Source organism: Sabethes cyaneus, chromosome 2 (assembly GCF_943734655.1).
Source record: "Sabethes cyaneus chromosome 2, idSabCyanKW18_F2, whole genome shotgun sequence".
Classification (NCBI taxonomy): domain Eukaryota; kingdom Metazoa; phylum Arthropoda; class Insecta; order Diptera; family Culicidae; genus Sabethes; species Sabethes cyaneus.
Window position 1 is genome coordinate 132,678,121 of NC_071354.1, and position 288,358 is coordinate 132,966,478.

At 38.1% G+C, this 288,358-nt stretch overlaps 9 protein-coding genes across 31 annotated transcripts; 7 read left to right on the forward strand and 2 right to left on the reverse strand.

Annotated features, from left to right (window-relative positions):
- The first annotated feature begins 374 nt into the window (after positions 1–374).
- LOC128737197 (tRNA (adenine(37)-N6)-methyltransferase) lies at positions 375–2,628 on the forward strand. Of its 2 annotated transcripts, none has more exons than XM_053831787.1 (5): positions 375–482; positions 536–668; positions 1,013–1,399; positions 1,449–1,700; positions 1,757–2,628. In XM_053831787.1, the coding sequence occupies exons 1-5, from the start codon at positions 412–414 to the stop codon at positions 1,952–1,954; spliced, it is 1,041 nt and encodes a 346-aa protein (XP_053687762.1). In that variant the 5' UTR covers positions 375–411; the 3' UTR covers positions 1,955–2,628. The 2 variants fall into 2 exon arrangements, with proteins under 2 accessions (XP_053687762.1, XP_053687763.1); XM_053831788.1 differs by having other exon boundaries at positions 1,747–1,879.
- Positions 2,629–8,693: 6,065 nt separating this feature from the next.
- LOC128738429 (putative phosphatidate phosphatase) lies at positions 8,694–42,150 on the forward strand. 13 transcript variants are annotated; one of them, XM_053833539.1, is made up of 8 exons: positions 8,694–8,971; positions 9,549–9,644; positions 9,834–10,171; positions 23,738–23,844; positions 23,901–23,945; positions 34,818–35,018; positions 41,243–41,422; positions 41,488–42,150. In XM_053833539.1, the coding sequence occupies exons 3-8, from the start codon at positions 9,898–9,900 to the stop codon at positions 41,779–41,781; spliced, it is 1,101 nt and encodes a 366-aa protein (XP_053689514.1). In that variant the 5' UTR covers positions 8,694–8,971; positions 9,549–9,644; positions 9,834–9,897; the 3' UTR covers positions 41,782–42,150. The 13 variants fall into 13 exon arrangements, with proteins under 13 accessions (XP_053689514.1, XP_053689511.1, XP_053689517.1 ...); XM_053833536.1 differs by having other exon boundaries at positions 9,568–9,644; positions 9,718–10,171; XM_053833542.1 differs by having other exon boundaries at positions 9,549–10,171.
- A 9,594-nt stretch (positions 42,151–51,744) lies between these two features.
- LOC128733841 (hillarin) lies at positions 51,745–90,384 on the forward strand. 3 transcript variants are annotated; one of them, XM_053827664.1, is made up of 12 exons: positions 51,745–51,890; positions 65,421–66,148; positions 76,535–76,679; positions 77,237–77,427; positions 86,929–87,045; positions 87,101–87,762; positions 87,827–87,910; positions 87,978–88,336; positions 89,030–89,304; positions 89,585–89,698; positions 89,761–89,924; positions 89,983–90,384. In XM_053827664.1, the coding sequence occupies exons 2-12, from the start codon at positions 65,960–65,962 to the stop codon at positions 90,122–90,124; spliced, it is 2,442 nt and encodes an 813-aa protein (XP_053683639.1). In that variant the 5' UTR covers positions 51,745–51,890; positions 65,421–65,959; the 3' UTR covers positions 90,125–90,384. The 3 variants fall into 3 exon arrangements, with proteins under 3 accessions (XP_053683639.1, XP_053683641.1, XP_053683640.1); XM_053827666.1 differs by having other exon boundaries at positions 87,996–88,336; XM_053827665.1 differs by lacking the exon at positions 51,745–51,890 and adding an exon at positions 62,805–62,922.
- On the reverse strand, positions 90,245–96,965 carry LOC128733845 (uncharacterized). Of its 3 annotated transcripts, XM_053827671.1 has the most exons (5): positions 96,867–96,965; positions 96,723–96,801; positions 95,687–95,875; positions 90,617–90,731; positions 90,245–90,562 (listed from the first exon to the last, which is right to left on the reverse strand). In XM_053827671.1, the coding sequence occupies exons 2-5, from the start codon at positions 96,797–96,799 to the stop codon at positions 90,398–90,400; spliced, it is 546 nt and encodes a 181-aa protein (XP_053683646.1). In that variant the 5' UTR covers positions 96,800–96,801; positions 96,867–96,965; the 3' UTR covers positions 90,245–90,397. The 3 variants fall into 3 exon arrangements, with proteins under 3 accessions (XP_053683646.1, XP_053683644.1, XP_053683647.1); XM_053827669.1 differs by having other exon boundaries at positions 96,723–96,933; XM_053827672.1 differs by lacking the exons at positions 96,723–96,801; positions 96,867–96,965 and adding an exon at positions 96,004–96,051.
- A 3,575-nt stretch (positions 96,966–100,540) lies between these two features.
- LOC128733844 (lysM and putative peptidoglycan-binding domain-containing protein 3) lies at positions 100,541–101,846 on the forward strand. Its single transcript, XM_053827668.1, has 3 exons — positions 100,541–100,650; positions 100,711–100,873; positions 100,927–101,846. Exons 1-3 carry the CDS (start codon positions 100,637–100,639, stop codon positions 101,473–101,475), a joined length of 726 nt encoding a protein of 241 aa, XP_053683643.1. The 5' UTR covers positions 100,541–100,636; the 3' UTR covers positions 101,476–101,846.
- A 2,236-nt stretch (positions 101,847–104,082) lies between these two features.
- LOC128733843 (protein inturned) lies at positions 104,083–106,961 on the forward strand. The gene is made up of 3 exons (XM_053827667.1): positions 104,083–104,169; positions 104,237–104,353; positions 104,464–106,961. Exons 2-3 carry the CDS (start codon positions 104,288–104,290, stop codon positions 106,813–106,815), a joined length of 2,418 nt encoding a protein of 805 aa, XP_053683642.1. The 5' UTR covers positions 104,083–104,169; positions 104,237–104,287; the 3' UTR covers positions 106,816–106,961.
- A 9,049-nt stretch (positions 106,962–116,010) lies between these two features.
- LOC128733916 (heterogeneous nuclear ribonucleoprotein K homolog) lies at positions 116,011–149,441 on the forward strand. 2 transcript variants are annotated; one of them, XM_053827786.1, is made up of 10 exons: positions 116,011–116,119; positions 128,601–128,743; positions 128,857–128,913; positions 129,985–130,028; positions 131,226–131,298; positions 132,029–132,127; positions 147,192–147,610; positions 147,668–147,914; positions 147,975–148,144; positions 148,604–149,441. In XM_053827786.1, exons 2-10 carry the CDS (start codon positions 128,609–128,611, stop codon positions 148,656–148,658), a joined length of 1,299 nt encoding a protein of 432 aa, XP_053683761.1. In that variant the 5' UTR covers positions 116,011–116,119; positions 128,601–128,608; the 3' UTR covers positions 148,659–149,441. The 2 variants fall into 2 exon arrangements, with proteins under 2 accessions (XP_053683761.1, XP_053683762.1); XM_053827787.1 differs by lacking the exons at positions 116,011–116,119; positions 128,601–128,743; positions 129,985–130,028.
- An 8,520-nt stretch (positions 149,442–157,961) lies between these two features.
- LOC128733463 (RNA polymerase II-associated protein 3) lies at positions 157,962–161,773 on the forward strand. 3 transcript variants are annotated; one of them, XM_053827066.1, is made up of 6 exons: positions 157,962–158,141; positions 159,475–160,458; positions 160,520–160,963; positions 161,024–161,173; positions 161,234–161,426; positions 161,491–161,773. In XM_053827066.1, the coding sequence occupies exons 1-6, from the start codon at positions 158,070–158,072 to the stop codon at positions 161,595–161,597; spliced, it is 1,950 nt and encodes a 649-aa protein (XP_053683041.1). In that variant the 5' UTR covers positions 157,962–158,069; the 3' UTR covers positions 161,598–161,773. The 3 variants fall into 3 exon arrangements, with proteins under 3 accessions (XP_053683041.1, XP_053683040.1, XP_053683039.1); XM_053827065.1 differs by having other exon boundaries at positions 157,962–158,163; positions 161,027–161,173; positions 161,491–161,772; XM_053827064.1 differs by having other exon boundaries at positions 157,962–158,163; positions 161,491–161,771.
- LOC128733464 (N-acetylgalactosamine kinase) lies at positions 161,754–166,106 on the reverse strand. Of its 3 annotated transcripts, none has more exons than XM_053827070.1 (8): positions 165,943–166,106; positions 165,684–165,826; positions 163,712–163,879; positions 163,450–163,651; positions 163,118–163,383; positions 162,806–163,062; positions 162,190–162,382; positions 161,754–162,131 (listed from the first exon to the last, which is right to left on the reverse strand). In XM_053827070.1, the coding sequence occupies exons 2-8, from the start codon at positions 165,824–165,826 to the stop codon at positions 161,936–161,938; spliced, it is 1,425 nt and encodes a 474-aa protein (XP_053683045.1). In that variant the 5' UTR covers positions 165,943–166,106; the 3' UTR covers positions 161,754–161,935. The 3 variants fall into 3 exon arrangements, with proteins under 3 accessions (XP_053683045.1, XP_053683044.1, XP_053683042.1); XM_053827069.1 differs by having other exon boundaries at positions 165,908–166,106; XM_053827067.1 differs by having other exon boundaries at positions 165,684–166,106.
- Positions 166,107–288,358: the final 122,252 nt, after the last annotated feature.

The following is a 288,358-nucleotide window of genomic DNA, read 5'->3' on the forward strand; positions in this document are numbered from 1 at the left end:
GGATAGCACCCCGCTGCCGTCGGGTGTCGGGTCGGTCCTATGTGAAGTAGTAGAGGTGTGGAACAACGTACCGTTTGATTGTGTTAGCAGCGCAAATAATGTAAACAGCAAGGGTGACGTCAATCTCGCCCTATTCTTCTACGGGCATAAAAAAGCGTAAACATTGTGCCGTACAACGATGACACTAACACACCTATACTTTTCAGCATATTACGAACACAAACATGCCGCGTTTGCCGTACCTAAGTAATAGTGTACATAGGGGTCGGTCGGGTCCGTCGTGACGTCTGACGTTTCATGAGATATTGTTTTGTTATGCTTATGCTATAGTGGCTAAAGTCAATAAACTTGTAAATTAGGTTTAATGTTAATATTTAGTTAAAATAAAATACTTAAATAACCTGAAATACTATGAATGAAAACGATATTAAGCTGTTGAAACATCAACTTTTTTTAGCAAGAAGCGAAATAAAAAACCTTAGGTAAATGCTGTTTATTAAAATTTGTGTGATGTTAACTATATTATTATTCATAGGCAGCAGATTAATGGTCTTCAGCATATCTACCAAAATGATGTGCAGAAAATTAACACTGCTATTCAATCTTTTCAATGTGATGGCTGTAAATTAAAAAACCAACAGCAGATATCAACTGTAAATGTGAACAATGTAAGTAAATTTTTCTGCAGAAAATGTAGTCGGACAATGTATGATTCGATGCGCCTGAGTTGAATATGGTTTTCTTATACATATGTATATCAATTCTTATCTCTGTCACTGAGGTGAATGTAGCATCAATATTTGATAGCATTTCGCTGTAATACGAAAAATTAAAGGGTTGTATGAAAATTACTTTAGTTTATCGTTATCAAAAAGCGTTTCCGTCTGAAAACAATTATCAACAAATAACAATTGATTTACATATGTTGTATAGTACTGCGCCAAATTTATAATTAGCAGTTACTCGCAAAACGTTTCGCAAATAAAATTATTGCTCTACTTGTTAATTTTAGGGTTACCATGAGTCTACCATTGAAAATTCGGTTTCGTTTAAACCGATAGGTATAATCAGATCGATATTTCCGGAGAAACGTGCTGTGCCACGACAAGCAAGTGTGGCTTCCCGTCTTGTCAGCCGCATCGAATTAGACCCAACTGTGTTCAATAACCCTGAGCATTCCTTTGAAGGATTGGACAAATTTTCTCATATTTGGATTATATATCATTTCCACCGCAATCAAGCGCACCATAAAGCAAAGGTTGCTCCTCCTCGGCTCTGTGGAGAACGAGTAGGAGTGTTTAGTACGCGATCCCCACATCGTCCTTGTCCTATTGGTCTCTCCTTAGTACAGCTTGAAAAAATCGAGAATTCTACTGTTTATTTCTACGGGACTGATATGGTATGGCAAACAATATCCACTAGAATTAGTTTAAACAGTTTTTTTTCAGGTTGATGAGACCCCTGTCTTAGATATTAAACCATATATTCCGCAATACGACGTTCCATTTAAATTCAACGAACAATTCTTTTCCTCGCGAGAAGCTCCTGACGGAGAAGAAAATACGGAACCAACTGCGACTACCTCAGGACAGTGTGTATCTAATGCCACTGTTCCAAACTGGGTCACGAGCGAAAAGGAATTGACAGTCATCTTCAATAAAAATGCCACTCAGCAATTACAGGAACTGGCCGTTGATAAAGTAAGTTTTGTTTTTATATAGTTTTGCTAACCGCTCACACATGAAGATATTTACAGAAATCCATCGAAGACATAATGAAAAGTGATCCTCGTTCATTATACCTCCGAACAAGGTACGGATCTCAAATATTCACCTTTCAGCTTGGCGAAAATACTGTAACTTGTAGATTCGACGATAAAAACAACACTGTAAATGTGTTACAAGTGCGAAAAGTAGTGAATTTAAGTAGCACGGATATGCAAACTGAAGAATAGATGATAGTAAGGTTAAATACAAGATGAATGTTTAATATCCCATTGAACGGATAGACTGCAAATTAAATATTGCCTTTAATTCTATTTACCATGAGGCATCTTACTTTCATATGGCGCCTAACTCCGTGCTTTGCTAGTGCCCAGCCGGCTATCTGGTTGGTTTGAGGGAGATTTCTAAAAATCTGTATTTGATCTGTGTATTATAAACTATAAAAGTATCTCACGACAGGTCTTTAATTAAATTTTCAAGTGATTGTGAGACTAAAAGTCCTTCAGAGCATACGCCAACACGAATTCGAACGATACGTCGCATTTCAGAGTATTGCGTTGCAAAAAAAATTAAGACTAGCAACTGATAATAATAGGTAGGTGAGAAAAAGTCATTATATTCTCTATTTAATAATACAAAAGAAGTGTTTCTAAAGACCGTAAAGTCAGATAATTGAATATAAAGCATTTCTGAGGAATTATTTCAATCTTATAAAGGGCATAAATGGATGTGACTGTTATGCGAATATTTTTTAGATGGGACAAAACAAATGGGTTTGGTTTTTCTATTCTTCACGAAGAAAGCCTACTATTTTATTAGTTTGTCTGAAACTACAGACGAAATCAAACCAATTTTTGCAATAAACTCAAACTACTATGGCACTATAATAGCAATCCTTCGAAAACAAAAGTCCACAGCACAGTGGAATCTCGAAAAAGTAAACTCTCAGAAAAATTCATTGTTCGTAAAAGTTGAGTAAATTTAATATTTTTTCCCCTCACTATTATTATCACATTTCCTTTTATTACTAGAGTTATTCAGTGTTTTATTAATGAAATATTAAAGTTTTTGCTTTTCTCTCTGCATATACCAAATTCGGAAAGCCAACAGCAATTGTTGACAATGACCTACACAGAAGAAAAATTTGGAAAACACTGGCAAATTCAGGTGATGTAACGAGTTGTAGAATATTCAGATGTAGCTAAAAAGGAAAGACGGTAAAGTGAACCAGCAAGAGAGGGTAGGAGTGGAACATATGAGCTTTTGGTACTTTGTTGATTCTAACGTAATAGGTGAGTTTGAAATTGGTTTATTTATTACTTAATAAAACTTGAAATGTACAAACATAATAAAATAGATAATTGCTGGTGATAAATACTATGATCTGGCGCGGTAATATCAGGAAATATGTAAAATGTCAGTGTCTACAGTTTGTGTAGTAAGCAGTAGCGGTGTGTGTGTTGCACTTGGCCCATTTGGTGCCCCCTCGTTCACTAAATCAGTGTTCCTTCCAGGTTTATCATTTTTTCGTATTCGCTCCTTACTGCCCATAAATGAAAAATTGGCTAATATGCCATTTTTTCCAAAACTGAGGTCACATGATAATATACACTTCAAACAACGTCCGCACGAAAACCTAATGTTAAAAATGCATTTCCGGAGGTACATGGCGTGAAACAAATTTAGTAAATATTCAAAATAAATGAGAAGATAGCTAATATCCGTGATGATATCAAACCGCATGCGCAGCAACCGATGTGTTCTTATTTCGCATTTTTTTCATCACACATTCAGCCTGATTATGTGGTGTGGTGCTTTCAGGCATAAGGCTAGGAATCGCAAAGTTTTTGGATCGAATCTTATTTTTTTGTTATTGCCACGACAGCCTACACGGGAGGATAAGCAGCTCCCATTAATGACAGCATGATGAAGCTGCTTCTACCTTCTAATTTCAAGCGCCTGAACCTCACGCTCCCTCATTTGTGATTCCATACTATTTTAAATAGTTTAAAACCATTTTGAAGACTCACCCGCATAAGATAATTGACAACATATGCACGTTAGCAAAATTTTTCGCTGGATTGTCAACTCTCCTGGTGGGTACATATAAATGAAAAAATTACTACTGCGTTAAAAATGTTTCCCGGAGGGAATTTGGCCACAGGTATCATTATTTCAGTTCAATGGCATGGCTTCGGCATGTATGACGGGTAATATGCACATTAAACAGGTTGCCATTACCGCGTAAAATCTCTGACAAAAGTACTAAAACAAGCAGGTGTGGAATAAGAGTTGTGTGGAAGCATTCGGTGCTGAATAAGCGAATATGCTGAATTATCTGTTGTTTAAACGTCATATCCTAATTTTTCCTAGCTTCTAATCAACATCTATACGTTGTTATATAAGTGCGGAATAAGAGTCGAATAAAGGTTATGCAAACGTATCAGCAGTACGGCTAAGAGCAGGTGTGGAATACTGGTCGCTTAAAGGCTACCATGGAAATGCATGTCGAACAGACGTTTGCAAACGTGTCAGTCAAGAGCAATTGTGGAGTAAAAGTGGAATAAGAGTGGAATAAGCATTGCGCAAACGTATCAGCAGCATTGCTGAGAGCAAGTGCAGAATAAAAGTGGAATAATAGTGGAATAAATGTTGTACAAACGAATTTGCAGCATTGCCGAGAGCAAGTGTGGAATAACAGTGGAATAAATGTTGCGCAGCATTTCTGCGAGAAGGTGGGGAATAAAAGTGGAATAAGTGTGGAATGAGTGTTGCGCAAACGTATCAGCAGCATTGCTGAGAGTGAGTGTGGAATAAGAGTGGAATGAAAGTTGCCCAAACGCATCAGCTGCATTGCTAAGAGGAATTGTAGAATATGTGTCGAATAATCGTATAAACGTATCAGTAGCACCACCAAGAGCAGGTGTGGAATAAAAGGTGCTTGATGGCAGCCAATAACACTTGAATGACACTTTATACTTTATACACTTTATAATTTATACTTTTAATTTATAAATAAATTTATTCTATTTTTTTTTTTTTTTTTTTGATGTATTAAGAATAGAAAACATTTGCATAACCACTTTTAGCCGCCGCAAATCTTTGCTGGTCGTGGCAATCCTTTTATTTGTTGTTGTCTGTACGGTGTGTATCTTTTCCCTCGGCGTGTCGTTATCCCTCGTCGTACCGATAAATTTAACAAACTTATCCAAAGACAACCAGCTCTGCTTGCCGCTTTGCGAGTTACTCACAATGGATTTGCTCAGCGAGATGAATTTAATCGGGCTGAAACCGTCAGAATTGTTATGCTCGGGTGGCATAGTGGCGATACCACCACTGCTGGTAGCGCCGTAATCGTGTGTCCAGCTCCCGCTGCCGGTGCGCGAAAACACCATTGCTTCTCGTGCCATCCGCTGCTCTTTTTTGTTTTTGGATGAAAAAAAAACTAAATCCCAGCCGATGACAAATAGATGTGCACAGACCGCGAGCAACTTAAAGCAGCAATACGCTCAGGACTATCTGCGTAAACTAATGACGGGGTGACAAAAGTACTCCTCCTCTGCCGTACTAGCACGAATCACTTCTGCTGTTAACTAATAACTGCTGCTGCTAACTAATCACATCACTAAATGAACAATCGCTAGCCGAACATTCTGGATTTCTCACCGTCGTCAATATTCAAGAGAAAAAAGTCCTCTGCGTTGTGACTGTGTTATGTTGCTGGTAATGCTGGTGGTACAAGTGAAATGCTTTATTTTAGTAGAAATAGTTTATTAAATGTTTAACATGTGCGGAATAAATACTTCTAAAGTAAGCTTGTACAGCAGATGCCAAACATGATTTAAGAAACTACTCTTCAGCGCTTAAATGCATTTTAACCAATTTTTGTTCCACGCTTGACAAACTTAAGCTGGTAAATCTACATCGGCTAAAAACGCGGCGCCTATCATATGTCAGATTATCTCAGATGTGTTCGTTGACGACTTCCGACCGACAGGATGTAAGTTCGATTCCGGGTGAATGAAAAAGTATATGGCAGGCCTAATGAATTTTGAGTCAACCAGTGATTTCCTACTAAGGTCTCTTATTAAATTAGAATATATGAATACAAAAATGGCCATGAAAATAACGAAACCCACAAAATAAAATAAAAATACTTCCTGCATATTTTTTTTCTTTTTGCTTGTCTAAACGTTGAACTGCTGTGGAATAAACGTAGCTTCAGTGACATCAGCAGAAGTTTAATAAACATATCTACACGTACTGAAGAAACATTTTACTATACGTTACATAACAGTCATACAAACGCATCATTCACGCTCATATTCAGCACTGTGCTGTTTAAATTCTCCAAAACCAACTGTATAAGCATTGAACAGAAGTGTTTAGACATACTTGAAAAGCAGCTATACAGCATGTGCTGAATAAAAGCTGTCGGTTAAACGTTTAATAAGCAAAAATTGTTCCTTGGGGTATGTATTCGAAAAAAGGGACTATTTTCGGAGGGCGATAAAAAAAATCTCAAGATAATTCAATGAAATAAATTTTTCTTAAGCCCAACGTTGGTTCCATTGCTGCCAGGTTGACGTTCTACCAGGTGGCTTTACAGTAGTTCACCGGAACCGTCGCTATGGCCGATCAAAAGATAGACGTCGGCTTGGTATTCAACTCTTTCGTGGCCTTTGCGATCAGCTCCTTCTCCATTTTGCGTACAACATTATTAAAGTAAATGCTCCGTTTGAGCTTCGCGTTAAAATTTTCGATTGGTTGCAGTTGGAGGATGTTGGGAGAGTTGATGATCGTCAATACGTTTATCTTCAGCCGGTTCAACTCCCCAAGTGAACTCTTGGCATAATGAGCCAAGGCCAGATCCAGCCGCTTTTTGGGCGATTGCTTCCTACTCAGAGACAGCGAGCCTCCACTGACGCTTCCGCATAAACATGTCTTTTTTTGGCCAAGTACTTCTTCACCGTTTAGCCGGTGGCTCGGACCTCCCGGACCCGACTCAAGGCGCGGAACGATCAGTCTATCTTGCTCTTTATCCTCAACTTCAGCTTCTACTGTACGTTATCGTCGCGCAGCGCTATAGGGCGGTAGAAACCAGGTTTTCGTTCAACGCTTTCGCCTTTCTCGCAGGAGAGGATGCCAGATTGGCTCTATTCAGCGGATACGAAGAGCTTCGCCTTGTGTGTGTGTGTGTGTGTGTGTGTGTGTGTGTGTGTGTGTGTGTGTGTGTGTGTGTGTGTGTGTGTGTGTGTGTGTGTGTGTGTGTGTGTGTGTGTGTGTGTGTGTGTGTGTGTGTGTGTGTGTGTGTGTGTGTGTGTGTGTGTGTGTGTGTGTGTGTGTGTGTGTGTGTGTGTGTGTGTGTGTGTGTGTGTGTGTGTGTGTTCAAGATTCAAAACGGGAACTTTACTATGTACATGCAAAACTTAACATTAATATCATATCTATCTTTCTTACTTACGGCGCTATGGGGCTGCTACCCCGTTGGTAGCCAAATGAGCGCTCTTTTTGCTACCAACGGGGTATCAGCCCCATAGCGCCGTAAATACGAAAGATAGAACTATACTTTCTTCAACAATAATGTTAATAATAATTAGCTCTACAATTGCCCTTTACACTACTTTTTCGAATTCGGTTTAGTTGAGGTGCTGTAGTCAAATGAGCATCTACTGAGCAAAAAACTGAGAATAAAGCCTGTTTCCACATAATAATCTCCAAAAGAGGCCATGCTTGCATACCTGATGGTAGCTGTTGCCGAAATGCTGACAACAAGGGACAAATGTGACATTGCACTCTCCGCATCCATAGGTAGCGTCAAAGCGAAATGATTTTACGATGCGACGCGATTTTTCTTTCTGCAGTTAAATGCGTAACTTTTGTAGCCCGGAATAGGAATAGGACATTTAGCTAAATATGAGCGAAATCGCACGTCGCTCGCATGCGCTCTAAGCACACCTTTATGTTTTAAACTAACGACACCACAGAGAACACACTTCCAAGCAATAGAGCAAAAGCAAAGCCGTGGGGTTAAACCGTGATTAGACATTACCCTTCTTTATCGACAGACTTCGCAGCCGGCTGTTAGAGTACACGAAAATTGCGGGGCCAGTGTAACAATCCTACTGACTCTATCTGGCAAGCACCGCCTATCCGAGATTCTAACATATAACGACTGGCTGGTTAAACCAGCATCGTACCTCGAAGCTAACTGGGGCCCGCCACAATAGATAAAAAAAAAGTGTAAGTACAAGCGTACGCACAACATTTGTCTCCTTGAGGTCTTACAAAACCTTCCACCGAAATATGGATGGGCCAAGCCAGAAGATTAGAAAGAGGCTTCCAGAACTGTCGCGGATGTTCTATTTTAAATAATTGGAACGTTATCAAAAACGATGATGTACTGTAATAAAAATATTTTTAATAACTTTGAATAAAAAAACTAACTGTTTTTCATATTGATATTGTCAATTGCAAGGAAAATTTTCCAATCAATAAGTGCGCAATCGCTCATAAAAGTGCTATTTTAGCTTAAATCGTTTCGGTCTCTTCGGCGCACTTATTGCTTGGAAGATAACGAAAAAGTGCGCCGAAGATACCGAAACGATTTAATGCAAAATAGCACTTTTATGAGCGATATCGCACTTTGGATGGTACAATTTTCCTTGCAATTGACAATACATTCGCTACAATATAAAAATTCATGTAAAAAAACGTCACGATGGACCACTACTAATGCATGATTGAGTCGATAGTACCTTTCTAGTAAAGTTCTTGATCTCTTGCATTTATTTTTTCGATACATTTGACATTATTTCAGTCCTCTCTCGCTTGATATTCGGTCTCCGAGAGATTGTGCCCGACACTGAGAATCTATAAAGAGCGTGTTGATGGAACCATATCAACTTGCAATGAACAAAACGTTACACGCGTACAAGGGGACAAGCATGCATACAGAAACAGCTGAGACGTTGACGGATCCGGTGGTATGTCTTCTCTCTGATTTGTGCGCAGATGCAAGGCTGTAGTGTCCACAGTGTCGATGAAGTCAAGAAGTATCGTAATCACGACCGCGAATGGAAAATATCTTTACGCTATTTATGCACACGTTCATTTTGTTTATTTACAATCGGTGATTAGCCCTGTCGTGTGAATTTCGTTAATATTCTTGGTGTTTAATAATCAGTGACTATTATTCAAGTGCCTCGGTATATTCTGTGATATTTTTAATTCAATATTGTGAGCAGGTGAGATCAGTGTGACCGTGGTTTCATAATATTTACACATCTCACGCCACCATGCTGAGTCCAGAAAAAGAAACTATGTCTGTATGGGCGCATTAAATTGGAATCGTTTTATGCAGTCGTAAAACCGGTTTCCAACCATTAAAATCAAGCATTTTTCTTTGCGCTCCGCAATAAAGAAACTAATGTTATAAAAACACGCTTCAAGGAATTCATTTATCCATACGACAAATGCTGATACCTAGTCTGAACAACCTGTGCTTCATATAATCATGTCGATTTGCAAAAAATTAGTTTTCTTATCCGAATCTTCCAAATAAATTAGGATTTTTATTATTATAGATAGTTATTTCTACTTCAGTAGTGTATTTCAAATGCTTCCGTGTGTTAGCCTTTTCAATAGTGCTTTAAAATCTGTTGAAATAGATACGATAATTAAATTTCATTCGCTTTCGTTTCCCATATCTCTACGCGCAATTAGGTAACGCTACTGCATTGTCAGTCAATTGTTACATCACCGCAATTATTCTACTGTATACAGTTGAAATGGTGAAGTCAAAATTAGTTATGAAAACATTAGTTGTATGTCTTCTGTTTAGATTTCCCGCCACCTAAGTATCGCAAATATTCACATAGAAAAGCGTTCATCGCATGAATCACCGCCTAACATTCGAAGGTATGCAAGTATGTACAGCACGTCATAATTTAACCAACAAACGGTGCAATCACAGTAACTTTAATTACTGCAGTGAATCATAACATATACAGCACACTTGTGACGCTATCCCAGTTATACGTATCACTTGCACCTGTTTACGAAAAAGTGTCTTATCTATTTGTTATTTCAACGTGTGATGAATTCGAGTAAGAAACTGTGTAGTGTAGATTGAAAGTTGATAAGTTCAAGATATTTATCCGAACCATTATAAATGAGTGGCTTGAATGCAGTGCCATCTGAGGTAACGCCTTTGAGGAGAACCAATCAAGTGATATCGCAGCGGGCAACCAACACACAATCAGTGTTGCAGCAAGCTGTGGTTGAGCTCACTAGCAGCAATAGTACCGGCAGTAGCAATAGTAACAGTGCAGTGTCCAATCCGAATAGTGAAACACCCATCGTCGAAGATCGTCGAAACGATACAATGGACGACACCAAGCGAATACTTACTCGTGTCGGCATCGATTTTGTCATTTTGTGTTGCGGTAAGTAAAAAATGAGTAACCCCTAAATACTAACAATTGTAGTGAAATCATTCACCTACCTATTGTTATGAATGATCAGAGTCAGAGGACATCAATTGCAAAGAACAATTTAGGTGTTTTTCTCTTAAAATGTATCGTGGCATTGTTTAAATGAATTCGGACGTTTATTATCAGTTGAGTAAGCGATATGTTACGTGTCACGTGCTTATGGAACTTATCTCACTACTCACTTACTTCTGTCCCATTTTACAAAACAACATCCTCTATCAGTTTTGGGCAAGTTATAATGTATAGAATAGTTATAGCCTGCTCTGCATCCTGCTGGATCATTTCTTACCGTTAGCAATTTGCTTATTCATAAAGCCGCATCGGAGAGCCTAAGAGTAATCCCATACTTGAGTCACATTTTCACATGATCTTGACTCACCTAAGCTTCGAGGCGAGCTTAAAGTTAGTCGTCGTTAGCAGATTTTGTTACTTTGTACTACTGCACTGGGATTCCACATGTTATGTAGCAATAAAGCCATTGCATTATTTTTAAAGTTTTTGTCATCCCACCACCTTTGAAATTTTCTTGAAAAATCGTTGTCCCCCGACTATATCGTCAGTGGGATATACTATAGGTCAATTTTTTTGTATAAAATTAATCGTCTGTGGGTTTCGACAGCCTAAAAAATTCGAAAAATGATTCAAAGTGTTTACTCTTCTAATACAAAACAGAAAAGGAAATTCGAACTATAGAATTTCCGAAAATCGGCAAAAAAAAGTTTTCTTTCCAATTTTTTCCCGTAAGTTTTTGCCTGAAAAATAATAACGTATATATGAAAAGTAACAATAGATTTGGTTTTCATGTTTAAACTTTAAGTAAAAATGCTTAAACGTATATTTTTTGCTCGTTTAAAAAGCGTAAGTACAGAAGGATTTCGAATGTGGCAACAAATGCGTGTCGCCTAATGTTGCCAAAATCGAGACCCTTTTTTATATAAAAAAATTAAATGTAAATGTGTTAGAAATTGTCTAAATGTTATTAACCAACGATTGCAACTATTTTATGTTTACAAAATCCGCCAAGAGCTATCCGTGCGGTGCACGTAAGTGTTTGGCGACCTGCAGTAAGACGTAGTCCTACGGCAATAAAAATATTGTTCGAAAAATTCTATAACCGCAAACTTTTTTTCATGAACATATTTTTTCGTCATTTAAAGTACGTATGCGGAAACTGACTGATATTTAAGCATATTTTTGAAAGTAATATAATTTGTGTTGCCAAAAACGGATACTTTTGTTGCCAAAATCGAGGCATGCCAAATTCGAAATCCCACTGTACAAACTTTAACTACAGTATCGTAAACAGTTGTGATTAGTATGTACATCGGTATATTGCTACCACGATTTTCAACGATTTTCAAACATTGTTGGCAGGGCTGTCCTGCACTCAGTGCACCTATTTTGCCTTTTTAGCTGTAACACCTCAGCCAAAAAAAATCGTAAATTTTATGTATTGGGCATTTATAGAGTCGATTATTATCCATAAGGTTGCCGAACCAAGTATTACTCTACCTTAAGTATTTACGGCACACTCCCAGTTTACACTGGGCGGTACACCCAGAGCGCTCTCTGCGCACTACCCAGTGTGAAGTGAGAGTGCGCCGTAAATACTTAAGATACAGCAATACTTAGTTCAGCAATCTTATGGATAATAGTCGACTCTATAGATGCCCTATACATATGTAACATTTTCGAATTTTGTTTGGCTGAGGTGACAGTTTAGAAAGCAAAATAGGTGCACTGAGTGCAGGACAGCCCTGATTGTTGGCCTTGATTGTGAGATTTTACGAAAAAAAATCCTTATGAAAAACTTTTTTCAAACAATATTTTTTTGGGTAACTGAAAAAATATACTTTCGCTTTAATACAAAAATCTTTACTCTAACTATAACAGTTGGTTCATGAGGTATAAAAATAAATGTTCTGCCATAACTCAGGAACAACAAAATACGCCTTCGTGAAACTTTAGTAACCAAGAAAATTAAAATTGACAAAAAAAGACTGCTGGTCCGAGTTTTACGTAGCCTGCCCATCATTTGCAAGTCTCATCATGATGAGACGGAATGCGAAATGCGAGGTTCACCATTTTATCAGTCTGATAATTATATCGTGTCGCATAGTTTTGCAAACAAGCAGATTGGTGTTCACCACAAGAGAGAAGCTCTATTAAAAGTTAGTCACCTACCTGACTCTTACCTTGTCGGGTGTGGTTGTAAGAATCTAGATTAAGAGACGATGCGATTAGATTACAGCTATTTCCAGTATATAAATACGATAAGGTTCAGTACTATACTTGCAGACAAAGCATTTAAAATCACATGTTCGCCTACGCATACATAAAACTGTTCATGCATATTTAGGTTAAAAAAATTACAATCATGTTTGATTGAATTACAAAATTGGTCAAAAACATGCATTAAACTGTGAACAGTGAAGTTCACCGAAATGTAATCCTCCTCTAATCCATATGGAATGTTTTGCTTTAAATATGTTCGAAATAGAAGCATTATTATATTTCTAGATCAATGCGTAAAAGTAAAACAAAGCCCAGATGCTACAGTACTCCATTATCAGAGCCTCCTTTTTAAACTTAACAGCCAGCTGTTAAAATTTGCAACAATTTTGAGATGCTACTATATCCTATTGACTCTAACAGTTGCTCCCAGTGGAGATTCGAACATTCGACGAATGATTTGTTTGGACAGTGTCGTATCTCAAAGCCAACCGGAAGACTGTGTGATATTAGAACACAGCTATTAAGAAGGCAATTAAAATGGCTAAAACCGCCAATGAGCAAAGTAAGTAAAATTCTGTCTTTCACTTCTATACGCGTAAATATTTAAACATGTACACAAAGTTCAGCGACTGCGATAAACTATGTACAACGATTTATAGATAACATTTGACTGTCCAGTGATATATCTTCTTATAACAATGTACAGTTAACTTCTGTGTTGCCCTTCGTGTGTACAATTTTGTAACCATTTCTCCAATCACCGATATTTTTTTCCTTTCTGATTCTTATGCTCTCGTCTTTCTGCTAGCTTCAGTCCTAATTTTGGTGAGTTTAAGACATGTCGACCAGGCAGTACAATAAAACTCAAATGCCTTCTGACTGAACTTGATGTACAAGTACCCTTTTGATTCGATCACTATGCATGTATTCTATGCCAACCCTTATTTTATGTAGCTAATGGAGTTGCGTACGTTGATACACTTAGTTGAACAATTTTCCAATTTACAATCAGATTTAAAAGTTTACATGGACGGTAAACAAAAACACATACTTGTGTTTTTTTGCATCCCAAAGGGGAGCATTCGTATTCCCCTACACGCTTTATTCAGTTTATATTCATGTGCTATTGCAAGCAATGTTTATATGTGCCGCTTACATACAAGGCAAGCGGGAATAATCATAAGGGACGTTTTGCTTCGGAAGTGAATTGATCAACATTGTGGTGTTTTGAAACGAAAAATAAATAAAGCGTAAAACCGAAGAAAAGTTAAATGGTAATTGGCAAACCGATTCATTACTATAGCTCCACCATTATTGATGCAAGACCTATTTAACAAACTGAATTATGTTCGATGCAATTCAAGCCTATAGTAGATTACGTCGCACGATTAGCTCGACTTCCCGCCTCATAATAAACGGGTGGGGAAATTAAGATGGATTCCAGATGTTACAAATGTACATGCCATGTGCTCCTCACGAATGACCTCTTGCTGGGCAGATAACCCGCAAACAAACTTCGTCACCACGAAAAAGTAATTTGGTGTCTAAATAAACAACATTCATCAATAGAACTCACAATGTTCAACTGCCCGCCGTCAACATAAACGATTCGGAAACCAGCAACTGACTTCTACAACAAGCCATAATTAATTAATCCGTTCACTTAGAGCTGAGTGCTTCTATGTAATATAAGAATGCTGCGGGATTAAACGAAACACTCAGATGGTCTATCAGAAATGTGGTTGACCGGGAGAAAAGTACTTTCAAGTTTTTATTCTGTACCCTTCTTTGAAACGTTACATGATATGTTCGACTCCTGTACAATGTACATATATTGTATGAAGAGGGAAACATAAAATAAATATTTATACACAGGCCAAAGGGAAATGCCTTCCATAAATCCTTCAAAATTCCGTCACAAATTTTAAACAATGAATAAAGCAACAATTAGGAAGGTTATTATTTGCCGCTCTCTCGCGCAGGGCTGATACTAGTTGATAGATCGATGCTGTACGTGCAATTAGTCGAGATAAATGATCATTTTAGGAAAGCTTTAGAATGCTTTACCGAAACTACTGACTAACAATGATTTGACGAAACTATTGACATTTGGCATTTGGGTAGCATCAATAAATTAGATTGAATAATAAAAATATTACACCATTTAACCTCCCATAAATTTTTTCTATCTTAAAAACTGAGAGGAGTATTTTTTCTAAATTGTCAATACCATAGAACCCAATTTTTCAAAATAAAACTGATTTCGGGGATCCCCAGCGAGTTCGTTGATTCGCGATGAAATAAAAAAGTGTTTCACTACAAAAAAGTGTTATTTTATTTTCACTTACGTTTATTTAAAATCAACAGGATTAAGGTGAAATGAACCGTCATTGATTTTGTATATTTCAAAAGCAGTTTTTTTGTTCGAAACAAAAATTCTGTTCATGAAAATATATTCGCTGTGTTCAGATTGGCAAGAAGAATGCTATGAATACATTTTTAAATGCTGGACCTCTGTTTTGTGCCCAAAAACTGCTTCCGAAATTGGGCTTTCCAACGAAAAGTTAATTACTGCTAGTTTCCCGTTAATCTCTCCTGTGAAACCTGTGAAATAGGCGAACGTAAACGGATTACCATTAAGGGCGATAGCGACGTTGACAGCCACCTGTTTTTTATATTTGAGCATTCTAAAGATACAATCTGGTACATTGTACATTTAGATTTAACATATCTCTACAAAAATAGGGTAACAGTGGCAGATCGTGGACAATTTGAAGGTTCTTTCCTAGAAATTATCGATTCATCGAGATTTTCACGTAATAAACGGCAGGTTACATCTGTTGCTAAAAATTTCATCGCCATAAATTTCATCAATTTGTCAGGATGCAATGGTAATTGAATCACTCTTGGATGCGATCTTTTTTTTCCTGTATGGACTCATCACTGCGACCAGTATTGTTGATCTATTATGATATCGCCCGGGTGTTTGCTGTGTGACCCATACTGCATTTCTTTTTGCTATAATCGCTATTGAATGAGCGATATGTTTATTAAATTTTATGCGTGTTTGTGTGTAATTGAGTTTTGCTTTCTTCAATGTTTTCTCTACTTGACCCACCTCGTTCCACATGACAGCACCGTCCCCAATTATAGCCATCCCTGTCGCAGCTAACATCCCTGCACGCCGCGGTGGCAGGATTTACTAGACTAACATAGTCTTTGTATCGCCTTCTCATTTTACACAAGTGTTAGTGGCAGATGACACGTGTGCCTATAAGAACGCTTTACGAACACTGTGACAGGTTAGTAACCACTATTGCCTTCAGGGGCCACTTTACTGACGATTAAATCTGCGAAGAGTGGCGTATCTATGATCTGTGTAGAAAATCAAACTCATGAATTCCCAGTTGGCCTCGAGGTACGATACTGGTCTAACAAGCCAGTCGTTGTATGTTTGAATCTTGACTGAGCGAGGCTTTAAGGGTAAATAGAATCATCGCACTAGCCGCGTAATTGTCCTGTACTTTAACAGCCGGCCAAGTTTTCACTTGAAATGTAGCATCTAGGCTTTGCTTTGCTGTGAGAAAAACAGACTTGAGTGTACTAAGTTTTTATTTGTAAATTTTTATGAAAAGTTCGTTTTGATCAACAAATTTTACTCATGTATTTGCGTAGTTATGTAGCTCATTTTTTACTGCATATTTTACCTTCTATTATCACAATGTTTCTGAAAGATCACCAATATGTAATATTAAAAACTACAACTATACATGTAATTTTTTTCAGTGTTGATAAATCGAAAATAAATTACGGCCCTTTCTTTCATACACATGCACATCAATGTACTTAATTTAAGTCGATAATTATATACACGCTAATAGTATGCAAACAACCCTTGTACTCTTTCACAAATAGTTATCCCATATTTTATAATTCATTCTGTGGTTCGCAAGACCTTCACCGTTTCCCATCTCTCTACATCGTATTGTTGAACTGCAAATTATCGTCAAGCAAAGCGTGTTTTCGATGCCATAAAATATGCCTCGAGCGCAGTTGTGTAATACAGCCAGAAGAGCATGATGTGCTAATTTTCCGATCCATTCCATTGAGTTGATCGTTCAGCGCTACGTGTGTGTTCGTTTGCACGCCTATGCCTGAGTACGTTTTAGACATAATCTCGATGTATCTTTCAGAAGGTTGATTGAATTTTCCTCATATCTCCACAAAATTAGAAAAGTCAATCGAAAAACGACACTCTAACTATACAACACCCATTTTTATATTATCATTCGACTCACTTGTGTGTAGATATGTGTCTGTAATTCCGCCACATGCTAGAACAGTCCGGACTCAATTATTCGGGGATTCGATTATCCTTCTGTGCATAACGTGCTCTAATCTTAACCGTTATGTGTAGAGTAGAGTAATTCGGGGTCAGAATTAGGGTATTTATTATAATAATAGTTTTACAGCTCCAAAACAAGCAAAGATAGAGGTATACTACATTCGGCAAAGTTGTGTATCTTTGCTATTTGTACAACTTTATAAAACATGAAAAAGTAATACAACAACTACAAAAAAAGCTAAAATAGAAAAACTGATTTTGACGATTCACATCTAAGAAATAGGATTTTTCTATCTTCGCTGAAGAGATAGAAGGTTACGGTCTTCAGTAAAATTTCTTGTAATAATATGCTCTAAAACTTTGCAGAACTCATCAATGTGTAATATTGAAGCTGAAGAAAAATAAATTTTTTATTTCACTTTTAGGGGGATTATTCAATATTTGAATTTCACCATACGATAGAACTTTTAATTTTAAGAAACTCTCCCAAAGGTTCCATAAACCTAAAATCAAGTTTTCCCACTCTAAACTCTAATGCGCACATATTTTTGGTTTTGGACAATTGTGAAGCCCCACGGGAATATGTTCCGGAATGGCCATGCCGTGGCAAAACCATCAGATAGAATCAAAATAATGAAAAATGACCTTCTGGAGTAATTTCATGAATTTAGACACCTATATTGCCAGTGTTGCAAACCAAACAGTTTTATGGCCACAGGAGGTCCCACGGGAACTTGTTGCAGAATGGCCATTCCGAGGATATATCATTGTATTGTTTTAAAACAATGAAGAATGACCTTTCTGCGTAATTGGAAGAACTTTGGACACCCATATTACTATAATTACATCCAAAAATATAGAAAGTGCTTTAATTCCGGAACACATCCTCGGAATGCCGGATTTCCGGGAACCAGATGAACCACTTCCGGCTCTGTTAGGATCACACTGGAAGTGGATAAGTTCCTGAATCTTTTGGTGGTAAAAGTGCCCGAATCGGTCAAAAATTGCCAAAGTTACAAGCGTTTCAATTTGTGGGTACCCGGGTACCCTTGTCGAGCACTTAAAGGGTAAAAAAATTCGAAGCCCACCCATTCCACCCCCTTAAATGTTACATGAAAACTTATTTTATGAAAAGTTGCAATTCAACTAGTTCTTAGATGTCACAGAGTTTCAGTATCCTTGATCAAAGAAAACTTTAGAATTTCGTACTTTGAAAGCTGAAAAGGTACCCGGGTACCCTGTCGAACACATAACGGTTAACGATTATGCTGGACACAAAAACACAAAAACTTAATAATTGTAATCATTGAATTACAATTTTAATTATTCTGGAATACAGATTTTATTTATTCAGCTATGAGTCAAAAAGATACTGCAAACTTTAGAATCAAAATGCATCTCTTGCATTTATCTGATTTCTGGTGTCTGTCAGACCACCGCCTCTGCTGCAAAAGGTTAACATTTACGGTTAACGGTCATAGTTTTTACGATACACGATGCTTCTAGTTTGACAGTAATTGATTAAAATCCCTAAATTTGTTGTTTATACTTTAGCAAAACAACATAGTTTTTCGTTACTTGAGAAAAGGACAAAAATGGGTTTTAATAAAGGAAATTCGTATAAACGTACTTTTACTTCTATTGATTCAAACAAGGACGTGATTAATATTTTAACAGTTAACAATCTATATAGGGTATATCTACCAATAGTGGACCCTCTCCATAAGAAACATACATGAATACCTATAATGGACCTGGTAGTTATCCTATTGTAAACCCCAAACGGTTCATTAAAGGAAAATGGACATCCATCCAATCTATTTTCGGAAAATATGGAAAATGTAGTGATTTGCAACATAAATTAATATTTTTGTTAGCTTAATCGAACGTTACTTATATTGTAAGTGCTATTGGTTGGGTATTCTGCAATGCCAGTTTAAAATAATCCATAGAAGAAGTCAACTCGAGCACTAAAAGTGTCTACTACTGGTAGTTATACCCTATATAAGAGGCTTGTCTGTAGCCAAAACCAGGTCTCTGACAGGACATCATAAGAGGCTTATCGATAAGTAAAAACAGGCCCCTGACAGGACGTCATGCTTTCGTAGCAATGGGTCGTATTCTCAGTCACCTCACTGGTCGACTGCTGGACTGCTTGATTGCTCAGCTGGGTGACTAGACTGCTCGATTAGACTGCTCGATTTGATTGCTCGACTGGACTGCTCAACTGAACTGCTCGACTGCTCGACTCAATTGTTTGATTGAACAGATCGACTTAACTGCTTGACTGAACAGCTCGATTTTACTGCTCGAGTGGACTACTCGACTTAACTACTAGATTCAACTACTTGACAAATTAGTTCGACTTACTACTCGAGCCGACTGCTCGACTTACTAGTCGACCCGACTGCTCGAGTTACTACTCGACCCAACTACTCGACTTATCTGCACGATTGAACTGCTCGACTGGACTGTTCGATTCGACTGCTCGACTGGACAGCATGATTCAACTGCTCGACTAGATTATTCGATTCAATTGCTCGACTGGACTACTCGGTTCAACTGCTCAATCAAACTGCTCAACTGAACTGCTCGACTTGACTGCTCAATTAAACTGCTTTATTCAACTGCTCGACTAGACTGCTCGACTCTACTGTTCGACTGCTCGACCCAACTGCTTGACTCGATTGCTTGATTCGACTGCTCAACTCGATTTCTTATCGCGATATCACATTGTCGGTGGTAACCTAGCGGTTACAGAGCCCCATATATGCCTTCTATATTACATAAATTCAACTAAAAACTAAAAGTACATTACAGTGGTTCGTTTTGCACCGACTGGTCATTTTATCCACAATTCATCTGCGGGCACACTGTCGCAGGAAACTCTGTCTTTGGCAAAAACATACGTAAGTCTTCAATCTTTCATTTACTTTAAAGAGATTCGGAATTAAATTATCCTAATATTTTTTGAAACGATGGTTCTACAATTGATGAAGGGACGGTAGGGGAAAGAAATGAAAAATTTTTTGGTGAAGGTGGGGAAGAGCGGAAAGGAAGGGGGTATTGGTAGGGGAAGACTGTCCAGAACGCACCGTGGGGGTAGAATGGCCCATGCTATTAATTGCTTAAAAACGCGGAAACTATTTGGTAAAATTATGAATGCGCATTTTATTTTGGTGTAAAACACGCTAATTCATAATTATGTAGCATGTAAAAGCATCGAACATAGCCACATCCATTAAAAACAAGCGATTATCCGCGATCTCATTCCACATGTAAGAAATCACGGTTTTCTCTTAAGCTTTTACCACTAGTCGGTATGCAAATTTCATAATAAATACAGTCTATCTAATTGATATACTGTAATACTCGATGATTCATCACAAAAACGGCATTAACTAGGCATGTTTTTCACATATATTGCAAAAAACTTCAAAATACAAAACAGGGACAGAATGCATCACAGCGGGATCGAACAGTTATAAAATATTTTTAATTTGCAGTACATCTTTTGTTTCGGATTATTTATTAAAAATGTAGCAATATAATGTATTGTATAGGACTTAGAATTTGCCTTAAACCTAATTGTACATTGTTTAACTTACAATATTTCATCACACATCAGTTGGAGAAAACTAGATGATTAAATTTTATTGCCAATTATGTTGAGATATGAACCCATTATGTCCCAGCAAACAAGCGTTTGCAACAAACGCTATAACGAACGCTTTCGCCATTTCGGCAGCCTAGTTTTAGGAGTTTATTTAACACGTGATTGAATGATAAATTTTTTGGTTGCGTTTAACGCCTAGCTGGGCAAACTAGGTGCGTTTTGTCCACGGGCTTTGGTGTTCTGCCTCACATAATGATTTTGACTCTTGCCAAAAATCGTCAAAAATAACAAAAAATACTGGTTTTTGTTAGGAAATTTCACCAGGAGTAAGTGTAAAAAAGATCCCAAAGTCTTCTAGAAGTTGAAAAACGTGGAACAAACACGCCGTTGCTCTGGAAAATAATGTTTTGCTTAAGCGGTGCATTCTGCACCACCTTACCCTAGCTATGCTTGACAAGTAGTCATTTTGACTCCTACCTTTTGTCCAATGCTGGAGGGTGCATGAGTCGAACCAAGCTGTAATCTAAGATTATAACCGGATTCGAACCCACAACACCCGCCAGGGCATGTGATTCGCTGGTACTTGTACCTTTGAACCATAGAGGCGCTGGACAAAAGGAGACCGCAAAATCCACTTCTCAAGGATAGCGACGCGTTTGGTTGGGTTATCGACACATATTGTGCCGCTTCCTACATCAATTGCAGATTACCACCGAGCGAGAAGTTTTAATCTAACTACTGTTTACTTTCAAGACGACGACACTATGCCGGCCCTTACAACTTGCAAGGTACTGCACGTGACGTTGTTCGTCTGTCAGCTTGTGTTAGCCGCGTTTCTCGGCGCGGGTTTTCGAGGGAAGGCCCCGTTCCTATGTAATAGACTAATCTCAAGTTTTTAGTCTTGACCTTGAAATGCGGTCATACATATATATTAATATTTTTTGAAACGATGGTTCTACAATTGATGAAGGGACGGTAGGGAAAAGAAATGAAAATTTTTTTGCTCTATGCCTCTATGGTTCAAAGGTACAAGTACCAGCGAATCACATGCCCTGGCGGGTGTTGTGGGTTCGAATCCGGTTATAATCTTAGATTACAGCTTGGTTCGACTCATGCACCCTCCAGCATTGGACAAAAGGTAGGAGTCAAAATGACTACTTGTCAAGCATAGCTACCAATACCCCCCCCCCCTTCCTTTCCGCTCTTCCCCACCTTCACCAAAAAATTTTTCATTTCTTTCCTCTACCGTCCCTTCATCAATTGTAGAACCATCGTTTCAAAAAATATTAATATATATGTATGACCGCATTTCAAGGTCAAGACTAAAAACTTGAGATTAGTCTATTAAATTATCCGTTCAAAAGCTATGACCAAAAAACAAAACCTGTTTGCTGTTAAACTGATATGCAAATGCAACCAAATTAGCAAAAAATGTGCTAATCAGTGGACGCTCTATGAAATATGTAAGATTTAATACAGTGCATTTGAATTGAAAGAAAAAAAAATCATTCCATTTTATTTTTGATTCTGGGGTAAATTTAAAACCTACAGTAATTCATAAAACTTAAAGAAAAACACAAGATTTATATCACTATCATTACCTTTTCGTACAAGGCATCAGTTCTTAATACATTACAACAGCGTATCCATACAATCATGAGGTCAAGCGACAAAAAAATCTCTATCGTCTTGTAACGAGGTAACTCTCACTTTTCTCACTCACAGGAAATAACCGAAATTCCAGTAGTAAAGAATGTGAGACTAATTTTCATCTGATTTGATCTGACCTTGATTTTTGAATTGTAAAACAATGTTCTAACTACTACATTTTTAATCGATTGGTATAGAAACCATTGAAAACCATTCAAAACCGGCATAGTTGTTAGCATTTAAAAACCTTCAGTATTTCGTGACGCTTTAAATTTTTGAAACAACACCTTGCAGTAAGACGTACTTCTACGTCAAAAAATAACTTAAGCTTGCCGATTCACGATTCTTAAACAGTGTTCGGCGAGTGATGAGAGCGTTGCATTAAATTTTACTACAACATCCTGTCTATTTATGTTCCACAAGTACAAGCACTAATATTTGAAAGAGTAAAAATAGCCTTTTACCGTAAGCTTGATTTAATAAGACCATTTAATTATAGACAAAACCTTACTAAGCATGAATGGGGCTATATGAATATGGAAAATATACATTCGCTTCAAGATAGAGTGTGATTACTTCTGATTTCCTCGCTGAGAACAGAGTATAAAATCGTTCCTAAAATAAGACCTTCAATTAGAGCAAAACAAGGTAACAGACAGTTGAACAGAGTTGAACAGAGCGCTGTGCAAATCTCTATGTCTAAGCGTAATCTAAGTGTAAGCGTAAGTAATCTCATGTTATTTTATCAACAATGGTCGTACTAATTTAAGCACTTTTGTATTTGCGGAAAAGAATGATGTTATCACATTTGCGGTCAGAAATATTGAACACAGTTAAAGTAGTGTATTAAAAAGACATTTTTTTGTTTTGTCTGTATTTTTTCATAAAATTACTATGCTATTCATGCCTGTTCTAACTGTAAAAAGCTATTAAAATTAGACTAGATTGAATTAGATCTTCAAATCAGTTTTCCGCTTGAGTAATATTTCCACAGTTAGTGAGGAAATTCAAAAAGTGACGAATTCTGCGATCGAAAGGAACTCTCTTTGCACCTAATTTGTAAAGAAAAACGTGAACTTCCATAAAAAAATTAATGATGTATTCAAATCTATAGTGATATTTAAAATCGATAGAAATAAAGTAATGTTTTTGAGACAATCTGAAAAGTCTGTGACGTTATAATAGAGAATATGTCATATTAAAAATATTTAAACCCCCTGAAAAAATCAACGAACATATTATACATTATTTACTAGACATTGCTTCTTGTAATTGAAGGTGCATTGCATTTGGAATCATGTGCATTGCAAACCATGTTGAAAACAGTTAGACGCTTCCTACAGTGAAAGCATCGGCCAGCTATTAATTTGTATGCGTTTGTGAATATTGTCTTTGCTTTTTCATTGGTTTTTACCTCACTAAGATTTCCACTACAAAACCTGTTCCATTTGTAACCATAACTAACAGACGACGAGACAATGTAGAATTTGCTTTACGCTTCAATGCACCCCGAAGGCACAAATATTGGAACTAGATAAGCAGACGGGTTGTCGCAACCTGTTGACGGCATACAACAATTTGTCGTGCCATTTAATTCATATACCTTCTGTGCACCCAGCAGGCATACACTTACTGAGCAAATATTTTTCCTTTTATTGTGTGACACTTTCAGTCGGGTTCCCCATTCTGATATTTTTCCTGGTCGGGCAACCTTACCAGCGAGGATTTTTTTGTGATGACGAATCACTAATGCACCCGTTTCACGATTCGACAGTCACGGTAAGTTACTCATGTGATGTCATTCGATTTTGTTTCTATTCACCTTTATTTTCCAGAATTGGATGCTGTACATCATTGGAATAGCGCTTCCCATTTTGGTGGTAAGTCTCGTTTGCTTAATCCTTCAGTCGATTATAGAATAGTTCAACTACTATTAGTAGCAATCATTCAGTGAGTAACATTATCTACTGACATGCGAGTCATGTTACATCTCCCTAGGCGGTAGAGAACGTGAACAGCTCTTGATAATGCAGTTCACAACTTCCTTTAATCGTTTCTTCGGGAAAAAATAAAGCGTTCAGTCAGGCACAAGTTGGCTTGGCAAAAGCCAAACAGACAAACCGACCATCCATCCGTCAGAATACAGTGGCTACAACCGCTACCTAAACTCTACAGACACTTGTATTTGTATGCCGGCTGGAGCGTCGCGGGCATAGGTATCTAGACACGTTAACGTCATTTTTATCTAGCGAAGAAAAACAAATGCAAACTAAAAGGGAAGGAAAGAACATCACTTATTTAACAAGTCTATGCTAAGTGAGTCACACGCGTGACAGTATCTGTATCCGAATATAGAGGCATAGTATCTGTAGAGTAGGGCGGGGCATAAGTGCGATGTTTGAAGTTGTCATCAATTTTCGCGAGATATAAAGAAGGAAAACAACAAAATATATTTTATAGTGATGCAGCTACTCAATGTCTTTACATTCAACTATAAATCATCTGGAATAATAGTGTTATTGAAAATAAATTCTTCATTCTTCTGATCAAGTGCCGATTCGCACTTTTACCCCACTAGCGGAGCAAAAGTACGAATACCGCGGGGCAAAAGTGCGAAGCTAGAATCCATGAAATTAGCACAGCAGTAGCTAACAAAACCATATTATCTTCAATTTGCGGTATGTTTCGGTAAGGAATATTCTCAATGTACACCTTTCCTATTTTGCGCTGGTGTATTGCAGCTTCTGTCAGATCGAAACTTTCCCAAACGTTTGTTTTTTGTTTCATCAGCGGAAAAGCGAGATATATTTTGAAAACTCTTTTCATCGTATTTTCAAAACAGATATGCAAGTGATGTAAAACACTGCTACAAATTTTCAACAAGTAATAACCTCCTGTTGATATCGTATTACCCGTATAACAAAAAATTACATCAAAACCGCCCTAAAATAACATTTGCACATAACTCAGCAACTATGCTTCGTAAGCAACCAAAGTTTACGTTAGATTAAAGCTGTAAAAGTAGTTACCTATTAATGCCAAAGTAGTCAATTTACTCGGAATCTGCACCGATAAATCATTAAATCGCACTTTTATCCCTCCTTACTCTATAACAAGGCTAAAAATGTAGTTTCAACCACATTTATGGTTGTTTTACGCGCAAACAGAAATTTCATTTTGCTTCAAACTGATATGTATGATTGAAATATTTATAACAATAAATCGATGTTAAACTCAATTTGAAAATACTTTACTTTTAATTCAAAACTGTTATTTTCTTGATTCAAATAGTATTTTGTTTTGAAACAAAAATAGTTTTAGGCTGTTATAAAAATTTCGTTTGAAACAAACCGGAATTTTTTCGCTCCGTGATAGCAACGAAACCTTTCCCCGACAACCCCGCTGAGAATCGCGGCTGGAACGCTGAGAGACGAACAGCGTCGCGCGCGGTATCTTACATGTCGCAAGGACCTGCATAGTGTCGTCGTCCCGTCAGTAAAATGAGTTAGATTCTCGATCCATGAATCGAACTTTTACCCCGTCAGTAAATCGAACTTTTGCCCCGCTAGGCGTTTGACGGGGTTTTATTAAATTATGGAAAAGCGAAATCTATTTTGTAAATTCTTCTCATCGCAATTTCAAGAGAGATATCTGAGTGATGTAAAACGCTGCTACAATTTGTCAACAAGTAATATCCTCCTATTGATATCGTATTTGCCGTACAACGAAATATAACATCAAAACCGTTCTAAAATAACATTTACTCATAATTCAGCAACTATGCTTCGTAAACAACAAATGTTTATGATAGATTTAAGCTGTCAAAGTACTCACCCATTCATGCCAATGTAGTCAATTTACTCGGAATCTGCACTGATAAATCATTGAATCGCACTTTTACCCTCATCGCACTTTTACCCCTCCTTACTCTATATACAGCAATTCGATAAAAAAAAATGCTATTGTGCTCTTATTTCGTTGAAATGTGTGCCTGATGGTACCTAATGTTCCTTTTCGGACAATTTTAGACCTGTGTTTCATTATTGGGTCCGTTCTCTTTTCGTTTTCCTTTTACGAAAGACCTGAAACCTTTAGGATTTTGTTTAAGTTTTGATTGGGTATGCAGCAAAAATCTTGAATAAAGAAACCGATTATACGTCCTATAGGAATTGCTGGCATAATTAAACTCAAGCTTTGCCAGGGGGTCCCGCCGAGACGCGTAACGACGTAGGGCGCGAGCTCTTAGTCGTTTCAGCTCTCGTAACCGTCTATTTGACCAGAGAGGTTTCGGTCGAGGGCGGGATGCGGGAACGTGATTTCTGAAAAGTCGGGTCAGCGTAACAGAAAATCTTTCGGCCACTTCGTTAACATCGGCGGCGTCATTCAGCAGAGATTCCCAGTCCGTATTTCTTAAAGACTCTTGTAGACCGCAAAAGTCCGCTTTCGAGAAGTCAAACTCCCTATCATCGGACATCTCTTCAAAGTGTATCGGGCGAGGACAGGCGAGAGAAACCAGTAAAGGAGGATGGTATACGTCAATATTTACTAACGGTTCAAGTGCTTCCGTGACTTTGCAGTTCGATGAAGAGTCTTCATCGACGAAAACAAGGTCAAGAACTCGGTTCCGACAATTAGTAACTGCACACATCTGTAGCATACTTAGTAAAGACATACCATCGAGTAGCATTATACTTGGTCTAGAGAAATTCGATTCTGTGGCATCAGGAACAGCATATCCAGAGTGAGTATTTTTCCAAACAAGCCCAGGTTGGTTGTAATCCCCAAGTAAAATGTGAGTCGTTCCTGGTTGTAAAGAGTTGACGATGGTAAGAGCTGAGTTGATGTGCTTCTCGATAGCGTTAACATCAGAAGCAACGTCCGGAGGGAGATAAACTGCACCGATGCAAGTATTTGTGTTAAGGATTTGGATGTTTACCCACAATTGCTCAAGATAGTTGTAGACGCCCGTTTTTTGGTTAGATGAGAACCGGTTAGAAACCGCGATTATAACCCCGCCGCCTCGCGTTTTCTCGGAATTTGTACTTTGGCGGTCGTTGCGATAAACCGTGTAACTTGGCCCAAATAACTGAGCTGACAATATTTGGTCATTTAGCCACGTTTCAGTTAGAACTATTACATCAAACTCTGAATCGAAGACAGCAACAAATAGCTCATCTATCTTCGTACGTAAGCCCCTCACATTTTGGTAATAGATCCTGAGCTGATAATCGACTGCCGCTGCGTTGGTATTTGAAGCACTGCTGTCATCAACGATGATGTGGTCAAGCATGTTGCGATTATCGGCAGGCTGTAAGTGGGAGTCGACATGAGGGCGCGCAATTTTTAATTAAGGCTTAAAGTATTTCTTCCTAACTTACGATGGTGCCAAAAATCATCATCGGTACCATGAGACTTTTTTTTTAAATATATGCTACACAAAAACATGTTTGCAAACAAACAAACAAACAAATTTGTTCGAATTGGCATTTTATTAACGTACTTGATTTTCATTTTGACGTTGCTGACGGTATTCGCTTTTAAATTATCAAAATCCAGACGTTACACAGTGTCTAAACCAATTATTGACTTCTGAATTATTTCGGCTGTGATACCAGTTCAATCAATCGTATTGTTACGTTACTTTGATACCGTGATGTGCCCTAATTCCGTACTGTTAATTTTGGACACCTAATTCCGAGCGTAATCAGCGATCTCCCAGTACGCCAGGCATATGTTCAACAATGTTTGGAAGCTTGAAAGAACTGTCAAACAGTTTCTTCGAAAATATTATGCATGCTGCCACTACGAAACCTCCAAATTTAGACCAAATGCGCGGAATTAGGCGCCGCACGGAACTAGGGTAGCTCACGGTACTCGCTTATCGAAAAATCTAAAAATCTGCAACATAGGAAATATGTATGAGCATGCGTTTAAATATTGAAGACCGCACGCATCGTAGTTGCTGCTCCGTGGTTGGAAGCATTCTCCAAAACTGAATTTTCTTATGCATACAACATTACTGCGTGTTAAAAATTTACACGCTTCGCAGCATTCACTCTTTACACCATTTGAAGATAAAATAAAAAATTGGTAAAAGACAAACTACACTTCTATCTTCTCGGTTAATGCGAAATGTCTAATTCGTTTATCACGAAGAAGCCGCTTTCCGGGCGTCGCGTTGAGTGCTAATGACAAATATGGCGATAGTGGCACATATTATTTGTTATAATCATTTTCTCTGCGGAATGCATCTTGTACGTCTGCCACCTTGGTTCTTGCTTCCCTCCCGACACAATAATGCAATAATGCACCAAGCCGCAGAGAGAGGATGAAACGCATCCGACATGTGTTTATGCTTGCTTTTGTGGGTTTTTATGATAAAGGCTGCGCACACCGCTGCACGTTTTGTAAATCATTTCTTTGAATCAGTCTTCAGGCTCGTACGCCGAAATTCGACTGAAGTATATGAACCATGCCGAATGAATACAAAGCGACTTCAGTGTTATTCTTTTCGGTTGTATTTTTTGTTCAAATATTCTGACAAAGCAAACATTTTCCCTTCTACTAGGTAATTTCAACCGTGAATGATGCCGACAACTGTAAACCGTCACCTTTATGATATTTGTCTATTTGAACATTAACATCTTTACGCTTTGGAAGGAATCAGTTAATTGAATAACATTGATCGGGTCATAAGAAGAGCTCGAGTTCAACCACGTCTGCGTTGCATACGCATGGATCGTTACGAGCTCTCATTGAAGCCGTTCATTGATTGATGTTTAATATATAGTACAAATATATACTCGACCAATATCAGGGCAAGTCTTTCAGCTGCTATGTCCCCTAATACACGTCCCACACAGACACTATTGGACTAATTCTTTTTAATCCGTATCCCATTGATTATCTTTAAATGGCCATAATTTTATTTCAAATTTTTTGTAGTGTTTGAACGGCAAAACTATGATTTTCTGAGCCAAAAAATTGATTTGTCAATTGTTTTGATGCCATGTATTTTATGAGATTTAAACTTACCTTCCAAATGATACTCAAAAAAAATAGAATGTTTTAGCACAATTCTACAAAAACATACAGTCAGCTGACAATGGGTTTAAAATTTTATGAGGATTGACTTGAAGATGCCAAATGAGTGATAAGCCGTGTTTCATCCACTGCTACTGCTATGTTTTCATCAAAAAGTCTTCCAATGAAAAACATGATTTTTTGCAGAACTAACTTTTTTTAGTAATTGTGCTCTCCGCTCATCAGAACGAACAAATTTCTTATCTACAGCACCGACGGCAGCCATAAGTAACACTATAATAAGACAATATTAACTCAGACACAGACATGCGTCTAATTGAATTCATCAAGCTAATAAAGCGCTCACGGGATCGCGCACATCCGGCGGTTAATTTTGTATCAGATAAACGACCACTATCGTGAAAGATATTTCTCTATCTTGCCGCAATTCGGCCGGTCTGTTCTTGTCTTATAGAAGCTTTTGCCATTTGATTAACCATCTACTGCCCATTCTTTTATGTTCAATAAATGAGGAAGAGAGGGAAAGGTTCCATTCAACTCAACTACAACCAATAGTACATTACGTCATGCTGAACACGATCCATTCTTTATTTTGAATTTTCAAAGGGTTCAAGCTTTTGGCACGTAAAAATTTTTTCACTTACCATATATTTACCTTATACAGAATCATTTCAAGCATATTTTTGGAAGTGAAATATTCTGTGTTGCTAAACACAGATACTTTTGTTGCCAAAATCGAGGCATGCCAAAATTGAACCATGCCATAGTCGAAATCCAACTGTACTTATTTGAGTAGATAAACTTCTTTGAAAGTTAGATATTTCAGTAGAACAAATCTTATACACAATCATCATACACAGGATATTCATCGTCTATTTTGGACAAAGAACAATTGTATGTATTGTAATAGGTAAGTATTCGTTATGTAAAGTGCACGAGCTATCCACCCATTTGAGTGTTTTCTAGTAGGTTTTAATAGGTTTGCCAACGTGACACCGATCGTTGCCATGTTGTAGAATCACTTCTTCGTATCTCTGCTTTTATTTTTGCCGTTGGTGATGCCTGGTTCAATTGCATCAATTGAATTCGTTGGCATAGCCCTGTGATCGTTCGGTTTCAACAGTTCATAACAAATTACCCTAACCTGGCGCTACCAAATACACAGCATTACCTTTGCTGAGTGAATACAAGACCAAATCGACATTTATGCCGCTAGAGCAGCTCTTCAAAAACGAAAAGATGACGCCTAACATCCCTTGGCTTCAGATCATATGAAACCCATGTTTTTTATTTTTGATTTTTTTTCGTATGGAGGTCGTATGGCGGGTGCTAAAATAAGCACCAAATCCAAAGTGCGGAATCATGAGATTCACCGCCTTCAATTGGAGTCTTGGAAGATTTTTAGTCTTCCTTTCCGCGCGTGGTCATCAATATCGAAAGAACCTTATTTAACTGAGAGCAGCCTCCTCATAAGCTTCGAAGAATTTCAACATTTCCCGCAAATGAAGATTATTTGGCACAAAATTTAAAAGCATATCTCTTTTTCTTATTTTTTAGGGAGTATCCTTTGTCAGGGGTTAGCTCCACTTTGTCAATCCGTCTTTCCGATTCTTTTATTTCAAGGAATATGAGCTCTATTCTGTAAGTCACGTCGAGCAACTCGATTCGACTCAGTCCCTGTCGAGTGCGGCCAGTACCGACAACATAGCGGCTTGATGAATAACCAAAACAAAGCAAGCTCAGGCGTCACTTACTGATAGTTCAGTCACTAGCTTTTTAGTGGTTGACCCAGTCGAGTTCCTCGACAAAATCGTGTCGCATGTGACTTACATAATACCAAAACTGGACTAGTCGAACAAAATGACACTTGACGCGACTTACAGCTGCTTTGCGGTTTTTCAGCTCTCTAGTTGCTTTTCTAACCTCGTCGAAAATGTAACACCGATTTTGTTGTGAAAGTGTACATAGAATCTATTAACCTTTCGTTACTCGCGCCAACTTCTATTTATAGGCATGCTAAAACCTAGCAGAATTCACTCAAATACTAATGCCACTAGGTACAACACTTATGAAACTATTTCCACCGTTTGGAAGAGCTTGGTCAGTGGATCAACTTTGCTGAAAACAGTAATTTCCTTTATTACTAGAATCTAGAGATATACCAAGATAAAGTTAACGGTTCACAGGCGCTGCACAAAATACAGCGCGAGTAACGGAGGGTTAAAAACATTACCCATTACCCGAATAGGTTCATTCTGACCGTAGTCAGTTCGTTGGAAGTCAAGCCTTATAAAGTCCCACGAACGTAAGCTCCTTGTGGGGCATTGATGTTAATTTGCACAAGAAGATTAGGTGCTTTAATTCTGCCAGTTAAAAGTTTTCCTATGAAAACGGCTCTGGCCATGTCTCGTCTTTGGGCAAGCGTTTCCATGTTAAGTAAACGACAACGTTCCGCGTAAGAAGGCAGCTCTATTGGATTACGCCAGGGCAGAGATCTAAGAGCATATCGTATCATAAGAGCATACCGATTCTTGTGATAAAGCCAAGATTTCTGTTCGGCTGAGTGATAATTAGTGAGTAATGATCTTTGAAGGACATGCGAGAGTCCAGCAATATCCCAAGATCCCTAAAAGTTGTCCCATAGATGTAGTCCCATAGAATCGATTGTTTCCTGCGAGTGAAGGAGATGACATAGCATTTGGGTATACTCAGTGATACCCAATTGATTATTGGAGCACCATTCAAACAAATCATTCAGATAACGTTGTAGTTTGATACAGTCTGCTATGAATCGTATCACAAGAAACAGCTTAAGATCGTCCGCATAAAGTAGTCTGCATCCTGGTGGTGTGATAAAGCAGACATCATTGAAAAACAAGAAAAGAGAAAGAGAAAAGCAGAGGCCCGAGATTGCTTCCTTGTGGTACACCTGATGAGCTGACGAAGCTAAATGATTCGTGGTTTCCAATCTTCACAGAAAGAAAACGGTTAATCAGGTATGATCTGAGCCACTTTACGAAGCTTTAAGAGGCTCCCAATCTAGCATTTTTAGCACCAGAATAGAGAGATCGACTCGGTCAAATGCGGCTTTAATAACTGTGTACGTGATATCAACTTGAGCACCATCTTCCATATGTTAAATGCAGTGTGATGTGCTAAATTAGTGGTTGTCGATCTACCTGGCAAGAAGCCATGTTGGTCGGTGAGATATAGGACGCAGCCTCGTGTAACATTATTTTTCCTATTAGTAGGTATTTCGAACAGCTTGGAGGCAGCGCACAGGGATGTTATACCTCGGTAGTTGGCAATGTTCTGCTTATCGCCTTTTTTGAAAACCGGAAACATAGTAGCTTTTTTTCCAACATGCATCCTCCAACTTACTCCAAATAACAGCAGTAATTATTTGCTACAAAACTTCGTCACCCTATTAATAGGTAACATCGCAAACATGATCGTATGTATGTTTCTTACATAGATAAACGGGTTTTCGTATTCAACGATCTACTCAAATATGTTAAGGGATGATTCAAATATGATGTCCACCAAATTTCTGCTTTTTAAACCCCCCTCCCCCTCTGTCCGATTGTGTCACAAAACTCAACCTCCCCCCCCCCCCCCCTTTGGGGTTCACACAAACTAAAAATAAAAATGAAAAGCGTGTTGAAAGTAAAAAGTGGTTTATAAAACTAGCTTAACCTTTTAAGAGTTAGTTTATGATTTTAAAAAATATAGAAAATAACAATTAATAACAAATAATAATTGCGAACAGAGGCTCTAACAACATTCAATTGCAAATTGTTACAAATCAAATGAAGAAATAAAGCTTAGGTTTCAATTGAAGTAGCACGGCTCCGCTTAAAAACAAGCTTCAATCTGCGTCGGCGAAGCAGGTTTCACTACATCGTGACGAAAGCTTTTAGAGTTCATTGTACTTTTGTATCCAATATTTAGTGAAAAGCTAGAAATTTTGATTGCAAATGAACTGAAATTGATTTACATATATCCTTCAATGTAACGCGTGGTCTATCTAGTTAACATTGACAAATTGTGCCTGACTTTCAAGCGCCGTCAGCTGGAACAATAAGTTCGAAAATCGAAATAAATCAATGAGTGATGAATGACTGAAATAAATCAATGAGTGATGAATGACTGAGAAACATATTTTTGCTGCATTTTGATGAAAATGCAATTTTCGACGGATGTCACATTTGCCTAGACCCCCTACCGCCCCCCCCCCTTTGTCGCAACCTGTCACAAAATTGACAGCCCCCTCCCCCCCCATAAGCAATGGACGTCATTATTGAATGAACCCTAAAGCATAGTCAGCATGTTGTTCTGGTGGTATTAAAATGTCAAACACATATTTCATTAGTCATATCCTCGACCAAAAAAGATTCACATGCGGCTTTGAGGTCTAAAAGGGAAGGTTATTTAGAGACGGCTTTATCCGTTTGAAGATTAAGATTAAAAGAATTTTAGAAATCAACAGGTAAAAGCTTGCTTCATCAACGACTAGTTTGCCCCACAACTATTGCCACTCTGGAAACTCGTTCAGCAATCTTTTTTTTTCGCAATAGCAATCTTCTTCGTGAGAAATGGTTTCAAACTATTCATTTCTTTATAGATAGACAATGAATCGTGCTGCTGCATATTATTAACCTTTCCGTTCTGTTGGATGATTTGCTTTGCCGTTCAAGTTTGGATCGAACAAACCGCCATGGGATGGATATTTTGTACCTACGACATAGTGGAAAATTGATTAGTCACGTCTGAACTCACTGGCACTACTCGAGGGCGAAGTCAATGTGGAAAAGCTAGGCGCTTCACTATAGAGTTGAATCCGTGCTGATAATCAAGTAATTCCATAGACCAATGTAATTTATCACAGAATCAGACGTGCATCAGTAATTCATTTCACATTCAAGATGAAAGATTTATTAGAGAAGACGAAGGTGGGCGTTTTTCTTCCTGTCATTGAACCGACACTTTAAAAAAACCTATTCGAAGATTGTTTATTGTTCGGAAAAAATAAACTTGAAGCAGATCTTCTTGTTCATATACGCCATATGTACAGTAACAGAACAATACCGATTTTTCAACCTATTGTCTTTTAAAATCGAACATAATCAAACATGCAATGCCACCTAATCACTAGCAATATCTAATTGTTATCCGTCATAATTTGAACTAAGAAAAATCCAGTGTTTTGTTAGCAACTACACGCCGTGTCATCAATGTATAATAAATATAGTTTCATTTAAAATTAATATGATATGGACAATTCAATTAAAAAATCAGCGTGAACACATTTTATTCACGCTCTGGCAGCATTCATCGTTTTTGAGAGGCAAGCGTACTAAATTTCTACGTGCGCAATTCTCCCTGCTCGCATGTACAGCACAGAATTGGCCACAGTTCGAGGCCTGTCATATTAATCTTGGTCATCATTGAATTTCCGCTCTCCTCTGAAGCACACCGGCTGGATTGTCGGATATGTACTCAAACGGTCCAAACGGAGGGATTCCTATGTATTTGCATAAATTCCACATTTGATCAGTTGCAACCAATTTTCTTTATGGCCCTTTTCGAATCGTGAAAACTATGTGTTTTGATCAATATTGCATCTTTTCAATATATCCTACTACTCGGGATTAGCTGTAACGAATATTTTTCTCATGATTCTTTTTTTACTTTCATGTTTGTCACAGATAATCGGCACCGAACTAGTGCGAGCGCACGTGAAAAAACTGGATGCACAGCCACTGAAGGTGTACAACACCACAATCCCGTATTGGGTGGTGGAAGCATACAAATCAATTGGCATATTCGGATTCGGGGCCGCATGTAGCCAGCTACTAACCGACGTAGGAAAGTATACCATTGGCCGATTGCGACCACATTTCCTTTACGTAAGTATATGCTTTTACTCACGAATACGTACGCAGGGTAAGGGAGCGTATTTTCAGCCTATTAAACGATGCCTTCTATTTTTTCGGCCTAAGCCTAGATCTAGTGTAACAACAGGTGGTTTTTTGAGAAACTAGTTATTAAAGCTGTGTATCGGCAAACTGTTTATTTAAAGGAAAATAGGCCGAATTTAGAAGCAGGCTGAAAATACCGTCCCGTACCCTGCTAAAATTGTTTTGAGAGTATTTTCATTTACTCGATAAAATCATCTACGATCATTTCGACTGATCGCTAGTTCAGCTGATAGATACAATCAACGAATGGTCCAACTCTTATTTGATTTTCGATCGAGCGATGGGTACACGGAATTGCAATTATTGGGACATAAAGTACGCCGAAAATGAAGTGGGGTTTAGTTCCAGATGGAATTCAAAGGAACTGGGGGTAAAATGAACACCCTTAGCAATTTCGCCATTTTCTCCCCCAGGAACCAACCAAATGCTAAACGCACTATATGAATTGAAAGCTGGATTCATATTCCACATCTATACCTATAAAGAAGGATTTCTGTCTGTCTGTCTGTCTGTCTGTCTGTCTGTCTGTCTGTCTGTCTGTCTGTCTGTCTGTCTGTCTGTCTGTCTGTCTGTCTGTCTGTCTGTCTGTCTGTCTGTCTGTCTGTCTGTCTGTCTGTCTGTCTGTCTGTCTGTCTGTCTGTCTGTCTGTCTGTCTGTCTGTCTGTCTGTCTGTCTGTCTGTCTGTCTGTCTGTCTGTCTGTCTGTCTGTCTGTCTGTCTGTCTGTCTGTCTGTCTGTCTGTCTGTCTGTCTGTCTGTCTGTCTGTCTGTCTGTCTGTCTGTCTGTCTGTCTGTCTGTCTGTCTGTCTGTCTGTCTGTCTGTCTGTCTGTCTGTCTGTCTGTCTGTCTGTCTGTCTGTCTGTCTGTCTGTCTGTCTGTCTGTCTGTCTGTCTGTCTGTCTGTCTGTCTGTCTGTCTGTCTGTCTGTCTGTCTGTCTGTCTGTCTGTCTGTCTGTCTGTCTGTCTGTCTGTCTGTCTGTCTGTCTGTCTGTCTGTCTGTCTGTCTGTCTGTCTGTCTGTCTGTCTGTCTGTCTGTCTGTCTGTCTGTCTGTCTGTCTGTCTGTCTGTCTGTCTGTCTGTCTGTCTGTCTGTCTGTCTGTCTGTCTGTCTGTCTGTCTGTCTGTCTGTCTGTCTGTCTGTCTGTCTGTCTGTCTGTCTGTCTGTCTGTCTGTCTGTCTGTCTGTCTGTCTGTCTGTCTGTCTGTCTGTCTGTCTGTCTGTCTGTCTGTCTGTCTGTCTGTCTGTCTGTCTGTCTGTCTGTCTGTCTGTCTGTCTGTCTGTCTGTCTGTCTGTCTGTCTGTCTGTCTGTCTGTCTGTCTGTCTGTCTGTCTGTCTGTCTGTCTGTCTGTCTGTCTGTCTGTCTGTCTGTCTGTCTGTCTGTCTGTCTGTCTGTCTGTCTGTCTGTCTGTCTGTCTGTCTGTCTGTCTGTCTGTCTGTCTGTCTGTCTGTCTGTCTGTCTGTCTGTCTGTCTGTCTGTCTGTCTGTCTGTCTGTCTGTCTGTCTGTCTGTCTGTCTGTCTGTCTGTCTGTCTGTCTGTCTGTCTGTCTGTCTGTCTGTCTGTCTGTCTGTCTGTCTGTCTGTCTGTCTGTCTGTCTGTCTGTCTGTCTGTCTGTCTGTCTGTCTGTCTGTCTGTCTGTCTGTCTGTCTGTCTGTCTGTCTGTCTGTCTGTCTGTCTGTCTGTCTGTCTGTCTGTCTGTCTGTCTGTCTGTCTGTCTGTCTGTCTGTCTGTCTGTCTGTCTGTCTGTCTGTCTGTCTGTCTGTCTGTCTGTCTGTCTGTCTGTCTGTCTGTCTGTCTGTCTGTCTGTCTGTCTGTCTGTCTGTCTGTCTGTCTGTCTGTCTGTCTGTCTGTCTGTCTGTCTGTCTGTCTGTCTGTCTGTCTGTCTGTCTGTCTGTCTGTCTGTCTGTCTGTCTGTCTGTCTGTCTGTCTGTCTGTCTGTCTGTCTGTCTGTCTGTCTGTCTGTCTGTCTGTCTGTCTGTCTGTCTGTCTGTCTGTCTGTCTGTCTGTCTGTCTGTCTGTCTGTCTGTCTGTCTGTCTGTCTGTCTGTCTGTCTGTCTGTCTGTCTGTCTGTCTGTCTGTCTGTCTGTCTGTCTGTCTGTCTGTCTGTCTGTCTGTCTGTCTGTCTGTCTGTCTGTCTGTCTGTCTGTCTGTCTGTCTGTCTGTCTGTCTGTCTGTCTGTCTGTCTGTCTGTCTGTCTGTCTGTCTGTCTGTCTGTCTGTCTGTCTGTCTGTCTGTCTGTCTGTCTGTCTGTCTGTCTGTCTGTCTGTCTGTCTGTCTGTCTGTCTGTCTGTCTGTCTGTCTGTCTGTCTGTCTGTCTGTCTGTCTGTCTGTCTGTCTGTCTGTCTGTCTGTCTGTCTGTCTGTCTGTCTGTCTGTCTGTCTGTCTGTCTGTCTGTCTGTCTGTCTGTCTGTCTGTCTGTCTGTCTGTCTGTCTGTCTGTCTGTCTGTCTGTCTGTCTGTCTGTCTGTCTGTCTGTCTGTCTGTCTGTCTGTCTGTCTGTCTGTCTGTCTGTCTGTCTGTCTGTCTGTCTGTCTGTCTGTCTGTCTGTCTGTCTGTCTGTCTGTCTGTCTGTCTGTCTGTCTGTCTGTCTGTCTGTCTGTCTGTCTGTCTGTCTGTCTGTCTGTCTGTCTGTCTGTCTGTCTGTCTGTCTGTCTGTCTGTCTGTCTGTCTGTCTGTCTGTCTGTCTGTCTGTCTGTCTGTCTGTCTGTCTGTCTGTCTGTCTGTCTGTCTGTCTGTCTGTCTGTCTGTCTGTCTGTCTGTCTGTCTGTCTGTCTGTCTGTCTGTCTGTCTGTCTGTCTGTCTGTCTGTCTGTCTGTCTGTCTGTCTGTCTGTCTGTCTGTCTGTCTGTCTGTCTGTCTGTCTGTCTGTCTGTCTGTCTGTCTGTCTGTCTGTCTGTCCGTCCGTCCGTCCGTCCGTATGTTCCTTATAGAATCGAAAACTACTGAACCAATCGGCATGAAAATATTCATGTAGAGGTTTTTTGGGGCCAGGAAAGGTTTTCGTGATGGTTAGAAACCCCTCCCCCCACTAAGAGGGGGGCTCCCATACAAATGAAACACAAATTTCTGCATAACTCGACAACTAATCAAGCAAATAGAACAAAATTTGGCATGTGGGTGTTTTCGATGACAAGAATTTATTCTATGGTAAATTGAGACCCCTCCCCTCTTTATTAGGGGAATTATAACTCCTCTGCTCTTTAAAAGGGGGGGCTTCCATACAAATTTCCTCATAACTCGAGAACTAATCAAGCAAATGGAACCAAATTTGGCATGTGAAGGTTTTCGAGGGCAAGAATATTTTCTATAGTAACTTAGGACCCCTCCCCACTTTAAGAGGGGGGCTCCTGTACCAAAGAAACACAATTTTCCTCATAACTCGAGAAGTAATTAAGCAAATGGAACCAAATTTGGCATGTGGGTGTTTTTGGAGACAAAATTTTTTTCCATGATAAATTGGGACCCCTCCCCGTTTTAGGAGGGGGGATCCTATACACATGAAATACAAATTTCCTCATAACTGAAGAACTAATCAAGCAAATGGAACAAAATTTGGCATGTGAAAGTTTTCGAGGGCAAGAATATTTTCTATGGTAAATAAGGACCCCTCCTCACTTTAAGAGGGGGGGCTCCTATACAAACGAAATACAAATTTCCTCATAACTCGAGAACTAATCAAGCAAATGGAACCAAATTTGGCACGTGAGTGTTTTTGGAGACAAAATTTTTTTTCTATGATGAATTGGGACCCCTTCCCACGTTAGGAAGGGGGGCTCTTATACAAATGAAATGCAAATTTCCTCATAACTCGAGAATTAATCAAGCAAATGTAACCAAATTTGGCGTGTGAAAGTTTTCTAGGGCATGAATATTTTCCATTGTTGTATTAGAACCCCTCCCCACTTTAAGAGAGGGGGCTCCTATACAAACGAAATACAAATTTCCTCATAACTCGAGAACTAATCAAGCAAATGGAACCAAATTTGGCACGTGGGTGTTTTTGGAGACAAAATTTTTTTCTATGATGAATTGGGACCCCCACCCACTTTAGGAGGGGGGGCTCCTTTACAAATGAAATTCAAATTTCCTCATAACTCGAGAACTAATCAAGCAAATAGAACCAAAACTGGCATGTGGAGGTTTCTGGAGGCAAAAATATTTACTATGGTGAATTAGGACCCCTCTCAACTCTAAGAGGGGGTGCTTCTACACAAGTGAAATACAAATTTCCTCATAATTCGAGAACTAATCAAGCAAATGAAGCAAAACTAAGAACCATATTTGGCATGTGGGTGTTTTTGGAGGCAACCATTTTTTCTATGATGAATTAGGACCCCTTACCTTTTTAAGAGGGGGGGCTCTCATACAAACGAAATACAAATTTCCTCATAACTCTAGAACTAATCAAGCAAATGGAACCAAATTTATCATGTGGGTGTTTTTGTAGGCAAGAATATTTTCTATGGTATATTTTCTATGGATTTCCCCACTTTAAGAGGGGGGGGGGGGCTCCTATACAAATGAAAAACAAATTTCCTCATAACTCGAGAACTAATCAAGCAAATGGAACCAAATTTGACATGTAAGTGGTTTTGGACGCAAGATTTTTTTCTATGGTGAATTGAGACCCCTCTCTTCTTTAGAAAGCGAGTTATGGCCCATCTCCCCTTTAAGAGGGTGGGCTTCCATACAAATGAAATGCAAATTTCCTCTTATCTCGAGAACTAACCAATCAAATGGAACCACATTTGGCATGTGGGAGTTTTAGATGGCAGAAATTTTTTCTATGGTGAATTACGACCCCTTCCCCTTTTAAGAGGGGAGCTCCCATACAAATGAAATTCAAATTTCCTTATAACTTGAGAACTAATCAAGCAAATGGAACCAAATTTGGCATGTGGGAGATTTTGGAGTCTTGAATTTATTTTACGATAGTTAGAGACCTCTCACCCCTGTGGTAGGGGGATATGGACTCTCAAACAAATAAAACAGAAATTTTTGCGAAACTCAAAAACTAATCGAACTCGAGAAATTCGAGACTCTTCCATAAAACATTAGTCAATACAAGACCACAAAAACTATCTATAGTAACACTAGATCATTCAGGACGAGACGGTCGCGAGTGTTGCCGGTGACCCGCCGTCGGAAGCGCCGCCCACTGGGGGGCTTGCAAAACTCGAGATTGTGACAAAGATCATCCGAGATTCATGATTTATGTACAACACAGGTTAATTTGTGGCAATACGAAGTTTGTCGGGTCAGCTAGTAGCAATATAAAAAGACGTTTGAAAAAGACCGATTTGTCAAGAAAATTTCTTTTTTTCGAAACCATCACATTCGAGTCTGATTTTTTTCGTGTGGGTAAAATGAACATGCAGTGAGGGCAAAATGAACATGTCATAGAAAACTACAGTTTACATACAGTTTGGATAAATTAAACATTATTTTACATTATCATTGTTCTACATAAGCCGTAGATATTCAACAGTGCTGTTGGAATTAAAATGGGACTCCACAAAGTTAACATAATGTATCTTCGCCACGTTCATACAATGCTTGACTTTTAACTCGCATGATTTTCCAGCACTCGGTCATTTTCCGTCATTTTTCGAGAGACTCGATCATTTTTATTGCTTGAATTGTAATAATTTCGTGGCTGCTGATAAATGGAAAATAAAATATCATTATACACGCTGTTCATTTTGCCCCCATAGTGAGGTGTTCATTTTACCCCCAAAACACCAGATGTTTTCAAATGTTTATTATAAACAAAGAGTTGATAAAAATATTTAGAATTTTCGACAGATCCGCAGGATAGTGATAAGCAAAAAACACTAAATGACACATTAGTCGAAATTTAATTTGTTTCGCCAAAATAGCTTGTTTACTGTTTTTTCACATTGGAAAGGTTATGATCACCACATTTTGTTTCCAACTGCTTGAAATACTTCTAGGAGAAGATACCTATTGATCTGGAACAGATTCTAATCGGTTTACTGGGAATTTGGCTGCCTGTTCATTTTACCCCCCCCCCCCCCTGTTCATTTTACCCACAGTTCCCCTACGAGATAGAGTCTTCAGGTATAACCGTTTTAACAACAATCGTTACACCTTATTAGTAATAAAAATAGTTTTTGAGTGATTTTTTTCTATATTTCAGGTCTGCATACCTCTAATGCCTGGCAATACGACTTGCGAAGACAAAATAAACCAACGCCGTTATATCACTGACTTCAAATGCACAAGTGAGCTGTCTAGCCCTCGCATGCTGAAAGAGATGCGACTGTCCTTCCCTAGTGGACATTCCAGTTTTTCCATGTATACTCTAGTCTTTTGTGCCGTAAGAAACCATTTATCTCTTTTTATAATTCTACGTAAATATTTTAATTTTGTTGTTCTTTCCAGATCTACCTTCAGTCGCGAATGAACTGGCGGGGTTCAAAACTCCTGAAGCACTTTATCCAATATCTCCTTATTCTTCTAGCCTGGTACACTTGTCTTAGTCGCATCTCGGATTACAAACATCACTGGTCAGATGTGCTTGCGGGTGGTGTCCTCGGATCAACGGTTGCCATTGTCGTTTCAAATTATTGCACAGATCTATTCAATGCCCGCAGGAAAACTATGTCCGATCTACCGCAAACACGCTATGAACTTAGCCCAAACCATGCAACTTCCAACGGAAACCAACAGTCCTAGGAACACATTCCTTTCATGAGTGTGTGTTTGATTAAAAATCACTAAAATAAGTTCCTTTCACGTAGAGGAAAGAATCGACTACTATATTTATTATATGGTAATAAATTTAATTTATTTCACAGCTTTGAAAACTGGAACGAATCACTGAAAATTTTCCAGATAGAATTATTTATCAGAAATAAGGCAGTTATATTAATTTAAGAGTTAGTGCTGCATTTAGTAAGATACATTATAAAGCTAAATTAAGGAAACAGTACCCATTTAAAAAGAGTGAGAGAGCTAGCGATTAATAGTTGGTATTTTTGTTAGAGACATATGTATCAACCGTTCGAGAAGATTGTATTTTTCTACTTAGAAATATATTTTGTATATGAGTAGAATTCGTAATATTTATTCAATACTATGCCGTTCCTAACGCGTTATGGCTAAAAATCTGCACCATAATTTATCCAATTCAACGTGTTTTAACGTCTAATTTGCAATAGCTTACAAATCCAATCATTGCGTAAAATGGGATCGAAGCAGCAACACCTTCGCGAGCGTATTTTTAGCATGGCAATAGAAAATATTTTTTTTATTTTAATGTGGTTTTAACCAGTTGATCATTCACCACCAATCGAAAATAGAATAGACAATAGAAAAAGAGAAAACGTCTCCAGAAGAACGACTTATTTCATCTTAAACACTCTTAAAATAAAAAGCAGAGTGCAATATAGGATAAATGACGCTGCAAAGCAGTCAGATGCTTCCTTCAGCAGGAATGATTGATAAGCAGTTAACCTTTACGTCCCCGACATCAAAAATGAATGTACTTTCAGTTACACTTTTGGCTCTATCTCCACTGATTTTCAATCGATTTTTATAAAACTAGTCTAAAGAACCACATTAGATAGGTCTTTAATAAAAAAAAATATGCTGGTAAATTATGGTTCCATTTTCCAGGAGATATTTCGGATCGCGATGGGATTTTTTTGACGTCATAAGTAGCAGATCTTGCTGTGAAGCTGGGAACGTCACATTCTTGCTGGTTTAGTAACAACTCCGGAGTCCCTCAAGGTAGTATCTTGGGGGCTTTACTGTTTTCGTTGTTTATCAACGATGTTACAAAGTTATTACTTCGTGGCACACGATTGTTGTATGCCGATGACACAAAAATCTACCAGGTTATTCAAAGCTACGATGATTGCTTCAGACTTCAAGCGTTAATTGTTTTGTTCGCTGAATGGTGCCACCGCAACTTTTTGACATTAAGCATCGCCAAATGCACTGCCATAAGCTTTCACCGCAAAAAACAGCCTTTGTCCCTACTACACAAGGAAGTTGTCACGGATCTGTGTGTTATTCTGGATGCTCATGCTCAATTGACATTCTGACAACATTACTCCATGATCATTAACAAGGCAACTTGGCTTAATTTTGAGAATTGGAAAAGAATTTGAGGATCATGGAACCTTGCTGACCCTCTATTGCTCGCTGGTACGCTCAATTCTGGAGTCTACCTGCGTTATTTGCGATCCGTATTACGACATCTGGGTGAAACGTATTGAATGTATTTAAAAACGTTTTATTCACCGTATTTGCCGCACGCTGCCATGGAGAAATCCCGAGAGCTTACCACCGTATAATGACCTCTGCATTCTTTTTGGAATAAAACCCCTCGAACTGCGACGCAAGGATATAATACCTCAAATGGCCAACAATATCTTAACCGGTAGATAGGATTGTCCCAGCATCCTCGCTATGCTACAAATACATTGTCCTCTGTACCCGCAACGTCATTTACGTCTTCTACGGGTAAACGTTCATCGCACGAATTATGGTCAACACGAACCCATCCGTCGTCTTGCTTTGGCATATAATGAAAATGACGGTAATTTTGATTTTTAGTGTTTGTCTGCTGCTGTTTTCTGTTCATTCAAATCATTGTAAAGTGTGCTTAGTTGTTAAGTGTTATATTAATGTGACTATGTGCATGAAAAGATGCTGGGTTTTTGCGCCGCTTTGAAAACTGCAAAGTGCATTTTCAAGGTGGCTTTTCCCAGCCATATTCTCTATTTATTAAGACTATGTAAGTCGGATGAAATTATAAATAAATAACAAATAATATGATAAAGTAAAGGTTAACGAAACCGGACTTCTAAAAGTCCGTAAAGGGTAAAAGCCATGGCGGGTAACCGTCAGCAGTGGAGATCTCTGATTTCATCCCTTTGTTTTGGCGGACCGGCGGACGTGGACACATAAGTAAGTAAGTAAGTAAGTAAAGTGAAATATAGCGCACAAAGAAATGTTGCACCACCATTCATCGCCATAGTGAACATAAACAAATAACGTGGTCGACAGTTGTCGTTGAGTTGTGTTTCCGGCTAATTTTCGTAATTTCAATCCAATAGTTGATATAAACCAATAACGTGATCGAGCGCCGTCGTTGTGTTTAGCGTCAATTTTCTCCAGTATTTGACACAATTTAATAACGTGGTCGGCATTCGTCATCATCTGTAGTGTTTCCAGCTAATTTTTTAAGCTTGTCTTGTCTAATATTGCATTATTAACTCAGGTTTGTAGAATCTGTTACCACTCAAGCAACAATAATAAATTGTTAGGATGGGAAAGTATCTAAACAGCACAGCGAATGTAAGACAGCAAAATATGTTCAAATTTAATCTAAACTGAAATATTGTTCATTGTATTTTATACAGTCAGTGCACAATCATGGGTCACACGCAATTATGGGTCATTTTAGCTTTTTCTGCTGATTAATGCGTGAATATTATACGAAGTGATTGATAAAATTGTTACTCGTAAGTTACACTAATAATTTGATCAATCATTAGGTGATATTTAAACGCTAATCAGCAGCTTAAGCTAAAATGACCCACAATTGTGTGAGACCCATGATTGTGGACTGACTGTACTCTATAACGAGCAATTCACAAACTGGATTGCATGTTGGATGCATTCTAAACATGATTGTTCATTGTTTACTTGGAGCAGAAGAAACTCGTTTGAGTGGATCGGCACCATTCTTTGTTTTACATCCTTGTCAAACGAGCATAAAACCTTCTCAGTCCTTATCCTTCGAATCAACAAATGACAATCCAAATTGTACAATTTGTGAACTAAAACTAATGGATCATCTATGTAACTTAAAAATAATATAGATATAATTTATGAAGAAAGCGCACTCACAAATGATTTCTTAACGTCTACACGGGAAAAAAAAATTAAAATCAAAGACTAATGATTAAGCTAGCTTTATCAAATTTATTTTCTTCTGCAGGTATCTCTGCATATAATGTTAGGGTTAGAAAGACACTATTTTCACGTTTTCAAAGGAAATTACCAGAGGAATTAAAAAAAAAATCAATTTTTTGTATCAGCGTTTTGAAGTATAACCCTAACTTACTCATGTGTCCATGTCGGTCGGTCCCGCAGAACAAAGGCATGAAATAAGAGATCTCCACTGCTAACGGGTACCCGCCATAGCTTTTACCTATCGCCAGAGCTGGTTCTCGTCTACAGCCCGGATGTCGTTGGCTAAGCTGCGTCGCCATGAGCCTCTGGGTCTCTCTACGCTCTTCTACGCTGCCCTTGCGGATTCCAGTCGAATGCTTCTCTGCAGATCTCTTTGTCTCAAGGTGTGTCCGATCCAGTTCTGTTGCTATCGGCCGTTGATGACATCGACGATGGAGTTCCTCATTGGAAATCCACTTGTCAGGCCACCAGGCACGAATGATGTATCGCAGGCACCAGGGGCGGACTGGGGGCCGAAGGACCCACCCCAGATAACACAAAATCGTAATAGAAAGTTCACATTAAATCGTTTTCATGTCAATTTCACATTGGAATTGTATAATGATTAGAGTATGTCAAATCGAAGTGAACAATAAGTTGTTTTGCAGTCGTGCGTGTCTTCATATACAATTTATGACTGTAAATTATAAAGCAGGATAGACAATTACAATATTTTATTATATCTTAATCATATATTCAGGAGTATTTAATTGCGTGTTTTAAAAACTGCGCAAAATAGAATTACAAATAGTTGTCAAAATTTTCGCACGTATATTGCCTCCACTTTGGTACATATATGTTCTTATATGGCGTGAAATATAACTTTTTCGTTCAGATATGATTTCGTATACCTCAGTTGCAATCGAGATATACAAACCAAATGGTTTACTGGGACCGGGCTTTTGAGATTAGGGGCCCCATTTTGTAATATTCTCATAACAGCATAATCATATTCTCATAAGCACGGCTTACCATTCAGCGAAGCTCTTATCAGTTTGGCAAGCTTTACGGAAAAGCCGTCGGTGGTTACGGTCGATGGTATCATACGCAGCTTTGAAATCAATGCAAAAATTGTGTGCGTAAACTTTGTATTCATTTTGTATTTGGACGACAGCCTGAATATTTAGTTTGGTGTGCCACTGATTATCCCCAACGAAGTCGGTTGGATAAATTACCACAAATCTGTGGGATGCGTCAAGTTTCTGATAGAACTTCCAAGTTTCCTGAGAACGATGCAACTGCTCCACGTACTCCTGCATTTTCTCCCAGGAGATTTAGACTCGGTGCATCTTATTTTATCTTACGAGCATTTTATGGAGCTTGGGGCTCCTACTGTACAATATTCATGACCGACTTTGAATGAATTCCATTTTATTAGCAGGTATTGTTTCCAAGCTTGGGCCGATGATCGATCGGATGATCGGAAGGAGGAAATGGATAGCTGCATTCTTTTCTGTAACAGCATATTTTCAAGACAGCAAGGAAGTTAGTCTATTCAGCTTAGCTTAGGTAGACTGCCCGTAGTTGCACTCCCTGATAGGCCCTAGCAAGCAAGTTAGTCTAGATTCAAACAATAAAATCAAATGAACGGTAGGATGGTCTTACACTTTTACAACCTATTTTTTCCTTCAGGACATCGACTTTATCTAGGTTCTATCGAAATGAAATAGTTCTGGACCTGTTGGAACGTAAGGGTTCCTTCACTTTATTCTAGAACCCAAGTAAACGTAACTGCAGACGCGTGTAAGATTGTTGTACCGGGCTTACATGTGATTGGTTGCAGAGCCGGCGTTACAGCTCGCGATACCCTGTCCAGATTAGGCAGCGAGGCTGTTATTTGTAGTGCCAGTCTTACGATCTTCTTTTGGGCAGGCTTACGGACTGCTCATATTCATTGATTACGCTGAGTTAGATAGTTGTAATGCTGTGCCCTAATTTGATCCACAGTTAATAAAATCAATGATCTTTTGGGATTTGAGTTCTATATTCGGTATGGCGTAAGAAGAAAACTTCCGAAGAAGTCATGCCTCGATAAAGCAAGAACCCCGCAATTGCAGAGCAGATGCGCTGAACTTTCAGGTTCAGAATTACAAAAAGGCAGGTGCCGGTATCATCCGATATTCTTTAAATGAAAAAGACCGGGACTGTGTCCAGTTAGGAGTCCCATGATTGTGCGTATAGTTCACTGTTTAACTATTTAGTCTACTAGTACTTTACCAGCTGAAAGCCGTGGTGTCTCTTGCCGTCAGGGATGCCAGATGATTTTTTGAAAAGTCTTCACCAAAAATGTCTTCATTTGTCTTCTTCCGGCTTTCCAGATTTTTTTGCCCATTTGAAATGCATGGTAAAGACATGTCTTCAAGTGAACAAATTTCAAAATCAAAGTCTTCTTTGTAACAAAAATGTCTTCAAAATGAAGACATGTCTTCACTTCTGGCATCTCTGCTTGCCGTAACAAGTATTTCTGTCCGTACTCACGTACGTACTCGGTCCTGAATTACTCGTCGCCAATTTGTTGTGCGTCTCGACACACGCAAGTCGGCTTCAACCTGGTCGAGTCATCTAGCACATTGGGCCCCGCTATTCCTGGTGCCGGAGAGTTTTTTGAAGAGAACGGATTTCACTGCACAGTCGTCCGGCATTCTTGCGACGTGGCCGGCCCACCGCACAGTGGTCCGAAAATCAAAATAGTTGGCAGAAACCCCATTTTGCAAGTATTTTTAATTGATCAAATAACTCAAAAGTGTTCTTCTACATACCCATATGAGCCTAAATCCTTGTTTTGGTTGTTCGTTTCGTAGTTTTCTAAAAGCTATAGCCTTCTGAACTTGTTGAATAACATTTAAGCCGGTGAAATCTTTTCAAGAACACGTATGGTTGTTTCTTATAGGTATGTAGCAAACGTTGCATAAATATCGCAAACAATGACATCTTTAGTTGAAAGACATCTATTTCAATATTATTGAGAAGGTTACACTAATTTAAAATATTATTGGTTCACCGAGTCTGGCTTGATTATGATAAAAATGAGGACGAATATCTAAACTCTTTCGAATTGACAGTCGTAACTTATGGAACCCGTCGAGTTCCGCTGCCATATTACTTTTAGTGTGCAGGTATACTTGTAAGGAACCGATTAAACCTAAATTTGCCTGCAACTTTCTGCAACTAAGAAAGTAAAGACAAATCTTAGAGAGGATGTACGAATTCATGTAAGCAAATTTGATTTTAACGAATAATCCTTGCAATGGTTTCAATATATGATAGTAGGCATTGATTATTCTGCATTGATTATTCCAGGATATCGTGGAAATGAAAGGGACAAGCAATAATATAGTTTAATAAACTGATTTTAGAGTATACTTCAAAGAAAGCTTCGTAGCGCAAAACAACAATTTAGTTTGTTTCGGGGAATATCGAAACAGAATGACGCGCTTCTAAGGCACATCTGATGCAAAGGCTCATTTCAACAGGATTTACAGGAGACATAGTACTCCCATTACATCTTATTATTAGGCTTGCATTTTAGATGGAAGACACCTTTACTATAAGGATATACAAGGTCTAAAACTAATGTTTAATTCAAAAAGTAATCAAAAGTATTCAAAATGTGACACAACAGCGAAACAAATCATGAATCTGTAATTATCGTTCGCTGTATCTTACATTACATTAATGTATGCTCCAGTCTAAATTCGTAACTATTATCAATATATCTATTACAATAAATAAAATATGAAAAAAATAATTTCATACTTTTCAGTGAAAGAAACTAGAAGTCTAATATTAATTAATCAAGGGCATAGTAGAGGCCGCAAACAAAGCAATTACAAGAAAGTTTTTCTGGTTAACTTTTATTTGTTGTTTCATTAGTCAGACCGATACGTATTTCGCCTACGATTTGTCGTCTTCATCAGTGTCTGTTTTGAATTTGAACTTGTATTTCTTTGTATATCTTTATTTGAAAACTTATTTAATAATAAATAGCTTGTCTAAAAACCCATTCGGGTGCAATTAGAATGCTGAATCAAATGTACTGGAAAAATCGAATGAGTCGCAGAAATGTGAAAAAATCTTTCAATAAAAAAGTACTTAAGCAATTATTGGATAACAATCCAATAAAATGAAAATACAGTGGACTCTCGGAAAAGTTAAGCGATTGGGGAATGGGTCGATTAACTTTTCCGAAATATTAACTTTTCTGAGTAGTCCTAAAAATCATTGAAAATGATAAATACAAAGGCGTAAGATGCATTCAAGGATATAGGATACACATTTTTATGTATTTAGAAGTTCTAATTTAAAAAAAAATGTAGTAAGATCTTTTTGAAATAATAATTAGTTTACTTTTGTTTTTTCGTAGTCTGACTACGTTTTGATAATATATGAAACTGTGGAAAGGCAACCGAAAAATGAGAAATAAAGATAGAAGGTAAACACACGTGTGTGCGGACGAACGCTTGGACAACCAATAAATTCAAACTCTCAGAAAAGTTAAGGCAAAAATTAAATTTTTAGAGTGTTGCATGAGAGGTGATATTCGCTTAACTTTTCTGAACAATTAACTTTTCAGAGAGTTAACTTTTCCGAGAGTTCACTGTATAATGTTATCCAACCTTTCAGTGCCTTATAAGACAACTGAGAGTTATCAAATCAACTCAACCATTACTGAAAAACTTAACGTAATAACGTGTATTAAAGAGTTAACTTATAATTTAAGGGTTAAGCACTAGTTGAATGATATCACATAGATCTCCTGAGTATATCAACCAACTTCGCAGAAGTCACCTATCCTCTAGGAGATCGTTTTGACATTTCTGCCAGCTTTTTGGACTTTCGGACCACTGTGCACCGGAATCTCTCAACATTCGCCAAGTGTACGATGGAACAGCATAATCTAGGTAAGTATCCAAACCCAAGTTCAGTTTTTTATCCAGAATTATTCCGAGGACCTCCCAGTTGGCTTCGAGGTATGATGCTGGCCTAATAAGTCGGTCGTCGTATGTTCGAATCTCGACTGGAAGAGGCTGTTAGAGTCAATAGGATCGTAGCAACTGGCCCTGCAATTGTCCTGTGCTCTAACAGCTGGCTGCGAAGTCTGTCGCATAAAAACAGAAGGTCAACTTTCGATATTGGAATGTATCACTTAGGCTTCGCTTTGCTTTTATTCCGAGGAGTTTGATTTCATTACTGAAGCTCAGCCTACCGGCAGTCATTCTAGGGGGAGTAACAAAAGGTTTTCTTCGCCTAGTGAATGGTTCAACGACTGTTTTTGTGGGGTTTTTATTTAAACCCTCTTGAAAACATCATACCATGGTGGTTCTGATAGCTCTTAGTTGCACTGCGTCAAACTTTCCTCTGACGTTAAGTATTACGTTGCCGGTGTAAGCAATAGTCTCATAACCAAGCTGCGATAGCTTATGAAGCAATACGGCGGCCACCAGTAACCAAAGCAAGGGTGAGAGAATTTCTTGTGGATTTCCTTTCATCGCAGAAATCGTGACCGATGTGTCCCCCAATGATGCAGTGATTTCTCTACTTGAATGCATTGCTTGAATATACCTCATTGTAGTCGATTCCGTTTTGAAAGAAAGTCGTAAAAGTTGGAACGAAGGACGCGTTTGTCGAAAGCACCTTCAATATCAAGGGAAACGTGAAGTGCCATCTCTAGATATTTGAGCGATTTCTCAATTAACGTCATAATGCGCTACAGTGCGGTTTCCGTAGATTTACCGTGTTGGTATGCATGTTGAATTCTATGCCATGGAGAGTTCTTTAAAAATTCATTGCGGATATAGTTATCCGTGATTTTTGTTATCTCCGCCATTCTCTGGGATATTTAATATGTCCTAAAGTAAAAGTTGCTCGAAAAATGTTGATATACTCGGACAATATAACGCTGCCCATTTTCTATAAGAAAACGGGTAGAATAAATCATCAAACCATGCAAATATTTTTGAACAGCCAATTGTGTTGTATGCAGCCAGGGAATGTTCACTAGAATTCATAACATTTTTCTCTAGTCATCATCAAGCGCGAGGCTCCGTTCCACCGCACAGGTTTGCCGGCCTAAACGCCGGCTCTGATTAGTTGATTCGTTAATTCTTGACAGTACATGCTATTTACAGTTATTCCGATAGTAATTTGATCAATTTCTATTATATTTTCTATATTCATCAATGTATAGACAAATTTCGGATCGATTGATACAAATATCACTAAAATCCACTGAAAAATGGCTGAGTTATCAACGTGCAAAAGGTGCCACTTTTCGTTTTATGTCCATTTTTCGTATTGCTGAAGCGCACCTTAATTAAGAAAACAAAAAAGTATTTCTCTTAAAACTGGAAAAAGTAATCAATGTTACCCCGTTTTACTGTTCTTTCGATTTTCACACGTACTGAATGCAGCCGTAAATGCTTGCTCTGTTCACCAACTTGAATAAAACTGTTCTGTATCTTAAAAATGCGCCTAAATGTCTACTTTATAGTAGATATCGCTGTTATTGATTGTGGATTGTCTAACTAAAGGCAGAATTATTTGATAATAGAACGAATCGATGAAGTTTAAAATGTTGCTAAAGCTTTTGGTTGCAGGGGATCGTTTTTATGATGGAGATGGGCGAGAATTGAAGTTCATCATCATTTTAGTTCCAACTCTGCGTCCGTTCGATATCGTCACGTTTGTGTTGCGCGTACCAGTTCAGTTTCTCTTAAAAGTACTGTTTAATGATGAACCTGACCCATACAAGGAAATAAAGAAAACTAGTGACATCAACCTGCAGTCCGATCATATTGTGCATTTCCATATTTCAAACGGTGTGTTTAATCATAATCAATTTGATTTATAAAAGTTGTCGATTGTTAGTTAGTTGTTAACCTATGCTATACGATCATAAAACCTAGGGCATGTAAATGTGTGGAGCATCTTCGCTCTGATTCCATTTGTCGTGATACGCTTGCATGCAAATGCGTTCGAAATATTTGCTACAGTGAGAAAAGTGGGTAAGCTGTGATAATGAGAGTTTGCGTAAGTGACATATTGCGCTAGTTCATTTGTCTCCGTTCGCCGACTCGGCAATGATTTAGCTTACATCATACATCACTCAGGTGCACATATTGGAATGACTTGCTTCATCGAATTCCGAGGTATGCTCGATGTTGGCCAAGAATGAGCAAAAAGGACCGAGAGAAATAAGCAGCTTTCGCAGAATCAGTGTGTCAAGAAAGGTGCTTATTGACCTCACAGTGTGAGTGCTTTGCCTGAGGCTGCAAAGGGAGATGTGTCTTGTATTAATTGAATTTCCAATCTATTAAGCTGCGAGTAGTTCCATATAACTAGCGAATTCGCCCATTTCGTAACACAAATACTGCACCGCTGGGGGATTATACAATTTGCGACCAAGCATAATTTGTAACTGTGTTCATTCAAAGTCCGGAAGCGATGAAAAAGATTTACTATTTGGATTTCATTTATTGTGCACTCCATTAAACTCGGCTGTTAGCTGAAAGGCCCCATTTCGTTCGACGATAGAAACCTGTAGAACAGCCTTTTTATTCCATTTCATATACTTGCATGTCTGCATCATGGCCTGCAGCGAATATTATGGGCAGATAGTACCAAGTTTTACTGGTTGTGTAAAAACACTAAGCTGCGTTTAAGTGCCACACCACACATACTGGAAACGTTTGTGTGGAAAGAAAGCTTTCATACGAGTAGTTGTGTAATCCAATCCTTCTACGGAATTTTTCTTCAATTATTTTCTTACAAAGACAAAGCCAATAACGCGGGCTCGTTAACGTTAAGCGTAGCAATAACTTAAAATGCGCACGACCACCACAGACCCTAAGCGACGAACTCGTCAACAACGTTGATTTATTTTTTGTGTACTATGGTTTTGGTTGCAACGAATAAATATCATAATTGTGCATATAGTTAAAATTAAAATCAGGCGCATTGCGTTATAGCAAGCTGCATAGAAATCCTTGGACTAGAAATTAACCTTTTATTTGTTTATGTAGGAATTAGCAACGAGACACGTAGTAATTTAAGAAATCAGGCTGTAAGGAACGAACTTCTTTTTTTCCATCATCTGAAAATGCAAACAACATTCCTCGACATCTGCCAAAACTTTTCATCCACCCGCGCAAGTATTCGATGATTTCGATATAGCAAACGCCTCTTCTACAAAAGACAACGGTTTGGATCTATTCCATCCATGACGCTATCTTCGCATATACAGCAGCGGAGGAGTGTTGAGCCGAATTGGTTGTACCTCCCAAGATCAACAAAAATAATAATATCAAACTATGGAACTATAAATATGAGACTACGAGCACCTTCGCAAGGGGATGTTTCCATTCATTCACATTTCGTGAGACAGCAAAGAACACCTACCTGGCGCCATTAATCGAACTCTATTATGAATGAACGGGTGGATCCGCGGGTGTAATACACATAGGTACTTGCCACTCGGGTGAAACCTGCGACGGGATTTTATTGGGTCTTTATTAGCCTAACTGCGGTTGTTTAATGTTCGAAGGCCAATACTCTTGTTTTGCGGCCGTCACCTCCTCGAGACGAACGATATCTTACGTTTCTTGGTTGTGCGCCATTGAACAGTGGGGAAATGGAGTTGTAAAAATCAATTCACCGCGTGTTTCCTGCTTTGCACGAGTGGGTAAGGTAACATGTTCAAAACGCTAACTCTGAAATTTTCTTTTTTACGCTAAAGTTACGTACCGTGGATGAAAATAAAAAAAATTATTTAATCCACCTAGTGGTGAAAGAGACCTTTGTTATACTAGCAAATTGATACAGGTTTTACACTGAGACTCTAATTGGCGCTTACAACTTAACAGATGGCAGTCAATAACTTGTGCTATCCGTGAGAGGCGTCACGCCTATACATAGCATGTGAGATACCTTCATGCGTGCTTCAACAGAAATATGTTTTAACACTTGCTGGCGTTATCGCACCTTCACAAAAAAAAAACAAAATATGTACACCCTTGAAAGGATCTACTAAACCAGTCTCAAGTTTTCAAAGGCGTGATGGCCGTAAAAGTACAGTTTGATAAAATTAAGATTTAATAACTTAACGAAATGTTTGATTTTACATGTCTAGTTTACAACCACTACCTAATCTACTTTTAAACTACAAGTCTGGTTGAAAACCAATTCGATTGTTAATAGTTATGATATACATGTAGTAATCTTGAAATTCTACTTATATCACGTAAATTGGTAAAATCAAGGTTAGTCAAGAGAGGTTTTCTGATGTTCAAATTCCTTTTTCACCCCCGCTGGGTTACCCTTGACGATTACCGAAAATTTCAAAGCGGAAGCTGTTGAATGTATAAACAACGTCGATGCCAATCGCTAACCAATCGTTCCGCGCACTTCTGTTCTACAATTTGTGAAAACTAGATCACCTATTTTAACTCACCTTGGGTAAAATTATCACTGAATTGAAATCACGGTTATGAAAAAGTAGAGTAGGCGGGGCAAAACCGCTACATTAAGCAAAAACGTCGATGTAAAAAAAGTTGTGGTCCAAGTCGAAAACGTAAACAAGCCGAGTGAGGGTTCATTTTCCTAGAGTGACGATGACATGTCGCCATTCTACATGTAGTCACTCTACATTTTCCTACACCCTTAAATGAGAATTAGTTAAAACTACTCAAAATGCCCCTATAGTGTACATACCAAAATTTTGAGTAGAAAATTTAATTAATACTAGCTACTCAATTATTAGTTATTTGCTATGACAAATAACGCAGTTTTGTGTTTCTACTACCAATTTTTTGGTCAAAAAACTACTCAGAATCTGAATTTGTACACTTTAAGGGCATTTTGAGTAGTTTTGACCAAGTTTTAGCTACATTCAACCTATTTACACGTAATTTCATTTAAGAATGTATGCTAGTCCAGCAAGGAATAACACTCACTCAGTTTGCTTACATTTTGGACTTGGGCCCTTTTCAATTGCTGGTCGAGATATGCAGAATTCGGCTGATAGGTGAACAAAAGCTTCATTCGACAAGTAGTTGGCGCCGCGGTAAAAATGATATTTTTATTTAAAACTGTCAAAACACATAGAAAATTAAAATCATCAGAAGCGAATTTGAAATTTTTTTAAAAATACGCTCTTTGGAATCAATCAGATATTATGGTTGGGTTAGAAAATAACATATATACTTATTATAATTTTTATTTGCCTGCATCTTGTTTAAAACTATTAAAATTTTATTACATAATAAATACTTAACAATAAGGACATTAATTCAGCATGCTTTGGATGAAATATTGTTATAATTTTGCTTAAAACCATTAAAATTACCTTAAACAATTAAGTAGAACACTTTCATGAATATATCTGGATCTAAATTTTTCGGTCCCGCACCTATAAACATAACCATACACACCTAAACTAAATCTGGATCTCAATTTACTTGTCCTAAGTACACATTTCATTTGCAACCACCAGTGCGCTAGATAGTAAATAAGATTTCTAACCCGCTGCTGAAAATTTAATGTTCGCAATATTCATTTTACTGAGATTTAAATAAGAAACGTTTTCATTTGTATATCCGTCCAGCGAAAAATTGTAACTGATCATTATTTTCCTAGTTCGGACAACCAAATATAGGAGTCGCATTGGCTTCATTAGTTTTGCGTTTATTCGCCTATAGGCGAATAAACGCAAAACTAATGAAGCCCATGCGACTCCTACATTTGGCTGTACGAACTAGGAAAATGATGATCAGTTACAAATTTTCGCTGGACGGATATACAAATCAAAACATTTTTCATTTAAATCTCAGCAAAATGAATATTGCGAACATTGAATTTTCTGCAGCGGGTTAGAAATCTTATTTACCAGCTAGCGCACTGGTGGTTGCAAATGAAATGTGTACTTAGGACAAGTAAATTGAGATCCGGATTTAGTTTAGGTGTGTGTGGTTATGTTTATAGGTTCCGGACCGAAAAATTTAGATCCAGATATATTCATGAAAGTGTTCTATATATTGTTTAAGGTAATTTCAATGATTTTAAGCAAAATTATAACAATATTTCATACAAGGCATGTTGAATCAATGTCCTTATTGTTTAGTATTTATTATGTAATAAAATTATAAATGGTTTTAAATAAAATGCAGGCAAATAAAAATTATAGTAAGTATATATGTTATTTTCTAACCCAACCATAACATTTGATTGATTCCAAAGCGCGCATTTTTAAAAAAAATTCAAATTCGCTTCTTATGATTTTAGTTTTCTATGTGTTTTGACAGCTCGAAATAAAAATATCATCATTTTTGCCGCGGCGCCAACTACTTGTCGAATGAAGCTTTTGTTTACCTATAGAAAACAAGGCAAATTTCCCTGATTTTTGGAATTAACTTTAGCAGCAAGGAGAAATGCGCAGGTTTTCACTTAAAATAATCGCTAACGGGTGAATGAAAATGAAAATGTGTTTTGAATGCTCCTACATTTCGAATCTTGAAAAACCATTGGCTCCGCTTTTGACATTCAAATTGCCTTCCGATTTGGTATCCGCCAGACTATATACACTGAAGTCGCTTTTTACGCGACTATTTTTACGCGAATTTTGGAATTTACGCGGTTTTTGTACGCGATTTTCGGAATTTACGCGGGACGCATCCTTCGCGTAAAAAGCGACTTGAGTGTATAATCAGAACGGTATCTGATTCAAACTTAGAACAGTCTCAAACTTCGGATTCTTAGAATAAAATGCTCATTAGTATCGCTAACATGATAAAATATTATGCTTATTGTATACTACCGGATAGAGGGTATTCTAACGAACACGATGGATGGTATACAATAGGCATAATATTTAATCATATTAGCGATACTAACGAGCATATCATTCTAAGTGTTCGAAGTTTGAGACTGTTTTAAGTTTGAATCAGAACGGTATATATATTTAATTTCGTGAAGTGGTGCAGCATTAATTAGACTCGTAAGGAAGGGGGCGGGGGGCTATCGTTTGAGAGTTTTTCAAAATTATCGTACAGATTTGAGCCAAAGGGTCCCAGAAATTCATGAAATTTTATAAATTTCAATTGGGGTAGAAAACGTCAGAAAAACGATGCGAAATAACGAAAAAAATTTACAAAAAAAAAAATAATCCGATACATTGGTTAGTTAATTAGGTACGTAAAGTTAAAAAATCGTGCTTTTACATGTTCACAGCTTGTTCCATGCGGCGCTGGAATTCATCCACTTCCCGTGGTCGGATCATTACAAAATTAGTAGAATTAGAATCGAAATCTGAAATTCAACAATGTGATTTCTTCAATATATTTGGTCATTTATATCCCCTTAAAATTGAAGCCGTGAAGTTTCCTCATATAATACGATGGATCAGGTTGATCATTCCGAAGTCAACCATGATAGGACCAGAGAGGACCAATCAAGGATCTAAATTTTATCACCATATGGCAATATGCCCATTTAGCAATATGGATATTAAAGTTCTTAAAATTGGTCCGGTGGGAAATGTCTTTGAATTATTATGATTGGTAAACCAGACACATATTATTCCTGGATTGCTGAAAAAACTTGCTCATAATGTCATGAAAACGTGGTCGATCTGTGATTCTGTCTGATTTGGTGACCTCCAGGTGTACTTGTGATGGATTCTGTGCTGGAAAAAGTTACCACGTACCTATTCTTAGAGGCGGCAAAGTCTTAGGCCCATTTCATTGGTCTGATGGTGTGCACTGAACCTTCCAATCACCGGTTTGTATTCCTCCTCCTGGCCGACCAGAGCATTGAAATCCCCGATGACGATCTTGATATCAGGTTTTGGGCACTCTCCAACTGCGCGTAGAATTCATCCTTGTCGTCATCGGTACTTCTGAGGTGAGGAATGTGCACGTTGAGGATGCTTATATTGAAGAATCGGCCCTTGATTCTCAACCTGCACATTCGAGGATTGATTGGCCACCACCCGATCACCCGTTTCCGCATCTCGCCCATCACTATGAAAGCTGTACCCAGCTCGTGTGTGTTGCCGCAGCTCTGGTAGATTGTATGTCCATCTCTGAACGTACGTACCGTTGAGCTCTTCCAGCACACCTCCTGCAGCGCTACGACGTCGAACTTGCGGCTCTTGAATACATCGGAGAGCACTCGAGTGCTCCCTCGGAAGTTGAGAGATCCATAGTCCTTTTTCGTCGCGTGGGTCTATTCCGATTGTTCAAGTAAGAATTTCCTTGTTCTTCGTTCCGTGCTTTAGTATTTTTCGTGGTGACGGCTTGCAAAACCTGCTACACCAACCCCCTGTTTCGCCGGAGGGCCAACAGATCGACCACGTTTTGATCGACAGTCGGCACTTCTCAGACATTATCGACGTCAGATCTTATCGAAGCGCTAACGTTGACTCGGACCACTACCTAGTGATGGTTAAGATGCGTCCAAGACTCTCCGTTGCGAACAACATTCGGTACCGACGCTAGCCTCGGTTAGATCTCGCGCGGTTGAAGCAGCCAGACGTCGCCGCAAATTACGCGCATTCACTCGAAGCTGCGCTGCCGGAAGAGGACGAGCTGGACGAAGCCCCTCTCGAGGACTGTTGAAACACTATCAAAACAGCCATCAGCAGTGTAGCGGAGAGCTCCATCGGGCATGTGGCCCGGAATCAGCGAAACGATTGGGTTCATGATGAATATAGGAGGGTGATGGATGAGGAGAAGGCTGCGCGGGCGGCCACGATGCGCAGTGCCACACGTCAGAACGTGGAAAGACACAAACAGAAGAAGATGCAGCGAAACCAAATCTTTCGGGAGAAAAAGCGCTACCTAGAAGAGCATGAATATGCAGAGTTGGAGCGGCTGCATCGTTCTCAGGAAACGCGAAAGTTCTACCAGAAACTGAACGGATCCCGCAAAGGCTTTGTGCCGTGAGCCGATATGTGTCGGGATAAGACTGGCAGTATTCTGACGGCCGATCGTGAGGTGGAAGCAGCACTTCGACGAATACCTGAATGGCGCCCAGGCGAAGAACCATGGCGGCGGGGAAAGCGATTTCGACAGTGCAACAAACGGGGAAGAGGTGCCAGCCCCAACGATAGGTGAAGTTGAAGAGGCCATCATGCAGCTAAAGAACAACAAGTCAGCTTGAAAAGATGGCATCGGAGCGGAGCTTATTAAAAGGGGACCAGGAAAGCTGGCCGTTTGTATACACCGACTAATTGTTAGAATTTGGGATACGGAACAGCACCGGAATCTGTTCGCAATTGGTGATAGTCGGCGGAAAATGATTTGGGGCAGCACTTTATGGGTGGCATTGAGAACGCTAATCGCTCGATAGTTCTCACAGTCCAACTTGTCGCCCTTTTTATAGATTGGGCAGATAAACCCATCTTTCCACTTCTCCGGTAGCTGTTCCGTATCCCAAATTCTAACAATTAGCCGGTGCATACAAAGGGCCAGCTTTTCTGGTCCCATTTTAATAAGCTCCGCTCCGATGCCATCTTTCCCAGCTGACTTGTTGGTCTTTAGTTGCATGATGGCCTCCTCAACTTCGCCTATCGTTGGGGCTGGCACCTCTTCCCCGTTTGTTGCACTGTCGAAATCACTTTTCCCGCCGCCATGTTTCTCGCCAGATCACACCTTCAATAGCGATGTTGAGTAACATAGTCCCGATAATTCTGAAGGATTTGTCGGAGAGTGAAAATTTGATCCATAGTAGCACGGGCCCCCATAAAGCTCACCTGATAATCGAAATCTATGAATTCTCACGCTATTGGGAATAGAAAACGTAACAAAATCTAGGGGAGCACCTTGTAGGCGGCGTTAGTTAGCGTAATGCCGCAGTGATTACAGCAATTGAGTCAATCGCCCTTTTTATAGATGGAACAAACCACACTTTCCATTCACGCCTCCGGTAGTTTCTCATACTTCCAAATCCTTGAAATCCAGTAAAGTGCCGTGCTAGTAGTTCTTTGCCATTTTTGTAGAGCCCTGCCGGGAGTTGGTCCTTTCCGACGGCTCTATCGTTCTTCAGCTAATCGATTTCTCTCCACGCTGCCGCGGCACGCTGTCATCGTTTAGTACGGACTCGTAGGTTGTCTAATTGCTGAACGTTTAAACGATGAGAACGGCTTTGTCGCGAGGTATATACCGTCGATAGTTTTGAGCGCATATATACTACTACTAGATAATGATCCCAGTCGATTTCCACAACCCGTACCGTAGGGAGCAGATGTCGGTAATGTTCGAGTAAAATCGGCCATCGATGAGAATATGTTCGATTTGCTTCAATTTTCGTGATTATAGGTGATCTCCAAGCGACTTTGTCACCATCATCAGACGTCGGAAAGTTACAAAGTTGATACACCGCTGGCCGTTATCGTTCGTATCGGTATACATGCTATGGGGCCCGTTCACCGGTCCATCCATCGCTTCTCTGCTAATCTGAGCGTTCATATCCTCGATGACGATCTTGATGCCCGGTCCAGTCACGTAGCCAGCGGGGGTGCTTAGAGCTTAGAGATTCGCAACTTTTCGACATGAACATCATCTTCTGAACTCTGATGAAGCCTACCTTGTGATATGTGATATGAATGAATATGAAAATTGAACATTTGAGAAGTATTAGCTACTCTTTACTTTTGTTAAAATGAGAAAATTATAACAAACAGAGCAAAAGTATCCGAAAGCGGTGTGTTTATATGCACACAAACACAATAGCCAATTACCTGCGCATATTGGTCATATCGGCACGATACAACAGTTTGTTGTACCGAACCGGTAACAGGTGAAAGTAAATTCCTGTTATGATGTTATTTTGCAAATTAAAAAAAGAATGTAATTGATTTTCTTTTCATGTGTTATGATTGCTTGAAATTGGGCAAAAGTTTCAATTTCCATTCCTATAGAGAGCAGTTTGTGCTGGCTGGGGTACATAACCTAAACAAATGAGCATATGTAATCCCACTGCGCGAGATTTACATTTGAGACTAATCAATCAATGATCTGCACTCTAAAAGCAACCGAGCGCTTTTGGAAACCGTTGGTTGGCTGGTTTTTGCCGCCGGCATCGCCGCCTTTTCATTTCTTCTTAGCAACCAGCCCGAGCACATAACACTGAATCGATGATGTCATGACGGAAAGCGCCCACGCTTGGACCAGACATAAAATGTGTTTTATTGTAATGCCAGATTGTGCCGATTCAACGTCTGAGATATTTAAGCGCCGCCGACAGCAGTCGGCAGAATAGTTAGCAATTAAGGCTGCTACAGAGGTTTTATGGCACGAAAAAGCTAGGAATTGCAAAATACGGCTTACAAAAAATTTGCCGTACCTCCAACAAACAAACCAGTGCCAAACTGCTTTGAAAAGTAAGAGATGGGCTTGTTTCTATGTCAAAAAGAAAAAACAAGAATTGTAATCTATAAAAAATCCAAATTTCAGCATAATGTTTTTCCGAATACATCTAATTTCGGTCTTCATTCGTGATGTACGTCCATTAAATAATATTGAGTAAGTTGATGGTAATAATAGCGAATATTTTGTACATGTTTTTTTTAGTTCCTAAGGCTCGTTTTCACGGCTACTGACTGTATAAGCGACACTATGTGGTGGATCCTTGTGATTCCGCATTCTCTAAATTACGTTTACTAAACTGCACAACGAGTACAGGTAGTGTTAGGAAACCAATCATTGTTAGTATCCTTCCACGACACGGAAAATTGCTTGCCTTAGTTCCATCGTCACGGCAAAATAGTAATATGTAATAACAAAACCAATAAAATTTACTCCGCCATTAAATGAATTTTCTTTTTATTGCAGTGCATTTCGTTTGCAAATGCGCTTTCCAATCAAAACTTTTGTTTTCGATCACACGTTTAAATGTGTATCTGCTGGCGATCCATATAGCATGCAGCTCCTCATTTTCACTTTTAACGTCGTTTGCAATAAAAAAAACTACCAAACCAACGTACTAAGAGATTTAAATGGAGGTACTAAAATTGAACAAAAAGCCTAAAAGGGCTGCAGATAGGCTCGAAGCCTGATTACATGCCATTTAAAGTGATACTGAACAATAATTTAGGAAAAGACTAAAAAAGGAACAAACTATGTTTTCGTAACACGTGGATCTTGTAATGTGAATTTTATGTTGCATCACGAGTGCATTCAATATCTTAGAAACTCAATGATCTTATACGAAAATCACTAATCAATAAAATCATTGTTTTTTTTTTTGACAAACACATGATAATATTATTTTAATTGAAATATTATCGATTTCCTTCATAGGCAAGACAAAAATATATGAAGATAATGCATCTTTTAATAATCGGATTTATTAACGTTTGAGGCATGATAACAATGTTTTACCCATGTACGGGTATTGTTTGGTCAGTCAATGCCACGAGAGAAGATAAATTTGAATTTATTGACCGCTGGCACGGAGAGAGTATTCCAATCGCTACATACACACCGATAGACATTAATTGAAGCTAAAACAGTTTACAATACCATGTTATGACTGGCGGTATATGCAGTACAGTACATACCTGTCTGCTAGAGAGGAAGAGAGAGAAAGCGTACATTCGGATGAAACGAAATAGGAAAATTGACTGGAGTCAACACCACCACGGCGTTTCCACTCGGCCGCTCGAAATAGTAGTAGCGAGTCGTCATTCAAAGCGGTACGGGCGTGTATGGTCAAAACATAAATTTTTTTGCGAAACAACTCTTTACTCGGTCTCATGAAAAATGGAATGGAGTGAAACGGGTTTTGAAAAATAAAAAAAAAATCTACATCTTACAGCTGAATCAACTTCCGTCCAGCAGTTTGGTGTCATGATAGGTAAACTGCCTCAGTGATTAATATACAGATAAAATAAGAAGCATATACTGTCAAGTGATTTCACGGCACGATTCGAGGTGAAATTTTGGAAGCATTTCCCCGCTTGGCAATGATGAATTGCAGGAGAAACAATAGCGTCAATTTTTCGTCATATTCGATTGAATTGATGTTTTAAATGTTTCGAAACATTCGATTAACATTTTCGAAGTGCAAATGAAACGAGAACCTGTATGTTTAAATGAGTGAAATTTGAATGTCTCTCTTAATTACATTAAATACTAATTTCAAAATTGACACAGGACGAGTCCCTATTATTCTTAAAAGTTCGATCTGGAAACATATAAGATCACGAAAATTGGTGTAAAAGTGATCTGATACAATAAGAGAATAATAAGATAGACTACAAACAACGATTTATGTGTATAAATATAGTGCTTGCACTATGACCAACTTACTGTAAGTCTACGTTTTATGGGATCAAACGTACAAAATTTTTCAGTAAATGAATTCAGATCCACGTATAAATTTAAGGCGGTTCGCTGTCTACCATACCAGTAGAGCATTTAAATCATCTGTATAATTTAGTTTTGTTACAGTAGTTTGTCGAATTCTATGTTACTTAAAATTAAGTGAATGTTTTTAATCTACAGTAAAATCTGACCTATCCGGTACCGAAAACAAAACTTCCAGTTGATTATCCACACCGTTAACTTAATAAAAACGTAGCCAATGTTAAAAGCGTGTTAGCCACTGTGAGAGGTTTGTAATGATTCTCAGCAGTTTACTTTCAATGTGACCCAAACAAGCTCCACTATTATTAGATCATATCGTTTTATATATTCATTTTCCCACATTTAAGGGTCGTGTCTTTAAGTGAATGTGGTGTATATTATGGTCCCCTTGTAAATTTTGCTCCAATGGTTTGTAACTTTCAATTCACATTAACGTAACGCCATCTTACAAATAGGCTTCCATTCGAAAATTTATTCGAGATTACAACAGTTTACAGAAACGCAAATGTTTCTACACTACAGTTCGTAATTTATGTGCTGAAAGACAAAAGATTTGAGTAGCAAGATGTAGAGAGGGGGGGTGACAACAACATTAAGGCATTTATTGTACAAAATGGGCCAAAACATCTTCGAATGAAAAATTTATGAAATTCTGTTCGTGGCTGATGGGCGTATGAATGAAAATAACATTTAAAAAACTCAAGGTGTTCTATTTTCACTGAAAATTCCAAACGAAATTTTCAGATTTCCTCGGACTTCGCCTATTTTAAACAGTTAAAAATCTTGAGCCTAGCATCGTAGAACAAAAAAATGAATAAATGAAAATAATAAAAATGTAAGTAAAATTTCTCAGAAATCCAAAAAATAATATCTAGAAAAAGTTTTTCATGAATTTTACCATGGTGAGGAAAAATTACGTAGAAAAGTCAGAAAAACTTTGTTCTGCATCCAAAAAAAAGTATTTTTTGTAATAAAAATCCCACGATAGCGTTTTTTATTGTGTTTTCCTGAATTATGCCCGGCAAACTCGATTTTTCGGAACATTTACTAACTTCAAAAATTCACATCTCAATATTCAATTTTCCTGAGTTTCTACGACTTTGCATTGGAATTTTTGCACTACCGTTGAAACACGTATTCCGGAACAGGTAAAGCATTGGGTAATCATCATCCTGAAGTTCACATAACTAAATGTAATTCTGAATAAAAGAAAAACACTAGTCATGTTAAGCATGAGCAACAAAACGCAAACTGGTTCGATAAATTTATTTATTAATTTGACATGCTTTCTATGTTTACAGACAAATAACATGCCCAATGGGCCGTCCGTTTCCCGGAACACCTTCACCAACTACTGCGCGAAACAACATTTTCCACGAAACAACATCTCGATTAATATTTAAAAAGAACCAATCAAGTCAGTTTTCCTGTGTTGCTCCAGCACAAATAACTTTCACTTGGTTTGTTTACATTTGATTGATTGACCCTTTTCAAATGTTAGCCAAGTTATGATCGATGTTTTGCTTAACCGACCTACAAGAAACCATTTTTTGATCGAAATATTGTAACCGGGAAATTGTTTTATCAAGGTGTTATTTAAGACAGGTTGGGAAGGTTTAAGTTTTAAATAGTTAAACTCATGATTCACAGTTAGAAACTCATGTAGGGCAGGGCATTGATAAATTTTTGTTTTAACCAGCACTAAGATGTCGTTGATTTTTAGTATCTAGGATTATAGAATTTTTCATCGTATTGCGACTATTTTTTGAGAGTTTGTATGAATTATAATTATATTGCTTTGTTATTTTCTGAAATAGAATTTTAGGTACATATCGAAACAGAAACTGCGCTGACTGACTGACCTTTGAATTTCCACCATTTTCTTGTTACTTAGCGTAACGCTTTTCTTAAGCACATTCATTTTAGTTCCCAAATATAACTCAAATTCTTTTCTTTTCTTTTCCATTCCATGCATCACGAGCACAGGTGAAAACCGCTGAAAGCTGCCGGTAATTTTTTATTTCAACATGATGAAATAAAAATATTGAAAAGTGAGTGCACGACCGTTCAAACAAAACTGGCGAGCTAACTGTTAGCCAAAAAAAGCGAAAGACACAGGTCGAACCAGAAGCAATAACCTAGCAAAACGACAACATCATTGGTCGGGCCAGGTGAAACAACTTCAGCGAGATTGATTGAAAACTCGAAAGAAGTCAATATAGTGAATAGGTCAGACAAAACCTCAACCAAGGTTTCCAATCAGAACCAGTGGGTTTCCCCGCCCGGTGATTGCCCAATGAAAGTGTGAGTGAAGAGAAAAAAGTGAAAAACCGAAATAAGCGAAATGCACTTTTACGCAATCATACGCAGTGAATAGTGATAATTTGTGCGCAAGGTGAAGTGGAAGAAAAATTAAACCATTGGAAATCAAGATTGCCGGAAAACGAGCGTGAAACAGAAGCAGCGGTTGATGTACTTAACTGCCCCCAAGTGAAGAGCTTGTTTATTTTTTGCAGAGTATAAAAATGTATCGTCCAAATTTTTACGAGTCTACCTGTCTACGGTGCAGTGAGATTGTCTATCAGGTGGATCGCGTGGGACCGTTGAAAGATTTTACATTTTTTCATTCCGGTTGCTTCAAGTGTAAGAAATGCGGAACCAAGCTGACACTGAAAACCTATTACAACAACCAGCACAACCAGGATGATAAAGAGGTAAGTGTCCGGTTCCTCAGTGCACGGTGTACCTGTTTCTTTCTGGTATGGATAAGGTGGAATAACCACTCTTCCATCAACAACAGTATTACTTGGAAGATACTCATAGCCACTAAGTACGAATTTTACTGTTGTTGGGCACAACTTGTGTTTGAAAAAATTATTACCGAAAACTGATGTTGATAGAGTTCATTCACAAAGCTATGATTGCGTTGTTTATTAGTGAAGAATGATGTTTGTATCTGTGTCTTTACGTAAATGTCGATCAAAATGGTTCTAAGAAGAATTTTAGCAGATTTTTAGAAACTCTTAGCACAATTTTTGTAAATAAATTTCTGGTAAACAATTCAGGAAATTTACCAATTAGGAGCAATAATTTTTTATTGTAATCCTGTTGAATTTAAATTAGGCCATTACAAATATTTTATAAAGTTTTTGTCCTTCAGGTGTTGGGCAACTGAAGGGGGGAGCGCTAATAAAAAACAAAGAGATTTTTTTTATTCGACCAAAGAAATGTGGTTTGAGCATTTTTACTTAAAATTTTAATGTGAAAAACAAATCTATTCTTGCTTTTCATATAGACGTCATTATTTTTCTTGCAGAAACCTACGAAAAGAAAGACAAAAATATTAGAATTTTTTTTGCCGATTTTAAAAAATTTCAATGTTTGAATTTCAGTTTCTGTTTCGTGTTAGTAGCGTTAACTCCACTCGTACACTCATTTTTCGAGTTTTTGTAGGCTGTATAGCCCACAGGCAATTGATTTTATGAAAAAAATTAACGTATATCCTACAAACTATTTTTTTGCCACCCTAAATCCTGAAGCAGAAGCAGTCCTCCGAGGAGTTTCATCATAAAGAATGAGAAAAATTTTGCACGATGTGACCACACTATCAGTGCGGCATTTTGAATCACGTTTTCTTAGACCAAACTCGTGTTTTTAGTCTTTGACCTTGAAATGCGGTCAGGCATTAATATTAATATTTTTTATAAACGGTGGTTCTACAATTGATGGAGGGACGGTAGGGGAAAGTAATAAAAAAATTTTGGAGTAGAGGGAAAAGAGCGTGAAGGTGAGGGGGAGGGGGGGGGGGGGTTGGTAGCTACGCTTAACAAGTAGTCGTTATGACTCCTACCTTTTGTCCAATGCTGGAAGGACCTTCCATCGTTTCTAAAAAACACGTTTTTTTCAAAAGGGTGTTTGTAAGCATCGCAGTCTATAATAAAGTTTATAAAGTTGTAGTTTAAATTGATGCTTTCTTTAGAAAGATAGATATGCACAATTAGCATAAGCATAGGATACCGCCCGTGTGCTGCTACTCTGTTATTGACCAGGATCGATGAAAATTGCAAAATGATGACTGGAAAAAGCATACTTGGGACAGCACGCTATTCCTCATTGTGCAACCTTATCAGGTCCCTGCATGCTGATCAATCCGACACCGGCGGGTCCTGGTGGGATGGGGAGGAATGTTAGTCCAATACTTGTTCCTACTAAAGACCAGGGAATCCTCTGCATCTTCATAAGTATTTCGGGAAAGGAATTGTTGTTAGTAGATGGGGGGAGCTAGATGGATAAGGTAAGGATGTAAGCACCAGTTATATGAGACTAACCTGGATATTCCAAAATTTTCTTGTAAAGCCAGTAATTACGAAAATTAAGATATAAACAATACCTTTATAACAAATTTAATATAATATCAATGGTGCTCATATACAATCATAATATAATTTATATCGTTTATATTTATATTTAATTTATATACTATGCACATGCGAGATTTACGGCTCGAAAACTACGTGACAACTTGAACTTATTATCTATACCTGAAAATAAATATCAGGGATAACGAAACGAGTCAATATAGTCTCAAGTTGATAAGCATTTCCTCCTATCAACGCTAATATGCAGAGATATATAGCGCCCTACACGTTTACAACGATAGATATGAACAATTCACCAAAAAAGTCAGTTCTAATTGTACATATTTCATTTTGTTTGCATTGCACTAACCTTTAATTGTTAATTTGAAATTTTTTATGAAGTTTCAAAACCATGGAGGTTAAAATACTTAAACAAATTACATCTTTCCCAATTTCGGGAATTTCTTTAAAAACTTAAAACTATGTTTGCTATATTGGCAGATTACAATGCACGTTTGAAACACAAATGGTAGCGAGCACTGGCCGCACTGGCATACTCAGACCTACATAAATAGAAGGTAGAAATTAATTTTTGTGCAATCAAATCAACTTATTGCGAAATTGGCGGCCTATAAAAACTCAAAAGTCACCAGTGTTTACTAAACGGTTTAGATATAATGGGTTTATATGTCAATATAATAATTGAAACAAAGTTTATCTCCAACTGATGTGTGATGAATTATTGTGAGTTAAACAGTGTACAATTATGTTTAATGGAAATATTGTCAATTGCAAGGAAAATTTTACCACCCAAAGTGCGATATCGCTAATAAGAGTGCTATTTTGCATTAAATCGTTTTGTTATGTTCGGCGCACTTATTGCTTGGAAGATAACGAAAAAGTGCGCCGAAGCTACCGAAACGATTTTGCAAAATAGCACTTTTATAAGCGATATCGCACTTTGGATGGTATAATTTTCCTTGCAATTGACAATACTAAGTCCTATACAATACATAATATTGCTACATTTTTAATAAATGATTTGAAACAACATGTACTATAAATTAAATATCAAATTTTATAACTGATACATCCCGCTGTACAATTTATTTGCGCATTATATCGTTCTTCTATATTTTGTTGTTTTTGGCAATTTATGTGAAAAACATGCGTCGTTTATTCCGTTTTTGTGATGTATGATCGAGTATGGACTATCATACTCATAGATAGAGTGTATTTATTATGAAATTTGCACAAGCCATTCTACCCCGCGGGTGCGTTCTGTAGTCTTCCCCTACTTATGTTCTCTTCTGTTAGAGTGCAGGGCAATTACAGGGATAGTGTAACGATCTATCTAGCTACACAACTTAGCTGAGATTTAACACTAAACGTACCGCGAAGGAGTTCAGACGATTGGCTTGTTAGATCAGCATCGTACCTCGAAGCTACCTGGTAGGTCTTCGATGGCTTTACATAACGTACCAATTTCGTATGTTGCAGTTAAATGCAGAATGTATTCAAAACTTTCAGATCAAAATCATTGCACCTCTAGCTACATTTTAATTGTCATAGAAATCTACGCTTGTTCTGCTAAACACCCTCGAAACAAACATACGCAATCGATTTAAACCCTTTTTTATCTTCTTTGATGCAATGCTCCAATGCAATGCACCAAAATAATTTAACACAAAAGCATAATAGAATAGCAGCTTCGTTAGATTTTAAGCAGTTCAATTAGAAGTAAAATTATCAAAAAACTACAAGGTATACAGCCCTAAGGGTTGTACGAAAGGGTGATGTAGGACTATATCAGATCATCAGATCAAAGACTAATGTAAACCACAGAGAACCAGGTAATTGGACTACCAGGTAATTGACAAAAAGTTTGTAAAAAGTTTTTATGTAATCTACGAGTAATCCTTCAATAGAGCACCCCTCGAGCAGTAAGTGCCAAACTAATAGCGAATTCATAAATTAACCTGGGTTCGTGCTAACTCGAACCCGAAATTTATGAACGATACGGGCAGTTTGACAGATTGACCCGTAAACCGTAATGCTAGACAGTTTTAACCTGCGCTTCAAACTGAATGCTGTCAGTTTAACCGAAATGCAATCTCGGTTAATTTATGAACGTTTTGACAGCATTTCGATTAAAACTGAGTGCTAATCGACCTGAGCCAGGTTAATTTATGAATTCGCTATAAATCTTGATGTCGCTGCCATCGCTGCTATGTAACTCCAGCACAAAGAAATATTGATAAAGGTACATGGATATTTTTTGATGCATTTAGCAAACAATTTCTGGAGGGCGCCACCGACAGATTTTACACCCAAAAAATCGATTACTTCCTTCGAGCCTGTTAATCTGTTCTCTGTGTGTAAACTGCATTTCTGGCATATGTATTGTGTATTCAGCACTAAATTGGACTTCCGTAATAACGGCAAACGATTTTTCTTCCGTACCGTAGAATAACCCTAGTGTCGAAAGTAGTGCATTGTATAGCACGTCTCATTTGCTATACAGCGTACTACTTCCGACACTAGGTTTAATGTACATTACGGAAGAAAAACCGTTCGCCGTTTTTTCGGAAGTCCAATTTAGTGCTGGGCGACATGGGCTTAGCGACGGAGGTGGGGTTTTGGGGTTCAAACCCCCCCCCCCCCCCCCAGACGAAAATTTGTTCTATACTTTTTAGCTTGAAATTTCATAGCCAGCTGTTTAGAGCACAGGAATATTTACGGGCCATGTTGTACGATCCTCTCCGTCGTCAGCAGCAGCTTAGAGCCGGGTTAGTTTATACTGTTTTAAGCTCTATTCAACTCGATCTTGTGTTACTCGTCGCTCATTTCCCAGGCGTCTCTGAAGTCGCAGTTTATTTTATTTAAAAAATAAAAAATGTCACTTTAGAACTGAATGAGCCATCTCGCACGTTTAGTCCCTCTGTTCTGGGTGCCGGTGGGGTTGTTGTGAAAAACTGTTTTCCTTACGACCTGTCCGGTACACCGTGGCTTACCGATTTTCACCAAATGCACGTCTTCCCAAGCAGTATCTATGTATTTATTAACTTTTTTCAATAAGGCTTTCCACCAGTGGTTGGTTCGCCCCAAAAGCAATATCTATTACTTTTGATTCATGCACCTCCGCAAAGGCGCGTATGCCCTGCATCAGTATTGTCAAATCTATAAAAACTATCGGTCTAGTAGGGGGTTCGTACGGCGGCTTTTGCCTTTTGATCGTAGCGTTTTGCGAAGGGCAAAGCAGTTTCGATGTCCTGTTTGAATACGCCGCTTATTTTATCTTAGATTGAGTGCAACGGAATCTATTACTGGATTCTCTGCGAGACAAATAACTTTGTTAAATGTAAGAAGATTAGAACAATGTAACGTCCGTATAAATAGAATACTGTTGTCCAAGATAGTTTAGTTGCGTAATATAGATGGCCAAGTACGATCATGCGGTGTTTTATTCTGCCGAAAATTTGTCCTGTTTCGCTGTCCATTGAAAGCTGATACTATTCATCTTATGGCCCATAGGATAAGTTCAAAGATAGTGGGTATCGTACTTTCGTCTGCGGATTTGTGCTGTCCGTAATTGGTGAGCAGCAACATCGCTGGATCTTCTTATTTGTGTTGACCACGGCTATCAGCCATCCTACATACGCGAACTCATCTACCACCTTTGGTTCGTCGCCGTCAACGATTACTGTCCGCGAAAAAAGCACGTTCGTTTCGTTTGAGCTTCTGTCATTCATGTATTTAATCTTCGACGCGTTTATTTTAGGCCGAATCCTCCTAGCCACCACTTTCAGTTTAGCGCAAAAGGCCTCTGCAGTGGCAAAGTTTCTGGTTTTAATATCAAAGTCATCTGCGTAGCCAAGAAGTTTGCTGCCTTTTCTGAAAATCAAACCACAGGTTTCGAAATCTGCTCGGCGGATCACTTCAAGAGCGAAGTTTAAACTCTTGTAAGATAAGTTGTTAGCAGCACCTTCACTGCGTCTCGAAGAGACTCGATCCGATGGACTCTAACAACCTCTTCCAGCCGAGATTCGAACATACGACATATCTCAATGCCAACTGGGAGGCAAAATTTTAACATTTGGTTTCTATTATTTCAATATTATCTTTTTAGTCAAAAGAACACTCAATTTCAAGAAAAATAGCTTTTAACTGAAAATAATTCCCCATTTCCTGAATAAACTCCTTACGGTTAGGCTATGTCAGATTTTTTTTGTATAATAAAAATAATATAATATTAATATTTTTGCGAAATATTCAGATTCAATTCTTCATTTAATGCAATGGTGGCTTTGAAAATACGTGGACGGGGATTCATAAGTACAACGCCTGCAACCTTGGAGACAGAGATTTCTTTTAAAAATCACTTGTGTCACACAAGTTGTGTGCATCATTGGAAAAAAATCTAATCGACCTGTTTTCAGCTGTTACATGTAACATGTTACATGTTACATGTAACATAATTACAGCTGTGACAAAACAACATGTTTTGCTATTTTCAGGCAGTTAAGGAAAAATGCTCATAAAACTCAATTTTACCTCTTTTAACGCCTGACACTGTTAGTTAGCCTGAAGTATGAAGTATTTATATGCACAATAATGAAGGTATGCAAAAACGGTATACTCTTAACGCCCAGCGTTGCGTTTTCGCAACGTAGCGTTGCGGGACACAGGGTCAAAATTAAAAATACATGTCAGCGGCTTTTTCTTAGTTGACCTAAAAGAGAATTTGCCTGGAAGTTTCAACTTTCTATCCCTGCTGGGAAAAGTGTGGGGCTTAATGGGTTAAAAGCGAAAATGTTACGGTTTCGACTATTTACCATATCGTAAGATCCCCAACCACTACTCGCAAGCAAGGTAATGGAAGACCAGCCGAAATTATGGACGCAGCAGGACGTTGTTCTCTTTCTCGTGCCTTTAACAACAAGGATTCCGTGAGTGTACCGCTGGTTGATAAAAAATTATTCAAGAAAATACTCTGTTTTGGACGACGAAAGTTGCTTCCCTCTTTCGAAGACGCTCATTTCCGGAAATGATCGATAATAATCCATGGAGACATTCTACTGCATCTCCGAACATAAAATACAGGTTTACATAAATTTGAACAGAAAGTGATGCCACAGACAAACAGACGAGACACTCGCGTTAATTCCATCGTCCAATCAAAAACCACTCATTTTTCAAAAAAACATGTTTCGCAACATGACCACACCGCGGTGCGCGAGTGTTGCTTCGAATTTTCAGTATAAAACCATACAATTGTTAAAAACCCTACAGCATAAAACCCGGCAAATGCAAGCTACTCCGCAACATGCATAACAGAGGGTGCTAGTATGCAAGCAAAATGTGTATGACGATGGTAAAGGATTTTCTTCTAGGTGTCATGTCAGTTCGTCAGTGGTGATGCTGTACATTGCCATTTCCGAAAAAGGTATTTCTAAACCATTGTTCAAGCCCTCTGGTTTGGTTAACAATTAAGATGTGTACCAGAACAAATATTTGAAAAAAAATTTGATCCCGATTCTACAAAAATATCATGCAGATGAATTATACGTGTTTTGGCCGGATAAATCTTCATCGCATTACGCCAAAAAACACAATCGTTCCTGAATATCCATTCGATCCCATTTGTACCCAAAAACCACAGCCCGACAAATCTGCCTCAGTGTCGCCCAATCGAAGATTTCTTCGGGATTTTGTGCTCCTAGGTGTACAAAAATAACTGGAGACCCACGAATTGTAAATAGTTGTTTGGTAGAATCAAGAGATGCATTCGGAAAGTTCCCAAGTAACATTTTAGGTTTTACTCTTATGATGGCATTTAAGGCCAAAATTAGTTATGAAGACCGCCATAAGAGTACAATAAAACTTACATTGTTGCTTGGGTTGACATGACGGCCGTACAACGCTCCTGTTCCGACATTAAACAGCCGATTACGGACCGTTTTCTAATTTTTGACGTAGGACTACGTCTTTGTTTACTATACTGGGACTGGGTAACGTTTGAATGAAAGATTTCAAATGCTAATAACTACCAAACCACTGAAGGAAACTAAACAATTTATATGTCGTTAGATAGATAAAATGACCAGCTATTTTATGAAGGGGGTGAGAGCAATTTTATGGAGGGCGTAAGAGGGGGGGGGGCTTCTATACAAATGAAACAAATTTCCTCAAAACTCGAGAACTAATCAAGCAAATGGAACCAAATTTGGCATGTGGGAATTTCAGAAGGCAACAATTTTTTCTATGCTGAATTGAGACTCCTCGCCTCTTTAGGAGATGGGCTCGCATCCAAATTAAATACAAATTTTCTCGTAACCCGAGAACTACTCAACAAAAGAAACCAAATCTGGCTTTAGTTTTCAAAAGGTCGCATAATGCAAGTAAAAGGGTTGATTATGCGACCTTCTGAAAACTAAAACCAGAAATTTGCTGTGTGGAGATTTTTAGTGGTAAGAATTTTTGACGTAGGACTACGTCTTTGTTTACTATACTGGGAATGGGTAGAACTTTGGGAAAACGAAAATAGAAGTGTAATGTTTGAATGAAAGATTTCAAATGCTAATAACAACTAAACTGCTGGACGAAACTGAACAAGTTATATGTCGTTGAACAGATAAAATGATCAGCAATTTTATGGAGTGGGTAAGAGAGCAATATTATGGAGGGCGTAAGAGGGGGCTCCTATACAAATGAAACACAAATATCCTCAAAAGTCGAGATCTAATCAAGCAAATGAAACCAAATTTGGCATGTGGAGGTTTTAGAAGGTAGGATTTTTTCCATGGTGTACTGAAACACCTTCCCCTTCTAAGAGGGGAAAGACGAAATACGAATTTCGTCATAAATATCGAACTAATCAAGCAAATGGAACCAAATTTGGCATATGGGCGTTTTTGGAGGTAAGATTTTTTTCTATGGTGTACTGAGACCCCTTCCTCTTCTAAGAGGAGGGGCTTCCATACAAATGAAATACAAATTTCTTCATGACTCTAGAACTAATCAAGTAAATGGAACCAAATTTGGCATGTGGGGTTTTTGAGACCCCTCACCCCTGTGGTAGGAAGATAAGGACTGTCATCAAATGAAACAGAAATTGTTGCGTATGTGCCATATTTTCTGCTATGTAACAAGCGGTAAGCTGTGAAAGTAAACTAGTAAAACCTTCTCGGAGCAAAAGAAGGGAATCAACGCCGCTAACTTACGTGCCCGTTGCCATTCATGTCAAAAGAGAAAGACATCCGAATGACACGTCATATTTGCGATGAACGTGCTTTGGCTTTAATGTTATTTGTAACCAATGGCCCTTTTAAAGGCCACAAGCGAGCTAAAGTAAGATTATTGAAACATGTCAAGCTACGCATAATCAAATGTAATACAATGATCTGTCGGCTGATCATCCATTACTATTTCAACCTTTATGATGCACACAAGTGATTTTTGAAAGAAATCTCTATGTCTCAATGGTTGCAGGCATTGTACTTATGAGCCCCCGTCCATATATTGTCAAAGCCACCATTGCATTCAATGAAGAATTGAATATGAATATTTCGCTCTTCTCTTTTAAACATTCACTTAAACCACAGACAAACAGACGAGACACTCGCGATAATGCCATCGTCCAATCAAAAACCACTCATTTTTCAAAAAAGTATGTTTCGCAACATGGCCACACCGCGGCGCGCGAGTATTGCTTTGAGTTTTCAGTATATAAAACCATTCAAATGTACAAAACCCTACATCATAAAACCCTGCAAATGCAAGCTACTCCGCAACATGCATAACAGAGGGTGCTAGTGTGCAAGCAAAATGTGCAGGACGATGATTTTTAAAGGATTTTCTTCTAAGTGTCATGTCAGTTCGTCAGTGCTTAAACAATGGCACTCACAGATTTTTGTAAACATACATATGCCAGAAATGCGCATTAGTCTTTGATCTAATGATCTGATATAGTCCTACGTCACCCTTTCGTACAACCCTTAGGGTGGTATACCTTGTAGTTTTTATCAACAATGGACAATGTATCTTCAATTTCAGTAAATCAGATTTTCTTTAAGTATCGTTGTCTTATTTTGAAAGCTTGAGAAAAAATTTCCAAAATTTTAGCTGTCAACCGTTAGAGTAAAATGTAGCTTTGAAAATTCTTGATCGTTTACTGTTATTAACTCATTTTTAAAATTTTGCGACTTGATCCGGTCTGATTTAACACCGTATGGTCGTTATTTGTGGTCTGATTTAACACTTAATTTCTTTACCGAACACCGTAATTTTTTAACGAACTCGTATATTGTTACACTATTTGTCTTCAACAGGCTTGATTTGCTCTTTTTGCTTCGTTTTTGTTCTTTTGACTACAGTACCTCAGTCAAACAGAATTCGTAAAAGTAGCGTATAGGGAAATTGTAGGGTTTATTATTACCTACAGTATTGTAGAAGAAAGTATAGTTTTATCTTTTGTTTTATGGCACTAGATAGCTGCGTCGTTGGTAGCAAAAAGAGCGCTCTTCTACTAGCAATGGGGTAGTAACGCCATAAATATAAAAAATAAAACTTTCTTCAACAATATTTAGATAATAATGAATTGTACAGTGTGCTATACACCACTTTTTCAAATTCTGTTTGGCTCAAGAAAAAAGTAAAAACGAAGCAAAGAGAACAAATCTAACCTGGTATTTAGCATCAAAAGTTTTGAAGATAAGTAACTAAATATGTTTCTTTTCTTAGGTTTATTGTTGTTCGCATGTGCCGAAGAGTGGTCCAGGACATTTTGACCAGACTTCCGTTGGCATCCGGCAAGCATTGAATGTACCTAAGAGCACTAACTACGTCAACGAACAGATACGAGGTCATCGAAACGACAGTATTGATGGTGAGTGTTACACTAATCATTGGCCTTGATAAATATATTTCGCATCATTATAAGCAATTGTTATTGTATTTGTAGTAATCATTATTAGATTGGCAAGAGTGCGAAAGCATAAATGCATACGTTTCAGCTGGTTTATTATTATACTGCCGTTAATCGCATAACAGTCCTATTTTCTATGGAGTTTCCTATATAAATGGGACTGTTATGCGATTCACGTCAGTATAACTTTAACACTAAAGTAATCAAATATTATTACATGCTATTAAAGTATTGATCATTACCCTTCGTAAAACCCTTGAAACTTATGTATATTTGTTGCTCTTCAACACTATTACCGAAAAAATATTTTCAAAAGACCTCGTAAATTTCGAATTTCTTGAAAGTTCAAATTTTGTTGCTAATTTTTAGTGAACCTTAGGCTATGAAAGCCGATATTTGCAATCGATTGTTTAATCGTACTTAATTATGGCATTTTTGCTTGCCGAGGCGTGGCCAGAAACTTTTCTTGAAATATGCAGAAAATATTGTAAATTGATACTATAACTTCTCTTCAATAGGCCTACCGAGACAAACGACACCGAACGGTTTTAATGGAATCCGGGAAGGTAATTCACCACCACAGTCTGATCCCGACTACAAATATGGCCGCTTCGACGCCAGCGCATTGCACATTGCCCATGCGCTTAAGCAGACAGAAATTCAAAAGGCTTACGACAAACTGCGGGAGAAACCAATAGACTATTATTTGGTAAGTTGATAAATACTTGAATGCAGTTTGCATAAATACAATATTAAGTTAGTAACTTAAAATCAAAAATTTCGAAGGGTCTATGACATACAGTGAAACAATGTGATCGATGTTTACAGATAAATAAATGATGGTTTTGAACGGGATTTTCCTGTCCGATAGTCTCACTTGTTGCTTTCCGATAGCAGAAATCGACCAGACCACCATCATTTCATTGCAAAATTTACTTTTGGTTACGCATCGCTAACGATTTAATTACTAGAGCATGGATGACTCAATCTCTATACCTATCTCTTCATACGAAAGCATCTTTAGCTAGTTACTGTAACGAATAACGATGTTATATAAAAGCGCTCGTTGACCACCATCTGAACGGTTACTGAAGTACTAAAGATAAATGCAGCTGTCAGCCAACTAACAGCTCCACTCACAATCAAATTACGCATGTTGTAATTTGTTTTGATAACTGCGCAAATCAAAGTGTGGAATTACTTTATAAACGGCAAGCTTCAATTTTCAATATTCTTACTGAAGACTTTCTTTACGTTAGTAATCGTTATGGAATTATTAATTCGGTTTAATCATCGATAAAGCCAGTATTGTCTCTGTCCATTCGCTATGACGGCACCGCACGACCTCTTTTCCACCTACAGAACTGCCCGTAGCTGAATGCGTGAAAATTATTTACGACATATTCTGTCTTTTGCACTCTTTAACAAATCGCTATTCTGCTTCACGCAAACTCGAAACTAATTTAGGTGTCTCCACTGCGGCGCCGTCATAGCGAATACAATTGTACCGATTGAACTGCGGAATCTCAGCAACCGAGGGTAACCCACTTATTTTGGACCTTATTTGATTTTGCTGTAAGTGTCCAAATCTGACTTTAGTTTTCAAAAGGTCGCAAATCAACCCTTTTGCATGATTTATGCGACCTTTTGAAAACTAAAACCATAAATTATGTACAGCTGTTGGTGGGATCCAAAATACATAGGTTACCCTACATGATTAGCAAATAAAGCTAATTAGAATTGTGTTACCGAAATTGTTCTGCGCATTTTTTAGAATTATCATGCAGAATAGGCCAAAGATCGTATGATCTCACAAAATGCTATACCGTTGTGCTTCAAGTTTAAAACAGTTTCAAATTTCGAACACTTAGAATAAAATGCTCGTTAGTATCGCTAATATGATAAAATATTATGCTAATTTTTTACCACCGGATAGAGGACATAATATTTTATCCCATTTGCGATACTAGCGTGCATTTTATTGTAAGTGTTCGATGTATGAGACTGTTTGAAGTTTGAATCAGAATGATATATAAAATATTCGAACGAGACCTCCCTTTTTTAAAGATTAAGTACCAGAAACCGGCATTCTATGATACTACTGACAAGGTTGAACCAACTGAACTTGAATGCCACAAACATGACGAACCTAGTTAAACAGGCTTCTCTGGTTTTCCAGGGAAGAAACTTGAATACGACTCTTAAAAAAGCCGAAAAATGTAATCTTTTACTTAAAGCATGTTGCAAAACGCTAGAACGTAACACACTGGTTTGTAAAAGAGCGAAACCATAATGTTACATTCTGTTTTCGAAATCTGAACTTCTGTTTTTTTATATCCGATATACTTCGCGGCCGGTTGTTAGAGTACAAGCACACCCTCGGAGCAAGTGGTACGAGAATTAAACATAATGTTCTTGTCGAGACCAATGTTGTACCTTGAAGTCAGCTGGGAAACTAAGCGATAAAAGAGTTTTATACAAAATTATTTTTTTTAAAGCCAGTTTTGTAGATATTCCAGGGCATCCATCCAAACACTGTCGAGAAGAGTATAGTCGTGTATATTATAGAACCACGTAACTCGTAGAATTAATAGAATCACGTAATAATCAGTCATTTATTAAATAAGATGGAAAATAAAAATTCTATTAAAACAGATATCAACAGATTAAATACAATAAGGTACCCCGGGGCAAGTGGGAATACGGGGTAAGTGAGAATGAAGCTCATAGCTCGCTTAAATCTCCAACTCCAACTTTCTCCAACTGAACCTTTCTAGAAATGAAAAATACAATTCCAACACATACATAAGAATTGTAGATTATTTTTATGTAGCATTTCAAGCACCAAAACTTATTTTCGAATTTGAGCGTTATTTTAAATTTGCGTTGTAAGTTGGAGTTGGAGTTTTTAGAAATGATGTTTTGGTCGCAGGTTTTCGTAAAAGTACATGTTTTTCTGATAGTAGATAAACATAACTAGTGCACTAACAAGTTACGCAAGTTACATACGAAAATTAGTTGTATAATTTAGCAAGCGGCGTGAAATATATTGTTCCAAATAAAGCAGGCACTTCAGAGCACCCAGGGCAAGTGGGACCTATTGAAAATAAAGCGTTTCAGCACGAAACTTTCTATCTTAATATATTTATTTGATGTACTAGTTAGTTCATTTACATAATCTCTATATCGGTAAAACTTTCAAGTAAAACGGAAAAGGGCTAAACCAAGACGACTCAAAAAAGAAGTGCATTAACATGGTTTATGAGTGAGCAAATAGTTTTGTCACATTCTGTGTGACCATAAATAATGTTAATTGAATCTGAAAAGGCAAAGTTGATATAAGCTAATGTGCAACTGGAAGTGAAACAATAAAGCCTTATAGTTGTTTTATCGTTACTATTTCTTATGATAGTTTAACTTGATAGAGCTATCGTATCATGCATAGTAGAACCAACAAATCATAATCGTATTTTCGAGCTATTAAAGAATGGTTAATCATAAATTACGTCTCGCAAAAATTGAATACGGCTACATACTCAACTACTGCGTGATTGTTTTGACGTAGGACTACGTCTTACGACAAGGTTTGGCTGGGAGGGGTGTCATTCCAAAAAATCTTTCTCGAAATCGAAAAGTGGTCACGTTTTGGACCCTAATAGCAGCGGTTTCCCGATCGATTTTCAATGTTTTTGCACCAATCGATCGGAACATCTTCTAAGAATTGGCACAGATGATAAACGCTATTATATCGTAAGTGTACACTAATGAAAATAATGAAGCATTTTCCAACTAGAAATCCTCGCATCCTGATTGGTCGAAGAAAAGACGTCATGTTTTTTTTTTGCAAAAAAATGACAGAACCTCCTCGTCCCAATAAGTCGAAGATTCTTTACACCGCTTAAACCTGTCATCCGGTCATCCTGTCCTTTTGCCAGATTGTATCCATATAGGTACTATCTGCAAGAATTTGTTCGAAACTGTTGTCTTGCATTGTGCATGTGCCGTGCCGTGACGTGCATGTGACGTGACGCAGAATTCTCAAAGCGAGGAAAATCAGCGACTCTCTTATCCGAGAATAGTTTGAACGTTTCATTTGCTGCCTTGCATCAGTTAGTTGATGGCTATTCTCTATATAGTTTCCATAGTCAAGCATTACATTTAGATTAATTTCATTCGAAAATAATGACAAGACAAGGCAGGAGGGATTCGAAGTGATGCTAATGTTTATTTGACTGTCAACTCAGTATAAGGCAGTAAGGTACAAAACATTTTACAAATAACTTTAACTTATTTAGTAGCTTTCAATCATGAGAATGAATAAAACGCTGTAAAAAATTATCGACTTGCAAAAATTTGGATTTCTCAACCTGTAGCACAACCAAACCATTTTAACATAACAATTTTTTGATATCATCAAATCAAATACATAAATACATAGGGTTTATTTCTAATTCCCGTCGTAGTAAGTAAAGCCATTCTAATTTTCATCATTTGTTGGATGGATTTAATGAATACTCCAAAAGTTCTTGTGCTGATTTTACTAAGACACATTTACCTTCCGACCCGTGAACTTTCAAATCACTGAAAAGCGATTATTAAAGCATATTATTGAAATTAGGCAACTGACTTACAACGGTACGACGAATTTAAGAAATACCGTTTTAAAATCCGTCCATCAAAATTTTTCATCGTCCGAACTAAAAACCACAACAATGTTTATGATGCTAACGCGCATGTATTTATGTAGGACGGCATGACAAATGTTATTCTGCGAAATTTCTGCAGGTCAGGCAAGTTTTCCTGGCTGTAAAATAACGACAATGCCTTGCGTGAGTTACTTTCATTTATGAATGACGGAAATTAGAACGATTAGTCGACATTTTCTTCTTCGTCGCACGAAAAAATGTTGGAAAATTGGCTGGTAGGACTTCTTTAATGTTAAAAAGCATTTAAATAGATCTCAGCTCACTTTGATTGATCGCGTATGATAGACAACAAACTAAAATATTAGGAAATAACTAGTTTTGCATTGTGTATTTGTGTGTCATAAAAATGCTGTTATTTTTAATAATTTGTGTTGGATAGGACGGGAATAGGCAATTACGACGAAGCAGTGACATACCCTATATGTCTAACTAAATAGTGTTTGAGTAAGATTTGAGGCGCTATTAACATCCATTCGAAAATAATTGAATATTATTAACCTGCAGTCTGCATCTATGCTGCATGTAGCATGTATTTGGACATGAAGAATTCATATTATTACATGCATGGATATATGCTACTATCGCCACAAAGAGACTTACGTAGTTCTGCGTCACCTATATGCGGTCGTGTCTTGTACACAACCTCTCTGATTTTTTTTTATATTATCCATAAAGTTGCCCATCGTACTATGCTATAGCAACAGTAATCTGATTTTGCTACGACATTTTTCGATAAACAATTAGTAGATAACATAAACATTATCTTTGGTTGAATTTTTTAATGCTTTAACGTTGCTGTATATTAATATCCACAATTTTCTGTTATTTTATGCTTTTTAATAAATTTGGAATATAGGTCCCACTTGCCCCTGTCAATGAGGCAAGTTAGGGCCCACTTGAATTTGAAAATTCTCTTTAGATTCTTTTCACGTAAATCGATAGTCCTTTTTTGTGATTAAACCTTCGAAGTGATGCCACTGCAGAGTTCACTTAGAAAAGAGTAAATATTGAATGTGAAATATGTAGATTTAGGCAAACTGAAAAATTCTGATATTAGACTTAGCGAAAGCTTATATTTTAATGTAACAGAGATTTTAAGAATCAGTGGACGAAAATCAATAGAAATCAGTTGAAAAATCATATGCGGTTTGTTTGGTGGGGACCTGTTAATTGAATCACGAATAACCGAATTATTGAATTCGATAAATAGCATCAATCAATCATTATCAATTTTTACATTTCTTTTGAAAGCCCGTACAGAAACTTGTTAGGTTTGGGTATGGTGGAAGATGTCTGTTATTTTCGAATGACAGAAAACTGGTAAATGGTTTGAATAATTTTATTGCCATTTCCTCAGCTGAAAATTTTAAATATGTGAAATCATTTTTCGTTCTATTTTAATCTATTTGTCGTAAGTTAAAACATGTGATCTCGTAACATATAACAGGTTTTACGGCAATGCTTGTTTGCATGTTATTGTTATAGCCTATTGCGGGTTAAAGTATTCAGGCTGTAGATTAAATTATATTTTAATTACATGATACATTTGTTAAATATACAGGAAGATGTTTTAATTTTCGTAGCCCGTCAAAATAAGACTAAATCTACAACAAAACTTAAAGAGCATTTTTTTATAAAATGATTTTTACTCCTGGCAAGGTTAAAATTTTTGGGCGCGACTAGCATATCTACATTATCTTTGATAGAGTCCTAAGGAAGTGAGAAATAATTAATTTTGTTAACTAATTTGAACCATGAGATTCGTAGTCTCAAAGCTATAATACTACTCAGTGTACAATTATTTACATAGAAAGACTCTTTACTCTTTAGACTCCGTAATAGATCGCAGTCGAAAATTTGATGCAAACCCATAAGAAGTAGTTTGAACACGTTGATTGTTAGAATGAAACAGAAAGCAGGGTAACAATTATGAATTTATTGAAAATCACGGTTTCCGTTTGAACTATTAAGTTGAGCAATCATCGCCCGCGTGCGCCAATCAATCAATTTTGTTACCTCACTGTGTACCATGTGAAAAGCATAACATCTGCTAAATAAAATTAAAATGGAGTTTGGTGATTGTGCTTTTCTCTTCTATTTCGTCAATTAATTTTTTTTGTTTAAATTTTGTCTGGTGCACGCCAGGTTTGTTTGTATTTTAGAGAGTGTCACGTTAGAATTAATATTATTAGGGGATATTGTATAATTGATGATTGCCAATTGAAAAATGCTAAATATATGGAGGTCCATTTAGTGGTTTCTCTTTCTAAATTCTTATTTTTTCTTCAAAGGAAAGCTATCTTTATATGGAATCGGATAGTAAGGTGTTTGAGTACAGGTTTTCTATATTTGGTGCAATAAAAGTCTTCTTCAACTTAATATTCAAAAACGTAGATCAATAGCCTTTAGTAGAAAAAGAAGCATGTCAAACATTACAATTTCTCTAGGAAATAATTCTGTTGAAAAGTGTGAAAAAATCAGGGATTTAGGAATTATATTAGACTCAAAACTAACATTTATTGTACATTACACAATTATCAGCAGAGCCAACCGTATGCTAGGATTTATAAAAAGATTTAACAACGATTTCCCTGACCTATACATAATTTTTTAATTATTTAAAATATCCGTGAGGTCTATATTAGAATACTGTAGCATAGTCTGGTCACCATTTTCAGTAATGTATCAGGAATGAATAGAATCAGTGCAAAAACAATTCGTGTTGTTTGCTCTGCGTAAATTGAATTGGGTAAGCCTTCCTATTCCTTCTTATGAAGCCCGCTGCTTGCCTATAAATATACAAACCCTAAGACAGCGGCGTGAGCTCGCCAAAGTATCATTTTTAAGCGATATTGTTTCACACCGTATAGATTCTATTTGCATTTGAAGAAAAAAGTTTGAATTTAACTCTTTGGAATCCAGAGAGTTGCTCTCAGATTTCCCATGAAAATATCTCTTTTATAAAGAGAAATGATAAATTTAATTTAACGGAATTCACAGATTAAGTTATCAACTAATACATGGCTCAATTGTTGGGGGCAAGACATTGTCCACAAAACCGATTATTTACGAGAAGTATTTGCTGGCTAAATTACAGGACCTTCATTTTTACATTGCGTTGCAAGCTTTCTTTTTGTCCCTCAAGGTACGACAATGATTTAACAAACTTATTTTCTAGTGATATACTTCATAAACTGATTATTGGAAATCATCGTGGCTTTACCTACGGGAGCAGGTTTCAAATTTCATCATCAGAAACATAGAACTTGGCCTTATTCTGTAAATAATCCGTTGCCATTTTTGTTTGAATATGATTTTAGGCATATGACTATTTCGGTTGCCTCGGAGGAAGTCCAATGATCGAGCACATTTTTCGAGGCCGTGTATTATTAATAACCCGGCAAATACATATAGGATTGGCCAAGTCTGCCTTCAAAAAATGCGTAGGGGGGGGGGGGGGGGGTTGTGGTAGCATATTAAAGGAATTTGTATTGTGCGTTAATGACAGCCGCCGCTAGCATGTTACCGACATAGAGAGAAAGTGGGAGTCGATTGACAGTTTCCCGTGTAAATGGGATGAGCTGTCAGTTGTGGAGATAGCAAACGGCAGGACACCACAACGTACGTTGAAAGGATTATGGAAAATAGCTAGTTTTAGAGTGACAACTACTTGCTTCTGGCACTAGTGGACAATTTAATGTATATTACCGCCAGATATATATTGACCGGCCACCCGCTTTGCAAGTAAAAAACCGGTCAGGGCGGCCAAAAACCGGCCACTTGGCAACCCTAAATACATATTGTCTTGCAAGGCGTCAATCATATGCAGCTTAGCGGCGTGAATCAGAAACTTTACTAGTTGAACGGTGTAAAATTTCATGATTTTAGAAGCCATCTTATGGATGCATTACGCAAATTTTTTCATTGGCCGATCGTTTCAATAAATCAGTTGTTGCATGCGCAGTGTGACATGTTAAGCCGTCTTGTTGAAACTTTAGAAACTCCACAGAAAAAAAAGGAAAGCCAAGTCTAGGTGCTAGATTCCGTTTTCTAAACTTAACTTTCTGTTTTTTATTCGACAGACCTTGCAGTCAGCTATTACAGGACAATTGCAGGGCTAGCGCAACGAACCTATTGATTCTAAAAGCCTCTCCCAGCCGAGATTCGAAGATACGACGTATAGCTTGTTAGACCAGCGTCGTACCACGGATACACGCGTGGTTTTAATAACGCGAATTTTGGAATTTACATAAGCTTTTTTATGCAAATCTTTTGGAACTTTTACAATTTTTTATTGGAATCTTGAAATTTACACTAAGTGCGGTGTTAATCTATTTTTCATATTCAAAACTCTACTTCTACCCTACTTAAAATCGAAAAAAGACTTTGACTAAAAATCATATATTTAATATTAATTTTATCAATTTCATCAACTTGTTTTAAGTACTTATGATAAAGACAAAAAGTGGAACTTTTCAACAAATCGTGACATATTATTTAGAGTAAAAGTCAATACAACAAACACCTGTCACTAAGGTTTCTCAGTTTATTACATATTTAGGTATGTATAATTATTGCAGACAGTTTGAAAAAGCTTACTGCGCTAAACAAGCTATCTTCTTTACGGGTGGTTAACCATACCGTGTAATATGCAAATAGCAATCAATACATCACTGCCATAAAATGTGTATATAACAAACAACTCTTCCGCATCAATTCTTTTCGTTCAGCTATGCAGTCGAGCCGATGGTCAAAAAGTACTAGTTCCGTGGTGCCATACAACTCTCACTTTTGCTAGATACTAAAGCAGAAAACGTTACGGACATTTCATATGATTAGTGAAGTGACTGACGACCTCCGTATCGGGAAACAAAAGCGAAACAAATGCTCGATACGCGAAGAATTGTGAGGCAAAACCTTAAAGCAGAAATTAAAACAATTACAAACCGTCATGCTACACGTGATTGAACGTTACCAAACTGGTACATAACATACCAGAGTACAAATAAATCTGGTTTTGTGGTTGTGTTTAACATGTGATAATATTGAAATTAAAGAAAACTTTTTCACGATTGAATTCCGCTATTAATTTTATTCACGACAGATACGTACGGCTTGTAAGCTCAGTCAATGTATGTGTTCGTGTAATGAACACCAACTCAGTTTATCCAAATTAGTAAATGTTAACAAGAAAATATCAGACAACTATTGAAATACCATTTTATTTGTGGCGGAAAACTGGCCCTTACTTAGCCCTCGCTGAATTCAAAACTGACAAAGGACATATCTTAACATCCCAGGTATTATTATTTTGATTTGTTTGATGGTTACGCCGCTGGGCATAAGTTGAAGTCCTAATGGGGAAGACAATCAAAATAAAAAAAGCTATTTGTTGTAGTTACATGACATAATGAAGACGTTAATGGACTACACCGAATGTTTCATCACATAATATATTTTGATGTTCTAATGCTTACCTTATAGAAATTTTGTGTGCGTTTTAGGCCCGAGAGGAACAAGCGAAGCTTGAAATGAAGCATCGAAAAGAGGAAGACGACCTATATAGGAAATTCGCAAGGAAACGCGAGGAAGAAGATAAACGAATGCAAAGTGAGATTCAGGTAAATTGCTTTTAACTATTACGCTAAGGATGGCCACTTACAAATGATCTTGCAGGATGAGTGGGAGCGCGAACTTCAGCGATTGGCACATAAGTTTGAGAAGGAGATGACCACTTTGCGACGTTCACGGGAAGATCAGAGCATGCTGACATTGAAACACGAGCAACAAAAAGAAGATCTAGAAAAGAACATGACGATACGAAAAACAAAGAAAAAAGAAAGCCTGACAAGGAAATTGCTAGAACATGAACGCTCAGAAACTGCAGCACTGGTGGATCGTCAATCAAGTGAAATGTTAGAGCTAATTAGCGCCCGACGCAGCGAGTACATGCAGACAGAAAGCATATTTCTCGATGACGAATTCACCGAAAGTACTGTTCCACTGGAATACCCATTGGTTGCCCCGAAACCAGCTCCTCCGGCTCTTAGCAAGTTTCAAATATACAATGATCCGATCGAGTTTCAGGATGTAGACCAGATCGCCATCACTGTTGCTCAAGAAGATCAGAAAACATTTACAGACCTTGTGCGCCAACTAGTCGGCCGATGTACGTCGGACATCGAAAAAGCGCGAACCATTTTCAGATGGATTACCGTAAAAAATCTTAACACGATGACATTTGATGATGAAGTTCGCGGGGATACTCCAATGGGACTTCTCCGAGGAATAAAATACGGAACTGAAAGTTACCATGTTTTATTCAAAAGATTATGCAGGTAACATATATGATTATTTCTATTTGTATTTTATTACAATCAGCCTATGTTTAATGTATTTCAGTTATGCTGGCCTGCATTGCGTAGTCATCAAAGGATACTCGAAAAGTGCTGGTTACCAACCGGGAGTTAAATTTCAAGATTCAAGGTAAATAGCTAGTGTTGCATTACATAGAACAATGTTTTTCGATGACCATAACCATTTCTTCAATTAGTCACCCGAAAAATTCTAGGTTCCGAAACTCCTGGAACGCTGTCTATGTTGCTGGAGCATGGCGTTTCGTGCAATGCAACTGGGGTGCACGCCATCTGGTTAATGCGAAGGAAGCACCCAAAAGTGGAAAAGGCAAAAACGATAGCTTACGATATGAGTACGATGACCATTACTTCCTAACGGATCCGCGCGAGTTCATCTACGAGTTCTTTCCACTGCAGGAAGATTGGCAGCTATTGAAGCGACCAATTCCATTAAATGAATTCGAAAATCTGCCTTTCGTCCGATCGCTATTCTTCCGATATGGCTTGCATTTTGCAGATGAGGGATATGGTGCCGTAGTTTTCACAGATGATACAGGTAATGAAATAAATTAGTATCCCTTCATGTAATCATCAATTTTGCTGCACCAGGTTTAAACAACGTGATTGTTTGTTAGAAAGACGTAACAAAATTATTGTAGGTCAGACCTTCCTCCTAGTGAATCCGATTGACTACTCACTCCATCATGCTGTCGTTCACTCATTTGAGTGGAAGCTTCCAGTGAATAATGCGTTGTAGAATGAAATGGAATACATATTGGTAAAAATAGAGCAAGTTCGTCAGCAGTCCTTTGAATCAAACATAGCTGCATGATTTGAGTCTCCATCAGTACAGCTTATATCCATGTGCACTACTCAAACTTTTTAAGTTTAAGAATAACATATAGAATTTCAAGGTTAAGAACCCCAACAATTGTCCATATTTTCACTCTACAATAGGAAGTGTTTAAAATGAAACTAAAATATAAAGGGTTTATCTGTTGACAAGGCGGTGTGGCTCAACCATCTGACTAAAATCACAGTTGTGAGATTAGGCAGACGGGAACCACGCGGCATCGCATCTCTTAACTCAACTACTCAATTTTAAGGATAGAGCCGCGGGTGGCGCTAGGTTGAGACTTGGGATGGCTCTATTTTTTATGCTTTTTTTCTGGCATATAAAGTCACGTCAATCCTAATTAGTAATTCTAAATTATTTAAAATAAATTTAACAAATGTTCTGTGTCTGCAGGTGCAGCAACCGTGAGAATAGCAATGCCATCGGATATGCAAGGTTGCCTGATATTCCACTACAACCTAAAATTCTACGACAGTGAAGAAGATTCGTACGACGGAGTATCGCTGAAACGGTTTGTCATGCAGTCAGTCATAAGCAATATCGTTGCTTTCCGAGTGCATGCCCCTTGTTCGGGAGCTTTTCTGCTAGACATTTTTGCCAACGCGGTTACACCGCAAGAGTACCTGACTGGTGAGCCAATGAAGTTCAAGAGCGTGTGTAAATTCAAGGTATTTATCAGACTATAAATAAAATATAAAATGTTCTCGCCATAGACCAAATTAAAAGCAAGGAAACAACATTTATGTAGTTTTATGTTTGGCGCTAATTTGTATTTAAATAAAGTGCAATAAAGATCGATAGTCTTCTGGACGTTTTCATGCCAGCCGAGCAATGCCAGAAGCGCGAGCCATGCAAACTTACATGTTTCTAAATTTGGACTATGAGCATAAACCAATACTAACCAATCATTTATTAAAAAATATTTTTTCACGATCTCTTTTTATTAAGATTTGCTGCGAAGAACTACAAACGGTTATGGTTCCACTGCCAGATTGCGCTAGTGGAGAGTGGGGACCTACCAAAGCAACAAGACTTTTTGGGCTAATACCAATTACACACCAGGTAATGCAGTAATAGGTACCTAGTTTTGGAAATAGTACATCTGACTAATCCTGAATTTGCAGGAACCTCTCATATTTGCTGGACGAGCAATCGAATTGCAATTCCGAATGTCTCGACCTCTAACAGACTTTATGGCGACGCTTCATAAAAACGGTATAGAAGAAAAGAAGCTATCCAAATACGTACAGCATAACGTGATAGGTGATACAGTTACGTTCAACATAAGGTGATTATAAAAATAACAATTATTTCTCGGTGATTCGTGATTCCATTTTTATTTGCAGCTTTCCACAGGAGGGCCAATATGGTTTAGATATTTACACTAGAGAAGTGGGATCGATTACAAACAATAATAATTCGTCAAACGAGAAGCATCTTTTAACGCACTGTTGCAAATATTTGATTAATTCATCAAAGCGAAACTGAGTTCCACCTGCAGCAACTCACAGCTATTGTACCGTTACATTCGTTGAAATAATTTGTTAGTTACTGTAAATATAGATGATAGAATGTTCACAACACAGATAAAAGTATTTCAATTTTTAATGTTGACAGATATATGTATTTATTAACAAAAACTTATTCTACTGCTCCGCTCATCGCACAACTGATTCACTCACAAATGTAAATAGAACCCCTGTTATTAATTACAATAAACCAAATAAGATTTATGCATAATAATTATTCTGTTATGTAAACTTATGCTTGTAAATCGTTGTTTATTTTTGTGTCGATATCCATTATTTGTGCTTCAATGCGTTTGAAATCCTTGAGCTCGCTGGTTACGGCAGCCGTGATAGCCTCCTTTCGCGCTGTGGCATCGGCGAGACGCTTACGTCCGGCTTCTGTTTTTGCAACAGCACACTAAAATTAGGCTGTTAGTGATGGCGAAAATATTGTCCTAATATCGATACTAACCTCCAATTGCTCTTTCTGAAACTGAATTTGTGATTTGTAATATTTTATTTGCCACTTCAATTTATTAACCACTAAAGGACGAACCTGCTCCTCTGCAGATTTTCCAGTGGGACGCCTACAGAATGTAAAAAAAATGGTTTGATTGAAAAATTGATTTTAAATTTTTTTAAATTTAAAGTACTTTTTAGAAATGTTTAATATTACAACACAATTCAAGACTCAGGTTGTTATTATTAAAAATAAAGTATGGATTCAACGTTGCGGGTTGTTGATATGTGAATCAAAACCAATTAATCCATTAACTCGCGTCTTTTCAAACAAAATTAAAATTAAAATTTCCTTTTCAATCTACTAAGAAAAGTTCGCGGGCATGTAATTTTGTCTCTATGCACAGATTCTGCACAGCTTCATCATTCCGGAAAGTTATAACAATTATTTTGGGTGCGAGAATACTCGTCTCATGGACAACGAGTCGGGGCAACGAGTTACGGGAGCAAAGTTAAGCTTTGAAGAACGCAGTCTAGGGCACAGATCGTTAACGAAGAGAATAAAAGTTAAGGGCACAAGATGGCTGCCATGATGACTGATAGCTGACATCAACAATGCTGACATAGGCTGATCGATCAGTTAAGTAGGACAGCATCCACTGAGTAACCCAGTAGGGAATTACAAGCATTTTAATTAGTCAACTTACCGTCTTTTTCGATGTTGAAGATTAACAAGTTTATAAACGCCAATTGGCTGTTATGGAGCATCTCTTTACAAAGCCATGCTGATGCTCAGAAATTGAATCAGAAAAAAGAAATTGGAAAACTTTAGAAAGACAGCTTATAATGGAAATGCCACGTTAGTTCAATATTATGGGTGTTACTAGCTTTGTGTATTGGAGTGATAGAGACACACTGTTACACTGACATAATGACTAACTAGCGACCGGTTGAATATAATTGAATATAAATGAAACGGGTGAGGCGAAGGACGTGACGAATTGCTCAATGGACGACAATCTGACTGGACGCGGACCTTAGGAGGAATCAATGCTCAAAACAACTTCCGTCACTTCTTATTTAACCGAGACGTTCAATTGCGGCAGATGAATATCGTTATGTACCATACTATTTAACCAACCACTGCAGTGCACTGTGTTCGTTCGAAGAATGAATTGGAAGAGTGTTCGAGTATACCTTACTTACTTTGGCGACAATCCGCATATCGAATCCATAATGAATTCAGGAGTATTCTCCACATGTCTCGGTCTTGGGCTGCCGCTCTCCAGTCGCTCCTAACACCCACTGCTCTAGCATCCTCGTCAACAGCGCTCATCCAACGGGTACGGGGTTTGCCGCGAAGTCGTCGGCCTCTGTCGCGTTTTTTGCTAAATATTGTTTTCGCTGGTCCCTCATCCAGGATCAATGCTACGTAGCCAGCCCATTGTAGCCTGCCGTATTTTAATCGCATCACAATATCCGCATCTTTGTATACTTGGTATCGTTCATGATGCATGCGCCTGCGCCACGCTCCTTCGGCTAATATGCCGCAAAGAATTGATCGCAGGATCTTACGCTCAAGAACGCCAAGAGCTCCTCACTCGCTCTCTTTCAACGTCCACGCTTCGTGGCCGTAGAGTACTGCCGGCAGAATTAGCGTCTTTTAGAGCGCGAGTTTTGTACGAAGTTATAGGCTACGGGACCTTAGCTGGCTACGTAATCCGCAGAAGGCCCTATTGGCAGCCGCTATCCGCCATTTTACTTCACGGCCCTCATCGTTGTCACATGTCACTAACGTACCAAAGTTAACAAATTCGTCGACCACTTCAAAAGTATCTCCATCTATCACCACCGCAGTTCCAACACCCGAAGGGCTACCACGCTCTCTACCAGCCACCATATACTTTGTTTTGGTAGAATTTATAAGCCCTATCCTCGCAGCTTCCTCCTTAAGATGCGTGTACGCTTCTTCCGCAGCTCTACGGTTAACACCGATGATATTGATATCGTCCCCGAACCAGTCCCTCGAAAACCGCACTGGCACTCGCCAACAAAGGTTTCCTGCAACAGCCTCCATCTGAGAAACAGGATGCGAGAGAGAATTTTGTATGCAGAATTGAGGCCTCGATAATTTCTGCATTCGAGTCGGTGGCCCTTTTTGTAAATAGGGCATATGAGATCTTCCAACCAGTGCGTAGGTCTAGCTAACTCCTCAGTCTATACCTTCAGTATAACCTGATGTATTGTACAATACAGCCGTTCGCTTCCGCCTTTCAATTAACAAAAACTTATTCTACTGTTCGGTTCCTGATTCCGATGATCGTATTAAAGAAGCTTCTCGTATCGTGCTTCTTGAAGCAATTCTCCGCCTCCGCAAGAATGCGATCCCAGTGCTGGCGTTTCTGACGACGGTGAAGTCTCTTTTCAGCAGCTCTAGCATCTCGGTATCTCTCTCTGCTCTGGCGTGTCACAGTTGCAGCCAATATGTGATTTCTGGCTCGATTCTTCTTATCAGTCACTCGCTGCGACTCTGCGTCAAACCACTCACTGGAAGTGGATGCAGCAGTAGTACCCAACACTTCTCGCACTGTAGTACTGATGGTGTCGTGGATGTGGGTCCACTGTTCGTTCAGGTTCTCTCCGAGTTGTTCACCGATCCGCTCATTAGTCTTCCGAGAGTATTCTGCAGCTCCTTCTGCTGACAATCGCCGAGTGTTCAGTCGTATCTTCCTCGTTCGTTTCGATTTGAATACATTGGACAACCGGGCGCGGATCTTACTTATCACGAGATAGTGGTCCGAGTCGACGTTTGGTCCCCAGAAGGATCGCACGTCTGCGACATCAGAAAAATGCCGGCCATCAACCGGAACGTGGTCGATCTGAGAGCAGGCCTCTCCATTGGGGTGTTTTCCGCTGTGCTTCCGAATGTTCCATCGTGCAAAATGGGTACTACAGATAATCATTCCTCTGATTGCAGCGAAGTTGATTAGCCTCAGGCCAGTGTCGTTTGTGGTAGGATTTAAACAATAGTTTATGTAAGAGGCCCTGCTTGAGCCACACTATCGAGCCTCGTGATGGAAATCCCTTGGTTTTATTCCCGAAATAATACATGTCATAATTCGCTCCGCTCCGAGTTAGACGCTGTCGTAAGCTGCTCCTAATATAAACTACGAATGCTCACTACGATGAGGAAACGATGTTTCACCTTGCGGTGGATTCTTCGTCGAGAGCAGTTTCTGACATTGGACCAGACGCTCAATGCCGGCGAGCTATTCTACGTGCTAACACTCAACATTCGCCTCCTCCTCCCTCCCCTTCCAATACAATTACATCATCATATTGACCAAAACTCGCACCAACGATCGCATTCTGTTGCAGCAATCCTTCGACACAAGCTACAGCGTTTTTCTGTGTGATCGCAGCCCACTCAACAGCAATCCGTGACTATTTAGCGGGATGTTAAGGAGAAACCGAAAGTGGTTAACGTTATTGTGTTAGTGCGATAAACACTGTACTATACATCTCATGTGTTCGTTAAAAACTTAAACGTTTATTTGAATGTTGCATAAGTATTGGTAATACATGTCTAATAGCGGAGCTTGCAAACGTAAACACAGCTGATCCGCAGCCAACCGCACCGACTACGAACATCCCAAAATATAGTTTTTTTTTATATCAAGACATTCCGATGCGCTTAGGATTGCCAGCAGCAACTGAATAATGCATAGATTCAATAGGATGGTTGATTAATCCGTTTGCATTGAAGGCCAGTTTTTGATTCCTGGTCAGCTGATCGTTTGTTTACATCACTCTAAGCCTATCAATGCGGTAAAAGTTGAAAGCTCTTTAAAAGCTCATTGATGTGGCAAAACTTTGAGACCGTGGTGCTGTATTTTCGGAAATCGCTAGTGCAACGAAATATGTGCGCAACCAAATATTTATTAACTAATTCCAACTTATACGTTTTACAAACACGTAATGATCTATATGATCAGTTAAATTCATTTTCCACTAGCAATTATGTTTTGCCGAGCGTTTGTTGATATATTGCGGATCGATAAATGGAATGACAAATTTTAGGAAATTATAACAGCACTAGAAGCACTGATTACGTGGCGAAATCATGCGCTGCCAATACACAAAACAATACATGCATCGAGAGGTAGCCATTTATCCAGCCATCTTTGAGCCATTTTCGGCTTCCCCTTAATTAATCTCCCTTATTCTTGCTTATGACCATACTCTGCATTCGTATGAATAGTCGGTTTCGAATATTTGAAATGATTCAAACGAAAACAACACAAATTGGCTGTACTTTCGAACAAAAACGAGAATTAGGGGAACTATTCACAAAAATACATGCAGCCAGGTAAAGACAATTGCACGGTATGCAAACGTGTGCTAGTACTTATGTACCTATAGACTAAAAAAATCTGCTTTGCGCGATTTAAATTCCTCCAAAGAAAAGATAGGATTCTGCCATATTAAGTAAGCATAAAGCAACAGTAAACAAATTGTGCCGATAATTCTAATCCATAGCTGGTGTTGGCATATGCGAGTGCGACTATAACTATCCAAACAGCAATTTTGGTTTTATGTTTGTTTTAAGGGATGTCGTACTGATATAACCCTCATGTTACACTAATTTGCTTCGATTTTAATACAATCACTAAAGCGCCATTACTCGTATATCAGTCCCGTATAAATAGGAAACGCCATATAAAATGAGACTTTTATGCGAATAGCGGCAGTAAAACTTAATATACCTACTAACCATCTTTAGAATACAGATTTTACTCGAACTTTATGACAGATCAATACAACTTTTTTTTGACAAAGTTTTACATAAAGCCTATTATGCTAAAATAGCTAAAATATACAAACTGTTTGCTAAATGAAAACATTTAAATCTGTGAGAAATAAACCTTAAGCTTTACCAACCAATTATATTTTTTAGAAATCTTCGTTAAATACCAGGTACGATACATTAAGTAATTTTAACTTTGGAATTAGTGGCTTCAGTGGCAATTTGAGCATATAGCATAAACATGCCTAACATAAACAATAGAAGTATTAAACTTACCATTTTTTGACAGAGTCATTTCTGGGATCGGCTTCTAGGACTTCCAGTACTTGTAAATGTTCATCTGTATCGATGCAATCCCATATTTTATTGAAATGTGAAAGAATGTTATCTAGAAGACCCATTTTAAAAACCGAAAACAGATTTTCAGTTTTATCGATGTTACTATATTCCATAAAGTGTTGTATCCTGAAAAAAGGTTATTTATACTATATGCACGACAAATCTAACTTTAGATGTAAATGTTATAATAACTGTATAGATGGACTATGGGTAAAATTGACGAGTGATTAATTTTACCAGCTAACGTGAACTACCTAACTATTAAAGTTCATAAATGTGTTAATAAGCATCTAATATTTGTAAACTCTATTTCATGATGTCTAAATCTCAATCGTCGTTCAGATCTCTAAAATTTTCTCTGAATACTGAAAACTGGAAATGATTTTCCACCTGTCCCTCCAGAACATGCATGTTGACTATGCTTTATGCTATATTTTTCGTATTGAGTATCCTAATGCTCGGGTACTTTTTCATTTCGATGTATCTGACAATGAGAGAGTCTCTTCGTGGCCCCTCTCTACCGCTTTTAACGGCAATACTAATTGTTGTCATTATGGTCAATACAAAATTAAGGATATCATTATGGTCAAAGATAGTTATATCTACTAAGTTGTGGAACATTAGCGGTCCGCTTTCCTCGGAGCCGACAAAGGTTCTGCCATAATTTTTCGGTCCACTTTCAACTCTCAAAATAAACAGTGAAAACATTTTTATAGAATGTATCACTAGTTGCTTGAAAATACATATAGACTGTAGTACACTACATTTAGGTTTTAACGATCATAATTTCCCTGAATTAATGCTCTTCTTAGCATGTTCATGTCACCCACAGTACCTATCTCTATCGAAATTTTGATATAGATTTTGTAATATTATAACGTTCACTTCACATTTTCTCGAATGTATTTAAAATCTACATAGGGTTTGGCATTAAGTTGTACTGAAAAGTAAGTTAACATGATTTACTTTTTACCTGATAGCGTTAACCAATTCCAAATATTTATCTAAAAACTTCTGTTTATATTTGCTCGGCACGGCATTGGACGCCATTTCTAACATGAAAGTATACAACGGTTTTAATCAAATAGTGTTTTGTTTTCTTAGTGATTTAACTGACTTAACCGATACACAATATAAAATACTAATCCTTAATTCTTGCCCTTGATTCTTGATGGTTCTTATTGCAATCGAAAACAAGTTCACTTTTTCAAGACATAAACCGCCAAAACGATAACCAAAACTAGAGTGACTATATACAGAGTGGCGACAATGTCAAAATTGGAATGATAATTATCTGTCAGTGTCATTCCAATCGAGCAGACGACCTATCCAACGCGTATGCAGGAAAGAGAAAGAAAAACCTTGGAAAAACCGCATTGCATACAATTGGGATGATTTGTCGCCACTCTGTAAATAGTCACTCTAACTAGAGTGACTATATACAGAGTGGCGCCAAGTCATCCCAAATGTATGCAATGCGGTTTATCCTAGGTTTTTCTTTCTCTTTCCTGCATACGCGTTGGATAGGTTGTCTGCTCGATTGGAATGACACTGACAGATAATTATCATTCCAATTTTGACATTGTCGCCACTCTGTATATAGTCACTCTAACTCTAACCAAAACAACAACATAAATCCAAGCTAGAGTGACTATATACAGAGTGGCGACAATGTCAAAATTGGAATGATAATTATCTGTCAGTGTCATTCCAATCGAGCAGACGACCTATCCAACGCGTATGCAGGAAAGAGAAAGAAAAACCTTGGAAAAGCCGCATTGCATACATTTGGGATGACTTGTCGCCACTCTGTATATAGTCACTCTAATCCAAGCATAAATCAGAACGGTGGGTGACTATAGTTACTATATATAGTATTGCGGTTATTTACATAAATTTTCATCCTGTTGCGGCGGTTAGAGTGACTATATACAGAGTGGCGACAAGTCATCCCAAATGTATGCAATGCGGTTTTTCCAAGGTTTTTCTTTCTCTTTCCTGCATACGCGTTGGATAGGTCGTCTGCTCGATTGGAATGACACTGACAGATAATTATCATTCCAATTTTGACATTGTCGCCACTCTGTATATAGTCACTCTAGCGGCGGTAACCCGCATCGTCAATCACCGCAAAGAGAACAAGGAAAGGTGGCCAAATATTTTTTGGTTTATATGTGCAATTGTTACTGATGCTTAAGCAACTAAAAATACATAAAAAAACGTCTTTAACCTTTTACATTCAAAAATATGTATTATATAAATTCATTGAATATCATAAGTATAAAAATATGTGTAAATAGTAACACAATTTAAGAAGTACGGAAAGGGGTTGCAAATATCTTAACAATAGAAATTAATCTATTTGTTTGGCAGCTCTGGACAAAAGCACATCCTTCAATATTTGGCGAGGTCAGCATTGGGCGATAATGTATCGATATAACTGGTATCGATATTCGTGGACGAAATCTCGATTTTTTTTTCGAAATAGTTAATTTCGGCATGCATATAACAGCTTTGTAAATGTTAACACGTTATATGGAGTGTTAAAAATAAATGTAAAATGCAGATCGTCACGTGATGCGAGCAATTTTGCTGATTATGCTTTCAGCTGAGTATACGTATCGATATGTGAAAAATATCGATATTCAATTAACGAAAATTCGTCAGCTTCGCTCAATATAGAATTATTTTGACAGCTTGCTATGAACTTTCCGAGAATGAAAAGATTTCTTGCAATGCACAATAGTATATAGTAACTATATGGGTGACCCGTAAAAAAAACTTTGCAACTACTCGAAAACCTGTGCTCGACTACTCGAAACAAAAATCGAGAGTTTGTCATTTTTGAAAAATAATCTGCAATTCTCTGGCAAATATTTTTTTTTTATTTATGCGTATATCTGCGACAAATTAAAAACAAACTGCAGATATTTGCCTATTTACACTTTTAATAAAATCTGCCAAGAAATTTAAAAAATATGCGTTTTGCAAACAAATTAATGCACATCTGGTATCCCTGTATGTGAGAGAAATTCGCGTTGACGGCATTAAACGATCTCTTGCACACTCATAGAAATGCCCGTATGGGTGAAAATCTGCCAAAATTTTTTGATCTCTTGCGCTCTGGAAGAAATCCCTATTCCGCTTCACCCGTACAGTAAACTTTTGGAGGTAGCAGCAGCTTACGCTCGTCAACGCGAATGGATAGAAGGGAAAGGGATGCAAGATGTGCAGATTAATTTCGTTAAACTTACCGATTGATGACTTCGACATACAGACGTAACAACTAACAACTTCTGGTTAAAAAACTTCGCCCTCCCTCCTTTCTCGGATCCCGGTTTCGCATTTTTCGCATAATCCCATTAAACTTTTTCAGGTTTTCCTTAATCTAATTTTTTAGATTTGCAGAATTGTCTGCAAATTCCAGATTTTTGGAATCGTCTTGCAGATCATTATAAATTTACAAATATTTGCAGTTTTTATGACTTTTATTGGCCTTGCCAGCATTGAAAGAGATTTCATAGGCTGCTCGCACTTACAGGAAATCTCGTGTCGAACTGTCAACGCGTGAGTGTTGACAAAAGCAAAAATACTTCTTTCTTTTTTTCTCACGCAACACCCTGAACAATATCAGCAACGCTGGCAAGGCCAATTGCTTTGGTGCAGTTTTTTGTTCGAAGCTCTTTAAACTATCACAGACTTCCTCAAAAAGTGCAGATTTTCGCAGATTATTTTTAAACCAGAAAATTCGAGTAGCCGCTCGATTTTTTTGGTTTTCGAGCAGTTGCAGACATTTTTTTAGAAAATATGGCATCTCTGCTGCCAGTGCCAAGTGCCAACGTTAGTACCAGGGATACCAGACTTGCAGAATTGTCGGCAAATTCCAGATCTTTGGAACGGTCTTGCAGATCATTATAAATTTGCAGATACCGTGAACCCCCGTTCGTTTGACCGTTTTTAATCTGAACACTTCTTATTTGAACCCCGTTGATTTGCACGACGTGCAAATTAAAAATGGTTCTAACGTCATACTCAATATGACATCATTGCTTATGCAGACAATGCACATAAACACGATTTGTTTGTGCTGATCTAGCGTATTTAATCTGTTTCACATTGCGTTTTCCCAACGATTATGATAGAAATCCTATCGGAGAATGAATATTCGCTGCTTGCAACTGCCAACTGAATCAAACGACCCCCCGGCACGTCGCCATTTTTCTGTGACTGAAACTGAAACGTCGAAAACACTGGGCGGGAAAATCGAAATAGAAAATCAATGCGACGGCCATTGTTGTTTGGGGTACAATAGTGAGGGGTCCTACTTAATGGGGGTACTGTCAAACTCAGTATAGACCAAGATAGCGATGTCGAGGAGGTGAAATCAAACCACCAAAACCATAACAAAGAGCAGGGCAGCCAGTTCACACAAGTTCCAGCATATTTAGGGTTACCAGTTGTTCAAATTAAAAACTAACCCCGTTAGTTTGCATGAGGAATCGTTCAAATGAACGGGGGTCCACTGTATTTGCAGTTTTTATGACTTTTATTGTTTGGGTGCAGATTTTTGTTCGAAGCTCTTTAAACTTTCACAGACTTCCTAAAAAGTGTGCAGATTTTCGCAGATTATTTTCAAAACAGAAAAAGCGAGTAGCCGAAAAACTGCTCGATTTTTTCGGTTTTCGAACAGTTCCTGACATTTTTTTAGAAAATATGGCATCTCTGGTCAGTACGAAACACAAACACAATATATTCAATTGATGACAGCGTTAAATATAAATATATAATGAGAATATTTCGAATTTCGATTACGATTAGTTAGAAGAAAGAAATAATATGATTAATTTGAACGCTTAGTTTTATTGATAAAAATTACAAACATTCGGCATGAAACGGCAAAGGTAGAAAGTTTGTTCTTTTTATTCCTTAGCACTCGAGTTTTTTCTGTTTAATTTTTTCAGGGTCAAGCATGCAGAAGATCGTGTTTACGTGGATAGTCACTTTGAAACCAATGATGATATTCCAATGTGTGAACCTAAGCTTGAATCTTATGGAAATTGGATAGAAGCACAGATTTTACCGGGAGACACTCTGCAAGCTATCGCATTGCGATTTAATTGCACGGTAAGCAAGCAGCGCTTTAAATACGTTTAACAAACATTGCCATAAATTTTTAGATCGCTGAGCTGAAAAAAATAAACAAAATAGATAAAGATAACGAGATATTCGCTCGAAGAATAATCAGAGTGCCAATTACACCCCATTCGTTATTGTTAGAAACGATACCTAAGGTTCACAGTAGTGGAAACAGTAGTCCGAAAAACGCAATCAGTTTGGCACAGAGCTCTACTGCCATACTTGAGAATAAGGCTAATTTTGACGAAAAACTAATAGTAGCTGCCGTAAGTAGTGCTTCATATAAAAATGATGCGGTCAATTTAGTTTCTAACCAAAATTTGGAAGAAACGAATGAGATATCATCTAAACAACCCTTGCTAAGTGGAGAATACGATGATAATGTACCGCAACCTCGTTTGTTACGATTACCAGCAAACGATTTTTCTTGCAATGGGTCAGACTGTGATATTTCATGGATTTGTTTGCTTGTATGTATTCTTGCGTTGTGTTTTGTAATTCCTTTAATTTATGTGATTTACGTTGCGGAGCATATCGAAAAGTATCATCACGATAATTTAATCAATGAAACGAGTCATCACAAAACGTGATTTAGGTTGCATATTGGTTTTTTAAAAACAAGCTATTTCGACAACTTCAATAATTCCTATTTCAAAACGCGGTAATGGTTAATAGATATTTTGTTATGTTTGTATAACATATTTTCATGATCGATCTAGTTTTGCACTCATATATGCATATTTCTATTTGAAAATTAATCGCGTTAAGAACTTTTGTTGAGAGAACGATACAAGGTATATTTGTTGAGAATTTTTGTCAAATTATTGCGAATTTCACCTACTTTTAACGTTTGTACTACGAAAGTCTTCAAAATAAATAAAAAATAATCTGAAACACTAATTATTTTAAGTGCCTTTATATTATTAAAAAATATATTAAATAAAGTAGACATTATGAACTATTAGACAATATTTGCCAATATAGATTTATGCCGTATTGGCCACTTTGTACCTTGAGATCTACATTCTATTTAAAATCACAAGCCCTCCTAGTTCACAATGGAAATTTAAAAAAAAGTTGATTTTTTGAATATATACGCCGAGCATGGGCAAACGGTTTTATCAGTAGAATCAATAGCTATATATTGATTATACTGTTTTATCACGAGAAAAACAGATGCGTATGGTTCAATTTACCTATAACTAATGAACCACATACACCCACGCTTCATAGCATCGCTGAATATCGTGTGCAAAGCAAAAGTGCGAAATAACACCTTCTGCTGCTTCTAAAGTTACTAACACTACTTTAAATCTTTACTTTACTTTACTACTTTAATCTCTTTTCATGGTGATACTATTTTGAATACTTTCCGGCGTCCTCGGGTATGCTAAACCCGCTAAATCGACTACACTCAATTTTCAATTTTTGAACGAATTCCGATGTTCACGATGAGGTTATGTTCGTGATGAGATCCAAAGCCGAAGGATGCATTATCGGCGAGTCAGGCGAATAGTGTATGTTCATGAGGGATGCTCATCGATACCGAATAAGCATTTTTTCGCGAATTCTCCATCGACTGATAAGGACCATTCGTTCGGTGAATTGATGGCACAGAGAACAGATTAACAGGCTCGAAGGAAGTAATCGATTTTGTGTGTAAAATCTGTCGGTAGCGCCCTCCAGAAATAGTTTGCCAAACGCTTAAAAATATATCCATGTACCTTTATTAATATTTCTTTGTGCTGGAGGTACATAGCAGCGATGGCAGCGACATCAAGATTTAGTTTGCCACTTACTGGTCGAGGGGTGCTCTATTGAAGGCTTACTCGTAGATTACATAAAAACCTTTTACACACTTTTTGTCAATTACCTGGTAGTCTGTTCTCTGTGCTAGAACTAAGACGTAAATGACAGGAAGGAAGGAGGTTTAAATGGAACGATACAAAATACGAAATAGGACCTGTCAACTGTCCCCAACAGCATTTTGATTAAAGAACTACACGGCATTTCATTCTGTTTTTATATTCAACACTATTCTCAGCTTTATCTTAGCTATCCACTACTTTCCGATCCATCATCTCCCTATCTGGCATCGGGCCCCAGGATTCACTCGATCAGCAAGATATTATTCTGAGATGCCAAACCTCTCCCTCTACATTAGCGCAGCATGGAAGGTATAGATATTTCATACTGGCGAGTGGCGAAGGCGACCTGGTCTCCTAGACCCCCTTATGCGCCAAAAAATGAAAAATGAAACCTCCTATAAGTTTAGAAAGATATTCGCTGATATTTTCCTATAGGGTAGATGCTCCAGTAATGGAGGGATTATGTCGGGGGATAGTGTGTAAAGACAATTTGAACGCTCAATTTATCAGTTTCCAATTGACCTACATGATAATATGATGCACCATAGTGTTGGCTTTAAATACATACCAAAATTATACCATTCTGCTGGTTAATATATCTTAAATATTGCTTTTCCTGACATTAGTATGTGCTCCTAAAGTAGTGGTAATGTTCCTATAATAGTGGAAAATTTGCCTATAATAGTGGAATGTTGTGTACCGCCTTAGTAACGCTTGCAGTGAGCATGGCAGCAGGTGGATAACAACGTAGGCTTGCTAAAATGCTATGGATTGTTACGAATTTCTTAAGCAATTGCACTTTATTGGACTGCTGAAAAGGAATTTGTAATTTTTGCACCAACATCTTGAATTTTAACTGTGTATCTTAGATAAAACTGTTAAATAATATATATTTAACAATAGAAAACTGAAATTATCTCGAAATCCGCCAAAATTATGATATATTCCGAGTTTCCACTACTACTGGTATGTACTACCACAACTACTGGAGCATCTACCCTATCAAGATATGTTTAAAACAGATTTCGAGCAGTTTTTTTTTGGTGTTCGAGTAGTAGCCGATCTTTTTTTTAGAAAATATTTATACACTCAAAATAATTTTCACGTCGAAATTACGTGAAAAGTTATGTGATTATTTTCCATCTAACTTTTCCCGTACTATTTACGTGAATTTAACGTAGTTTGCATTAGTATGCGTGCATTTACGTGGAAATTAGATAGATGTTATTGTATTTTCCAATAATGTTCAACTGAAAGTCACGTAACTCCCTGTAGAGAAATTTACGTGATTTTTCACGTGGAAAGAACGTGTGGTTTATTTTGCGTGTATGGCATCTGTAACACTGAATTTGCCAGAACAGAATCTGATCAGGATGGGATTGGGATCAGACGTCGCGAACATCATTGTTAACCCTAGTAGTATTTGTTATGAACAATAAAATTTTAGGATTTAGTTGTTTTGATGCTATTATTAATTTACTAGTTGACATCCGGCGTAGATAGGTCAAACTCAAATAAAACAAAGTCAATCACTATGAATTCGGGCCAGCGATCTTCATATAACAACCGTAGCCTTTCAGAAGAAATTGAAGACGAACAGGTATATTTTTCTTTATAAAACGCAATTTCAAACATTTTTGTGGTAATGGTGCAAAGGTTTATGTAGGTATCTACTTCAAAATACGAAGCATTAATTATCTTTACCTGCAGGTATGGACAGATGATCAATCTAATTTATCATCGGAATGCAGTCATAGTAGTTGTGATTCTCGTACATATGAGTGGAGCCCATTTATTGAGGGCAGTACATTGCTTTACATCAAGTTCGATTTGGTTTATCACGCGAAACCGATCGTTTTTGATGACGATCTATTTTTTCGCAATGAGTACAAACGCCTTTCAATCAGGAAAAAAGAAAACATTCTCTCCAAATTTGGACACCGCGAAAAAAATAAGCACAAAATGTTTAAGGTGAGCATCATTGATACAATTAGAAAAGAGCAGCTTAATGGACTGAATAAGGAGATTATTATCAGTATTGCGCCGAAAAGGAATATAGTTCTTAAAGAGGTGCTGCCATTATCCGATACTATTCTTGGCATTTCGACGTCGTTGTTTCCGGATGGTAAAAAATTAATGGTCAACAAAATTAAGGATTTTTCTGTGTTCAACCGTACTAAACTGGTCAAGTCTAAAGACTGGATCAAAAGCATTGATACCGAGGCAGTAACAGTAGACAATCTAGAATCTTTGCTTGAAGGATCAACTAAAATTCCTACGATTGTCAAAATTACTTTTTTTGAAATGATTGAACATGATATCTCGAATGCTATAGAAATCAAAATAACAAATTTAATGGATCTCATTCAAAGCCAGGAAACTTTATTTAATAAAGACGACATTCAAACAATGAGTAGCAACGATTTGATTTTTAGCATGATCTTTATTTCGAAGGAGTATACCCAAAACGACGAATTAGATGTCAAATTTTGTTATCCTACCAAGGAGAACAATTTGCTGTTTAATTCAAAAGGAAGTTTCGTAACACTGCATTCTATTTTTAGTTCTTCTTTTGGGACAAGAACCGAAATGACTAACCTAAAGGTCCGCAATGTTCTCTTTTATACAACATATAATTTTTTCGAAGATGGAATTCTACTGTTTGGATTTAATTCGAAATATTCAGCATTTTTTTCTGTGAAACAGAAGAGTGAGCAGATATGTCGGTTACTAAGCATTTTGTACTCTGACTGTTCAGCAGTTTTCAATTTACCGGTTGAGCAGCAAACCGAGCTAATGCAGCTATGTGAGTTGATACGTCATTCTATAAAAACCAATCGAAGCATCGATAAATTTGAAAAAACATTCCTGGAACCGCATTTCGTGCCTCTACCAAAGGAAATACAGTTGCGCATTGATGATGCGCTGGGAGAGCTTGAAGCGATGGACTATCGCAACTGGAATGACGAACTAGTGGATTTATTCTGTGATGTAACCATAATTGGATGCTGCTTGTACTATAATCAGTATTTGGTCTGTTCGCATTTAAATGGTTCCTACCTAAAAGATATCGAGGCAGTATTAAAAAATTTTGGTATCTTCGAAGTTATTTGCACAACGAATATAAAAAATCTTGCTTTTTGGCGAAAATTTTACCCCCGCGACTATTGCGAATGTAAATTTAACGAAACGAATGATGCCTATTTTTTGTTAGTTTCAATCGGTCATTTGTTGATGATAGTCATTTTAGAGGTTCCCATCGATACAAACCATAATAGATCACTTTCGCGCTATGTAGAGGAAATACAGGACATGTTAGAGTATTTCAAATCAACAGGAATTGAACATCTAGTTCGAATCTGGATAGAATCAAACCGGCGACCACAATGCATTTCTACGTTAGTCTCCAAACAAGAATGTCAAACAGAAGAGCGATCTACGTTCCGTAATCATGACGAGGAATCGAACGCCTCGAGTTCAATTAAGAACCATGCATTAAAAGACGATGGTGATAATGATCATGATGATGATGATGATTCGGATTGGGGCCAGAGCATTGATAGCAGCCAACAAAGCAGTAATTTTGATGCAAATGAAATTTCTGACAACCGCTGTAAGGAATTTTCGGAACTTATTCCTAGTATGCTAACCTTTGGCAACGAAAACTTGCTCTATTACTTTGTTCAGTTGGAAGTGGGTGACGGACTGTTTCTAGCTCCGGTTCTTAGTTCGGTTCAGGCAAAACATGATATAATTATGAATACATTTCGTAAAACATGTACATTGATACATAATACTTTACAAAACACTAAAAAGTTTCGTGATTTATTATCTAATGATACGAAAATCGGTTTTAATCATCGATCGTTAGTTGCTGTTAAAGAGCAAGGAATGCTGATGTCCGTACCAAAAGAGTCCAATCCAAATGAAAGAATTGAGTTTTGGGTAATAGGAAGACTCTTTAATACACCATCCCGAGAATTATACGTATGTCACCGTGCTGATGCCCCGCAAAACATGGTAGAATTAGCTTTCCGAATATGCCTAACTTGTGCGGGATAAAAGCCTTAGTTTTTTATTTTCTTTCGGAATAATCATGCTCATTTGAATTCACATTTTCATTTTCTTTCCAATAAGATTTGATCGGCCTTTAGAGTAATATCTTGAAATTCGTTCGAATCTGCCTTAATTTAAAAAAAAAATTTAAAATAAGAAGTAAACCTATTTGTTTAGTATAGTAAATATAAAAAGCTTCTAGTATAAGTTTAGGAGCCTATAAATAATTACAACAACATGACAAAATTCCTTTTCGACCTATGTTTATATTGAAGCCATAAAATTTCGAATACCTTTAGGATAAAGTGACCAGATTTTTTTTTTGGATGAATGCGGGACGTATGGAATGACTTATTTGCTAAATCGGGTCGGTAGTGAAGATGGGATGATTTAGAAACGGAACACTTCATTTTAGCAATAGCGGCGCTCCCAGTCGCCGAGGATGCCAGCTTTTGGAAACAGTTCTGCTCGGTATATTAATAGTTTAAAGTATAGTTTAAAGATAAAGCCTATATTCAAGTTCAAATACAAAGGTAACGTGGTTTCGAGATATTCATCATGCAGCAGGAGAAATGAAAGTAATTGTGTGCGGTCACCTGCAGAATCCATCAGCGTAGGCTCGGGAGCCTACGGTTCATTCGGAAAGTCAAGGCTGTACTGTACGATGTACTGTACAAGTGCTTCCGAGGAGTGAGGAGCCCAACAGGATCCTCAAACAATAAACAAAGGCTACAATTCGGTCTGTAGCTGTGCAGCGGGATGGTGACGAAATGCGATTCGATAATGGAAAAGCTTCAGAGAAGGCCGATTCCAGCCAAACCCATGAGTTAAATTCTTAATGCTCTGGCTCGCGGCAGGGTTTGTAGTAGATTCGAGATTGGCTTTGGGGATGGGTTCGTGATAAAAGGTCATGACTTGGCAAGAGATGTATTTCATTGGCATCCGTGTGAAAACTAGTGTTTTGTGACGGATAAGAAATCGGAGATTGCGACGTAAGAAGATATGATGAAATAGACTTTGTGTAACCCCTCGTTTAGAAATGAGCTTCTGTCTTTCGAGTTGAGTGAAGTTGACTGTGGAAGAGCATTAATCACGCACATGTATTTTCGGCTTAATAAAGAAATGATTTACTTACAAAATACCAAATGAGATATGTGATATTACATTGACGACGAGGATTTAAGTATTCGCATTTGTGGAAGGATGGCAAAGGCAGCACAGTTTCGACGGTGATATCGAAGAATGGAACTTACAAGGAACAGCTGGAACATTTTTTCGCGGCGAACCAGATTACAGGGAATATGAAAATCACTGCGAGTTAAAAACATACAAACTGTTGCGAAACCTCTGCACGCCGGACACGCCGGCAACAGAAACGTACGAACAGTTATGTGAACTGCTCTCAAAACATTTTACACCACCGCTGGTGGTGTTCAAAGAGCGTCGAAATTTAATACGGGCAAAACAACGAGAAGATCCGCCGGAGAGTCTGAATGCTTGGGCTGCGCGAGTGAAGAATTTGGCATTTAATTGCAAATTGTGACCACACTTACTACACGATTAACTCAATAAATTCGTTGACGGTCTCGACGGGAAAGCTTTCGAAAGAATCTGCGAAGAAGATGAATACTTGACTTTCGAACGAGCATATGAAATTGCGGTGAAGTACGAACGAGGAAGAGACGAAATCGGCAGCAATTTTTCAAATAGATCGAAAGGTACATGATGTCGAACGTGGACGAACCAATATTGCGGGAGCTGGAGACCAGCGATGTTTGGCGTATAGCCGGCGAGGTCATTTTAAGCGGGACTGCCGATTTAAGAATTACATCTGTCGAATGTGTAACAAATGGGGCCATCTACGAGCGGCGAGTACCTCTAGGAAAAACTTTTTCGTTGGCGGACAGGAGCAAGTAGAACAAAACTCGGAGGACACAGATGAGGTGAACTTGGAGCAAAATTTCATCAGTAAGTGTTCAGTTTGCTGGTAAACGGCTGAATAATGCGTACCGTCGGTGCCTTGTGCACGTGTAGGCATAAAATAGACCCTACAGTGGTTCATAGCCTCTTATTCAGCAACTCCTATTCCTACCGCCTCGTGGTACCAGCCGGGATACGAGCAACTTTGGTGGAGATCGGGTAACCAACCCCGGTGGAAGCCAAGGTCGTGTGCTGACAGGAAAGGAGGGCTCTTTCGAGCTTCGTTAGCCCTCCGGCGAAACAGGGGGTTGGTGTAGCAGGCTTTGCAAGCCGTCACCACGAAAAATACTAAAGCATGGAACGAAGAACAAATATATTCTTACTGGAACAATCGGAATAGACCCACGCGACGAAAAAGGACTATGGATTGGAAACTCGGGACGTGGAACTGCCGATCTCTCAACTTCCAAGGGAGCACTCGAGTGCTCTCCGACGTATTGAAGAGCCGCAAGTTCGACGTCGTAGCGCTGCAGGAGGTGTACTGGAAGAGCTCAACGGTACGCACGTTCAGAGATGGACATACCATCTACCAGAGCTGCGGCAACACACACGAGCTGGGTACAGCTTTCATAGTGATGGGCGAGATGTGGAAACGGGTGATTGGGTGGTGGCCAATCAATCCTCGAATGTGCAGGTTGAGAATCAAGGGCCGATTCTTCAACATAAGCATCATCAACGTGCACAGCCCTCACCTCAGAAGTACCGATGACGACAAGAATGAATTCTACGCGCAGTTGGAGAGTGAATACGACCGCTGCCCAAAACATGATATCAAGATCGTCATCGGGGATTTCAATGCTCAGGTCGGCCAGGAGGAGGAATACAAACCGGTGATTGGAAGGTTCAGTGCACACCAGCAAACCAATGAAATGGGTCTAAGACTTATCGACTTTGCCGCCTCCAAGAATATGGCCGTAGGTAGTACCTTTTTCCAGCACAGAATCCACCATAAGTACACCTGGAGGTCACCAAACCAGACAGAATCACAGATCGACCACGTTTTGATCGACAGTCGGCACTTCTCAGACATTATCGACGTCAGATCTTATCGAAGCGCTAACGTTGACTCGGACCACTACCTAGTGATGGTTAAGATGCGCCCAAGACTCTCCGTTGTGAACAACATTCGGTACCGACGCCAGCCTCGGTTAGATCTCGCGCGGCTGAAGCAGCCAGACGTCGCCGCAAACTACGCGCATTCACTCTAAGCTGCACTGCCGGAAGAGGACGAGCTGGACGAAGCCCCTCTCGAGGACTGTTGGAACACTATCAAAACAGCCATCAGCAGTGTAGCGGAGAGCTCCATCGGGCATGTGGCCCGGAATCAGCGGAACGATTGGTTTGACGATGAATGTAGGAGGGTGATGGATGAGGAGAACGCTGCGCGGGCGGCCAAGATGCGCAGTGCCACACGTCAGAACGTGGAAAGACACAAACAGAAGAAGATGCAGCGAAACCAAATCCTTCGGGAGAAAAAGCGCAACCTGGAAGAGCAGGAATATGCAGAGTTGGAGCGGCTGCATCGTTCTCAGGAAACGCGGAAGTTCTACCAGAAACTGAACGGATCCCGCAAAGGTTTTGTGCCGCGAGCCGAAATGTGTCGGGATAAGACTGGCAGTATTCTGACGGACGATCGTGAGGTGACGGATAGGTGGAAGCAGCACTTCGACGAACACCTGCGTGGCGCCCAGGCGGAAAACCATGGCGGCGGGGAAAGCGATTTCGACGGTGCAACAAACGGGGAAGAGGTGCCAACCCCAACGATAGGCGAAGTTAAGGAGGCCATCATGCAGCTAAGGAACAACAAGTCAGCTGGAAAAGATGGCATCGGAGCGGAGCTTATTAAAATGGGACCAGAAAAGCTGGCCGTTTGTCTGCACCGACTAATTGTTAGAATTTGGGATACGGAACAGCTACCGGAGGAGTGGAAAGATGGGGTTATCTGCCCGATCTACAAAAAGGGCGACAAGTTGGACTGTGAGAACTATCGAGCGATCACCGTTCTCAATGCCGCTTATAAAGTGCTGTCCCAAATCATTTTCCGCCGTCTATCACCAATTGCGAATAGATTTGTGGGAACTTATCAAGCCGGCTTCGTCGAAGGTCGGGCTACAACGGATCAAATATTTACACTGCGTCAAATCCTCCAAAAGGGCCGTGAATACAGAGTTCCCACGCATCATTTATTCGTTGACTTCAAAGCCGCATATGATACCATCGACCGGAAAGAGCTATGGAAAATCATGTACGAGAACAGCTTCCCCAGGAAGCTCATCAAACTGATTAAATCTACGATGGATGGTACGCAGTGCTGTTTTCGGATTTCGGGTGGATTGTCAAGTTCATTCGAATCACACAGAGGGCTTCGTCAAGGTGATGGTCTTTCATGCCTGCTGTTCAACATAGCGCTACAAGGTGTTATGAACCGAGCGGATATCAACATGCGGGGCACGATATTCAACAAATCTAGTCAATTCGTCTGCTTTGCCGATGACATGGATATTATCGGCAGAACATCTGTGGCGGTGGCTGAACAGTACACCAGACTAAAGCGCGAAGCAGAAAAGATTGGGTTGAAGGTAAATACGTCTAAAACAAAGTACATGCTGGCCAGCGGAACCGAGGCCGAACGACGCCGCTTGGGCAGTAGTATATTGATCGACGGCGATGAGTTTGAGGTAGTCGATGAATTTGTCTACCTTGGCTCACTGGTAACGGCGGACAATGATACCAGTCGTGAGATTCGGAGGCGTATTATCAGCGGAAGTCGTGCTTACTATGGGCTCCACAAGCAATTGCGGTCGAGCAGACTAAGTCCCCGTACAAAGTGCACCCTGTACAAGACGCTTATTAGACCGGTTGTTCTCTACGGGCATGAAACATGGACAATGCTCGAGGAGGACCTGCGAGTGCTCGGAGTTTTCGAACGACGAGTGCTAAGAACGATCTTCGGCGGCGTACAGGAGAACGGAGTATGGAGGCGGAGGATGAACCATGAACTCGCTCAGCTCTATGGCGAACCCAGTATCCAGAAGGTGGCTAAAGCTGGACGGATGCGATGGGCAGGGCATGTTGCAAGAATGCCGGACAACTACCCTGCAAAGATGGTGTTCGCCTCAAATCCGGTAGGAACAAGACGACCAGGAGCGCAGCGAGCAAGATGGTTAGACCAGGTGGAGCGAGATCTGGCGGAGAGTACTCGGTGTCCGAGGAATTGGAGAGCGGTAGCCCTCAACCGAGTTACATGGAGAAATTTTGTTCAACAGGCTTTGTCTTAGGACGGCAAGCCACCTAAGTAAGTAAGTAAGTGTTCAGTTTACGCTATTGAGGCACTAAGGTTGGATGTTGCTATAGAGACAGAGGTAGTTATTAGCAGTAGGAAATTTAGAATGCAGTTGGATACAGGAGCAGCGGTGTCAGTGATTTCTCTGTCGAACAACCTTAATTGCAAAATGAGGTCGACGGATTTATGATTGACGGGCTGCGGCGAAGAACAGCTCAATGTTATGGGCGTAATTGAGCCATTAATTAAGTTCAACGGGATTTGTAAAAAACTTACATTCTCAGTGGTGGAAAACGGAAAACCTCCGTTGTTAGGAAGAAATTTTGTGTATACTTTCAACCTAAAAGTGTCGGTCATTAATGCAATCGGAAGTAAAACGGATCAAATGTTACAGGAGTTAGTTGACAGATATCAGTGCTTATTTAGCGACGGTTTGGGAGCTTACAAATATGGCTCTATCAGAAACGAGATGGAACGGGATACCCAACCGGTTTTTGAGGACACCAAGACCGGTATCGTACAAACTACAAACTGGTCGACAAAGTTACATCTGAGTTAGATGCAATGGAAAGAGATGGAGTGATAACGAAGTGCGACAGTTCAAAATGGGGTACACCGTTGGTACCGGTGCTGAAGGGCGATGGAAATGTTTGGTAGTATGGAGATTATCAACTACCATTAACCGTCATATAAAAGACGTAATTCATCCCCTGCCTACAATTGACGAAGTGTTCAGTAAGCTTAATAGCGGAAAAAAGTTCAGTAAGCTACACCTTTCAAAGTGCTACAATCAATTTGAGCTCGATGAAGAGTCTCGGGAGCTATGCGCCATATCTACCTGTAAAGGGGTATATGAAATGAACCGTCTTCCTTTTGGCGTACGTCCCGCGTCAGGTATCGTTCAACGGGCACTTGAAAAGTTATTTTGCGGCATACCAAATGTGCAAAACTTTTTAGACAATGTGTTGGTTACCGAAAATTCTGACGAAGAGCATTTGGAAAATCTGGCGAAATTATTTGAAGTGCTAGAAAAAGCATGATTGAAACTCAATAAGTAAAAGTGTCAGTTTTTTAAGCATAAAATTAACTACTTGGGTCACGTAATAAGTGCGGAGGGTTTGAAAAAGACGAACGATACAGTGAAAGCTATTTGAGAAGCTCCACAACCAAAGAACATTCAAGAAGTAAGATCATTTGCGGGGCTGATTAACCATTATGCATGGTTTGTAGCACAACTAGCGGAAATTATGAGCCCTATATACATACTTCTTAAAAAAGGAGCCAAATTAATTTGGTCGAAGGAGTGCCAAGTCGCTTTCACAAGAGCAAAAGAAGTGTGCAAAGATGTCACCTTGGCGCATTTTAATCCAAACGCAAAATTGATTTTAACATGTGATCCCTCAATGGAAGGAGTGTCGGCTGTTTTAGCCCAGAGAGAACACAATGATGGGGAAAGACCAGAGTCCTCGACACAGAGATCTTCGACTCTTCGCTAAATCCCGCCTATTTACAGGTAAACTCATTTAAGAGTGTACGTGACGCCTTGGCGGAACCTAGAAATACTCAGAGTATAGAAATTGCTGATATATACCGCACGCACACTTCGCGTTTGTTACGTGGTTTGTTTGTATTTCCAAATTTTTCACGTTGCACACAAACCACTACCCAGATAACACAAAATCGTAATAGAAAGTTCACATTAAATCGTTTTCATGTCAATTTCACATTAGAATTGTATAATGATTAGAGTATGTCAAATCGAAGTGAACAATAAGTTGTTTTGCAGTCGTGCGCGTCTTCATATACAATTCATGACTGTGAATTATAAAGCAGGATAGACAACTGCAATATTTGATTATATCTTAATCATATATTCAGAAGTATTTAGTTGCGTGTTATAAAAACTGCGCAAAATAGAAGTACAAATAGTTGTTAAAATTTTCGCACGTATATCACCTCCACTTTGGTACATATATGTTCTTATATGGCGTGAAATATAACTTTTTCGTTCAGATATGATTTCGTATACCTCAGTTGCAATCGAGATATACAAACCAAATGGTTTACTGGGCTGTCGCTGACGTTCACTGCAGCTCGATATAGAGATGTCGATGGGGTGCATGCGTTCACGGTCCGGCTAGGCAGCCATGTTTTTGCAGCCAACATCTAACTATTTGCGTAAATGAAACAGCATGACCCCGCTATACGTTCTGTTCGTTTCACTCTGCAAAGCCGGTATGCTGGCAGATGGGTATTATTTTCAAATCTTATCTTCAAAGCCAGATTTTTGCAAATAATACCCACGCCGGCAGTTAGATGTTGGCTATAGCACTGACGAACTGACATGACACATAGAAGAAAATCCTTTAAAAACCATCGTCCTACACATTTGGCCTGCACACTAGCACCCTCTGTTATGCATGTTGCGGAGTAGCTTGCATTTGCAGGGTTTCATGCTGTAGGGTTTGTTGGTTTTATACTGAAAACTCGATGCAACACTCGCGCGCCGCGGTGTGGCCATGTTACGAAACATGCTTTTTTGAAAAATGAGTAGTTTTTGATTGGACGATGGAATTAACGCGAGTGTCCCGTCTGTTTGTCAGTGATACATCCATCTGCATGTCACCGAAAAGTCGTATGGAAAATCAAGTAAAAAAACGTAAGAAAACGGAATGAATAAATCTTTAATGAATGTTACTTGTTTCGGAACCTACCTCCGAGTATTCATACACGACCCAGGACAAACTATATTTCCCACAAGAGGTTTATTGTTTCAGTCTTCCTCTTGTGACGACAAACAGACCACGAAAATCATCACCGTAATTTAAATTTTGGTTGGAATAAACATGTTTATGGTTGAAAATAAATAAACTTTTAGTTGGGATCAACTGATATTTAATTTGAAACAATAATATCGAGATAATCAAGTTGAAATAATGTGTAAAAGTCGTTACATTCAACTAGATTTGTGGATTTAATGCAATTTCGATGTTAACGTAATCAAAACTTTAGTTTGGCTCCAACCAAATATATGGTTGTTTTAAACTACTGTTTTACCTGACTCACTGCGAATATGCGTATTATTGAAATAAAACGTAACCATACGTTTTATTCGTTTATAACGCATATGCAGTTAATATCGATAACAAACGATTTTTTATAAGTTGTGCTTTTGTTATTGCATTTAATTTGTAAAAAGTTGCATAAATAACAATTTAGTTTCACAATACAATTATTGCGTACTACTGGCACATGAAATATAACGTTTAAGTACGTTATTTTTAGTGATCAAAATTAACGATATTTTCGATACAAGGGCGATATTTTTTGAAACCTTTCGAACCAACACGATCCGGCGAATACAACGCATATTCGCTATTAGAGTGACTGTATACAGAGTGGCGACAATGTCAAAATTGGAATGATAATTATCTGTCAGTGTCATTCCAATCGAGCAGACGACCTATCCAACGCGTATGCAGGAAAGAGAAAGAAAAACCTTGGAAAAACCGCATTGCATACATTTGGGATGACTTGTCGCCACTCTGTATATAGTCACTCTATTCGCTATGTGCGCGAAACGGTGCTGCCACCTTCCCAAGTTTGTTCTATTTGTGAAGTCTGTGCACAGGTTTGTTAAAGAGTGAAAAGGATAGATAAAACTTTGCACCAAATCTTCACAAACTTTCCATATGGCAGTTCCATGAGAGTACAAGAGATCGATTTGTGCTTACATAGCGAATTCGCAGTGAGTCAGGTAACACAGTAGCCACATTTTTCTCCGTGTAGTTAAAAAGCATAAAATAAACAAAATTCTTGTAAGGAAAACTTGGCAACGCTGCTCGTCAATGACATATAATGTTCAATGACCAGTATAGTTGTCAAACTGCTCGAAAAATGGCTTGTGTCGGCATCGATGGGCATATTCGAGTAATGAAGATCATTGTGTTTGCAAGCCACGCCAAGCCTGAGTCGAAAAAGTGAAAATTACAGTAAAGTGATAACAAACAGTGATTGAATTCATTGCTTTTATCTGGAATTATTTAAGTAAGTATAGTTTTCTTCGAATATGTTATTTATAAAACCGGAAAATAAACGTTAGTTGCAATAGCCGGCAGAATTTCTGAGGCTGCATTTCATTGCCGCTGACGAACAGCGCAAAAAAAACGTGCGCTTTGCAAATGTCGCTGAAACGTAAAGATCCGGTATTTAATCTTGTTAGCAGATTGTGTAAATGAATGGCGTAAATAAAAGTTATCTTTAAATAGTATTCTAGGTGGAAGCAGTGAATTTTTTCAATTTTTGAGTCACGCATGAAAACTTGTACACATTTTTAAAATGGCGCATCAGAAACAGAAAAATATGTTGCTTACAAAGTGAAGGTCAACTTTCAGAAGCTGTATCATTTAATTGTTTGGAAGCCGAAAATATGATCAGATAGTATCTCTGATTTGAAATTCTTGTTACGTAATTCAGGATCAACAAAAATATGATATTCTTATCTCGGTTTCAGTGGTGCCATTCCACCTGGTTTACAAAATAATCATTAGCAACCGAAGATAGGAAATTATAAAAAATATAAATTAAAACTGTTTTGGAATCTTGCATGAAATTTAACTGATAATAGAAGAAATTTCTAACTATCATGTTAATACAATTTGCCGTGCTTGTGCAAATGGATTGTATTCCGTACTTCCCACCAAACTGGACTCAGCAGTTTGAAACTGCGATCAAACTGCGACATACTGAAATTACTGTAGTCAGAGAGAGAAAGAGCAACAACGGAAATGTTGCAATTTCGTACCGACATATACATTGACATTAGGGAAAATAATCCAGATTTAGCTGCCAGGCACAATGAAGTAATTTGCTGTTTCGTCACTAACCAGAATGACATTAGCTGAGGATCGGTTATGTAGGAGTGAGAGGGGAGCGAAGAGTGGAGGAGAAGATCCGGGAGTTTGATATTTGATGTTTTTGATATTATTCCTACAGCAAACAGCCTCAGCGAGGGCCTCAGCTAATGTCAAAAAATCTTTATATGTGTGCGTGGTGGAATACTTCATATATAAATTTATATCCGTGGATTAGCCCCCGCTAATATTACCTTTAATCTGGACATTTTCAATCTGAACCCTGATAATATGAATGCGTTCACATTAAAAAATGATCTTACCCAATTGACGGTTATGTTGACCGGCTAAATTGAAAAAAGAACACGGAGAATAAAAATGTAGTTTCAACCATATTTATGGTTGTTTTACGCACAAACAAAAATTTCGTTTTGTTTCAAACAGAAATGTATGATTGAAATGAAAATATTTATTGTTACATCAATGTCAACTTCAAATTTGAAAATACTTTACTTTTAATTCAAAACTGTTATTTACTTGATTCAAACAGAATCTCGTTTGGAAACAACAATATTTTCAGGTTGTTATAAAAATATTTTATTGAGGCTTAAAACAACAATCATTTTGTTTGAAACAAACTTTTGGAGCTTTTTCGCTCCGTGAAAGTATTGCGACATTTGCCCCTATTTAGACTACCCCGATTTACACGATTATCACAGTCGAATCTCGCACACGATTTCGCTCAAAGAATATGAAGTGAAAAAGAAGGGGAAGAAAAAAAAGAAGTCAAACTCATTAGAAGATCAAACTAAAAGCTACTTTAGTGTCAGATTACCACTGCAAAATGCTGCACGTTGCATTAAATGATTATCACAGTAGTCTAAATAGTCATAAAAGAGGGCAATAAAATAATTCCTCTTGTTTAGCAGCTTTGGAAATATAGCTTACTAGCTGACACGACAAACTTCGTATTGCCACAAATCCGACTGAGTTGTACGTAAATCGTGAATCTCGGATGACCTTTGTCACAATCTCGAGTTTTGCAAGTTTCTGGGGAGTTCATGGGTGTTTTAATAACCCTTTATAAGGCCGTGGCAATAAAATTGCCACCAACGAAAATTATTTGTTTTGCGTCTATAATGACATCAATATAATTATAGAAGCAAAATAAAAAAAATTTGTTGGCAATATAGTTGCCACTGCCTTATAAAGGGTTAATATACAAATTTTCCTCACAGTAAAGTAGAAAAAAACCCCCCATTGCTTAACCTGATAAAATAAAGCGGATAACATTTAAATACTCGCCATCATTACAAACTATTTCGCCAAATACCATTTTGTGGAACACCAAATGTCGGTTGATCATAACGCGGAATATAGAGTTTCGCAGAATACCAGTTCACGTAAAACCTTACGCGGAATGTACCATTTCACGGAAAATCTCTTCGTAGAAAGTACCATTTCGCAGGGGTGATCCAACTGAAGGAAAGTTATAGAGGTCAGTAGATACAGGAAAATAAATAAACCTAGACAGAGGTGATCTCTTCGGGGGGCTGGCCCCCCGCAGTGGCCGACACTTCCGACGGCAGGTCGCCGGCAACACTCGCGGTCTGTGGTCGTCTCGCGCTGAATTATCTAATGTTACTATTGATAGTTTTTGGTGGTCTTGTTATTGACTAATGTTTTATGAAAGAGTCCAAAATTTCTCGAGTTCGATTAGTTTTTGAGTTACGCATAAATTTCTGTTTTATTTGTATGAGAGTCCTTATCCCCCTACCACAGGGGTGAGGGGTCTCAAACCATCATAAAAAAAATCCTGCCTCCAAAACCCCCCACATGCCAAATTTGGTTCCATTTGCTTGATTAGTTCTCTAGTTATGAGAATATTTGTATTTCATTTGTATAGGAACCCCCCTCCTATACCCCCCTCCCATTTGTATAGGGATATAATTTCCCTCCTAAAGAGGGAAGGGGTCTCAATTCACCATAGAGAAAAAGTTGCCTATAAAAACACCCACATGCTAAATTTGGTTCCATTCGATTAATTAGTTCTCGAGTTATGAGGAAATATGTATTTTATTTGTATAGGAACCCCCTTCCGAAGTGGGGAGGAGTCCTAATTCACCATAGAAAAAATTCCTGCCTCCAAAAACCTTCACATGTCAAATTTGATTCCATTTGTTTGATTAGTTCTCGAGTTGTGAGGAAATTTGTATTTCATTTGTGTGGGAGCCCCCCCTCCTAAAAAGGTAAGGGGTCCTAATTCATCATAGAAAAAATGCATGCCTCCAAAACACCCACATGCCAGATATGGTTCCATTTGATTAATTAGTTCTCGAATTATGAGGAAATTTGTATTTCATTTGTATAGGAGCCCCCCTCCTAAAGTGGGGAGGGGTCCTAATTTACCATAGAAAAAATTCCTGCCTCCAAAAACCTTCACATGCCAAATTTGGTTCCATTTGTTTGATTAGTTCTCGAGTTATGAGGAAATTTGTATTTCATTTGTATGGAAGCCCTCCCCTCTTAAATGGGAGAGGGGTCATAATTCCCCTTCTAAAGAGGGGGTCTCAATTCACCATAGAAAAAATTCTTGTCTCCGAAAACACCTACATGTCAAATTTTGTTCCATATGCTTGATTAATTCTCGAGTTATGCAGAAATTTGTGTTTCATTTGTATGGAAGGCCCCCCCTCTTAGTGGGGTGATGGATCCCTAACCATCATAAGAACCTTCCCTGGCACCAAAAACCCCTACATGCAAATTTTCATTCCGATCGGTTCAGTAGTTTTCGATTCTTACCAATACACATTTATCCGAGGCTGAAGTTAGAGCGGGCTACTCACAAACACATTTCATCTGAGGCAAAGCTTGTGGGCTAGATGAGATGTTGGCTACACGAAAAATGTATGGTAATGACATTTGTGACAGTAGGGTGGTATAGTCTATACCGTATAGATTTGTATGGGACCTCTTAGTGGGGGGAGGGGTCTCTAACCATCATAAGAACCTTCCCTGGTCCCAAAAACCCCTACATGTAAATTTTCACGCCAGCCGGTTCAGTAGTTTCCGATTCTATAAGGAACATACGGACAGACAGAAATCCATTTTTATAGGTATAGATATGCAACTTAGCTGTCGCCAGCACCCAACATAGACCGTTTTAGTGTAAATTGCCGAACAAATTTCCTATCTTTTACAATCCGGTCGTTGAGAATTCACGCAGATTTTATACGTTTCCAAATATTCAACTGACCTCAAAGTCCCTAGACAAATATTGGCGCTGGTGTACCAATTGATTGTGTCTCAACTCTCAAGCACAAAATTGTACTTCCGATAAAACGGCAAACGATTTTTCTTCGGTACCGCGTACATTTATCCTAGTGTCGGAAACAGTGCACTATATAGCGCGCCAATTTTGCTATACAGTGCACTACTTTCACACTTCAATTTTTTTACCAAAATCTGAGCAGCCGAACGTTCGGTAAAATTCGATGGTGCCAAACGACGTTTACGGATCATTAGTAATGTGTGTGTGTGTGTGTGTGTGTGTGTGTGTGTGTGTGTGTGTGTGTGTGTGTGTGTGTCTATCTTATCTATCTGCCACTGTCCGGTAGTGATATGAAAAAAAGGTAACTGCAGTGATGGTTAGTCCATGCAATTATCTTAGTTTCGTGTTATAGATGGTGTTAGCTCTACTGACTATCCAAAGACCCATGAAGAATTACTGAGTACTTGCAGCGCATTCCGGAATCATTTTCTAGTCAGCAAGCCCCGCCAGAAGGTAATACCTACTAGAATCATGAATTTTACTATTACATTCGGACTTTCAACTCGTTTGGTAAGTTATTACCAAACGAGTCGACCCGTATAGGGTAACATGAGAAAAAATTCGACTTGAAACGATCTTACCAAATTGCTGATTGAGTCAATATAATATTTTCTTACTTATCTTACGTCATTTGAGTTGTTTCCATCAGTGCATCTAATAGCCGATAAATAATTAATTTTTCCTTCTTTCCATGTGCATTATTTAAACTTAGTACGGCCAAACTTTTACTGTATAGGTGCTTGTTGAACTAAAACGAAACAAATAATTGAACTAAAATAACATATTAAGCTTACAAGGCCGTGCGGCTCAACCGTTTGCCTAAAATCTCAGTTTTGAGATCAGGCAGCCGGGAACCACGCAGCATCGCACCTCCTAGCTTAGCTACTCAATAGAGTATTACCGAGTATGGTCGCGTGGAGGCGCTAGGTAGGAGCTTGGGCTGGCGAAAGCTATGTTTGCCTTCCCCATTTCATACCCGCGGATCATTAGTAATGTTTGCCGTTTCAGAGTTCGGTAAAATTTACGGTAATTTACCGAACTCGGTACTTTTTTTAAGTGTGTTCGACACTAGGTTTAATATACAGTACGGAAGAAAAATCGTTTACCGTTTTTTTGGAAGTCAAATTTTGTGCTGGCGACAAATAGTACTACTTGGTACTTACATGTTGCATGTTATAACTTACAAGTTTGATATCAATTAAACAATTATACAATAAGGCCATTACAAATATTTAAAAAAAATTTGTCCCTTCGGTGTTGGGCCAGTGAAGGGGAGGGGGGTCGAAAAAAAAACAAAGAGAATTTTTTAATCGAGCAAAAAAAATATGGATTTTAGGCATTTTTAGTTGAAGTTTAAACGTGAATACCAAATCTATTCTTGCTTTTAAGATATACGTTGTTTTTTTTTATGCTAAAATCTACGAACAAAAAGGCAAAAACGAAAGAAAATTTTTTTGGCCGAGTTTCGGAAATTCCAGTGTTTGAACTTCCATTTCTATTTCGTGCTAGAAGCGTTAACTCAACTCGTGCACTCATTTTTCGAGTTTTCCAGGCAGTAGAGCCCACAGACAATTGATTTTATAAAAAAATTTAACTCATCCTACAAATTATTTTTTTGCCCCCGATTTTTCAAGCCAATTTCCAAGGCGGGTGGGGGGGGTTGACAAAAACTTTGAAAATTATCTGCAATGGCCTAATTTCTCCGACCAATGATCGATATCATTGAGCACATCAAGCAGGCCAATTTTGTCTTTCTTGTTCATCACAACTAAAAAATATCATTGAATAAAAAACGAGCGCTAGTCAATTAAGCAAGTTTGATGATAAAAATAGCTGCTGCCAAAACTGGAAATGCACTGAAAATTCCAAATCACTGTATGAAGCTAATAGCGAATTTGTTTATTCAATCCGGGTTGGAACTGGATGAATTTTTTGTGTTCATTTACTCCTATCTGACATAAAATTCATCCGGTTCCAACCCAGATTGAATAAACAAATTCACTATAAATCTAACCAAACTACCATTGGCGCTACCGAGCAAGCTGTCACGCAACGAGCATATTTTGTTATTCTTCACGAATGCCTCGCGAGGAATAATATGCATGCTCTTCATAACGCATCCTCGCCGTTGATTCATCAACCAACTCATCCAGTAACACTGACTTGCTTCGAAAAATGAACGAATGATGTAGCTAACAGTAAAGTAATAGCGAATTTGTTTATTCAATCCGAATTGGCACTGGATGAAACTGTTTGTGTTCATTTGCTTCTTTCTGACATAAAATTCCAGTTCCAGTTCCAACCCGAATTGAATAAGGTTTTGCAAGGTGACGTCACGAATGAACGCAATTCATCCATTTGACATCCACTCGTGGTTTGTTTACTATTTGTTAGGCAAACACAATATGCATAAACTACAGTTAAACGTTTTAAAAGCGTATTGTCCAGCAGTGTCGCCCTCTAAACTACTCGGAATGGCAGTTTTTGTGCTTTTCTGCCCTGCCGCAGACGCCTTTAACAATATTCACTTTAATCATTTTAACCCGCATTCTAAGTCGATGTGAACAAACCACTGATAGACGTCAAAAAAGCGAGGTTATGCTCGCCCGTGCAAAACCTTATAAACAAATTCGCTATAAGATTCATCTAATGAATATATGCAAGTAACTTATCGAAAGACATCCATTCGTTCAGTGCTTGTGTACTAGCTTCACAGATTGCATGCAATGAACATTATTTTGTGCAATGTTCCTGACATAACTGATATCGTTCATATTCATGAATATATTCACCGATCTGCAAGCTTGGTGCCTCAGGTTCATTATACGGACATAAGGACAACTGTGCACGAAGGATAAACTAGGATAATATACGCGAACGATGATTAATAGACGATCTTGCGATCATGACCACGAGTCAAACTTGAACAACTTAAGTGCTCTTGGTCTGAAGAGTTACGTTCGCTTGGCCGATCATTTGACCAGCTTGCGAGTCGGAACGGGATCCAATTAGCAATGTGCTGCGGCCTATCAGTTTTTTTATAGGAGCCTGACCACTAGTTAGATCTATTGTGGTATATTCCGATTTCCTGTTTATGCATAATAAGTTCGTTCCATCACTATGAGTAAAAGTGTTGGCGGCCTTTTGAATTTGCATTTCCCCCCAAGAAGGTATGATTTCCGTCATGAACTTCAAGCCCTTTTTTTGTTTCAGCAGACCGTATCTTGCTAGGCGTTAGAACGCCCTTTCCGAGAATACGCAGTCTTCGCTAAATTATTGCGCTGCACTGAAACAGTATATGTTCCGAGGTCTCAACCTCAAAATTACAGAAACGACATATATCATCTGTCAGCTTACCTATATTTTTGAGGTGATTTCTGCTCGGACAGTTTCCGGTTAAAAGACCGGTTAGCGTGCTCAGATCTAGTTTATTCAAACTGAGTAAGCTGCGTATGGTGCTTGTGCATGACGTAATGAGACGCTTTATTGCCCAAGTAACAATTTGGGTTTTATTTCACTCATGAAAATGTTCATACTTGCCCATGAAAGAGGAGGAGGTGGTATAGAAAATGTTTATGCAGACAAGGTTTTTTTTTAATAAATTGTGACTGTTGACCGCTGCGCTTAATTGGTTTTGAGGTACGGTGCTGGCCTAACAACCCAACCGTATGTTCGAATCTCGGCAAAGCGGTGCTGGTAGGATTTTTGCACTAGCCCCGTAACTGTCCTATACTCTATTAGCCCAGCCGGGTGTAAAGTCTGTCGATAAAAAAGGGTCAAGTCTTATAGCGTTTTTGTGTTTGCTTAGGTCCAACTTAGGTTCGTTCTAGTTCCAATCGAGCGGTTTTCAAAACGTTTTTTTTTACCTAGGTTGAACTTAGTTTCGTTCTGGGTTGAACTTTTTTTTAGACGACGAGTTCGCTCTGGGTATTTTTACAGTTTCAACCCCGCCATGAGCAATACACTGACAACCTAAAAACGTTTGTTTATTCTCCCGAAAATGCTTGTTTATTCAAAATTTCGCGAAATGGTTCACAACCTCTCAGTGGTCGAGTTGGAAAGTTGGAACTAGTCCAGGTTAAAAAAAACAAAAACGCTATTAGAAACGACGTTTAAGGTGAAATTAGTCGTCATCGATTCTACCAATTTCAAAAGCAGTTTTTTTGTTTAAAATAAAAATTCTGTTCATGAAAAATATATGCTGTGTTTAGATTGGCAAGAAGAATGCAGTATTTACATTTTTATAAACAGAATCCCGCTTTTGGGCCCAAAAACTGCTTCCGAAATTGGAATCTCGGACGAAAAGTTAATGACTGCTGATTTCCCGTTAAGCTCAAGGCTCTGCTTTTTCCCTGTTGAATTGATCAGTGATTTTTTTTAGCTCAAATAAAGTTTCGTCTTCTGAAAAAATCACTTCTGGCGATTAAGAACATAGGACCGGAAAAATTCAAATTCAATACTATGAATTGAACACAGATTTGATCAAAACATTTGATTTTACATCCCTGGAGGCAAGTGTTGACATAAACGCATACATCATGCGTTATCAGAGCGCATATCTTGCGTCCTTGTTGGAAGGAGATGTATATTTATTATTCTAAGATGCTGATTATCGAGCCTGAATGTTCGTTCACGTAAGCTTATTTCCTTAAGTTTTACTTTTGTTTTACTATATAATAACAAAGATTTAGAAATTGGACGAACATAGAACCAAGGCCCCTGAGGGCCAACTGCCAAGTACCACTCGATAGGGTTCGACAAACTGAGTAAAGTTTGCATGTGTGTATGTATGTGTGTGCAGTTGAATTATGTCCCGAAAACGTCATTTTTTATCTCAAATAACAAGTGAAATGGTATTATAAAGGTTCCGTTTACCACCAGGTGGATTAAATCGAGTGTTTAATTAACTGAAATACTAATTGAAAACAGAATTTAGCACCGTGCATTTATGTCTATTAAATTTCCAATAAAAAATTATCCACGTGGACAAACAGGGAAGCGGGGTGAACGTTCACGGATGTCAATGTTCACGGATGGGAGAAAGGGGGATTGGCTAAAAAATTGTTTTTTTTTTCTGTCTACGTGACATCTGAATGGCTCTTGACCGGAAAATTAATGGTTAACGCCGGCACATTACCGGTCTCAATATTTTTTGACCATAACTTAGGAACAAACCAATTAAAAAACGATTACTCAGCTCAAGCCATTAGAATGCTCTCAGTAACACTTGGAAGACAGTCTAGTGAAGCTGATGATGGTTGAATTTTTTTTTAATTTAATGGTCAGTTCAAAAGCTTTGTGCAAAAACATTGTTTTATGACGCTGCATGCAACTTGTAGCAAAGTAAGTTTCTATATTTCGATTTTGGAATCAGACGTAATTTTTATTCGACAAAACTCGTGGCCAGCTGTTAGATGACAGGATTATTGCGTAGCTGCTAGATACTTGGATACTATTAACTCTAACAGTGACTCGCAGTCGACGACTCGTATACTATTCCCATTATTTGACCAAGGTTCCACCCACACATATAAATCCGATAGTCCAATTTATCTATGTGCGTTAAACGATCGTTTTGTTGCGTAGATTCGTATGCCGTATGTTCGAATCTCGGCTGGGAAAGGCCTAAAGAGTCAATAGCACTAGCCCCGCAATTGTCCTGTACCCTAGCTAGCTACGAAGTCTGTTGAACAAAAAACCGAAGATCAATTTCCGAATGGGGAATGTTAGCTAAGGTTTTGTTTTGCTTGCTATGTTGTAGTCATTGTGCAAATGCAAACACAAAATTTGCGGTTATGCAAGCCGCAACACAATATATTCATTGATTTAAGAAAAGTGTATTGTTAGCTAATATTCTATTATAAAAAACGGGTATGATATAAACTCCTTATAAATGGCACAAAGTAATGCATTGAATTGACTAAATGGATTTTAACGTTTTTAATAGTTACATATTTGCTTAGAAATAACCAAAGCCTATACCTAGTTGTCGGTATCAGTTTCAGAAGTACAAGGACTACATTCACTTTTAAATTATGTATTTGTGCATGCCCAGTTTCATCGAATTATTGAATACAGCGTACATTTCCCCTCTGCTTAGCGCAGACAGATAAAAGTGGACAGTACTTTAGTATATAAACGGATATATGTACGGATGTTCCCTAGCAACGATTTGTGTTGGACTCATTGATGAAATGTCAAACATTTCTCAAGATATGTTTTATTACACATACTCATCAATTGCTTGAAATCAAATGGATTTCCATCATATTGACTGCAATGATGTACCTATCATTATTGAACATTTCTGTGGTAATTGTTTCGCCTAGGAACAGCTAGCGGCTATGCCTCCCTCTCGATTCTTATGCAAAGCGTAATTACAGTTCTATATTAGTGTAGCTTCTAGTTTTTTGACGAAAGCATATGGAAACTATCCATATTGTGTGGATCTATAATTGCCGTAGACGAGATATAAAACAATTCTTAGTAGACAGGTCATATTTAACATATGCCGTATCTTTCACGTAAATATTTTATCAAAAACTTTTTGCAAGCGTTCAGAGAAATTGCAAACTGTTTGTGGTTGTTGTTTTTTTGTCTGCATATGTCTAATGGTATTGTAATAAGTTTTTCGCTATCTTTACATGTTTTGTAAATTGTAAACAGTTTCCACAATATTTTCGAGCGATTTGCTTTTTAGGGGAGTTTAGAAGTTATTTTTTATAGTTCATTAATTTACGCAAATTGGCGGCAAATTGACTAATCTATAACGTTTATTATACATTTTTCATGTTGTTACAATATGCTGTATTTCGAACCTACTTTTACCTAGTCTTTGAAAGTTTTTTGGCGGCTTCTAACTTTGTCTTTTTAATTATACTGTTTTCACGATATTTTGCGAAACAAGCGTTTTCCGTTTATTTACGTTATGCATAACCATTGCTACGTATACATAACTTATACAGATTTGGCTTATTTCGTCGGATATTCTGAATATTTACCAGACTTTATAAAAAACTGTCATATAGACATATGTCTAGGTTTTTAGATCACGTGTTTTAGTTTTAAATTATTTCATAGTGGTTTTGAATACTTAACAAGGCTGATAGAAATATCTTTTTAAATTTTATTGGTAGATATCTGTTATGCTATGTATTTTTGTATTTATATCATAAAAAGAACGGTACATTATGGCGACAGATTTGATTACAGTTTATTACATTATTACAGATTACAGGATTTTATAACTGATTTTTTTTAAGTTTCGATTTAAAACAAAATGTAATAATAATCGAAGAGAGTTGAATGATACGCTACATTTTTCAAATATATCCAGACAAGATGCTTAAGTGATTTGTTTCTATTCTATGATGTTAAAAAGTGCATTATAGTAGTCTATATATTTTTGCATCTATATACTTAGTTTCATATGACGCTCGTGTAAGTATACGTACATAAGCTACTTGTTGGCTTCGATCAACTTATACGTGGTCCAATAAGCGTGCAATACATATAGTTTTGCTAACGTTTGGTAAATAGTAAAACATTAACCCCACCATTGGGTATGTCCTCTTAAAACTAGAAATTATCGATAAATAAGGATATTTCCTTGATTCTTCAGTTAGTCTACCGTTTCCGGTGTATCCCAGCGGATGTCTATTGCAAGCTTAAATATTTGTGATGTGAATAGGATTCATAATGGATGCAAGTTAATAGTATATTCAATACTTCTAGTTCAACAAAAATACGCCAATTCGCAAGCAAAATAAAATAATTTATGGTACGTTTTGATGGAAAGATTGTCATAAATTGCAGTAGGTTAACAACGGTGTTTTCTAATATGTAAATGTGAACAAGTCGGTCTATTCCGTAAAACCGGTGAATTAGAGTTACATTCAATGTAGGTACTACGTGTACAACGATCAGCTACTGAGTGGTTCCCAAAAATTTCTATCATGGGGTGACTAGAACAAAATGTTGGTATGCCATAACATTGTTAAAGTGTTTTTAGTATTAGCTATAAAACGAGGACTAAATTTGCCGCACAAAGCGGAGTCGAATTTCACAGAAATTACAAAACAGACTCTTACATCTTAGTTCGAAAGTTTAGCAGATTTTCGTTTTATATTTTAAAAGCGGCATGCACTGTTATGGCTAGATAGGAAAAGAAAGTTTAGAGATGAGCAGAAGAAATATTCAAGTGACGATATGAGTTTTTTTGGAAAATGTTCTAGAGCGCCAATAAAGTAAAAAATATAAAATCTAGTAGCAAACATAATTAATTGCCGTCACAAGTGCAGAACTTACCATGTAAAATGTATTATTTTAAACATTTTCGTTACAGATTGAACTATGAAACGAGATATCGATGACAGTCAGGATAACGATCAACTCGATGACGGAGGGAATGATAATTCTGATAAAAAACCTCAAAATAAACGCGCCCGTAATGAAGAGGAAGAAGTTCGTCTACTAATCCCCAGCAAGGTATGCATTATAAATTGATTTGTAGCAATTTGACGCATTCGTCTTACAAGCAGTACTGTACTATCGCTGCTTGACGCTTATTATTTTGGTAACACAATTCTAATTAATTCAAGATGGCAGGAGCTATTATTGGCAAAGGTGGACATAACATCCAAAGGCTGCGGACCGAGGTATGCTTCCTAGTAAATGAATAATACTTTTTGTTTTTAAATTTAATTTAATATGCTTCAGAGGACTTGTATTAATACTTAATCACATAACAGCTCTAGTATACACTTCCATAATCCAAGTTTATACTTAAAGCAATTATGTTCCTCGTTAAGTCGTAATTATTCTGTTGTTCTAATTTCTCGTCTGCATTGTCAAAGAAATATACGACTTCGAAGTGACTATGCGTTTCCAGTCTTCTCGAAATCTATGAACTCTGAGTTGTTAAATTTAAGTCCGGACAATTGTTTCGTATTGTGATTTTTCTTCCAAAATTAAATTAAATTTAAAAAATGTCTTACATCCTCCTCCAGTGAATCTTAACTTAACATATATTTTTTCTTCTTTTCCCCGTCTCGGTTGTTAATGTTGAAAATCAACTCACCTTCATCTATACCACGAACCAACAATAAAACTTGAACTGACCCGTTGCCACTATCAATCTCAAAAACCAACTGTGTTCTGCGGCTGACTGATTGCGGGTATGGTCCAAACTCTGTGCGATGATCCTGCTATCGGTAATAACAATCACTTCTTGGGTAATATTGTATCTTATGCTGCTGCCCGAATTGCAATCTCCTGGTTTGGTGTAACTCTTGATTCTTGCATCAATTTCGCTTGGAACCCGGAATACTGCTCCCACATCAAATTGGTTATCTGGAATAAAAAAAAATGATTCACATGAAATTGTCCAATTGACTAAACTTGTGTTAAATTCCAACGAATATAATCAATCCTGTATCAATGTGCCAATGACCAATCTCACAATGATGATAACTTACACCAAATCTGCTATCCTTTTGACAAATCTGGCAATCTGTGTTCCAAACCCTATAATAAATATTATAAACAAACCATCGCCGAACCACCACATGTGAATCTAATACTCTGATGCTCGGGCTATCAACTTCACATTGGCTTTATCGTCGTCCCTGGCAAACACAATTCTCTCGTGGTATTTCGCCTGAATAAAAAAACAACTGTGCTACCGAACCACCCAAAACGTCGTCGATTCCCAACGATCCCATCTACAGTATCAAGCCCAAGTGAATGTAGGCGATTGTACAGGCCCAGAACGGTAAACATCTTTTATTCTTTATTTTAATCCTTTACTATACCAGCAGCTCTGAAATCTCTTAGTACTTAAGTTTCCCAAGTGTAACTGTTAATCAGAGCACAGTATCTTATATTGTAAATCAGCTCATCTTTCTGGTGGGGTCCTACTATTTCAACGCGTACACTTTAAGAATATCCGACTGCAACTTTTTCATGTGTCCTTGTCGTGCCTGTTCAAATACTACCTGTATGTGCCAATTCAGCCTTTTCCGTTTTCATGTTAATAAAACTTTTGTACTCTTTAATCCATCTAATTTCGATTTACCATAATGAGCAACAAATTTGGGAAAAGTGTGACACATCCTCAAAACTTCGAATTTACGCAGATAAATACCGAAATGGTTGTGAACTAAAGGGTTCATGCATATAACATTATTAAAATATTTTATTATTTCAAGATCGTGTAGACCTTATTCTACAGTCGGTAATGCAAACAGCTTTTGCAAGCTAGAAAATGAATATTATAAATGTTATTAATCTCAGATTGAATAATTTGTACCTACATTGAGAAAATATTTTGGTTGATCCCCCGATGGGTAGTGCTGTCCACTCGTAACAACATTACAACTTTCTTCTAATCAATTATTTAACTTGCGACAATTAACAATCTTATAATACGCTCTAAAAATACCAAAAACCATTGGTTATAGGATTGAGCGCACAGCAGCACCCACCGCTGTATTCGGAGGAATGCTATATTTTCAAGATTTTACATTCCGTCGACCTCGATTGATTTCCGTAGCTAGCATGACAAGATATTAAAAAAAAGAGTAATTCTAACAACTGTTCGTAAACATATTGGCAATATCATTCTCTAATCTCTACTTTATATTTACCGTTATATTTCAAAGTCACGTTGAACGAATTCGTTTTCGAGCGTATTATTTTGAACTTTTAAATTTTAACTTCGCAGAAAAAAAACATCTGTGGTCGATCCCAGAGACCTATTATTCTCGTCTGCTGCTGTTGATAACAATTGAGTAAACTGAATTTTCAAACACTAACCCTGCAACTGAAAACCAACATTGATTTGTTATTATTTCCTTTTTTTAAGATTAAAATCGACTATATGTTTAACCCAGTACAATGTATTGACACGTAGCAATACAGCATTGACCATTTTACCGTAATTAATTGAAACATTGGTATATGTTTTCAGTGTCATCACCATCGGCGGCGACATGGAAACAGTCACCAAGGTGGTTAAGGACGTTATGAAACACCTGGACAAGGTAGGTGCATGTTTCATCTATAAATATATAGACGGGCGATAGCTGAGTTTTCTACTGCTCTCTTACGGTATCGCAACTGAGTAGAGAAATTCAGTATCCTATATTGAAACACTGAATAACGAAGCGGTTGGGAAAACTCCACCTATTGATATCGCGTGATTAGTAATTACAAGTTGAAATTTTCATAAAGTGCATGGCGACTGTATGTCTGTACACATGTGCTTTCTACCCTGCTTTCCACTTCGTTTCACTCATGCTTGCGGTTATATCTGACTCTAATTTTGTTTTCCGTAATTTTTTCCAACTTCACGATAAAGCAACTCGCCTAGCGTGTGACAAACTAAATAATGGCTGTCGGTATTATCCTGAATTCTGAGAAATCGTTTTACCTATATAGCTGAGGTCTTATATACAGAATGGCGGCTTCAATCGCTTTTTTTACTTGTATTTGTCATTGGTTCGACTGGTAATTCAACATAGATCATAATTATCCTTACACATGTAGCTTTAACAACTCACGCATTACTGTTTGTCATCATTCTGTAGCGTGACCCGATTTGGTTTTAAATATTTCCCGGATAACGGAAGGGCGTCACGATTTGATCAGTTTAAATTGTGGATAGACGGCTTATTCTAACGTTGTTTGCGGGCCAGAGTGGGGTTTTATTTGTTTTTTAGTTTGTATTTTAAAGTTTATTGATTAATTGTTTTGACGTTATTTTACTTACAGGCTGGAGACAACGAATATGAACTTAGAGTATTAGTTCATCAGAGCCTCGCCGGTTGCGTTATCGGCAGAGGTGGCACCAAGATCAAGGAACTTAAAGATGTAAGTGACTTTCCTTGGCTTTTTTCTGATATCTAAGTTTTTCAACTGTTTATCATATTATATTAATTGTGTCGTGTCCATAGTAAGTCGTACTAGAAGCATCTTAAATAAATTACGTGGGCTCACACGCCGCCAAGATCTAATAAAAATAAAAGCACTCCTTATTTTAGAAAGAGTGTATGGTTTAAAATAAAAAAATATTTTTATATTTAGGTTTTAAAGGTATTGAACATACAAAATCATGCCTTGTGCCATTTATGTCTAGGCCAACCTTAAAGTTCTTTTCATACCATCATATTAAGGTTTACATAGAAACTGTTTTTTTTTGTTACAGCGTTGTTGAAATAACTCATATTGATTGTTGGTTTTGTAACTTTTTTTATGAATTACCATTTTTCAATTAGGCATTATCTACTTTACTGTTTATGTGGAATATATTTCAATATTAAAAAAACAATATTTTTATATTTGTATTTTGTCGTTACTTCGTTAGGTAGGGTGTTATGCCATGATAGGAAATAAAATTCTTACCAAGTCTCGCTAAACGTATAGCTATGATAATACTTTTGTATAAGAGTTTGTTACGATGCTATAATTCAAAACACTATATTCAGAGAGTGACTGAATATCATGCCAACGCCAACGCTTGTCGCGTAGTGTTTGCAATAGCGCAGGCATGGAGGGTGATGAAGATGGAACGCATGAGTGTAAACGGTAGCGAATTGCATCGAATCATCCGATCTGCTGCTGCACCCAAATGTTGAACAATTTGCTTCTCTTCGTACAATTATATATTTGCAATTTCATGTGTAATGTTAACCGTCTAGAGTATTTTTGTTGAATACCGAGGTTAAACAAATAAGCAGCTCATAAATTGCGATGTTTATTACAAACAATTCTTAAAGATGGTGAATGACCAATTGGTTAAAACCACATTAAATAATAATAAAAAAAACTCCTAAAAAGTATGGAATAGGCGTGCAACGAATTTTGGATTGCAAATTATATTAGATTGAAGGTATACCGTGGCAAGCTGAAATGCGGGGTAAGTTAAAACGGAAGCGACAATGTTCACTGGAAATGATGAATTGCTGCCAGATTTTATTTTCACTGAACAGGTTCCCTAAATGCAACGTCTGACTGTCATAAATGGAATATCGAAGTGACTGAATTCACTCCGTTCTCTTCTTTATTTTTTGCTATTCGGAAATTTAAAACGTACATTTTTTCGGGTTGTCTAAATCTGTTCATTAATAGTGTGTTTGGTAAGTTATATCTCATAATTGCACGCTATGTAATTATTTGGGTTTGATTAAGTGTAACAAAGTTTAATAAATCTATGTAGAATACTTTTTCCGTTTTGTATTGTGGCCATTTCAGCTTACTCCTCATATTTTATCCTCATGAGGTAAATTGAAATGCATACAGAGGGGCAAGCTGAAACAGCAGCAGTGTTCGACTAACTTCCTATTTCGAATTTCAGAATTCATCATGGTTCGAGAGTACTTCCGGAAAACCATTTTCATATACTTGAAAGAGACATTACTACTACTTAGAGGTACTTGGAGAGAAACTCCATTAAGACCGTGCTTTAAAATGGCATCCCAAGAGATGATTATTTTTTGAATTTCAAGCGCCGGCACGGTTTTTCTCTGACGAAGCCACAATCGGTTGAAGTTGCCAGGAAACGAGCTGCTGATCGATTTTTGATCTCAAATTACTTCGATTTGCTCCGAGACGTTACCCGCAACATCCCTTCCGAGAGAATCTATAATATTGACAGAACAAGCTTTTGCTTGGAGCAGTATTGCATTTTTAATTGAAGTTGTTTTAACAATTAACTGAATGTTTAAAACTTTTTTGGTGATCTTTTCTCTCGTTTTTATTGTATCGTTTCTAAACATTTAATCTAGGAGTGTATGGTCTTGAGACAATCTTCTTCATTTTCATCTCTAAAACTCTATACAGTGGTAACCCGATTTTGTCACTCCCCGATTTTATCACTCCCCGATTTTGTCACCCCCGTTTTTGTCACGTTTTTGACCCGATTTTGTCACGTTTTTTACCCGATTTTGTCACGCTTATGATTTATCAAAAGATTAGTTTGAAAATCATTTTCAAACATGTCAAATGTGCTAAAACACTGCGAAAAGAACTGTGTTGATTATCATGTAGTTTTCACAAAAGTTGTTTCTTATCTCCACAACTATAATAGCTAGAAGGTCGCTTTCTTTGGCAAAGTTCTTTATAATAATCTTCTCAAAAATATTGTAGAACATTGTTTTGCTCTATCTCTTACTGCTTGAAAAATAAATTTTCCATCTTACTTTTAGGGGGGTTAATCAAAGAATCGTTCATACCATAAGAAAGAACGTTTTACGCTATGAAATTTCTATGAACATAGTTAACCAGTATAATCAACCATTTCGGCGCAATTAAAAAACGTGTATTTTCATACCTGTGGGACTGCTGTGAACAGGTGACAAATGTCCATAGAGAGGTAGATGTAAGTGCGAAATGTCCTAAAAGTGATCAGAGTGAAATATAGGTTGTTCGTTCTAAGTTATCTGCAAAAAAATAAACATTGAAAAAATACCCGATTTTGTCACTGTCCCGTTTTTGTCACCCCTAAATTCATCATGGGGGTGACAAAATCGGGTCATTACTGTACTCACTTTAGTGTATCAGACTCTCAACCTTCCACTTATAAAAATATGACCAAGTTACTTAACAATTGTGAAGATTTGTAGGCTTGTGGAATATATTAATCAAATATAGAAGCAAGATTTAAATATTCAACCCATGCTAGTTCAGTATTTCTCTTTTAATGATCGGTTTATTTAAAATAACTTTTTATATTTGTTATTTTTATCGATAGTCATTGGACTAAGTTAGTAAATTCAAGGCTCCGCAATTCCCGATGCGTGCGCGTTTTTAATAAAGCTTTATAAGCAAACCTCTACTATCATGTAATATATATAGACATGCGAAAAGTAATTATTATGCAGCATTTCTTAGCAATTTATTGCAAATTCATAAATTAAACATAGGTTACGGTGCGAACTTTAAACCGAAATTAAGGAACGATATACTTACAAAGTTTGACAGATCGATCCGTAAACCGTGTAGCTAAACATATTTAACCTGCGCTTCAAAAGGAACAAAAGGATGATCTCTCAGTTAATTTATGAACGCTTTAACACCAATCCAGTTTGATTTGAAGTGCTAGTTGGCCTAATCCAGGTTAATTCTCGAGTAATTTTTCAGATAGACCAATGTGACAATGAGAGCTTCTCTTCGCGTCTCCTCTCTACCGCTTTTTACGGCTATATAAATGCATAGAAAAGAATTTTTTTTAAACATTTAGCTACCTAGTGACTCCGGCAACCGATTCATGCAAAGCTGATGTGTTAAAATGCATTAGCATCGCCGTAAACCGCGGAAGAGAAGAGGCACGAAGAGAATCTCTCATTGTCAGATAGGTTTTTTTGAAAAAATACCCGAGAATTTATGAATTCACTATTAGTTTCTACGATTTTTGGTGTAAACTAAAAAAAGGTAACCTGGCCTGGCGGTCGGCGTAAGTTCTCATCGATCGCGTGTCAACAAAAAATGTCCACACAAAAGCTAACCTCATTCAAATGATATGCGCCGAGTATTTTAACATCTGCGCGCATTATATTCATATGACGTTAGTCCGTTATTCACTTCTTGTGCCTGATACGTAAATAATTACAATTAACTGTTGACAAGCAGGAAAACTATAATTATATTAACCGCAGTGTCTGGTCTGGTCCAATACCACCTTTGTTTTTGGTTTTTACAAAAAAAAACACATACCTAATGTCGATAATCGATTTCATAAACAGGCACAACGAATGAGCCCAAATTGCATTAAGCATTACTTTTCACCGTATAGTACTATAGTACTTCTACTGTGTGGAGTTAAAACGTTCCATAGATTAATCTAAATCAGCTTCTCCGTCATATTATTTCAATTTGTATGTTTTAAGATGCTATTGTATCAATAATACAAAGCCTAAATATTTATTGCAATATTTGCTATCCAACAGTAACCATTGGCCTTTATCAATTTTATTCATCAATATCGAATATTTGTTATTTCATGGCAAGAAGTGTGTGTCAAATGGCATCATTGGGTTGATTGGGTTGTCCATGGATCAGTTCCCCCTAGTAATTGCAAAATGTATCCAGCGCAATACAGAGATTTTAAGAATTTTGGTATTGGTCCCTTTTTTAAGAATACTCAAATTATTTACACTGAGATTTCTATATGGCATCTCACACATTTTCCTTAGAAAGCATTTGAAATCTTTTGTTTAAAGGAATTGTTCATAACCGATCGTTCGCTTTTAAGCGATTCATCGATGGCTTCCAAGTACTTGTGCGAACAAAAGCAGAATGACTGTGTCATGTCAGTTTGTCACTGCATATTTCTGACGTTAAACTTGTTTGTTTGACGTATTAACTTTACAGCAAAACTAGGGAACTGGCTGACGGTCATATTTTTTAAATTAACAAGTCAATCGCAGCATAACAATATAACAAATCGCAAACATTTTAAATGTCGTTCTTGCCATTTTCTGTATTTCCGATTTAATGCTTAATACCGTTTTAAAATGGCAGCTTGAACGAACTACCACGTTCATAACGAAACAAAAATCAATATTGAAAGGTGTTTGTTTTGGACCGGCCCACGACATTGTCTGAGTAAAACGCCAAAAATTACGATTGTTTTCAGAGTATATAGGAACCATCTTTGAAGGCTACTATTTGATCTAAAGACATTGTCTTTTGGCAAGTTGTCTTGACAAAAAATTCCAAAAAGATTCTAATTTCGGCTAGATGGATGACATGCACGTGTTGCAAAATTCAAAATTCCGTTGTTTTATCAAAAGAGAGAAGAAAGCTATATTATCGAAATAAAATGTCAAACATGAGAGTTATCAAAAAGCAAAGGTAGATATCAATCACCCAAATAACATGCAGAAACATGAAAGGGAAGGTTTTTCAGCTGCAAGGTTACACAGGATTATATACTAATAGGCTGCGAGGATTTCAAACCTGTTTCAGTTTAAATTGCTTGTTGTCACCAGTACCGATTTTTGTAAAAATAGCGACCACCCTACTAAGTCAAAGAAAATTATTGAATAACTTATTATAAAAGTTACTTTCGCAATATTACGAAAATCACAACCATCAATTACATCAAAATAGAGGCCTTTCGCGATGCAAAATTTCTTTTGCAGATAATAAAAGCACAGACAAACAGACATAACACTCGTTTCCATTCTTCGCACCAATTAAACCAATTTTGTTCAAATTGGCGCTTTTCAAAGGGGGGGAAGAAGGGGAATATCCCATAAAAAATACTTGCTACTGTGTTACCTGACTCATAACGAACCCCTATTTCCGAAATTCTAAAATCTCTCATGCTTTTATTTTTGGAGTAAACATGTAATTACTTATGTTATATAGTTGATATTTGTATGCTCTATTCGAATTTATGATCAATTAAACGAAAAACCACAAAGTTAGTGAGTCACGAGACCGTCCCCCGTATATAACGTATATTCGTTATGAGTCAGGTAACACAGTACTTCAAGCGATACTTCTGTTACTATCTGATATTTGGGAATGTCGATCATAGATGGTGCTAGTGTTCAAGCAAAATGTGAGGTACGATAATTTTTGTTGATTTTTCTTCCAAGAGTTATGTCTGTTTGTCTGTGATAAAAGGCTACTTACTTAGTTGGCTTTACGTCTTATGACAAGGCCTGCGTAGTATAATTCCTTCATCTAGTTCGGCCCATGGCAGCTGTTCTCCAGTTCCGCGGGCACCCAGTGCTCGCCAAATCTCGCTCCACCTGGTCTTGCCACCTCGCTCGCTGTGCCCCTCTTGGTCTTGTTCCTACCGGATTCGATGCGAAAACCATTTTTACAGGATGGTTATCCGGCATTCTAGCAACATGTCCTGCCCAACGTATTCGTTCAGCTTTAATCAGTTTCTCAATATTGGGTTCGCCGTAGAGACGCGCGAGCTCGTAGTTCATTTTTCGCCTCTACGCCGTTCTCTTGCACGCCTGCAAACATGGTTCTACAGAAAACAGATTAACAGGTAATTAACGAAAAGTGTGTAAAAGATTTTTATGTAATCACCGAGTAATCCTTCGATGGAGCACCCCTCGGACAGTAAGTGGCAAACTAAAACTTGATGTCGCTGCCCTCGATGCTTACTTCAGCACAAAGTAATATTGATAAAGGTACATGCATATTTTTTTATGCGTTTGGCAAACTATTTCTGGAGGGTGCCACCAGCGATCATACACACAAAAAATCGATTATTTTCTTCGAGCCTGTTCTCTGTGATGGTTCTTAGCACCCACCGTTCGAAAACTCGGAGTGCTCGTAGGTCCTATGTAGCAGTGTCCACGTTTCGTGCCCGTAGAGGACAACATATCGAATTAGCGTTTTGTACCGTGTGCACTTTATACGGGGGTTGAAAAGTGTTTGTGAAGTTCGTAGTAGGTCCAACTTCCGCTGATAATACGCCTTTTAATCTCACGACTGGTATTGTTGTCCTCCGTTGCCAGTAAGCCAAGGTATACGAACTCGTCAGCTACCTCAAACTCTTCCCTGTCGATTATCACGGTACTGCACAAGCGGACCCTGCTTTGACCCTGTCCGCCGGCATATATGTCGTTTCAGACGTATTTATCTTCAACGCAACCTTTTCTACTTCGCGTTTTAGGCTGGTGTATTGATTTTCCGTATCAAATTTACGACGGATTTATTGAAAATCGTGCCCCGCATTTCGATTGTCGCTCGTCTTATAACACCTTCAAGCGCAATGTGGAATAGCAGGCAAAAAAGACCATTTCCTTGTCGAAGGCCTCTGCGAGATTCGAATGGGTCCGACAATTCACCCGAGATTCTCCCTCAGCAGTGGATCCCATCCATTGTAACCATAATAAATCTAATAAGCTTACCCGTAAATCCGTTTTTGTTCAAAATTTTCCATAGCTTTTGTCGGTTTACACTATCATACGCGTCTTTGCAATCAATCAACAGGTGATGCGTGGAGAATCGGAATTCGCGGCACTTCTGGACGATTTGCCGCGGTATGAAGATTTGCTCCATTGTAGACCGATCCTCCATGAAGCCGGCCTTATGACTTCCCACAAATCTTTCGGCTATTGGCGATAACCGATAGAAGATGACTTGGGACAGCACTTTGTAGGCGGCATTCAGGATAGTGAACGCTCGGTAGTTCTCACAATCCAGTTTATCGATAGATAGAGCAATAGGGCAAATAATCCTGTCTTTTCACCCCTCCGGTAATCGTTCCGTATCCCAAATCTTGACAATCAGTTGGTGCAAGCAGCTGGCCAACTTGTCCGGGCCCATTGTAATAAGTTCCGCTCCAATGCCATCCTTTCCCGCTGCTTTGTTGTTCTTCAGCCGCTGGATGGCTTCTTTAACTTCCATTATTGACGGGGGTGGCACATTTCCGCACTTTCTCAACTATGGTGGTCTTCCGCTTGCACGCCATTCATGGGTAACATTGCGATTTCCGTTTCGAGTGATTTTGGTTCGTTTCGCCCATTCGTTTAACGTGGTCGAAGCGAACCAAAATCACTCGAAACGAGAATCGCAATGTCACCACAGGTGTTCATCGTAGTGCTGCTTCTACCTTTCGATCACCGAACTGTTGTCAGTCAAGATACCTCCATCTTTATCTCTGCACATTTCGGCCCGCGCCACAATCTGCGGTATCGCTCCACATTCTGACGAGTGACTCTACGCAGCATTTGTGCCCGCGCTGCGTTTTTCTCGTTCAATTTTTGCTGGCGTTCCTCGTCGAGCCATTCATCACGTCAATTCGGTACCACACGACCTAAGACATTCTTCGCTACGCTGTTAATAGCTGTTTTCACGGCATCCAACAGTCCTTAAGAAGGGAATCATCCAACTCACCCTCTTCTGGCAGCACAATTTCGGGAGATAATGCGTAGCTTTCGGCAACATCCGGTTGCTTCAGTCGCGTTAGATTATACCGTGGTGGACGCCGGTATCGTATGTTGTTCATAACAGATAGTTTTTGAAGTATCCGTACCATCACTAGGTAGTGACAAGAATCTATGTTAGCGCCCGCATAGGTTCTGACGTCGATAATGTCTGAAAAGTGCCGACCTTCTATCCGAACGTGGTCGATTTGTGATTCCGTCTGGTTGGGTAATCTCCAGGAGTACCGATGGTGGAGGTTATGCTGGAAGAAGGTACTATGTATGATCATGTTCTTGGAGGCGGCGAAGTCGACAAGTCTTAGGTCGTTTTCGTTCGTTTGCGGGTGTGCGCTGAACCGTGCAATCACCGACTTGAATTCCTCCTCCTAACCAAGCTGAGCATTATAGTCCCCGATGATAATTTTTACATCATGTCTCTTGGGCAGCGGCCGTATTCGCACTCCACTTCGCGCGTAAAATTCATGCACGTTAATATGCTGCATATGCTTGATTCTCAGTCTGCACATTCGGGGGTTGATTTAGGATTGAGGAAATTGCGAAACTTTTCCTAACGAGTATGTATTATTAGTTTAAAGTATCTCATCTGGTGAATTACCAAATCAAACACGCTAGAAAATCCCTACTTCTTCATGCCTGCTTTCCAGGTTAGCTGTTTTATAAAAGTATATGAAGAATCTAGTAACGTCCACATCCTTTCAAAAGATTATTGATAACATTAAAAAATGAAAATTCGTGTTGGAGACGACAAATGAAGTTTGATGAGAGTATGGAGAGGAAAACATGAGTAGTTTAACTATCAAACCAAGTTTGAGGAAGTTTTGAACATTTTTCTTCATTGCTGGTGAGGGATAATTTCAATCAATGCACGAATCAATTGTGAGTAGATAGGTGTTATCATTTAATAGAAATAATCTGACATTTTTATGTTACACCTAGTAACACAGGCCCATCACCATTATGACGTGCCTTTCGATGTTGAGTGAAAATATAACATCCGCAGGTATACGAATATGGGCGAATCGCTCTCTCTCTCTCTTAGTCATCTTGTTTACTCTGGTGTTAAGAATATACATATCAAAACGTAGCAGCAATTTACTATCAAAATTGCGCAAACGTTAGTATTCTGTGAAGCCATGGCCTGTTGACAGACAATAAGTGGTTCGTGGTTTTTTTAAACTAGTTGAAACAGGATGCATGTAGATATTCGCTTCGTGTTGTCAAATTATTCCTATAGGTAAGCGTAACTAAAAGCAAAAGGTTAAGCAGGTAGCTCTGGTTGTATAAAGAAAATATTCTTTCCTATTTCAATTAAACCAAATTTAAATGCATTATTAAAATAAGGATAATGTGGCAAAAATGTAATATAATAAGAGCAAAGAACCAAGATGATGAAAAATGTCAGTTTTCCATAAGTACAAGTACCTTTTGATTGCAACTGACTGTTACTACGATAACAGTTGGTAACATTGAGCTGAATTAAAATGCATTGTATGAGTTAGAACGACACGCAAGAGGGTAAGGAATCGAGGCGCGGTCCAAAGACGCCGAGGTGTCTGCTATTCGGGTAGGCTGCCGACTCGCCGTCGGAAGCAAATGAACGACTGATCTACCCAGTGGTTGAGTTCGAACGTTGGGCGCACAGTGGAACAAAATCACGCGTTTTTTGCACAGGGTGGAAATGCGCAAATTTTACAAGGATGGTGTCTTGAGGTAGCTTTTTAATAAAATATAATCTATCGCTCTTTCTTTCTATCTAGTTATGTATTCAGTCATTAGGATAACACAAAAACGTTTGCGCACAAAAAGTATGGTGACTTTGCAAAAGCTGTAGAGAGCATACTAAAATAAGTCACTTTGAATGTAGTAATGGTTTATCTCTTACGGTTGATCTATTTTTTTTTGTAAATAACATTGCGTACTATGGTCTCGAATTGTATTTGTTTGCAGCTTTTTTTTTTTTGGGAAATGGCGTTTGTAAATAACTTTATATAAGATTTTTTCAACAAGAAGTAGTTTATTTTCAGTATATGCTACAACTTTTGTCCAATATTATATTTTTTATCATTTTGTTATGCTGTTTGCATTTTACAAAATGCAAAGTGTATCACACATGATTATTTTAATGATATAAAATTGCACAATTTCACGCTATGAAAAAACGTATGATATTCATTGTTTCGTCTCACTGTGTAGCGGAAGCATGTAGACTGTGAAAGCTAGAAGTATTCTTTTGCTATATGTTGTTAAACTAAACTGTCTATTTGAGAATAAATCAGAAAGTAGATAAGTTGTTCACATTAGTTAATTATTTCTATTCTATTAAAAGAAAACTACCTCACGAAAAGTGGCAATGGATGATAATTTCAAATTAATCAATTAATAAAAATTGGCTTAATGAGAAACGCGAGAAAGTTCTATCACAGGCAAGATGTTACCTAGTTTCGATAAACAATTCAACAATAATCAAATTATGAAAAATAAACAATTATATTCGTCATGCATAGCGGGTGTAGAGCTCGGTCGATGGTTGTGTTAAAATATTTAAAATGTAAAGGGATAAATGTTTCTTGTTCTCATTCAGGCGAATTCTGCATAAAATAGCGGATTTCCCTCATTTCCAAGATTGCAAAAAAAAAAAAATAGTTTGCCTAAAACCGTAAATCAATCCGACTTGAAATAATTATTATTTGCTTATGCTTCTAAAGAGGAATATGCTCGGACTAACACTCACTAACTTTAGTAAGTTTGTTCACCATTCTTTAGGAATTCTGAAGCTTGTGGAAGCCATCTCTAGGAATATTTTGATACCCAGAAGTAAGACTAGACTTTTTTTTATTATAGTCACTTTAACAGCTTAGGTCTTTCGTGACTTCTGCGGGGTTGAGATGTGAACTCGGGTCCTCGGCGTGAGAGGCGTGAATGCTAACCACTACGCCGGAATTGACCCCTTTCTTTTTGTTTCAAGATTTGTACTTTTTCTTCGGACTAATTTGGTATTTGTTAAATTGTATGGTGAAATATTCAGTGATTAAGCCCAAATTTTAGAAAACCATTGAGATGCCAAACAAAATAGTTAACTATTGTAAAGGCATCCATAAAATGTGTTATGAAGATTCTAAAAGGCTCACGATTTTAATGAAAGTGGAAGTGCTTAAGGATTTGACAACTTGAACCAGCTCTAACTCAAATAATTCGTTAGTTTTTTCACTAAGCTCAACTTCAACTATGTAGTTCCTAAAATTAATTCCTAGTAACATACCTAGTAACATAGGTGTCAAACGGTACTTGAAAATCGCAATTAAAGTTGCTTCTCAATCTCTTAAACAAAAATAAATGTTGAAGTATTCCTACAAAATTCGTAATATTTGAATTTAAACATTCCCCTGTAGTAATCGTTTATGCTGGAAAATTTTTCATCACCATATAGACGTTATTTAAATTCTTAGATGCGTTAGATGGTGTTAGTCATGTTTCAATATGAAAGAATTCATATGAAGGAAAATAATCTGCACTGACGTATTCGATAGCCGACACCCGGCACATTGCCAGTTGCATCTGTTCCATCATCGCATTGTTCGCGCCGATGACGCTGCTGGCTGGCAAGGATGATGATTTTATCCGAAAACGAAGGACTCGAGTTTATTCACAAGGCAATATAGAAGGTCTAACAGAGCTCTCTTGTTTTCAGCAGTGTATTAGGGGACAGGAAATTGAATATGTATGTAGTTTCATTCTTTCCTGCTGGCCGTAGTAAGAAAACATGGTGAAAAAGGATCTATCGAGAGACAAAGTGAGAGAACTGGTATGGGAGACAGAGAGCGAACGGAATTCGGTCATGCGCACCCGCCTGCAAAATGCTGTACATCTTTTTACATGTTCAGTTTTCGTTCATCCTTTCTCCTTGTTACATAGTGTTAATTTTATCCGAATTTTTTCGAATCTGTCCATTAAAGTTGAAATTATTTGAAACTATTCCCAGTAGAATTATTCACTCTGTGAAAAGTTATATTAAAATAAACCAGTGGACTACTCGTATCAGTAACATGATGAGTGTAAATGTGAATTATGAAAGTTTTCATCAAAGCAAGACTACTGAGGGTTATTCGATAATCGATTGGATAAGTGAATGTTCCTCTTTGATGAGATTTCAGGACAAAGAAAAATTGAAATTTCCTATTTGACCGAGAAAAATCATTTAAATCTATTCATATATCGAAGGTAAATTGCACTATTACTATATTTGATTAGATCGTAAAATTATAATTCGAATTAATTTCATCTACTTATGTTTGTTCTCGCATAACTCAGCCTTTGTCAAAGACTATTTTCAAATGTGCTTCAAATAACGTAAACCTGTAGCTGCGGCGTTGAATCTTCAATGGGTGCCTACCATATTGGCCTAGTATTTCTTCAATTTCCCAATAATGCATGTGGTTATATGAATCGAAAATGTCAAAAAAATTATATATTCACTAATTATTTGCATGTTGCTTTCGAACTGTCGCATTTATTAACTTTGTAGTTTAAACATACTTTATATGATAATATTGATTGCCCTGGATTGAATTTTTTTATTTTTACAGTATACCTTTTAAATAAAATATGCTATGACATTTATAATTAAATGAAAACTAAAAATTACGTTTTCAATTGACATTTTAAACGACGTACTTATAATGTATGTTATATTATTATTTTATACAGGAAACTCCATAGAAAATGGAACTGTTATGCGAGTAGCGGCAGCATATATGTAACTAATAGCAAAGTATACTAATAAAATACGATAATCTATAGTGATAAAACTGGTTGTAGAATGTAAAGGAATCCCAACATTATGACCCAGTATCGTGATTTTTCATGCCAATGAACCCTAGAATCCTAAAGCTATTTCGTTCTCTTTTAAGCTATCGCCATGTCGATACTGAAGTAATTGCACATATATTTGACCTCATCATTTATAAAGTAGACTGTTGCGTATTGAAAGAGAAAAGCTTTTTTCTCGCACTTTGTAATTGTACATAATTTGCGTCACGTGTTAAGTTAGTTACGTAAATAACATATAAAATTTGATGTTTTATAAATTTCTATAAAATTCTTTTTTTATTATCCTTTTTTTTGTAAGAATCATGTTCCGTTGTAGAAGCACCATTGAAAGTTACTTTATCTAGAGATACATCTCAAATTAACAAAAATCGTCAGCTGTCCTTTCCGCATCAGTTAGGAAACCCGTTTTTTTGTTTCCCGATACAGCCGTGTGCCATACAATGCTAAGAAATTCTTCTTTTCCTACATCGTTTTTCGGTGCTCGGCACGGCAACTGACTGCTTTTGATAATTATTATTTTTTCTTTTGCTTTCACAAGGCAGACATATTATGAGTCTACTCATGCTATAGTGTGCTGGTTGAAGTTATATACACTCATCGAACAGGATGTACAAGCTTGTGTAAATGTGTAAGGACATGTGCATGCTGCTAAACCATTTTACCGTGGCTAGCTAAAATGTACGTAAATTCTTCAAAGCCACAAAGCAGTAATCGTTAAACCAAACTGAAACATATGCTCGTTCATCCACCTTTACGCTGCTTCGCCAGACCTCCATTTTTTCTCCTCCTTTTTGTCGCCTTGTCTCGCATAAAATACGTATCCATCTGCTTTCGTGTATTAATTGATGGAAAGGAGGGCAGCAGCCTTTATTTTTCAAGTTACTTAAGTTCTTTTTTCGATTGTCTATGTTTTGTCCTTACGTTGCATGCGTATACAATAAAACGAAAAAGTTGTTATTAGAGCAAGCATTGCGTTCAAGGCAAAAACATATGCCAGCAACGCGTGCGGATTTGAAATTGCGCGCGCTTGTTTCAGTGAAATATTTATTAAAGGTGAGATAAAGTATGTATTGTGGACGTAATTTTTCATTATCCTGGTAATGGGAGTGACACAATACGTTTTAAGTATCATCCTACTGATCTTTTGCCTTACGATGACCTATCTGACCAACTTCCAATACAATTTATTCAGGAACGGAAATTCCACTTTTTCATATCAGAGTTAGTTTCCAAATACGAGGGAACGGTGTATAATTCAATCCCCAGTGGCACCCAGTTGACATACAAAATATGTAGGTATATGAGGAAAAAATAGCTAGTAGCGTGTTTCTTGTGAATAACGCTCGTTTGCGATATCATGAAACTGCATATAAAATCAAGATCAGTTGCAAAACATCCATGTATTTTTCGATCAGCTTTAATAAATCACATCAACATGTGAATGATTGATTTGTATTGATCAAGGAATTAAGCTTATGATGTACAGCAAAGATTCGTTAATTGGTGGTTCGTTAATTGGGCGGTTCGTTAATTGGGCGGTTCGTTAATTGGGTGTTCGCTAATTGGGCTATGTGACAACTTGAATGTCAAAATTGTATGGAATTTTCGAGTTTAGAAATTTCTAACAAACTGTCAGTCGGCCCAATTAGCGAATCAGCTGGAGTGCAGTCGTGGCCCAATTAACGAACTCAGGCTGTATATGATAGTAATGGTTTACCAATGTTTTACAATATTTCTAAGTCGAACTTTTTAATTATATCGCTATTGATTTAATAACTTTTTACGATAGTCCAATTTTTAATTTTCACAGTGCAACTTAAGGCATATTTTTCGAGTATTCTTAAAAAATGCTAGTCGTGACCTAAATTTGATTGATGTATTTAAAAATTACATTTGTAAGTGTTTAAATATAAAGCCCTTTTTTCGCTGTATAATATTTATCGTATAAGCACTATTTTCTACACAGTGCCTAACGGCCAGCTGTAGTAATCAATTCAAAATTGTAGCTGTCTTTTTTACAATCCTTTAATATTTTCTGCCATATGATCACTATAATTGTAGCTGAATAAATTGTCAACCCTCATAAATGGTTGATGATTCATTGTGTCAAAACACAATCCGTACAAATCCATGTACATACGTGTTAATGAAACCGTAATATAGCGACCATCGTTTTATTATAATTTTAGGATATCGGCTGCAGATTGAAAATTTTCTCCAATATTGCCCCGCAAAGCACGGACCGCATTGCTCAGGCGGTTGGCAGCGAAGAACAATGTTTGCGAGCTTTGAACGAAATCATAAACCTGATTAAAGGAACGCCGATCAAGGGTCCAGTCCACAACTACGATCCACATAACTATGATGATATGTATGCCGATGAGTACGGTGGCTATGGAGTGGGTGGTGGCGGCGGCGGCGGCGGCGGCGGTGGAAGCGGTGGTTTCCGTAACGGTCGAGGAGGGGGCGGTGGAGACGGAGGATTTGATCGTCGGGACCGTTTCGATGATCGGCGTGGAGGTGGAGGTGGTGGTGGTGGCGGAGGTGGTCGGGGATATGACCGAGGAAATGATCGTGGAGGAAATCGTGGTGGCGGTGGCGGCATGAGGTATGTTTTTGCGTCGTTTTTATTGTGCAGATTAAAACGTATTTATTGCTTTTAAAGAGATCGTGAGTTCATCAATCCATGGGCACAAAATGTCAATGGTAACCAAATGGGCGGTGGCAATTTTGGCGGAGGCAACGGATTAGGAATGGGTAATTTGGGTGGAATGAACCTTGGTGGAGGCGGTGGAAATTTGGGCGGATTGGGAAATATGGGCAATCTCGCAAATGGAAACATGGGTGGGTTTGGTGGAAACAATGGTAACATGGACAACAAAACTTCAACACAAGTTACCATTCCCAAGGATGTAAGTACATTGGTGCCATATTAAGACCGATGAGTAATCCTAATTGTTCCTCTTCTCTAGCTGGCTGGTGCGATTATCGGCAAAGGCGGCGGTCGTATTCGACGCATTCGGAACGAGTCTAATGCTTTCATCCAAATCGACGAAGCCTTGCCTGGATCTACGGATCGCATCATTACTATTACTGGAACACCGAAAGAGATTCAAGCTGCTCAGTATATGCTACAACAAAGGTAAGATATGTTAACAATTATTTCAGAGCTCAAAATTTTTCAACCGAGCTAGACTTGCCTATATTATCGATTGGTAGTGAACGAAACAACGAAAGTACGACACAATCTTTACATATGGTAATTAATTGTCTACTTCATCAAAACCATGTCATGCTCCGTGTAAATATATGAGAATGATTGCATTGTTCTAACACCAAACAGTAAACTGAACCATCCCGCATTTAACGCGCTGTGCTAATTAACAAATATTGCAATATTTTGTATGGAAGACTAGTGATTTTGTTGTTTAGTTTAAGATAATAACAATAAATCTCAAGTCTTTCTACAAAGCTTGCTGCTTTCTGCAGGTATCATAGGTTGGCTATACATCGGCATGGAATAGTTGTGAAATAATGTTTTAATCAATCATGTCCTTTTTGTGCAACTCTGTTAAAAATCTCACACATATTTTTTTTGCAGTGTACGCGAAAATCTTGCCGGCGGTGGAGGAGGAGCTGGATTCAACCGGAACTAAATGCATTTAAATCAGCGCTACCCACAGCATACAAACAGAAACTTAAATCCTAGATGATGGATAAAACATGTGTCTAGCGCATGCAAGCATATAACTATTAAAAAAGCCACCGGCTAAAAAGCAAAATTGAACAGAAAATATGTAACTCTAGGATAACTATTTTACGTCAAATGTCATATTTAGTTTAGTTTGTCACATTTCAAACCGTAGCAGTAGCAGTCAGAAAATTACTATTGTTTCCCAGCTATTCAAAATACTATTGCGATAGCAACTTTCCAAAATTTTAATGTTTGGATTACTTTTGTATATTTGGCATTATGGAATCTATTTTTTGATACGAACATTGCATACACTGACGAGACTATAGAATGAAACAAATTTTATATGAATATTCAACCTATGTTCTCACAGAACTATAATGGATGCCTGTAACAGACCCTAAACGGCCAGTCATTCTTCATATGTATATTTTACATACATTTTTCGTAATTCACGAAAACACAAGTAAAAGGAAAACTGATGTCTTGTAATATTGTCCAATTGTCCAGTACAAAACGTAACAAAAACATTATTCTTCAACCTATTGAATAAAGTATTTACCAAGAAACCAAACAGCACCAAAACAAGTGAAATTTGAAAGCGAGTTCGATATTCGAATGTGTTTTTCTTTTTCATTTTTACAATCAATAGGCAATGAACTATCAAATTTAGTTACGGTATTGAGATGAGTACAATCTCAAAAGTATCTTAATTTATGTTTTGAGTTCAATAAAGGATAATAAAAACATGAAAATTATCGCTTTCTTTTTAAAACCGATCTTTTCAAGCTTTTGGTTAGCTGCCGCTGGAAGCATATCTGTGTCTCACGTAACAAAAAACGAAAACGAGAAAATGGCACATAAAGTTATAAAATTTATACATATTTCAAAAATACTTTCGAACTACCGACGTTAGATAGCAAGATGTAACATGACACAGTTATGATTCCACCGGCAGTTAAGGTTTCCAAAGGAGTAATCCTCATAGTAAAATTTTGACATAAGCTTTGGCCAGCGTTGAAGCTGTTTGCAGCATAATATAAACAAATATAAAATTTCAATCATCCGCATCTTCTCCGATATTTGCTCCCCTCTCAACCCATCTCAAACGGGCCCCAGCTAATGTCATTCTCGTTAGTGACGGGTTTTGTACATTGTTAGCTTTGTGCGGCGGCGTATGCTTCCTGATCGTAGCGTTTTACGAAGGGCAAAGTAGGCCCAATTTCTCGTTTGGATGCGCCGATGGATCTCCTTACTAGTGCTGTTGTCCGCGGTCACCAGCGATCCTAAGTACACGAACTCCTCTAGTTCGTCGCCGTCAACGGTTACCGTCCGTGGGAGATGCGCGTTTGCTTCCTTTGACCCTCTTCCTTTTATGTATTTGGTCTTCGACGCATTTATTTGTAGCCCAATTCTCTTAGACTCCGCTTTCAGTCTGGCGTAGATTGCCTCCGCCGTCGCGAAGTTACTGGCTATGATATCGAAGTCATCTGCAAAGTCTCTCTAGAAGTTGGCTACCCTTGATAAAAATCGTGCCTCTTCTTTCGATGCCCGCTCGTCCGATCACTCCCTCAAGAGCGATGTTGAACAGCATGCAGGATAAACCGTCACCTTGTCTCAACCCTCGCCGCGTCTCGAAGGAACTCGAGAGTGTCCCAGAGATGCGTACGAAACACAACACTCGATCCAGTGTAGCTCTGATCAGTCGCATCAGTTTGTCCGGAAAACCGTGTTCGTGCATTATCTGCCATAGCTCCCAAGTAACCAGAAGTTCGAATATTACTTGACACGTGAACTTGAAAGTTCACAATTAGTTCAAATTCAGCTCCGAGGAACTTTCTTGCTGATTAGTAGTGTATATCGAGTATACGTGGAACTAAATACTTTAAGAAGTGCTGTGAGTACTTTATAGATACTTCAAAGCTATTAGGATGCTACATGAAGTTCTGAAGTAACTTTAGTTGCAACAAGTTCTGCGGTGCATGCTTGTGGCCACGAAATGATTTTTTTTGTTTAAATTTCTGGTGATTAAACTAGCAGAACCTAAAACTGTTTGAGATTAATTATTTTTATTTCACTCGAATAAATTTAACCATCGCACATTTGTAATTACAAATATAAATTAGAATGCAATGCTCTTCATTATTGTGTTGTGTTGTGTAGCATATGCTGTCGGTATCTCACTACTAGCTAATTGCCTATCTCCAAACTTTATGTTCTAAAACTAACTCGCGCTGCATAAAACTGCTGCAAGTTCTAAAACGAACTTCTACTTAAGAACAACTCATTGGCAAAATTCGCATCGCTTGTATACGACAAAGGTGACGCAGTGGATCGGGATAGGTTTACAACGCGGAACACCCGGGTTCAAACCGAACATCAGGCAATTGCAACGAATATATAGAGGTTATAGGTAGAAGTATAGAAATAGAACATAGAAGAAGTGCTGCTAAATTTTAGTTTTTTCTTAGTTTTTGACAGTTTATTTCGAAGCTGCTTAGTGTTTTATGTACCGAACTCAAGACAGCTTGAAAGTTCGGTTAATTACTTAAAAGTGAAGCTGCTTAGCAAGTTACAGATTAGTATACATAAAGCTGTTTAACCCTCGTTAGACACCATTATTCGAACTCTTGGTTACTTGGGTCGATCGAGACAAGCCCAAGTAACCAAGAGTTCGAATAATGGTGTCTAACAAGGGTTAAACAGCTTTATGTATATCAATCTATAACTTGCTAAGCAGCGTCACTTTTAAGTAATTAACCGAACTTTCAAGCTGTCTTGGGTTCACTGCATAGAACGCTAAGCAGTTTCGAAATAAACTGTCAAAAACTAAGAAAAAACAAATTTAGCAGCACTTCTATGTTCTATTTTTATACTTCTACCTAACTTCTATATTCGTTGCATTTGCCTGCTGTTGGGTTTGAACCCGGGTGTTCCGCGTTGTTAACCTATACCGATCCACTGCGTCACCTTTGTCGTATACAAGCGATGTGAATTTTGCCAATGAGTTGTTAAGTAAAAGTTCGTTTCAGAACTTGCAGCAGCTTTATGCAGAGCGAGTTAATTATAGACCATAAAGTTTGGAACCAGGCAATTAACTATAGTAGTGAGATACCGACAGCATATGCTACACAACACAACACAATAATGAAAAGCATTACATTCTTATTTATATTTATTTATTTATTTATTTATTTATTTATCTGATAGCGTAAGGTAAACCTTTTTGTATGCTATCTCCGAATGTCACAGTTATTATCATATACATAATTTGTATCATTTTATAAATTCTAAATACATTACATACTAACAATTAATTTAATGACGGTTAAAAAACTCTAGGCAGCCCCTCTTAAAATCCGCTTCCGTTGACGATTGTTTGACCACAGTGGGTAAAGAATTCCATATTGCAACTCCTCGTACGAATAGTGAATTTGAGTAGCTGTTCGTGTTATTGCGCGGAATAATCAGGTTTTGGAGGCGACGTCCTTGAGCTGGTATCAGCTTCTGAAAGAGTGTTGGTGGCGAGCACGATGTGATCAGTTTACGCAGGAACAGGCAGGAACGGTAGGCATATAGAGAATATATTTGTAATTAGAAATGTGCGAGGGTTAGTAATTAACCTATTATGACCCAGCGTATGATATATCATACCTCGTCTTCAAAACCTGTTTACTACTGAATTTCAATAGTTAGCATTGTTAATATATCACTACAAGAGAGATAAGACATCAATCTGATGTGTGTGTGATATAATTTGTCAGTTTTTGTCATTTCATCTATATTTTCAACAGTGCAAAGTTGTGACAAATGGCGGAAAAAATGGCGAAAAAATGTTTGTCTCCAAAACGCATGAAAAAGTCTACATTTAGTGACGAAACATTACCTGACATGTAAATTAGTATTTATATGTAAAGTCTATCACAAAATTCGATAAGAAATCTGTAAAAAACTTTGTGATTTGTTTGTTTGAAACTGAGCCTATAAAATATTTAACCTGCGATATTTTGGCCTTGAAAGCATTCCAAATGACGATTTTGCGTTTCCCGACACATTCGAGCCATAATATAATAGATTACAGAGTTTCACTTCATTTGGTCCAAATTTAGGTATACCCGGGTCATAATGGGTTAATCTCCAATAGTTTCAGGTTCTGCTGGTTTGATCACCAGAAATATAAACAAAAAAGCAGCACGCAGAACTTGTTAGCAACTAAAGTTACTTCAGAACTGCATGTAGCATCCTAATAGCTTTGAAGTATCTATGAAGTACTCGCAGCACTTCTTAAAGCATTAAGTTTCACGTATACTTGATATACAGTACTAATCAGCAAGAAAGTTCCACGGAACTGAATCTGAACTAATTATGAACTTTCGAGTTCGCGTGTCAAGTAATTTTCGAACTTCTGGTTGCTTGGGGACTGTATCGTATGCTGCTTTGAAATCAACAAAGATGTGATGCGTGGGCACGTTATACGCCCGACATTCAAGATACAAGACATACAAGATCTGTCGTATAGTAAAAATTTGGTCCATAGTTGCGTGAGCCCCAGTGAAACCTGCCTGATAATTCCCTGCGAAACCTTGTACTATCGGAGATAACCGGCGTAACAGGATCTGGGAGAGTACCTTGTAGGCGGCGTTTACTAGCGTAAAACCGCGATAGTTGCAGCAGTCTAGTCGATCACCCTTTTTGTAGATGAGACAAACCACTCCTTCCATCCATTCCTCCGGTAGCTTTTCCTCCTCTCAAATCCTCGAAATAACCCAGTGTAGAGCCTATGCGTAAGCTCTGCCGGTAGGCGGTCCTTCCCAGCGGCTTTGTTGGTCTTCAGCAGCCCGATTTCTCGTTTGACTTCTTGAAGATCAGGTGCTAGGACATTACTATCTTCCATAGGCGCTCCCAGGTTAATTTCCGTTCCGCCTCCTTCTGCGACTTCGCCATTGAGGTGTTCATCGAAGAAGTGCTTCCCTCTGGTGGTCGCGCTCGTTTATGATTAGATTGCCTCCCTCGTCCCTATACACATGTATGTGCAAGTTTTTTCCCCTCCACCGCTTGTTGGTATTCTCCATCTAACCAATCATTTTGTGTACTTCGAGGCTCAATACCTACTGCGTTACCTGACTCACTGCGAATATGCGTTGTGTTCGCGGGATCGTGTTGGTTTGAAAGGTTTCGTAAAATATCGCCCTTCCCAAGCAACCAAAAGTTCGAATTTTACTTAAAAACGAACTCAGAAGTTCACATTTGGTTCACTATTAGTTCCGCGGAACTTTATGGCTGCTTTGTATCGAAAATATCGTTTATTTTTTTCACTAAAAATAACATACTTAAACGTTATATTTCAAGTGCCTATAGTACGCAATAATTGCATTGTGAAACTGAATTGTTATTTATGCAATTTTTTACATGTTAAAGGCAATAACAAAAGCACCTTATAAAAATCGTTCGTTATGGATATTAGCTGCATATGCGTTACCCAAGCAACCAAAAGTTCGAAGTTCACTTAAGGAACGAACCTGGAAGTTCATATTTGGCTCAAATTTAGTTCCGCAGAACTTTCCTGCTGAACAACCAGACCAGGCATTTGTAAACCGAACTTCATTCTCAATAAAGTACCGTTAATATATGTAGCAACTTGAAAGTTCAACATGCAACTTGAAAGTTTAACATGTAACTTGAAAGTAACTAAGAGTTCGGATAATGGTGTCTAAGGAAGGTTAACAAGCTTTATGTCTATGGATCTATAGCTTGCTAAGTGACCTTACCAGAAATTGACCGAACTTCAAAGTTGGCTTGAGTTCGCCGCATAGAGCACTAAGCAGCTTTTAAAGAAACTTTGTCAAAAATTTATAAAATGGCAGTTTAAGTTCTATTTTTATACTTTTCTATTTTCTACCTCCGCCTCTTTCTAACTTCTATAAAGTTGGTTCATGTGATTTAGATAGACCATACAAAAAAAACTAACTAACACCTACCGCTGCCGGATTTGAACCCGAGCGTTCCGCATTGCAAGCCTATCCTGATGCATTGCGCCATCTCTGACGCCGCTAGTGACATGAATTTTGCCGATGAGTTGTTCTTGAGTGTAAGTTCGTTTCGGGGCTGTGGGTAAATAAGAAATTAGCACATCGAGTAAAATCGACGCAAATCGCATATTCCAGTAACGGAGCAGTGGTGTGCATCTAAGTCACCGAAAGGGAGTACTCGAGGTTTGGTTGGTGGCGTGTGGTACACACTTAACAAAAAGCACCGAATTCGGTAAAATTTTACCGAAATCTAAACAGCTGAACGTTCGGTAAAAATTTCGATGGCGCGAATCGACGTTTACAGATCATTAATAATGTTTGGTGCAATAAAAATTTTTACCGAACGTTCTTCTGTTTAGATATTGGTAAATTGGATTCGGTAAAATTTTACCGAACCGATTAAGTGTGTAAGTTACAGTAAATTAATATTTATAAAAAAACGGTCGATTATTCTTCTGATGATCTTTCATTAAATAAAATAATTGATATTGGTGGTTGTCACTATTAACCGAAATTAAATGCCTTAGTTTAAATGGGGGAATGTCATGAATTTACAAAACAGGAAGAAGTGGGAAAATTCCTCCAATCTTTTTTTATTTTTAAGATTATTGGAGTTTCTTTTTGAGCTGAACAGTGTTCTATATAGCAACTTAAGTGAACTTTTTGTGAACTTTCTAATTCTGTTAGAAGTTGCTTTGAATTCCCTTCCAAGTTTAATAATCAAATATGAACTTGAAAGTACGGTATTGCTTAAAAATTAGGCTGGATAGAGTTCTATTCATGATGATTTCGTTGGCTGAATAAGCCAAAAAATCCCCTTTTATCGGAACTTTTGGTTACTTGGATATAAACGAATAAAACGCATGGCTACGTTTTATTTCAATAACACGTATATTCGCAGTGAGTCAGGTAAAACAGTAGCTGCCTGATGTTCACCCGAGAAGGGCGGCTTTGACGTGTCCGGTATACGGTGGACAGCTTTGAGCGCACATGTACTGCTACTAGATAATGGTCAGAATCAATATCCGCACCGTGTCGGGAGCATATGTTCGTGATGTTAGAGAAAAACCGGCCCTCTATGAGAACGTGGTCAATTTGGTTCATTGTACGTTGGTCAGGTGATCTCCAGGCGGCTTTGTGGATATCCTTGCGTGGGAAAAAGTGCTTCAGATCACCAGGCCTCGGGAAGCTGCGAAGTTTATACATCGTTGGCCGTTATCGTTCGTGTCGGTGTGCAGGCTATGGGGTCCTACCCTGCGCTTGAAAAGGAATCGCAAGTTGAATGTGACTGACGTGAATGCGATACTTTCCGCATTTAACCTCCGCTTTTTGAACGATCATTTGACTGTTTTTTGAATCCAGTCAATCTGCCGCTTGCGCTGCTGCCGTCTTACAATTCACGCGGCCTCTCTGCAAAAGCAAACAGTCGTACTCCCGCTTTGCCCCGCTTTGCGCGTTCATATGAAGAATCTGAACTGCAAACTGACTGGAAGCATAAGATGACCTATTTTTTCGTTTCTCTTTTTGTCTCCAAATCCAAGTAATAGGGTAACCAACGTATTTTGGGGCCCCTCAGCAGCTGTACATAATTTTGACAGTTAGAGCAAAATCAAATGCAAGTGTCCAAATTATGTACAGCTGCTGATGGTGTCCAAAATAGGTTGGTTACCCTATTACTTGGATTTACCTTACCTAGTTTGTCACCCGGACGTCGGTCCGATGCAAGCAAAATGTTCGTTTGTATTGGACGGAGTCCGACCGACTTCTTCCATGCACATGTAGTGGTTGTTTTTTTGTAGTAGGTTGAATATATGATAGCGCCACACAGCGCGGTTGCTTTTCGTTAGCGTGATGACTGCCAGTCATTAGACTGTTTTGCAGTCATTCGCTGCTCCAAACGGTAAATGTATTAAAAATCAACTTTATTGGTCAATGGACAGCTGAGATATCGCGATAACTGTGCAGCACCACCCACCGTGTTATGACACATTCCAGCGTTACGGGACACATTTATTACCCATTGTTACCCTGTGAATCGCCTCTTGTTTCACCAATTTTTTGGCAAATACCTTATAAAATAGTTGTTTAAAGAGTACTTCATTTTCCACTAGAATGCCAGGGAGTTGATGAAACAGAAATCGATCTGCACAATAGGGATAGTGTCCCGTAACGCTGGAATGTGTCTTATACAGATCTTTACACCGCGTTATACAAATCTTTACTGTATATCAAAATCCTATAAGGTGTCCGGTACTGGGGACTTCCTCCTACTATACGAAAACAGTAATATTTATGGTAACTTTAGTGTAACTTTTAAAGATTTTCACTGTTTCGTTGTGGTTTTTCGAAATTATGTTACAGTGAAACATGATGCTTTTTCGCTTTCCGTTTTTATTCGGGTAATCAATCTAAATCCCGGGCTATTGATAATTTTCACGCATTGAATAATTTTCACGCATTGAATAATTTTCACGCATTCAGCGACGGGCAGTTCTGTAAGTGTAAAAGAGGTCGTGCGGTGCCGTCATGGTGAATTATCCGTGATCAAGGCGTTTCCAAAAGCAATGATTACTACGCACCTTTGAAAAAAGTTACTTTTGATTACTTTACTGATTACCTCCGATTACCAGTTATCAATCTCTTGTGATTACTATTTATAAATTAATCATGATTACCACTGATTACTTAAGATTATCATCGATTACTCTACTGATTACCATTGATTACCTAATTAATTCGTAAATGATTACAAAAGTAATCTTTAATTACTACACACCTATACGCCTTACTGGAAACCCCTTGTCCGTGATGCTCCGTTTCCAAGGGGTTTCCAACAGCAATGATTACTACGCACCTTTGAAAAAAGTTACTTTTGATTACTTTACTGATTGCCTCTGATTACCAGTAATCAAACTCTTGTGATTACTATAAATTAATCATGATTACCAATGATTACTTAAGATTATCATTGATTACTCTACTGATTACCATTGATTACCTAATTAATTCGAAAATGATTACAAAAGTAATCTCTGATTACTACGCAGTTATACGCCTTACTGGAAACCCCTTGTCCGTTTCGTTATACGTTTCCACTACCGGATACTGACGGTGAATGTGATTCGGGCTTATCACTTTATCAGCAACACATCACTGCTGTCATTGCTCATTCATTCTCATTGTCATTGCGAATTTGTTAGTCAACAGTCAACATACAGTACTGGTCAGAGAAATTTTTCAAGCTTTGTGTAAAGTGAAGCTAATTTTACGTATTAGTTCGGCTCTATCGCAAGTGCAAAAATTATGTCGAACGCGGTAAAGTCGCAGCTGGAAGTGAAAGCAAAATGCGAACAGCAGCTTCAGTCATTAAAAGATCTATCCGACTGGGTACAAGAAATGAATCAAACGGAGACACGGTATAAGCAACAGAAGGACCAGGTTGAGTATTCACATATTCTGGCATAATCGACAATGGTTTGAGAACTACAAAGTATTTAAGAATTTATGAATATCGTTAGGTATATGTGTATTTGCAGGATTCTTCAGTTATTGTCTCCTGGCTTGATTACTTTAGATTAGGAGTTTCTGAAATCCCTTGCTTCTGAATTGTTTATTCAGTATTTTTTTAGCACGATGTACCTATCGACTTCCCTGATTTTCTTTCATATTTTGCTAAAGACTATGTTTTCGCTGATAGTTGTAACCTGAGAGTTGCCTTTAGCTATCTATAATTGCTGAAGTAAACATTTTAGTGAAGTTGCTCGTTCCATGGAAATCTTTGTAATTCCAAGGAACAAAATTGCTTAACACATCAGAAACAGAATAGAAGGGAATCTATTTGTTGAAAACAAAATTTGTGATATTAGAAACAATTTACAAACATTGGCAAAATGTCGAGAGAATGAAATTGTATATATAGTTTAACCTTTGAGTTTTAGCTTCTGTGTAATAACGGTCAAATTAGGTATAAATTAAAATCAAATGTTTTTGGATTATAGAACTCGAAAAGAGTGTACGGAATATTTTCTTTCGGTTTTGACTTTTTTGGCAGGGTCTACCATGGAAAATAATAACGTATACATTAAAACCGAAAATAGATTTGGTTTTTGCCGTTTTTACGATCAAAATTTTAGGTAAAAACAATTAAAATGTTTGTTTTTTACCTGTGTAAAGAAATCTCATAATGACATTGTTTTCTGAGTCGGGGTGCCCAACATCAGAAGGACTGCAACTTTATAAAATAATTATAATGGTCTTATTGAGGTAACGATTCTTTTTAGACTGAAGATTTGAAGAAAAGTATATTAAAGTATAAAATACCAATGCAAAAGAATAAAAAATATTACGCGGAAATACAAAATGTATAATGTTTATCGCTTTAATTAAAGGTAATGTGCCGAAGCAGCGCTTGATCGAGCATAAGGAATCGAAGTGGCCAAGCCGTTGGTTAGTCTGCCGTCCGAACTGGCCGTTATCGGTACACCGCCGTAAATGGTTGCCAGTTTACTAAAGGCAAAAAGCTAATTTATTTATTTGCCTGTACCATTTGAATGTAAGGGGGGCGATTAATGAATTTTGAGCTTAAAATCTCTTTTTTCAACTAAAAAAGCATTTCGGTGTGAAATCAAAGAAAAGAAGAAAACTTTTTCCAAATTATTCGGTGTTTTAAGTAAAAAGTAGTAAAAATTTTTTTAAGTGAATCAAACCGCAACATCACGGTAGCTAACGGTCTCTCCTTTTTTATTTTAGAGTCGAGTTAATCCTCCAATTAGAAGCCACGTTGATGAAATAGATAAGTTCGCTGAAGATCAAAAGGTTACAGAAAAGGACTATTCATGCGTCGATAGATTGATTGCCTCTGAACACCTGAAAGATGCAGAGATTTTCAATCAAAAAGGAATCGAGTTTTGCAAGCGTACTAAGGAAGGAGAGGATTATAACATGTATAAGGAAAAATACGGCCAAACGGCAATCGAGATGTTCACCAAAGCTATCGAAATAAATGATCGAAATCCTGCCTATTATGTTAATCGAGCGCAGTGCTATTTTAATTTGGAGCGGTATGAGGAAACCATTACAGATTGTGACATTGCCATATCAATAGAAAACAAGCATGTGACAGCGCACTACCGACGAATGAAAGCATTCGAACATTTGGGCAAAAACAAGTTGGCATATATTAATTGCCAACAATTATTGAAACTTACCAATAATGCGAACGAATTGGTAAAAATCAAGCAAGATATGGAGAGAATAGAAACTAGATTGCGACAGGAGGCAGATAAGCTCAAACTACAAGGAAATACTCAACTTGGGAACAAAAACTACGTTAAAGCCTGCGAATATTTTTCTAAAGCAATAGATGTATTCGAAAATGATTCAATTTATTATCATAATCGCAGTTTGTGTTACTTTCACATGAAGAATTACGAGAACTGTCTCGAGGACTGCAATAAAGCGATTGAGCTAGATAGGGGATATTTTCGTCCCTACTATCAACGAATGCGAGTACGAGAACAGAAAGGAGAATATTACGAAGCAATAATTGATTGCAAGAAGTTTCTTGATTTAGTAAGAGACGAAAAGCAACGGCTAACTGCCAAAAAAGATCTGGAACGTTTACAGCGTGCATTAGAACTTAAACAAGAGCCAAAGTCCTTCCAATGGAATGAATTGAGCAAGAACGCCTCTTTAATCAATTTTATCCAGAAGCCTCCGCATCTTCGATCTAAGGTACCATACCATGAATTTCTAAAAGCAATACTTGGTTCTATATTCATTTGTTTATTTTTAGGTACCGCTCAGAAGGATTCAAATCTCAGAGGATATCTCATCTGGTGATAACCAAACTGTACCTACCAACTACGTTGTAGCTTCCGATTATGAAACTATTCCGGATGATGTGATCGATAAAATGTTCAACAACAACACCGGAGAACGGGTTGATCATACAAAACATGACACTGGTTCTGATAACCAGAGCTTTATAAAAGCAATGCCCAATTTGAAAAATTATTTTTCGCCACCAGTTACTCCTTCTAGTCCTCCGAAAGATACTCTATATAGTCAGCATTCACCGTTAGGTGCTTGCAACAATTCTTCGGCTGGAAAGGACGAAGTGAAGACATCAAAATACGTTTCAGAATCTGAACCGACCCTCACGGTAGCTGCAGAACCTAAGATAGAAGCTGGTTTGTCACAGAGTAAGCTGGAAAAGGAGATGATTAATCAGGGAAATGTAAGTTATTTAAATCCCATTACTACTTTCTGTCCCTCGCAATTAATTATGTTCTTATAGCAGTACCAACCGGAAACAACTGATAAAAAGGAGGGTAATCAGAACTTTGAGAAGACGTTTAAATATTACGCCATTCCTTCAACTACAGTCGAGTTTAACCAAACCTGGATCAATTTACAAAATCCCATTGACCGATTTGAGCTTTTAAAGGTAATAATGGATGCATGCATGCATACGCCATTGATGTATTGATTATCTTCTTTAATTCAGCTCGTCGAAAGTGGTCCACTAGACAAACTGCTTGGAGTAAATCTCTCATCCTCTATGCTGTCTGACATTTTGCTCCTACTTGATCAGTACTGCACAAAGCAAAATTATTGTCCTCTGCAAATTCTTACAAAAATTGCAGAGAATTCCGAAATCGCGATTCTCGCGCTGCTGTTAAGTGACAAAGACAAAAAGTGTAAGTGATTCCAAATAGCAATCTTCTAAAACCGAATCATTATTTAATACATTTCTCTTAACAGGTTTGTCAAACTTGCTCAAATTAATGAAATCAATGGAAGTAATCGACGAGGCATTGGAGAAAATTAGAAACTGTTTCAATATCGACAGTTGCACAGATGGTCACTAAGTTTGTTTAGTTTTATCAGCTAGTATCATTCAACTGAATTAAACTTTCACGAATGGTAAATTTTAACATTCACGCAGTTTGTTGAATGATAGATGACCATAACCTCCTTGCTATGTATCAAAAATTGAAAAACATGAAAACACATGAAATCACCGAATTTGGTTTGTTAATTGTTTATTTGGTTTGCAGAAAACGATTTCTTAAAGGTAGGCAAGATAACAGCTATTGAATTCTGGCACAAAGTAGGAAGTTCGTAAAATTATAGATATTTATTTTAAATTAACATTTTGTTGCCTTAAATAATGTTGGTAACTAAAATTGGAATTCCATCGGCAAATTTAATCAATTACATTCTTTGTATCTACCAAGGCATATATTTCAGCCCCTCTTTGTGGGCTCGTCGCAAAAATTAGCTCTTTTATATCTCTACCTTTTGCTTGGGGATGATTGGCGTAGTACGTTTGACTCAAGCATTTGATGTAGTGTAGGCTTTCGTCAATTCCATCGCATAATGCCACTATACAACCACCCCATCTGAAAAGGTAAAAAGCATTAATTTTTGGCGATTTCTACATAGTATAATGACCTTTACCCTGCTCCTGTAAGCCTTGCTCCTATGCCCAAGGAATCTGATAGTTGAACCAGTTTATCTAAATTGGGATGTGAACATTCATATAAAGTTCTCAGACTTTCGTGCGATTTTCGCATTAATTGTTTCATTATTTGGATTGCTGCTTCTGACTGCTGCCGAGCAACCGTAACAAATGTGTGGACACGCATTGATTCTGAAAACAAAATATAAAATCAATATTTTAAAATGTTGTGGTTTGGAAATTTCTCAAAAATGTATGATATGAAGTATAAATAATAATAACAGTGTTGATACACTCGACTATGTAGGCTAACATCGCATCTGTTTTAAAATTATATATGTAAGTTGATATGGATAGCAAAATTAGGAAACAGTAAGTTTGCATGAAAACATTAAACTAGTTTCCTGTAAACATGAATTTATAAAGTGTGAAGCGTGATAGTGCATTAACGTCATGTTTTAGATCAAAAGTGTAAACTCAGGACAGTTCGAAAATTGTCAATGTCGCAATGAAACGTAACAAAATATGAAACTGAGGGTGTATGTTGCACCGGATACACATGTATGTGTATGTTGTTAAAGAATGGTTTATTTCGTGTAGGATTGCGTATGTTACCTTGCAAAACATGTAGCGCTCGTTGCTTAAGTTTAAAAATCTGAGCGTCTCTTGTATTAGCGGTTAGTAAGTTTTCCACAAAATCGTCGTGCTCGATTTCAAATATTGTTAGCAGGTCTGCCGTACTGTAAGCCATTTGCGTCAAGTAAGTATGTGCCAAAGTTTCCATTTCCTCCAGAGAATAGCTAAGTGCTTGTTGAAGATCAGCGAAACGGCAAATTTGACGCCAGTTGAGTTGCATTTGTTTGGCTAAAATTCTTTAAAATTTTCTTAAATGCTAGAAATTTTTTGGGATCATTTCTATCAACTTACCGACAAGCCAGTCTACACTCAACAACTCGTTGGTTGAAATCGGAGTTGGCAGCTTTATTTGCTTCCGTCAAACTATTGGCGATCACAAAAACTGCATTTGCTGGTAGATTAATTGAAGTTGCTCTTAATGGGTCCCATTCGATAAACTGGGCACATCCTTGTTTAGCCAGATATGCAATTGCTTGGTCCATACCACCGCCCTGGGTTCCAATGTAACGCTCACACTCAGCGGATATTGTTGCTAAAGTTTGTTTCACCAATGGTACCTGAATTTCGAGGAATAGATCTATTATTAATATCACTTTTCTTTGCGTGTAACTGAAGTTAATTACATTGTGTAGATATGCTGAACACAGCACGGAGGCGCTGACAATTGCACTGGAACTCGATAAACCAGAGGCTGACGGAATATTTCCTGATAGAACTATCATCATTCCGTGTATAACGGATGGTTTCTCATATTCTAGAATTCCCTTTATGCCACACAAGAAATACTTGTACCACTCGGGGCCACCTGACTGATCCAAATCAATGCTAAAAAAGTGATGTTCGAAATAGTTTTGGACTCTCTTGTCAATAATAGTCGTGACTTACGTAAACGTGTTTATATTACACTTGAAAGGTTTGTACTTTGGATCTATGTTCTTTACGTGGATTAAATTATCTTCTGATGGAGCAACCGCTACGAGAATTGTTTGCTCTATTGCCATTGGTAGCACTGGATAGCCACAATAATCTACATGTTCACCAATGATATTCACTCTGAAAGAAAAATTAGGAATTAGTTTACAATTAGTAAATGATATTAATTTGTTTCTGCATTTCATTTCATTTTGAAAAATTCAATTTTCAATCCCTAGTCTCGACCATCTTTATTGAACACTAGAGACGGAACACTAGAGGACCGTTTAAAATGAATTTGTGAGTGTATACTGTCCACAGTGAAAATTACATAGTAATCGTAGTAGGGGGTTCACCCGCCTAAAACGTATCGGGGCAAGACAAGCACCCACACAGGACAATATTAGCGCCTATCTGCTATATGAAAATTACATTCCTATTTTTAGATAAGCTTTAATTGCTTTACTGCCGCTTGAAGCATATCTGTCCCATGTTACAAAACACGAAGATGAGAAAATCGCACTCAAAGTTGAAAACTGATTTTTCTAAAATTATTGTTTTCCCTGTGTGGACTCATCACTGCGACCAGTATAGTTGATCTATTGTGACATCGCTCGGGCGTTTGCTGTATAACCTGCACTGTATTTCTTTTTGCTATAATCTCTATTGAACGAGCGATATGCTTGTTAGATTTCATGCGTGCTTGTGTGTATTGGGATATAGCCTTCCTTCAAAGCTTGACCCACTTATTCCACGTTACCAGGTACTATCCCATATTATAGCCGTCCCTGGCGAGGACTTATTCGTTCCTCTGAGCAGTGCACTTAACTATAGGAGGGACTTTTGCACTGTCAAGAGGGCTTCAGTGGGTAAATATAGAATTCAGCATGTAGGAAAAGTAAATGAGGGGCCTGAGAATATACCCATGCTAAAGTCACTTAACTTCGAATGGCTTGTTTTTACTAAGATTCGAACCCACGACCACTCGCTTGTCAAAGCAGACTCGGTAACCTTAAGGCTATGGAGCCACCCATTATTTGGTTTTGATGGTGTTATTTGTCCTCTTTGAGAAAATGTTGAAAAACTTCAACTTGAGAACTTTTATGTATATGAAATAATACATGCAGTGCAGTGAGTTGCGAGAGCAGTATGCGTCCATTTTTTCAGAGGGACAAATTATCTTCAAATTTTTTTCAAGCTTTTCTTGATATAAACCCCATGTTTGCGATTCATATTTTAAAAATACATATCGAATTATAACGTTACCTAGGCAACAAAATGTCGGAAAACAAAATGTAAAACATGAGATAGTTATGCTTCCACCGGTAGCGTACGGTGTCGTATTTACAAAAAGTAAAAGGGCCTGTGTCTCGGGACACAAACGCAGGTTTGGCGTAGGACTACTTATGTAGCTACGGTTCCTCTCCCTAATGTTGACATTATGAACCTTTCTATAGATTTCATATAAAGATACCAGTTTTGAGTATTATCATGTCAAGTTGTTTGCAGCAATTCGATACAACGTCAATCTACTACTAAAAATTATGAGTATGAATTTAAAAATTTTAAATAATGGAACACATTTCGACGTGTAAATTTGTGTTCTACCTTTTTTCTGAAAATTAATATTGCTTACCTATTGTTTGTTTGTTTATTAGAGACGCTTTACAATGCATTTGTGTCTATTCAAATAGTATTCACATTTCTCATTAACAATTACTTGCTTAATTCTGTTTCTGTTTTTTTTATCTTGTTCGCTGTTCGTTTTTTATTTTGTATTTTCTGAAGGCTCGATAGTTTTGATTTATGTTTTTCAGTCGAGTTTTCAAATATTCTGTAGATATTCGAGCACTGCTGATTTGTAGAATTTTATATTTATAACGTGGGTATACCTAAACACCTTTGTTGTGCGATAAACACAAGCATAAAAAATACATTTTCTTACCTTCCACTGCAACGTACAATAAATTTCGGATTCCGATTAAACGTGCTAAGAAAGTACGCTTTTAGTTGAGACACCCTGTCGCATTCGGTGGGTATTTCGAGCACATTTACATTGGTGCTATCACTCCTATCACCGCCACTCATCTTGACGTGGATTTCGAGCAGAAAAGAGAAACGAAAACGTAAACAAATGCGTGTGCGAAGATATTCGCTCAATAAGAGAACTTTTTCTGGACTTATCAAAATGCTGTCTACACTACCGGTCACTGCAAAGCACACTGAATGCTCTACGCCACTTTACGGTCTATTAAACTGTTCAATTGTTATCATTACACAAACACTTTTTACAGGAAAAATATTCATTTACAAAAAATCTTCGTGACCACACACTGCCAACAAGCTAGCGGGAGAAGCGCCCTGCGACCTAATGCTTTATCAACTGGCTTTAATAATGGGCTAACTGCTGTATGGTATGCACGAAAGGAATAGATGAGTAAGTTCCAGTTTGAATGAAGAAAATAGGGGAAAGACACCAGAAATCGTCATTGTCGGGAAACTTAAAGGCATATATTGATATTTTCTTATTTCTATGCTGCTCTAAGCTATCTACTGTAAACTCTAATAAACTGTTTTTCGTTATTGGCTAATCTAGCATATTTTAGCTCACATTGTAATCTAATCGAAACAGTATTTGCACAATAGCTAACTGCACTTATAATAGGTACACTAGAATCTCGTTTTACGTCCGTTCATTTTACGTGATTTCGTTTTACGTCACTTTTTTTACCTCCAAATGTTGAATTAACGTCCTCTCGTTTTATGTCCAAAATTTGAATTAACGTCCTCTCGTTTTACTTCCGAAATTTGAATTAACGTCTTCGGGAAAGTTACTTAAATGACTGCCGCCTTCAAGATGGTATGGAAAATAGCGCAGAATTGACTCACTACGTGGCTCTAGCGTATATGTAGCATTTACCACAATAGATCTAACTAATGGTCGCAGTGGTCCAGGCTCCCATAAAAAAAAAAAAAATATGTAGCATTGTTATACAAGCTGTATCTTGCGCTGCTGGCTATCTAGAAAGTTACTGTCTTCGGGAAGGTTACTTAAATAACTGCCGCCTTCAAGATGGTATGGAAAATAGCGCAGAATTGACTCACTACGTGGCGCTAGCGTATATTTAGTATTCTTATACAAGCTCTATCTGGCGTTGCTGACTATTTAGAAAGTTACGGTCTTCGGGAAGGTTACTCAAATGACTGCCGCCTTCAAGATGGTATGGAAAACAGCGCAGAATTGACTCACTACGTGACGCTAGCGTATATGTAGCATTCTTATACAAGCTCTACCTGGCGTTGCTGACTACAGTAATGACCCGATTTTGTCACCCCCATGATGAATTTAAGGGTGACAAAAACGGGACAGTGACAAAATCGGGTATTTTTTCAATTTTTATTTTTTTGCAGATAACTTAGAACGAACAACATATATTTCATTCTGATCACTTTTAGGACATTTCGCACTTACATCTACCTCTCTGTGGACATTTGTCACCTGTTCACAGCAGTCCCACAGGTATGAAAACACGCTTTTTTAATTGCGCCGAAATGGTTGATTATACTGGTTAACTATGTTCATAGAAATTTCATAGCGTAAAACGTTCTTTCTTATGGTATGAACGATTCTTTGATTAACCCCCCTAAAAGTAAGATAGAAAATTTATTTTTCAAGCAGTAAGAGATAGAGCAAAACAATGTTCTACAACATTTTTGAGAAGATTATTATAAAGAACTTTGCCAAAGAAAGCGACCTTCTAGCTATTATAGTTGTGGAGATAAGAAACAACTTTTGTGAAAACTACATGATAATCAACACAATTCTTTCCGCAGTGTTTTAACACATTTGACATGTTTGAAAATGATTTTCAAACTAAGCTTTTGATAAATCACAAGCGTGACAAAATCGGGTAAAAAACGTGACAAAATCGGGGGTGACAAAATCGGGTCAAAAACGTGACAAAAACGGGGGTGACAAAATCGGGGAGTGATAAAATCGGGGAGTGACAAAATCGGGTTACCACTGTATCTAGAAAGTTACGGTCTTCGGGAAGGTTACTTAAATAACTGCCGCCTTCAAGATGGTATGGAAAATAGCGCAGAATTGACTCACTACGTGGCGCTAGCGTATATGTAGTATTCTTATACAAGCTCTATCTGGCGTTGCTGACTATTTAGAAAGTTACGGTCTTCGGGAAGGTTACTCAAATGACTGCCGCCTTCAAGATGGTATGGAAAACAGCGCAGAATTGACTCACTACGTGGCGCTAGCGTATATGTAGCATTCTTATACAAGCTCTACCTGGCGTTGCTGACTATCTAGAAAGTTACGGTCTTCGGGAAGGTTACTTAAATAACTGCCGCCTTCAAGATGGTATGGAAAATAGTGCAGAATTGACTCACTACGTGGCGCTAGCGTATATGCAGTACTATTATACAAGCTTTATCTTGCGCTGCTGACTATCAAGAAAGTTGCAGTCTTCGGGAAGGTTACTTAAATAACTGCCGCCTTCAAGATGGTATGGAAAATTCAAGGTGGTATGGAACCGGCTGCACTAGTGTATGTTTTTTTTGTATTTACCATAACTCATGATCTTGGTTGTACAAAAAGTTCCTTTCTTCGGAAAGGTAGTTTAAGTTACTGCACCGTCCATTCATTTTACGTGATTTCATTTTATGTCCGAAATGTCAGCAGTTTTTGGGGCCGGGGGAGTTTCTTAGGATGATTGTGTATTTTTTATCCCACACTTTCCCGCTTGGTCAACCGTCCATAAAAATTCTACAAAATTTACACCCGTATTTTTCCAATTGGCACTTAGGGAGCCCCGTTTTGAGAAAGAGTGGTCCCAAAAAATCCCAACTTTTGCCAAGCTTTCCTTCTTTAATAATTTATCACTTTTGAACCACAGAATTGATTTTTATTATTTTGGTACCAAATATGGAGTTAAAGCTCAAGGTTTTCATTGACTGCTCAAATATTTAAAATATTTTGACGTAGGACTACGTCTTTGTTTACTATACTGGGACTGGGTACCACTTTGTGAAACGAGAATAGAAGTGTAACGTTTGAATGAAAGATTTCAAATGCGAATAACTACTAAACTACTGAACGAAACTGAACAATTTATATGTCGTTGGATAGATAAAATGACCAGCAATTTTAAGGGTGGGTGAAAGAGCAATCTTGAGTAAGGCGTAAGAGGGGGGCTCCTAAACAAATGTAACACAAATTTCCTCAAAACTCGAGAACTAATCAAGCGAATGGAACCAAATTTGGCATGTAAAGGTTTCAGAAGCCAAGAATTTTTTCTATGATAAATTGAGACCTCTTCCCTCTTTTGGAGAGGGGGCTCCCATACAAATGAAATTCAAATTTACTCATAACTCTAGAACTAATCAAGCAAAAGGAACCAAATTTGGCATGTAAGGGGTTTTGGAGGGAAGAATTTTTTCTATACTGAATTTAGGCCTTTGCCTTCTTTAAGAAGGGGGATCCTATACAAATGAAATATAAGTTTCCTCATAACTCGAGAACTTATCAAGCAAATGGAACCAAATTTGGCTTGTGGGTGTTTTTGGAGACATGAATTTATTTTACGATGCTTTGAGACCCCTCACCCCTGTGGTACGAGGATAAGGACTCTCATACAAATAAAACAAAAATTTTTTCGAAACTTCCCAAAGACCGTAACTTTCTAGATAGCCAGCAGAGCAAGGTACAGCTTGTATAAGAATGCTACATATACGCTAGCGCCACGTAGTGAGTCAATTCTACGCTATTTTCCATACTATCTTGAAGGTGGCAGTCATTTGAGTAACCTTCCCGAAGACCGCAACTTTCTAAATAGTCAGACGCGCAAGATACAACTTGTATAAGAATGCTACATACACGCTAGCGCCACGTAGTGAGTCAATTCTGCGCTATTTTCCATACCATTTTGAAGGCGGCAGTCATTTGAGTAACCTTCCCGAAGACCGCAACTTTCTAAATAGTCAGCAGCGCAAGATATAGCTTGTATAAGAATGCTATGTATACGCTAGCGCCACGTAGTGAGTCAATTCTGCGCTATTTTCCATGCCATCTTGAAGGTGGCAGTCATTTGAGAAACCTTCCCGGAGACCGCAACTTTCTAGATAGTCAGCAATGCAAGGTACAGCTTGTATAAGAAATTTACATATACGCTAGCGCCACGTAGTGAGTCAATTCTGCGCCATTTTCCATACCATCTTGAAGGCGGCAGTCATTTGAGTAACCTTCCCGAAGACCGCAACTTTCTAAATAGTCAGCAGCGCAAGATACAGCTTGCATAAAAATGCTACATATACGCTAGCGCCACGTAATGAGCGAATTCTGCATTATTTTCCATACCATCTTGAAGGTGTCCGTCATTTGAGTAAACTTCCCGAAGACCGCAACATTCTAGACAGTCAGCAGCGCAAGATATGACCGGCATAAGAGTACTACATATACACTAGCGCCACGTAGTGAGACAATTCTATAATCCATACAATCCGACAAAAAGCCCTTGATCTGCTAAACAACTTTGTCGAAGACACCAACGTTCTATACGGTCAGGATCACGAGTAATTATTCCATGTTGGAACCAATTATGTCAATTCGTCCACTTTTTTTACGTCCAAAACTTGAATTAACGTCCTCTCGTTTTACGTCCAAAATTTGAATTAACGTCCTCTCGTTTTACGTCCGAAATTTGAATTAACGTCCACTTTTTTACGACCGATTTGATTTACGTCCCCCCAATAGTGGACGTAAAACGAGATTTGAGTGTAATTTGTATTCCATGTATGTGCTATAACTATTCTATATAATAAAAACTTGATTTTTTATAAATATAGAAATAAATAATAAATTTATTGTGTAGATGGATTGAAACAACTCACATATTAGAGCTACTTACAATCCTACTATCACTGCGCAAACTTAGATTTTGAGAGATTGAAACAAATTGGAAAATTGGTAGCAGAAAAATCAGAAATCATAACAAAGTAGAATAAAAAGAGAAGTAGGTGCTGAAGCTACTTGCAGTAGGACTAATATCGATAACATGTATTCCAAATACCCGCCAGCCAATTTTTTCTCTCTTCCGCTCTTTGCTCCCTCTCATCCCAAACAAACGGGCCCAGCTAATGTCTCCGGTAAGAATTATCGGACGGACGTCGTCCGACACAAGCGTAAGTCTTGCTTGCGTCTATCCGACGTTGCACGACAAATTCTTACTGGGTCATTTTCGTTAGTGACATAACCATGAATTTTTCAATTCTAAATTTATATTTTAACAAATACATAAGGTATGGGAGGGTATTTTCAGCCTGCTTCTAAATTCAGCTTATTTTCGTTTACTTTCGTGAAATAAATACTTTAATATGTTATAACTATTTTCTCAAAAATGTAACTTTGCCATCTCCCATGGAGCGAACCGTCTAATTTGCCGCCGTACGAAAGCCGCTGCCGACTTCTCGGTATTCAGCCGTTGGAACTTTGACGACGAATCGCACGAATTTGCTGCTAAACTTCTGATCGATCACATCGACTGCCCGGCGTTGTTAGAGCAGCTGAACATATATGCTCCCATACGACCACTACGGCAAAGAAACTTTTTGTACCTGGAGCCGCGGTATCATTTATTTGGTGCTAATGAACCGATACGTGTCATATGTCATCGTATTTCGTATTAGAAATGTTCGACTTTAACGTGTCAATCAATGTCTTTCGTGACCGTCTTCTTGATGTTTTCGTAGAAATTAAGTTACTAGTTTATTCATTAAGACACAAATGTCAGATGAATTTTTTTATATACACAATAAACAATAAGTACACTCAAGTCGCTTTTTACTCGAAGGATGCGTCCCGCGTAAATCAAAATCGCGTAAATTCTGAAATTCCCGTAAAAAAAATCGCGTAAAAAACCGCGTAATTTTCGAAATTCGTGGAAAAATAATCGCGTTAAAAACAAGCGACTTCAGTTATAATCTGCTGTTTTTTGTTGAAAGAATATCAAGACTACCTGTTCTTCTACTCATACCGAAGAAATAGAAGTGTGTACCGAAGAAATCGCTTAATGGACTGAAAATACCCTTCCTTACCATAGTTTGTTTCAATCTACTATGTACACTCAACCCCCGCTAATATGAAAAACACCCCGTTCAGATCAGGCGAATTCATTTTTAATCTGAAAATTTGGTAACTTATTCATTTTCACATACTCGCAAGGCGCGCACCCTATGACCTTGTTGTTTTGATTTGAGGAAAACAAACCCGGAGTGATTCGCGATTGGGGCGCAACTAGCAAATTATAAACAAATCGTTTTATTACACCATCAGCCTTAAAAACACTGATAATATCCATGGCAAGAATCCTTTCTTCTGTTTTAATCGTTAAAAATAGTTTTTAGTGATGGGCGATAGAAGTGTTTAATCAAAAAAAAATTTTAGTTTAGCCTCTTTCATTGTTATGTAGTAACAGCAAGGGACACTCAGCACAATGTGCCGCGGCACTCCAGAGATATCAAGCGGCACACCTCTGGTTCAATTTTACATATGAAATGGGAGCACTGCCAGTTGTCAAAATCATGTCGCGCGGTTGCCAGATCTATCAGATTATAACGAATTTAGCAAATCTTGCAGTTCGGCACTTTCGGTACAACATCGGCACAGTTCGGCTCGTTTCAAGTCGCCTAACATAAAAACGGCTGTGCCGAGTGACCGACCCCTTGGCGGCACCACAGATCTGAAGAACGCCTAGATGGTAGTTACCCATTCAAGCATAGCCCGATTCGAAATCGATATGGGAAAAAAGCGATCTGTAAAATTTTGAGTTTTGTCCTGAATGTCTGGCTCACAATTAAAAATTTTACACAATCAGGGTTTATCTGGCATAATGGCAACCAAGCAGGTTACAGGCCATAAACCAGAAGTCTCGACACACACAAATCGGCTTCAACCTGGTCGACCCATTTAGCACGTTGGGCCCTCTATTTCTGGTGCCGATGGGGTTCTTGAAGAGAACAGATTTCACTGCACAGTCGTCCGGCCTCTTTACGACTTGACTGGCCCGCCGTAGTCTTCCAATATTCGCCCGGTGTACAATGGGAATCTCTCATTCTTCGCTTTCCGTTTGACCGCATGTCTTCCGAAAGCAAAGTTACAGTCTCAATCATCCATCGTCAGCTTTGTGTGGCGGCGTATGGTCCTCCATCGAAGCGTCTTGCGGAGGGAAAAATAGGCTCGACTTCTAGCTTGAATGCGTTGTTGAATCTTCTTACTCGTATTACTGTCGGCGGTGAATTCATCAACTACTTTCAGTTTATCGGCGCCAATAGTCATTGTCTGCGGCAGACAAGCGTTGTTTTCTCTGGAGCCCCTTCCCGCATTGATTTGTAACCCAATTTTCCTAGCCTCCGTTTTTAGTCTGGCGTAGATTGCCTCCTCCGTCTCAAGGTGTCTAGTAATGAAATTATCGCAGAAGATCGCTCGTTTTGTTTCGATGCCCGCTCGCTGGATCACATCTTCGCTAGCGTGTTGAATAACATATATGACAGTCCATGCCATTATCGCAACCTTCTGCGTGATTTGAAGGAACTAGAGAGTGCCCCGGAACACACATACGTAGCACATCATTCGCTCCATGGTAGCTTTGGTCAGCCGGATCAGTTTGTCCGGTAGCTCGTTCTCGTGCATTATCTGCCATCATAGCTGTTCGCGCTCGACTGTATCGTATGCTGCTCTGAAATGCACGAAAATATGATACATGGGCACGTTGCACTCCGGATATTTCTGGAAGACTTGGCGAAGAGTAAAAGTTGGAGCTGTAGTTGCTGTTTGCCACGAAAATTTGAACCGTTGGCTTCGTAATAGCGAACTGGTATTGAAAAGTAGAATAAAACATGAAGGAAAGAGCCGAAAATACCGGCTTTCTAGTACGTGAATATAAATAAGCAGTTTGCTTAATGAAACACGATTCTGGGAAGAATGAAGTGCGGGATACAGAAAATACACTCAAAATCGCAACAGATCAAAATACTGGTGGCAGTACCAATATCCGTACAACCATTTTCAAAACATTATAATTTACTACTGGCTCATTCCAAAATTTCAAGCAATTCGGTAGAAAAAGACATTTTTCGATGGATTGATTAAGAATTTTTGAAGCGATATCTAAATGTCATTTATATTGATACATATTTTGATATCATTTAATTTGTCGTCTCATAGCTACGATCCTTTACAAATGCACAAATGTACATATTTCTTTTACAACTTGTGTGTAATCTCTTGCAGTGCTTACTGTCCATTGTGGCCACCAAAGAAGTGAACTGTCCACTGTAAGCATTGATATATGTTGCAAATAGTAAGTGTAGTAAGTGTTATAGTAGAATTAAATGGTACATTTCTCTCATTGTCTTGTTAATCATATCATAGATTGATTACAAGTTTTCTTTAAAACAGTTTTAATATGCATTCATATGCGAATACCTGTCGTGTTTAAATTCGGAACGAGGTCGAAACATCAACCGCTCATTTCTTGTATGCGGTCGTGATACTAGTAAACAACTTTATATGTTACACGATGTAGTTTGGTAATGTACAACAATCAATAAACTCATTTTATAGCATGTTTTCACATTGCAGCAGTCATTATAACATTATACTCCGCCCCACTATTGTACGGTTTAATGCTTTTATACCGGAAGCGGGTAGTAGCAATTCAATCGCGTGATGTAAACTTTGCAGGTGAATTTTGATTTAAGAAAGGGTTCTATTCAAAATGGCATAAGAACAAAATGCAGCAGCAGCATATACAACCATTTGAAAATATACATATACACCAATATTTTACTTGACATGTTCCTACCGCGAGTTTCCCCTACGTTACATATTTATCTTTTGTGGCATGTATAGTCTGCAAACAAATTCAAACCTACTGGTTATTATTTATCTACTTTTTTGGTTCTAGGACAAATTTCTTTATTATTCTTCATTATTTATTTTTGATTACAATTTTGTATGTTTTACATTTCAACTGATACCGTTTCAAACTTTTTATGTTTAACAAATTCTGTTTTACATTGTCGTTATAATAGTTTTATATGAAAATTGATTTTTTTGCTACTAAGTACGGTGGTTCTAGTACAAATAGATCCTTTTATATTGTATTGAATCTGTTTCACATTAAATCGTAAAAATGGGTTTCGAATTATTTGAATCGAGCCGTTCGAAGCATATCACAAGTTACTCTACTCAGTTCATACGGATTTGCCTTGCTTTGCTTTGATTTTTCCCCCCTCCCCAAAAAAAATGATTTTGTTGAAAAATACCTATATTAAAAAATTAACGAATTTTTCGCACATGATGTTTATTTTTCAGGAAAATAACATGGATCTTGAATGCTGTATGACGAAGGTATTCCCGTTAACTCACACTGTTCTTGCTGTCTCAAAAGTGTGACTGCTTTCCCCTAATCCTGTTTTTTATAATCATTGCTAGTTATACAAAACGCGTTTGGTCGTTTGACGCTTACAATTTTCTACTCTATTTTCAAACCATTACAAAAATAAGAAGTGATGATATCTTAATGATCGCTCGTTTCACCATAATTTCTGTTTAGATAACAAAAGAAATTCTTATCTGTCGCGGAAAATTTAAAATATTTTTATTTTTATTATTTATTTAGAAAAGAAATAGTAAAAAAACCTAGAAATCAGCCTGCAGACTTCATTGATATAATATTGTATACAATAAGCTAATCATTGCAATAGAAGAATGCAACGAATTTTTTCGGAATTTCGTAGAAATTTTATTTATTGCTTTCATTTTCTGTTTATGACCAATGTAGGTACAGAGTTTATCTTATCAACAAACAAGTGAATGCGAACCTTTGTATATTGTCTTATCGTCATAATTTGTGGTATGCTAGTGTGAGTGCTGTTATTTTGGTGTTATTTCTACAATTGGGAGGCCTTTAACTAATCGCGCAGAGTTTTAGGCCTTCAGTGCAGGTTTGTTATAAGTGTTAATTAAATACTTAAGCAACGTTTATGGAAATTATCTCCAGGGTGCTGGTGAATTGAAATGGAGAATATATTTGTAAATATTGCACATCCGTTCAACTTCATCTGGTCATACTGGTGAGAGTAGATACGTGACTTATAGTGGTTTGGGAAAGCTTGAGTAGCAATCCAATTGCACGCTAATGTATACAGTATAATAGTCTATTACGAAACATATTTCTGGTGCAACTTGAAAGCCTGTAAATATGACTGATCATTTATTTGTTGAGTCACTATTTTAGGAATTTAATTGTATCCTCCCAGATGGCCTCGAAGTATCCAGTCGTCACATGTTCAAATCTCAGCTGGGCGAGGCTGTTAGAGTCAATATAGAATCGCACTAATCCCGCAGTTGCCCTGTACTCTAACAGCTGCCTGCAAATTCTGTCGAAGAATAACAGAAGGTCAAAGCTTTACCTTGCACCTAAGCTTTACTTTGCTTTTTATTTCCGTTTTGAACTACAATTACCGACGAACCGACTTGATATGCCATACATTTTACTTACAAAACTTGTGTCCAAGAATTTAAATCAAAATACGTTGAACAGTAACACCCTCTGCACAACGAATCGCTATTTATCTTGGAATAGCAGAGAACAGGTTCAGCAGAATGTCATTCACCGACTACGTGACCAATACGAAAGATGCTAGAAGCACATAAAGCTCGCTTCAGTTAATATCTGGACGCACAAAATCAGCTATAGGCTAGTTGATCCAATAGTTGTGGTAGTACCAATAGTTGCGCTATTATTCATTATTAATGCATATTTTCGTTACCGTAGCATTTTAAATAAAACAATTACATTCATTATATAAAACAGGTTTTTAGAAGTATTGGTAGTTAGACTACACCATTTAAAATTAAAGCATTATTTGCTAAAATGCCAATTTTCCAAAATCTAACGCGCAGCTGGAGCCCACAACTATAGGCGCTCATCTATAGTTTTGCTACGATGTTTTTTCACTTAGCAACCTAGCAATGTATATGGAATAGCACAATTAAAGGAACATCAAACTTAATTAAGGAAACATTAGCGCAACTGTTGGTACAATATAATTGAATCGGAAAATTCAATTTTTCTTTATAAAGCTTCTCGCACAAGGAAAGGAATTGTCTTGCCTTGTGACAAATACCTTGTATTTGATAAATTTATATCCCACAAGAATTAATTGAAGCATATACCTCAATAAACAAGCAAAATGAAGTTATATTGTGCTTAGTGGCACAACTAATGGATCATCTACCCTATTTCAGGTTTGGTTTGACATCAAAGAAATCTAAGGATTGCTGATATCTGGCTTTAGTTTTCAAAATGTCGCATAATCAACCCTTTTGTATGCATTATGCGACCTTTTGAAAACTAAAGCCAGATATGTGAACGTGTTGATGGTTTTGCTAAGGGAATTTTTTTCCAGATGAAAACAAATCGCGTGTACGTATACTTAGCGAAGTGTGTGTAAGATCCCAAATAGCACAAGTTTGGCTCTTCTGGTTGTAGCAACTCAATTATGACAGAAATTAGTTATATATCGGTAGCTACCACTAGTTTGTAACAACTATGCTAGTAAGGATGTGTCAGCAATCTCTATATCAACCTTTACGTCCCCGATATCAGGTAACTACTTTCAGATAAAGGTAACTACTTTCAGTTGTACGTTAGGCTCTACTGAGTTTTATTCGATTTTTATGCAACTACTCTTAGGCCACATTAGATTGGCCTTTTTATAAAAACTCCATTATGGCTTCGTTTACCTAGATATATTCTAGATCACACTGGGATTTTTTTGACGTCATAAGTAACAGATGGAATAGAACTAGAAATCTACTTAAGGAGGCATAGTACCTTTTACACCATATTTTTTGCCTTATTTCAAATATTTTTTTCTCGATAACGCGAATAGGGTTAGTTGCATTCAAAATATTGCATTTTATACTAATAATAGCTGACCCGACAAACTTTGTATTGCCACAAATTAAACTATGTTGTACATAAATCGTGAATCTCGGATGACCTTTGTCACAATCTCGAGTTTTGCAAGTTTCTGAGGAGTTCATGGGTGTTTTAATATACAAATTTTCCTCACAGTAAAGTAGAAAACAACTCCCCCCATCGCTCAGCCTGATGGCCATCATTACGTACCATTTCGCCGAATACCATTTTGCGGAACACCAATTCTCGGTTGACCATAACGCGGAATATAGAGTTTCGCAGAATACCATTTTGCGAAAAACCTTACGCGGGATGCACCATTTCACGGAAAATCTTTTCGTAGAAAGTACCATTTCGCAGGGGTGACCCAACTGAAGGAAAGTAATAGAGGTCAGTAGATCTAGGAAAATAAATAAACCTAGATAGAGGTGATCTCTACGGGGGGCTACCCCCCGCAGTGGCCGGCGCTTCCGGCGGCAGGTCACCGGCAACACTCGCGGCCTTTGGCCGACTCGCGCTGAAATATCTAATGTTACTATTGATAGTTTTTGGTGGTCTTGTTAATGATTAATATTTTATGAGTCTAAAATTTTTCGAGTTTGAATAGTTTTTGAGTTACGCAAAAATTTCTGTTTTATTTGTATGAGAGTCCTTATCCCCCTACCACAGGGGTGAGGGGTCTCAAACCATCATTAAAAAAATTCATGCCTCCCACATGCCAAATTTGGTTCCATTTGCTTGATTACTTCTAGAGTTATGGGGAAATTTGTATTTCATTTGTATAGGACCCCCCCTCTTAAAGTGGGGAGAGGTTTCAATTTACCATAGAAAAAATTTCGTTTCCAAAAACACCCACATGTCAAATTTTGTTCCATTTGTTTGATTGGTTCTCGAGTTATGAGGAAATTTGTATTTCATGTGTATGGAAGCCCCCCTATTAAAAGGGAGAGGGGTCATAATTCCCCTCCTAAAGAGGGGAGGGGTCTCAATTCATCATAGAAAAAATTCATGCCTCCAAAAACACCCACATGCCAAATATGGTTCCATTTGATTAATTAGTTCTCGAGTTATGAGAAAATTTGTATTTCATATGTATAGGAACCCCCCCTCCTAAAGTGGGGAGAGGTTTCAATTCACCATAGAAAAAATTCTTGTCTCCAAAAACACCCACATGTCAAATTTGGTTCCATTTGCTTGATTAGTTTTCGAGTTATGAGGAAATTTGTATTTCATTTGTATGGAAGCCCTCCCTCTTAAAAGGGAGAGAAGTCATTATTCCCCTCCTAAAGAGGGGAGGGGTCTCAATTCACCATAGAAAAAAAAATTGCATACAAAAACACCCACATGCTAAATATGGTTCCATTTGCTTGATTAGTTCTGGAGTAATGAGGAAATTTGTATTTCATTTGTATGGAAGCCCCCCTCCTAAAGTGGGGAGGGGTTTTAATTCATCATAGAAAAAATTCTTGTCTCCAAAAACACCCACATGTAAATTTTTGTTCCATTTGCTTGATTAGTTCTCGCGTTATGCAGAAATTTGTGTTTCATTTGTATGGGAGCCCCCCCCCCTCTTAGTGGGAGGAGGGGTCTCTAACCATCACAAGAACCTTCCCTGGCCCCAAAAACCCCTATATGCAAATTTTCACGCCGATCGGTTCAGTAGTTTTCGATTCCATAAGGAACATTCGGGCAGACAGACAGAAATCCATTTTTATAGGAATAGATTTGTATGGGAGCCCCCCCCCCTTTAGTGAGGGGAGGGATCTCTAACCATCATAAGAACCTTCCCTGGCACCAAAAACCCCTACATGCAAATTTTCACTCCGATCGGCTCAGTAGTTTTCGATTCTATAAGGAACATAGAGCAGACAGAAATCCATTTTTATACGCATAGATTTGTATGGGAACCCCCCCTCTTAGTGGGGGAGGGATCTTCTGCCATCGAGAGAACCTTCCCTAGCCCCAAAAAGCTCTACATGCAAATTTTCACGCCGATCGGTTCAGTAGGTTTCGATTCTATAAGGAACATACGAACGGACAGACAGACAGACAGACAGAAATCCTTTTTTATAGTTATAGATTTACAATTTTTTTTTCATATGGAAACCTCTTCTCCTTTCCCCTACGGCTCCTTGAAGATAGTCGTTCAAAAAAGCATGAATTGCGGTACCATGGTTTGGGTGGGGGGCCTATCCGAATTGAAAAATTCCAAAACGACTTGAAAGTATATTAAATTATTTCGTGCTTGACCCATCCTTTTTTTTAAATTCGAACACATAACAAAATGGCGGACATTCAAACATAAAAGTAACGTTTTTAGTCTAACAAATTGAATGTTTAAACATTTCCAAAAAATACAAAAATTGCAATATCGAAAAAAGGATGGGTCAAACACTAGATAATTTTGTTGACTTTAAAACAAAAAAAGAATCATGAGAATTGCTTGTGCCGTTCTTGAGATATTTATGCTACCAACTTTCAAAACCTAGTTTCGAGAAAAACGGCACAAAATTTTTTAGTCGCTGTGTAATCGCTCCAGACATGCGCAGTACAAGAACTTTGTCAATTTTTGGAGTTCATCCAAACGGCTTCAAACACATATGGTCAAAATGTTAATCTTTCGAAATAATCAATAAAAAAAATTTCGGGTTTTAAAAATTGAAAATGTACTATGCCCCCTTGATAGTCTGCTCAATAACTTTCTATTTCATTTGTGGTCAATAAGAATGAATCTTGCACTATCTGGTAGAGCGCTGGTTCATACTTCATGCTCCGCTTTTCGGAACATCCGTTAAGAGTACTACCGGAATTTAATACTGGCCGTTTTAATTTTTTTTGGTAATATGGCAAACGGGATATCCAGTTCCAGGATTTTTCAAGAGGAGCTCTTGTGTGTGAAGCTCTGAACTATTTAAGATTACTCCAAAAAAAGTGCGGACTCAATGCGGACGTCTTTTGTTTTGTTCTGTCTGCCCGAATGTTCCTTATGGAATCGAAAACTACTGAACCGATCGGCGTGAAAATTTGCATATAGGGGTTTTTGGGGCCAGGGAAGGTTCTTAGCAAGATGATTATGCAGATGAATTTGCACTTCTGTTGACAGGAAATCACCTCAACAGAAATGGTTAGTATAAAATTAACCTGTCCATCGATGATCGACTGGCCGAGTGCGATTTGGTGGACACAAACGATAGGTACCCGATTACATCGTCCATGACATTCATCTACGCAAAAGAGCGCACTTTTTGGTTAAATATGCCAGATCTACGGATTTATCCGTAGCTAGATAGATAGATAGATAGATAGATAGATAGATAGATAGATAGATAGATAGATAGATAGATAGATAGATAGATAGATAGATAGATAGATAGATAGATAGATAGATAGATAGATAGATAGATAGATAGATAGATAGATAGATAGATAGATAGATAGATAGATAGATAGATAGATAGATAGATAGATAGATAGATAGATAGATAGATAGATAGATAGATAGATAGATAGATAGATAGATAGATAGATAGATAGATAGATAGATAGATAGATAGATAGATAGATAGATAGATAGATAGATAGATAGATAGATAGATAGATAGATAGATAGATAGATAGATAGATAGATAGATAGATAGATAGATAGATAGATAGATAGATAGATAGATAGATAGATAGATAGATAGATAGATAGATAGATAGATAGATAGATAGATAGATAGATAGATAGATAGATAGATAGATAGATAGATAGATAGATAGATAGATAGATAGATAGATAGATAGATAGATAGATAGATAGATAGATAGATAGATAGATAGATAGATAGATAGATAGATAGATAGATAGATAGATAGATAGATAGATAGATAGATAGATAGATAGATAGATAGATAGATAGATAGATAGATAGATAGATAGATAGATAGATAGATAGATAGATAGATAGATAGATAGATAGATAGATAGATAGATAGATAGATAGATAGATAGATAGATAGATAGATAGATAGATAGATAGATAGATAGATAGATAGATAGATAGATAGATAGATAGATAGATAGATAGATAGATAGATAGATAGATAGATAGATAGATAGATAGATAGATAGATAGATAGATAGATAGATAGATAGATAGATAGATAGATAGATAGATAGATAGATAGATAGATAGATAGATAGATAGATAGATAGATAGATAGATAGATAGATAGATAGATAGATAGATAGATAGATAGATAGATAGATAGATAGATAGATAGATAGATAGATAGATAGATAGATAGATAGATAGATAGATAGATAGATAGATAGATAGATAGATAGATAGATAGATAGATAGATAGATAGATAGATAGATAGATAGATAGATAGATAGATAGATAGATAGATAGATAGATAGATAGATAGATAGATAGATAGATAGATAGATAGATAGATAGATAGATAGATAGATAGATAGATAGATAGATAGATAGATAGATAGATAGATAGATAGATAGATAGATAGATAGATAGATAGATAGATAGATAGATAGATAGATAGATAGATAGATAGATAGATAGATAGATAGATAGATAGATAGATAGATAGATAGATAGATAGATAGATAGATAGATAGATAGATAGATAGATAGATAGATAGATAGATAGATAGATAGATAGATAGATAGATAGATAGATAGATAGATAGATAGATAGATAGATAGATAGATAGATAGATAGATAGATAGATAGATAGATAGATAGATAGATAGATAGATAGATAGATAGATAGATAGATAGATAGATAGATAGATAGATAGATAGATAGATAGATAGATAGATAGATAGATAGATAGATAGATAGATAGATAGATAGATAGATAGATAGATAGATAGATAGATAGATAGATAGATAGATAGATAGATAGATAGATAGATAGATAGATAGATAGATAGATAGATAGATAGATAGATAGATAGATAGATAGATAGATAGATAGATAGATAGATAGATAGATAGATAGATAGATAGATAGATAGATAGATAGATAGATAGATAGATAGATAGATAGATAGATAGATAGATAGATAGATAGATAGATAGATAGATAGATAGATAGATAGATAGATAGATAGATAGATAGATAGATAGATAGATAGATAGATAGATAGATAGATAGATAGATAGATAGATAGATAGATAGATAGATAGATAGATAGATAGATAGATAGATAGATAGATAGATAGATAGATAGATAGATAGATAGATAGATAGATAGATAGATAGATAGATAGATAGATAGATAGATAGATAGATAGATAGATAGATAGATAGATAGATAGATAGATAGATAGATAGATAGATAGATAGATAGATAGATAGATAGATAGATAGATAGATAGATAGATAGATAGATAGATAGATAGATAGATAGATAGATAGATAGATAGATAGATAGATAGATAGATAGATAGATAGATAGATAGATAGATAGATAGATAGATAGATAGATAGATAGATAGATAGATAGATAGATAGATAGATAGATAGATAGATAGATAGATAGATAGATAGATAGATAGATAGATAGATAGATAGATAGATAGATAGATAGATAGATAGATAGATAGATAGATAGATAGATAGATAGATAGATAGATAGATTTTGGCATGTGGGTGTTTTTGGAGACAAGAGATTTTTCTATGGTAACTTGAGACCCCTCCCCTCTTTAGAAGGGGAATTATGACTCCTCTCCCCTTTAAGAGGGGGTGGCACTATGGGCCAGAAATTGAAATTTCGGGACAAATCTATTTGCGGTTAAACGGCGTGTCTCAGCTCAATATAATCTTCGGCAACTTTTTGAATGAAAAAATGATGCATCTTTTGAAGGGGTCGTCCAATATTTACGTGTTACTTTAACAACAATTTGAGTAATAACTTTTTGAGTAAATTTTTTTTCATCTTTTTGATTTCAAAATATTAAAGATGAACTAATTTCAAGTATGTTTTCTGAAGATATGAAACTTCTACCTTTTACCCATTTTCAGCAATAGACCTTTATTTATAATCGACCACTCAAATCACATTTCTTCTTGTAACATGTTTATTTCATCAGACAGCTCAATGTGATGTTCTAGACAACATTTTGCACATAAAAGAGGAATATTTTTGATGAAGACTGTTTTGCTTTTTCTGCATTAATTAATAAGATATAACTATTTTTAGGCTAAAAACCGTTTGATGAAAAATGTGTATTTTCTCAAGGGTGGTGTCTTCGGAGAAGTGAAATTATAAAATATAGCGCATCTTCCTGCACTATTAGGGTGACCATGAATTCACCTATCTGGGTGATACAAAGTTTTGTTTTCTTAAATAATTTTTAAAAAAAGTTTTTTTCTCCAAAAGTTGCAGAAAATACTAAAATAAGCAGCTTTGCTGAATAAAGTAACTATCTATCTCTTACCGGTTACGAAATATTATGATGTGTTAAAAAAGAGCACTTAAAAATCAATTACACTCAATAACTTTGCACACGATTATTTTATTGCTTTCAAATGTTCTACAAAGTTATTTAGTATGTTGAAATACATATTTTCTGTGAACACTGTTTGACGCTAGGACGCATATTTATTAAGCTATAAATTGTATGAAAAAAAATCCGCACTATTCCCAGGTATTCCCAGCCATGGCATTCCCAGGTATTCTCTGAAATACACATTTGGGCAGATATTTTTAATAATTCCCTACAAATTGGTATGCAAACTAATTGCAGATACTTGCAGATGGCTAAGATATTTGGACTTTTCATCAGACGGTTTTTAACCTAAAACCAGTTATATCTTATTAATTAATGCAAATAAAGGAAAACAGTCTTCAGCAAAAATATTCCTCTTTTACGTGCAAAATATTTTCTAGAACATCACATTGAGCTGTCTGTTGAAATAAACATTTAACAAGAAGAAATGTGATTTGAGGGATCGTTTATAAACAAAGGTCTATTGCTGAAAATGGGTAAAAGGTAGAAGTTTCATATCTTCACAAAAATTACTTGAAATTGGCTTATCTTTAATATTTTGAAACCAAAAAGGTGAAAAAAAGTTTACTCAAAAAGTTATTACTTAAATTGTTGTTTAAGTAACGCTTAAATATTGGACGACCCCTTCAAAATATGCATCAATTTTTTATTCAAAAAGTTGCCGAAGAGCACATTGAGCTGAGATATGCTGTTTAACCGCAAATATTTTTGTCCCGAAATTTTAATTTCTGGCCCATAGTGGGTGGGGGGGCTCCTATACAAATGAAATACAAATTTCCTCATAACTCAAGAACTGATCAATCAAATGGAACCATATTTGGCATGTGGGTGTTTTTGGAGGCAAGAATTTTTTCTATGATGAATTAGGACCCCTCCCCTTTTTAGGAGGGGGGCTCCCATACAAATGAAATACAAATTTCCTCATAACTCCAGAACTAATCAAGCAAATGGAACCAAATTTAGCATGTGGGTGTTTTTGTAGGCAAATTTTTGTTCTATGGTGAATTGAGACCCCTCCCCTCTTTAGGAGGAGAATTATGACCTCTCGCCCCCTATAAAAGGGAACGCTCCCATACAAATGAAATATGTACAAATTTCCTCATAACTAGAGAACTTATCAACCAAATGGAACCAAATTTGGCAAGAATTTTTTTATGATGGTTTTAGTCGCTTCACCCCTGTGGTAGGCGGATAAGGACAGAGGAACAGAAATTTTTGCGTAACTTAAAAACTAGTCGAATTCGAGAAATTTTAGACTCTTCCATAAATGATTAGTCAATAACAAGATCACCAAAAACTATCAATTAGGTTTATTTATTTTCCTAGGTCTACTGACCTTTATTACTTTCTTTTAGTTGGGTCCGAACGAGCGACAGCGAGTAAGGAAAGAAAAACCCCTGCGAAATGGTATTCCGCGAAACTCTATATTCCGCGTTATGGTCAACCGAGAAGTGGTGTTCCGCAAAACGGTATGCGGCGAAATGTTATATAATCACTGTGAATATTTTAATGCTATCCGCTTTATTTTATCAGGCTAAGCAATGGGGGGACTTGTTTTCTACTTTACTGTGAGGAAAATTTGTATACCGCCATCCGGGGTGAGATTGTGCCAAAAACCAAAAATGTTAATTTGTGAAACTTTTTTATATCTATAAAAACTGGTGACCTAAATTCAAAATGATGATGAACATAACATATTTATTCATAACTTAGAATGGAACACAGATAATATTAGCAAACTATTTAGCCTAAATAGAGTTTTAAAGTTCGCGATCAAAAATACTCGGAAATAACGCTTGTAAAAAATGTCCCGCATAAACCAACCCAAACAAGAAATCGCATAAACTTGCTATTTTGAAGATATATAAACTAATCATTTATAATGTATTGAAAGGCTATTATGTGTTGGATAAGTTTTGATTACGAAAATAATATTTTTCGAAACTTTGGACTTTTCGAGCTTCACGGGGGTGAGATTGTGCCAAGCCATAATGATCGATCCAATTTGTGGATTTCACATATCCAACAATAATATACGTGAGTATACACCAGTGCACTCACATTATTTACTATATTATTTTGACAGATTAGATTGCATCATCTATTTTGGAGCAAACAGCATCATAGGTCTGCTAAATAATTTAAACTAATTTTTACTTTTTCTCTGGAAATTTCAGATACTTTGAATAAACACTCTAATATAAGATGAATATATTATACCGTGTATAAACTGCCAGTTTTAAGGACGGGGGAGGGGGGTTGGATAGGCCACATGTTCTGCGGCCGCGAGTTTTCGAACGAAGTAATGGTTACTTTTGTTAAATGATCAAATAGGTATGTCCCCTTAGGATACATCTCTTCATATATCTCCCCCTTGTTAACCCTAGAAACGTTACTGACTATATAAAGGCTGTCCATTGACTACAAACTCATTTCTGGTTATTTCATACCTCTCCGGGTTATTTTCATTCATACTTTTTGTATGATGCGTTGTTTTTGGCCGACCCCCTGCCCCTAATAGTGCACTTAGTTCATGGACGGCTACTTTATACTGATATTTGTGTGTATTGTTTATAAACATGCTAATGTGCACTGTTTAGGTTTTTAGCCTAACTTTATGTTTTTGGCACAATGTCACCCCGTAGAAGGGGTGAGATTGTGCCAAAGTTCATGCACTTCTAGTAAAATTAGGTTTCATTGTAACTAAACCATTTCTACGGTAGTTGTTAATTGAACAATTTAGTATATATTGACAGGTTTGAAATCAACTTAGTTCCTAAATTGTGTGTATACTGAGCTAAAAAACAAAAATATATGCTTTTTTGGCACAATCTCGCCCCAGATGACGGTATTAAAGAAACTTGCGAACTCGACACAGGTCATCCGAGATTCACGATTTATGACCAACACAGTTTAATTTGTGGCAATACGAAGTTTGTCGGGTCAGCTAGTCATAAATAAATTCCGAAACGGTTTTTTATGCAGCACTATCTTTCGTAACCTCAAACATCTCAGCATACTATACAGTAAAAAGATTTATCAAGACGGGATCTGTTGAAAACCGTAAAAAATCCCGGAAGAAAACGAAGCGTTAGAACTGCAGAGTTCGAGAGCGAACTGGGAAAATGGCAGTTGAGCTGAATATCAACAGGGAATCTCTTCGTCGAATTTTAAAAATGGATCTGGATGTGAAAGCATTCAAAAAACGTTTCTAAATCCATAGATTAACGGGGGCAACAAAACAAAAACGGCAGGAAAGACGCAAGCTGCTGCTCCGTCGGCACGGTGATTCCGAAGTGATCTTTTCTGATAAGAAGTTGTTTGTTCTTCAAACCCCGCATCATGTTCAAAATGATCGGTCGTGGTCGGTTTCGATCATCGACGTTCCTAAGCAAAAACGGAATGTACTACGATACCAAAATTCATCAGCGGTGTGCGCTATGGGGAGGCATTTCATAGAAAGGGAAACTTACTCATGTATTTATTGAAAAGGTTGCGAAAGTTAATGCAAAATACTATCTAGAAATGGTCTTAGAACCAAATTTGATGTCTTACGTTCAGGGAATGTATGGTGAAGAATAATAATGCGTGTTATCCAGGCAAAAGGCGATTCAATAGAGTAATGATTGTTTGTCGTGTTCTGTATCTATGGGTAAATAATTTCTAAAAGTAAAATTCGATAGGCTTTACCTTTATTTACAAAAATATATAATTTTGTTTATGCTCGAATATAGATATATATAAGTAACACTGTAGAATACTGTCTGCTAATGCAGAAAAGTCAATGAAAAAACAGTAAAGAAATAGCAAAACAGCGACAAGAAATAGAAAAAAAGATTCTAAATGGTGACGCAATCAAACCAAATGGTTGTTAGCATTTACACGGAGGATTCGGGTTTAAATCCCAACCCGCAGAAGTCACTAATGACCCAAGCTGTTAAAGTGACTATAATCAAATTATAAAAACGAAACAAAATGACAAGAAGATAACAGCAAAAGACGATAGAGTACGAAAAATTAAAGATAAAACGAAAAAATCAAGCGGCGAAAAATGACAGATGAAATATGCAAAAATAAAGAGAAAAAACAAATGACGAAGTCGGAAGTTCTTGAATAATTTACAGTAAATTGATTTGATTCAAAAAAAGTATTTATTGCTTCCAAACACAATCAAGAACAATACCTATGCGATGAAAAATGATTACAAGTCTACACAGAATGAAGTGGGGTTTTTTATGAAAAGGAACTCTAGTACATCAGAAAACAGTACACATCGATGTAAATTTACACTTTTCAACAAGCCTAACAAATACTTAATAATAATGAAGCACAAATGTCGATTAAACTTTCATTTGATTTTATTAAATTTTGCCTCTTTTTGGTTTGAAATGAAATTATAACACTTTCTTCTGTTATAAAACACAGATGGTGAAACTACGGATTTTTCTTCAGCAAAATCTGACATTACTTAGCCCCCAAAGCGCCCCTAATACTGATGATAAAACTATACACTTTGTTTAACAATACTATAGATAATAATTAACTCTACAATTGCCCTATACATCACTTTTTCGAATTCTGTTTTGCTGAGGCGCGGCAGTCTAAAGAATGCCTAGTCTATGCTTTGCCACAGAGACTGCAGTTTTGACTTACGGTCAGGTCGTGCATTTTTCAAACTGGATTTTCTTTTAGATTTTCGGGGCACTGTGGTTATTTAAATCGAACTAATACCTTCACATTACAGGTTACAGCTGATGTCAAATATATTATATTTTTACTATATTAGTACATTTCTTGTCGCTTCATGAGTAATTTATGAATGGGTTATAATAATAGCATGGCTTGAGAAGTACATTTCCAAGTTTTGATGAAAATGCAAAGCAATGGAGTTTCATGTAGCATGTACACTCTAGTGCTGTGATGGAGTTACTCCAATCCACTAATTTAAAAATAGTAGCCCGGCAATATGGTTTTCTCACAAAACTTTCAACAACAAAGATAAAACAATGCGATTATACCTTTTTGCTGGTAGCATGTTATGAGTAGGTAATCCATATGACAGTTGTGCAGGGCGAGAAAAGAAAACGGAAGAATTTTATTGCATGCTTGAAGTCAATGGGATTTTTTGTTTGGTAGAGAGTTGTTGGAGTTAAGGAATTTCATATGAGCATTGCCGAGAAAACTTTGTTGGGGTACGCGTCTTACGGCTGTGAATCTGGAAGGAACCTACAAACGCGACTGAAGAGAGACCACCCAGAATTTTATTTTATTGTGCTGCCCTGAGTATCAATGCTATTTAAATTAATAAAACGAGAACTTTATAAGGGATAATTTGCTGCCGGCAAATCTCATCTGAAGGCAAATTTTTCGGTTGAAATTCAAATTCAAATTATATATCATGCGCGAAATATATATACCTATAATAAAATTCACCAAAAACTTACCTAGTGATGTTATCCGACTTTTTCTAATAAAGAAAATAAAACCATTCTAGGCTTTTCGTTTTTTGCACATTGTTTGTCAAATACATTCTACCGCACATTTTCATATTATATTATTATTTTACTCTATAGTAAAAATATCTAGTTTTAGTTTTATAATTCTTAATAACTTTTCGGTAATTATTGCTTATTTTTTTGTTGTTGTCGCAATCTCACTAGCTCATAACACTCTTATCGCATATAGTTTATTTCAATATTAAGTATTTCGGTTCCAATATGAATTCAACCCGGCTTATAGTGTTTACTCGTCAAGTATCTTCCATCGACTAACCAAAGCAGGTTGGGTTTGAAACGCTTAGGTTAATATAATGGTCCTGTCCAGCAGACTGTTTAGTACTCACATATCACAGAACTGTTTCAAAGAATGTTAATTATTGCTTTAACAGTTGTTTAAATTTAAATTGCAACGCTATCATATATCGTTTCTTAAAATTATAATGTTCATTGGCGTTTCGTATGTAGCGCTAAATTAAGATTGAGAGTTGGAGAATTATTTCGTTAGATTTTGCAACACAACGGAGACAGGTATGCTATTAAAATGTGCGAATTTCGGCTGGAACAGAGCCAAATGCAAACACTTTTAACATTTGCAATCAGCAACGGTTTCACGGTTCATGCCTTTTGGTTTGTCTTCGTGGGGAAAAAGTTGTTGCTTATCCAATGGTAAGAAGTGCGGCGAAACATGTTCTAACTGACCAACATAATTTGATTTATGCGAAAGATGCTCACCGAAACATGTTTTCGGTTTTCAAGCAACCACTTTTGCCTTTTGGTTACACTTGGCCGCAAGCCGTCTTACGATTCCGTTCTGAAATTTAACAAGCTTGAACATATACGATGTGGATGATTAGAATTCAATTATCTGTTGAACCGCAGGAAGGACGAATGGGCTATACTGTCGTTTGTACGATGGTATGATCCAATTTATGCAAGATGTTGTTGACAAATTTGTTAATCAGTGGTTTGAAAATTCAACATAATCCTTAAGCCAGGAATTTTATGGCAATGTAGTCGTCTTTAGAGAAATGTACGAAAAATCTGATTTTGGCACCGCATAACACCAGACCGACGATATCAGTCAAGACGGTAAATATGCGATTGTGTATTTGGACGGAACTTGTTCGTCAAAATTTATTGATTGAAATCATATGCTTGTTGATTCAATGTGGATGAGGAAGTTTATTGATTTATAAGGTGCTTTTTGTTTTCCACTTCATGGAAACATGACAACTGGATGAATTATTTGGTTTTTAGAGCAGCTGTAGATCAGTATGAAACAAAACTGGGTTTTTTGCTTGTAACCCACAGATTCAAACGAACCTTGTGAGCCTCCTGTAGGAACTTTACAACTATGTAGGAGCATGGTCGCAGCTGTTTCAGAACGTTTGTAGATGGGTAAATGAAATGATATGCACGGGATCGTGCGAATGCTACTGTCTATTTGTGATAGAAATTGAAACTGTATTTCAGTTTCTTGAATATTTTGAAAGTTGCCTACCTATATTTGATAATTGATAAGAGCTGTTGAAAAACTTAACAATCAATTGTTTAATGACATTCATGAATACTGCATTCATTAATAACTTCATCGTGTGAATATTCAAATGCCATTCAGAAGAGGTATGTCTCCCATCCTCCTCCATCATTGTTGTTTATGTATAAAAATATAATTTTACAAAACCATATCTCGAGTCTGGCTAAGGCAACAGGACTTTTCATATAAAGTGCGGGTGCTATCCGCCGGCAACGTTGATGATGGTGACGGTGCGCCAGGCCAGTAGTGTCAGGAAGGACTGTTTCGCGTGGTGTCGAAAAGGATTCAGCCACCTTTTCTGCATGGAGCGGAAGCAAAAAAATACAAAAGCGTAACCATTTCGCGTCGCAGTCGGTGCGGCTCGTATAGCAAAATAGCAACCATTTAAATACACGGTAAACGAAATGATAAATGAAAAGGGGATACAACAAGCCAAATAGCTTCTGGCGTATTTCAATACAATTTTTAAGGACGAAGGAAATTGAGCTAATTTTAATTTTATTTATATAAATTAATCCGAAAATCATTCATTAAAATTCCCTTTAGAACTCGTGCACCACAATGAAGTCGGGGTTTCCTCTCTTCATTCATGATGTCACACTTCGTAACAACGTGGGACCGTAACTCTTCGAGCATTGCATACGTTTCCCGACAGACGTGCGGCAGTCGAGCATAAAAAGTGTGTATCACGTGTCGCTATTGATAAAAGTGTTGGATGCTGACACCCTTGTTGTATAGAATCGGTGTCGTCAAAGACGGAGACAGCACAGATGAGTGCAATGTTGACGCTACCAAGCAGTTGTTGATGAAATCCAACCATTGTGTCATTATTATATTCGCTAATGGCGAAACTGTGAAGGAAATCATTTCATCGCAGTTCTTTTTTTGGAATCTAAGCCGCAAGCAGATTTTACACTTGCCGCACAAAATAGAAGGAGGCAGACGATAATGTGAATGAAATTCGTTCTAGACAGCAAACGGCGGCAGACGGAAAAAAAGGTTTCGTTTTTCATGTAAACTTATGAAATTCTGTACCTTACAGTGGAATTTGTTATTGTTTGCAATCAGTATAGAGCGACTGTATCGTTCTTTTACGGTCAAACTTCTAACCAAATTGATTTCTATGGTGCACATTAAAGGATATCTTGATAACCTTTAATCAGATTAGTATAACTACACAATTGTACATCACAAAAGGAATTAGTTCTCTTGTTTCAATTTGCTTCTACTTGAGTGCATTTTGAGCCAAACGAGATTCTCAAAGTCTATCTAATTTTTATGCGGCAGAAATTTAAGTTCAATAGTCGTAACTTTTTTATTTATTAATAATATTGGCTGGCAAATGAGCGATTAAATCCTATCCTTACCTACGCGTGAGGCCGGCTGGGATACTCAACCTTGGTTGACGTACACAGACAGGAAAGGTGGACTACTACCCTCTTCGGATCATTACGTGTGGCTTGAGCAGCACGTTCACCTCATCAATAGGGAGCTTTGTACTTAAACCCTCTTCGGATTAATATTTTTTGAAACTGTGGTTCTACAATTGATGAAGGGATGATATGGGAAAGTAATGAAAATTTTTTTGGAATGGAGGGGAAAGAGCGGAAAGGTGGGGGGGGGGGGGAATTGGTAGCTATGCTTAACAAGTAGTCGTGACTCTTACCTTTTGTCCAATGCTGGAAGGTTTGTTCAGTGCATCCCACGTCACGAAAGCGACTGAGGTCTCACGCACTATTCTGACGCATGATTTTGACCCATCCAGCGTTGCGAATCAGCGAAATTAGTTTCGTCGGAAAACCGTGTTCTAACATTATCTGTCGCAGCTCATTTGGTTTGACTGAATCGTACGCCGACTTAAAATTCGCTCGCTTCTCGCTTTCAGAAGTTCAGCCAGGATACCGTCCTTCCTAGAAACCGTTTTTCAGCTCACTGATTGTCTTCTTAACCTCCATGTTTGTTAGTAGCTCCACAGCTTGGCCATCGCTAACAATTTTTATCCTGTTCCTGCAGTGCTGATCTCCGTGTTTACCCCTCTCCATTCAACAACATCTGGAAGTGCTCCTTCCACATGGTTGCTACCATCGTTTTGTCGGTAAGCAGGGTGCCAGCACTATCATTGCACCTCACTGTTTTATAGAAAATCTGAGTGCTGTTGCTGGCGAATCTCCTCTGTGCTGTCGAGCTCCCCGTACTCGCGTTTTTTTAGAAGGTGAGTTCTTTTTTCCGCAGCACTAGTCTCTCTGCTTTGACGTGTGGCCACAGTGAGCATGTGACTTCTGGCCTAATTCTTCTCATCTGTCATTCTCTGGTATTCGGTATCAAACCAGCTGTTACTCTGTCTTCCATGCGTCGTGTTTACCACCTCTCTCGTAGTTGTTTCAATGTCGCCATGCAGATTTCCCCACAGCTTACTTATAACTTCCCTTTCGTCCTGTTGTTCTGCGTAGTTGTTGTTATTCGTAGTTCAAGCTTTTTAGCTGCTTCAAACCATCTGCCGCTGATTTTGCGCCATGATATGTCTAAAACAGCCGATGATGCTGCATCCGAGGTGTACTCTGAGATAGCCTCACAGTCTGATCCTGTTGATTTAATTGACCTGTACACGTTCGATATAACTACTGATATGGTTTTAGTAGCTGCAAAAAAGTTGAAACGGTCGTTCTCTGCTGGACCGGATGGTATTCCATCTGTCGTTATTGCTCGATCTGCACCTGTGCTTGCTGATTCCTTGCGGTGTATATTCAACAAATCGTTTGAGCAAGGCGCATTTCCTACTATTTGGAAGCAGTCTTTTATGTTCCCAGTATTCAAAAGTGGTGATCGTCGGAATGTAAGGAACTATCGTGGCATACCTAGCCTCTCTGCTGCTTCGAAGCTATTCGAAATAATTGTAAGCACTTTCGTTTTGTCCCGAAGAAAAAATTATATCTCCACCGATCAACACAGATTCATGCCTGGTCGATCTGTTTGCACGAATCTCCTCGTTTTTACGCCTACATGCATTACACACATGGAACAGAAGTCGATGCAATACTGACTTGAAAGCGGCGTACGATCGAATAGACCATGGCATACTGCTAAAGAAAATCTCGCGGCTTGGTGCGTCACAGAAGTTTACTGAATGGCTGAGTTCGTATTTGCGCAATAGAGTTCTGCGGGTAAAACTCAACAACTGCTGCTTTACTGAGTTTACCAACAATGCTGATGTCCCACAAGGTAGTAACATGGGGCCTCTGTTATTCGCATTATTTTTCAACGATGTTACTTTGTTGTTGGGCGTTGGCGTACAACTTGTATATGCTGATGATTTGAAACTTTATCTGCCCGTACGTTCCATTGAAGACTGTCACCGACTACAAGAGCTGCTGAACGTATTCCTATGCTGGTGCCGTAATAACTGGTTGCTTGTTAGTATTGCTAAATGCCATGTTATTACGTTTCACTGTACAGTGAACCCAATAGTGTTCCAGTATCAAATCGATAACCAGCAACTAGCAAGAGTTAATTACGTTAGCGACCTAGGTGTTTTGCTAGTTGCCAAGCTCTCCTTCAATTTACATCGCACTAATGTCATCACTAAGGCAACACGTCAGCTCGGCTTTATCTCGAAAATTGCTCGGAATTTCAACGATCCTTATTGCCTGAAGGCCTTATGTTGTTCACTGGTGCGTCCGCCTCGAATACGCTAGTTTAGTGTGGTGTCCTCAACAACTTGTATGGAACTTGAGAATTGAACGGGTACAAAAACGGTTTATCCGGCTCGCACTACGAGATCTACCTTGGCGTGATCCAGTGAATTTACCACCGTATTCCGACCGCTGCATTGCCTTCTTGGCATTGACACTCTTGAACGACGCAGAAAGATCGAGCAAGCGATGTTTGTAGCTAAGGTGATTAATGGTGAAGTCGACAGCCCGAGAATTCTATCGCAGTTGAACTTCTGTGCCGTGCAACGTACCCTTCGATCTACTGGTTTGCTTCAGTTCAGTTTCCATCGCACGGCGTTTGGATTTAACGAACCGTTGGCCTCCAGCGTGCGTACCTTTTGCAGAGTAGAGGATTTGTTCGACTTTGGCGTGCCGTCTCACAAATTTTGGCAAAAAATATTATTGTGTAAAATATTAGATATTGTGTTGCTATACTTTCATTAAGACATACAGTCACATGAATTTTAAATTAATAAACAAATAAAGAAAACGAAAGTATAGGTATGCTAAAATCGGAATCTTCTCGGACAGCCAGGCTGCACTACTGGCTCTCAAGTCCACCAAATGTGCATCCAAATTAGTTTGGGAGTGCAGCACAACCTTGAGGAAGCTTTTCCGCCAGAACAAAGTTTCATTATTCTGGGTACCTGGACATTGCAGAATCGAGGGCAATGAGCTTGCCGACAGCCTAGCGAGACAAGGATGTGCTTATCAGTTCATTGGCTCAGAACCGTTTCTGGGCACCTCCATATCCGCTGTCAAAAGTGAATTACTGACCTGGGAATAGCTAGAAATAGTATCCAGTTGGTATAAAGCGCAGGGCTGTAGACAAGCCAAACAATTTATCTACCCAGACTCTGCGGTAGTTAACAAACTACTTACCTTAATGCGTAGGGCACTGCGCACAATCACGGGACTCCTCACCGGACATTGTCCCACTCTTTACTATTTAAAGAGAATTGGCAAGGTCCGACATTTGCCGCTTTTGCAATTTAGGACTAGAAAGTTCAGCGCACTTGCTTTGCTCTTGCATCTTCCAGACTCAGCTTCAGGTTCAGCATAAGCTACCTATTAACTCTATATTCAGTATGGAAACATCATCCCAAGAAGGTAGTTGGTTTTATTAACCGTGTAATACCTAATTGGGGCACAGTCTTACAACCCAGCTCAACTCCATCAATGGGTATGAGCAATCCGGAAACTGTGTACAGCAATCGGGGCCAGCTACAAAAGACGATCTTCGTGACTGTCGCAGTGGCATTTTTGTACCCAGTGCCCTTGTGGCATACAAAAAAAATCTGCCGCTGAAAGCTAGAAGGAAGGCGACAAGTAAGCCATGCTCCTGCCCGTTCATGAGAGTTCGGATATTTCAGGTACCAAGTTTCCAATCGTTCGGTATCTATTAATTGTTTTCTTGTTCTTTGCCGTGTCTTATACTAATTGATCCGTTCCATATTTACATTCTTGTGTTTCGAGGTAAATGAGAGTTTCGGTATTCTACCATACCGGGGTCGCAATACCTGGATGCAGGGGTGACATTGCGCATCTCGTTTCGAGTGATTTTCGTTCGTTTCGACCACGTTAAACATTGGCTCGAACCACGTGCATCTTGAACGCATCATGAGACGCCACGGTCTAGGAGCAGTAAGCAAGAACGGAGAACTGTTTGCAGAGTGTTGTGGTATAATCAATACGTTGATATGTAGCACGCTTTTCCTCTACCGACGGAGTAGTCGACAAGGAGCCTGTTGGTTGTACGTAACAAACGCGGTGCAAACATCACCGGCATCAAGAATGCCTTCGTCATAACGTGGCCTTCGTCAGTGGCCGGAGGGAATGGATTGCATATGAAATCTGAAGGAAGGTTGATAAGCGAAGAAAGGCAAATGCCAGCATTGAATGGGCAAGAACCAGAGTAGATAAAAGCAACCCGTCAACGCTGCGACGAGCAGGAGTTCGTTGTTAAAAAGTATTCTAAACGGTATAGGTCATCTCCCTAGTTGAGGAGAAAAAAAGTGTATGTGTTAGGACCAATGCGGTCGTACGGAGCAGCTTAACCATTGGCCTGAACACTTTGAGTAGCTTTCACATGTCTCAAGTGTCGCTGACCAACAAAACCAGTAGTGCGTGATGCCCACAATACGTCTGATCGACCTGGCGTCGCCATCGACCTGACGCCTGAGTGTCAACTCTGAGGCACTGTCGTTAGCTGAAATACAAACAGCAATCAAAGCAATATCTAGGAAACCGCGACATTTCCGATGGACTGGATGAAGGGCATCTTGATAAAAGTTCCCACGAAAGGAAACCCATCTGAATGTGGGAATTGACGCGGTACCATGTTCCTCTGTATTGCTCTCAAAGTACTCTGCAAGGTGATCCTCAGTTAGATCCAGCAGAAAACCGATGCTATTCAACTGCGACAGGAAGATGGATTCCGTGCCGGCCAACCATATGTGGATCAAATCACGATGCACCGTGTTATATTGGAGTTAAATTAATGAATTCCAGAACTTCTTTCTGCATTTCTGCTGTTTCTTTCGAAAAAGCATTCGACTGACTAAACCATGAAAACTTATGGGTGTACTAAGGCGTGACAGAGTCCCAGATAAGCGAGCGTGACTAAATACGAAGGTATTTTCGTACAAAGTATGGCATAACGGTGTCTTGCCGGACTTAATACTTTCACGGGAGGCATTAACACTGAACCAAATCGAGGATTGCCTGGAACCCTTCGTCAATGGAGTAATCAAATGATTTCGAACTAGCCGATGGGATGAGAGGATCTGGCTTTCCCAAAGGTGATCTTGATGATCTCACCGACAGCTCCAAGGCAAAGACTAAGTCGATGGGAGTGAACACTAACAATTCTTCCTTCACAGTATCGGAACTACAGGACGAGGAGGTGGAAGCGACTCAACATCTTGGTACCAAACACCCAGATGGTGGTTGAATCAGGTAGCCTTTGTGGGACTTTAGAATGTTTGGCGCTCAAATCAGATCATCTTACCGACCATAACACGAATTTTCGCTTCAAACGTTCAAAATTCAAAATGTAGTTCTTCGTTTTGTCTGCGTTACATCATTCATATATTTGGATTGCTCTGTAGAAAATCTGGAAGTTCCCTCAATCATTTTATAAAAATATAATTTCTGTTATACATTTAAAAATTGATTTTCATTGATGAGCAATACTGATGGTATGACGGGATAAATGTATCTCCAATGATACATAGGGTAGGGTTATATTACAATATTCATCAGAATACATTCAATATATATTCAGAGTTTCGCTGAACGCAGTGTCATTTTCAAGTGACCTACCCTTTTTCATTAAATAGTCAGTTTATTCAAATTTTTATCATCATATATTAAACTGTTTCTAGAGTAGCATGGGTAATTTCATAGTTAAGCTGTTGTTTTTTACTTTTAATAATGTGATTTGTGTACATGTGAATTTACGTAACATAAGAAATTGAATAATCATGAAATTTTACTTGAACACCAGAATTAGATATTCTGAAATCTGAATTCAGAAATGGTTAAAGCCAGCCACGTAGCCTGAGGTGGGGGCCAGGAGCCCTATCTTGGCTCCTAATACATTATATGCATATCTTACTGCTTATAAATATAATACATCACAATACATTTAATGTATTGTAGTTATAAACGCAAAAATATGCATATAAAACAGTTAAAATCAAAATTGGGCCCCCGGGCCCCCCCTTCTGGCTACGTGGCTGAAGCCACATTAAAATTAAAAAAAAGTTCTAAAAATTCTTTTAATATGACAAATTTTTTACGGAAAACATTATTGGCAAGGTTTTAGTTTTTTAAACACAAACTGAAGCATATACCTAAAACAAGTTTGTAAGTAAAATTATCAAAAACAAAATTTAACTACTTTGGCGTTCCACCGAAAAGAAGATTTATGCCTTTCTATTAGTCAGAACATGTTTGTGCGGTTGACTTACATACCAATTATCGTAGCATAAATCACACCGAAGCGAATATGATTCATGTGCAATTGCCGTTCGGCCACCGGACAAAGCACATTTTCCACATAATAAAACCTTGTCTATCAAATGTGCTCCCCCCACCCCTTATGCTTAGCGGAGAAAACCCGAAGCAAACGGCGAGGGAGTAGCAATTATGATGAATCAGGGGCTAGGATCGGACTATACGCGTTGAGTGGCAAATGGCGACACGTGGAACAACTGTAAGTAATAGCGAATGACAAAAGGTTCTCTAGTCCGAGGCAGATTTCAATTTCAATGTCATACCCCTAATCAATGCAAAGTGTTTATATCCAGAGCCATCCGAACGGTTGATTGTGGCTGCATTGCACTCATGCTGGGACTCATACTGACTTACCAGCTCATTCCGCTTCACTAACCAGTGTGTAGAAATGTATGATTACTTCGAGACACTCAGACAGCGATGTCTAAAGGCAGATGCGGAAAGCACTTTTCTGTGTTTATCATTCGCTACCACGCGATATGGTGATGGTCGGCAGTTTGGTGAATAGCGCGGGATGGTTGTCAATTGCGGCTACAGAAAGGGATTTCTCTGTCGGAGATTGGCATAAGGAGAAATCCGTAACATCTGTTCTGCTGTTTGCAATGTAAGGTTAACGATATGACTTTTTGTATTTTTTTTTGTTTTTGTCAATTGCTAGACACACAGACCGGTGTGCGATATTGGATGCTTCATATACGAAATTCACCCTTATGAAACCCTTCGCTCCCATGACATTCCTGTTAGAATGACAGTTGAGTGACATTCGCAAATTAATAATTCTTTCATAAACAGGGAGTCTCGTAGCATTTATGATACATAATTGTCAGTACTTCTTGAATATATATGATTTGGAAAGCTCAAATAATTTACACACTTTATAATTTCTTATTTCACAGAAATGCGCTTGATAAAAAGTAGTGCTTATCACTTTATGATGCCCTAACATTGCTCAATAGGTTCAAGTTTTGGAGACAATATGGTGATATCCTGTACAATGGGATTTCGATTTTGGCAACAAAAGTATTCGTTGTTGGCAACAGAACATATTTCACTTCCAAAAATAGGCCTAAACAAAATTACTTTCCTCATACATATTGTAAATGATGAGCAGCGATACACTTAGTATGTGCATGCAAAAAGTTTATAGTTATTGAATATTTTCATTGCCATAGGACTACGTCTTAACGCAGGGTGTCAAAAACTTATTTCCGTCCGCTGAACATTTCTTCTCGTCATAAAAAACCGTGTTAATTCAAAAATCGTCATAAAACCGTGTTAATTCAAAAATCGTGAAAAAACCGCGTTAATTAAAAAATCGTAAAAATAAACCGTGTATAAAAGACTTGAGTGTACTACGAAAATTCAAGCAAATACGGATCGGAATGTCCGGCATCTACTTAGGCGACAAAACAATGACGACGAATGGAAACTCGGTAGCTCTGAAGGAAATCTGACGCAAAGGAGAGAAGGTTTGGAAGATCCGTGGTAGCATGGCCCAGTTTTACCAGAGCGGTGGTATCACCAACGGACTGGTAACGGATTTTGTAGTGTTGGACAAAATGCAGGATCGCGTGATATATTGTAAGGCGATCAACGAGAAAATGTGTCTATTGAGGATAAAGGTCCGTTTCTTTAAAAGCATTCTACGCGAGGCTGGAGGCAAGGCAGAACAGTTGCTCGCCACAAGAAATCAAGCCGATATCTGGGATATTAGTCGTATTATTCGAGCCGGTAGATGTTGGCTATAGTAAATACAAAAGGGTAAGTGTGAAATATTTCAATTTGGGTCGTTCTAAGAGTCAGTGGTGTCAGTTAGTACCGTAAAAGTTAAACCGGTACAAGTAATCACGTTAAAAATTGGTGAAAATAAAAATTAGTTAGAAGTAAGTTTTTGTTCAAGAAGCTGTACAAGCTGTATTTTTACTAAGAAGAATTTTTGCAGAACCGTACTAAATTAAACTGTGAAATATTGTAAAAAAAATGAGGAAAAATAGTTAGGGTAGTTGATCCAATAGTTGTGGTAGTACCAATAGTTGCGCTACCATTCATTATTAATGCATATTTTCGTCACCGTAGCATTTTAAATATAACAATTACGTCCATTATATAAAACAAGTTCTTAGGAGTATTGGTAGTTAGACTACACCATTTAAAATTACGGTATTATTTGCTAAAATGCCGATTTTATAAAATCTAACACAACTACAGGTAGAGTTGGAGCGCACAACTATAGGCACTCATTTCTATAGTTGCGCCACAATGTTTTTTCACCTGGCAACCTAGCAATTTATACGGAATAATACACTTAAAGGAACACCAAACTTAATCAAGGGAACTTTAGCGCAACTATTGGTACAATATAATTGAACGGGAAAATTAATTTTTTTTATAAACCTTCTCGTACAACGAATGCAACTGTCTTGATTTGTAACAAATATCTTGTGTTTGATAAATTTATATCCCACAAGCATTAATTGAAGCAATAAACAAGAAAAAAGAAATTACATTGTGCTTAGCTGTGCGGCTGATGTCTACCCTAGCAGATTAACAGGTAAATCTGTATATAAAAACGAATGTGACAAAATTGTTAATAAAAATGGAAAGGAACCTTCAAACAAAGGTGTCAGGCTGGAGCACACGAAATAGGGGTATTAGGGGCATAATGAGCACCCTAACTTGTTGGCTGATTTAAGCACCCAAAATGAATGAATTTTTAAAGTGTCGTCATTGCAAAACATACATTCACTATCGATAATCAAAGGCAGACTGTTAAGAAATTGAAAAATAATTGACATGATGACGAAAATTGCAATTTAAATTCATGCTTCAAAAACTAAAAATCGGTCAGTGTGTGGGGCACAATGAGCACCCTAATAAACACATGCTTGAAGGGTGTATACTGTATATAAGTCATCTACCACACACACATACACACACTCACACACATGCATATACACATACATACACATATACATACACATATACACATACACATACACACCCACACATACACAAAAATAAAACGTGTAAAAACGTCGAAAAACCTGTTGACCGCAAGCCGCTTGAAGCCAATTGACCCCGGGGAGGTTGCCTCTAGAGCACACAAGGAATGTTTCGGATGACGCTTAAGCTAGCTGTGTTTTAGTGTTGAAGACATATGCTTTTCCGTTTCCCTCTGGCAGGTGATATACGAGGGTTCCTATTTCATGGGTAGCAATACTGTAGCATCGAATCTCCATATACAAAATATGGCCCACCAGCTCTTGTTCTGCAGCGGGAACGAAAACAGTTTTGAAGGAATCAATTTGGTCCACCCCCTGTTCCGAGATTGCCCTTTCGTATGGCCCAACATACCGAGCTAACGTCTGCCGCAGAATGCCGTGGTACTTGGCGACTTGTTTTGTGGATATTCCGTCTCGTCTTATAGTGGTCAAGGCCACTTGCAAGACCTTTTTTGACCAATTATGTCTTCCGGATTCCTTTGACATATTCATACCATCACTGTAAACAAGCATTGATGCGATAAACAAAGAAACTGACAGGTTAGTTAATGCGACATAGTGCTCGTTTCACCCCACCTAAGGGTGCTCATTTCGCCCCCAGTCAAGTAATTAAAGTAAAAATGGGTTTTTACACTAATTACAGTAGAAAATCAAAACTTCAATGAAGGTGAAATTTGAGATACAATGTATACATCGTGTTCCAGTGTGCACTCGATAGGTTAAGATATTTAAATGATCGTAAAAGCTTATTTGGTAGTGCACCAAAATTATAATTTTTTCAGCGTCTGAGAACCTAGTTAAGTTTTTTAATATAACTCCGTGTTTCAAAAGTAGAGATCCCTAATTTTTTGATAAATTGATACTGTAGTACTTACAGCAGTGTTTCGCATGCCGTATGATGCTACAAAATGCATACTTTCGTAGAAAAGAGGGGTGCCCATTTCGCCCCGTGTGCTCATTATGCCCCTAATCCCCCTACATACAGAAGTGCCAACGACCTCACGTATCCGCCGCGTGCGGCTAAACTGACTGACGATCCAAAAAGCGGTTACTTCACCCTTCCGCTGAACACTTCATTGAGCGTCGTACACTGTCTTAGGTGCGGAAATCCGACGTTGGAACGGTTGGAATCTTCGGTAACGCGGTCTTCGATCTACAATTCGCGTCTACGTCTACGAACCGAGCACTGACAACATAAGTATTGTAACCAAGTGCACAACATCCTCGGAGTACCCCTCCGTTGCATAAGGTGGATTCATCTGCCACCCACCACCGTTATTCATGCGCATCGATAGCTGGACAACCTCATTCATCGGTATCCCGTCGATCCCGTGACCCACCACCGCACAATGGGCAAAAACGAGCTCGTAATCCCAAGTATTAGAAGCCGCTGGTTTGGAACAAGATACCTATTCTTATGTAAAAAAATGCGGGAAATCGTTTGGTGATAGTTTCATCCTGCGCAGGCTTCGTGAAGTGGTCCATTTTACCCTATTTTCTCCAAAAATCATGATAAAAGCTAATTAAACAGTATAACAACTTATATGCCGCCCGTGAAACGAACTCAAATAGCTTCCAAATTTTGTCAAAACATCAGAAATCAAATCCATCCATTCCATACTGAGCGAAATGCAAGAATAGTCCATTTTGCCAATTCACCCCCATATACATAGATAACTTAAGTAAAGCAATTAAAACTAACTCAAAGGCAAAAACAACCTTCAAAAGAAATGTGTATTTTATCATACTGAATAACTTCGGAGAACAGTTGAAAGCAATAAATTAATTGGATGCGGAGTTATTGTACAGAATTGATTTTTAAGTGTACTTTTTAAATAAATCATTATATCTCGCAACTAGCAAAAGATAGATAGTTACTATATTCAGCAAAGTTGCTCATTTTAATGTGTTCTATAATTTTCTGAATAAAAAATTTTTTTTGGACGAATTCAAAAACACAAAAGTTTGTATCACCCTGATAGATGAATATGAGATTACCTTGATAGTTTGAAAAGATGCGCTGTATTATATTGATAAACTTCTCCAAAGACACCATCGTTGAAAAATTACAATTTTTTACGCAACAGCAAAAGAATGTGTTTTTGTAGATCTAGGAGAGAATCAGGCAAAACGGACCGATTGTCGACCACTTCCCGAAGTCTGCGCAGGATGAAACCATCACCAATCGATTTTCTGCATTTTTTTACACAAGAATAGGTATCTTGTAAGATTTCAAACCAGCGGCTTCTAATACTTGGGATTACGAGCTCGTTTTTGCCCATTGTGCACCGTGGTGAGTCGAAGGTCGAACGGCATGGTTAATGAGATTTGGAAGAAGATTCGGGAAGCCGTATTTAAGGCGCAAGCGCAAGAGTAGGCTGAATTATGAGTGATTAAAATGGGAATCAATCATATCTTAGCTTTGTGTTAATCATTTCGCGTTCTTTATATTTGCATATGTTTACCGAGTTAGTCTGTCGTTAGTTGGTTGGTCAAGCATATTGTCGTTTTGGAAGCAAACACATCCTAGAGTCTCATCGGGCATTCAACCATTGCGGCTTTGCGGTAGCTTTGCTGCCTGGCGCATAAGCAAAGACCGTTGTTACCCTCCCACGCACGTTACAACAGGGAACAGGGGGACTCAACGTGCAAGACTCTCGGTCAGGCTCGATCATCAGGTATGTCATTTGCGATGTCTGATACGATTGGGAATTGGCGACGAATAGCCCCAAATCGAGGTAAACGAAGACAACTACTTGAACGACGAAGACAACGAGCTGACGACGACGATGCTAGCGATGACTCAAACATTGTATGCCTGATAGCTTTTAAAATTAAGTTGGTTACCACCGCGAGGCAACGCACGCTGGCTGTGACTAGTATAGTTTATACTATAAACTAGGAATTTAAGAAAAATAGAAGTCGCTTATTAGACCGCTTAGTTGGTTTCAAGGTACGACGCTGGACTAACAAACCAGTCGTCGTATGTTCGAATCTCGGCTAGGCGGTGCTAGATAGAGTCAGTAGGATTATTGCACTAGCCTCCCGAGCAAGGATTGACAACAAAAGTATATCAAAATTATTACATAATCTGCTGTTGATATCAGACATTAGTATTCCGTTTGATATTTTTGATAGCAAAAGTAGTATTCAGTTTAATTTCACGGCGTGGAATTTTTGCAATCAATTTTGATATTTTAACCGCTAAGTCGACCAAAATGAAATCACACCGAGTATTCAAAATCCGTTACATCAAGATATCAAATTTTGTTTTCAATTTGCTCTAATATCCTGCTCGGGCTCATAACTGTCCTGTACTCTAATAGCCGGCTGTGAAGTCTGTCGATAAAGAAGGATCAAGTCTTAGAAAAGACGTTTAAGTCCAAGGCTTTGGTATTTTAGAAGTCTCTTATTGATGCGCTTGTTGATTTGTCTGTTGGCAAGCTTCAGGTTTGGTGAAGGATTGCATACTTTTGTTACATTCGTAGATTACATGATTTTTCTTAGCGAATTTCGGTGTTATGAGAGACTTTAAGTACAGTTTTCTTGAGCAAGTTTTGAATTACATGTTCAGTTTGTCGCTCCGAATTGATGCTTTAAGGTTTTTGTACACGTGCACGTGTACATCATTATTTATAGCGCATATTTGCTTTCAAGGAACTGTTGAATGAATTATCTAAAATGTAGAAAATAATTTAAATAAAAAATTTGAAAATTTATTACTGAATATAAATGAACCATGCTGTTTGTTAATCATTTTTGAACATGATCCTTTTATTTTTTACTATAACGATGAAACGCATCTCGCTCCCTACGCTCCCCCTTGTATAAAACTAAAACTAATGCATATGCCACCTGTACGGATGTTAGTACCAAGATAAGCATCAGTTATCTAGTTGTAACTCACAGGGTTACATAGCGTTAGAAGTACATTTAGGCGTTTTGGTTATAAATCCCAGTTATGTTCTTTATAGTGAATCTAGATTATCACATCAAAAAATGTTCTTTCGCCGAAATGATAGTAAATAGTATGTAGGTAATAGTAACATATAGGTAAATTAGGGGTGAATCCCGGTGAGTGGTTAGCAAATTTCCCATGGAAGGTAATTATATTAGCTTACCTGCAAAAGAACCGGAACATTCGCCAAGGCGGACGGAAAATGTGTGTAGGCATGTTTTCGAGTTCTTTCTTCGTTTTATTAATCAATTCCTCCTCAGTTTTCGCGACAGTTGTTGGAGTAGATCTTACGCTTCAGGTTTACCCAGAAATTCTTGCAGAAATTCTTGATGGGACGCAGCTGGGGGACGTTGGGCGGGTTCGCCGACTTCGATATTCAGCTGCTCCATCTCCTCCAACGATTGCTTCGAGTAGTAGGCCGACGCCAGATCCGGCCAGAAAACCGCGTCTTCGCCGTTATGGTATTTCTTGATGAACGACGCAACTTCCGGTAGGCACTTCGCACTATAAATTTCCCCGTTAACGACCAGTCTGGAGCGAAAGAAGAGCGGCTTTGGCATCCCCTTCTCGCTGATTGTCAGCCACAGCAGCACCTTGGGGAACATGGTGTGTGAAATGAATTTCACCTCGGAGCTCACTTCCTTCGTGGGGGAAGTAAAATACGAAGTGCCCTGCCTGTCGTTTGCCATCCAAGCAGGTCTCGTCGTCCATGACCACCGCCACGTCGCGATTCGCCGGAGAAATCGTCTTAACCATGTTATTTAGCCGCTGCCGCTGCGTTATTGCCTGCAGCTCCGAGACCAGTGGACGGGACTGTCGCACTATGAGATATCAGGCGGACAAAAATCAGAAAACTGACTTTCACTAATCCGCTTAATGAAATTTTCTATTGATAGTAAACACTTCAATTAAGAAAAATCTAAAATAGCACGTCTCAATTGGATGTTGTTTTTGAGATAGAGGCTGTCAAAGTTGAAAAGCGATAGGATATATATGCTTTTTGCCATGAAAACAAGTTTAGTTTCAAAGCAATTTTTGAACACTATTTTCAAAATTAAATCTTATGTATTACTAGCTGACCCGACAAACTTCGTATTGCCACAAATTAACCTGTGTTGTACATAAATCATGAATCTCGGATGATCTTTGTCACTTCTCGAGTTTTGCAAGCCCCCCAGTGGGCGGCGCTTCCGACGGCGGGTCACCGGCAACACTCGCAACCGGCTCGTCCTGAATGATCTAGTGTTACTATAGATAGTTTTTGTGGTCTTGTTATTGATTAATGTTTTATGGAAGAGTCTCGAATTTCTCGAGTTGGATTAGTTTTTGAGTTTCGCAAAAATTTCTGTTTTATTTGTATGAGAGCCCATATCCCCCTACCACAGGGGTGAGAGGTCTCTATCATAAAATAAATTCAAGACTCAAAAATCTCCTACATGCTAAATTTGGTTCCATTTGCTTGATTAGTACTCAAATTATAAGGAAATTTGTATTTCATTTGTATGGGAGCCCACCCTCTTAAAAGGGAAAGGGGTCGTAATACACCACAGAAAAAAATTCTGCCAACTAAAACTCTCACATGCCAAATTTGGTTCCATTTGCTTGATTAGTTCTAAAGTTATGAGCAAATTTGTATTTCGTTTGAATGGGAGCCCCCCCCCCCCTCCTCCTAAAAAGGTAAGAAGTCCTAATTCATCATGGGAAAAATGGTTACCTCCAAAAACACCCACATGCCAAATATGGTTCCATTTGCTTGATTAGTTCTCGAATTATGAGGAAATTTGTATTTCATTTGTGTAGAAGCCCCCCCTCTTGAAGTGTGGAAGGATCCTAATTCACCGTAGAAAATATTTTTGCCTCCAAAAACCTCCACATGCCGAATTTGGTTCTATTTGCTTGATTAGTTCTCGAGTTATGGGGAAATTTGTATTTCATTTGTATTGGAGCCCCCCCTCCTAATGTGGGAAGAGGTCCTAATTCATCACAGAAAAAAATCTTGCCTCCAAAAACACCTACACGCCAAATTTGGTTCCATTTGCTGGATTAGTTCTCGAGTTATGAGGAAATTTGTATTTCGTTTGTATAGGACCCCCCCTCCTAAAGTGGGGAGGGGTCCCAATTCATCATTGAAAAAAAAATTGTCTCCAAAAACACACACATGCCAAATTTGGTTCAATTCGCTTGATTAGTTCTCGAGTTATGAGGAAATTTGTATTTCATTTGTACAGGAGCCCCTCCTCTTAAAGTGGGGAGGGGTCCTAATTCACCATAGAAAATTTTCTTGCTCTCGAAAACCTTCACATGCCAAAGTTGGTTGCATTTGCTTGATTAGTTCTCGAGTTATGAGGAAATTTGTATGGAAGTCCCCCCTCTTAAAGGGGAGAGGAGTTATAATTCCTCTTATAAAGAGGGGAGGGGTCTCAATTCACCATAGAATAAATTCTTGTCACCAAAAAAAACACCCACATGCCAAATGTTGTTCTATTTGCTTGATTAGTTCTCGAGTTATGAGGAAATTTGTATTTCATTTGTACAGGAGCCCCCCCTCTTAGAGTGTGGAGGGGTCCTAATTCACCGTAGAAAATTTTCTTGCCCTCGAAAACCTTCACATGCCAAAGTTGGTTCCATTTGCTTGATTAGTTCTCGAGTTATGAAGAAATTTGTATGGAAGCCCCCCCTCTTAAAGGGGAGAGGAGTTACATCCCCTTATAAAGAGGGAGGGGTCTCAATTTACCATAGAATAAATTCTTGTCACCGAAAACACCCACATGCCAAATTTTGTTCTATTTGCTTGATTAGTTCTCGAGTTATGAGGAAATTTGTATTTCATTTGTATAGGAGCCCCCCCTCCTAAAGTGGGGAGAGGTTCTTATTCATCATAGAAACATTCGTGCCTCCAAAAACACCTACATGCCAAATTTGGTTCCATTTGCTGGATTAGCTCTCGAGTTATAAGGAAATTTGTATTTCGTTTGTATAGGAGCCCCCCCCCCCTCTTAAAGTGGGGAGGGGTCCCAATTCATCATAGAAAAAAATTTTGTCTTCAAAAACACACACATGCCAAATTTGGTTCCATTTGCTTGATTAGTTCTCAAGTTATGAGGAAATTGGTATTTCATTTGTACAGGAGCCCCCTCTCTTAAAGTGAGGAGGGGTCCTAATTCAACATAGAAAATTTTCTTGCCCTCGAAAACCTTCACATGCCAAATTTGGTTCCATTTGCTTGATTAGTTCTCGAGTTATGAGGAAATTTGTATGGAAACCCCCCCTCTTAAAGGGGAGAGGAGTTATAATTCCCCTTATAAAGAGGGGAGGGGTCTCAAATTACCCTAGAATAAATTCTTGTCACCGAAAACACCCACATGCCAAATTTGGTTCTATTTGCTTGATTAGTTCTCGAGTTATGCAGAAATTTGTGTTTCATTTGTATGGGAGCCCCCCCTCTTAGTGGGGGGAGGGGTCTCTAACCATCACTAAAACCTTTCCTGGCCCCAAAAACCTCTACATGCAAATTTTCACGCCGATTGGTTCAGTAGTTTTTGATTCTATAAGGAACACAGGACAGACAGACAGAAATCCTTCTTTATAGGTATAGATATATCATTAGAAAGGTAATAAAATGAGCTTTCCGAAAAACAAATGGTTTAGGCAGCTAGAGGAATAAAAATCATAATAATAAGCATGAGAAGAGGAAAAACATGAAAAAATAAGAGTATTTTTTGTTTTGTTAGACGAGAACTTTTTTCTCCAGATATCTCCAGGTTAATTCGTTCTTCTGGGTAAAATCTCAGGTATATACTAGCGAAATTATGAAAGAATTACGTGCCACCATGCGCCACTCTGAGAAATATAGTGTTTTGAAAAATTTCTAGTCACTATGGGAGATTTCAAGACTAAATATATTTCCAGCGAATAATACACACACACACACACACACACACACACACACACACACACACACACACACACACACACACACACACACACACACACACACACACACACACACACACACACACACACACACACACACACACACACACACACACACACACACACACACACACACACACACACACACACACACATACACACACACACACATACACACACACACACACACACACACACACACACACACACATACACACACACACACACACACACACACACACACACACACACACACACACACACACACACACACACACACACACACACACGCGCGCGCCACTCATCAACGTGAAATTATGGGTTAAGCAGATTTACTGGCTTTAGTTTTCAGAAGGTCGCATAATACATGCAATAGGGTTGATTATGCGACCTTTTGAAAACTACAGCCAGAATTCAATATGAAGTAATTCATAGGAAGTCACCATCGAGATTACGACATTATTGAAACTATGAAGAAAACATGCGCCCCTCCTGCTAAGTTTATCGAAGAAACGTCTTCAAAAATTTAAAATTGCAGTCCATATTGAGTGGGTTGAAAGTCCTAAGGCCTATTTCAAGATAAGTCCTAGATCTACTGAACTTATGGACCAATTTCGGTAAATCGTATATAGGACGATAGTATCTTGCAAATGAAACATATTGTGTGAAATTTGTTTGCGTCATCTCCGAGAAAACGTTAGTAGATAATTTATTACATAAACACATATATAAAAACACATAAAGCCTAGGTGCTACATTCCGTTATCGAAACTTGACATTCTGTTTTTATACGACAGACTTCGCCGCCAGCTGTTAGAGTACAAGACAATTGCAGGGCCAGTTGCTACGATCCTATTGATTCTAACAGCCTCTCACAGCCGGGATTCGAACATACGACGATTGGCTTATTAGGCCAGCGTCATGCCTCGAAGCCAACTTGGAGGCACAAACACAGAAACACATTCGTGTATATATAAATTCATACATACATACATACGTACTTACATATATACAGTCAGACATTTGTCGATCTTATCGACCTGAGTTAAACAGTGAATGACACTCGGCCCTTTGGGCTTTGCTAAAAAGTCAGGTCTTCTACCGTGCGGCACTTTTTAAATTTTTCTTCTGTTCTGGCTTCCTTTTATGATTTTTTGATGGGTTTCAACTTAAAACCTAATTTCATTAAGTTTGGCCATTGGTAAAAAAATAATTGAGCTGAAAGGCCGATATTGAAATTTTAAGCAATAAGGGACTTTTAACATTTTATGATCGCCATCTTGTCCAATATAAATAAACATCCGCACATTTGAAGACAGGATTTACAAACTTAATGCAAAGACAGATCGAAAATCGGTTAAGAATTGATCCTAAAATGGTGATTTTACCAAGTCATGTACTAGTTTTCCATATATGGAAAAGGCAAAAAGTTAAATTCTTTACAAAATATGTTCGCGAAATGTTTGAAAATGTACTCTACCATCATATTTTAGTTATATCAACTAGGAAAACGTCAAAGATCCTAAAAAAAAAAATCGAAAATATTTTTATCCGCCTGCTTGTATGGAAATCCCCCATAGTGTGCCGCTTCCTGACATGTATGCCCATGTTCGCCAGGTCCTTTTTCACTGTTTGGCCGGTTACACCGACCTCCCGGTCAAGCACTCGCAGCGAAGTAGACACTTTTCACTCGGTCTTCCCTTTCACTCTTCAGTATCCTTTGGAACTTCTTGTCGCTCACGGTCGTCGGCCGTCCGGAACCGGGCTTTCTTTCGATGCTCTGATTATTGTCCAATAGTGCCAATATGTTGTAGATGCCTGAACGGGCGTATCCAGCGTCCACAAAGTACCGCACGATGTCCGTTTCCGACTCGACGAAGTACCATTCTTTGAACGCACACAGTTTTGAACGGAGTAGCTTCACTGTTTTCACCATCATGGTTCGAGTTCGACTGATAGAGCTGTAGAATTTTTTTTGCAAGTAAGCTAATGTAATTACCTTCCATGGAGAATTTATCAAACTCAATTAGCTGTCTTAGTTTTTAATTACCATCCGAAAAAACTCCATTTTTTAATGCATACGTTATAAACAGACAAAAAACATATAAATTAGCAATAAAGACGTTGAATTGTGTACCTTTTATGCATTTACATTTTCTACGTAACGGGCTGTTCGGTCAAAATCATAGCCCCTGGACAGGGTGCCATGTTTTCGTGGCTCTGACCAGAATCGCAACTCGCTCTCTACATGCTTTACACAAAACTGAAACTAATACATATGCACCTAAATTACAGCTATAAGATGTGGCTAAAAGAGAAAGGGTCCAAAATTGGTGATTCAAACCAAAGTATCAGATATATCATTAAAGCATATTTTCAATAATTCATAAATTATTTTTTTCGAACAAAATCGGAGTATTTCTCGTCATTTTATTGTTCATTAATTCATTAATGTTCTGTAAGGCGATTATTTTTTCTTGTTTTTGTTGATCTAAGAAAAGATCTATTTCCCAAGCTGGATAATTACGTTTATTGCGGCACAAGTCACTTATTCAACATTATACTAGCATAGCATTTCATGCTTCGAATTCAATGTGGGCCATAAAACAACTGTGGAGGAAAAACTACCTACCACAAATTGATTTGTTACCATGCACAGTGAATATGTACGCTATAAAGCCTCGATTTAAAATGCAATTGCTTTCTTTTTGTACTTTTCTTTCGTGTGGCTTTTCCCAAATTGTTTTGTTGTTCTAACTATGGCGTCACACCAATATTAATTGCATAAATTATAGAAAAAAAAACACCAGCAACATAAATAACGTTCAATATAACAAAAGTTGGTTATTTATTTTGGCAAAACCGACATTTTATTCGCGTCTGGTTTTCGTTCACGACTGACTCACAGTTTTTAAAATGCATTGAGAAACTGAAAGCAACAAATATACTTGCTTCCAACGGTCGCACGCAATTTGTTTCATTTGTTTCGATTGTAAATCTAAATCAATTTCGCCATCCACCCAACCGGAATAAATGAAATGAAAAAGGGGTTAGTATAGCCAGTATAAAGTTGTTTATATCAATTCAATAAATTGTACAGCAAAGGTTCAGAAAACATGTCCAGCAACGAAATCCTGCTAATTTATAATTTACGCGAAACACGCAAGAACCAGGATACATCCGAGCGTGGTATAGAAATTTTTGGGGAGGAAGGGAATTTTTAGTTCGAAACACCATCCGGGTTATGTCATTTTGATATTCTTGCTAATTGGAAAATGGAAATTAAATCAACTCCTTGAACGACGCGCTGAGCATTCAATCTATACCTTCGGGCCGCATGTTACCAAGAAAGACCTGCAGCCGCGTTTGAACGCGTGATTGAGTAGTGAGAATTCCCCCGGATTCATGTTTCCACCTCCATGTTCATAAACATCGCGCCTGCCAAAAGGTTGCCAGCCAGCGGAGGGTGAATTTCACCTTACCTTAAACTGCTCTAAAATGTTAGCTAAGGCAACAGCTGGAAGCTTCACGGAATGTGCTTAATTTGAATGGTTTTTGGTTTAAAGAAGTAATTGAGCCTTGTATTTAGCATTATATCAGTAGTGTTACTTGAGTGGCATAGAGATCATGTTATTTGAAAGACTACCCAGGTAACCAATAAGCATTTCCAATGCAATTTAAAAGCAAGCCAATAAGCATTTAAGTTGCCTTAAATGCTATTTTGGCAAAATATGCGGCTACTTTACTGCTAGCCCTCTTATAGTGCTGACAATGCTTATTTGCAGCTAGTTACCAACAAGAAGAATTTAAATAGAATTGTGGATGCCAATTTACAACTACGCGTGCAGGGCGCTATGTCTCTGCATATTAGTGTTGATAGGAGGAAATGCTTATTAACTTAGGGAATTGGCACACTTCATTGTGCCTGATTTTCAGTTTCAGGTATAATAAATTTAAGTTTGTCACGAGGTTTTCAAGCCGCCGTAAATCTCGCATGTGCATAATATTTCTCGATATAAATTTTCAAACAATTGTTCATTATGTAGTACCATTACCATTATATTTCATTTATAAAAAAGTTGTATTTTTGATCTTAATTTTCTTAATTACTGGCTTTACACGAAAATTTCCGAATATCCAGGTTAGTCTCATACAACCGGTGCTTACATACTGAGAATCTTTTCGTATGGTAATTTAGCATCGTTTGCTTTCGTGTCTCGCTCGGTGCATTTTTCCAACAGCGGTTGTTTTAGAACGCCATTTTGAATTCATTTGAGCACACTTAGCAATGGTGCGTTTACAAACCGGAACTTCTATTGAAATCTTATAAAACGTGCATTTTAATCGTAAAATCTGTAACCTAGGAACATCGCGCGTTATTTCTATCAAATGATTATCAAATATCAAAAGCTTGATAGCTTTTACACAACTCCCTAAGAAAGTAGTCAGAGTTTTTAAGCAAGTTCTTTGATCGAAGGATGCCAAAAGGTATCTCACGCAGTCAATGTTTTCGATTTAATTGCCAAAATGACCCCTTGGTCTCAGGACAGCTTTCGTGCATACCAACAAATGTTTATCGGTATTTATTAACTGATCGCGCGCGATTTCGAACGAATCGAATTTGTTGATAGCATATACCTTCGGTCGGATCTCCACTACCTGTTTCGCAATGGCCACGTAACCAAATCGTACGCGAGTTCGAATGACAGTGATCGCACCACCTGCCTCGGTGGATCCAGATCAATTCCTTTCTACTAACAACAACTCCTTCCTATGACACTTGTGGATGATGCAGAGGATTCCTCGGTCTCTAGTAGCAGCAAGTGTCGGACTAACATTCCTTTCCCTCCCAAATTGACCTGCATGGGCGTGGCCAGCTTTGCTATTGATCATCACAAAGAATTAGATCACTAGAAAATGCACACTGAGAATGATCTGCTACTCCCAAGCATCATTCTGATGGTTCTTTGTGCAATCTCAGCTGATCTAGATCAATCATGGGCAACTCACGGGCGGTCAAACTATGCTATGCTATGCTAATTGTGGATGCCAAAAAATACTAAGACGCTCCAAAAACTTCAGTGTGGATGCCAATTTACAACAGTTATGCAGTCAAAAAGCTGATAAACAACAACCTGCAGTATAAAACGCCAGGGATGCTAATAAACGACTGATTTACTGCTTATTTTAATGCTTATTGGTTACGTGGGTAGTATAATCTGACACTTTTAGACTACGAATCAATAAATGAAATTTCAAAAAATATTCAAATTGTATTCAATAATGCAAAACCATATACATGAGATGTAGGTAATGCATGTAATGCAATGCAAACCGCCCAGTTAGCTTCGGGGTACGATGCTGGCCTAACAAGCCAGTCGTCTTTGTTCGAACCTCGGCTGGGAGGTGCTGCTATAGAGTCAGTAGGATCGTTGCACTAGCCCCATAATTGTCCTGTACTCTAATAGCCGGCTGCGAAATCTGTCGATAGAGAAGGGTCAAGTTCTCAACCCCGTTTATGGACAGTATGGACATATGGACAGTATAATTTAAAAATACAACATTACAGTTTAACTTTACGATTTTAATTCTGGTTTCATCTGTTTATAAATGTATTATGTACTGTTTTTCAGGTTCCAAATTTAATTGGTAAATATAAAAATTGACATTTACAAACATTATATTTTACAGTAGTATTCAAAAGCAAAAAAGAAATGATTGCACTTGCACGTACCTAGTAATCGAAATACGCCATTGCAAAACGAATTAAAATGCTTTTACATGTCCATTGCTTTGTCGAAAACGAACAGCACAATGCACACCATAGATATAAGTTTTACCAGTTATTTTTATGGTGTCGCTGTTATTGTCGGTGTCGGAAATCAAATATCTCCATAATCTCTATTTGTGCACAGCATGGAAAACATAAAAACAAGTGTTTTTAATGTGTTCATTGCAGTTGCCACCGTAAGCGAAATCCGCGGGAAAAGGGTGAGATCTCGTTCAAAAACTTTGCTAAATGTCGCCGAATAAGCAGGAGCAACATGTGCAGGAGAGATTTGGAAGCACAAGAACTTTTAAAACCCTTTCAATCGTCCGGTAACGTGATTTTTAAACCCTTCTTCAGTACATTAGAGTAAATTCGTACGCTTCTGTTCATAATCAAGAGATTTCGATTCGCTAATTTGTTATATGCGGGGTGTCAGTCGGGCTTATTTTGCGTTTAATTTAAAATTTGCCATATGTTACCTAATCTTTCGATGTCAAGAAGAACATAACTTCGACAAAAAAGAGTTTTGAGCAACTTTCTTTGTCGTCGCCGGAGTTATTTGGTTTTATCGCGCAACAGATTTTTGCTTGTACTTACATCCACTTGCTGCTGTAGCTATTAATCTAATTCTAGTTCTGAGAAGCGCGTGCAGTTGATGACATTTACATCGTAAAACTGCTGTTCAATTCAAGTAGCCATCAATCAGATCACAACTTTGAAACAATTTGCTAAGGAAACCGAGACACATCCGTTCAATATATTCATCTTCTAGTCCCTTGACATGTTTGACTAATGCGACATCCGTCTGCGGATTAGACGTCAACTAAAATGTTTCTTCGCGATATGCGTTTTGTGAATGTGCTGTGGGTCATCCACCTTCATGGAACCCGCTTTGATTCGCTTGATAAAAAGGATGGAGGGGAGTTAATTCGATGGGTTGTTACATGTTGAATTTGCTACCGTCACGTGCATTTGTAGATACGCGTCGACAATCAAATCATCGTCGCCAGTCACCCTTCCGATTTCGGTAACTTGAGATAATCGCTGGGAAAGTCAATCGCGCATTTGCTACAGATCTGTAGCTAGGACCAAGTATTGACACTGCTCATATTTGCTGACCCATGGTTACAGCCCTGTCGAGTTATATTACTACTGGTCGAGCGGCAGGCGTCATGCAAACATCGACAACTAAACCCACACACGTGACCTTCGTCAAAAGGGAGGTTTGTTGCACAATATATGTTTTATATCATAGCAGATTGTTACTACAATGAACAAAATTATTTTAGTAAAGGTAAAAAAAACGAAAGTGAGCATGTTGAGAAACTCTATTTGGTTGACTAGTTATGTGACCATTTTGTACGATAGGTTTCAAGAACAGCACATTGGATGGTTTTGGAAAATGTTACGATCCACTTAACAATACGTCTACGGGTACCGCCAGAGTAAAAGCGACCTGCTACGCAACGCGTCTTTTCTTGCTGCAGTTATACGCGCAATCCTTTTTCGCCCGAAGTAGGACTGTGAATTTGGCGATATGTGGGCGAAGTCGCCTCGCGTCGCAGTCGCTTTTACTCTGCACGGGCCCTACCACAATAGTCCAAAATAATGGACGCAGTAGTGCAGTACCCAACAGAAGAGGTTAACAATACGTTCATGACATAAGCAGGATAAATATTATAGTCATAATTAACTGCAGAATCATAAAAATCATATTGAAGGCAATATTCGCGATGTTGACAAGAAGCTACATGGAGACAAAGGCACATCATTTTATTACTACCGTCATCCAGGGATACTTGCAACACTTTTGAACTTTGACTTGGTATAACTTTCGAAGTGTACCGTTTAGATCCAAGTTTAAGTAGCCAAAATTTGCATAGTGGTCAGTACTTTTGATTTATGATTATGAGAAAAATTATCAACTAACAGAGCCTGTAGAATGAACCGCAAATAGGGGTGTTGCAGTTACCTAGTAAACGGGGTTACTTGCAACACTTTTCTGATTTTGCGTTTCTTATGATTTTAAATTTGATTTCAAACCGCGAATGAGCATTTTTAGATATATTAAGTATATTTCTAGTAAAACAAGTGATACTGGAGGCATGTTTTGTTTCCTAATTTTATCTATCGCTTTTTTAAAGATATTCGGTGAAAATGCAGCATTTCGGCGAACTTGCCGTTTCAAGGCACGTGAAATTTTTCACAATTTGAATTTTTCTGGAGATGGCAATAGACAAAATAACATCGTACAGATGCAAACATACTGTTTACATACTATCTATTACTCTAATTATCTATTTTACAAGTGCTGCAAGCCGCACCATATTGGAAGTAACAACGCGAATTCATCGTTACTTCCCCAAGTTCAAAATGTAAATAAAGCTCAAAGTTGCTATTTGTTAGCTTATATGATGTACTAATTGTGCACAGGAACCAAACGATAAAAAATAATTTCATGTCAATGCACAGTGGTCCAGCAGCGAGAATTAAGTGGAAAGTTTTTTGTGGCTCAAAATAGCTCCCCACAATGTTCAGCAAAGTTGTACAACTCTAAAAGACAATTAATGCGAAATCAACGACTAAGTACCAGTTTGGCTTGTAAACACATAATCGATAATAACTTTTTATAAGAAAGAGATAGAAGGATATTTTTTTCGACAAAGTTGTAGCTAAAGATTATATAAGTAACTTTGCCAAAGACATAGTAGGCGTATTTTTAAGCGTTTCTAACTTACAGGGTGTTTTATAAAAAGACCTCTCAAAAATCACTTTTTCGCTGATTACTTCAAATGCAATGGTTTTATTGCATCATAATGTCTAACAAAGTTGGTTATCTTATCAAAAGACATATTTTTGTAGAACATTGTATGTTGAAAACTCATACGTATAACGAGTTCTAACGTTTTTCCTGTGTTTTTTTAGTCTTTTTTGGAATAGAATATCTCAAAAAGGGGCAAACGAAAAAAATCAAACTTGACCGTTTCTGAAAGCTTGGAGATTTATCTCAAACATATGTGAAAATAAAAAACTGGTTTTTTCTCTAACTCGAGTAATTTCAGTTTAATTATTTCATGTTTGCAGCATTTTCTACTATGCAGTATTTCTTCTTGAAGACGATTAAAGTCAACATGTCAATAGTAAAAAAGAAATTTGTCGTATCTTGACACAATTTCTACTTATTGTCACGTAAAATAGTCTTCGAACTCAGGATAAGTTAAGAGATCTAGTTTTTCGACCTTGTGCTAGTTTTCGAACCACTGCTGAAATATTCATTAAATAAGTTTGTATAACGGTAGTTTTTATAGTTGTTTATTGTCAAGATATATGGACTTCGCCCGTCATCCAGTCCATACATATAAATATAAATTATAATACCAAATACAAAATAATATAAAATGCAGTGGTAATTGACCTCTCAGAAATAGTCAGAAAGTTTTTTCTTAATAGTATCAGTCGACATGTTTAAGTTTAGTAAGTTTCTAAAATTGTCAATTAGCTGCATACAGCGGCAGGCTGGTTTATTGCGCGCGTAGTTAGTTCGACGGTGGTTTGGAGTGAAGGGCCTTAGTCTCCACAGAACTACTGTACTCTGGTTAGCAGTTATCCTGGATTTCAAATAATCACTGTCGTATCGTCCTCTCTGCAAATGGAGCTCAGCACCAGCTATTTTTGATAAATATCTATCTTACAATTTTCATTATTTTACAAATAGACAAATGGAAATCTTCACTTGGATATATGCACATGAAATTAAATTTTATATTGATATTTCTGATTCTAGTCTAAAGTAATCTTTTAAATTACTTTAGTGTCAGAAAGCTGAGAAGTCTTCAAAATTGATGCCTTATACGTATTCAGGAACAGGAACATGACAATGATCGTGGTAAAAAAAGAGGAACGCTTTCAAGCAAATCCTATTAGATTCCTGGAGTTTTTTGTCAAAAGATTTGAGGGTACCGTTACTGTTTTTTTAAATTAGTATCTAAAATGTTCGTGAAAGTAATTCGGTAGTTTAGGAGATTATTTCCCATTCAATTCCATATTAGCTATATCGCCAACCGTTAATAAAATGTTAGTACACGGCGCAGATATTATTAAGGCCACGGCACGACCCATAGGGTTATTAAGCGAAGAGGCACAGGAAACGCGAAATAAATGTATTTGTAAGTTCAGAGAATTTCACGCCAGAAAATTTAACCGGAATGCCAATTTGGAGGATGCGTTCAAACGCCTCCTGCTGTCGTCCAATCCAGTCATTGCAATACAAAATCGTTCGTATTGTACACGTACTCTGGAGCTTCCACCAATTATTAATATAATAAATTATTATATTGCTAACACTAATAAAATATTTCGAAAACAAAACATTTATTCAATCTCTCAAATAAATGACTACCATTTTTGTTTTCCAAATCAACGATATACTGATATAAGGTGGTTGAAGTTCGAAAGGGATCTATAGGTTTTTTTCTTTTTTACCTCTCTACCTGTTTTGATATACTTACCTGCGATTAAAAAATGACATAAAACTAAAATAACAGTTAACAATATTACGCATGAAATAACCAATATTTTTTTGCTTTTTTCTTGAAAATTATTTTCAAAACATTATTGATGGTAGATTGAGCATATTTGCAAAATAATGAAAATTGAAAGATAGATATTTATCAAAAACAGCTGGTGCTGATAGAAAACTGATGTCATATCTGGAGTTCGAAGACTATTTTACGTGACAATCAGAAGAAGTTGTGTCAAGGTACGACAAATTTCTTTTTTACTATTGACATGTTGACTTTAATCGTCTTCAAGAAGATATTGGAAACTACTGCATAGTAGAAAATGGTCAAACATGAAATAATTAAACTGAAATTACTCGAGTTAGAGAAAAAACCAGTTTTTTATTTTCACATATGCTTGAGATAAAACTTCAAGCTTTCAGAAACGGCCAAGTTTGATTTTTTTCGTTTGCCCCTTTTTGTGATATTCTATTCCAAAAAAGACTAAAAAAACACAGGAAAAACGTTAGAACTCGTTATACGTATGAGTTTTCAACATACAATGTTCTACAAAAATATGTCTTTTGATAAGATAACCAACTTTGTAAAACATTATGATACAATAAAACCACTGCATTTGAAGTAACCAGCGAAAAAGTGATTTTTGAGAGGTCTTGTTGTAAAACACTCTGTAAGTTAGAAACACCTAAAAATACGCCTACTATGTCTTTAGCAAAGTTACTTATATAATCTTTAGCTACAACTTTGTCGATAAAAATATCCTTCTATCTCTTTCTTATAAAAAGTTATTATCGATTATATGTTTACAAGCCAAACTGGAACTTAGTCGTTGATTTCGCATTATTTGTCTTTTAGAGTTGAACAACTTTGCTGAACATTGTGGGGAGCTATTATAAATCGCTTAGCCGCAAAAGTAAGTTTCCACTTAACTTTCGTTTCTGGACCACTGTGCAATGCACTGACGCAACTTTGCGTATCCACTTTTCCTACTCTGAAAATGAAATTACTTTCCAGTCGTATAAAAACAAGCAAATCAATGATATAATGGATTAAACTTTACTAAACAATAGGCAAACGTCCCTTCTTTAAAACCCCATTGACTACAAATGGTTATGTTAACAAACAAATGCGTTAGAGCTGTCAAAAGCGCGATGCGCAAAAGTGTTGCAAGTAACCCCGGTGTTGCAAGTATCCCCGGATGACGGTATTTTTTCACGTATTGTTTCATGTTTCGTTTTTAATTGATTGAGATGCGATCACGTGTATAAATGCACCAGTTTGGGTCGTTTACTGCAAAAACATTGATCGTAGTTTTTTAAAAACATGTCAAAATATCAAAACATAATCAATCGAGAGGTCTTCCGATTGTCCAAACTCAATATTGGCGTTGGTATCATGTACTTTACAACGGCAGCTCTCGTGCAATTTAATTATTTTGAAATTGAGGGAGACACTTATTTTGCGTTGCTTCATTGCTTGTTGCTTCGCTAAACTAAAGTGACAAAACTAAGTAGCGTAAATGCATGAATCACGAGCTGCAGGTACTACTTGTAGAAATTTCCATTCTACACATGGTGAATGTCTCCATGAACCCTGCGTGCTAGATGGCTCATTCAGGTTAAAGCTGACTCGCGAGTGTCGAAATACTCAACGAAATAGTGCGACGAGTAGCCCTGAGCCAATGAATGACAACAGTGAAGACCAGTTATTGATATAGCACGATCTAACCTGCTGCTACCGAAGGTATTACTTGGAAAATGTAGTACTAGATTAAGAATTAAGTAAGTGGCAAGTATTCAAATATAACTTCAATAGAAATGATTTAGCTAAGAAAAAAATTCGATTGAAGCCCGTAGAATTCGTTTTATGATTATCACACGATTTGACGATTTTCGATATCAGATACATTGATAAGAGATCATCGGAGGTGCAACCGAATGTGTGTAAATGTTTCTGTCACTTTAATTAAACTACAATCATAACATCTTTCCGGGGGTTACTCATTAGCATTGGCAGAAACGTATCCATATATTTTCCTAAATGAATTTAGTGCTGTTAACATTATTTATGCCACAGCCAGCTTATGCGGGGTGTTCGAAAAACATAATTAAATTTCGCCACTAGTCAAGCGGTGACAAGATGCCTTACGGATAGGACATTTTGCGAACGTTCGGTTCTGGTGAGCGGTTTTCGCGGTTCGCTGCACGAGCCACGGTCATCAGCCGCTAATAACATTAGCAAGTGTGTCCAGGAAAATGATAATAACCCACAACCGACTCCCACTGTTTTGTCGCTCGTTAATATTATCATCATTAGCGTCATCGCCATTCCGACAACTGCTCAATTGCTGTGGCTAGATGGATGAAATGGCTTGTGTTTTTCGCAACCGATGAAGTAGCACGGTTTGCTCGGAATAAGCGATATCGGTATTTCATTAGCAACGGTTAAATTAGATCAATTGGAAATGATTAAGACTAGATACTGGAATAACGGTTCATGTTTAATCGTTTAGTGGCATATGGTATCAATCAGCTTTAGCTTAGTTTTTTCCGTATGGGCTTCAATGCAAACGGTAAATATGGGATTGCCTTTTGGTACTTCATTTTTGTATATGCTATGCTTTAATTTCAGACTTACTTGCTGCTCCACTTCTTTGATCTTGACAAAAAGGTAAGCTTTTTATATTGATTTGCCTATACTAGCATACTACTAATTTTAAAATTCTCTAAAGTAGTCTTATATTTCCCCAGAGCAACACGGATTATTTCCTGGTGGATCTACCGTTAGCAATCTAATCCAGTTCTCATCACTGTGCCTCATGGGTGCTGAAGTAGAATCAAGGACTTCAAGTCAACGCAATATATACCGACTTTAAAGCAGCCTTTGGTAGAGTCAACCACCATATTCTTCTTGCCAAACTCAATCGTCTGTGTGTTTCATCAAACCTTGTTTGCTGGTTCGAGTCTTATCTGCTGAATCGCCAACTATACGTCAAATTGGGATCAACGGAATCAGATGAATTTCATAGTCCCTCAAGTGTCCCACAAGGCAGCAATTTCGGACCATTGTTGTTCATAATATTCACCTTTAATGACGTCTGCCATGTGTTACTGAGATTTTGCAAACTTTTATATGCTGACAATCTTAAAATCTTCTGCACACAAACTGTCTGTTGTTGCAAAATGGGTTGACAAGTTTTACGACTGGTGCCAACGCAATTTCATGACTATCAGCGTGGCGAAATGCTCTGTACTCACGTTGGCGAGGAAAAACAAGCCAATTCAATGCAGATATAGAATAGGAAACGAAGAAATGCCAGAGTTCAAATGTTGTACGTGACCTCGGGGTTTTGATAGGTTCAGAACTAAGCTTCCGGGAGCATTTTAGTCATATTGTCGCTAAATCACGACGGAATCTCGGGTTCATTTTCATTTTCGAAGTTCGCGACCAATACTGCTTGCGCCTTCTACGTCAGCTTAGTTCGATCTGTGTTGGAAACAGCAGCTATCGTTTGGAGTCCCTCCCTTAGCATTTGGATCCACAGAATTGAAAAAGTACAATGGAGATTCATCAGATATGCTTTAAGACTTCTTGCTTGGTGAAATTCAAATGAGCTTCCTCCGTATGAAAGCAGATGCAGACTTCTGGGAATGGATACCCTCTAGAAGCGAAGAAACGTTTAACAGACGGCCTTTGTCGACAAACTGCTGTTGGGGAAAGTCGACGCGCCGTAGATTCTCACCAGAATAAACATAAATGCGGTACCACGACCCCTTCGACGCCGGGGTTCCGCGAGACTTTAACAATACAGAACGGAATATGCACAAAATGAGCCCATTCGATCGATGTGTTTTTTTACCCAGTGTTACCGTTTGTTTGGCTTCAATGTTAGTGCTAACATTTTTCGTGACCGTGTAACAAATTATTATGTGATATCCTAGTTTATAAGTGTTCATGTAGACTGTTTGTCCGATGAATGTATACAAAATAAATAACAATAACAATAAAGGAGACATTATTTAGGATTGAGATGCTTTATATACTTTGACAGATATATAATTATATTTTTTTTGTAGGAAACGAAACCAATGCGACCAACATTTAGGTCTATTGTGGTATGCTCCATCCTTAATCTATGTGAACTGCTTGATATACTACCAGTGATTCGAGTGGTTGTCAGTATTCTGTATACACTGTTACCCTATTTGGGCACAGCACTTCTTATGAAGCTAATTATCGTTTTGGGACTTTCAGTGTGAATATCGTAAGGCTCCAATGTTGCTTTATCGAGGACTTGCCTTGCATTGCATTACCACATTCTCACAGTACAGGACGAAAAAGAACACCTGTCAGTGTTTTTGGACATATTTAATTAAAAATGGGAACCCTTTTGCCGATTCCCAACAGGAAATATTTAGATCACCGCTGCGGATTGATCTGAATAGATTAATTTCGCCAGTCCTATTTTCAATTTTGCTGGTCTAAATTTGGTATAACCACCGTATAAATATAAATATAGACCACCGTAGAAGATGCTCTAAGGACACCGGAGTTCGACGGAAACCAGATCCCTGGACGTAAGATAACCATGTAGAATTTTTTTGAAAGATGATTTTCGATTGATTCCATATAAAGAACAACGGGTGTACGGTTGGACTGAAAAGTAGAAGGTTACAATAGACGAAAGATGTCGGCAGCGGCTCAAGCAGCACGGTGTTTGTGAAATTCTGTTTTAGGACGAAAAAATGTTCCTGCTACAGGATCATCATAACCAACATAATGATCGGATACATGCAGCACATCTTACTGATATTCCATAAAAACGAACTGGCTGCTCAAAGGTTCCAGAATATTGCTAGGAAGATGTTATGGGAATGATTCTCCAAAAACTTGAAAGCTCTATTGCTATTCATTGAACCTGGTATTAAAATCAACACTAAATAGTCGGTGTTAAATCAGACCGGACCAAGTCGCAATAAAAATGTGATTTAATGACAGCAAACGATCAAGAATTTTCTAACCAACATTTTACGCTAATCAGACTACATCAATGTTGCAAACAGCCAGAGTAATCAAATGATTTCGAACGATTGATAGCTATAAACCATACAGAGCAGCAAACTTTGAACGTGTTTTTCTCGAAATCAGAGTTTTGTCACTTGGTTCAGTCTGGCTTAACACTGACCAAATATTTATCGATAATGTTTTAAATAGTCATTTGCTTCCCTTCGTCAAAAACACAAGAAGAATGCACAATACTGCTTCCAACAAGATTCTGCACTGTATCACCAGGCGAAATTTACACAGGCTTGGTGTAAGTACAATTTTTTAGATTTTATTTCTTCGAAAGAGCGGCCTGTCTCTTCGCCTGATTTGAATTCTCTCGACTTCTATGCATGGGGTTTAATGCTAGGCAAGCTATTAGGGAACACCAAAGTATTGACGGTGGATACTGTCAAGCAACGTTTGGAGAAGATTTGGGATGAAATGCCTCATGATATCGTGCAAGCCAGCTGCAACGCTTTTCATTAACGAGAAAGATATTAATTGCACTAATTTAAAAAATGTTATGGATATGTTTTACACGAGTGTATCAAAATTAAAATTTATCCAAGCTTCTTATTTTTGCGAGCATTTACTTTGCTGACAGTTATTACAGAGGGATTTCGATTTTGGCATGCCTCGATTTTGGCAATAAAAGTATTCGTTTTTGACAACACAAAATATTTTACTTCCAAAAATATGCTTAAACATCAATGAATTTCTGCTTATATATACTAAATGAGGAAAGCATGATGCCCTCAGTATGTTATGAAAAAAAATATAGTTAAAGGGCCCTATTCTCACAGTCACCTCACCTCACCTTACTTCTCTCACGCGCCCTATTCTCACAGTCACCTCACCTCATCTAACGGCTCCCCGTTTGATTTGTACAGTCACCCAGGTGAGCGGGACCACCTAGGTGACTGTGAGAATCGCAAATTGTCACCTCATCTGAAAAATTTAGGTGAAGTGACTGTGAGAATAAGGCTCAAAGAATGTTTCGAAAACTAATATTTTATTACCGTAGAACTACGTTTTACCGCAAGTTATTGGAATATAAAATGGTTGCAATCGTGGAAAAATCGTTGATTTACGATACTTGGTCAATTTCTAACGTAGTTATATACAATTTTTTCTTCTCGATTTTGGCACGGTTTTGATTTTGGCAACATAGGCGACACGCATTTGTTGCCAACTCCGAAATCTCACTGTACTATGTACTAACCCGGTTTGCATACGTAAACACGGCTTAAATATACGGCCTTCTATATTTTAGTCGTGTACGTAAAAATAACCGGAATTTTGAACCATACCCAACAATAAGGCCATTACACATATTTTTTAAGTTTTTGTCCTTCCGATGTTGGGCAACTGAAGGGGGGTGCGGAAAAAAACAAAGTTTTTTTTAATCGACCAAAAAAACGCGTTTCGCGCATTTTTATTAAAAATTTAAACATGAGAATCGAACCTATTGTTGCTTTTTATGAAATATATTTCATATATAAGTCATTTCTGACTTATATTAGAAACGTTGCGTACACTTCGTACACTCATTCTTCGAGTTCTTTAGGCTGTAGAGCTTACAGACAATTGATTTTATAAAAAAAATATTGACTTATATCCCACAAATTACTTTTTTGCCCCGGGGGCGCGGCGGGGGGGGAGGGGGGGGAGAGGGGGTGCAAAAACTTTAAAAATAATTTACAATGGCCTAATGTATCCCTTACGGACACAATAAACATCACGGCCTCAATACTTTTCTTTATAACCAAAAAGTATGGTTTAAATTAAATTCAAATAGGTATCTCTGTACTCAATACTCGCTGTTTCATTCTCATTTTTATTCAAAGATTACAGTACAAAAGTGTAGAAGACCATTTCAGCAAATTCACCGAGCAACTGCAAGCCATCATGGAACGACAGAGCGCTCGAACGTAACATGCCGGCTCACATCCTTGTTTATGTTTAGCATAATAAAGTTCCAGTAGCACTCAAAGCAACTACTGTACACTGCCAATCAAGTTAAAAGTGAACTGTACACGTAGAATTTTTATGTGTGCACGTCTGAGCTCCACCAATACATGCCCGCTGAACTTTACCGTCATTATTCTCAAATGCGGAACGAACTGCGGTGGAAGACGCTATACTTCCCCTTGATTCATCATATCACTGTGTGTGGATTGGACTCTAGTTTAGCAACCGAACGCTGCATGTCGCTGCGATGGCCTTGTGAAGCGCGTGTAGAACTCACTGGTAGCGTAATTGTACGACGGTGAGAGCGCAGAAAAATGTGTGAAAACGTTTATGAAAAGGCGGTTGAAAACAGAAAGAAAATATCAAGCACATCACGGCACCATCACCAACAGACCCTCGAGTAGCCTCTCGCTTCGTAGTAAGCCACGCCCGCCAGACAGTGCCGGTGATGTGTGTCGCCCTGGTTGCTTTTGCTTTTTTATGTGCCGTGTCATCATCGCGTACAACATAAATTTATACCACATTAAATTGTATACACACTACTTTGGAGACTGATGTTGCTTTCTTTGTCACTCATTGGCGCTCGTACCTACTTAGGATCTGACCAAGACTCTTTTATAAAATTGTATTGAACAATGTCGCGATTATGTTATCTGTAAGCTGTAAGCAAGAAAAACTTACACTCGTTATTTTGTGCGCCATACCACCGCAAAGCAACTTTTGCTATGGTTCGGATTTCCTTTGGAATGGGTCGGGCGGCGTTGTCTGTTCTGTTCTGTGTATAATGCTTCCCATTGCACCACCCTCTCCCGAAACGACTTGTACGGTTCTACGGTTCACGCTCTGGTTTAGTTACTCTCATGGGCTACAAAATGTCTTACAATAATTTCACAGGACACGTGTATACAGAGAGTTGAACTTTATGATTAATCTCAATAAAACAATCGTTTTATTGCGGGTGTCCGTAGAAATTATCGTTTTTTGGGGCATTTTACGGTACCGTGGCAAGTTTTTTTTTAACATTTTCTGTTTAGTTTATTCATATTCTCTATTTGTTTTTTTTTATATGTATGGATGTTACAAGTCCATATTATTTTTAACCTAAATAACCAAGAAAGCAGGAAAGACGATCCCGCTATTTAATTCCACTAAAACATATTTTATCCGCTAGGACAGTTATAAAAAAAGTAACACATGTTTTGGAAGCATCATGGAAGCATATTTTTATTTAGAGAAATATGAATTTCATAAAATATATTGACTATTATCCGGAGGAGTAATCACGATATAAGGTTAAAATCAATCATTGCTTGAATGTCCAACACTGCTCGATTACATTGTCAGCCAGGTACTTCACTCGGGAGCATTCACAGCGTATTCTGAAAGCTTGTTTCTCCTTCCTCTGGTTTGCTCTAGCTTACTCAAAAGGGATGTTTTTTGAGCACATTTTTCATACCTATCAAAAATAGGAGTGCTTCTAGCCGTTGTTAACTATCCGTCGGCTATGGCACTCAGGATAATGACTTACCAACTTGTTAACGGAAAACTAGCAGTAATTAACTTTTCGTCGGCGAGCCCAGTTTCGAAAGCAGTTTTTGGGCCCAAAAGCGGGGTTCTGCTTATAGAAATGTATTCACTGCATTCTTCTTGCCAATCTGAACACAGCGAATATATTTTCGTGAACAAAGTTTTTGTTTCAAATAAAAAAACTGCTTCTAAAGTTTGCAGAATTGATGACGACTAATTTCACCTTAATCGGTGATTTTTTGTCGGGGTTAATAGCAACGATCTGGATCGAGTGTAAGGCGATTACCTTCGTTAACAACAAAAGAGATCAACTCGCTTCTCTTATTCGGCACTATTCCTAAGCTATGTATTTTCATTAACTCAGAATATAGAATAGGTACACTCATGGAAGAAGTAAAGTAAGGAAAACAATACAGTAGACTCTCGGAAAAGTTAACTCTCTGAAAAGTTAATTGTTCAGAAAAGTTAAGCGAATATTAACTCTAAAAAGTTAATTTTTGGCTTAACTTTTCTGAGAGTTTGAATTTATTAGTTTTCCAAACGTTCGTTTACACACGTGTGTTTACCTTCTATCTTTATTTCTCATTTTTCGGTTGATTGTCGCCTTTCCACAGTTTCATACAGAGTCGCATCATAACTTGGATTAAATTAAACTCATGTATCTGACAGTTCAATACCTCCACATAGTTCCCTCATGATTTTCGATAACATACTGGAAAAGCGCAAACTCAGATTGATTTTTAAAAGCAAAAGAAGGAACAGCAGAGAACAAAAAATAAGCACGAATCTTATCAAAACGAAGCCGTAGACTACGAAAAAACAAAAGTAAGCTAGTATAGCCGACTATTTTAAACTTACTGAAACGAACTTAGTATTATTTCATAAAGATTTTGCTACATATTTCTTTCCATTACAACTTCCAGATGCATAAAAATGTATTTCCTATATCCTAGAATGTATTTTTCGCTTTTGTATTTATCATTTTCAATGACTTCTAGGACTACTCAGAAAAGTTAATAGTTCGGAAAAGTTAATCGACCCATTCCCCAATCGATTAACTTTTCCGAGAGTCTACTGTATAATGCTTCTGAGTCCATCTTGCACGTCTTTAAAGAAAGCTATTGTGAAAATTTATTTTCGCAAAAAAGGTTGAGCTATTTTTTATGTGAATCATGCAGGCCAAGTTATTTGTTTGATAAATTTTTTAATCATTATTAGCTGAGTTATCTATAATCACAGAGAATACATGCATCCAAGCTAGAGTGTTCCCTTGTGTAAATTTCTGCAGCTATATTTCGTTAGTTTTAGCACGCCAAACTAATAACTAAACTAAAAAGAGGTCAATAGATCTAGGAACACGAATAAACCTAGGTAGATGTGATTTTTGTGGGGAGGGGACAACACTCACGGCCTGTGGGGTAGTGAAAATTGAGTAGTAACAACTGAGTAGCCAGAAGTGGGAGTGAGAAATTAGAAGTTAGGAGTGAGAAGTTAGCACTAACAAGTAAGAGATAAGTAAATACTTCCCACCATTTGCTTTTATATTCGACTTCGAGTTTTCCAGCCTAATAGCCATTCGACCTTACGTCTATTCGGCCTCACGTCCATTCGGTTTCGCATCTTCCTTCTGATTGTATCATTATGTCTTCTGTATGTCTAGTGTACTATGTTTCACACCCCTAAGTCTAACGTTCGTATGCTTTGTGTCTCGCTCTCTTTTAAAGAGATTTCATCGGAATAATATGGAATTCAGTGTGAAGGGTAGTGTATGGCCTGATATTGAATTCACGTTTAAACCACTCGCCTTGATTGAGCGGGATTCGAACCCACGCCCATCCGTTGCACGTTGCGGCTACACGTCCCTCTTTTAAATAAAATATATTTTGTAAGTTTTTATATCTCATAAAACAGCTTTTTCGACCTTTTGATGTAAAAATTTTCCTAACGACCGTTAATGAAAATTTGGGTTAACTGGTAAAAATCTCAAGTTTGGTGTCGAATAAACCTCTCCTTGATCAATGAAACTATTGCCTTATTTTACCGCCTAGTTGGTTTTGAGGTGCGATGCTGGTCTTATAAGTCTTCGTATGTTCGAATCTCGGCTAGGTGGTGCTGCTTGATTAGTAGAATTGTTGCACTAGCCCCGTAGCTGTTCTGTACTCTAATAGCCGGCTGTGAAGTCTGTCGCTAAAGAAGGGTCAAGTCTTAGAAAAGACATTTTTTGCTTTTTTTTACCTTTTTAAAAAAGTTCCAAAAACCAAAGCAAAGTTTTAGCGCAATATTCTGTCGGAATTTGACCTAGGATGATTGCGGGACTAATGCTACGATCCTATTACCTTTTGCATTATCTCGAGTCAGATTCGAACTTACGACAACTAGTTTATTATACCAGTGTCGTCCATAATGGGGGCGGACATGGATGCTACAGCAGGGGACCCGTCAAAGTGGTACAGGCATGGAGTGTCAAAGAAAGAAACGAAGACAGAAAACACTACTACTTCAGGGATAAAAAATGCCGTCTGCAAGTAGTGGAGTGCGAAGGATGCCCCCCGCAGTGGCCGGCGCTTCCAACGGCAGGTCGCCGGCAACACTCGCGGCCTGTGACCGTCTCGCGCTGAATTATCTAATGTTACTATTGATAGTTTTTGGTGGTCTTGTTATTGATAAATGTTTTATGCAAGAGTCTAAAATGACTCGAGTTCGATTAGTTAGTTAGTTAGATTGAGTTACGCAAAAATTTCAGTTTTATTTGTATAAGAGTCCTTACCCCCCTACCACAGGAGTGAGGGGTCTCAAACCATCATTAAAAAAATTCCTGCCTCCAAAACCCCCCACATGCCAAATTTGGTTCCATTTGCTTGATTACTTTTCGAGTTATGAGGAAATTTGTATTTCATTTGTATGGGAGCCCCCCTCTTAAAAGGGAGAGGGGTCATTATTCCCCTCCTAAAGAGGGAAGGGGTCTCAATTCACCATTGAAAAAAAATTGCCTAACAAAAGCACCCACATGCTAAATTTGGTTCCATTTGCTTGATTAGTTCTGGAGTTATGAGGAAATTTGTATTTCATTTGTATAGAAGCCCCTCCTCCTAAAGTGGGGAGAAGTCTCAATTCACCATAGAAAAAATTCTTGTCTCCAAAAACACCCACATGTAAATCGGTTCAGTAGTTTTCGATTCTATAAGGAACATAGGACAGACAGAGATCCATTTTTATAGGCATAGATTTGTATGGGAGCCCCCTCCTCTTAGTGGGGGGAGGCGTATTTTGTTCGCCACAAATTGTTGCGTTTAAATTAAATAGGTCCTCTACCATTTCGAAGGTCCTGACGAAGTTGGGCCAAGTTAGTTACTTGTCTGCACCGGCTGATATTCAAAACAGCACAGCTACCGGAGGAGTGGAAGGAGGGCCCAATATACAAAAAAGGCGACCAGTTGTAATGTTTATCGATTTCAAGCACGCCTATGATACTATCAACTGCGAAGAGCTACGGGAAATAATGGACGAGACCGACTTTGCTGGGTAGCTGTAAAGACTGATTTGGGACACGATATGCGGTATACAGTGTTGTGTGGTCGTTGGAAATACGCAATGGACTTCGACTAGACCTACCGCCTGTAGGTCTAGACCTACGACCGGTAGTTCTCTACGAACACAAGATGTAGACAATGCTCGAAAGGCACTTGCGAGCACTGACCGTTTTTGAATGTCATTGGACCATTACCTTGGCTCAATGGTAATGGTGGACAATGATACCAGCCTTAAGATTCGGAGGTGTATTATCATTGGAAGTCGTGCTTACTATGGGCTTCACAAGCATTTGCGGTCGAGCAGACTAAGCCCCCGTGCAAAATGTACCCTGTACAAAACGCTAATTAGACCGATTGTTCTCTACGGGCTTGAAACATGGACATTGTTCGAGGGGGACCTGCGAGTGTTCGGAGTTTTCGAAAGACGAGTACTTACTTACTTAATTGGCCTAACGTCTTACGAACTGCGCAGTATAATTTCTCCATCTATTTCGGTCCAATGCAGCTGGTCTCCAGTTTCGCGGGCACCCAGTGCTCGCCAAATCTCGCTCCACCTGATCTTGCCACCTCGCTCGCAGTGCCCCTCTTCGTCTTGTTTCTACCGGATTTGATGCGAAAACCATTTTTGCAGGATAGTTGTCCGGCATTCTAGCAACATGTCCTGCCCAGCGTATCAGTCCAGCTTTAACGAGTAATAAAACGATTTTCGGCGGTGTACAGGAGAACGGAGTATGGAGGCGGAGAATGAATCATGAGCTCTATGTAATCCAGTAACCATAAGGTAGCTAAATCTGGACGGATACGATAGGCAGGGCATATTCAAGAATGCCGGACAACCCTACAAAGATGTTGTTTGCCTCAAACTCGGTAGGACTACGAGAAGTGCAGCGAGTAAGATGGTTAAACCAGGTGGACCATATCATACATTCAGTGCCGTAGCCTTGCTACGGAGCCTTGCTAAAACCTTTAGGACTTAAACTTTCGTTAAGTACTAGCAGTAAGTGCAGCGAAGTATTGGATAAGAGGCTCTATGCGAATCATGCATGATGGGGCGACCCCATATGTCATAATGGTCTTTTAGCATAATGGTCATTGCCATCATTGCCAGCATAATGGTCGATATGCCAGACTTCTTGGCATAATTGATAATTTCGCCTGATGTTTAGGTTCATATGGTCATAAAATGATGTTTGAGAAGTAATGCTCATGGCCGCTAGGATTATTTATTAACTTATTCAGCCGAGAGCCGGGGTGGCTCTTACCGTATCAAGAATTCCTCTCGATTGTACTCGGTCCTGGGCTACTGTCGCCAAATCATTGCGCGTCTCGACACACGCAAGTCGGCTTCAACCTGGTCGAGCCATCGTGCACATTGAGCCCCTCTATTCCTGGCGCCGGGGGTTCTTGAAGAGAACGGATTTCACTACACAGTCGTCCGGCATCCTTGCGACGTGGCCGGCCCACCGTAGTCTCCCAACTTTCGCCAGGTGTACGATGGAAATCTCTCCAAGCAGTGCCTGTAGCTCGTGCTTCATACGTCTCCGCCACTCTCCGCTTTCCGTGTGCACTCCGCCACTCTCCGCTTTCCGTTTGCACTCCGCCAAAAACAGTCCGCAACACCTTTCGTTCAAAAACGGCAAGTGCACGTATGTCTTCCGTAAGTAAAGTTACCGTTTCAAGCCCGTAGAGGACTACCGGTCTTATTAGCGTTTTGTACATCGTCAGCTTTGTGTGGCGGCGTATGCTCCTAGATCGAAACGTCTTGCGGAGGGAAAAGTAGGCTCGATTTCCAGTTTGAATGCGTCGTTGGATCTCCTTACTCGTGTTATTGTCGGCGGTGACCAGAGATCCCAAATATACGAACTCATCAACTACTTCCAGTTCATCGCCGTCAATAGTCACTGTCCGTCGGAGGTAAACGTTACTTTCTCGGGAGCTTCTTCCTACCATATATTTGGTTTTCGATGCATTAATTTGTAGCCCTATCCTCCTAGCCTCCGTTTTTAGTCTGGCGTAGATTGCCTCCGCCGTCCCACGGTTTCTAGTAATGATGTCGAGGTCGTCTGCAAAGGCTAGGAGTTGGCTACTCTTGCTGAAGATCGTTCCTCTCGTTTCGATGCTCGCCCGCCGGATCACACCTTCAATAGCGATACAGTATACATCCTCTTGCATACATACATACAGTACATCCCCTTGCCGTAACCCTTTGCGCGATTCGAAAGGACTTGAGAGTGTCCCCGAAACGCGCACGTAACTCATCACTTGTTCCAGGGTAGCTTTGATCACCCTCGTCAGTTTGTCCGGAAAACCGTACTCGTGCATTATCTGCCATAGCTGTTCGCGTTCAACGGTATCGTATGCTGCTCTGAAATCCACGAAAATATGATGCATGGGCACGTGTGAGAATAAAAATTTGATCCGTAGTAGCACGGGCCCCCATAAAGCCCTCCTGATACTGCCCTACGAAATCTCTTGCTATTGGGGATAGACGACGCAACAAAATCTGGGAGAGCACCTTGTAGGCGGCGTTGACCAGCGTAATGCCGCGGTAATTACAGCAGTCTAGCCGGTCGCCCTTTTTGTAGATGGGACAGACTACGCCTTCCATCCACTCCTCCGGTAGTTTCTCTTTTTCCTAAATCCTTGAAATCAGCCGGTGAAGTGCCGTTGCTAGCGGTACTTGGCTATTTTATAGAGTTCAGCCGGGAGTCGGTCCTTTCCGGCGGCTCTATTATTCTTCAGCAGACCAATTTCTCGCCGGATCTCTTCGAGAGGGAGCCGGTACGCTGTTGTCTGTTGTAGGTACTGCGAGGTTAACTTCCATTGCGTCTCCTGCTGCTATATCGCCGTTGAGGTACTCATCGAAGAACTGCTTCCACCTGTCGGCCAGCTCGCGCTCGTTTGTGATTAGATCCCCTCCCTCGTCCCTACACATGTCAGGTTTTGGTGTGTAGGCCTTGCGAGTTTGATTTACCTTCTCGTAAAACTTGCGGGTGTCATTAATCCGGAATAGTTGTTCAAGCTCCTCACGATCTCTGTCCTCCTTCTGGCGCTTTTTCCTCCTCAGGATCGTAGTCAACTCATTCCTCGCTCGTCGATACTTGGCCAAATTCTCTCTCGTGGATATGCTCAGATAGTTTTCCCAAGCTCTTTTTTCCTCTCTATCGCTTCTTGGCATTCCCCGTCAAACCAATCATTTCGTGTACTCGAGGTTTCTACGCCTAGCACCGCAGTTGCGGCCTCATTGACGGCCGAGCGTATCCTACTCCATCCGTTTTCGAGGTTCGAAGCATCTAGCTCCACAGAGGAAGGCAGAGCTTCCTTCAGTACGCGCGCGTAGTTTTCGGCAGTTCGCGGGTTGTCTAGTTGCCGAATGTTTAGCCGAGGAGGGCGACTTTGTCGCGAGGTATAAACCGTCGATAGTTTTGAGCGCACACGTACATTAGGATTATGCCAAATGGATTATACCAGATGGCGTTATGCCGAATAGCATTATGCCGAAGAGCATTATGCCAAATGGGCGGCCCCCTTTGCATGATTGTATAACCTAAAAAAATTATAAACTAGAAAAAAACACTGAATTAGGAAACGACAGGGCGCCAAATAGAGTCTTCGCCAAGGAGGCGCAAGGTCAGCTTATGCCTTTGCATACGTTGCTGTTCATGCATGTCTTGTGGTAGGTTCGTGTGTATCACCTAACAGATTTCATACATGTGAAAATTATTTACATTCTAAATATTTTTATGACAAGAAATTTTTTAAATACGAACATTTCGCAGTTATTCCGGAGTCAATCAGAATTTCTTACAAATTTTTTGAAAATTTAGAAACATATCTCTCATATAATCATGTAAAAGCTAAAATACACTTTACCTTTCAGAACAAATATTTTTAATATCTTTGATTTTCCGCTTTCGAAAGTCAGTCCTAAAGGCTCGCTTCGCAGACATCGAAGTGTTTTTATTGTTCCTAAAAAGTAAACCTAATATCAATGATGCTATTTTTTTGCATCAGCTTTGAAAAATATTTGTTACAGCCCATTTGGCCACTATTCTAGAATCGTAATATTATATTTCGAACCATTTTTCTTATTCCTAATCTTCATCGAATGTTTTAATTACATTATCAGTACGTCAAAACCAGTGACATAAAAACATAAACCTCCTTTCGGTGAAAAAAGAAGCCACCCTTAGTGAAACGAACAAGCAATTTCGGTTAGTCGCACAGCTCCAATCCATATTCTTTATCTCATCTGAAGTTCTTAATGCTTTTCAGTTCAAGCTCTACCGGTCGGTTGACTGCCAGCCGATGCAAATCAGTAACTAAAAAGCACGAAACAAAGCGCTAAAACCTCCTTAAAAGAGTGCTGGCAAACACTAAATATCATTTGGATCGATTAAGAGATAAGGAAAACACGAATATCACATTATGTTATGGAAGGAATGAACCGCGGCAACCGCGCTTGTTAATTAATATGGGTTTTACAAATTCTTCTGAATCTTGGCATTTCTCGCTGCTCTCAACGAAACGAGTGATCAAACAGCCACCACCAGTTGGAAATGTACACGATGAAATGATAAATGATCCAAATTTCTAAATTTATGGCAAAGGGATTACGCCAACAGAATTTTGTCTCGATCCTAAGCCTCAAGTAATGCACAAAGACTACGCGGAATCGTATTGGGCAGTCCTTGAATGGGTAACGCCTATTATTTCTCAAGAGCAATCTAACAAGACCAGTAACCGAAATATAGGCGACATAAAAGAGACTTATGACAGAATAATTTTTATCCAGGTGTAACAATAATTTAGAGAATAATTTCATATAACCGGAGGTACTCCTGATTATTTTCACAACTTAATTCGTTTCCTAAATAGGGTTACGATGAAGAAACATCGTGTATTTATAGATAACTGGCCTATCAATGCTAATAAAACTAAAATGTTTTCATCTTCCTATCCAGTGTGTAGGCAGAAACGGAAAAATACAGGTAAATATCCCGCTTCGAGACGAACCTGATCACGTAGGAGTTTTTTTTCAACAGTCATGTGGTGAATTTATTATTATTAATTTGCTGTTAGTATTAAGCTTCTGTGCTATTAAATTTTAATGACCTTTTCAGTGAACCATGCTTATCTTCCGACTAGAAGCTGCTTGTTTTGCAACCAACGTTCGCACTTTGTTCAACACATTGGAGAAAGATGTTTTTATGTAGCAGTAAAATCGGATATGATAAGGGAAACATGCGTGTTTATTTCTTTGTTAGTGAAGTAATGGATTAATTTTATTCATAGCAAATACTAGGCCGCGCTAGTGTACGTTTTGAATAGCTGAATTCCCTTAAGTTAAGTAGAACTCATAATGCGACCGTTTCAAGGATATTTTATTATATAAACGTCCAATTCTTTGTAAACGGTTTATGTTGACGATTATGAATTATAAATGTATTCCGATGTAGAGACTATAGCCAAGTGTGAATGCGTCCTCTGTGTAAATTGAGATCCGAAAAACGGGGCTTAAAACGTAGCAGCAATAATTGCAACAGTTTGAAAGGAATATTAAGAAATTGTAAATAATCTGCACGATTATAGCGTCGCATTAGTATGCAAAGTCGTAAACTTTCGGTTCCAGGAAAAGAAGCAGTCAACGGTAAGTACTTTTTGCTCACACGTTTTCCATGTTTTGGGGCTCTTTACGCAGTTTGTTGTAGGTGAGTTCTGGAGACGAGAGTCAAGCAGGAGAACAGTGGCAGTAAGCTCGTGTTTAATTACGCATTGTTGGTTTGTACCTCAATCTTCCGGTTCGGCCTTCGCCGGTACTTCGTCCGCAGATGGCGCATGAGAAAGCAAGGAACATTTTCTAGAGGTTTGTTCCGTCGAGTCGTCGTATAGGCGGAACTCGAACGATGCTGCTGGATCGTTTAAATATTCCTGACTTATTACTCCACATTATTCGTTTTGTTGATGATAAAATGAAAGGGGCAAACTAATTCCGACCGACCAGTGTTTGTTGAAGAGGTTGCATGTAAACTTCTCATAAAGCTTGTAATCTCATGTAAAGAAATGTTGCAAATGACAAGTTTTACTTGTGGAATGCTCCGTTTTTGCCAAGTCAAAAATATTCCAACAGTTAGCCTTATGTGGTGGGTGTTTTTGTGTATACCAGTAATTGCATTGTTACTAATTCTAATTTGAATAAGCATTTCTTGAAGGTAATGACAATTTTCGTCGGCTTATGGAATCAGAAGCTACAGCGGCATGAAATAATGGATCTCAACGAATAGGTGGTGGAAAGCTTAATATTATTCGCTTCGTAAGCAGAAACGAAACCCGGGGTTGAGCAATTCCTTCTGGAGAAACAATTTATTTGATAAAGTACATGTCATAAAAAAGAATTATGCTATGGTTTCGACAAGGATTGGTGGCAAGTTGCTCTATAATGTTACACAAACATGCTCTCGAATGCTAAGGCTGGACGGATCAATTTAGGGCTTTACCAAGTGTATAATAATTTCACGGCACATAATCACTCTTTCTAGGATATATATATATATATATATATATATATATATATATATATATATATATATATATATATATATATATATATATATATATATATATATATATATATATATATATATATATATATATATATATATATATATATATCCTAGAAAGAGTGATTATGTGCCGTGAAATTATTATACACTTGGTAAAGCCCTAAATTGATCCGTCCAGCCTTAGCATATATAAATACACAGGTATTTTTAGCTCTATATCAAATCTTTGGAAATGATTTGAATTTTAAAATTTCAATACAGCAATTACATATTGCTGACTGCAGTCCATATATTACCAGCCGAACAATGAACAATTGTGAACTATGAAATTGATGGTGTATTTATTGCGAATGCTTCGTCCATTTAATTTTTGTCTGGTATTTGTTTCGATTTTTATGGAATAACTAGCTGACCCGACGAACTTCGTATTACCGCAAAATAAACTATGTTGTACATAAAACGTGAATTTCGGATGACCTTTGCCACAATCTTGAGTTTTGCAAGTTTCTGAGGAGTTCGACCTTAGATGATTTCATTTTGGCAGTTACGTAACTATGAAAGCATCCTAGATAACCACCAATAAGCATCACCAATGCTGTTCAAATGCAAGCCAATAAGCATTTAAGTCGCCTTAAATGCTATTTTGGCAAAATATACTGCTAACCTTCTTATAGTGTTGACAATTCAATGAAGAATTTGAATAGAATTTTGGATACCAATTTACAACACCTATGCAGTCAAAAAGCTAATATACAACAACGTGCAATATAAATGCCAGATATGCTGCTTATGTTAATGCTTATTGGTTACCTGTGATGGGTAGTGTATTATACAAATTTACAATTTTTTTTCACAGTAAAGTAGAAAACAATTCCCCTCATTGCTTACCCAGAAAACGGATAGCCAGAAACGGATTTCTCGAGTTCGATTAGTTTTTGAGTTACGTTAAAATTTCTGTTTTATTTGTATGAGAGTCCTTATCCCCCAACCACAGAGGTGATCATAAAATAAATTCTTGCCTTCGAAAACCCCCACATATCAAATTTGGTTCCATTTGCTTGATTAGTTCTCGAGTTATGAGGAAATTTGTGTTTCATTTGTATGGGAACCCCTCTCTTAAAAGGGGGAGGGGTCATATTTCGCCGTAGAAAAAATTTCTGCATCCTAAAAGCCCAACATGCCAAATTTGGTTCCATTTGCTTGATTAGTTCTCAAGTTATGAGGAAATTTGTATATCATTTGTATGGGAGCCCCTCCTCCTAAACAGGGAAGGGGTCCTAATTCATTAGAAAAGTTCTTGTCTCTGAAAACCCCCACCTGCCAAATTTGGTTCCATTTGCTTGATTAGTTCTCAAGATAAGAGTAAATTTGTATTTCATTTGTTTGGAAGCCCCCTCGTAAAGGGGAGAGGGATCATAATTCCCTTCCTAAGGAGGGGCGGGGTCTCAATTTACCATAGAAAAAATTCTTGCCTCCAAAAACACCCACATGCCAAATTTGGTTCCAATTGCATGATTATTTCTACAGTTATGCAGAAATTTGTGTTCCATTTGTATGAGAGCCCCCCCCCCCCTCTTAAGGGGGAGGGGTCTCTAACTATCATAAGAACCTTCCTTGGTCCCAAAAACCCCTACATGCAAATTTTCACGCCGATCAGTTTAGTAGTTTTCGATTCTATAAGGAACATACCGACAGACAGACAGACAGAAATCCATTCTTATAGATCACGGGCGTAGCCGGTTAGACGATGCTACTAGATAGAGTCAGTAGGATTTTTGCACTAGCCCCGTAACTGTCCTGTACTTCGCCTTCGTAGCCGACTGCGAAGTCTGTCGATGAAGAAGGGTCAAATTTTAGAAAGGACGTTTAATTCCACGGCGTTTCTTTGCTCATCAGATCAAAAATCAAATTGAAATAACAGAGTTAAAGTTATGGCTTCCCAGCCGGCATTGAGGTACGTTGTATGTTCGAATCTAGGCTGGCAGAGGCTGTTAAAGTCCAAAGAACTGAGTCTCTTCAAGACGCAGCGAGGGTGCTGAAGAACAACTTATTCTGTATGATTCTCAACATCGCTCTTAAGGTGATCCGACAATCAGATTTCAAAAAGAGAGGTTTGATTCACAGTAAATGAAGCAAACTTATTGGCTAAGCAGATGACTTTGCCAGGTGGCTAAGCAGGTGACAGAAACTTTGCCACGACGAAGGCCATCTATGCTAGACTCAAGGCGGAGTCTAGCAGGATTGGGCTTTAAATCAACGCGTCGAAGACCAAATACATGAATGATAGCTCAAATGGTCGCTGTTAAGTCAGACCGATTCAAGTGACAAAAATCTTATTTCGAGAAAACGCGTTCAAAATTTGCTGCTCTGTATGGTTTATAGCTATCAATTGTTCGAAATCATCTCATAACACTGGCTGTTTGCAACATTTATGTAGTCTAATTAGAGTAAAATGTAGCTAAGAAAATTCTCGATCGTTTGCTATCATTAACTCATTCTTTTAAATTTTGCGATTTGGTCTGGTCTGATTTAACGCGGATCAAATGAGACGAACGTGCTTTTTTCGCAGACGGTAATCGTTGACCGCGACGAACCAGAAGTGGTAGATGAGCTCGTGTATGTGGTATCGCTGGTAGCCGCGGACAACAATACAAATAAGGAGATCCAGCGGCATATTCAAGCAGGACAACGTGCTTACTTTGAGCTTCGCCAAACGTTGCGATTAAGAGGCATAAGCCGCCTTAGGAACCTGATAATGTACACACCCCCTATTAGACCGATAGACCAAGCTCACGGAGGACTTACGCGCCTTTGCGGACGACATTTGACGAAGTACGAGCTGAAAGCGAAGAGTAGCGGAGGTGCATGAATCAAGGGCAACATCCCCTGCTTGGGAAGATTGCCAACGTACATTTGGCGAAAGTCGGTAAACTACGAAATGGCTCGTCCAGGTCTAAAGCAACATTTTTTATTTTTTAAGTAAAAAACTGTGGCTTCAGAGATGCCTGGAAAATTGGCGTCGAGTAACCCAAGATCGAATTAAATGGGGCCTAAAACAGCACGAACCACCGAGTTCCAAGTTCACGACGCCGACGGGGATCGTACAATCAGCCCCGTATATTTTCCTGTGCTTTAAACAACAGCTGGCTGTGAAATTTCAAGCTTGAAATTGTATAACAAATTTTCTCCGGGGGGGGGGGCTTTGAACCCCCAAAACCCGTCGCTACGCCCATGTTATAGATTCTTATAGATAACTGATTGCCCGATCTTTCTCGGGCCCCTTTGTCTCTCAGTCACTTGTACCTCTTCTCATAATGCAAGAAACAAAACCCTTTTTCTTCATTTGAATGTGTCTACTGCCTTCGTCAGTTCCCCTCCTGTTGTTCTTCAATCACTTGTAAATTTGTCTTCTTCTCAGTAATCCCTTGCGTCAGTTTGCTCTATTTATTTATTTATTTATTTACTTTTTAATGGGGCTTTCAACCGGTGGTTGGTTCGCTCCAAACTTTTCTCTATGAAAAGCCCTATAAAAGAAATGAAACGAAACACATATCCTATCCTCCTATTCTCACAATTACTTGCACAACTGCAACTGGTCTAAATGCAAGAGAAACACAACTCCTTTAACTTATTTGGACCTACGCTCCTTTTATCAACCGCCCAGTGCTGATTCGCAAGGAACATCTGTAAAGGAACATGTGTGCCAAGTTTGTTGGAGAACGACAGATGATTGACAGATCAATAGACAGAAAGGTCAAGGCGTTCTGGAGTTATGACCCCCTTCCTCCCCTATTAGGGACCGCCCCCCGGTTTGTCAACACCCAGTGCTCATTCCCTTATATCAAGGATCACCTGAACCTTTAGTCTGAGTTATGAGCAATTATGTAAAAATATCATAAAAGCTTAGACGAGTTTGAAATTAAATAAAAAGAAAACTTTCCAATTAAATTCTACTCTGTATATTTCTTTGCGACAGCTACACGGATAGAAATTTAATCTCCAAAACGAGCAAAATGTCTCGTGATTTCCAGATTATAGCTTATGTTTTATGAATATACACCATGAATAATAGTCGTGATATCACGAACTTTTTGCGATACAACACAACACAAAGTGATGAATTATTATTCATGTTTTTGAGCTCCCTGATATGGCAGTTCAGTCATGACTTCACAGTAATTCAAACTTCATGATTTCAAGATTTCATTCATGGTATCGGTATCGGATTTCTTTCCGTATACGTATTTCGCCTACGACTTGCAGGCTTTATCAATGTCTGTTTTCGAACTCACACAGATGAAACCTGCAAGTCGTAGGCGAAAAACGTATCTGTCGCGAAGAAATATACATAGTTGAAATTAATTGGGAAGTTATCTTTTTAATTAATTTCAGGTTACGTATTCTACTAAGACGCTCAAAAAAACTTCAGTTAGAGGAGTTGTCACGTCTCCTCTCAGGGTAAAAGCTACAATAACTTGATTTTATCCGAATTATTAATTTTATCCCTATTTCAAAGATTTTAGTACTAAATAAAAGGTTCAAATTCCTCAGATATATTTGATAAATTTAAAGTATTGCCAAATGTTGCACAGCTAAGCACTCATCTACAGTAATTTGAATTTTGAATAAATGAAACAAGTTGTTTTTGGCAAAACCGCATACTATGTCGTTAGATTACTATAAAATAGGTTCCCATAGCCATCTGAGTAGAATTACTTGCAAAAGTCGTGTAAAACACGTTTTTCGCATAGCAACTCTGCACCCAATCATTTCACACCAAAATTACCTTTAAATCCTATTATTGCACACCTTACGCCCAATTGTTGCACAGCTTTTGTTTCGACTTTTTGTCATTATTACGTTGGCATTATTGTCAAGTTGTTTTCTTTGTGGACAAAGCCACTTACATATATATACTTTAGGACCTTACAATCCATTATGGATTTGAAAACCTTGCTATAAACAGTGAAAAACGGGCTCCCACCGCCTGCGTTGATAAATAAAAAGCATTACCGCAAAGAAGTGAACTGTCAAATGCGCTTTGCAGAAAAATAGGGATTAGCGCAAGAAAAACAGGTAGGCAATAAAGGAGTGTCGTCACAGTAACTGTTCCAATCATTGAACTTACCAATACATCGGCAATTTGTGCTATAAAGACCTAATTTTATTCACTTATTGAGTATAGTAAGTTTCTATTAATGCTACAAAACCCAAAGAACACGTTTAATTGCATCTAACAAATCTTCAAATTGAGACACTTTTAAAAAAATTTTAACGCGCTTAAAAACCAAGTTGATTTACAAGAAAAAATCGTAACATTTGATGGATAATGAAATTGTACAGCCGATGTTGTCCAATTACATTTAGCTTAATAAACCATGGAGAAAAGGTGCAAACACTACGAAGTGTGCAATAATTGAGTGTTGTGCAATAATTGGCAAAATATCTAACTAGGGTTTTTTTCTAATTCCCTTCGTAATAGTTAAAGCCATTCTAATTTTCATCATTTTTTGGATGGATTTAATGAATACTCTAAAAGTTCTTGTGCTGATTTGACTAAAACACTCTTACCTTCCGTTCCCAGAAATTTGAAATCACTGAAAAGCGACTATTAAAGCATATTATTGAAATTACGCAACTGACTTTATTTCTAAAATTCGTCGTACCGTTTTAAAATCCGTCCATCAAAATTTTCCGAACTAAAAAATCACAACAATGTGTACGAAGCTAACGCGCATGTATTTGTGTAGGACGGCATGACAAATGTTATTCTACAAAATTTCTGCAGGTCGGGCAAGTTTTCCTGGCTGTAGAATAACGACAATGCCTTGCGTGAGTTATTTTCATTTATGAATGACGGAAATTAAAACGATTACTGGACATTGTCTGTAATCGTCTGTGTCTGTGTCCCAGTTGGCTCCGAGGTATGACGCTGGCCTAATAAGCCAGTCGTCGTATGTTCGAATCTCGACTGGGAGAGGCTGTTAGAGTCAATAGGATCGTAGCAACTGGCCCTGCAATTGTCCTGCACTCTAACAGCTGGCTGCGAAGTCTGTCGTATAAAAACAGAAGGTCAAGTTTCGATAACGGAATGTAGCACCTAGGCTTTGCTTTGCTTTTACTGGACATTGTCTACTTCGTCGCTCGAAAAACGTAGGAAATTTGGCTGGTAAGGCTTCTTTAATGATAAAAAGCATTTAAATGGATCTCAGCTCACTTTGGTTGATCGCGTACGATAGACAACTAACTAAAATATTAGGGAATAACTAGTTTTGCATTGTGTGTCATAAAAATGCCGATATTTTGAATAATTTGTGTTGGATAGGACGGGAATAGGCAATTACGACGATGTAGCAACATACCCTACCTAATATTGAATTATAATTTCAAACAAAAGTAACGTTATGCATGTTGAGTGAGTGAAAAGGACTGACATATTGTGATATGTATTAGAATTCGATTTTTTTTTCAAAAATGACTACATTGGCATCTCAAATGTATAAAGTGATGTCATTAACGTCGGGTCACTTTTATGATCGGGCCAATTCGATTTTACAGTTCAAACCCACGATTTTCAAACTTTATGTACCTTTTTCTCAGAAACTACACAACGTATTGGAACAAACTTTTTTTTATTTTGTTGGTGGTAGCTTGACAAAGACTTTTATAATTTTTGAGCTTTGTAAAAGAAACACACCCAGAGAAAAAAGAAAAAGAAGACAAAATTTTAATTTTTCAGTAATCTTTTCTTCTTCTTTTTCGTTTTTCTCAAGCTGTATTTCGTTTACAAAGCTCAAAAGTTACAAAAGTCTTTGTCCAGCTACTACCAACAAAACAAAAAAAGTTTGTTCCAATACGTTGTGTAGTTTCTGAGAAAAAGGTACATAAAGTTCGAAGATCGTGGTTTTTCACGAGCGGCGTTTTATTTCATTAAAGTTGTTCCACGCCGCACTGGAACGTTTATGTGTACGATCGTTTTTCGGCCATTTCCCGTGGTCGGATCATTATGAAATTAGTATCAAAATAAGCGGAAAATACTATAGAAATCTGAAATTAAAAAATAATGAATTTTTCAAAAATTTCAGTCGTTTATGTCCCCTAAGTAATTGCTTGTTTCAATTCCCGGATTTCTCCGCTTGGATAAAGAGGAACGGTTCACAACTTCTTAAGCGTTGCTTCAATGACCCTTCCTCATCTAATTTTCCGCTCTGCCCCCTTAATGCCTTGTCCCGTTTTGTTTGGATACTATTGTTGTTGCAGTTGAAAACCGTAATAATCGACTCGCGACATTCGGTTTTATTCTTGTTCTGTGTGTCGCCACTACGTTGCACGTGGTGCGCTGTATAGTGCATCAATGTGCGATCACAGCGTACCACGTGCGACATAATTGCGACACACATAACAAGAATAAAACCGAATGTCGCGAGTCGATTATTACGGTTTTCAACTGCAACAACAATATCAACAGCATCATTACTTTCTTCTACTGGCCGCTCCGTCGATTTAAAAAAAAACTACCGTTATAAAAAATTAATAGATTTTAAATTGCACTTGAAATTGGAATTGAATTTCAAATTAGACTTCAAACAGAGCTTGAAATCAAACACGAAATCGTACTTAACATTAAAATTGAAATATTACTTGAAATTAAGCATGAAATTAGACCTGAATTTGTACTTATTTGGACTTTAAATTGAAAAGGGACTTTAAATTAGACTTGGACTTGGGCTTAAAGTTGGAGGACGGAACTGGAAATTAGATTTGCAATTCAATTTAAAGTTGGAACTAAATTAAACTTGTAGTCTATTTATACCTATAAAATAAATATAAAAGAGAGCATGAGTTTGTATGTTTGTATGTTCCACTATAACTCCAGAACGCCTTGAACATTTTCTTCCAAACTTGGTACACATATTCCTTAACATCAGAGAATCAGTAGGTGGGTTTCCCTAACGAGGAGGAGAGATCCAAATAAGTAAAAGGGGTTCCGTTTGTCTTGAATTCAGCCCGATTACAGTTGCGTAAGTGTCTTGGAGACAAGAAAGGAGGTGTGGTAATGGAAGGAGGGAGGGGTTTTATAAGGAGGGCACCGAGGATACATACAAAATACTGTGTTTCTCTTCGGTATGAGAATATTCAGAGGAAACGGTTGTTCGTCAAACTAGGAGTTGACAAAAAAGGGGGGGGGGGATTCCTAACAAGGGAGGGAGGTCCAAATAAGTAAAATGAATTTCGTTTCTCTGTAGACAATAACTAGTTCTACAAATCCCATACATAACTTTGTCATATTTTGCTCGACTGAGACGGTACTGTCAAATGACACAAAATCGAGTTGAACTGAACCAACCATCCCTGATTGCAGTTGTGCAAGTGACTGGGAGAAAAGAGGAGGGGGTTTCTACGAAGGAGGGATATTTGTCAAATCTATTCAGCAAGCCCCGCCAGAAGGTAATACTAGAATCATATGTATTATACTATTACATTCGGACTTTGAACTCGTTTGGTATGTTATTACCGAAAGAGTCGACCCGTATATAGTGGCATGTAGAAAAATTCGACTTGAAACGATCTTACCAAATTGCTGATTGGGTCCATATTACATTTTCTTACTTATCGCGTCATTTGAGTTTCCATCAGTGCGTCTAATATCCAAAAATTAAATTAATTTTCACCTTCTGATATCCATGTGCATTATTTAAACTTATTAAGGACAAATTTCTACTGTATAGGTGTTGAGCTAAAACGAAACAAATAATAAAATTAACATATTAGGTTTACCCGATAACTGGGCTGTGAGGCTCAATCGTCTGCCCATAATCTCAGCTTTAAGATCAGGCATCCGGGAACCACGCAGCATCGCACCTCCAAGCTTAGCTACTCAATAAAGTATTACCGGGTATGGTCGCGTGGAGGCGCTAGGAAGGAACTTGGGCTGGCGAAAGCTATGTTGCCCGCTTTCTCGTTTGCCTACCCCATTTCATACCCAAGTTGGCATTGGACGAGAAATTGGACTTAAAATTGGTCGGTGTTAAGTCAGACCGAACCAAGTGGCATAACTCTGATTTCGAGAAAAACGCGTACAAAGTTTGCTGCTCTGTATGGTTTATACGTATCAGTCGGTCGAAATCATCTCCTAACTCTGGCTGTTTCCAACACTTATGTAGTCTGATTAGAGCAAAATGTAGCTTAGAGAATTCTTGATTGTTTGCTGTCATTAACTCATTTTTTTTAAAATTTTGCAACTTGGTTCGGTCTGATTTAACACCGACCAATTAAGGTTGAAAATGTACTAGAATTTGTGAATTGAACTTAAAATTGAAGTTGAAACAGGGATTGAAATTGCATTTTGAATTGGAGTGGAAACGTGACTCTAAATAGGATACGAAATGGGACAAAAAATGGGACATAAAACATGAAATAAGACACGAAATCTTACATGAAATTAGATTCCCAGGTCATCAGATTACGAGGAATCATTTTTACGTTAAATTTGATAGAGAAGATGGGGTACGTGCCCCAGTATGCCCCAGCCTGGGCACGCTAATGATCATGATATTCCTATCAGCTTATGTGACATGAAAACTCGCGACGCAAACTTGGTTTTCATTGATAAAATGATAAAGAACTGAAAGATTTGCAGATTGGCAAAACTCAGCAAATGGAAGACAAAAATAATGTAACCAAACTAAATAGTGGCTTGTTCTGAACGCTCAACTGAAGATTTTACTATATTTTCGTTAGAATGTGTTATTTTAATACAATCGTTGGCTTGTGAAAGAAACCGTCTTCACGGCAGAGCTAATGAAATTAACGTTTCTAGTAGTATTCAAAATAAATCATTCGTGACACTTCTTTGTGTGGTGGTAATAAACGGCCGATGGCTTCAAAGAGAAGTTTGGATCACACAGGTTGAACCATTTGGCATGACTGTCACTTACATGGTTCGGCTTATGACTACACTGACTACTGACTGTCGTGATCTAAGCCGACAAAACATTTAATAAGTCTACAATAAGAATCAGCTTCTCGGTAAAGCCCTGTTGTGTTGTATTACTATAGTTCTGTACGGAATGTCAGAAAAAGCAATGCCACTATAAACTTACAGGATAGAATGGATTATCTAAATGGTCAACGAGCTATGAGTCGTTATTCTTCGTAGATGTGACAGAATAGGATGGAAGGTCACTGGCTTTGGTTTACCACTGTTACTTTTGTGAACTATTTCGTGTTTAGCAGATGAGCCTGTGGTACCTGTTATGTAGACCATGAGTGAAAATGTCTTATCAGGGCAACGATTAATTAAAATTAAAATTATATGCCATGCGGAGTGCTTTGATGTTCAACTCCTCAGGAAAATATAAACACATGTAATTAAAAATAAAAAGTTCAAAGCGGATTGCCGGTATGAAGTGTGTATTCATTTAACGCTGCTACTAGATGAGAATGAAACGTTCATAAAAAGTGACTCAAAGATTTAGGCAAAACTATCATGATTGGGTGGATAGAATCGTCGGGTTCCCATTTATGGACGAACATTTACCTCTTGCGGACTGTCGCCGCGGTCGCGAAAGAAGTTGTCGGCATCTGATTGAAACTGCAAAGGGGAAGATGGCTTCAGGGGAAGAATCGATAGATGATTATATGCTGATCGTACCTGAGAGATAAAGTTTTCCAGTGTGCTTTAAGTGGCTACTGTGCGGCGATGGGCAGCCTTTGAGACTATTGATTTCTGAATAATCAAATAAAACAGCGACAATGTTTTGTCGTAAAATGCTGTATCAAATTGGAAACGCAAAGGTGATTTTGGCTTATGTCTTTTGTCTCAATTAAAATTAAATGCTATGAATGTGCCATTAACAGCATCGTCGAAGCGGGAGTATATTTGTTTATGGCAAAAGAGCTTTTTGGGTTTGGCACAAAAGAATTGCAAAATATTTTTAATCATCACTTCATATAAAAACGCATCACAGCTGTTGCGTTTTGGAGGAATAAACCACCTAGTAGTGATAATATCTACCCTCCCATATTTCAGATATAGCGGATGTAAAATATCTTTTACCGTTCTCCTAGAAAGATAAAAATCTGATTAATTCACGTAACGCTGTGACCTGGCCTTCCCACTGTAGTAATATGTACTTATATCTTAATTTCACAGTAAATGAATAAAAAAATATAGTTATAAAAAATGTGTTTAACAGGGTACCCGGGAACTTTTTCAGATTTCAAAGTACGAAATTCTAAAGTTTATTTACTTATTTATTTGCTCAAATTACTCCGGAAAATTGTTTTTCATTGTTTTAACATAAATCTATACCTATAAAAATGGATTTCTGTCTGTCTGTCTGTCTGTTTGTCCGTATGTTCCTTATAGAATCGAAATCTACTGCACCGAACGGAGTGAAAATTTGCATGTAGGGGTTTTTGAGGCCAGGGAAGGTTCTCTCGATGGCAAAAGACCCCTCCCCCCACTAAGAGGGGGGGCTACCATACAAATCTATGCCCATAAAAATGGATTTCTGTCTGCCAGAATGTTTCTTATAGAATCGAAAACTACTGGACCAATCGGTTTGAAAATTTGCATATAGGGGTTTTTGGGACCAGGGAAGGTTCTTATTAATCAATAACAAGGCTACCAAAAACTATCAATAGTAACATTAGATAATTCAGCGCGAGACGGCCACAGGCCGCGAGTATTGCCGGCGACCTGCCGTCGGAAGCGCCGGCTCTATCTAGGTTTATTTATTTTCCTCTAATAGATCTCTAATTAGATCTACTGACCTCTATTACTTTCCTTCAGATGGGTCACCCCTGCGAAATGGTACTTTCTATGAAAAGATTTTCCGTGAAATGGTACATCCCGCGTAAGGTTTTTCGCGAAATGGTATTCTGCAAAACTCTATATTCCGCGTTATGGTCAACCGCGAATTGGTGTTCCGCAAAATGATATTCTGCGAAATGGTTTGTAATGATGGCGAATATTTAAATGCTATCCGCTTTATTTTATCAGGCTAAGCAATGGGGGGTGTTGTTTTCTACTCTACTGTGAGGAAAATTTGTATATTAAAATACCCATGAACTCCCCAGAAACTTGCAAAACTCAAGATTGTGACAAAGGTCATCCGAGATTCACGATTTATGTACAACACAGTTTAATTTGTGGCAATACGAAGTTTGTCGGGTCAGCTAGTAAATAAATAAATAAAAATAAATAAATAAACAAATAAATAAATAAATAAATAAACAAATCAATAAATAAATAAACATACAAATAGATAGAACAATGACAAGCATAAAATAACGAATAGACATATATTGATGAATTACCAGGTATTTATGCTCCTGTTAGTAAATCTAATACAGTGGAAACCCGATTTTGTCGCACCCCGATTTTGTCACTCCCCGATTTGGTCACGTTTATTACCCGATTTTGTCCCGCTTTCGAGTTGTTAAAATGAACTGCTTTTCTGATTAGATTTCATATGTTATTGCTTTTATGATGTATAGTGTGCAGTAGCGTAGCAGTAATTGGACTCTTAGATAGAAAAAGCAGGGATGAACTGTGCATTTTAGTACTAGTACTACAGGAGAAAGTGTGAAATGGAAAATGCATAATAAAAGTATATGCAGCATGTAACTGAGACATTGGTCTGACAAGCTAGTCATCGCATATTCGAATTTCGGCTGGGGAAGACTGTTAGTCACAAGGATCGTAGTACGAGCCCCGTTTTGGTCTGTGCTAACAGATGGCTGCGTAGTCTGTCGAACAAAAAATCGAAGGGTTTAATTTAGGAAGAAAGCGGAATACACTCAAGTCTTTTTTTTACACAATAATGCGTAATTTTTTAAGGGTGATAACTTTGGAGAATTAATTAAAAAATGCACTGTATTTTATTAATAAATTTCTCGAAAGATACCACCCTCAAAAAATTATGCATTTTTACACAATAGCTAATGATCGCGTTTTTGCGATTCGGCATTACTGTGCACAGTGGTCCCAAAGGTATCAAAATACGCAATTGTGTAGTCAGATGAGTCAGATGACAGACACAGTAACATCGATAGTGATAATGAAAAAGTTTCAAATACACTTTGAAAATTGTACACCTTGAATAGTAGCTTATTAGATTCCATACAAAAAGGATATTTAAATTTCTTGTTCTGAATCTCTAGAAATAATCTGTGTTGCTTGAATTTACTTAATCTGGATAACACTGTTTTTGAACTACGCCATATTAAAGCCCACCTAGTAACAACTTTCAATGCAAGTATTTCGGTAGAGGGTGATGCAGGGTCAAGCTAATTTGTTTAGCATTTTGTAGTATTTTTGTTGTGCTTTCACATGGGTAATAAATGGCTTGCACGTTTTTGTATGTTAGAGAGTTATTGCTATTAAAAGTTGAATGATTTTTACAAGAAAATTTGAATTTTCTTTTCAAATATTGACGATAGCAACTTACTGTATTATAAAATCATTGTCAAACATGTCAAATGTGTTAAAACACTGTGGAAAGAACTATGTTCAAAAAGTTGATTATCGTGGAATTTCCACAAAAGTTGTTTCTTATCTCTACAACTATAATAGCTGGATGGTTACTTTCTTTGGCAAACTTCTTTATAATATTCTTCTCAAAAATTTTGTGAAACATTCTTTTGCTCTACCTCTTACTGCTTAAAAGATGAATTTTCTATCTTACTTTTGGGGCGATTAATCAAAGAATCGTTTATACTATGAGAAAAAGCTTTTTCTCAGCAGAGAAATTGCTCTGAACATAGCTAACCAGCATAATCAACCTTTTCGGCACAATTAAAAAAACGCGTGTTTTTATACCTTTAGGATCTGTGCTGTGAAAAGGTGACAAATGTCCACAGAGAGGTAGAAGGGAGTGCGAAATGTTCTAAAAGCGATCAGAATGGAATATGTGTAGTTCGTTCTAAGTTATCTGCAAAAAAATATAAAATTGAAAAAATACCCGATTTTGTCACTGTCCCGTTTTTGTCACCCCTAAATTCATCATGGGGGTGACAAAATCGGGTCATCACTGTACATTCATATTTTTGTTTATACTACGCGAGTTGCTCAAGCCAGTATACAGACTACGGTCTGTGCGTATCATATTTTGTATCGCGACGACACAAATCCCGAAATGAATATCTGAATCACTTTTAAAGTTGTCGTCGTCGCTTCAAATGTTGTCGGCAGTGTGACAGTGATTAAAAGAGATACAGGAAGCCGAGCCGCGCTGGAACATGGTTTGGATCGAACTGTTTCGGAATGCCGATGCCGGTTGAGGAACGGGCTGTTGCGAGAGGCAAAGATTGAGATTGCTTTACACCACGTTGAGAATATTAAATGCAGTAAGAAATTCTCCGATATCGTTCATTTCAAGGCACTTTCCATCTACCTCGGCTTCCCCGTTCGGCACCGAAGCCTTTGAGGTTCGAAGCACCGATACATATAGATCTTCATGTTCTCCAGCCTAACGTGACGATGATTCGAGAAAGACAACTGAGCCAGCTCCGGTTCCAACTCCCATCTGCCAGTCGAAGGCATCACGCAAGAACGAAGAAACGAGGCACCACAAAACGAACCGGTAGCTAATGAATATGTGATAAAAGCTTCGGCTGAATGAATTTTAAATATATCCATTTTCAGTGTTTAAAACTAATGTACGAATACATGTTTTCCGCTGCAATTTACATAATTAACAATATGCCTTCACCGTATTCACAATTTGGCGGATTTTCATTTGTGGTGAACAGAGAGAAGCAAGTAATTGAAAACGGATAAGATCATCGAGAGGTAGCAGATTATTAGTAATTAACAATGTAGGCTTTTCACTTCGATATTTGTACCCAACAGTGTGTTTCGGTAACGGTAACGGTAACGGTAACGATGTACTGCTTAAAATATATATGAATAATATTTTCCGATAACTTGTTCAAAATAGGTACAATCCTCTTGTTTCGTTTCACAAATGATATAACTTGTAATCTCAAAGCGCACAGTAACAGCAATAAAAACATACAGCTACGCCAAACTGTCGTTAAGTAGTTATATTATAACTCCCTAATAGCATTCCGTCATTAGGAAATAAAGAAATACAGTATAAATTGTTTGTTAATGCATCATTAAATTAATATATTTATCTGCACCAGCCATCGTCTTACACATCTAGAAAAAATCATCAAAAGTTATCGAACATTTTGCGAATGGGTGAATATTATTCAGTACTTTTTAAGGCGACGTTAATATGTTTTTTATCATTTTAATTTAGGGACAATGTTGATTATTTTAGCGTTGTTACTCGAGTCGATGGACACTATGTCGAATTTAGTGAATTTAATTAAGTGTGTACCATCGCTAGTGTCATTGAGCTCATCATCGGCAAAATCTTTCCGCCTTATTTTGTTCTCATACGTACCACTCTTGAGATATTCTTCATTCTAGCTTTTTTATTCTTGCTCTTCATTTCTGCATGATGGCAGTTGGATTGTATAAGCCGCCTGATGTGCAAATGAACAGCGGTGAGCGATTTACATTCTGTGCGAAGAGCATGTGAAATCAACATCGCTGTAAATGTTTGTGAATGTGTTATGTTACGATCTAATGGAAAATACTCATTTGCTTCATTCCGCTAGACGAGCTCGATTGTTTCTGCAAAAGGACATTGTACGAAACGATTTAGATATTTTTTTTGTTAGATTATAGTCACTTTAACAGTTTGGGTCATTCGTGACTTCTGCGAGATTGGGATATGAACCCGGGTCCTCGGCGTGAGAGGCGTGATTGCAAACCACTGCACAGGTACTGACCCCGTTAAGATATATTTATATAATGAGACTTTTTGGAACGAGGAAATATAAAAAATCTGAATCATGACTTTTAGGCAGTGACTTCCGAAACAAAAATGAAAAGAGTTTGAAATTGTGAATAATTTTTAGAATGTATCAATTTTCGGTGTCTTTCGTATAACATCAAACGAACGTCATCACATTGTCTGCGGAACACTATCTTCTCTCAATTTTACACTGAAGCCGCTAATAATAAAGCACCAAATGACGAAAGATGAAACATAAAACTGAGATTTGAATAAGATGCTAACCGTCATAGACACCACTTGAACGCGTCAATCTGAAAAGCGAGAACCTAATTGGTATCTTAAGTACAAGGAAAAGACTGAAAAATAAACATACAAGGGATGTTTTTTCTCCTTGTCTTTGTTGAATATTCCACTTTAAACCATACGTTTTCATGATTCCATTCTACTGGTTTTAGGGAAAATGTAAAACATCTCGCAGACTCTGGAAGAGACTCTTTATAATTCATAACGTTCAAAACATAGACGATAATAATCAATCTTCGAGTCAACTTGAGAAGATCATTAGGGCACTAATTATACATTGAGCCGTGAATGTTCGTAACAAATTCCAGTCAGCCAGCTGTCAAACAGAAGAAAAAGACAATGCATAGCAAAGACTGGAAAATCTGGAAAATACGAGAGACTACGCTTGCTGGCGATTCCTGACACTTTGATGGAGGCGCTTCATGATTAATCTGTATTTTTCCAGATGAAATAAAACCACTGGGCCACATACACGCGGAAAGAGTGAAGAAGTAGAAAGTGATACTATTCCTCGTATTATTCCTAACGATATGCAACAAGTGAAGGTAGAGATATGTATATCTTGCAAGGCTAATTTTAGATCTGCCCGATCAAAGTAATCTGCGGAGGTAAATATGAATCGTTTCATGTGTGCACTAAGCTCCTCCATTCATCATTATTAATTAGTCAACTGGGTGAAGGCATTAATTAAAGCGTGTCTACGCCGATGCTAGGTACCTAGTAATGTTATGCGACCTGGATCACACTGGGATGATTTTCGCTAGGTATGACAGAATTTTCCTGGTACAGTACAAAGTAGCAACATTTATTTGCTTATTTACCACTCATTTCTTTTGACCAAGGTACAGATAAACAACATGAAATGTGTGCTAACACCACTAGCAGGCTTAAGAGTTATGAAGTGTTGTAACATTGAAAAATCGCGAAGAACATGAAAACAAAATATGCAACTAAGCAGTAATGTTTGCAAAAATATATTTGTACATATACGCATGATTCGAATTTATCAAGTAAAAACGATATTTATGACAAAGCAATGAAGGTTTCATTGCGATATTAATTATTATCTCTGGTTTATTATGGTATTGTTCGTCGGTAGGCAGTTTTATCGCGATCATTAGAAAGTTCTAGTGGAGCTTATAGTTTTATTAGCGGTTTTACTAAATTGGTCATGAAACTCGGTAAAAAGTAAAGCCACGGGTATAAACGCTCTTGACTTTTTTTATCGGCAGGTTTCGCAGCCGGTTATTAGTGTACAGGACAATTACGGGGCTAGTGCAACGATGCTACTTACTCTATAGCAGCACTCCCCGCAGAGATCCGAACATGCGACGGCTGGCTTCCCAAGTAAAAATCTGGGTTTTATTACGCTCTTATTATGGCATTTATGACCAAAATTGGTCATGAAAACTGCAATAAGAGTGCAACATAACTGACATTGTAACTTGGGTTGTCAGGCCAGCACCGTATCCCGAAAGTAACTAGGCGGGCTATGAAAATCAGTAGAGAAGCGTAATAAAACTACGAGCTCCACCAAAACTTCCTGATAGCTGCTATAAAACGGGGTTCAAACAAAGTGACCATTCAGAAGTTTTTATAACCTCTTTAAGAACCCGGCTATAAGCTCAAGTGGTCTTGATGACAGTTTTTCATATGCTTGATCGATATGGCCATTTGAAGTTTGACCCAAAGTATATGGCACAGGTTTTGAAGCGATCTTCCATTAATTGCACACAAACAACGGGTACACGGTTTGACTAAAAAGCAGAAGGTTGCAAGAGTCGAAAGGTATCGGCAGCTACCTAAGCGGTGCGGTGATTCTTATCGGACGAAAAAATGTTCCTGCTACAGAATCACCAAGGAAATGATCGGACATATGCAGCATATCTTTCTGGTATTCGTCGGAACAAACTGGCTGTTCAAAGTTTCCAGAATGTTTCCAGGGTGATAGTATGGGGATGTTTGGAATAAGTGACCGTATGGCAATCCAAGAATGTCGAGATTAACGCGAGCAGCTCGTATTAAAAGGAAAAAAAAAATAGTCAAGAAAATAGTTGCTGTTGGTCAAATCCCACAGTTGTCTTTAATAAATTCCACAAATGGCCACCATTAGAGGACCCATGCGAGACAATGAACGGCCGAAGAAAAGCGGTGTAAACGACGGAAAATGGAGAGGAATTAATGGGTGCGCTGTTGGAGAGCGCGAAACGTTATCCGGCATCTTGAACGATCCAATAAACCGGCTAACCTGAAAGCAAAAGGTTCCAAAGGTTAGGAACAGCTAACAAAGATAAAATAAAGCAGTAGAGCCTTAAAGATTGGTTAAATAAAGGTTGAAGTGAAGAAACTGTAAAGCGGAAAAAGTAAAGCTCACAGGCGAAGGAGTAAAGAGGAAATCGTGCCGGATATAACGTATGCATTAAAAACATGGACTTTTTTCGAATGGCGGTAAAATAAACTAAGACAGCTAATTGGGTTTCATAAGTTTCCGACGGAAGGTAATAAGGGTAACCAACGTATTTTGGACCCCATCAGCAGCTGTATATAATTTGGACACCTATAGCAAAATCAAATGGAAGTGTCAAAATTATGTTTAGCTGCTTGGTTACCCAATATTAGCATACCTGCAAAAAAATCTACGCCCTTGCGAGTGGCCTTCCGGCAGTTAACCGGAACATTCCTAATGGCGGACCAAATTGAAGGCATGTTTTTGAGTTCGTTTTTCGTTTTATTTATCAGTTTTCGCGACAAAATTTTTGGATTAGAAGTTACGTTTCAGGTTTGCCCAGAAATTCTCGATGAGACGCAGCTTGGGGACGTTGGGCGGGTTCGCCGACTTCGATATTCAGCAAGCTGCTCCAAAGATCGCTTTGAGTAGTGGGCCGACGCCAGATCCGTTTAGAACAGCGCGTCTTCGGTCTTATAGTATTTCTTGAACAACGACGCAACTTCCGGCAGGGACTCCGTACTTCGTAATTTCCCCGTTCACGGCCAGTCCGGAGCGAAAGAAGAGCGGCTTTGACATCCCCTTCTCGCTGTCGATTGTCAGCTACAGCAGCACCTTCTTGGGGAACTTAGTGTGTGAAATAAACTTTACCTCGGAGCTTAATTCCTACGTAGTATCCTGCCAGTCGTTGCCATCCAGGGCGAGCTAGGTCTTGTCGTCCTTCACCACCCCCACGTCGCTATTCATCGGGAACAAATCTTGACCATCTTATTCAGCCGTTGCCGCTGCGTTATTGCCTGCAGCTCCGAAACCTGTGGACGGGATTGCCGCTTCCTGACATTTATGACAATGTTCGCCAGGTACTTTTTCACTGTTCGATCGGTTGCATCGACCTCACGGCCAAGCGCAAGCAGTGATGTAGCCACTTTTCCCTCGGTTTCCTCTTCAGCATCCTTTGGAGCTTCTTGTCGCTCAGGCTCGTTGGCCGTCCGGAACCAGGCTTTCTTTCGATGCTTTGATTGTTAACCAACAGTGCAAAGATGTTGTAGATGCCGGAATGAGCGTGTCCGGCGTCCACAAAGTGTCGCACGATGGCCGTTTTCAACGCGGCGGGGTATCGTTCTTTGAACGCGCACACTTCTGAACAGAATAGCTCCTGTTTTCGCCATCACGGTTAGAGTTCGACTGATAAAGCTGTAGAATTGCTAGTAAGCTAATATAATTATCTTCCATGGGAAAGTTATCAAGCTCAATTACTTGTCTTAGTTTTTTTTATCACCATCCGAAAAAAGTCAATTTTTTATTGCATACGTGACCAGTAAAAACCAGTTAGATTAAAACTTCTTGCTCGGTGGTAATCTGCAATTGATGTAGGAAGAGGCACAATATGTGTCGATAACCCAACCAAACGCGTCGCTATCTTGATAAGTGGATTTTGCAGTCTCCTTTTGTCCAGCGCCTCTATGGTTCAAAGGTACAAGTACCAGCGAACCACATGCCCTGGCGGGTGCTGTGGGTTCGAATCTGGTTATAATCTCAGATTATAGCTTGGTTCGACTCATGTACCTTCCAGCATTGGACAAAAGGTAGGAGTCAAAATGACTACTTGTCAAGCGTAGCTACCAATATCCCCCCCCCTTTCCTTTTCGTTCTTCCCCTCCTTCACCAAAAAATTTTCATTTCTTTCTCCTACCGTTCCTTCATCAATTGTAGAACCATCGTTTCAAAAAATATTAATAATACGAGCGCTGCGATGTACAGTCCACCACCAGTGGAGGTGACTGTGACTGATCTGCCTGAACCAAAGAGGCTACGTTTATAGTCGTATTTATACATGTGTTTGGTAATACATAGCTTATTGTTAATATATCTGGCGAGAACAAATATAGCACTTTGTCTACATCTTCACTCGAGTATACTGATCATTGTTTGCTAGATGTGAAGGTCAATGCGGTCATAATGCGGCTTTGTGTCGCAACATACTCCCGCACCAAAACCGAAGATTTTCAACTGCGATGCACAAAACAAGAATTATGCTAGGTACTAGATTAGAAGCAATTTTTTTTATTGACGCGGATTTGCCGGAATATCATAACTGGACCGTGTGTCCCTTGACAAATGGCGTAGGGTGGCTCAAATATCGCATTTGGACCTGGTGTCTTCACAAATTGGCGTTGAGTGGCCGGATCAGTATAACATAAATGAATTGGCACTGGATGGCCCGATAATCACATCTAGCCATCCCAAGCCCCTATCTAGCATCTCTACGTGACAATACCTGGAAATACTCCAATTTATATAATTGAGTAGCCAAGCTAGGAGGTGCGCAATCGAGTGGTTCTCAATTCTTGGTCTTACAACTGTAGTTTTAGGCAAGCATTGAACCACACGCTTTTGTGTTCAACTACCATATTATTTAAACTAATATTTTGGGTTGTTAGCAAAACAAGGTGCTCTATCCTTGGGCATGTAGCTTCTGGTCTAAATGCCATTAGTACATCCCCGAAAGCCCATAGTTTCACTGAACCTGTATTAGCAAAGATACTCCCAATGACATAAATAAATCATTATCTATATGGGAATCGTTTGATACGGGAGGTCCACGCTTTCTTACTACCCCTTGATTTCAAGGAATTGAAAGGAATCACGTACTATTTGGTTCCACTTGAATTCTTGGTATTCTCTCTGCTGCAGCATGCGCAGTTGACAACAAAACTAAATGATTCTAGTAATCGTCATTTTCCAGGATGCTTTCAAGAATCGGCTGCGTTAATTTGAGGTTAGACTGGATTAGATGAAGTGAATGCAGTGAATTTTGAACATAAAATCTGTTTTAGAAATAGAAAAAGTCATTAACAACCATTTGAATTTTAAAGAAAAAAGTTCTTCATATCTTGTCTAACTTCTGAGCGTTGTATGAACAAGTAAAGAGTCGGTATGCGATTGCGAATTAGCAAATTACTTAAGATTGTACATACGTAAATTTAATGTTGTACTGTTGGATTCCATGTAATCTATTGTACAATTTTAAAAATGAGAGGCTTTATGCCTACGGGAGAAACACCATCCGCAGGTTTTCGCAACTTTATCAATTAAATGAACCAATTATAAAATATAGAGTTAGTAGGATCATTGTACTAGTTCTGAAATTGTTAAAATCTGCAAAATAGGTTATTCCTTATGAGCCGTATCTGTGTATTTATACAAGATATACGCTACAAGCAACCCATCCATAGATCATGTTTTTCATGGTCTTACAATTTTTGAGTTATTGAAAAATAATAGAAACTTTTCAAAAGTTAGTTTAAACCAATTTTGGAAAAAAGTGTGTATGCAAAGTTGCTTATTTAGATTAAGTCTTTACAGCCACCTAAGTTTCAATTGATTCTCATAGCACTGGTCAAGTTGGCGAGGAGCTCCGTCTATGTATTTTACATACTTGTGTACACTGAGCATGGTTTAATAACCCACTCTTCGAAGCAACTGCTGTTGCCTTATTTTTCTTAAGTTACTGCAATTTCATCAATAATTTTAATTACACTTGCGGTTGAAAAATTATCAAGTTCCCGAGACAGAGAAAACAAAAGCAACGTGAATCGCGGCACATTTGATCCGAACGCTGGGATGTTTGTAGAGGAAAGCGTCTTCACCAATGTCCGAGATAGTGTATTAGGTGCGGTCATTCTTTTTTGAACCACTAAAATTAAATGTTAACCGGCGGCCAAGCCGGCTTGGTTCAGCCGCCAACGGACAGTGTCAGAAAGATGCGAGAAGTTATATTTATGCCGCGGTAACATTATTCCATTTAGATAAGACCGCCAACTATACAGTTGAAAGTAGATTTTTCTGAATTTCAGTTTTGTTACCACAGAAGTCAAAAGCTGAAATCAAACATGCATTGGTAGAGGTTTTAGATAATTATTGAAATATGTTGCCGGTCTTATCGGCAGCTTGTTAATATTAAACAAACCGGAATGAGTTTTCGTTTCGTTATTGTGTTTTATACGTTGCCATTCAGGCCGTTGCGTTGGCTGGTTATGTTTCGATGGCGCACAGCTGTAGGATTGTTTTATCTAAATAGTTACCAGCAATAAAGCGAAGAAAAATGAGCTTTAAATACTGCTGTTGCTGATTGCAACTGTAAAAGAAATGATCACGTCGATCTGCTGTGAATTGGCCAACCTGGGGTTCAAACGAAAGCTGCAGTTGCGAATTTGGAATGATATTAATTTTATTCCGTGTTTTGACTTTAGCCGCTGTATTATAGAGGCCCATTTGTGATTCGGTTTTGGGAGTCATTCTTGGCGGTTGAAATGTTTAAGATGAACGAACTTGCAATTATTTCTGTTTTATCACTAAAATTTTATTTTAACGGTTAAGCACTTTTATGAGATCTTCTGATAGCATTTATTTCTATTTGGATTGTAATGAGTCCGCAGCGCTTTGGCATAAATTAAAGCGTTGTTATGTATCTTCTAATGATTAGAACTTTTACTGCCGTGGTTTTGTAGTCATGCAGTCTTAAATATTGGATTAGCGACCGTCGACCTACACGTTTCTTGTTGTTAATGCGTAATTCCTGTTTTTCTTTTTATATAGGGAATGCTGCATAGGTCTAGAAACAAGATATATTTCTGGTAAATCCCAAACTTATTCTTTGAAAAATAAAAAATTTGAAGGCATTTAGGTAAGAAGCAAAACAGTTTTTTTTTGTTAGATTATAACAATCATCTATCACTTTATCACTATATCACTATATCACTTTAACCAGGGTCATTCGTGACTTCCGCGGGGTTGGGATTTGAACCCGGATCCTCGGCGTGACAGGCGTGAATGCTAACCACTACACCGGGACTGACCCCAGAAAAACAGTTGTTAAAGTCGGGCCGTGTTGTATTCGTTGGGTCACCTCCAAAAATCGCAGAAATATGCATTGAAATTATGTATTGTATAATTGAAAAAAGTTTTCTTTATTGTTCAAGGTTTTATTGAGAAATCGCGCCTAACGTAGTACTACGCCAACTACACGGTCGTGTTTGAGGGAGAACCCTTCTGATTTTATTTTCAAGTATTTAATTTTTTAGAATTTTTTTTAATAGAGCTCTAAGCATGGAATGGAACGGAACAAATACAAATTGGTATTCTCCGATTTAACGGGTGGCAACTAAAATTTAGGAATTTTTGGAGGTCCCTATGAACAACAACAAACGGGCTCAAAGAGAAATAACAAAATGTATGTGTTAGCTCTCTCTCTCTCTCTCTCTCTCTCTCTCTCTCTCTCTCTCTCTCTCTCTCTCTCTCTCTCTCACACACACACACACACACACACACACACACACACACACTCTCTCTATCATTGTTTTGTTTATGCTTGGCCAGTTTTGCTTAAAATGGCGTCGAAACAAGAAACATTTCGGGAGCGCGTTGTACACTTCTACGAATTCACAGAAATCTCGGCAAAAAGTAGTCAGTTCACAATCATGGAGCACACATAATTGTGGGTCATTTTGGCTTTAGAAGCTAATTTCTGTTTAAATATTACCTAATGACTGATCTAATTATTAGTGCTACTTATGAGTAACAATTTTATCGATCAATTAGTATCATATTCACGCATTAACCGACAGATAAAGCAAAAATGACCCATGATTGTCGACTGACTGTATACGGTATATTTAAAAAGCGAAAATGTTGTGGCTTCGTTTGTTTACCATATCCTAAGATGCCCAACTGGTGGAAGACCAGCCAAAATTATGGACGCAGAAGGACATCATTTTCTTTTTGATTATTTCAACAACAAGGATTCCTTGAGCCAACGGGATGGCAACTGTTCTCACCAGTAGGTACATCTGCAAAACATTTAAAAGAGTTTGAATAAAGTTGCGAAAGAAGACAAGAACACCCATCCCAAGCAACAATGTGAGTTTTATTGTAGTCTTAAGGTGGTCTTCAAGACCAATTTTGGTCTTAAATGTCATCATAAGAGTTTAATAAAACCCAAATTGTTACTTGGGATTCGATCCCATTTGTACCCAAAACAACAATTTGACAAATCTGCCTCAGTGTCACCCAATTGAAGATTTTTTCGGGATTTTGAGCTCCTTGGTGTACCACCAAGAACCACGAATTGCAAACAGTTTAGGGTAGGGTAAGGAACGAGTTAAGCAGTGTTACCTATTTTAATCAGTTGAACATAAATGATCCGAAAATGCACTTTTTTATTCATATTTTCAAAATCTTTTGATAGGATCATCTTCACAAATCACTTAACCATACATTTGGTTCACACAAACACAATTTATTGGGTTTCCGACAAGAAATATGATGAATTAAAAATTGTTGTCCAAAAACGTACATTTTTCAGCTGCTCTTCAGCAATCGCCACCTTGCTACTGACGAATTCATCAAATTTTCAGCACTGATTACAACCACTCTGAAAGTCAAGCACTCAATTGTCGCATACCATATTATTCAGTCTCTTTTTTTCTATTATCTAAGGCTTTGTCACTAGCCGAAAGTTTTATTATTTTCTAACAAAACTGAAAACAAATTCTGAATTGATGGAACCTGTTCACCAGTAGCAGCAGCTGCAGCACAACTGATGAACTATCGTGTTGCCAAGATACTGTTTCGGTTCTGGAAATGAGAATTTTAAGATGGAAATTAACTGAAACCTGCTATGGTGAAAACGTGGTTCAATACTTTTAAGAGAAATGTATGTTCATAATTAATTTTTCTTTATTAAAAACAACACAAAAGACAGCTTTTTCAATAATTTTCGAAGATTTTCTCAGTGATTTAATGAAGCAACAATGTTATTTGCTTTGACAACACTGTTCTAAAGTTAGATCGTGTGCACTTCTATGTTTGCCTCTTTTGTTCTCCCACCATCCTTATGAACAGCGAGTGAGACGTCAAACTCGCAGTTTCCCATAAGAACACCAGAGAATAAAAGAGACGACGAATACCGTTTGCCGAACGGTGCGGTGAGTGTATGCCCCGATAAACAATTTAGACAGATGGCATTTTACGCATATCCCGATACGCTATGCCGATTACGCATTAGATGCCGATTAGGATAGGAACGCGAACTTACTGAATAGGGGGAAAAGTTCGAGGGATTTTTTAACGGGACGTAAAAAAATTCAGATTTCAGGATTGCTGAAAACAGCACCCTGCGGGTGAAAATGGGTTCGGTGTGTTCAAAATTAGTTCCACCGCTCCAACTTTTAAAGCGAAAAATCAAAAGTTTAGCTCAACAATAGTGTCTTCCAATGGTAACAGCTTGAAGAACTAAAGATAGCAAGAAGATTGGTATGCTGATATTCCCCACTTAGTCAACCCATCGCTTGTAATAAGGTAAAACAATCAGTGACCCGCTTAGACTGCTTAAAACTAGTTCTTTACCCTAATTGATCTTGAATGGACCTATTTAGCGCTTTTTAACACCACCACTCGCACTCCTGCTCAATTTACTCGTCATTTATAAATAATATGTGGTGATGTTACTATTTGTTGGAAAGTACCACCTTTTTTCTACATTATCAGTACTTTAAAAATGTATAATTGATGAAACTTTTATTAAATATATCGTTTTTTGCCAAAGCCTTTTTTTTGATCTTGAATGGACCCAACATGATCTTGAATTGGACCTATTTTTGATTTTGAAATGGACCTAAATTAAGATTGTCATAGTTTCTTGCATGTAAATGAACAAAATAATAACAAAGAATTTTTTTTAATAGTACAACTATACTACTGTTATTTATTAATAGGACACAAGGTTGAACAGCTTTTACCTTTCTTATACTCTGTTAGAAAGGTATGAAAGTCGATTGAAAAATTTGAAATCGGTCACAGTCACCGAGGGTCTTGTTTTTATGTCAGCCCAACAATTGAACAATGTTTCAGTGACTTGATATGCGTTGTGTATGTATCTGTGTGTGACATTTGTATTTTGGGAATTTATTATTACCTGTTGTTCAGATATGGTTGAAACGATTTCCACGTCATAAAAAAATTATGTCGCCTATTAGTTTCAAAAATTTAAACCATTCATTAAAAATATGTAATATAACTTGTATTAAACGTAGTTTATCAAGTATAGCTGGGTTCGAGTTTTTATTTAGTGACTACATATTTCGAAAGGACAGACTTTTACTGACGTAGGACTACGTCTTACTGCAAAGCATCTAAAGGTTTGCGACAGCCCCTGTCGAACATTTTGAATATAAAACCGTTGCAATCGTGATAATTATTCAATTTTTGACACATTTATATGCAATTTTTTCAGTTGAGAAATGGTCTAGATTTTGCCACGGTTTCGATTTTGGCAACATAGGCGACACGCATTTGTTGTCAAATTCGAAATCATACTGTAAATGGTGCTTGAAAAAATTAGACTTGGTAATTCTACTAGGTTTAAAGGTAAGCTTAGATACTAGGTTTTAATTTTAAATGATAGTCGATGAAGAACTGTACCAGATAGAAAATAGGAAGTTTCAAAAATGAATACTTTAGATCTCAGAGTCACTCAATTTCGGTGGACAAGGAGGTATTAATTTTGTTACAAGTCAGAGGGGAGAGGTGCTCTACTTATATAGATTACTTATATAGATTATATAGATTACACTTTTGCTTCGTGCTAAAACAAATACGTAAAACCCAATTGAAAAATTTAAGTGTAACTGGTTTTGTGCTAAATGCAAATGAAGCAAAAATAGCTCTTTTTTAAGGGGCATAGTACCTTTTACTCCATATTTTTTGCCTAATTTCAAATAATTTTTTCTCGAAAACGCGAAAGGCAAATTGAATCGGGTTTTTTGCATTCGAAACATTGCATTTTATACTAATATTTGCAATTTTGTTTTCATAAGGGAACCTCTTCCCCTTGCCCCTACGGCTCCTTGAAGATAGTCGTTCAAAAAAACCATGAATGGCGGTACCATGGATTGGCGCTGGGGGGCTTATCCGAATTGAAAAATTCCAAAACGACAGGACAGAACATTAAATTATCTCGTGTTTGATCTATCCTTTTTTAGAATTCGAACACATAACAAAATGGCGGACATTGAAACATAAAAGTATGGTTTTTAAGCGAAAAATTGACTTTAAACATTTCTACAAAATTCAAAAATTACAATATCAAGAAAAGGATGGGTCAGACACTAGATAATTTTGTTGGCTTTCAAACAAAAGAAGAATCATAAGAATTGCTTGAGCTGTTCTTGAGATATTTATGGTACCGACTTTCAAAACCTGGTTTCGAGAAAAACGACGTTGAAGTTTTTACTCGTTGTTTAATCGCTCCAGACATGCGCGGTACAAATAGCTGTAACTTTGTCAATATTTGGAATTCATGCAAACGACTTCAAACACATATGGTCAAAATGTTAATCTTTCGAAATAATCAATAAAAAAAAATAGGTTTTAAAAAATTGAAAAGGTACTATGCCCCCTTAACAGAAGGCAGTTAGTATCCCTCTTATCTTTTGATCCATCTTATCTTTTAATCAATGATGGTTAAAATTTTTGTACAATACTGAGAATAAATTAAGTTTATATTGTTTTAAGCATAAAATGACATATGTTAGCTAACTAATTAGGAAGACTTTTTAGTTTCAAAACTAGAGGCTACAATGTACAAACACTATGAAGCAACTACGAAAAAGGATGAGTGATAGTTAGTTTTATCAATATAATTAAGTTTTTATTTAGGCTATAAATCAAGCCTACTTTCAATATCCCGTGCTTATAGATTAATTATAAACGGAGATACTATAGTGACAACAAACAGTTTTATGGAATATACAACGGCGTGTTCGTTAGTGGTAGGCAATGATAGCTACCGCCAGTGATGTTTCGGAGCGCAAAACTAGGTCCATTCTAAAATCAATACTAGGTCCATTCAAGATCAAAAAAGGGGGTTAACATTTTTAAGGAATTTGAAGATTTTACTGGTTTTACTGAACTTTTAAATACCTAAATTGAAATTACACATATTTTAGCATCATTTTAAGAGTATTGTTTTATTTCAAACCAGAAGGGTTCCGGGAAGTAACAGTTTGAAAATGATCTATGGTGACTGCCAAAACGCTGAAAAACAGCTACTTTTAAATAAGCGGCAATAAAGTGGTTTTGGCTATAATTTTAATTTAATTTTAGTATATTTATGTTCAGAAATGATTAAAGATAAACATAAAAGCTAAATACAGTACAAAGACTTGATAATTATATCCTAAAATTCTTATTTAAAAATAGGTCCATTCAAGATCAGAATTCGACTAGGTCCATTTCAAAATCATTTACCCTATAGGTAGAATCAACAGATGCATTCGCAAAGTTGACGTGACGGTAGAACAATGCTCCGCCGAACAGCCGATGACGAATCGTTTTCAAGTGTTCACTAATTTTTTTTAACAATAAACAATGTATCTTTAGTTCAGGAAATCAGATCTTCATCAAGTATCTTTGTTTTTTTGACAGCTTGAGTAAATGAATTCCAAAATTTTAGTTGCCATCCGTTAGTATATGTACATCCAATGCCCATGAGCATGGCGTGGTACACAAATTACGTAACACAAAAACTCCGGCTTTTTGACCCTCTCCTTCCCTCCGCTAATAATAGGGCTAATAATCAGCCCTATTAAATTACCTAACCTTAAGCGAGCCGACCCTCCCGTATATCATCATTGAATAAAAATCACATAAATCGTATTATTTTTTTATTTTCACGAATTTAATTAACTTAGCTCCCACAAACAAAAGCTCTCACAGTGAAAGCAACAATCAGGAATCGGCTCATGTTATGCACAAATGGTCTTGAACTGTTTTCTACCACAACACGTTCTTTCCTCGTTTTGCAACTGCCATTTCGGAATTCATAATACTATTCTCCCCGTCTCCCCTATGCAACTCCCATCCCAACCCTCTATGCATTACGTAATTTGTGTACGAAGCCCATGGTTCAGCGGTTGGTAAAGCACCAAATAGAGAGCCTTAGAGAGTCGCCAACTGAAACAAATAATCTAGCAACAATGCAGCAGCGTATTCCGCACGCACAGATTATTCTGTGATCAACAGACATTTGGAATAAATAACTTTTATAAAATCTGGATAGATAAATCGTTTTCATGATAATTTTACTACAGTTAATGATCGTACCGTAAATAGTTATGCTGCTGTAGTCTGTTATTGCTAATTCTTTTAAGGACCAGCGATTTAAATTAAAGATTTCGAGTTTCTCGATGCTACATATAATAATAACATACTCAAGGAACCTTTCTCTGAGGCTTCGAATAATTCAAAAATAAAAACTGCTAAAAATTTAGAAAAATCTGTTGAAAAATGTTCGCGATTTGAGATGGCATCTCTCTATCTTTAACAAGCTCTCTAGTCGTAACTCTTTTTAAGGCTCTCTAATCGGTGTTTTGACAAGTCTCCTGTTCGATAGGGCTTACTTTTGTCAACTGATTCTGTTCGATTGGAATTTTCGGTTTAAGATGGCTAAGGCTCTCTAAGGCTCTCTAGCTCCAAAATAAGGATTAATTTTCCACCATGAGAGCGCGAAAAGTGACTTCACTTAGCAGGGCAATGATCTTGCTCTAATCATGCTGGGTTGATTATTCAGTAACAAAATTAATCATAAAATTGGTTAGGAATTGGATCTATCGATTCACCTCTAAGAACTTAAACTTCACAGTATGGGATTAGCCCGGTATAGTGGTTAGCATTCACACCTCTCACGCCGAGGACCCGGGTTTAAATCCCAACCCCGTAGAAGTCACGAATGACCCATGCGGTTAAATAAAACTTCACACTTACCACTTAGTTACAGTTATTGTTATTATATTTTTTGTTGATGATCTAAGAGAAAATTTTGACATGTGATTTTTTTGGAAATTAAATAAAAAGAAAACTTATCCAATTTAATTCTACTATGTACATGTATGTATATATATAGTAGAATTAAATTGGATAAGTTTTCTTTTTATTTAATTTCCAGGTTTCGTATTCTACTGAGACGCTCCAAAAGCTTCAGTCATGTGATTTTTTCATTATCTGGTTTTATTTTCTTTAAAGGTTGTTGTTGTTCATGGGTCTAATGAAACGTTCGATCGTTATTGATTATGTAAGCGTTGCATCGTCAAGTTTTCAAGAAACAAGCGAAGCGTAAAAAGTCTAATTCAACATTATGAAATATGCTAAGTTTATCTCACCGCACCAATAACAGCGCGTCGTCATCCCTCCGGTTTAGCAAGGCAAATTCATCTCGACTCAACAGGGAGTAGAAAGTGATCCACTACCCATAGGGAATGAGGCGCTGCCGAGGTGTGGGATGGGCTGTTATTATTGCGATATTGCTATAATGATCACCCATCTCCGAAGCCAACAACGAACGTCGCGTTCTCACCGCCACACTCTGTTTTTGATACTTTGTTGTTGATGGTGGCGGCGGTTGGCAGTGACGGTGTTTATTAATTTAGGCGAGGATATAAAAACATCCCCCAGGAACAATGTTATCAAGCGACCAACTTTTCATACATACGAATTTACTTATTTACACTCAAGCAGCTCTATCGGCGAACAACCAATGTATTTCTTACCCCCTTTGCGTTGCCGGCTTGAACGTAACAGATTACTTACACTTAACTTGCTGAGATATAAAATCTTCCCTATTTATTAGGAACATTTCCTTCTATATAACAATTCAATTCAATTGAAAGATATAAGTCACCCTTTTCCGCATCTTCACTGTTGGTCCTGGAAGTATCCGCAGCCGCACGCGAAGGGAGAAAAGAATCTGCTTTTGAGGGTGCCTTTGACACCCGCATCAACACAAGTCACTTTTCTACCCCTTACTAAGTGAGGGTAAGGGCTCGGGCGCGTTTCGGCATTTAATAAGCTGTCATCAGTTAACACGGTGTGCGGTGGAAATAATATTGCTAGTTACGATTATATTGAATTTGTCTCCTCGGTATTCTGGTATTAATATTTCTAATCAACTTATCTTTCTGCACGCACCAACAGTTGCGTCATTGTGCCAGGCGTGTGCGTGCTACTCACTGCTCGATGGGTTTCCTGAATTGTAGGAACGCTGCTAATTAGTATATCTTTTGTCTCAGGTATTGTCATAGAATACAAATTTTTGGTGTTTCTTACATTTGGCCTGATGAAAGATACTGATCTCTGAAGGAGTTTCGAAACGAGATGGGTAAAAATCAATAATTTTTCGACAGTCGACTCAAAGCTTTCGTTTAGGAGTTAGCATTTTTGATATCATATTTTTAGTTTTATTTTTCATTTAAATGTTTTGGAAGTGGGCGTTGACGCGTTTCTAACATTAGCAGTGCAGCAATAGACACATGTTTATATTTGCTCTTTCTATGCTGTGATAAGCATTTACTTTGTAGCAGTGGTTTTGATAGCAAAGTTTTCACCGATTTGACATTCAATGTGATGCAGACACGTGACTGCGTACTGTTACTGAAATGTAACCGTACGCAATAATCACAAATAACATTGCTTACGGTCATAAATAAACCCCTCAACGAGCGTGAGTGTAGGAAAATGCGTGCGATTGAAATTCGACGCCTGCATTATTCGTTTTCTGGCCAGCGCGTCATTACCATTCGGTTTGGTCTATGAAGGAGATTGTCAATATTTGTATCATCAACTGCCGAAATGGTCACCGAGAGTGATGAGGTGGAAAAGTTTCTGAAACATTCGAGCACATTCCTTCCCTGTATGCATCAACTTGGTACAACACGCGTCACGGTGCGGTATGCGTTTGTAGTTTGTTTGTGTTGTTCGATTGCAAACACTACTTAGTTGGGCGCTTGAACCGAAAGCGAATTCCGTACAGCCAAGGAATCTCAGTAATTCGATATAAACAGTTTTCGATTTTTATTGACTAGAAACACAGTTTTGCGAATCGCTTTAGTGGTTTCCGATTTTTGGAGATCTGCCGCTGAACTACGCTAGGTGGGAGGTTTTAAATAGCGTAAAAGGTAATAACTTAGCGTAGCTTAAATATTTAGTATACAAATATTCCTAAGTGTTTAGTGTTTAATGAATCGTGAAATATTACAGCGTTTGTCTGGTTTTCTATTTTTTCACTCGCTCAAAGCGACGGGCATACACTGCACAGTGGGGCGACTCCATACAAATGCTGGCCAAGCAAAAAAATCTCTTTAAATCAAGGATAATATATGGTTCTTAAGTAATTTTGGGGTGCTGAGCCCGAATTTCAGGTTTATTTTGCATTAGAACGTATATTTTTTGTGTTAGAGAAAATTTTCAACTTTTTTTCAAGTATTTTTTAAGTATAATGATGTATAAGAAATGAGGGTCATTTAGAAAACTATTGCAGATGGATTTTTATAGGATAAAATATTATATAAAACAATACAAAGTAAGTATGAGGCTTAATAATCAACACAAAATCCTTAGTCCAAGCCATATATCCAAGTTAATATTAATCAAAAATCAAAACTTTTCCCCTTATTAGTTTTCTTAATCTTCTTTATCTCCATCTTCTTTTTCTTCTTCTTCTTCTTCTTCTTCTGCAGAATCACTCGTTTTACGTTTCGTCTTCAATAGTAATATAGCGTTCTCAGAAAGATTTTTCTAATTACATTTTTCCGTTTCGAAGAAGCTATCAGCTTTATCCGGAGAAATAAGAAGACGAATAATTCTATCACGATTTGTATTTTTACACTCATTTTTGCTTGTAAAATATTGTCTTGTATTTTTATTACTATTTTTAGCATAAGGTAATTACCTTATTTTTGTGAGGGTCAATACCGGTGTAGTGGTTAGCATTCACGCCTCTCACACCGAGGATCGTGGTTCAATTCCCAACCCCGCAGAAGTCACGAATGACCCGAGTTGTTAAAGTGACTATAATTAATCAAAAAAAACTTATTTTTGTGCTTCTTCTGTCATTCGTCCTATCAGGAATATAGTTGTCTAGATTCATTTATGACCGCGAATTCAAATTCTTTGCATTGTAGTGGACGTATTATATGAGGATTATACCCTGACATAAAGATTTTTGGTATACAAACAATAAGTTTCGATTTTTTCTGAAATAATGTGTTCAAGAACTTGCTATACGAAAATTTCTCAACCTTTCAATTAATTTCATATCTATACCCGTGATTTCAGAACTAATACAAGGATTGGCATAAGATCTACGAGCTGTATTTCCGTCATTATTATCGCTGTATCCTCCAGATTTCCTTCAACCTCTAAAATCTAGTCAATATGCAACATGGACCATACATTCGAAGCAGCTTATCCAACTATGTAAAGGAGATATCCCATAATTAAGATATCCTGCGTTTACTTTGAGTGTTTGCATTTTGTCTATATTGTTGAATTCTGATGCAGTAGCCTTACAAGCGTAACATCTATGCTCTGCGCTACTCTGCGCTAAATGAGACTATATCTATTTGAAAGCTCATATTTTACGCTAACTTTTACCGGTAGTGTCAATAGTGGCGAACCTTGGCATCAAAACTTTTAAGCGTGTTTTATGCGAAAACATGGCACTTTTTTAATGAAAATTAAAATTGTGGCATACTGTGATAAAATTACTGCATACTCAATCAATGGGCTTTATTCAGCACTATTTTTTGAAGAACTTTTCCTTAGACACCGTTGAAATCCGAGCTACCATTAGACCTCTAGCATGTTTTGAAATATTGGGTTATTTTTCAAAAAAACGCTAAAGCATACTGAGATAGCATACTTTCAAGATTCATAGAAAATTCAAATTTTGTCATATTGATCTAAAATTTTGGATTTGAACACTTCAATAGTATAGAATCACAGGAAAAATACAACGGAGAGTCGAAATGAACTTTCATTTTTTGGCTGCTGGCCAGCGATTCCCCACTGTGCACTGGGGTGGACACGGAAGGACACGGTGTGTTTATGGCACTTTGGTGTTTCGCTGACCATGCAGTCATTTCTACTGTTGAGACAGTATACCGCAAAGAAGGCAAAAGGAGAACGCCATAAGTCGTTAAAAATGAAACTAGAAAGACGAATGCCGCCTTCACCGCTTACGATCAAATAAGATGATGGTAAAGATCACGATGATGTGGACAAGACACCCAACATGGGCGCTCGTGCTGACGAATTCAGTCAGACATACGAGCGAGCTTTTGTTTGACTTGGTTTATGGTTCCTGAAAGTTACGCGTTTTATGTGCTTCGTGATGTATCAAATAATTGTATATTTGCGTTTGGTTGGCAGCATTGTAGCGGGAGTCGCAGCCATATAGCGTCATATATCTTGTTATTGATACTGTAAATCAATTGAATGTGCAGTCATCAAGATCTTATGAGAAAATTAATTTACCTTTTATTTAATATGCTCAATAATCGGAAAGTATTAGAATGAATTTATTCTACGCCTGATTACATTCTGTAATTTATTAAACATTGAATAAACCAAGAGATGCTAGTGACTCAGACAATCCAAAGTTTTGCTCAGCAACCTATAAAAGACGTCTATACGTGTAAATCCGTTAACGAATCATTATAAATAAAATCAAATAGATTCAAACGAAGGGTATCACAATCAAAATTTGTTCGACCTTAATCTTGATGTATTTCTTTTAATCATATAGGGTACGGGAGGGTATTTTCAGCAGGTTTCTAAATTCAGCCTACAGGGACTCCTCGTTATAAGACAACCTCGTTATAAAACAACCTCGATATAAGACAATTCGATATAACACAATTTTTACCTCGATATAAGACAAATTGCTTTGACATAGTTGGTAACGACACCTGATCTAATTTACCAATCCAAAACCGGCGCTATGAAGATGTTCATTATTTTTAAATAATGCTAAAAATTGTAAAAAACTAATAGCTCAAACAATAATAAATAGTTCAAAAAATGTAAACACACACCACAGAGCAAAATTGGCGACTGCTAATGCAAAAATGTTTGACAAAATCATGTTTCGATATAAGACAATTTCGATATATGACAACTTTTTGAAATTATAAATTGTCTTATATCGAGGTATCCCTGTATTTGCCTTTTCTTTCGCCAATAAAAATACTTTGCCGACATATAATTTTAATATGTTATAACTATTTTCTCAAGACTGCAAGTAATCTACTATTTTTTATTCAAAGACCGTCAAAACCACCTGTTCTTCCACTAGAACTAGGCCATAGACCAAATAGATGTCATCGCTTAATGGGCTGAAAATACCCTCCCGTGCCCTTTTCAAAAACCTTGGCACAGCACTAGTTTTGTAGATTTGTGGAATGATACCTCTATTTTGCTTATGAAACTTTCTTATTAGTTCTCAAAATGGCCTCCAACAAAGACGAATACGGCACTAAATGAACTACTAGCACATCGAGCACATCAATCAATTGTCAACAACATAAAAAAAAGTTTGGAAAACGTGGGTCGACAACCAGGAAACTAGGATTGGGGAAAATCGGTAAAAAGAGTGGCCGACGCTTTCAAGAAAAAGCCCCAATCTTTCCATCAGAAATTGCTTAAAAGATTTCAAATCGCGACGATAAAGAACGCACTCACTTACATGTACTTACTGGTCTATGTCCACCCGAACAAAGAGATGAAATCAGAGATCTCCACTGCCAACGGTTACACACCATTACTTTTACCTGTTACCAAGATAAGTTCTTGTCAACAGCCCGGATATCGTTGTCCTCTGAGTTTGCATCTACTGCGTTGTTCCACATACTGTTTCCGATCCATTTGCACTACGTGCTCGATTTTCTGTTGCTACCGGCTGTTGATGAAATCGACAATGGAGTTCCTCATTGGATATACAGTTAACAAGCCACTGAGAACGAATGATATATCACAGGCAGCGATTGTCAAATACCTGCAGTTTTTGCGTTATTCTCGCTGATACGAACCACGTTTCACAGGCGTACACAGGAAGAGAAATACGCATTTGATGAAAATTCAAATTTTGGTATGTAAAATGATCTGATTTGAGTGCCAAATGTTTCGAAGACCTGCAAATGCACCGGCGGCCTTTCTAATTCGTGTGGTTATATCAGTCTTAGTACCACCATCAGGAGTAGATTGGCTACCAAGATATTGAAAGGCTACATTGACTGTGAAACATGCAGCCTGAGAGCTCTCGAAGAGGTCATTTAACTTACTCTGCATATCGATTCGGCATTGTGCAAGCAAGACAATGTCTTCGGCTAGGTCGAAGTCATCAAGTAGTTCCATCGTTAGAGGATTCTAAGGCAATCTACAATTTGGCCTACTGTTGATTGATCCAACTGATATATCATCCATCACGATAAGAAACAGCAGCGGTGATTATACGCAGTCCTGTTTCATACCACCAATTACCCTTTTATGGCCAAGCAAGACGCCATTGTACAACACCTTGACGAGAACGTCTCGTACTGAGCCTCTATGAGATGGACCTGCTTATCTGGAATTCCTATATACCTAAGCAGTGTTGCGGAGCCCGCACTCGTGTGATTTAATTTTCATACACTCGTGTTGTCGTTCTAACAAACATGCCGGCATTGGCATCTCTTTTGGATTTCGCTGTTAGTTTTTCATGCACTACGACGAGTTTTTGCGAGTCTGTATTTAGCTGTCAATCACGCTCATTGCTCTCGTTAGTCATTGCGCACTCTCAACCCTTTTAACCCCCTTACATGGAAAACCCCCTAGGATGAAGAAGAAAAAAAAGCAATGCAAAATCTATATCCATACAACCTAGTGTGCCTCACGGGCTGTTGGCTGCTCACGGGTTACTGGCCTCGTGAGTGAGCTGTGTAGAAAGATGCTACGAGGCTGTGCGTAAATAGCAGAAAGTATCACACAACACCGGCACTTATTTGTCGTATGTTTGCGTCAGTGCCTACGTGCTCCCCAGCTGTTTTTTGGTTGAGTCGGCTAAAACCTTTTTCAAAGTCAACGAACACCAACGGAGGAGAGTCCTGGAATTCGTTGATCTGTTCCAATATAATGCGGAGCACTGTGATATGGTCTGCATATGATCGACCTGCACAGAATTCAATTTGATGCCGCCGGCGAGTAGTATCGATCTTCTACTGAATCTGGTTGAGGATTACCTTACAGAGTACTTTAAGAGTAATACAGACCAACCTGATGCCATACCAGTTACCGCATGCAGTTAAGTCAGTTGCCAGTTGCCCTACATTCAGTCCGTCGGAAATTTTGTGGCTTCTCATATATAGCTGAACAGCTGATGCATCATCTAGGTCAGTGATGGCCAATCTGCTGCTCTTGAATACGGTCCTCGCTTGCTCATGTCTAGGTCATCGTATCATATGACACGTTCAAGGTCTGCGTTGTTTAATCTTGTTTAATTCTTCGCGTTGAAATCGCCTAACTGGATTTCAATGTTCCACTTCGCGATTTTCTCAACCACACTAGCTGCAGAAACTCTCTTGCAGGTCGGCAGCATCTGTCGGCGTATAGCACTGTATTGTTGTAAGGTTTCTAACCCGAGTCCCAAGTCTGGCGATGATTATTTTTTCGTTTATCGGTTTCTAATAACAGTAACATTTTTACATTACTTCAACATTCAACATCACTGGCAGACATATTGGACGACAGACCTTTTCAAGTATATGAAACTATCGAAGTTCATCAGAAATTTTTTTGGGAGATTACCTTCAATTCTGCCACTTTATGAGACCACAATAACAGATACGCGTATTTCGGCTACGACTTGTAGCCTGTGCCTGTGGCTTCCGGAACAGTCAACCAAAAAATTAACGCGAACAAGTGTTTAGAATAACATCTGCTGCCTTTTCAGAAGCAACACGATATTTTCGTGAGGTAGCATTTATTCTAAAAATCACACCAAATGTGTAAATTTTACTTGTTCAGTTGAGCTAATGTTAAGCTACAAGTTCAGATAAAACAAAATTGGATCAAAAACTAAAAAAACTGATAAATGTACATAAAATTTCATGACTTGTTATGCGATACTATCAATTAAGTGAAAAGTAACAAGAGGTGTATTCACGTAGCGCTTGCTACGTTACGTATACAATATATTCCGTGTATATACTGCCGCTATTCGCATATCAGGTTCAGTTTCTATGGAGATGAAACTGTTATGCAAGTATTTATATTTTTGGTGCATAATTGTTGGTGTCAACAATACTGTATCTTCTAAAGTAAAACGCGCATTTTTTTCAATTTTTATTTACTCTTAAAGATATTCAAACTATAATTATTATTTAATGAACTGAGGAGTGCTTTTGTGTTGATGATTTTTTACCTTTACATTTGCCCATAGGTGCCTGTCAGATTATTGGTAGTTTTTTAGTTAACGTTGCTGTATGGTTTGTGAGTTTGTTTTAATTCTTCTTGACGGATTTTATGTTACTCGTATTATTTTCCTAAATCTATTCAGATGCCATGTTAGATAAAAAATCAAATAGCATTTGGAGCACCTTCCATCATCACTATCAAAAGCTTATCATTCAAGGTATATCCACCGGCGTCTTCACCATATACAATTATATCCTGTTCTTAGCTGTTGTCGGTTTCTTGTTTAAGATACCCATGTTAAGAACCAATCATTCCAAACCAAACCAGTCGGTAGTCTGTATAATATTATTCCTCCTTTTGTTTGTACTGCTTTTTGTGGAGCTTCCTTCCTTCCAGTATATTATGTAGGAAAACTGTGAAACATGTCTGCATAGCTACATCACAAAAGCGCCTGGCTGAAGCCGGTTATCCGTTTCTGGTGGCCGATGCTCCATCTGCCCTTCGTTTGTAGTTCACCACGTTTACGAATTCAAGTGAAAAAATCCCCCTTTAATCCACCTAACAGTGCATGTATGCCTTACGCACAAAATTCCCTACGCTTACTGGTTAAAAACAATAATCCACCAAACTTTTCTGTAAACCGTCTTCTTAAATAAATCATGTATGTTGCTCTTTGACGTAAAGCGGTTTCATTTATTATACTCGCATTTTTGTTTAATGTTACATTTTTCTAACAAATGAGATAATTAGGCTTAATATTAGGCATTGACGGAACAAGCGCTCATTTCTAGGGAGGGCTATAGCCCCCGGCATTTTTTTCGACCATTTTATTTGGTCGGCCAGCTCCAATCTCCTCCAGGAGGGGCTTAGCCCCCCCAGCCGCTCCCTAGTTCCGCCAATGATATTAGGAATAAGGTTCCTTATCTAGATATCGAGCAATTTGTAAGTCGTTTACCATGCGCTACGCGGTCTCTATTTTGGACCACGGTAAAATGAAATGGAGTGGTCCAAAACAGAGCCCGTGTAACGCATGGTCCAAAAGTCCTCAATTACCCGATAACCCATTCGGCTGCCCATTTTCATCATATCTATTCGATTCGATAACTAACGATATTAGCTACTAAATCAAGCCTTCTCATTGCTACTACTAGATTTTACTTTTCTCTTCCTTGCCTGTTTACAAAGCAGATAATAGTAATAAAAAATCTATGGAGCAAATCGATTTCGGACTAGTACCACCACGAAAAAGCACTATTAATATGTATTTCAACTAGAGATTTTTGGTTGAGGCATACATTTTCTGTCCAATTTAGTGCTGTAAAGAAAAATAGGTTGAAATATATCTCTTCCCTTTTTGTTGTTTCTTTTTTTAAAGCTACATTGAACGCTTATAAAATCGGAAAGTCTTAATTGATTTTCAGAATATTTTATTTGAGATCGACTTAAAGATATTTGTGTGTATTTTAAAATGCGCCAACGGGAATGGTAATAATTTTTCGGAGGTTGTCAGTTAAAAAACGAACTTATTAATACATGAATGTATTTTTGAGCAAAACTGTGACGTTTTCTCTGTGCTGAAAGCAAAAAAAAAAATCGTTAGAATTCGCGCGGCAAAACTCAGGCGCTCATTTTGCTTTGATTAAATTTATTTGATATCCATTTACAGTAAAAACGGTGCACGCTTTTGTACATTTTAGTTAAGGTTCAATTTCAGTTCCATTTTGGTCTTTGTTTTTTCCTTCTATTGGAGTTTTTGCTTCGCTTCATTTCTCGAATATCGAGTGTTTGTCTTCGAAGGAAAATCAAACGAAATGGCGGTAGGATGGCGCTTTTATATTTCGCTTCGTTTTGTAGTAATTTTAAGGAGGATCATTCTGCTGAGAAATCAAAGGGAACGACAACAACATCGAAAAGGAGGATTTCAATCTAGCGAACCGGAGAAAAGGACAAAAAAGTGAAAACCCATCAATGCGTCAATATTGAAGTTTTGCTTGCATCTACTGATGAATCGAGTAAAATTTATCACTCAAAGTGGAACAATTGATACTGTACTTAAAACGACAGCACGTATCACCAACTCTGAGAGCCATCGAAGCGTCTCGCCGAGGAAAATCGGTTTATATGCACGAGAACACCAAGTTTATCATTACGGAAATCATCCCTGTTTAGCGCAGCCAACGAGCGTCGTACATGTTTTTCGCGTTTCCGACACGTTATTGGTAAGAAGGACGCCCTCGCGTTCGGATTGCTGATGCTGATTGTGAGTGCTCAGGTTTTTCTTAATTGGGATGTGATTTGCATTTGACAAACACTTTCATGTAAAATATTCGTTCGCCTCAACTGGGTATAAATATATGGGATATGTTTGTTCACTGGCGGACGGAAATGATTGGAACATATCGATAGACACTTGTTAAAATTTTGCAACTTCCCACATCGTCACGTATTTTTATTGCAGTGTGAGGTATCTCGGCACACTTAATCTCGAATCATCGAGACAAAACATCGGTACAAGCTTTCGTTTGTTAATTGCAGTTTAGAGGAGTCCACGTTATACTTTGTAATGATTATATATGCAAATTCGAATGTTGCGTGTGTACAGGCACGGATTGCAGAGACAATAATAGTTTTATATCGATAATATTATTAAATTTCAGCATTGATTATAAGCTAAATTCTAATTAATACATACTTTGAGTATTATTCAAGTTCCTTTTATTTTTTTAATTTTTTTGTTAATACGTTGATATCGATAGAAATCATAAATAAAGTCTGACTAAAAGAAAAACGGGACGCCTCTTGTGGTAAGAACTGGAATCATTTCACATAACTTTGCTTTTACATATTTATGAAGAACAGCTGTTGCATGGTTCGTTAATATTTTCCACCACGCTGCGGAGCAGTACAGAATGGAACTCAAATAACGTAAAAAATCTTGCACAAACACCTGGAAAATCCAGAGTCTTGGTCTAGATCAAAGTTGGCTAAAGTGCTAAACTGAGTTTGAAGGGTTATAAGGAGAACCTAGGTCTGGAAAGACGACAAAGAACTTTCAAGAAAACCGAAATTTGGGACCAAAAGCTAAGGAGGAAGATATTGAAGTTGGTTAAGTTCAGTCTTGACATCTCCATCCGGGATAAGGCTAGAAGGTACGATGCCCACTATCAAACCACGCTGAATATCCTCGCTGGAGAAAGCAATATGTAAGTCTTACAGTACCAGTAAATATCCGAATTGCCTTTTGAAGCGAAATTTGGTATCCCAGAAGCGGGTTAGGCGTTTGTACGAGCATGTTTTTGTATTTTGATGAACGACGAAACTTCTCGATGAATAATTTTACATTGCCAGTCAAGTATAATTTCGTGTAATTTTGAAGTCACTAGAGTTGCTACGAAGATATATTCCGGACATTTAAGAATATGAGGAGACACTACCTGCCCAAGCAACAATGTGAGTTTTATTGTACTCTTATGGTGGTCTTCAAGACCAATTTTGGTCTTAAATGCCATCATAAGAGTGTAATAAAACCCAAATTGTTACTTGGGTGACAACCACCTTTAACGAGTTTTTGGTCGCCGTGTTCTGTTTGTAACTCCGACAACAAAACGTACAGCCTCTTTTCCTTAAAAAAGGTGGAATAAATCCATCGAAACGTCGCATATAGAAGCAAAACATCATTTTAGCTGCAAACTAGAGATTGCACAGCTGAAAAACCAAGCCTAAAAAATATAAGTATTAAACTACGAAGAATGTTAAAGGGGAAATGAGCAGTAATAACTTTTTGTCGGAAAGCTCAATTTCGGAAACAGTTTTTGGATCCAAAACTGGGGTTCTGTTTTTTTAAAACACACTCACTGCATTCTGCATTCTTATTGCCAGTCTTAACACAGAGAATATATGTTCATGAATAGAATTTTTTTTGCAAACCAAAAAACTGCTTTTGAAATTTATAGAATCAATGACGACTCATTTCTCCTTAAAGGATTCTAGGTAGAAAATTTCTCCAATAATCGACAATAATCTACCAGCGTGTGCATTGGGAATCATTCAAATGTCACAGGACGAACAGCCTTGGACGCGAATGGTTTACCGATAAAACCGTCAACACCGTATCTAAAAGCCCTCCCGGCAAGTGTGACAAACAAGCGCGACACGCGTCTGTTATTTATTATTCAAATTATGTTTGTACATGTTGGCCTTTTCCTCGCGTGCGCGCGCGAGTTTTGACAGCGTAGCCACGTGTCAATTAGTTTTAGCTGTGCAATTGTATCTAATTTAACGATAATGATTGCCTCTCATCTGTAGATGTGTGAGCAACATTAAAAACATTGATTTCGCTTGCCACCGAAAGGCAATCCCCTCGCACAGCAGTCTGCGTGAAATGATACGCGTGACAATATAATCAATGATCAATGATTTTATCCTAGGCCGACCATCTCCGGCTGGGAACCTATTCGTCCTTGCAATGATTTTTGAGGATGGCCCTGTATAAATATTTGTTCTTGAAGTTTATTGTATTGTGCACGACGGATGTGGGAATTTCATGGGAAGAGGAGGTGGCTTCCTACTGCTTTTGCTTTTTAACCAGACGCGGCGTTATTAATGACTCGGGATGATGCTGCGGCTGGCGGCGTGTGTAATACGGACGATGGTATAATCATCTTCCACACCATCGCCATTCAGTTGGACTGGCCCCTACTGTTAGCCAAACACGCCACAAACGGATAATTTGGTGTGCTTTGGAAACACGCTTCGTACATCTTCCATACAAATGCATATTGCGAAATTCGAGTTGCCTGGTTGATCATTGCTTTAGTCACAGGATAAGTAAGCTGAAAATGACTAAGGGGTGTTGCGAGGAAAATTATTTTTATAGTTTTGAGCGTCTGTTTGTAACGACCTTTACACTTTGGTGGTGTGTAATAATTAATACTCTTTTTGTCTAGGAAGTCTCATGCAATGGAAAAAATGCTGTTGTTTTTCCATTGGTCAAAAGGAACTACTAAAACTCGAGTTATTGCATTAGAATGTCGTAACTTAATAGTTGTGTATAATAGGGATACTGATAACTATCAGTAATTTCAGTACGTTACTGATAACTATCAGTAAATATCAGTAATTTTACTCATTAGGACATTGAAGCAAAAAATAGGAAATAGTAATATTATAACTACGTTCTTCATTGTAAGTTTACTTTGTAATTTACCAAGCGGGCTTTATGAAGGCTCGCGCAACTACGGAATATGTTGGGAGCACATCGTGCCTATGCATCACACGAACCAGTCGATCAAGACCAGCAATTGCACTCATTGCATGAACACGGTTTCCCAGATAAACTGACGCTGCTGATCAGAGCTATTGGATGGAGTGGTGTGTTTCGGGGACACACCCTTCGAGACGCGGCGAGGGTTGACAAGATGACTGATATCATAGCTAGGAACCTTGCGATGGTGGAGACAACCTACGCCAGGTTGTAAGCAGTAGTCTAGGAAGATCAGATTAATAATAAATACGCCAAAGATCAGATACATGAAAGGAAAAAGCTCTAAGGGACTAAACGCGTGCCTCTCACGGATGGTAACCCTTGACGGCGACGAACTAGAAGTGGTAGATGAATTCGTGTATTTTGGATTGCTGGTGACCGCGGACAACATTAGTAAGGAAATCCAGCGGCGCATTCAAGCGGGAAATTGAACCTACTTAGCCCTTCGCGTTACGCTACGATCAAGAAGCATACGCTACCGTACAAAGTTGATAATGCACAAATCTTTTATTAGGGCAGTTCTTTATGGACTCGTAAGGTCGCTCACGAAGGATATATGCGGGGATATTTGGCGGAGTACAAACTGAAAGTGAAGAGTGGTGGAGACGTATGAATCACGAGCTACAGGCATTGTTTGGAGCGAATCCCATCGTACATTTGGCGAAAGTCAGTAGGCTATGGTGAGCTACACACGTCGTAAGAATGCCGGACGATAGTGCGACGGAAACAGTTATCTTCAACTACCTCACGGGCACCAGGAACAGGGGGCTCAACGTGCAAGATGGCACGATCACGTCGAAAGCGATTTGTGACTTTTGAAATGACTGGAAATTGGCGGCGTGTGGCCGAAGTTCGAGTTTAATGGAGACGACTGCCTGAATCAGCACAAGCTATCCCGGCTTTAGGCTACTGACGTTGACTACGATATATTGTGTCATCCATGTTTATCGTACGCAACTACCGACCAATAAGTTTAATCTAACTAATTTTTCTAACGGTACAACGTAACTATATCAGTAAAAGCAGAGCCTAGGTGCTACATTCCGTTATCGAATCTTGACCTTCTGTTTTTAAACGACAGACTTCGCAGCCAGCTGTTAGAGTACAGGACAATTGCAGGAGCAGTTGCTTCGATCCTATTGACTCTAACAGCGTCTCTCAGCCGAGATTCGAACACACGACGACTGGCTTAATAGGCCAGCGTCATACCTCGATGCCAACTGGGAGACAACTATATCAGTAAATATCAATAATAGCGAAACCTTACTGATACTTAGTGATATTATTGCTTACTGATAACTATCAGTAGTTAATGATAGTTTTCCCATCCCTAGCTGGGTTGAACCTAGGGTTGTAACTGCTCTGCATTCGTAGTCCTGCGTCAAGCCTGCGCTCGTGCCACTAGGCATGGACCCTTGTACTTTTTGTTCTACTTGTCTCTAAGTCGCGGTCCAATGTAAACTCTAGTTCTATTGAAGTGGAGAAGCATTTGGTGAGAAGCATGGTAGACTGGATGAAACTATGAAATTTCCGAGTTTCATCCAGTCTACCATTCTTCTTACTAAACGCTCTTCCACTTTAATAAAAATAAAGATTGTTCCTACTTATTAACTTAAATGGCTTGCCGCCCAAAGCAAAGCCTGTTGAACAAGGTTTCTCCAATTAGCTCGGTTGTTGGCTACCACACCCCAACTCCTCGGACACCGAGTGTTTTCCGCCGGATCTCGCTCCACCTGGTCTAACTGTCTTTCTCAATGCACTCCTGGTCGACTTGTTCCTACCGGATTTGAGTCAAACGCCATCTTTGCAGGGTAGTTATCCAGCATTCTTGCAACATGCCCTGCCCATCGTATCCGTCCAGCTTCAACCACATTTAGGATACTGGGTTCGCCATAGAGCTGTACGAGTTCATGGTTCATCTTCCACGTCCATACTCCGTTCTCCTGTACGCCGCCGAAGATTCGAGCAGTCTCAGTATCCATGGCATTATCCATGTTTCATGACTGTAGAAAACAACCGATCTAATAAGCGTCTTGTACAGGGTGCACCTTTGTACGAGGGCTTAGTCTATTCGACCACAATTGCTTGTGAAACCCATAGTAATCACGACTTCCCCTGATAATGCGCCTCTGAATCTCGCGGCTGGTATCATTGTCCGCCGTCACCAGTGAGCTAAGGTAGAAAAATTCGTCGACTACTTCAAACTGATCGCGGTCGATCATTATACTACTGCCTAAGCGCGGCGTCGTTCGGTCTCGGTTCCGCTGGGCAGCATGTACCTCGTTTTAGATGTATTTATTTTTAACCCAATCTTTTCTGTTTCACGCGTACTGGTGTACTGTTCAGTCACAGCCACAGATGTTCTGCCAATAATATCCATGTCATCGGCAAAGCAAACGAATTGACTAGATTTGTTGAAGATCGTGTCCCGCGATCCTACTGACATCTAGCAGTACTTTCCAGCTAACTTAATATTTTTGTTTTTTGACGTAGAACTACGTCTTACCGCAGGATCTCAATTTGGATTCAACCCAGCGTCATGAAAGAATGAAAGTTTTTTAACCGCTAATAGCTTTGCCAATTATGAATGGATTTTCATGGTTTAGATACCGATCGACTCATAAAAGATGTAGCAATTATGTGATTTCTATTGTAACATTCTTTTTCAATCACTAATTAGTAAAAATCAACGAACAGTTTCAAGGTCAAATTATCCCATACCTTTTCTTTCTTTCGCCTTGCTCCACAGGGAGGGACGACAGTTAAATACACCATCTGTTTACTGTGATTTCGATTACTTTATGTTTAAAAACAAAGCAACAAAACCACCCGGTCCCAATAGGTCGAAGATTCTTTATGACGTTTAGACTTATACTAATTTGATATCTGTGCTTGTTTTTTATTTTTAAATTTGTTTATTTTTAGTTTATTTTTAAACATTGAATCTAGTCCAAATTGATGTCCTGAAGGTGAAATGTCACAGAAAAGTGAGCAGCAATCGTTTCCTTTTGCCAGATTGTATCCACATTCGCGACTACGAAGTTGCTAATATTTGTTTGGTTTTTGCGTGAGAAAAAAGTGAAGGAAGTATTTTGGCTTTTGTTTTCACACAAGTTTTGACAATTGGTTTTTGTGTAAGTGCGAACAGGATTAAAAATCTCTTGAGCTTTCGCAGTCGCGAATATGCACTGTAAGAATTTTTCGGAACTGTTGTCTTACAAGGAAACACGGCTGAAGGGATATTTGTGCATGTAAAGTAACGCACCAATTCTCAAAGTGAGAAAAATCAGCGACTCTTTTATCCGAGAATAGTTTTGAATGTTTCAATTGCTGCTTTGCGTCAGTTAGTTGCCTTTACTATTCAATAGTCAAGCATTAATTTCTTTCGAAAATGATGGAGAAGACAAGGCAGAAGGGATCCGTGGTGGTGCTAATGTTTATTTGACCGTCAACTCCGTATAAGGCAGTGAGCAGGGTTGCCACATGCACAGATTATTCTGTGTTTAACAGATATTTGAAAGAAATCGCCTGTACAGAATATTTTCGCCAAATTACACAGATTAAACAGATTTTTGAGATTTTACATGAGAGTGAAAGAGACGGAAATAGTCAGCAAAATGACTCTCTATCTCTTTCACTCTCATTGTTTTGCATTGGAGAGATTTTTGCACAGATATTTTTCCTCGCCGTACAGATTGTCAGATTTTTCCAACAAAAAACACAGAATTATATGTGGCGTCAGGTACAAAATATTTTGCAAACAACTTTAACTTACTTAGTAGCCTTCAATCATTAAAATGAATAAAACGATCTGAAAAATTATCGACTTGTAAAAATTTGGATTTCTCAACCTGTAGCACAGTCAAGCCATTTTAACATAACAATTTTTTGATCATCAAAATACATATATATGTGAATAGTGTTTGATATTAACGAGAGAATTTTATTAGTAGCCGGGTGCGTGAGGAAGATACGGTTCGTTAATTGGATGTTCGTTAGTTGGGCCATGCTCAAACTTGAATGTTCAAAATTCGTTATGTGTGCGACAAAAAAACACCTTTAGCAGGGCGACAAGGGTACCCGGGTACCCAAAATTGATATTGTTATAACATCAACAATTTTAAACCGATTTTGATAAAATAGCTGTCATTTGATTAGTTAGTTTATCTAGTTTTGAATTATGTGGCCATTTGGCCATTAAAAGATTTACAGGGCCCGAAAATCCGGAGTTCCGACAGAGTGTCCGCTGTGAGGTAGGGAACTGTTTGTATTGCAGGAAAATCAGTCATGCGGATATAAAAACTCTAAAAATTCATACAATGAACTATTTTATATAATGAGATGAATTAGGTTGGCCATTCTGGAGTAGGTTCCTGTGGGATCATGGGTGGCCAGTCTAGGATTGGAGGTAAAACCTTGCAATATGGGTATCAAAGTTCTTGGAATTAGTTCGGGAGGTGATATTTTTTACATTTCGATGTATTTTGATTGGTTATTTCGAAAACGGTTTCTACGGGGTCACAGACCATACCGCAGGATTCAAGATAATGAATGCTTAGCATGATCAGAACAGTTCAAAACGTAGAACTATCCGTTACACATTTGGAACCAGTTCCGAAATTATTAATCAGTACTAAACTGGCCGTATCAGTTCAAAACATCTAAAAGATCCGCTAAACCAATCCTAATATTGGATTAGGCACCCAACTCGCCATCTGTAACCCTACAGGAACCCAATTCTGGAATGGCCAATGCGATCTAAAGTCACCAATTTATATAATAAGATGAAAAAAGGGTTCACAATGTCAAGTTCAAAGCTAATAGCTTTGCTGAAAGCTGATATTCTTTCAAAACAAGCGGCTTCCCACGTTTTACCGAACGTTGCTCCGGAATTACCGATTCCCGGGAACTACTTGTCATTTGATGGCCAAATGCTTTGTCTAATCAAAACTAGATAAATATACGAATCAAATGCCACTGGTTTCATCCAAATCGATTCAAGATAACCAAAGTTATAAACATAGCAAATCATGGGTACCCGGGTACCCTTGTCGCCCTCCTACGTAATAAAAAAATTCAAGTGCCTCTCATTGGTAATCCCCTTTATGGATATGCACCAAAAGATCCTCAATTACTTAAGATCAACGAGTTTTACGATGTCGGAAAATTTCAATGACGTATGTTTTAAATTGAATGAGTTATAACTATTTTAAAACTGAAAAGGTAACTGGGTAGCCTGTTGCACACATAACGGTTAAACTGTCAGTCGCACAGTGGTTGGAAACCTTAAAAACCTGGCCAAAACCTCCAAAATCGAAAGTTATCATTCATGACATATTCTGATATAATTACACGTAGAATAAGACATTTTATCAGATCCTGTAATATCAA

What these genes read in the sequence shown, in the direction of transcription:
- LOC128738429 (XM_053833542.1), top strand. Translation starts at nt 9,898, where the DNA reads ATGAGTGGCTTGAATGCAGTGCCATCTGAGGTAACGCCTTTGAGGAGA. An exon ending in TTCACGATTCGACAGTCACG is followed by an intron (nt 23,845 to 23,900) that starts GTAAGTTACTCA and finishes TTTATTTTCCAG; the next exon opens with AATTGGATGCTGTACATCAT. An exon ending in TAGCGCTTCCCATTTTGGTG is followed by an intron (nt 23,946 to 34,817) that starts GTAAGTCTCGTT and finishes TGTTTGTCACAG; the next exon opens with ATAATCGGCACCGAACTAGT.
- LOC128733844 (XM_053827668.1), top strand. An exon ending in CATTGCGATTTAATTGCACG is followed by an intron (nt 100,874 to 100,926) that starts GTAAGCAAGCAG and finishes ATAAATTTTTAG; the next exon opens with ATCGCTGAGCTGAAAAAAAT.
- LOC128733464 (XM_053827070.1), bottom strand. Translation starts at nt 165,826, where the DNA reads ATGAGTGGCGGTGATAGGAGTGATAGCACCAATGTAAATGTGCTCGAA. An exon ending in ATTGTACGTTGCAGTGGAAG is followed by an intron (nt 163,880 to 165,683) that starts GTAAGAAAATGT and finishes TTTTTCTTTCAG; the next exon opens with AGTGAATATCATTGGTGAAC. An exon ending in AGCGCTACATGTTTTGCAAG is followed by an intron (nt 162,383 to 162,805) that starts GTAACATACGCA and finishes TTTTGTTTTCAG; the next exon opens with AATCAATGCGTGTCCACACA.
- LOC128733841 (XM_053827664.1), top strand. Translation starts at nt 65,960, where the DNA reads ATGTATCGTCCAAATTTTTACGAGTCTACCTGTCTACGGTGCAGTGAG. An exon ending in TCGAAACGACAGTATTGATG is followed by an intron (nt 76,680 to 77,236) that starts GTGAGTGTTACA and finishes TCTCTTCAATAG; the next exon opens with GCCTACCGAGACAAACGACA. An exon ending in AGAGCGTGTGTAAATTCAAG is followed by an intron (nt 89,305 to 89,584) that starts GTATTTATCAGA and finishes CTTTTTATTAAG; the next exon opens with ATTTGCTGCGAAGAACTACA.
- LOC128733463 (XM_053827064.1), top strand. Translation starts at nt 158,029, where the DNA reads ATGTCGAACGCGGTAAAGTCGCAGCTGGAAGTGAAAGCAAAATGCGAA. An exon ending in CTCCGCATCTTCGATCTAAG is followed by an intron (nt 160,459 to 160,519) that starts GTACCATACCAT and finishes GTTTATTTTTAG; the next exon opens with GTACCGCTCAGAAGGATTCA. An exon ending in AGATGATTAATCAGGGAAAT is followed by an intron (nt 160,964 to 161,023) that starts GTAAGTTATTTA and finishes ATGTTCTTATAG; the next exon opens with CAGTACCAACCGGAAACAAC.
- LOC128733843 (XM_053827667.1), top strand. Translation starts at nt 104,288, where the DNA reads ATGAATTCGGGCCAGCGATCTTCATATAACAACCGTAGCCTTTCAGAA. An exon ending in AAGAAATTGAAGACGAACAG is followed by an intron (nt 104,354 to 104,463) that starts GTATATTTTTCT and finishes CTTTACCTGCAG; the next exon opens with GTATGGACAGATGATCAATC.
- LOC128737197 (XM_053831787.1), top strand. Translation starts at nt 412, where the DNA reads ATGAATGAAAACGATATTAAGCTGTTGAAACATCAACTTTTTTTAGCA. An exon ending in CAACTGTAAATGTGAACAAT is followed by an intron (nt 669 to 1,012) that starts GTAAGTAAATTT and finishes TGTTAATTTTAG; the next exon opens with GGTTACCATGAGTCTACCAT. An exon ending in AGGAACTGGCCGTTGATAAA is followed by an intron (nt 1,701 to 1,756) that starts GTAAGTTTTGTT and finishes AGATATTTACAG; the next exon opens with AAATCCATCGAAGACATAAT.
- LOC128733916 (XM_053827786.1), top strand. Translation starts at nt 128,609, where the DNA reads ATGAAACGAGATATCGATGACAGTCAGGATAACGATCAACTCGATGAC. An exon ending in TTATGAAACACCTGGACAAG is followed by an intron (nt 131,299 to 132,028) that starts GTAGGTGCATGT and finishes TTTTACTTACAG; the next exon opens with GCTGGAGACAACGAATATGA. An exon ending in GGTGGCGGTGGCGGCATGAG is followed by an intron (nt 147,611 to 147,667) that starts GTATGTTTTTGC and finishes TTGCTTTTAAAG; the next exon opens with AGATCGTGAGTTCATCAATC.
- LOC128733845 (XM_053827669.1), bottom strand. Translation starts at nt 96,808, where the DNA reads ATGTTAGAAATGGCGTCCAATGCCGTGCCGAGCAAATATAAACAGAAG. An exon ending in AATGACTCTGTCAAAAAATG is followed by an intron (nt 90,732 to 95,686) that starts GTAAGTTTAATA and finishes TACATTCTGTAG; the next exon opens with GCGTCCCACTGGAAAATCTG. An exon ending in TTCAGAAAGAGCAATTGGAG is followed by an intron (nt 90,563 to 90,616) that starts GTTAGTATCGAT and finishes GCCTAATTTTAG; the next exon opens with TGTGCTGTTGCAAAAACAGA.